The sequence below is a fragment of the Aethalodelphis obliquidens genome, unplaced genomic scaffold, assembly GCF_003676395.1.
Source record: "Aethalodelphis obliquidens isolate GAN/ISIS:26980383/991018 unplaced genomic scaffold, ASM367639v1 scaffold24, whole genome shotgun sequence".
NCBI classification, from domain to species: Eukaryota; Metazoa; Chordata; class Mammalia; order Artiodactyla; family Delphinidae; genus Aethalodelphis; species Aethalodelphis obliquidens.
Genome location: NW_020837968.1, coordinates 14,258,601 through 14,474,702, shown reverse-complemented (window position 1 = coordinate 14,474,702; position 216,102 = coordinate 14,258,601). Strand labels below are relative to the sequence as shown.

Sequence of the window (216,102 nt, the reverse complement as noted above, 5' to 3'; positions counted from 1 at the left end):
CTGCATCGGCAGGCGGACTCTCAACCACTGCACCACCAGGGAAGCCCGAAGCTGCTACTTTTAAAACCAAACCAGTTTTGTTGTATTTTTTTAAACCAAAGCCCATTCTCTTCTGTTCCAGCTAAGTTACTGGCTCTGCTGAAGGCTGGGTCGAGAGTTTTCCGTCATTCACCTGATCTGAAAGCCCACCCAGTCCTCCCTCTGCCTCCAGGGCACACCCCTTTCTGACCCACATTTGTGTCTTTAAAATCTCCTACTGCTCTGTCGTTGCTGCATCCACGGAAGTCTTGGTTCCCAATACAATTCTACACTCCTTGAGGGTAACGACTGGACCTTTCTTTCTTGGTATCCACTCTCCCTCCTCCTTCTCTTCAAGGCCTGGTGCTAGACTGAGGGCATCCAAGGGATTCAAGCGGAATCGCAACAGAAAAATGAAGACCACCACCACCGACTAACACTGTGCTGCTGCCCCTCCCCTTTTCTCTCTCCACCCCCAACTTCCGTCATCCTTCTCTGTGACGACAACAGCCATGTAGGTGACCTGAACATCATCACACATCTTGTCTCTACACCCTCGATTTTTCCAACTCCAATAACCACTTAAAATCCCTGATCACGGGGCTTCCCTGGTGGCGCAGTGGTTGGGAGTCCGCCTGCCAATGCAGGGGACACGGGTTCGTGCCCCGGTCCGGGAAGATCCCACATGCCTAGGAGCGGCTGGGCCCGTGAGCCATGGCCGCTGGGCCTGCGCATCCGGAGCCTGTGCTCCGCAACGGGAGAGGCCACAACAGTGAGAGGCCCGCGTACCGCAAAAAAAAAAAAAAAAAAAAAATCCCTGATCACAATCACAAACCTGCCTTTGACTTCCAACACTGCATGGCCAGCCCAGTCTGTCAGTCCAGCAGGCTGACTGTCCCTCTCTCCCAGATATTATTTCTTACCTTTTCCTTTCTCCACAAGCCTCTCTGCCCCCAATGCACACAGAGAAACATACACAGTGTCCATACCCTCATTAGATGATCCCACTTCATCTCTCACTGACTCGGAAGTCATTAGGGAACCCGTTCATCCTCTACCGCTGTCTACACCTGCCCCAGCTTCTCCTCCCACCTTGCCGGTGTCCCAGTAGAAAAAATGGCCTTCTTCCCCCAAGGCCACTCCCTTGACACTTGCTGTTGGTACCCTCTCTCACCTTGCCCCCAGCTTTCCCTTCTCCAATCTCACCATCCTCTTCCTCCCCATTGCATCATTCCTATCAGCTTACAGATATGCTCCGCTGTCCCCCTGACTCCATACCCCTCTCTAGGTCCTGCCTGGGTCTCTGCTCTCCTTCTCGGCAAGCCAGTGGAAAGCGCCATCTGCACACACAGCTTCCACTTCCTCCTTCTTATTCCCGCTTCCTCTCCCCTGACCATCCAGGACTGCTTGGTCCTGGCCATCTGCCGCCGCCATGCTGCCTGAGCCAGTGAGCATTTTTCTGTCTTCCCCCTGACTCTCAACAGCTTTGGACAAACTTCATGAAACACTCATTTGGCCTCTTTGACTCCATATTCTCTTGGTTTTCCCTTACTTCACATGAAGCCCCTCCTCAGCTTTCATTTTTTAAAATAATTTTTAATTGAAATATAGTTGATTTACAGTGGTTCAGGTGTCCAGCAAAACGATTCAGTTATTCATATACATATACATACATGTATATATTCTTTTTCAGATTCTTTTCCATTATAGGTTATTACAAGATATTGAATACAGTTCCCTGTGCTATACGGTAGGTCCTTGTTGTTTATTTATTTTTTTTTTTTTTTAAAGAAGATGTTGGGGGTAGGAGTTTATTAATTTATTAATTTATTTATTTTTGCTGTGTTGGGTCTTCGTTTCTGTGTGAGGGCTTTCTCTAGTTGTGGCGAGCGGGGGCCGCTCTTCATCACGGTACGTGGGCGTCTCACTGTCGCGGCCTCTCTTGTTGCGGAGCACAGGCTCCAGACGAGCAGACTCAGCAGTTGTGGCTCTCGGGCCTAGTTGCTCCGCGGCATGTGGGATCTTCCCAGACCAGGGCTCGAACCCATGTCCCCTGCATTAGCAGGCAGATTCTCAACCACTGCGCCACCAGGGAAGCCCCTTGTTGCTTATTTTATAAACAGTGGTGTATATCTGTTAATCTCAAATTCCTAATTTATCCCTCCCCCCTCCCTTTCCCCTTTGGTAAGTTTGTTTTCTATGCCTGTGAGTTTATTTCTGTTTTGTAATTAAGTTCATCTGTATCTTTTTTTAGATTCCACATTTAAGTGGCATTATGTGATATTTGTCTTTGTCTGACTTACTTCACTTAGTATGATAATCTCTAGGTCCATTCATGTTGCTGCAAATGGCATTATTTCACTCTTTTTTATGACCCTGCTCAGCTTTCTTTCCCTTCTACCAAACTTTAAAATGTTGGAGCTGTTCAGTACTGTTCTTTACTTTTTATTTAAAAAAATATTTGGGGCTAGAATCTCTCCACAGGTGGTCTCATCCATTTCCAATGACTTTAAGAATTCCCTGTATGCTGATAAATCCCATATTTATATCTTCGGCGCAGACTCAAATATTCAGTTCTCTACTTGAGGGCTCTACTTTCTGAGGCCTCAAGATCCCTCTGGCATACACTCTTCCTTGCTGCAACAAACAGACAGATCTAACTTGGACTGGCTACTAGTGCATTCCTAGAGGCCTTTGGCTATCAGGCTTCAACAAGAAGGATGCACGAAGGAGTTAAATTTATCCGTGATTATACAGCTGGTAAGAGGCAGGGCTGAAGTTCAATCCCAAAGAAATCTCACCTCAGGGCCCGTGTCCTTCCTCCCCACATACACTTCCCTTCTTTAAGGAAGGCAGTATGTAACCTTGCAATTGATTGCTTGCGGCCTGGGCTTAAATTCTAGCCCAATCGCTTATTTAATTCTCATTGGCCTCAGTTTCCTCACCTATAAAATGGGCATATTTAGTAACCACCTCATCGGGTGAAGAGGCTTAAAAAGGTTTACGCAAGGAAAGCCCTTAGAATGGTGCCTGGCACCAAATGCAGGCAGTAGGACTGGCCCCCCAAGGTCAGCTATCTTTATTGGAAAATAACCTTTACCTCTTTTTATTCTACAGTAATTTACGTTTGTGGTGGTAATTTTGAAATCTAAGATATTTTGTTATCTGTTCAGGAAAGTTTCTTAAGACTGCACTTTCCTATGATGTCTGGCTTACGTCAGCTTTCAGAGACCTCAGAATAACAGAAGGAGGTTGTGCTCAGTACTGTATGCCCAGCATCCAGAAAGGGCCTGGTGTTTCCTTTGGTTGTTCTCAGGCCAAAGGAGGAGTTCTGGGAGAGGAAGGTCACTCTGATGGCCTCTTTAGACACTGATTCCCAGGACACTGCCTCGTCAACTTCCCAATGAGACACTAGGGTGTGTGTTGGGAGCAGGGAGGCAGTGATGCTGCTAAGAGAAACATCTCTATAAATGTGTAATAAGATTCCGTGGGAGAATTTTACGTACCTGTTAGAAATAACAACAACGACAAAAACTGTCCTCCTGGAGTAAGTATTAACAGTCCAGAGCATCCTTTATAAGCCAAGCCCCTAGAATCATGGATGGCCTGCATTAAACTTGACATTCTGGGTATTTGTACATCCATTTCCCTCAGCCTGCTATTTTAAAAAACTGCTTGTCACTTCATCTTTGCAAATGAGAAAAAAAAAGTTACTAAAATAGCTCATTAGCTAGAACACAGTCAAAACACAGATTTGAGAAATGTGATGCAAAGAAATGTAAAACAGCATCGACCATTTCAGTGTCATTGGAGGGAGCAGATTTTGAAATCTTTTGATCTGAGTAGAGTTTCAACCCATATAATCTCTCAGAGGGGCGGAGGGGCCTGGGGGATCACGGGACAGTGTGGTAGGTTGAATAATGCCCTCCCCTCAAGATGCCCATGTCCTAATCCCCAGAATCTGTGAATATGTAACCTCATATGGCAAAAGGGACTTTGTGGATGTGAGTTAATGAAGGATCTTGAATTGGGGAGACTACCATGGATTATCCAGGGGTCCCAATCATTATAAGGATTCTTTTATTTTGCGGTACGCGGGCCTCTCACTGTTGTGGCCTCTCCCGTTGTGGGGCACAGGCTCCGGACGTGCAGGCTCAGCGGCCATGGCTCACGGGCCCAGTTGCTCCGCGGCATGTGGGATCTTCCCGGACCGGGGCACGAACCCGTGTCCCCTGCATCGGCAGGCGGACTCTCAACCACTGCGCCACCAGGGAAGCCCATATAAGGATTCTTATATCTCTATAAAGGTCCAAATAAAGACGACCACCCTTACAGAAGGGAAGCAGGAAGAGTTGGCGAGAAGGCAATGTGGTGCCAGAAGCAGAGAGACAGAGAGAAAGAGACTTGCAGATGCTGTGCCACTGGCCCTGAACGTGGAGGTGGGGACCTCTGGAAGCTGAAAAGAGCAAAGAAAGGGTTTTCCTCTGGAGCCTCCAGAAGGAACCAGCCTGTTGACTGTAGCTCAGGGAAGACGACTTTTAGCCTCCAGAACTGTAGAATAAATTTGCGTTGCCTTAAATCACGATATTTGTGGTAATCTGTTACAAGCAAACTAATACAGGGAGTGAGGCTTTTCTGGGGGTTCCCGGGTAACCCCAAAGATGTCGGGGATTCCCTGTCCCCACCCCCAGTTTCCAAAAGGGAATCAGCTCTCAACAAAGATCCCTTTCCCCCAAGTATAAAAATCAAGTCTTCCCTTGTGAAATTTGGTCAGGACCCAGGCACAAAGCTGAGATGGGCTGTCAGCTACAGAAGTTGATTTTTTTCTGAGTTAGAGCTCATTAAAAACTGATCAGAGAACAAACAGTCATATGAGACCTCTCCTCCATCCCCTTAGATAACAGCCAACAACGACAGGACCCTCGCCATATGCCAGGTGCGTTCCAAGACCTGTGCATGGACTACACTCATTTGCTCCTTACCACAGCCCTAGTATTAACCCATGTGACAGATGAGGAAACCAAGGCAGAGAGGAGAGCAGAGCTCAAGGTCACACAAACAGTAGGAGGCTGAGCACAGCTGGCGCCTGGCAGTCTGGCTCCAGGGACCCTGTCCTAACCCCTTACTTAGACATGGGACATTTTTCTTCCTCTTGAGGTCAAGGTTATTCCACACCCTGTGTTTCCCTTCTCCAACCCCCTCCTAGCTGCCCGATTAATAAAATTTAATAACTTTCCTTATCTGCGCTTCTCCTTGTGGCTCTCAGAGGTGCCTGGGAAAGGCGACCTCCTATTTGAAGCTAAGTTTGGGGTTTGGTTCCCTCACCCCCCTTCTCCCTCCACCCTAACTGCTTTTGAGCAGGCGGGGACCAGGGGCGACTCCTGACTCCCAGCTCTGCTCTCCAGCTGTGTGGCCTTCAACAAAGAGCTTAACTTCCTGAAACTCCAGCTTCCTTCACTGCATAACGGGAGTCCATTGCTTTCTAAGGTCGTTGAGAAGATTCAGGGTAATTGTGCATCTTATGTGCAACAGAGCACCCGGCAGCCTGTAAGAGCACAGCAAACCCACAGCCTTTCCCCTTCCCTGCACCCAGAAAACAGCACTCTCCCAGCAACTCCTGCCCATCTGAACACTCACATCATTACTTAAAAATCAACTGGGGGAAAAAAAAAAAAACTAGGGCTTCCCTGATGGCGCAGTGGTTGAGAGCCCGCCTGCCGATGCAGGGGACATGGATTCGTGCCCCGGTCCGGGAAGATCCCACATGCCGTGGAGCGGCTGGGCCCGTGAGCCATGGCCACTGAGCCTGCGCGTCCGGAGCCTGTGCTCCACAATGGGAGAGGCCACAACAGTGAGAGGCCCGCGTACCGCAAAAAAAAAAAAAAAATCAACTGGGGCCACTGACTGCCAAGAGTCCCAGGCACCCAGCCTTTCGAGCCCAGAGGTTCCTGCCAGAGACTGGACCCAGCACAGCATTGGGTCGACCCTGCTTGGGGCCAAGGGGCAGCAGGGGAAGGGGAACCTATCCTAGGACAGTTCACAAAAGCCGAACACCTTTCTTTAAATAGAAGCAGGAAGGGACTTGGGTGAAGGATTTGAGCGGTTAACAGATAAAAAGGACCTTTATTCACCCTTCTTTGAAGGATTGAGCTATTTGCAGGTCATTCCTTATTCCAATGGCCCAAGTGCAATAAAGTTTCACCTGGTGACCAAAGCAGGGAAAGTCATCTCCCCACATTTCTAGCGGAGACGTGGCTATTCTCATGGATTTTCAACAAAGAAGGATGGACCATCCGCTTCCTCCATATTGGAGCTTAGATGTCGACCTTCTTGGTCGCCATCAAGAAAATGGAAGTTGAAGGGCAGAAAGGGCACATCCAACTCCAACATGACAGCGTCCCCGCCTGGCCTCCTGGTCTATCGAACTAGCATGTAACACTCACTCCAGAGCTCTCACCTGCCTCATCTCTGCTAGCACTCTGCCCTCCGCCTTGGATGCCACCCCTTCTTTACCTGGTGAAATTCTTTTTTTTTCAGGTGAGGTGAAATTCACATAATGTAAAAATTAACCATTGTCGAGTGAGTAACTCAACGGCATTGAGCACATTCACAATGTTATGCAAGCACCACTTCTACCTACTTCCAAAATATTTTCATCATCCCCAAAGGCAAACCCACACGCATTAAACAGTCGCCCTGCATTTCTCTTTCCCTTCAGTCCCTGGCAACCACCCATCTGCCTTCTGTATCTCTGGATTTATCTATTCTGGATATTTTATATAAATGGAATCATAGATGCGATATGTGACCTTGTGTGTCTGCCGTGTACTTCCTTCCTTTTCACGGCTGAATAGTATTCCATTGTGTGTATGAACCACATGTTTATCCATTTATCAACTGATGGACATTTGGGTGGTTGCCACTCTTTGGCTATTGTGAATAATGCTGCTGTGAACATGTACATATATATTTGTTTGAGTATCTATTTTCAATTCTTTTGGGTATGTACCTAGGAGTGGAATTGCCGGATCATATGGTAGTTCTGTGTTTAATGTTTTGAGGAACGGCCAAATTGTTTTCCACGGCAGCTACCCCATTTTACACTTCCACCAGCAATGCACAAGAATTCCGATTTTCCACATCCTCACCAACACTTGCTATTTTCTGTTTTCTTTTTCCCTAATAATAGCTATGCTAGTGGATGTGAACTAGTACCTCATCATTAACCTGTGAAACCTTGACTCATCCTTCTGTGCCCAGTTTCCATGTCACCATTGATTTGAAAACTTCTCTGACTTCACAACCTCATCCCTGAAGATTAACTGCTGAGGCTCTTCCCATGCAGCTCCATGGTGGTGCCCCATATGGCAGCGTCTCCCCGGGAGGCTGCGGCCTCCTCTAGGGCAGGACTGCATCCTATCCATTTTGGTATCTCTAGTGCTCACCACAATGCCTGGCACACAGTGAGAACCTTCAAAGCATCTTCAGCTCAGCCAGCCTCTGAGCTGAGATTTCCACATTATCAGTTCACCAACTGAGAGGCAAATGATGGCTTTTTTTTTTGCGGTACACGGGCCTCTCACTGCTGCGGCCTCTCCCCCTGCGGAGCACAGGCTCTGGACGCACAGACTCAGCAGCCATGGCTCACGGGCCCAGCTGCTCCGCGGCATGTGGGATCTTCCCGGACCGGGGCACGAACCCGTGTCCCCTGCATCGGCAGGCGGGAAGCCCGATGGCTTTTTTTTTTGTGATCAGCTGGGACCAGGAAGAAGGATAATTCGTCCTAGCATGACTCTAAGCCTGAAAGTCCCAACTTTATAGTTTTTATTAATATACTACACCACTGCCTGCTTGTTTACTGTTCCCAAAGCTGCTGACATACCTTTAAAGAAGATGATAAAGCTAAGTTTCTAGGTGTGGCGACCTCGGTTTCAGGTATGATAAGAGGTCACCGGAGGACTGGATGATATATCAGATGGGGCCCCTGCCCTTTGGCCAGGATAGAATGAGTTTTGTGATTATCTTCTGGGTGGCCTTGTCCAATCCCAGGGACCAGAGGCAGCAGTAGCTTCAAGCGTTTCCAGGCCAAAGCACCTGGGAACTGCTTTGGGGCTTTGATCTCTAGGGAGGGAACTGCCATTTTGTCCCATATTCATATTACCTCTCTCTCTCCCACCCACCCCACAAATGAATACTTACGGAGTGTTGAGCTCCCAGGCCCTGGAAATCACCTTGAGAAGATTGGGAGACATAACCCAAACAATTCTCAGCTAGTAGGATATCCTACTAGTTTGTCTGCGGGAAAACAGACAAACTGGGCTGTACCTCCCTGCTTTCCAACTGGGTCACCTTCTACAAGTCACCTAACCACGCTAATCCCTCAGTATTCCCACTTTTAAAATAGGGGCACTGATTCCCGTCCTACCAACTACACAAGGGAGTGGGAAGACACACCTAGGACAAGAACCACCTCGGTAAGCGAACCCTTGGGAAAGTTACCCACCCGCCAGCATCGGGATAGCCGTGGAGCGGTGCGCAGGGAAACCTCTGATTTAATTTCTATCACTCCCCGCAGCTCACTTTCCCCTTACTGCCCAGTTCACAGAGTGAGCAGTCTCGGGGCTCCAGGAGTGAATGCCGGGAAGGGGGTGCTCGTGGGAGGCCAAGGGGGTGCAGGGCAGCGCAGAGAGGCTGAGACCGTCAGACGGTGGGGAGCCGACTCCAGCTCTAGGGCGGGCGCCCCGCGCTCCCCGACCTCCAAGGGACAGTGGCGGCGGTGGGATGCCTACCTTGCCGTACTTCTTCAGCTTCTGCCGGTACCTCTTCTTGGGCTTCTCGCCCGGCGCCGTCTCCTCCAGCGGCTCGTAGCGCTCGGGGAGGACCGCGAGGTGCACCCTCCGCGCGCCCCGGGTCCCCGGGCGCTGCTCGCTCGCCCCGCTCTCCGCCGTCTCGGCCCCGCTCTCCAGATGCTCCAGGATAGCAGCCGCCTCCTCGTCCCCCTCCGTCCGCCCTCGCCCCCGGGCGAGGGGCCTGCAGCGCGGGAGACTGCTCGCCGCCTTGCTTCGGAGCCTGGCTCCCACCGTCATGGTGCCGCGGGCCCTCCGGCTGAGGTCGGTGCACGAAGACACCAACCTTTGCGCCCAGCCTGCGCCTCCACCCCCGCCGCCCGCCCTTGCCCAGCCCGGCCCAGCCCGGCCCAGTCCGGACGGGGCGGGGGGGCTGGGGGAGAGGTGGATGGGAAACTTGGGATCGCAGCGCCCTCTGGCTCTAGGATGGCGGCGGCTCCACCCAGGCCTGGCTTTCTGGTGGTCGGGCCCAGCCGCCAGCATCCCATCCTCTGGCCAAAGGGGTGAGGGATGCTCCAAAGCTCAATGCGCAATGAACACGCAAAGCACGTTCAACCACACTTGCAACGAAATACGTGAACCCCAAATAGTGAGACTTCCTTTGCACACGTGCAAGCTGGCAGAGATGATGAGAGATGATGATGATGGTGATGAAAAAGATGACAGGAATAAAGATTTTACTCAGACTTCCCTGGTGGCGCAGTGGTTAAGAATCCGCCTGCCAGTGCAAGGGACACGGGTTTGAGCCCTGGTCCAGGAAGATCCCTACATGCTGCAGAACAACTAAGTCCCTGGGCCACAGCTTCTGAGCCTGCCCTCTAGAGCCCACGAGCCACAACTACTGAGCCCGGGAGCCACAACTACAAAGCCCGCGTGCCTAGAGCCCGTGCTCCACAGCAAGTGAAGCCACTGCAATGAGAAGCCCGCGCACAGCAAGAAAGAGCAGCCCCGACTCCTCTCAACTAGAGAAAGCCCACGCCCAGCAACAAAGACCCAACGCAGCCAAAAATAAATACATAAATAAACTAATCTTTTGAAAAAGATTATACTCAATGCTGGTGAGGGTATGGTGAGAGGATGGTTATAATACAATATTCATGGGTCGCAAACTGGAGACAGGCTTTTGCAAAGGCAATCAGCAAATATTTATCAAGGGTTCTGAAAAACGGCCATACCTTTCTAGGTGCCTATGTTAAGAAAACATTCAGAAACACAGAACAGTGTGTCCACGGTGTTAATCACAGTCTGACTTCAGCGAAAAGTTGAAGGAAACCAATGGGGATGGGCAGGTGAAATTCTGGTGCAAGCATATGATATACGAAGTAATCATTAAAATCACGATTTTCAAGAATATCACTCGGGGGGAAAAAAGAGAATAATGCATACCGTCTGGTATATATGCATTCTCAGGTCACTGTGAATCTCAGTCTGTTTGGGATGCCGTCCTTTCTTATGTGGGTAAGTATCTTTTAATTCTTGGAAACTTAGAGTTAAGTATAAAATAATGTGTTATTATTTCATTAATATTTTAATACTATTAAAATGTGTGATATGTTTAAGAATGATTTGGTTATACTGCTCTAAGTACATAAAATAGTCATAATTTAACATATTAGAATATCAAAAATTACTGGTGATTTCAACGTAAAATGTAAAATCAAGTAGTTTACTTAGACTTATAAGTTTAACTTGAAAGGAATAAGTTAATTTACTGTATTTATAAGAATAAGTTAATTTACTGTATTTATAAGAATAAGTTAATTTACTGTATTTATAAGAATTACATAGTCCTGTACATAGTTGAAGTACTTGAAAAGAAAATCACATATATTAAATTTATAAAAGTCACTTAAAATGTTTAAGATAATTAAATTAAGTGAATGATAAAACCCCTTACAGTGACTGTTAAATTCTATTCGGTTTGTAAATGAAATAAAACAATACTGAATTTAAAAGCTATGGGAAGCTTGACCTGTGGATTTGCAACTTTACTAAAATAACTATTAACTTATAAACAAAAACAGACCCTAACTGTCCTTTTGCTATGTGCAAAACTGACTTCTGAGAACAACCCAGACGACGTAATAAATGGAGACATAGGTGGATTGTCCATGGAATGGAAAGTGTGTTTTGTCCATACAAAATACATTTCAAATATCACAACAACATTTAGCTTGCCTGATAAAAAGCAAAACACTAGAGCACCTGAAAACTGATCCCTAGACTGTCTCTATAATCAGTGAGCAAGCAGGACTCAAGGAGATGTAATCAGAACCCACCTTTACGTTGCTCTCACCGTTGTCTCTTTAGAAGTTATTCAGTGTGAAGAGCGCTTCCCTTGCTCCTGCGTGACTACTTAAGCAGTCCTATAACTCTTCTGACCTCACTGTGGTAATCAAAAATCCCAAAGTTGCAAATATGTTCTCAGTTTATATAATTTTAAATCTTACAATGTCCAATTCCATGTAATACTCAGAGGCTTGAACTTGATTTTAAGTTAAGCCTCTCTCCTCCCTCAGAAAAATTCAGCACCTGCAGGGCTGTGATTACTTGCGGAAGGACGGAAAACAGCAGAAGCGTGGCTTTCACCCCGGTCTGCTTTTCAAAGCAGGGAGCGCACCTGATTATAAGCAGGCTTGTCACATTCCCTCCAGGACCCAAAGGACTCTGCAACATGCTCATCTCCTAGCCTCTGCTCACAGGAAAGAGAATGGAAAGGGCTGAGTGCCAATCCATAGGAATCTTTCCTTCCTGGTAAGAATTAGGAACCTGACCTTCAAAGGAGCAAAAACATTGGAGGGCTAAGATTCATGAAAATAGATCATCAGTTAGTGAGTAAAAAAAAATACTTAGACACCTCAGAGTCTTAAAAATAATTGCTTATTTGGAATAACTTGCATAAGACAGTTACAGATATTTAATTGAAAACAAAGTTTCCATCTGTAGACATAAAAGGTTTTATGTTTTCATCTTTTGTTTTGTAATAAATGTGTGAATTTGGAAAGAAAGAAAAAAAAGGAAAGGGAGGGATCTTTATGGACCTGAAGTTTTATGAATTAAAATTGTTTAAAGCTATTAGTTTATTTGTGTAGGCTTAGACTCCAGAAGAAACATATCTCTGGAGCTGAAAAGAGCTGATTATAAACAATGGAACAGATATAACAGGTTTAATTTTCCAAAGACTGCAATGTAAAGTGAGAGGGGGAGCAGTTTTGAATCCTAGCTAAGTCTCAGTCTTGGGGCAGCCCCCAAAAGGGAGGATGGTCTACTCCTGCCTTTTCTCATGTTAAAAAAATTTCTTTTAAAGATTATTTTAAGTTTCGAGCCTTCTACATTAACTATCATTTAGTTCAAAAGGTGGTAAAAACAGATGGCATAATAGGAAGAGGAAATTTAACATTTGCATTTAAGTTTTTAAGTATTTTCTTTCTTTTTTTTTTTTTGTGGCTGCATTGGATCTTTGTTGCTGCACGCGGGCTTTCTCTAGTCGCGGCGAGCAGGGGCTACTCTTCGTTGCGCTGCAGAGGCTTCTCGTTGTGGTGGCTTCTTTTGTGGAACACGGGCTCTAGACGTGCGGGCTTCAGTAGTTGTGGCGCATGGGCTCAGTGGTAGCAGCGCACAGGCTTACTTGCTCCATGGCACGTGGGATATTCCTGGACCAGGGATCAAACCCATGTCCCCTGCTTTGGCAGGTAGATTCTTAACCACTGCGCCACCAGGGAAGTCCAGTATTTTCTTTAAGAATATATCTGTACTTGATCTGTGGTAATCCCATTCATGCAGATCCCAGTGAATGCAAAGTTGGGAATGTCAGGCACAGCACATTTTTATTTCACTTAAGGGGTTGGATTTCTGCACCAAAGATAAAGATCAGAGATTTGAGGTAAATACAATGTAAGCCTGGGACTGCAGTTAAAGGATGTTACAATTAAAATTTACTACAATTGTAAAAACTAGGGTCTTCCATAAATTGCTTCTCTTTGAAATCTGAAGAATTTTTTTTAAATTTTGTTTTCTCTTTCCCAGAGAGAGCAAGCTTTTTCCTGTCTTGTGATTACTGTGAGGGGCTGACCCTTTGCAGCTCATCCAGAGTCATCTGAGCCCAGGCTGGGCTGGGCCACAGCTCAAATTAGACCCAGCTCACCTCTGATAAACCCAAGCCTCAAACTTCTGGGCCACCACCGTCAAGAGGCCAAAGCGGTTGATCTTATCAGCACTGGGGCTGGAAGGGGATTGGAGCATAGTGTCCGCATTTGTTCACCCTGGCTTCAACTCCAGCAGGGCCCTGGCATCAACCACAGTGGGAAAGTTCGAGAAAGCCCACGTGCTTCCCAGAGCTGCCCCTCTGCGGCTTTCTCAGCACAATTCCAGGGATAAGAGGGCCATTGCGTGGCCAAGTGATTTGTTTACTATTTATCTGGGGCTCGTACAGATTCTAGTCTAGCTTGCCAGCCCGCATGTAACTAAAAGCTTGGCTCTTCCCCCCTCACCTGTAGGTGTCACCTCTCAGTACCAGGCAAGCCCCCTTCCTCGGGTCCCCGCACCCAGCTCGGCGACTTGCCCGGGAGTGAAGGCTGCACGCCCGCTGCCCATCCGTGAGAGGCTTGTCCCTCTCTGGAATTCCAGTCACCAAGGCATCCCTGCATCTCCTACTGGTGCATCATTCCCCATCAGAAGCAGAATCGGAAGTCTTCTGTGGATGAAGCTTTAAAGTGTAATGTATAACATTCAAAATCATCCTTCAACACTGTAATGGAATTGTATCTTATTTGGTTGGATTTATTCAAAAGCCACTGAAGATTTGGAAAACCACTGAGCTATTTGCACTGAATATTGATAATAGAAAAATGTATTTGTAGAGAAAAAAGGTCAGAATTATGACCTTATGAGTTAAAAGAAAACAAACATTTCTGACAAAACCTGAAAAACCTGCTTTGATATGTATTCTCCTTTGCCAACAGAGCATCACTCAATTTTATATATATATATATATATATATATATATATTCGAATATAATAAATAATAAAAATATCATGTATTTCCTGGAGGTGGGTTAAGATATTTTAATAACTGGTTCTGTATTTAGAAAACAGCAACATGGAAACCTATCTTGGCTTATATATAGTAAAACCAAGTAAATATTTAGTTTGATACAACAATACTTAGCACAAATAATGTATTGATTAGAAGGGAATGCTATCATATACGGAAGAGAAAAGAAAAACTTGAAGCTGGCAGAGGGTGAGGTGGGGGAAGAAGGTCAATAAAAAGTTCTGATTTTAGGATAGAATTTAGTACAATGAAAATTTAACTGGAGACATGAAACTGTAGATTCCAAATGTATTAAGACAAATTGAATAGGATGAGTTTGTCAGAATGGGTTTGTCTGGGTTTCTCATGCACATATATAAATGTCACACATATAGCTCTGCACAGAGTCATTGTAAGTGAGGCAGACAGCGACTAAATGAAATTCCTGTTCAGTGCTCAGAAGATTGAACTGTTGAGGTATTTCTATTTATTTTCATGATGCGAAGTAATAAAACTGACTTACCCTTTTGCCTGTGGCTGAATACAGCCCAAAGTAAAAAGCAGAAACTAAAATATTAGGAACTCAGAACTGTCAAATGTTGACCCCTTCAACTGAAAATGAATGGAACCATTTGAACAGAACTTTGCTAACCCACAGAAGGAGGGATTATTTCAGAGTTCTCTAGACCAAAGTAATTTTATTCTATATCCTTTGGCGCACTCTAAGGACAAAAGTAAGTACAAAGACAAATTTGAATTTCAGTTAGCAGTTTAATAGTTACTGTTAATACTGGTATCACTATTTTGGATCATTTTTCTTTTATTGGCAAGTAAAATAAATCAGTAATTCTGTTTGCTTTGTTATAAATCAAGAGCTTCAGAGTGACAATTATATGTGTCATTTATGATAAAAGAAGGCATAATTATAGTTTGGATATAAAATTAAGAATTTAAATATTACAGCTGTGAAGTAATGTTAGGACTAAACTGAAAATGGCTATGAACTTATTACATATGAGTGTGTACCTATGGATAGATAGAGAGGTATTTTTTTTCCATCTCTGTCTACTGAAGTGGCCTACAGCTCACATCATCCTAATAGCACAAAGTCAGATAAGCACCTCTAGTGCCCAGAGTTTGGTTTCTAATATCAATTTCCATGGAAAGGAAATGCGGCTTAGGAAAAATTGGCCAAATGCATGTCTGGGATACAGAAGGTGTAAGATGGGCTTGGGATATCTTGCTACTAGAAAGCAAAGACAAGTAAATATTGTGCATTTTAGGCTACCTGGGCCAGTTAAAGGACTGCTTTAGCTAACATACCATTTTGGTCAAAGACACACACACACACACACACACACATACACACATACAAGTAATGACCATAAATAATTGAAACAAATTGAGTCAATGAAAAGCCATTGGCTCATCACAGTATTCTAAGAGAAAAAATGTGTACAGTATGAAAAGAATGTGGTTATAAAAGACTATGGGGTTTTTTAATATGTTATTTTAATATCTCTAGGTTTTTGACCCTATTAGACTCACACAATATGAAAAGAATGCAGAATTCCATCAAGGTCCAGAAAGTTTATAAAACCATTACATTTTGATATGAGGGATCCAAAGGAATGAAGTTGAGAGTGCCTTTGTAGCCCAATGGAAGGACATTTTAAACAACCTGAGTGAATCAAAAACGTGAAAAATTCAACTGAAGCAGCAAAGAATGTTAGCCTCAAATCCATGTGTAGGCAGAAGAAATAAACATTCTCTTAGTTAAATCTAAAGAATGTGGGCCACAAGACCAAGCACTTTTCTAGGGCAACGGGGTGTCTGTTGTATAGACAGGTCTGTAGTGTTCCAACCACTGTGGGTAGTAGGACACAAGCACTGCATCCCGGACAGTGGTTTTCTGTGACCTCTAGTGGTTTCCTCTGGTAATAACTGGAACTAACAACCATTTCAACGTGTCAAAGATTTTTTTAAAAATGGTATGGCATTTCTGTGCTTTGGGCTGGGATTATATCCATTCAATATGGTGGCAGGGGTTATCTCACCCTGACCCAAATCTTTGACTGACAAATGCATCATTACTCGAATGCAGCTCAAAAGACCAAACTTTTCTGAAGATGGTTCCACGAAGAGAAATATAAAAGGGGATGTTGGTGAGGATGCTGGAAAGCACTGGCAGCACAGAGACCAGAGTGTAAAACCTTCCTGGGCCAGACTTTGGACCAAATCATTATGACATCTTTGAATCCTGTTTCCTCATCAGAGAAATGAGGGTGCGAATGAAATGATTTCTCAGGTCACATCTGTCCATGATATTCTGGGAATACAACATGCACAAGAGTTTAAAAATCTGAACCAGTTTCTCAGTCTGGATTCATTTCTTTTTTTATAACTGTAAGAAAATAAACATTTGTTAAATGTCTGGATTGGAGAAGACTTTTTATGGTTAAGAGTGATGAAAGAAATTATAAAGGATAGACCAGTAATTCAGAAGACAGCATTAAGAGAAATAAAAGACAAACAACAAGCTGAGAAATACTGGCAACAAATAAGAAAAATAATAACAGCAAACTTCTATTGTGTCTAACATTTATTAGGGTCTTACAAAGTGCCAGGCATATTCTAAGAGCTCTACATGGTTTCATTTCATGAGTTCATTTCTTTCCATAGTTAATAAAATCCCTTTAACAAACAGGATCATAACTTTTAAAAGAAGCAGTTTAAAGAAAGCATTAATTTACTTCTCAAGTTTTAGATCCCATTTTGTACTTGACATCTGAAGCAAAAGTGCTTGGATTACTTCACCCTGTCCAGCCCCTTCACAAGTAGCTAAGAAAAAAAATATGTCTGTTGCATATCTATTTGGAGGTCATTTAATTTTCAAATAATAACAATAGTAAGAATCCATTTTTCATTTGCTGGAGAGAACAGCTGAAAAACAGCTGTAGGAAAAGTGAAAAGGGGGACTGTCGTTTTAGAGAGAGAACAGAGACCATTTTGATGCTAGTGAAATTGAAATGCCACTGGGGAAGAATCTCCAACCTCATGTTTTCTAGTACTTGCCAGGTATTCTTTCCCCCAAATCAGTCCACTCTAAAGGGAGGACAAAAGGCAATTTTAAGACACAAAGTTACCTGAAAGTATACAAATTTGGAATCACCTATCTTGAAAGGAAAACATTGAAGGAGGCCTGCTAAATGAAGCCAAGCTGATTTTAGAAAACAATAATAATTAAGAATATGTGCATACCTACTACAGTGAGGGCATGCCTCTTATGAGCTAGGGTTATTTCTGCCCTTTGTTGTTGTTGCTGTTCTTTTTTTAAATTGTGCTAAGGTATGCATATACAATCGACCATCTTAATCATTTATAAGTGTAGAGTTCAGTGTTGTTGAGTACATTCACATTGTTGTGCAACCATTCTCCAGAATTATTTCCATCTTACAAAACTGAAACTCTAAACCCATTAAACAACAACTCTCCATTTCCTCTTCCTCCAGCCCCTGAAAATAACAATTTTACTTTCTGTCCCTATGAAATTAACTATGAGCTACGTCACATAAGTGGAATCATACAATATTTGTCATTTTGTGACTGGCTTATTTCACTTTAGAGCATACTGCTTATGTTTTCTTCTGGAAGTTTTATGGTTTCAGGTCTTACATTTAAGTCTTTAATCAATTTCAAGTTTATTTTTGTATATGGTGTAAGAAAAGTAGTCCAGTTTGATTATTTTGCATGTAGCTGTACAGTTCTCTCAACACCATTTATGGAAGAGGCTGTCTTTCCCCCATTTTATGCTTCTTAGTCACAGATTGACCATATACATGTGGGTTTATTTCTGGGCTTTTTATTCTGTTCCATTGATCTATGTGTTTGTTTTTGTGCCAATACCTTACTGTTTTGATTACTGTAGATTTGTAATTTGATTACTGTAGTTTGAAATCAGGGAGGATGTAAACTAAACAGCGTGTATAGTTTGATACAGCCAGTTTTGTTCTTTCTCAAGATTGTTTTGGCTATTTGGGGTCTTTTGTGTTCCCATGCAAATTTTGGAATTATTTGTTCTAGTTCTGTGAAAGATGCCATTGGTATTTTGATAAGGATTGCACTGAATCTGGAGATTGCCTTGAGAGTATGATCATTTTAGCAACATTAATTCTCCCTATCCATAAGCGTGGTACCGTTTTCCATTTGTTTGTGTTGTCTTCAGTTTCTTTCTACAGGGTCTTATAGTTTTTGGTGTGCAGATTTCACCTTCTTGCTTAGATTTATTCCTAGGTATTTTATTCTTTTATTGTGAATAGGAATGTTTTCTTAATTCCTCTGACAATTTGTTGTTAGTGTATAGAAATGCAACAGATTTCTGTATGTTAATTTTGTATCCTGCAACTTTATTGAATTCATTTAATAGTTACAATAGTATTTTTGGTGGCATCTTTAGGATATTCTCTATATAGTATAATGCCATCAGCAAACAGTGATACTTTTACCTATTTCTTTCTAATTTGGATTCCTCTTATTTATTTTTCTTGTTTGATTGCTGTGGCTAGGAATTCCATTTCTATGTTGAACAAAAGTGGTGAGAAGGGGCTTCCTTTTCTTGTTCCCGACCTTAGAGGAAAAAAATTCAGGCTTTCACTGTTGAGCATGATGCTAACTGTGGGCTTATCATATATGGCCTTTATTGTGTTGAGGTATGTTCCCTCTATGCACACTTTCTGGAGAGTTTTTACCATAAATGGATGTTTAGTTTTGTCAAAAGCTCTTTCTACATCTATTGAGATGATCATATGAGTTTTATTCTTCAATTTGTTAATATGGTGTATCACATTGATTGATTTGTGGATATCAAGCCATCCTTGTATCCTTGGGATACAACTCACTTGACCATGGTGTATGATCCCTTTAATGTATTCATGAATGGTTTGCTAATATTTTATTGAGGATTTTTCCATCTATGTTCATCAGTGATATATACCTGTAATTTTCTTTTTCTGTGGTGTCTTTGTCTGATACCTTTTTTGGTATCAGGGTGATGCTGGTCTCATATAATGAGTTCTGAAAGCATTCCTTCTTCTTTGATATGTTGGAATAGTTTGAGAAGAAAAGGTGCAAATTCTTCTTGAAATGTTTGGTAGAATTCACCTGTGAAGCCCTCTGGTTCTGGGCTTTTCTTTGTTGGGAGTTCTTTTTTTTTTTTTTTTTAATTTTACTGATTCAATTTCAATACTGGTAATTGTTCTGTTCTTACTTTCTATTTCTTCCTGATTCAGTCTTGGGAGATGGTATGTTTCTAGGAATTTATCCATTTATTCTAGGTTGTCCATTTTATTGGTATTAATTTTCTGTAGTAATCTTAGGGTCTTTTGTATTTCTGTGGTGTTGGTTGTAACTTCTTTTTCATTTCTGATTTTATTTATTTGGGCCCTCACTATTTTTCTTGATGAGTCTGGCTAAAGGCTTATCACTTTTGTTTGTCTTTTCAGAGAACCAGCTCTTAGTTTCATTGATCTTTTCTGTTGTTTATTTAGTCTCTATTTATTTTTGGTTCTGATCTTTATGATTTCTTTCCTTCTACTATCTTTGGGATACTTTTGTTCATCTTTTTCTATTTCCTTTAGGTGTAATTTTAGGTTGTTTGAGATTTTTCTTGTTCCCTGAGGTAGGCTTGTATTGCCATTAACCTCCCACTTAGAATCGCTTTTCCTGTGCCCCATAGATTTGGGGTTGTTGTGTTTCCATTTTTATTTGTCCTAAGGTATTTTTTGATTTCCTCTTTGATTTCTTCAGTGACCCATTGATTGTTTAGTAGCATATTGTTTAGCTTCCACATATTTGTCTTTCTGCAGTTTTTTTCTTTTAATTTCTAGTCTGATAGTGTTGTGGTTGGAAAAGATGCTTGACATGATTTCAATTTTTTAAAATTTATTGAGACTAGTTTTGTGGCCTAACATGTGATGTATCCTAGAAAATGTTCCATGGGCTCTGAAAAGAATGCATATTCTGCTGCTTTTGGATGGAATGTTCTCTATGTATCTATTAAGGCCATGTGATCTAATGTGTCATTTAAGGCCAGTGTTTCTTTATTGATTTTCTGTCTGAATAATTTGTTCATTGATGTAAGTGTGGTGTTAAAATTCCCTATTATTATTGTGCTACTGTCAATTTCTTCCTTTATGTTTGTTTATATTTCCTTTATATACTTAAGTGCTCCTTTGTTGGGTGCATATATTTACAACTGTTTTATCTACTTGTTGGATTGATTCTGTTATCATTATGGAATGCCCTTCTTTGTTTCTTTTATAGCCTAGTTTTTTTTTTTTTTTTTTAAGTCTTTATTGAATTTGTTACACTATTACTTCTGTTTTATGTTTTGGGCCATGAGGCATGTGGGATCTTAGCTCCCTGGCCGGGGATCAAACCTGCACCCACTGCATTGGAAGTTAAAGTCTTAACCACTGGACTGCCACAGAAGTCCTTATATCCTAGGTTTTAAAGTCTATTTTGTCTGATATAAGTATTGCTACCCCAGCTTTCTTTTCATTTCCATTTTCATGAAATACCTTTTCCCATTCCCTCCTTTAGATAAATACCCAAAAGTGGAATTGCTGGATCATATGGTAGCCCTATTTTTAATTTTTTTGAGAAACTTCCATACTGTTTTCCATAGTGGCTGCATCAATTTACATTCCTACCAACAGTGCACGTTCCCTTTTCTCCACCTTTTCACCAACATTCGCTATCTTGTCTTTTCGAAAATAGCCACTCTAATTGGCGTTAGGTGATATCTGTGATTTGGATTTGGATTTCTCTGATTTTTAGTCATGTTGATCACTTTTTCATATACCTTTTGGCCACTTATATGTCTTCTTTGGAAAAATGTCTATTCAGAGAATGCTGATTTTTAAATTGTTTTTTATTAATTTTTAATTTTTTGCTATTGAGTAGTATGAGTTCTTTATATATTTTGCATATTAGCCCCTTATCAGATATATGATTCGTAAATATTTCCTCCAGTTCTGTAGGTTGCCTTTTCATTTTGTTGATGGTTTCCTTTGCTGTGCAGAAGCTTTTTAGTTTAATATAGTAAACCCCATTCGTTTATGTTTGCTTTTGTTGTCAAAACAAAAAAATCATTGCCAAGACAAAAGTCAAGGAGTTTACCACCTACGTCTTCTTCTAGTTTTATGGTTTCAGGTCTTAAAATTTGGGGTGCCAGATGTGAGATTCAATCTCTTTGCTACTCAGGAGTAGCTGAGCTCCCTCTTGATTATGAGTTGCTGAGCAATGGTGTGGGGTTTATTGTGGGACTGTATTGTGAATATTATTACCATGTCAGGTGATGCACACTTTGTATTCCTATTAATATTCTTGAGGTCTGTTCTGGAACATAAGTTACTTAGAAATCGTTCTCCTGGATATTGCTTGTTAAACTTTGTTAAGCAGGACCAATGCAGTATTTAATCCAGGGCTAACTGGTTCCAACTACTTAGGCAAAACTGAGTACCCACTGACCCATGAATTATGAGGTTTTTCACTGTGGCTGACTGGAGCAGGCACTACTTCTGTATGCAGTTTGATGATTGTTCCAATTTTTCAGGTGGTTCTTTCATTGGCTTCATGCAGTTTTCTCACACGCATGCACCAATCTCTGCATATCTCTGGGGTTTTGGTACAGCTCTCTCCCCTCCAGACTTTAGCTGTCTTGGTCTCCCTGGTCTCTCAGCTCTGACTCCTTAATGAGGAGCTTCCACTGCATTTCCCCTCCATATGCCACTGCCCAGAAATTCTCCTGAGGCAGACAGCTGGGTCAGTCCCCGGGTTCATGTGTTTCCTCTTAGGGATCACTGTCCTCCATTGACTGATACACAATGTCCTGAAAACATTTCATCAAAATGAAAACACTGTATGAATCTGTTGTTTCATATATTTTTGTCTTTTTCTTGTTTTAGGTGGAAGGATAACTCTAGTACTTGTTATCCATGTTAGATGAAAGTGGAAGTCTTCATATGCAAGCTGCAAACCTGAATCATATGCCAGGAAGCTCTCTGTGCCACCCACTCCTCCCTTTTATAGTCCATATCCTACTCATGCTATCTTGTTGATGCACCTTTTGAAAGGTCTCTCAAATATACGCTCCTTTTGATCCTGTGTTAACCACCTCTATCTAGACTATTTCATACATGCTTTATTGCTAATAGTCTCTGAAAAGATCTTCCTGGCTCTATCTAGCCTTCAATCATCCCACAAATTTCTATAACAGATTTTTTTTTTTTTACTGCTGTTTTCCCAGAACCTAGAATCTGATGTATGTTGGTACTTGACAAAATTGCTGAATTAATGACTTGCTCTTCTTTTACAACCAATTTATTAGGTATTTCCTGGGCTTCGAAAGCCCTAACTACTCCCCTCTGACCACAGGTCAAGTCCAAGCTGAGGCTGCCAATCAATGCTTTACATAATCGTCTATCCATCAACTTAGGTGAACCCTGTCAACTCCCTAGAACAAGTGGTTCATTTCTCACATGTGTCTTACAGCCATTATTAACTTCAAACCTTTTCTCACATGTTCCTTCCATTCTGCCCCCTGAATTTTATCCATCCTCAAATTCCTTCCTTTCTCATGTTCATACAGCACTCGCCCCCTCTGAATTCTTACAGCAGCTATTCTTTGTGATTGAGCACTTTCACTGTCTCCTATTTGAGTGTGTGTTTTTTTGCCTTGTGCATGTTTATATTTTGTCTTCCCAAATGGACCAAAATTTTGGAGAAGTAGGAACCCTCTTTTACAATTCCTTTATATACCTTAAGGCACAGTAGGTACCTCAATAGGTATTTTAAAAATGAAGGCAGAGATCTTGATTCATTGACACATGCTGTAAATCACTTATTTATAGTAAATTGATGTCTCACTCATCACATGCCATTTTGTTGTCCACATTGTAAAATGGTACCAATGGTGAAAATCACCTCACAATAAGGTTTTTTGGGTTTTAAATCAAGGCCTATCTTATTGGGTCAAGATTCTAGAGTGTATTTCAACTTATTATTTACCAAATTTTTATTTATCAAATTAAATACTGTGCCCAAGTCTCTACAAAATAATTTAATATTAGGGATGTTATAGCAAATCATACTTAAACAGAAATGAAGGAAATCCTGATATCACATAGCCAGTGAACATAAACTGGTATTTATTTATGCAAACATACTATAAAATTCCTCTAAATCTTCAAAAAAAAAGTTATGTCGCCATATAAAATGGGAAAATCTAAAGTGAATATTAAGATTTCATTTCTAGTTCATAAAAAATATTGAAGTAAAATTCCTTGCCCACAAACACAGAACCAGAGTGAGAAAATGCGAAACATCAGTTTTTTGCCTTGGAAAAGGCATGTCTATTTTTTAAAAAGTGTTTTAATTGATAGGAACTCCAATAAAAAAGACTAAATTTTTCTTGTCATAATGACATCTTGGAAACCTACACAGCTTTCCCCCCATCAACTAAATTTAGCACACACAAAATAAACTCCCCATACAGAATACTTTTGCCCTAGAAAACAGGTAATTCACATTCTGATAAAGAGCAAAAGACAAGTGCTTTATTATGAGAACTGTTCAAGTAAAATTTCAGTGTGCACCAGTGAAGGTGAATAAAGATTTGCGTCAATTGTTTTGAATGAACACTAGGTTAAAAAGGGGCTACACAGTTGTTGGGTTTTTTTTTTTTTTCCAAACACCATCCTTTGCTAAGGCAAAAATACACTTCATTTTAGAACAGAACTTTACAGAAGAAAGCTACGTCACAGTACAGTACAGATCACCCTAGTCTGGAAGCCATCATGGAATGGCACATCACCTACGCTTAGAGCTTTCTAATGTAGGCTAGAATTACAGTATTCAATCACAGCTTTATTTTCCTTTAAACTGATAAAATTGGAATACACTTTCTATTTCTCAGGAGTGTGAAGATGGGGCCCATATGCTGATATTACAGTAATTACAACATTAAATAACATTGCACAGTCAACCTCCAAGGCTAATTCAGTAGAAAATAACAAGTATTAAAATGTACCTTTACTAGTGGTTTTACATCGCATCTATCACTAATTATGAAAGAAAAGTAGGCAAATGCCAATTACAAAGCTGCACATTATAGGCACAATGATGTGGAATAAATACAAGAAATCTGGCAAAATATTAAAAACAAACAGGTCACATGGGAACCAACTGAACAACCACATAAGCGTAAATCAATAATATACTGCTATAAATAGCATGTTTTGCTCGGAAGTCTCTTAAGTAATGACAGATATGTGCCGGGGGTGGGTGAAGAGGCTGGGAGGCGCATGAGGCAAATGCTCCCAATGCCAGTTAATTCCTGAGGTGGCATTATTTCTTAACTGATGCATTGATCAACACTGTAAAGATGAGTTTGTGCTATGAAACAGTCCCAATATTATTGTACTTCCGCAATTAATGCTGTGGGATTTGGAAGGGAGCAAACCTAAGTGACATTTTACATTATAATAGCCAGATGAAGTACTGATTCTTTTAAATTTTGCTGCTACAATTAGCAGTGGGCCAGAAAATACTTTAAAGTTCAAAAGAAATTTGATGTAGGTTTAACTTCTTCCCCAGTACTTCTTAGTCAGCTCAAGGCAAAGCTATTATTATTTTCACGTACTTTATTTTAAAAATGCTAAGTGCCAACACTGTAAACATTTTGTATCTTCTCAACTAAACCTTGTCTGATAACAAGGATAAGAGCAAAGATAAGCAGGAGTAGTTCTGTGTATAATAAAGCTGATCTATTTATCAGCTTCTGGTTTAAATTTAAATATGATTTAAAAATAATTTTAAAAAGTCCATGCTATAATTGTAAAGACTATTTCTGTGCACTTTTAATTCTGGACACAACTCTCAATTTTTAAAATTGCATGATGGAGGTAAGAATTTAAAAAACCCACCAGAATGTAAATAACAGAAAGAACATTTTCAACTCAAAGCATCAAACGTACATTTACGTGCAGAAATCTAGACAACTATACAGGTTTTTCAGCAATCATCTGTTTTATTATACAACTCTATAAACAGAAAATGAACAGAAATACACAATATACTTACCTGTACATGTGAACCTACTTTTTTAGCTACAGATATTTATTATAGTTCATACTGACTTTAATTTTACAGTTCATAACTATGTATAACCTTATTGCAGTAAGGGCAAAATCTACATGGGGAGATTCACAGGCCGATCACATTAAGCATTGCCAGTACATTCAAAAACTGTACCTCATATATGGATGTATCTTCCCTGATCCTGTATAAATTTGAGTTTCTTTACAGCTTAAGCTCATTTGCTATTTTAGATGCAATGTTCTTAAAGGCAATAGAAGTCCCGGATATTCGCTTGAAGCGGACCCCATTGAGGGACAGCCGTGGCAACTTGCAGACCTCCATCTCCCACTGCACAAGGCTATCCTGCCTGGCATCTCCATGGACACAGAAAAGCAAAAACCTCTCTTTTTGTTCATAATCACAGTTATTTGCGTCTAACACTTTCCGGATTTCTCTCATCATGTCACTGGGGTCCATTGAACTAGTGGTCTTCATACTCCACGTGAACCGCAAAGAACGTGGCTTGGAATCTTTACCCTCCTCCTTGTCTCTTTCTTTTGGTTCCCCTGTTGTACTTCTGGAATAAGAGGACAGAGGGGGGAAAAAATGAAAACAAAAATTCCATTCAGCAAAGAAATCAAAACACACATAAAATCTAAGTGGTCATAACCCAGTGCTTAATAAAACTACCCAGTTTGCAGACTACCTTCAAGCAGATAAAAAGATTTGTATCATCTTGCTGTTACAAAAACCAGACTCCAGGACGCCATCTGTTTTGACTTTTATTAATATCTTCCATTTAAAATAGCACATTTTCTTAAAAATATTTGTTTGTGGGAAATAAGTTTGCATCCCAAAGTAAAAAATTTAGTACTTTTCCTCCATATTTCTCCGTTTAAGTTGGAAAATGCAGATCCTCCATTTTCTGTACATTTATACAAAATGGATACCACTAGCATGCTGCTTATAAATACACATTTTTGAAATACAATGAAAAATTTCCTTTCTTTTTTACCTTTTTTGGGTAGGAGAAGGACTGGGGACAAGGAGAGCAGTAATGGCTACAGAGGGATTACTTGTACCTGATGATGCTGTGAAAGAACGTGGTACTGCAATGGGGTGAAGACGTCAGGCCACACCACACGCAGCAGTGTAGACATCAGTTCTAATGATTTCAACGTTTTGCTAAAGATATCCTTAAAACAGTCTACAAGGCTCCACATGACCTATACTCCAACTCCCAACCCCAACCCTTCATCTATTATTTTCCTCCTTGCTCATGCCCATCAAGACCCACTGGCCTCCATACTATTCTCCGAACATACGGGCTATGCTCTTGCCTTATGGCTCTAACACAGGCTGTTCCCTCTGCCACGAATGCTTTTCCCTCACATAGATGCATGACTAACTCCCTCACTTCTTTCAAGTTTCTGCTCACTTTCCCCATGTGTCTACCCTACTGCAGCCCCAGCTCCTACACTGGCATGGCCAACCTCCTCACCCTGCTATTTTTTCCTCTATAGTACTTATCACATTCTTACATAGTATTTAATTCATTTATTATGTTTATTATTTATTGTCTGTCTCCACCGCTAGATTGCAAAGGCCAGGAGGGTAAGGAGTTTTGTCTGTTTTGTTCACTGATACATCACAGACATTTAGAACTGTGCTAGGCAAACAGTAGATGATTAACACGTATTTGTTAAATGAATGAACCTTATTGGATTTTCCTTATTGTAGGTCTCCCATAAATAATACAATATCAGAAAACCTACTTCAAATAATCCAAGAAAGGTAAAATTCATAGATTACTTATGATTCAGAAGATGCTGTAATTAAATTTGTTGAGCAATTATCCACAGATGTTACAATTTTAACTTGTTAATCTATCTCACTTACATGTGATTTAAAGAAAAATATGATGTACTTTGAAAGTTTATGTTCTACTATATAAATATTTTGTATCTGTTTATAGATTTTATATCACTACCATATAAAGTATATTCACGTATACATTTATATGTATCGATTTTTATGTATACATTTACATATGCTTTCCTCCTTATTCCTAGATATCTGGGCTGACAGAGCTCTGCCAACTATGCAAGCTTGAGAAAAGCAGGAAAGGAGTAAGTACAGAAAATAAATTTCCAAAGTATGGAGAGCATTTATCTCAGTGGCTTCTCTATTATTCTCTTTTTTGCTCACTGAATCTAAGCCATGGCATCACAGGCCTGGGTGTGCAGATCCGACCAGTTATCATTCACTGGGACCACGTGTACAATGCGGGCCATGGAATCAGCCTGCTAGGGTGGGGACGCACCCACGACATCACTTGATTGAACACTCATTTTCAAAACAGAACCGATGGCTAGGAAATGTAAATTACTTTCCTGAGGTCATAGAGCTAATGAGTTGGAAAGCAAAGACTAGAAATCAGATGTTTCATTCCAAGTACAGTTTTCCTTCCATTCCCTCAAGGAAACCTGCTGACCTTAAGACAACAGGCACATACAAGATATTTTTCTACCTGTATCTCAAAGGCATCAGCACTGGTAACATTAACTGTAGAAAGTGCCTGGAAATACTGACACCAATAGTAACCGCTAACATTTACTGAGTACTTACTAGGTACCAGGAACTGTTAAGTGCCTAACATGTATTATTTACTCATTTACCCCTCACAACAACCCTAGGAGGCAGTCAGAATGAGGACGTGTGGGCACAAAGAGTTAAAGTAACTTTCTTAAAAGTTATACAGCGAGGTAAGTGGTACCACACAGCCAACGCCCACGCGGTCTGCTATTCACCACCGTGCCCAATCATCCCTCTGAAAGGACAGAACCTCACTGTAACTGGCTTGGTCCCCGCGATGCTCCTTACTGCTTATTCATCTGTAAAATGGATACTTTTCACTTGGTTGTTATGAGGATTAAATGACCAGCCAGTACCTTATAGATAGTAGGTATCAAATAAGTTTGCTCAAAAGCAAAACAGACAAAAAACCAAAAAGCAAAATTCAACCATGACCAAACAAAAGAGACACGTAGTCACATTAAAAAGATAAATGCATGCAGATTAACTGCAACATCAGTAGCGACTTGTGACCCTACACACGATTAAATGTCTCAGAGGAAAATCGAGTAGAAAGACAGGATGAGATGCAAGAAGGGGGCTCAAGACTAAGGGAGGGAGGAGTTGAAAACGAGAGTCCTGCATGTTTACTCAATAGGCAGAAGGACATTAAAAATATTTGTCCTGCCTCTCCTTGGCTCCCTACTATGGTGATTCAGGTACCTACCTCAAAAAAGAAATATTTCAACGACTATGACTAAACATATATACAGCACAGTTCGTAAAATAAAAAGACTACATAGGAATGCCTTTTAAAGTCCTTCCATAGTTCATTGTGTTTTATGTTTCAAATAATTGTAAAAAGGAGAAATTAAACTGAGGCTTGTGTTTAGCTGGTCAAATATAATTCCTGAGTGAAGCTGGGCCTCTGTCCTACTGAGGAACTGCTTGTTAAGGTTCTGAGACTTATACTGGACCCCTTAATGCTGGTGTACACTCGAAATAATTGAATGCCTTCGTTTCTTAAATTTCCCATTTATAAATATGAACACAAGTACTAACATGTCACTAACGTGGGCCCCAGACCAGCGGCATCAGTGCCCCTCCCTGACAGTCACAAACCCCAGGGGTGGGGCTCAGCCACCTGCTTCCTCAAGCCCTCCGCCTGATTCTGAATGTGCTCAAGTTTGAGACCCACTGCCAGAACGAATACACAACCAGTATTAAATGTCAAGTAACCCATAAAGTACGGCAGGGTGAGAGTTTTGAAATGTGGTCCACGAATGAAGAGTCCCCTAAAATATATTACTAATATCACATCTTCCTATGTATTTGGTAACCTCCATGTTCTGCATTATTTGACTGAGACTAATTTTTTTTTTTTTTTTTTTTTTTGCTGCGCCACGAGGCATGCGGGGTCTTAGCTCCCCGACCAGGGATCGAACCCGTGTCCCCTACAGTGGAAGTGCAGAGTCTTAACCACTGGACTGCCAGGGAAGTCCCAAGACTGATTTTATTTACATCATTTTAGTGAGAAAAGGATCAGTACATTTTAATCTATTAATTCTTCTGCTAAGACATGTTTTTTAAAGGACAGAAAGGCTATAAAGCATACAATTCAAAATAATGTTTAGAAAACACAAACTTAAAGTTAATAAACTTAATAAATGCTAGGCAACATTAGGAAAACCCATACCAATATAAAATTTTAAAACACATACTATCTAGTTATTAGTTCTATCCATGTTTATTAAGCGCTGTAAGTATTTCAAAAGTACGTCTTCACACACAGGGACCTATAGCAGCGAAGTATTAATAGTGGCTCCTCACCTTGAAGTGTCGGCTCTGCCACTGGCTTCGCCTTCACTTGGATCCCTCAAAACAAAGTGAAGGTTGAGATTTAATGATAAAAGTGAAAAAAATACCAAGAAAACCTACATCTAAAATGATTTTAAAATAAACTTCTAGCATGACTAGTCAGTCTAATACCATTTCTTATGTTTTTCATCACAACCACACTTGACTACCATTTATTGAGCGTCTACTGGGTATATTGTCATAGAGGAGATGCTAGGTGATGGTTTAGGATTTTTACGTGATCTTCCAATTCCCAGCCACGATTTTAAAGTCATAATTTACCTCTTGGTTTAGCTTAGGTCAATCTAAAGTCAAAACTATTTAATAATTATCAACAGCAAGGTTTAACTTCATAATGGTTATTAAACATGGTTTGAGTAGTCGCTCAATTTAGAAAAATATAAATTAATCTTGCAGTTAGAAATAAAGCTCAACACATAAGTACTTCTAAAAATAAATACTAGTTTTTAAATATGCAAGTAACTTATTTCAGAAGTTATGCTAATCATTCATGCACATGATAAAATATTATAGCAAACCAAACAGCCTATCCAAGCAGGTGAGTCTAAAGACATGAATTCAAACTTAAACAGAAACATTGATCTTACCTGGACATCCACCTGTGAAGTAAAACCAGGAAAACTCCACTAATTGTTCTTTTGTTGAATGTAATTAGTATTTTTGAAGTCTGCCAAAATTTTAACTGTCATTTTCAAAGGTAATTAAGTATCTAACATAGGAGTATCAAGTTATAAACCAGTTTAAATAGATTAAGAGAAGGCTAGTGATAGCAAAATACTATTAAATAGCTGGAAAAGTCACCAACCGAAGCCCTCAAGTCCACATTTTCTTAATGTTTTAACCATTTCAGTAACATTTATATTATTTATGTAAAATAAATGCAACAGGAATAAAATCAGTGCCACCTTCCTCATTCCCCAAATTAAGAAAATCCAGCAGTACAATAAGCTCTAGAACTTCAACTCATGGTTAAAAATATGAATGCCTTATATGCTTCTCAGGGTCTTTAACTCTAGGGCTTTCTTGACAAAAATATTATGTAAAAACCACTTTCCTATCTGAATTAAAAAGGATCATAAGATGCATTCTCACATTCAAATGGGGTTTCTTAAATTTCTATTTTTAATAACTAGCATTTTCACTGGGAGGTATAATAAAAGTTCAAAGCCATCTATACAAACCTATTTTTATTATAGCACACTGAAATAAACCAAACATTTTTTGAGCAGGCTCAAAGTGAAATGTATATTTTGAGTTACATGTAGATGTACTGAAGGGCAGTCCACCAGCTGGGCAAGAAAGATAATAATGCTGTTGATTCCTGCTGCTAAGATAAAATTCCTTTAGCAGGAAGGGACATACGTCTCACTGGACTCTTCTGTCCTATTTATACTTTGCCTTATGAATCACTGCTAGCAGACTGCTGCCCAAGTGTAAGCATTAGGAATGAAACACCCCTTAGACCCTACTTCCCTTGCTGTTAATTGTGGAAAGAGCAACTGACTCGTCACATCGTTTCCCATACCCTGTTCCTGCCTTCCTGGATGCCACTAGGAACACTGACTGGAAGAATTTCTGCTATTTGGCAATGGTTTCAAATAGTCCAGTTAAGTCAGCTCCCAGCAGCCATGGTGGGAAGCATCTAGGGATACAGAACGTGCCGCTGGCTGTAACAGCAAATGCAGTGAAGCATGGTTCTCCGATATTTAAAACTTAAAGGAAAGCCAAATATCTTATATATAATCAGCTGAACCAATCAGGTTACTCCCTATGTAAGAACTATGGTTAAAAAATCCTAAGGTTTGATCCAATCTCCTGTTTGTACAGTAGGTATATAGCACTGATCCAAAGCATATCATTCTAAATGCTATTTAAAAGACTTTGGAAATAGTACGTCTACATCCTCCCTTGACAGATTAGTCTAGTATAAATCGCTTTCCTAATTAGAAAGTTCTTTCTTAAAACCAGAAAACAACTCTCTCATGTGGCCATTCTGGTGTCCAGCTTCTTACTGGCCAAGGAGAACTACTAGCTGGTTTCTTCTTTGTGATAATGGTTTTCAAATACATGAACGATTAACTCTGGACTATTCTTTATCCTTCTTTTCTTAAAGCTTAATAACCCAAATTCCTTTACTTTTTTCCCCTATAAAATCCTATTTTCTTCATCTTTTAACGCCTTCAGTGGCACGTTGGGGACTTAGCTGGTCCCCGAGTCTGGAGGCGTCTTGGCCCCTGCACTGTGCTCAGAGCCAGCCCTGCCCCCCAGCACCCCGGGTGCCGGTGAGGGTCCCACGGGGGCGTCAGCGTGCGGCCCCATTTCTTCAGGCTTTAGGCAGAGTGAAGTGAGGAAGGCAAAGGGAACAGAGAGAAAGGCCAGCCTTGAACCCAGGATGGAATTAAGAAGACGAGACCAGTGGGAAGGACGATAACCTGACGGCTGAGTTGAGAGTGTTAAATAATGAGGCCCTGAGAGGTTCTCTAGCTTATCTCTAAGCCTCCAGCCCCCGAAAGCTCAACACGCCGCAAACGCAGAAAGATCAGCTGCCCGTCCCCGTCTGCCAGCTGCTAAAGAGCTCAGCAGGTTCATCCCGGGACGGAAACCCATGCTTGCTTGTCTTCCCGCATTAAGTCGTCAGGGGGGTATTAGATGGTGTCATCCTGAACCACAAAATGCTACCCTCATGCACTGCTGCGAATGCAGACATACTTGTAAAGCCAAACCTGTTCGCAGGGTGACAAGCGGCCTCGGAGAAGAACTGAGCGTTTTTTCTCTTCTCTCACCAAATCCAGAATCAATTAAAATATGTTAAAAATCAAGACATTAAAAAACCCTCTCTAATTTCTGACGAAGAACAGCAAACAACCTCCGCCCTCCCTTCTTTCCCCCCCAAGCCCCCCCCCCCCCCGCCCCCTGCCAAAACCGTCTACTAGATGACACTGTTCAAAGTGCGATAAGGGTATGGTGGAACCTTAGAAACTTCCACACTAGCTCCCCTCACAGGCTGGGTCTGAAAACTCCTATTCCCTCAACCTTGTTCTCTCTTTCAGGACCTGCCCCCTTCAGAGCGCTTATCAGAATGTATTACAAGCTTATCTGTTTACTTTTTAAACTGTCTTCCACACTACTCATCCGCTCAGTAGATGAATGTCTACTGAGTGCCAGAGTACGCGGCAGAGGAAGCACCCACCGCTGGGCAGGAGATTCAGCACAAAACAAAGCCAGCCAACGAGCCAACTGCAGACCCCTGTTCTCACGGAGCACGTCTCCTCGGCAGAGGTGGACGAGGAACAACTACGTAAAGCAAACATACTATCTCAGGTTGTGTTAAGTGCTACAGAGAAAAATAAAGCCGGAAAAGGGAGTGTCGGGAGGGGGAGGGGATGATTTTCAACATGGGGTTGAGGAAGGCCTCGCTGAGGAAGTGACAGTCCCGCAAAGACCTGAAGGAGGTGTAGAAGCCAGCCACGCGGGTATCGGCGGAGTATGAAATCCTGAACAAGTGTGCCTGGTGTGCCCAAGGACAGTCAGGTGCCCTCTGGGGCTGGTGGGGAACCAGCAAGGAAAAGAGTGGGAGAAGATGAGGTCAGAGCAGGAACGGGTGGCCAGACTATGGAGACCACTGGCAGGCTCTGAACTGCACTCTGAGTGAGATGAAAAGCAAGCTAAGGATTTTTTTATTTTTTGCGGTATGCAAGCCTCTCACTGTTGTGGCCTCTCCGGTTGCGGAGCACAGGCTCCGGACGCGCAGGCTCAGCGGCCATGGCTCACGGGCCCAGCCGCTCCGCAGCATGTGGGATCCTCCCAGACCGGGGCACGAACCCGTGTCCCCTGCATCGGCAGGCGGACTCCCAACCACTGTGCCACCAGGGAAGCCCCAAGCTGAGGAGTTTAAATTGAGGACTTACATTGTTGTGAACAGAACAGGAGGACAAGGGCAGAAGCTAGGGGACCTGTGAGGACGTGGAATATCAACAGTGGTTTAGACCGTGAAGGCAGTGGTAGGAGTGCTGGAAGCAGCTAAATCCTGGAACTGTCGTGAAGGCAGAGCCAACACAACCGCTCGTGGAACTGACATGTGGTAGGAAGAAAGGAGGAGTGAAGGATAATCCAGGCTCAGGGTCTGAGCAACCAGAAGGATGGTGTCGCCGTTACCTAAAATGATGAAGGAGGAGAGGGGACAGCTTGAGGAAGAGAAGCGGGAGCTGAAATCTGGACAGGTTCTGTTTGAGAGTCTGTTACACAATGAGGTGGAGAGGCAGAGCAGAATACTGGATACGGGAGTCTGCCCTTCCGAGGAGCGGCCTGGGCTAAAGATCTAAACTGGGATTGTTAGCACATGATGGAGTTTCATGTCATGGGCCTGAGTGAGATCACCAAGAGAGTGAGGATAACCAGAGAAGAGAATGTGTCCAAAGACCATGCCCTGGGGTAGGCTGGCATTTAGAGGTCAGGGGGAAGGGCAAAGAGACCCGAAAGAACCAGCAAAGGAGCCTGAGAAGGGATAGGGAGCCCGAGAGGGCGGAAGCCAAGTAAGGAAAAGGTTTCAGCTTTGTGGAGTGTCGTGAGACCATCAGCGACTCGCAGGAATGGAGGGGCTGCTGGCTAGAGGGCCCGGCACGTAGTAGGTCTTCACATTTGTTGAATGCCTACATGGCAATCTTCTTGTCTGGTGTTCCTTACTACATTCCCTCTAGAATCTAAATTTTTATCGCAACGTAAAGAGCAATATTTTGCACAATGCTTAATGTACAGTTAGTAATCAAGCATTAAACTCAAAACCTGTTTTTCTTCACCTTAAAATTAATCGTGGATTAACCAGGAGAAAGTACCGGGTTTTAAAAATGGATTTAAATTGTCAGCTAAATTCCAACTACTGACAACCTAACTACTGCCCTGCTGACGGCCGGCCAGCACTCCTGTCCCACTGTCATGCTGACTCTGGGGGGGAGCTTTCAGGTCTTTCTCTGTCGATGTGTCATGGTAACTGCCCAAGCGGTACAAAATCTCAGACTGATATGGTTAGAAATGGATGTTGCATGGGGCTATGTTTAAAGTAGTAAATTCAGCTGTGTGATCTTGGGCAAACTGATCCATTAACAGAGTCTATAAACAGCTCCAAGGAAAGGTGAGAGGCTAAGGACACTGCTTCTCTTTTCCACACACGCTATCTGAAATCCTAGGAACACTAAAAACATGGAAAATTAAGTACTGAAGTACTGTTTTTGCTGCAAGTACAAAACCTTCTTACCCATAACTTTTTATTTCCTCAAACAACTGCCTGCTACGGAGCCTGAGCTTCCCTCCCGAGTCAGGAACCCCACAGTGCCTTGCCTGCTCTTTCCTTTCTGTTCACGTTCATTGTATATCATGGCTGGTGGTGTCCAGTCTGATCCTTTTGGGGCTGTCCGAACCTTGAGGGCACAGATGCTGTCTCTTTATCTTTGAATCCTGTTCAGCACCTGGCACAGGGCTTGGTTCATACGGGACTTTCATGGGCTTTTAGTAGGACCTGACAGCACACCAAACTTACGTCAACCTGCACTGTGTTCAGCAACTTGTATCATCAATGTGTATTACCCACTTACGTTTAATTTTTAGAAAAGGGTACAATTTCATTATTCTACTGGATTAGGTTACTACACTTGCATTCATTTTGTGTTTACCGTGTTCTGATGTTAGGATTTTATGATATTAAATTACATAAGTAATCTCTGTGATTCCGATACGTAGGCTTTTTATAAGGAAGAATAAAAGGCAAACAATATATATTATTAGTGAGCAATTGAAGAGTATTCTTAAGAAATACTACTTGAAGGATAAAGGTAAAGCCATATTTAATTCCTTTTTCTAAATCAAGGCTTTTAAGTAGAGGATACTCTTTGTTCGAACACACATTTTCGATGTCAAGTTTTGCTCTTTCTGCTCTATTCTATAGTATTCTTAAATTCTCATTTTGTTCTTTTGTTTTTCTGTCTTTTCCTTAAGGGAATAGACTTTATGTCTTCCTTGATCTTTTTCTTCCAACTTCTGTAAAAGAGCACGTCTAATGAAATGTCATAAAACCATTCTGGAAAATCACTGTAGAGACTGAAGAAAACAACGAATCTTCTTTGTTAATTCCTAGAGGACAGAAAACACCACAATATGTTGGTACTGACCTGCGGACGAATTTGGACGTTATTTTGCTTATTATACCAGTTGACGTGCCCCTCCTGGCGTGTGCAAATGCCCCCGTTTCATGCGAGGGGGAAGCGGGCGGCCCGTTGTAGGCAGCGCCGCGGCGCTCGCGGAGCTGCTCCCCATGGAAGGTGCTGCGGCTGGAGCTGCCCCGGGGGAAGCGGGTTCGGTCAGGGGTGGTGGTGCTGATACTGTGAGCAGACGGGGAAGCAGCGGGCGCGCGCTGGGCTGTACTGCTGGGACACATTGAGACGTATCTCTCAGAATACTGGCAGAGAAAGGTTTCACTCACGCTAAAAACCAGAAGAAAACTGCCATGGCTACTTTTATTCGGCCCTACTCTATTCTTTCCCGTCACAGATGTGATGCATGGGTTGACTGTAATTACTGTTATCGCCAGAGACGGATGACATTTCAGATTCAAACTAAATGCCTTTTATAAAAATTTAGTTACTAACGATTAAGAAATTACTGAAACAGGGATACAAAGATATACACTCTTCAGTAGCAGGAATGCCAGACAAGGGGCACTGCGTGCAAATTTTTTTTTTTTTAACTATTCTCTTAAACCATTCGGCAATGTAGAACACAGATTTTACTGTTTATCAAAAAGCCTTTGAATTGAAGGCTCATTTCCTATTTATAATTTCGGCCTCAGTGATAGCAAATGCTACAGGACACCACCACCGTGATTAACAAATCTCACTATCAAACATTTTCCTGAATTTGAGAAATCTCAACATACAGAAATACCAGAAAAATAGTCATTTAACTTGATAAGTGAAAGGGCTCTTCATGATCATCTGTTTCGTCACTGACAGGAAAACGAAAAGTTCTTCTTAAGAACAAGTGACTGGCCAGAGCCGAGAAGATTAACGAGGTCTCAACCCCTAGTCTCGTGGGGTTTTGTCGGTTTGTTTTTAAACCATAAAAACTCAATTTAACTGAATGATAAACTTGGCAACAACCCTTTACTTTATGGAGAGATTTAAAACAAAATCCTTGAAGAAAATTCCTCCAGAAAATGATTTAAATTGTAAGCAACATTTCTGATAACTGCTAGGGGATGTAGTAAGTTTATGGTACAATTCAACTTTACCTCTGCCACAAACAGTGAATCTTCGAAAAGCTCGTAATGGGATGGCTATCTTGTATTTTTGTATGGTGCAACATTTTTTAAAACTCTTTTTAACGACAAACAAAATGAGATGCAACCAGCATGTTACCCGGGTCTGTAAGCTTCAGAGCTGTCTTTAATGGTCGGCAGTGTAACTTTAATAGGATGACCAGAAGCGGACATGGACTTCTGGTGGCGGGGTCGTGCTGAGGGGACAGCGGAAGCCACGGCAGAGCCTGCAGAGGATATGCTGCTCGCGGACATCTCCGTGAGGCTTTCAACATAAGACAGTCGAGAAGACCGTGGAATGTAAAAAAGAAGAAAAACTACAGTTTACTAAAATTTAAGAAGTAGATTTTTAAAAGTCTAAATTGACTAATACCTTTCATGACTGAAACACTCAGAAATCAACATTAGAGTTATTATTACTAACAACAATATTCTTGTCAAAAGTGTACAGGGGGAATTTACCACCACCTTCCACGGAAAAGATCTCACACACTCTTGTTCTATACATGTGAATCTGAAAAGCATGACATTATTTTTATGGATAAAATGATTATGATTACAGACAGTTTTCACTTTCCAGCAATCACAGTTGCATGTGACGTGTTGCTGTGGTTCACTGTCCGCTATTCAATAAGAATTCATAATTGTAGCAAAAATCCTATCTCTGGAAACATCATCAAAACACTTTTAGTTCATCTCTTTAATCAATAGGTTAAACTGTTACAGACTAAAGGAGCTGCAGATTAGGATTTAGTACAGGAAAAAGAGTAAGTTAGAAATCAATTCCCAACAACCTTTCTAGCCTAAAGGATCTTAGGTCCAAGGAGGATTCATTTACCTTTCTATGCCTTATAATAACATTTACTTTAAATGCCTCTTAACTGAGAGGAAACAAGTGTAAGAGTGGTCTGTCAAGTTTGCTGAAATGACTAGGGATGGAACTAGATGGAATTTTATTAGAAAAGACTCCCCCTGTCCTTTTGTCATATACTGATGAGCAGTCCTTAACTCACACGATGAAAAGAACTTAGATTTTTTAAATAATAAAATATGATTTATCACTATTTAAAATAAAACCCTTCGAGAACCGTATGCTTCTCAATGATCAGTTGAGATGGCCACATTTCTTTAGAGGAAGGAAAACAAAGCCTTCATTCTTTGGATATAATGATGACTTGATAGGGGGTGGGTGGGAAGGAAGAAGATAAGAAGGAAGCAGCAAGGGTATAAAAGAGTAAGGCTCAAATAATGAAGATCAGATTAGGATGCTATGACAGGTTTTGCTATAGGGAATTATTTACTAGCGTATTTTATTCAGAAAAGTCACAGGTTAAGACATTTATCTCCTGTTTTCCCTAAACATTTTTCCATTGCTCCATTCTGGTACACGTGAGGAGGTGCCTTAGTAAGAATGGCTGGTTGCAATATAACTAGCTGTTTCGTGTTTCCTTTCGTCTTGACCCATTCAGCTACAGGAGTTTTACCCAGAGCACTAATGCAAAGCAATGACAAAGGTAGCCCTGCCTGTCACTGTGACAGTTACCTGCTGTCTTTTCCATTCTGCAGTGCTGTGTATCGATCTGTGGTTCTTTCACAGACGTATGTATTCCTTCTTGCCATGCTACCTCCAGGATACACATTGTTCTTTAAGAAGGAAAAAGAACACATTAAAATATTCTAACTGTATTTGTGGAAAATCAGAGAAGTGAATTTAAGCTGCCAATAACTGAAAAACATCTGTGGTGGAATTTTAATTTATCAGAATCTTATATTAACAAATTCTATCTCCCACCCCTCTCCCTTGTAGGAATAAAAGGCAAAGCACAGCAAGCATCGCAGTTTTCTTAGTTTACTGTCCTACAGCAGCGGTGAACAATTGTTTGGAAAAAGCTGGGTTTTATTCATGCCTTTGTAAGCTGGTGATAGGGAGAAGGCCAGGACAGTGGCACAGGCAGCTTGAGGGGACTATGCACGAGAGACACCCCACCCTATCATTACAAACAGGAAACCTGGGGCCCTGAAGATGGAAGGTCACCTGGAAGCCTGTGGGTGAACCTTCTGCACCTGCTGGGGAAAACCCCACAGCCACTGGTGATGTTAAGAGACCAAAGCTCCAGGGTCACAGGCAGGCCCAGCTGAGGACACCAATACTGTGTGCAGTGCCACCCTGGGAATACTTCCTCTTTTCAGCTACACAGATATACAGTGTGTTTTTTTAACTAATAAATCCCTAATTTTTGAACATTTAATTATTTCCTACTTTGCTCCTATAGACTACTGAGGAGGTTTAACTGGAGATTAAAAATTTGGAGGAGAGGACTTCCCTGGTGGTGCAGTGGTTAAGAATCCATCTTTCAATGCAGGGGACACGGGTTCGAGCCCTGGTTCGGGAAGATCCCATATGCCACAGAGCAACTAAGCCCATGCGCCACAACTACTGAGCCTGCGCTCTAGAGCCCGCGAACCACAACTACTGAGCCTGTGTGCCACAATTACTGAAGCCCATGTGCCTAGAGCCTGTGCTCCGCAACTAGAGAAGCCACCGCAATGAGGAGCCCACACACCACAACAAAGAGTAGCCCCCGCTCGCTGCAACTAGAGAAAGCCCGCGCGCAGCAACAAAGACCCAGTGCAGCCAAAAATGAATGCACGAATGAATTTATTTTAAAAAAAATTAGAGGAAAAATCCTGTAAATAAATAACAGAAAATAGGGAAAAATCCTGGAAAAGTATAAAACCACCAAGATATAACTAGAAGTCTGTAAAATTATCCCATGGGCACCAAATGTAGCAATATAAGAATATTCACTTCTGATAATTTCACTGTTTTGGGTGAACTGTCACATGAGTAACCTAATTTTGAACAAATTCCTTGTCAGGTCATGCTACCATACATCCTTTGGAGACCTCTAAAACGTTTCTGGCTGTCTTCAGTAACATTACTTTCCTTCTCAAAGTGTGACGGGTGAACAGTTTCTCCTTCAAAACTGTGCCTTCCAGGTTTCTGATCCTCACAAGCTGCCTCCCTGGCCTTGTCCCTTTGATGGCAGTGATGCTAATACTAAGTGGCTAAGAGAAGAATTTCTCTACCAGAATCTTTTAGCTTATGTTTAAAAAAAAAAAAAGATAAGTAAGTGTGGCATAGTTAGTTTAAATTTAAACCAATGCCTTAGTTTTTATGCCTTTTTAAAATTTACATATGCTTTGAATACCCACTATGCGCGTGATCACTAATGATTCTGACGAAGCTACTGTGTCAGCGTGTAACAGGAGAACATAAATATGGGGAAACAACAGTGAACAATGCAAGGCAGCACATAGCTACGAGCTAAATAACGTGGTCCAGCAATCAGAAAGGCCAACAAGATCACTTTGGAGTGTTCAGTCCTAGGAGGCTCCATCCAGGAGGCAGGACTGGAAATTATCTATAGAAATGGGATTTTCATAATGTGCAGGGGGAACTTTAAGCAAGAGCACTGCATAAAGACAGGGGTGGAAACAGCTGAGAATATTCATGGGAAAATATGACCAAGTTGAGTTGAATGACAGGTAATCTAGCAGAGTAGCAGGAAATAGGGGATGGAATTCTTTCTTTCTGTTATATGGGGTGATGACACTCTGGAAACTGTCCTCTAGTTGATGTTTAGATAAGAGGAAATGATGCCTTGTCTAAAAAACTACTTATAAAAAATGTATTAAATCTATTATAGTTAAATCATTTCCAAACAGACCAGCTGGAATGTAAGTGGCTGTATCCATTCATCCTTAAAGTGGTTATATACATCTGTTTCATAGACCAGAAGGTGATGATCAAATCACATATTTTTTAAAAAATATGGTTTCCATTAACTGTGTAAGACAATGGGCATTGGGGAGTTTAACCCATTTACAATTAAGGTTATGCTGGGCTTCCTGGTACCTTATTTCATGTTTCTATTTAAAGTGTCTTTATGTTTTTTCTCTCCTTTCCTACTTTCCATAAGCTAAATCAATTCCTTTTCTTCTGTTGGTTTAAAAGTTATCCATTTTAGTTTTGTCCTTATATTTCTTGCCCTTAAGTTCCTGAATTTATTTTTGCTTATCACTACAGTTGTCCCTCAGTATCCGCTGGGGATTGGCTCCAGGACCCCCTGCGGATTCCAAGATCTATGGAGGCTCAAATCCCTTATATAAAGTGGCTGAGTATAGTTGGCCCTCCGTATCCACAGGTCCCATGTCTTCAGGTTCAACCAAACACGGATGGACAGTGAGAGCCAACTGTACCGATTTCTTACCCTTACCCCACCTTCCCTTCCAAGGCATATGCTTTTTCCCTTAATTTCTATCCCTATCCTCACTTCCTGGATATTATTCAGAATTTTGGTTCTGAATTTTCATTATTTTTTTTCTTTTTTGTGTATGTTACCACATACATACTTTAATAAGTTAGTTGATTGCTTTCAATTCCCATATATTTTACGGCAAAACTCGACATATCTTTCTCTTACTGTAAGAGTACTTCCTCAAACAGTACAGTGTTTTCAAATGGGTCACTGTATCACAAGAGTTGAGGTACTTTATTCATAAGAATATGTTTATTGTACCTTTATGTTTAAATGACAGTTTGGTTGGGTATAAAATTCTGTGTTCAATGTGCTTTTCTTTTGATACTTTAAAAAAAAAATATTTTTTATCCATTTATCTTCCTGCATCCATCTTACTGTTGAGAAATCAGATGTCAGTCTGCATCTTGCTCCTTTTAAGGTCACCTGCTGTCTCATTCTGGGACCTTTGAAGTTTTTCCTCTTTGCTTTTGGTATCCATATATCCCACTTTAATGAGCCCAGGAGTAGGTTTTCCTTCTTGCTTCTGTTTTCCCTTTTGAGACCTTTTAATATGAAGTTTTCCATCTTTTTAAATTATTATTTCTTCTTCAAATATTTTCTCCCTTTCATTTTGCCCCTTTTCCTTTCTATACTCCTATTTCCTAAACGTCACTAATTCTACTTCTATCCTTTGTATATCTTAGTCTTCTTTTATATTTTCTCTTTATTCTCTGCTGCTGTCTTATGGGGGACGTCTCAATCTATCTTCCAGCTCCCATTATATAATTTCTATAGTTTGCTGTTTTAAGTGGATAATGGGAGCTAACTCTATAAAGTAATTATTGTTGTAGTCTGCCTTCATTCAACAGTTTATTTGTAAACATAAAATTAAATGCACCAATATACTATCAAGTAAATATTACAAACATGAAAACTGAGGCAGGAAAGTTTAATGTACTGTTTTGTGGTAAGGTTAAATGTTATTTTAAGCATTCACAGTTTTTGTTCTTAAATTGCATTTATTAGAAGCTTGGCCCCCTTTGCACGTTCTTTAAGTGTATAATTCACTTTAATATTTTTAAACTTGAAAAGAAAAGATAAAATTTTTAAAAATCTTTAAACAAAAAAATTCTGACAACAAATAACTACAGCATATTGCAATTTGCCAGAATATTTACTCACACTTGGAATAGTTGAAGACTTTTTCCTTTCTGGCCCTACAAGAGGGCTTGTAGTCATCTCACTTTTTGAACCAACTGTTGTGCTGCCAAGTTTACGAGCCACGTCTTTGTCCCACTCCTCTTTCTGTTCACTTTCCACGCTGTTAGCCTGAGGCCTTTTGGTATATGATACGGCAGGGGGAATGGATGGACCAGCTGTAATTTTTTAAAAAGCATAATTAGCTGAAAAGCAACTGACATATTTTCTTCTAACGAACAAAAACTCTATTAAAAATATCTTTATTTGCATACTTTACACTCTGAACGAAGATTAAACTGTTTGATTACAAAAATTAGGTCAGCCCCTGAAAACAGGATTATATTTATCATTCAATAATATAAAGCTGTGATAACTGGGAATGATACAAGAACATAAACATGTGAACTGTATAATGCTTAACAAAAAATGCAAGTCTGGGCAGACTCAGTCTGTCTTTCCACATATCTGACTTTCCCCCACCATGATCACTAAAGCGTCGTTGCTTCTGATTTGCTGAGATGCTCCGCTGGACCTTCAGGTGAGCAGGGGACTGCAGAGTGCTGTTGTTTAAGTCACTGTTGGGCCGTGACCTCTGACACAAGTTTCCACTGGATAACGATTCACCACCTTCAAACTATAAGAAGAAAGACCACCAGCATTTTAAAATTAAAAAAAGTTCATAGAAACAATATGCACGCTTGATTTTTTTAAGTTATTCCAAGTCATACATGGAGTAATCAGAACTAAGAAAATTTAAAAGTTTGGATACAGAACTGCAAGTTGGCAAACAGGAAGGGAGAGAACTGGATACAACATCGTTTCAGAAGTACATGTCATCTTCTGTTATCTTGTACAAATGGCTTTGGCTCCTTCTGGGTCCAAATAATAGCTACCAATTATTGAATGGTTATTATATACTAGCCGCCATGCTGAACTTTTTATATATGCTACTTTGTTTAATCATTACAACAAACCTATGATCTATTAACCTGTACTTTTTAGATGGAAAAACTGAGGTTAAGAGATTCAAGAGACATCTTTGGGATTTGAATTCAGGTATAGTTGAGATTCAAACTTAGGATGAAATCTAAAATTTCAACTTCATACACACACAAACACACACATATTTTTTGTTTTGTTTTGCTTTCTCCACCACATTTACAGAACAAAATTTGGTGTATTGACTCTGATCAAGAAATTGCATCTGCTTAGAGCTAAGCATGGTGTACTGGGGATTGATACACTTTCCCTCTCTCTGTAACAAAGAAGTATTTTGTTGCCAGCAAACTTCTGACTGAATCACTGGCATTCTAATGGGAAATCGAAATTCATATGTAAAGTTGCTAATGATAAAGAGCAGAGAAATACTGATGATGAAAATTTTAATAGATAACAGCTAACACAGAGCACATAGTAGTGTGCCAGGAGCTGTTCTGAGGACTTGAGAAGTATTAATTCCTTTAAACCCTCTCAGTGACCCTAAGAGATAGGTACTATTGTCATCCTCATTTTATAGATCAGGAAACTGAGGCACAGAGAAATTAATTGCCTAAGTCACACAGCTAGTTAGTGGCTGTGCTGGGGTGGGGGAGGGGTGGGAATTCAAACCCAGTGACCCTGGTTCCAAAGTTCAGGCTCTTACTACTTATAGTAGCTTCATTCATTTATATTCAATGCAATTCAAACTTCATTTTAATTCATGCATGGGCTGGGTTGTATGCTTATAAAATTAGTGTTTCCTTTATACTTAAATTAATAGGAAAATTAAAGATCTCAGGAGTGAAATCTAAAATCTAGGTAGAGACAGTTCAAAGACTTTAGAGATAACCATTTGGACTATTTCCCACTTCTTAAAATTCTCTTGCCTTGGCTTCTTTGATGCCACCTCCCTAGCTATTAGCATCTCTACTGAAGATCCCTCTCCTCCGCTATAGGAGTACCTACCTGGTAGGGTCACTGAGAGGATTAGATGAATTAATACATGTAAAGTCCTTAAAACAGTTCCTGGCACATTACTGTGTGGCCCTCTGATGATGAATCCCAAATCTGTTCATGCTCTTCAACTCATTCCCTTCAGATCCAGATCTTTATATCCAAATGTCTACTGAACAGCTCCAACCAACAGGAATCTCAAATTCAACCACCCGGAACTGAACAAACCTCCCATCTTCCCACTAAGGTTCACTCTTTTCCTATCTTGGCAAATACATCTTACAAAACCAGTCACCTATGCTAGAAATCTGAGAGTCTCTTATCCTTCATTTCCAACAGGTTATCAAATACTGTTAATTCAACCTCTTACATGTCTTGGCCTGTTGTGGGTGCCTGTCCCCTTATGTCCCTGAGTATCCTGTATATCCCCCTAATCAGAGCACGTCCCACACTGTACCACACTGTGGACCGATTCTCTCCCCTCTAGACTGACGGCTCCTTGAGAGCAGAGACCTTCCAACCTTTCTATTCCAGTACTTAGCATAGTTTCCGGTACAGAGTAGGTTCAATAAATGTCAGCTGAATGTACTGATTCACTAATAGTTACTATCTAATTATAAATAATTTCATCCTACTCTACAAAATGCCTCCCACAGATGTCTAATTTTCAACCAACTGTCAAAGCTCTGGGCTGTTTTTGACTCTCGATTTATACCTTTATATTTTGCTGTCCCAAAGGATCATCAAAGGTTCAATCACAATTGGCAGAGAGTGACTTCCTTGCTCTCTCTCCCTATTATAGACCTCGACTGGCCTTGAGAATTTCCAACTGAATGTATCAAAACACTTGACACTCTACAAGGCAAAATATATCACCAAAAAACCTTTTCCTGGGTTCCCACCTATACATTTTGTTTTCAATGCTGTCACCTCCTTTTGTTTCAGTTGCTGTCTTTTTCTGCCCACCCAAAATAACCGTGCTACCTCTGGCAGGGCTGTTGCACTTGGGCTGCCAGAGCCATTCTCAAAGACGTGACTGTGAGCAGGGCCTCTCAGAGCTAAGCCAGGCACTATGCCTGCTCTTTCAAAACAGAATCTCTCAGTATTCGGAAATAAGGTGAGTTCACAACTCAGCAACTTGGATTTTGACTTCTGATAAATAAGAATGTTAGGGTCTTTGTATTATTTTTGATACAAACTAAAATATATTTGCCAACATTATATCTATACTTAGCTGTGACTTAGCTCAAGAAATAATTCACATTAATCTGAAAAGGTGAAAAACTTACTTCAGGTGGTTTTCTACCTAGAAGAATATAAGTAGCCATGACTTCATCATATTTCTGATTTATTAAGGCATCATTTATCTCATCTCGGGCAAAACCCATGGTGACCATGATGTCTAGAAATAAAAAACAACAAAATTCAAATTTTCTGAAAATGGGTTTATTTTAGTAAAGAAACCAACAAAAATGGGCAAGTTTGCCCACATCGGATATGAAAACTAAATTCTGAACATTTAAAGTGTAACTTTAATTGTAAAACTTCTGGATTACTAATATACAGACACCGTGTAGTTACAGATACTGTACATCCCCAATTTTTCATGCAGAAATTATCTACACTGTGGGTTAATATATTCACAGGCTACTCCATTCCTCATTGCCCAGCACATCCTTGAGCTGAGTTCCTTTATCCAGCTCCACGTAGCATCTGTCTCTCTGTGACACACACAGAACACCTTCTCTCTCTCTCGACACACCCTCAGCCACTCATGGAGTGGTTTCTCTCATCTCTTAACAATTTCTGCTTTACTCTTTGGAAGGCTTGAATCCCACAGTTCTTTCTGATCAGATTCCTAACACCCCACAATGCCCCTCCTCAGCCATTCTGCCTTCAAGCCAGACAGGAGATGACTCAACTGTGAGTTGCTGATGGCTCTGGGAATGAAGAGAGGGAACCGGTTGGGAGTAGAGCACTGACTGGGTGTGGGAGGATGGACCCTGCTGAGACAGCGGGAAACAAAGGGGGAGCCAAAGTGTTCCTCCCTCTATCTCAGGGCCTCTAGGCTTTTGGTTCAAATACATGCTATGTTTTGCTGATATTTATCAGTCGGATCAGTGCTGATTCTTAAATCAGTCATTCCTCCCGTTAGGAATTGCTGAAAGAAAAGAATGAGGTTTATCTACATTATCTTAATTTTTATATCACTGTTGCCAACATCTGGTTTAGATTATAATATATGAGAACAAAATAAGGAACTTGAATTTTGCAATCTTTAGTGTATATGTGGAGAAAGAAAAGATGATAAAGCAAGTATTTTTCAAATAAAAATTGCTTCCCATTTACATTTTAAACACGATTTGGGTAGACTAAAGGACTCTCACTTTTAGCCTAGGGACCACCCCTCTCACAGTACTTAAATACTTACCTATTCTTTTTGCGTCATTGAAATCTGGTTCAGGCTCAGCATATGGCTTTAGTTCTTCTTCTTCATGACCAACATTCATCCATCGATCTTTCATTATTTGCTAGGAAATAAACTCTACATTATGTTTGGCCAATCAGAACATTCAACCACTTATATTAGCTCATTTTTAGTAAATGTGAAACTTACTGGTTCAGTCAACAAGAATCGTGATGTTTTCAAACTAAAGTTACTGTTTCTAGCTTGATTAGCAGGTCAACAGGAGGTGTAAGATTTTGGGACATACTTATATATCTTATGACAACTCTAAGCATCACCCCACACACCACCAAATGAACTGATTCAAAATATACTGCCTGCTGTCTATGCTCCTCTAAAAGGAATATTTTCACATTTGAAAATTTTAATATAAAAGCCCACTGATTTTAACCTCTGCTTCATTTTTACATTTGAGATTAATGAAGAGATTTTTTTTCCTGGTCTTCTACCAAATATATACCTGTAATTTAAAAATCATCACTTACTAAAACATTAGGAAAGAAGAGATCATGGGAAATGGAAATCAGAGTCAGTAATGACAATATAGCTCAGAGAATATGGGAAGAGAGAACAATCGTGATTTAAGCCTGGAATTAGGAATTAGTAAGAATCAGGGTGAAAAGAGACGTTGGTGTGCACTACCAGAGTCCAATTTAAGCTGAGACTGTGAAACAACAGTCAATCCGGGGCTGTTAAAAGGCAACCCAGAGGGCGCAGCCTATGGAATGAGGAAACTACTGGCAAACCATATATCAGATAAGGGGTTAATATCCAGAATCTATAAAGAACTCCTACAACTCAGTAACAACAAAAAACTGCCCAATTAAAAAAATGGGCAAAGAACTTGAATAGATATTTCTCCAAAGAATATATACAAATAGCCAACAAGCATATAAGATGCTCAACATCACTAATCATCAGGAAAATCAAAACCACAATGAGATATCACTTTGTATCTGTCAGGATGGCCAATGTTAAAAACAACGAAAGTAACAAGTGTTGGTGAGAATGCGAAGAAACTGGAACCCTTGTGCGCTGTTGATGTGACTGTAAAATGGCGTTGCTGCTGTGGTAAACAGTAAGAAGGTTCCTCAATAAGCTAAAAATGGAACTATTATATGATTCAGCAACCCCACTTCTGGGTACCTATCCAAAAGAACGGGAAACAGGATCCTGAGGAGATATTTCATACCCATGTTCAATGCAGTGTTATTCAAAATAGCCAAGATGCAGAAACAATCTAAATGTCTGATGGATAGCCCCATACTTACTTCTTATAACCACTTTGAGCAATGGTAATTTAGGTACATTATCCAACTAATTTAAATAAAAGTAGACTCACTACAAATTTAAAAAATAACAATGCTATCACCAAGTCTTTAGTGATCATTCATCAATAAAGTAAAAGTGAGGCTTCCCTGGTGGCGCAGTGGTTGAGAGTCCGCCTGCCGATGCAGGGGACGCGGGTTCGTGCCCCGGTCTGGGAGGATCCCACATGCCGCGGAGCAGCTGGGCCCGTGAGCCATGGCCGCTGAGCCTGCGCGTCCGGAGCCTGTGCTCCGCAACGGGAGAGGCCACAACAGTGAGAGGCCCGTGTACCGCAAAAAAAATAATAATAATAAAAATAAATAAATAAAGTAAAAGTGTCAGGGAGGGTGCACATCAGGAGAAAATAAATTTTGCAAAGCAGAGCTGTAAATTCCTGCCACATGATTTTCCAAAATATCAAAGTCCTTCCTGTTCCTCATCTGCCTCCTCCCAAATAGTATGTCTGGCAGAAGCCTAGACAGTAATCAGGCAGCAGCATCTGCAGAAGGAAAATTCTGTTGCTGGCAGAATTTCCTAGGTTGCATGGTGAATGCATAAAAATCCTCAAAGAATATGATGAACCACTTAGGACAGCTACACAGTACAGTCAGTCCTCCGTATCTGTGGGTTTAGCATCCTCAGATTCAACCAACGATAGATAGAAACTATTCAGAAAAAAAAAATTCCTGAAAGGCCCCAAAAGCAAAACTTGAATTTGTGACATACCAGCAACAATTTACATAGCACTTACACTGTATTAGGTGTCATAATAATCTACAGATGATTTAAAGTATGTGGGAGAATGTGCACAGGTTATATGCAAATACTACACACCATTTTACAGACGGGACTTGAACATCCACGGAGGTTCCTGGAACCAGTCCCTGTAATCCAGCCCATCTAGTCCTTGACAACTTTACTCACTTCTGCAGCTGGACTGCACAAATATATGGAGGTGGCAGCTCAGAGAGTGGTTAAAAATGGAAGTCTTGAAAAATGTTTAAAACAAATCTATAACATAACACATTATAACTTAACTATACTTCAATAAAATAAATTAAAAAAAAAAACCCAAATCTATAACAAACCCCACCTCTCCACACAAACACATCAGTACAAACAACGGGATCTAACTGTCCTTTTATCAACACATTACATTTTTGGGGCAGCTCTCTGAATGTTTGTTATTATTACGATGAATGAGAATGGGCAAACAAGAAAACTAACAAACATAAGCTAGACATAAATACTTCTGCTGTTTCAAATGAGCTGAAGTTAAGTCCTTAGTGATGTTCTCAAATTTAAGAGCACAATATATATTTTTTAACATCTTTATTGGAGTATAATTGCTTTACAATGGTGTGTTAGTTTCTGCTGTATAACAAAGTGAATCAGCTATACATAGTACACAAATATCCCCATATACCCTCCCTCTTGCATCTCCATCCCACCCCCTCCCTATCCCACCCCTCTAGGTGGTCACAAAGCACTCAACGGATCTCCCTGTAAGAGCACAATATTAAGAGTCTGAAAATAATAACCAATGGAATGAGATTTATAAATAGTAGAATCCCAAGTAAGTGGAGGTTAGATGCTGGAAGAGTTAAGTAAGAGGTTATCCTGCCAGGAGGAACTGGAAGAGAGGCAAAAGCCTGTGAGTGATCCAGGCAAACGAGCAGGGCATGTGGGGGACGGCACGTCAGTATGACTACACGAGGCGGGTGTCGGAGCAAGAGCAGGGTGGAAAATTAATAGGGACCAAATCACGAAGCTTCCTTTCAATTGGATAAAGGATATCTTTGAAGAGTGTGATTTTGCAAAGTCTCTCCGGCCAGTGTGTGGAGAGTCATTCAACACTGGAGACTCAGAAATCCACTAAGAGGCTTTCGCTGGAATCTAGGAGGGAGAAGATACCAGCCCGCTCTAAGGGCAGGCAGCGGCAATGGGAAGAAAGACATTTTCAGTATCTGGCTGGTAAAAATCAACAAAACTCTGTGATTGGAAGTGAGGGGAGAGATGAAAGAGCTCAGGGAAAATGAAGGCAATGATGAGGCTTCTGGTTTAGACAACTGAGTAGAGGCTGATACCATTCAATGAGACACCAAACTCGGGAAGAGAGGTCGAATGGACCGGGAAAGATGGAGCTCAGGTTTAGACAAACTGAGTGTGAGGTGCTTCGGCATATCCAAACAGACATGTCCTGCCAACACTTAGTTTATTCTGAAGCCCAGGAGAAATCTGGGCTAGGGATGGAGATTTAGAAAGCAGCCAACAGATGAGGACAGAGTGGTGGGATTCTCCAGAAGAGTGAATCGAGGGAGAATGAATACTAGAGGCTTAAAGAATGCCAGCATTACCAGCATGTAACGGCTGCAAAGAAAAGTAATCCCAACAGTAAATGGGGGGAGGAAGAATCTGCACAGTGACATGCAAGGCAAGGCGAGAGTTTTTCAAAGAGGAGGCAGCTGTGTCCTGTCAAATAAGGTGATAACTAAAAACGTAATCTGTTGTGTTTACGACAAAGACTGGTGAGTTTACTGAGGGTGGCTTCCGAGTGGTGGAGATGGGAATCAGAGGGTAACGCACAGAGGCAAATGGACAGATGAGAAACTGGTGACTGCCGGTGGAGATACTTTTTAAAAAGTCTGGCCAGAAAGGGAGGAGGAAGAAAGAATACTGGATGGGGACTGTGAGGTTGAAGGATGCCTTTTAAAAAAAACTAGAAGCTCTTTAGGTATGGATAAAGGCTGAGGGAAAGGAGTTAGCAGAGGAGGTTAGGATGGTACAGAAGAAAAAGCTTTACTGAAGGAGTAAGGTACTGAGAAGGCACATCACACGTGCTAAATCCAGCACCGGAATGAATGGGTAAGTCTTGCACAAGAGAAGACACCTCTCCACTGCAACAGGGAACTAAGGAGGTGGGTGGGGTTCAGACGGTACCGTTAAGAGTACGGTGGCAGGAAATGAAGAGTTCATGACTACTGGTTTCTGTTTTCTCAGTGGAGTAGAAGATAAGGACCTTTGCCTGGAATGTTTCCCCCTATTTTTTCCACCTAAGTTCCTTTTTATCTGCCTTATAATGTCCACACAAAATCTGGGCTCATTCTATCACTGTCTTTCATGGTACTCTGATCTTTGTGTACAATTATGCAACCTGTCATTATGTAAATATTTTGTGTTTACCTGTTAATTAGACCATAAACCCAAACAAAGAATGACCTGCATCTGATTTGCTCAGTATTGTATATCAAGCACCTAAACATACCCAGCACTTAAATGCTCAATACATATTTGTAGACTGAAGGAATAAAACCTCTTGTCTGTGTTACTCATCTGTCTTTCCTCTGTGTTCCCATGGAACTCTGTATATTTCCTATTGTGACTGTTATCACATTCTACCTTTTATCACAGCTCCTTCACTGTATTTAAAGTCCTTGAGGATAAAGACTGTGCCTTGTACTATCTTTCTCAGCACAAATGCTTGTTTGTTGCTTTTGAACAGGGCAGCGTTTTAAAATAAGCCTGGACAGAAGCCTTGAGTAAAATTAAATGTAGAGAAGAGATTAACAACAAGAAGACAGCTTAGGAAGTCACTAAAATGCCCAGGAGATAGAGAACAGAGAACTGAACTGGACAGCATGAAACAGAAGAGAGAAAACCTGAAGAGGCACAATCTATAGCACCTGATGACAAAATTCGTTGTTTTTTTTTTTTTTAACAGCTTTATTGGAGTATAATTGCTTTACAATGGTGTGTTAGTTTCTGCTTTACAACAAAATGAATCAGTTATATATACACATATGTTCCCATATCTCTTCCCTCTTGCATCTCCCTCCCTCCCACCCTCCCTAGCAAAATTCGTTTTGAGAATGAGGGAAAGGATGAAATCCAAGAGGTGTCTGAGGATTTTAACTCAGGTGCCGGGAGGAACAGAGTATCCCTAAGTAAAAAATACAAGAGCAATAACAGATTTGATAGTGGAAGACAAATATTAAAAGCAAAATTAAGATAATCCAAATTTTCTGATGCTTCTCAATTAAATGGTGTGTATTTGGTGCTCATTTCACAACCATTATTATCTGTTCACATCAAGGAAAAATATATATATATATGTGGACTAAACCCTGAGGTAATTTGTCTTTTATCTGGGGAAATAAGATTTATTCACCAAACCTGAAAATATTTGAATACACAATGGAATTAACTGTTCAGGATTGTGCTATTAGCAGTGAGTATTAATAAAGACGAAAAAGAGTAACTTGCAGTGTGGGCTGGAGTTTTCAGGGAAGGAATCCCAAGAAGTTAGGAGGTGAACTCACTCTCCAAATATAGGTAATATCTGGACTGGTGAACAAGTGAAGGCAGATGTGAGGGGGGAACGGTGAGGCATCCTCTCCTTTGACTTGGAACAGAGGTAACATGCAATGAAAGAACAGGAGATAAAGTGAGTATCCTCAGATGATGAATTTAAACTTGATCTGATAGGCAATGGAGAAATGCTACCTTTTATTAATGAAGATAAGCAACATTTTAGAAACAGCACCGGGAAAGGAACGATCTGAGGAACACAGAAGGAGCACTGACTCTGCTAGTCTTCACACAAAATCAGATTTGAGGCCAGGCTGATCCCAGGGAAGGTGGAAAATCACAGTGAAAAGAAAAGGCCGCTGGGCGGTGATGAGAGAAAGAACAGTTTCGCTTTCCTGTCTTAACTGTTCTGATCTCTGGGGGTTGCCGAGTCCACAGAGCAAAGTTTGTCTCCTTAAAAACTGTTGTGTTTCAAAGCAAAATAAAAATAATCTGAGGAAAAATTTCCTTCAGTAAAAGGAATGGGAGGTAACAGTAGGAAGAAAGAAGATCTGCTTAGGGGAAAAAAGTAGCAGAATTAACTCCACTAGTTCTAAATCTGAAGCTCTTTTAGAGGAGTAAGGCAAAGAGAGCAACAAAATAGGGATAGAGGAAAGGAAAAAGCATGCGGAAGTCCCTGTCTTCAGTGTGTGAACCTCACGCCCACTCAAAATTCCTCCATGGAAATCGCAGGGTTAACATTCAAAGCCAAGGGAGAAGTAAGTGTCCCCAGAAAATGGTGGTGCTGGTGACCGCGGAGTTCACGCAACCCTATTCCTGATGGTTTCAGGCACAGTGTAAACCACTGGCCAACATACTGCACTAGACCAGTTGAACAAACTAGTCCATTTCAAGTTTCATTTGAGATATCTCAACATGAGGAACAAGAGGTCCAACAAGATTCCAAACTTGAAGCAAGTTTACCGTAGCCATCACTGTCACTGAACAGAAATGACTATTTGCTGAAAAGTTCTAACAAAATAATTGATTCAGATGAATTATAAAGAGTTAAACAAATGACCAATGGAAATATACACCCTACACATAGGTCCAACACTAAAAAATTATGGACTTTAGGCTGGCCAGATGAAAATAATTTTTCTTAAATGGTTTCAACCTTTGTAAAGTATACCATATGCTTCTGAATTTGTACTTAGAAATTTTCATTAGAAAAATGGTTATTATTATTATTAATTGTTTTCTGCTTTGCTGTCACTTGAACTGGGCAGACACAAGCAAGATTTTAAAGATTATCTTAGCAGGCTGAAAAAGGTGTTAAAAGTAAAAATAAATACTTTTTGAGGAGGACCAAAGATGAGGGAGAAAGGGCAATAATGAGGAACTTTGCTTTAGGCTCAAATTTTGTATTATTTTGAAAGGTAACACAGTCCATCTTACTTAAGGACTGGAAAAATGAAAGAATATACAAAGAGGGGGTAGCAGGAAAAAATTTCAGTATCTTTCTAAAAAAAATCCAGACACACCAATATTCAAATAAATAGGAAAAAACCCAGCATACAACATAAAACACAAATCCTTTGAAAACCATGTGTGATACTGTCCCCCCCCATTATGAGTACAATTAGGAAGAGGTGACCGCACTCAGATATACAACCTGAAAAAAATATATTAACTGTTTAGATCTAGAAGCAACTATGGGTCAAGCAAGTAGAATGTGAAATTATTTAAAATAAAGATTCTTTAAATCAAACTTCAATATTAGCAAATTACATAGTGAAGACTAGAGTTTCATCAATAACTCATGATACTCAAGTAACACCGAAAAAAAACATCAAGTTCCATTTCTTAAAATATGAGAATTAACAGGGAAATATTTCATCTCAAAAGGTACAAAGCTGATACAAGTCTATGAAGCTGATTAACCAGACTCCTTTAGACAAGTAGTTTAGGGACACAGAAAGCTTACATATGAAGAAGGACACTTAACCTATTCATTAAAAATATTGAGCATTATCTCTAATGAAAGAAATACAAATTAAAGCGATTATGACAAACTGTATTACTACCATAAAGGCATCAAATACTAGAAACTATTTTTATCCAATACTGAAACAAGCTGTGCAGAATATGTACCTTCAAATGCCTTAGTTAACACACAATCTTTTGGCAATGATACACAGGACCTAGCAGACTGTTTATACCCTTTGACCGAGTAATTACTGTCTGGAGAATTTATCCAAGCATACATCCCAAAGGGAAAAAGTACATCACATTATTTTTAGCAAAAACGATGAGAACAACTCACATGTGGAACAAGCAGAGAATAGTTAAATAAACTTTGATACATAATCCAAGGAGAACAACATAGCTACTGACAGAGAAGGCGGTCACTCTCATGACAAAGCAAAGAGGACATACTAAAAACATTTAAGTTTAAAAAAAAGAATGCAACATGACATGAAAACATTATTACTGAATAAAAATTTATGTTTACACACTGAAGACTGGTGTTTTGAAAATAGCTGCTTTTTATACTTTATGGATTTTTTGGTTGTAAAGTTGATAATAAAGTAGGTATGAAAATAAAAGTGAAGACTAATATAATTTTCGACATCATTGTTATTTCAAGGGGAGTTTCTTAAGATTTGGTATAAAGAAATCTTTATTTTTTTTTTCCAATGGTGTCAGGTTTCTCTGGAAAACCATTTCTGGGAATTGTGAAGCAGACCAGCCTTTGTATGGTGATATCTGCAATATTACGATAATATTTCCAACGTAGACTCATGGTTCCATGGCTGGAAGACTTAATTTTGACAAGGTGGAACAGGAAGTTCCAGACTATATTCAAATACATCAAGTTGAGCTTCTGATGAGCAAATGTTTTCGTAATAATAACTTGCTTTTACATTCAAGTCAGAGAATTCATACTTTAATCCTTCATATTTTAATGCAAAGGATGAAAGACTTAAATATTTGGCCACTGTAAATTAATCATAGTTAAGACTCGAAGCACATCTTATCAATCGTCCATAGAGATTTGTAAAATCTACTCCCCCCAAATAATTTTTGTTCTTTATGGTCTTTTTGTTCCTCTCATTAGCTGAGCTGATGCCTCAACTCTGGACATTTTGTTAAGTGACATTCAAGTAAACTTGGCTCCAATGATAAAAATGGGTCATAAAGCAGGATCAAGGGAGGCTTATGTTCCTATAAAATTTTAGAACTTGTATGAGTGTCAACAATTATAACTATTTCACACAATTTTCCATTATAATGGTTGAAAGTAAGTTTAGAAGAGCGGTAATATGAAAGTGGGCTTTTTTACTGCACAGATTTCTCTTTTAAAACATTACAACATATCCTTTGACCCCCAAAGAAAAAAACCCACAAAAATCATAGGAAGTAACTAATCACATTTAAACAAACAATTCAGGAAAAAATATCTGATAATTGATCTACTGATATAAAACATTTAAAATAATTTCCCAATGGAAGTCACCATCCCTTAACTTCCATCGAAACATCATATTGTATCTTTTAGTGAAAAGTACTGTGGTAATACAATTACAAAGTCCAAACTAACCTGAGAGCTCTGTACACAGGGATGGCTCACTATAAGGCTGCCTCCTAACCAGCATGGAGTCCGTGCCAGAAGGCCCCCATTGCTACACTAAAAAAGTACAGTTTAAATGAGGTTAATTCTCTGAATTTTCTACCCTATCTATTAAGGCAAATAAATGAAGACAAAAAATACTAGTGAACAATACATGCTGAATCTCCGAAATTATCTTAGTACAGGCTAAAATATTTTTAAAAACAGATGGGAAAAATGCTTAATAAGTTGTTCTGACTGCAGTGTCACAAGGAAAAAAGATTAGACATTTTGGTTATGTGAACCTCTGATGTTACTGGCTGTAACATACTTAGTACTTTTTTAACAGCGTCTGTTATTATAAATAACCTCACATATGTGGAATGTATGTAGGCAACACAACAGTGTGGTAAGAAATGAAATACCTGTTTCCAATATGTTCTACTTAAATATTTGCAAACTTTCTGTACTGATGTTGAGAGGGTTCTATTAAATTTTTTACTATCAGATACAGCCATGAAGTATTCACTGGATTCAAATTTCACTATCTTCTTTTATCCTTGAAATATCTGTACTTACTAAATACAAGGTTTCTATACTGGACCAAGCAATGTGTGACAGAGACTAGGTTTTCCTTCTTCTTCAACTAAGTCAATTTTATCCCTATTTTGATGCTGTTTTAATTTAAGACTTCACTGCAGGACAAAGAAGAAATAAGAGTCTTTAGCCAAACCTACTGCACAACCTTTGAGTAGTGAAAGCATCACGTGACTTTCTCTAGATCTAAATAAAAGGCAAATGAGATGGTTTGGCAATTTTCCTTAAAAAACGTGGGGAAAAATTATTGAAATAATGCTCTGTAGTTCCTTGAATATTTTAATTGTTAGACTTTAAATATGGAGTGGAAAAAATTACTTACTTCCAAGCTGCCTCTCTTGATTGGATTCAGCACTAATAATTTCTTCAGGAGGTTTTCACAGTCAGTGGACATATAGAAGGGAATACGGTACTTCCCTCGTAAGACTCGCTCCCGCAGTTCCTTACAAAGCAAAAGAAAGCACGTGTCACTGGCTTATGAAATCACTGTGCTTGGGGATAGAACATTAGTATCAAATTTAGCCGATACCTTTAAATTCTGGCCGTCAAAAGGCAAGGAGCCACTGACTAACGTGTAGAGAATGACGCCGAGACTCCACACGTCCACTTCAGGCCCGTCGTACTTCTTCCCTTGGAAAAGCTCAGGGGCAGCGTAAGGCGGGCTTCCACAAAATGTGTCCAACTTGCTCCCGACTGTAAATTCATTACTAAAACCAAAGTCAGCAATTTTAATATTCATATCAGCATCAAGGAGAAGGTTTTCAGCCTAAGAGGAAAATAATAAAAAGGACAATGTAAAGAGCCTACATAAAATAAAACGTTCATTGTAATTGTTTCAGATCTCAAACTTCTATTTCTTGTCTCTCATTTTTAAGTGTAACATCAAATTGAGGAGCCCAGTAGAGTACTTCAATGTGTAACTTCTCAGAATTACATTTATATAAAACTGAATTTTAACACTATATAGGAAGGCTCCATTTATATGCATATATGTAACTGTTTAAGAAAGGTTACTTAAAAACCATTTTCTTCCATAGGTCATTTTAAACCTAATCTTTTTCCTCATGGTAAGAAACATCCTGGAATTGCACCTTAATATGACCTATTCTAAAGAATGTAAGTCAACATAACACTAATCCATCTTGGGCTTCCCACAAGTTTACCCAAATATGCTGTTTAATAGAGTATCACTGGTTAATGCAAGCCTCAAGCATATATTTAAACTAACTCCCAGTCAGGGGTTCTATGACTACTGAATTGATTCCTTGTCCTTTCTTGCAAAATGCATCCTCAACAAAGTTCTTTTCTCAGTAAAAGAAAACAACACAACACAGCCTCCATTGGATCTTATCTGTTTTAAGCCTCCTTTTGCTTTTCTAAAACTAGATTCTCTTCTAGGGGTTTATTATGGTAGAAAGAAGTGATTTCTCCCATGTTTTAAAATGCCGGTTTTCTAAAATCTTCCTAAATCAGAATCATTCAATGAAAAAATTTAAATGTACCTTTTATAAATGCAAGCAATTCAATAAAGGATTTGCTTTTGCACATGTTTTGTTTCAAACTCTGTTACAACTGACAGACTAATGAAGTTATAGCTTAGTTTGTAGATGTGTTTTATCAGGTTACAAAAAGGAGTAAAATTTGACTAAAATGAAAATCAGAGTTCTCTACAGTTTATACCACTGGAGGGTCCAACAGTCAGCAGACCCAAGCACTTTGCCCATCATATGGCTCTTCCCTCGCCTACTTCCTCCCTTTCCTTTTTTAAGGAATACTACCTTGGGATATTTGTTTTCATCTTGTTTCAGAAAATACACATCTAACACCCAAAAATATGCAAAAAATGTGGTATCACTTATTACATAAATATTATGACAGCACACAGATTTGGGAGATTTATATTAGATCTTAACATTATGGACTGTGCGACAAAACCAGGTCACTCTGATGTTCTGATGTAAGGGCCTGGTCACTGTAAATTTCTGAGGCTGTCTTGGAGCAAACTAGACTTTTCCCAGTCTCTCTAAAGATGTCTGGATGGATAGCAAAGTACCCAAGGCTGCCTCAGAAGAGGAGAGAAGGAGAGGGTTTTGAGGTTTCCTCCCAAGAGCATACAGGAAACTCCTGGGTAATGAACATGAATTTTTGCAGATATTTTCCGTATAAGAAATGAGATGACAAACTAGGAGTCAAACACACAGGCAGGGAAATAAATAGCCCTCTTCTTTCTCTTTCTTTGAAGCAGTGATTTCCCTTAAAATAGCTGAGGGAGGAAACAGAAATAGAAATATTTGGAGCAGGAGAAAATCTGTAAGCTCAGAACAATGGAGTCAAAATACAGGATGAGACTTTCAACAACTGTTTAGGACAATGTATTCAAATATAACACAAACTAGTGCTAGTAATTGACAGAGGCAATGGGAAAAGAAGTTGGAAAAAAGAAAGACCTCCTAGGTATGGAACATGCAAGTTAACTTTGGAAAAACAGAGAAAAAGGAAAAAAAAAAGAAAACTTTCTTAGACAAGGAATCTTCTACCTTCGTTCAAAAAGAAAAAGATCCATTTGGCCCCAACCATTCCTTCTTTTTTTAAATTATTTTATTTTTTTAAATAAAAATTATGTATATTTAAGGTATAACACATGATAATTTGATATACACACAAACAGTGAAATGATTACTTAAGTCAAGCTACATACTTCCTCACAGTTACCTTTTTTTTGATAAGTGTGATGGGAACACCTGAAATCCCTCTTAGCAAACTTCCAGTATTCAATACAGTATTATTAACTTTTTGGATTAGACATCAAAAGCTCAGGCAACCAAAGCAAAATTAAACAAGTAAGACTACATCAAACTAAAAAGCTTCTGTACAGCAAAGGAAACCATCAACAAAATGAAAAGACAACCTATAGAATGGGAGAAAATACTAGCAAACCACATATCTGATAAGGGGTTAATATTCAAAATATGTAAGGAACTCATGTAACTCAATAACAAAACAACGAACAACCAGATTAAAAAATAGGCAAAACACCTAAACAGACATTCGATTTCATTTCCCCACGAAATGAAACATGGCTCCCATGTTCACTGCCACAAACATTTCCTGACTATCACACATTTCTTATTCCAAAGTATGCTAGTTTATACTAATCATATGCATTCAAGATTCATAAAAACATTTAAAACTTTCCTGATTTCTTTGAACTTTAATGTGAGGATGAGCACTGGCTCTTACATCAGACAAATCTGGATTTGTGCCCTGACCCTGCTTCTGATGGAATGCGGCCTCGGGCATTTTTAATTAGGGACAAAGTTCCTCATTTATGTTATTAAAAGAAGCTAATTAATGCAATCAAATCCTCTAGTCTTTAATGCTAGATAACTTCTCATCCACATTTTCTTCATTTCCTCAGTAAAAATACTGCCTTTTAAGAAAACATTCCTGGGCTTCCCTGGCGGCGCAGTGGTTAAGAATCCACTTGCCAATGCACGGGACATGGGTTTGAGCCCTGGTCTCGGATGATCCCACATGCCGTGGAGCAACTAAGCCCGCATGCCACAATTACTGGAGGCCACGCACCTAGAGCCTGCGCTCCACAACAAGAGAAGCCACCGCAATGAGAAGCCCACGCACCAAAACGAAGAGTAGCCCCACTCGACGCAACTAAAGAAAGCCTGCGTGCAGCAAGGAAGACCCAATGTAGCCAAAAATAAATAAGTAAATAGATTTATTAAAAAAAAAAAAAAAGAAGACATTCCTATGATTTATGTCAGAGCATGTTTTGCCTATGTTCTCTTCTAGGAGTTTTATGCCTTATATTTAGGTCTTTAAACCATTTTGAGTTTATTTTTGTGAGGGTGTGAGGGAGTGGTCTAATTTCATTGATTTACATGCAGCTGTCAAGCTTTCCCAACACCACTTGCTAAAGAGACTGTCTTTTCTCCACTGTATATTCTTGCCTCCTTTGTCTTTGTCATAGATTAACTGATCGAAGACATGTGGGTTTATTTCTGGGCTCTCTATTCTTTTTTTTTTGGCCACGCACGCAGCTTGTGGGATCTTAGTTCCCCAGCCAGGGATCGAACCCGGGCCCTTGGCAGTGAAGGCGCCGAGTCCTAACCACTGGACCACCAGGGAATTCCCTGGGCTCTCTATTCTGTTCCACTGATCTGTCTGTTTTTACACCAATACTGTTTGATTACTGTAGCTTTGTAGTACTGTCTGAAGTCTGGGAGGGTTATGCCTCCAGCTTTGTTCTTTATCCTCATGATTGCTTTGGCAATTCTAGGACTTTTGTGGTTCCATATAAATTTTAGGATTATTTGTTCTAGTTCTGTGAAAAATGTCATGGGTATTTTGATAGGGATTACATGAAATTTGTAGATTGCTTTGGGTAGTGTGGCCATTTTAACAATATTAATTCTTCCAATCCAAAAGCATGTGATATCTTTCCATTTCTTTGAATCATCTTCAATTTCCTTTATCAATGTTTTATAGTTTTCAGCGTATAGGTCTTTCACCTCCTGGTTAAGTTCATTCCTCAAGGCAAAAGAAATAAAAGAAAAAAATAAACAAATGGCACCTAATCAAACTTTATAAAGTTTTTGCGCAGCAAAGGAAACCATCAACAAAATGAAAAGACAACCAAAGGAATAGGAGAAAATACTTGCAAATGATATGACCAACAAGAGCTTAATATTCAAAATACACAAACAGCTCATACAATTCAATATCAAAAAAAATCAAACAAAAAAATGGGCAGAAGACCTAAATAGTCATCTCTCCAAAGAAGACATACAGATGGCCAACAGGCACATGAAAAGATGCTCAACATCACTAATTATTAGAGAAATGCAAGTCAAAACCACAATGAGGTATCACCTCACACGGGTCAGAATGGCTATCATCAAAAAGTATACAAATATTAAATGCTGGAAAGGGTGTGGAGAAAAGGGAACCCTTGCGCACCGTTGGTGGGAATGTAAGTTGGTGCAGCCACTGTGGAGAAGAATATGGAAATTCCTTAAAAAACTAAAAATAGAGCTACCATATGATCCAACAATCCCACTCCTGGTCATATATCTGGAAAAGACAAAAACTCAATTCAAAAAGATACATGCACCCCAATGTTCATAACAGCACTATTTACAATAGCTATGACATGGAAACAAACCATGTGCCTATCAACAGACGACTGGCTTAAGAAGATGTGGTGTGTGTGTATGTATATACACACAATGGAATATTACTCAGCCATAAAAAAGAATGAAATAATGCCATTTACAGCAACATGGATGGACTAGAGAATATCATACTAAGTGAAGTCAGAAAGAAAAAGAGAAATATTACGTAATATCATTTATACGTGGAATCTAAAAAATAATACAAATGAATCTATATACAAAACAGAAACAGACTCACAGACATAGAAAACAAACTTATGGTTACCAAAGGGGAAAGGAAGCAGGGAAGGAATAAATTAGGAGTATGGGATTAATAGATACATACTACTTTACATAAAATAGATAAGCAACAAGGATTTACTGTATGGCACAGGGAACTATATTCAATACCTTGTAATAACCTATAATGGAAAATAACCTGAAATATATATATATAACTGAAACACTTCACTGTATACCTGCAACTAACATACTGTAAACCAACTATACTTCAATTTAAAAAAAAAGAAAGAAAATACTACCTTTTATAAAAAGTTCCTGTGAGAATTAAATAAAAACTAATTTCCTTATACAGTGCCTGGCACAATTAGGCAATCAAAAAGACATCTCTAGTAGTATCACATATCTGTTAATAATTAAGAAATTTCTGTAATAAAACCAATCACTTACCTTAAGATCACGGTGAACAATGCACTTTTGATGACAATACTGTACAGCAGATACAATCTGAAATAAATATTTGGATAAAAGATTCAAAATTATTATGGTAAAAACATCTCAATTTTTCCCCAATTATCATTCCAATTTAGAGAAATTACTAACTTGGATTTTAAAGTTACGTTTAGCAATTTCACTGTTCCTTTATTTCAGAAAACCATACGTATTAAAGTTATGAAATTTTCACTTTTAAATGTGGACAACGTGCAAAAGTAGTATTCTCTTGCTAAAATACACTAAAATATTTGTCAGAGTCCATGAAGACTTTTTTATGGGTTGTTATATTTCTGTTCACATGATACAATGTATACACTTTGTAGTTTTGGTCAAATGGTTTATCCCACTGTTGAAATAAGAATTCTGGCACACATGAATCAGCATTCCAAGATAGCTGGCTCAAGTTCAAAATGCAAAACTGTATTTTAGGAATTATATTAAATGTGTTCAAGGCATGTTTCTTCAGGGAGGTCAACTGACTAAGAATTTATCAACAGGGTTTGGCAATACCTTATTTTTGTCTCTTCATATAGTATAAAGCAAAGGAAAAATTTTTGAGCCTTTAAAGGAAACCTAATTATCAAAAGAAAAGAGGTAAAAATGAAATCTAATCTTAAACTTGCCACTAATTCAGCTGGGCAAAGCGTTCTACCCTTGTAACTAGATTTTGTACACCATCTTAATTTTTAACCATTACATAGGGCTCTTTGGGGATAAGTGCTAAACAGGAAAGCACCCAATGGTTTAAGGGCCGAGGATACCAATGAGAAATAGGTTATAAGCAATTCTATGATAGTTATACGCTTTATTACATAAAATACAGAAAAGGAAACAATCTGATAGCAATGAACTAAGAGTTACTTTGTACATATAAGTATATCTGATGTATAGGAGGGCCATTTTAATGCACAGCAGAACATTCAATTCTGTGGATTCAGTTAAACGTAAACACAGTTTGAATGTTGAATATTGGTTAGGCATTAACAAATGGGAAGAGAAATGAAATTTTTTTTTTTTTTTTTTTTTTTTTTTTTGCGGTACACGGGCCTCTCACCGCTGTGGCCTCTCCGGCTGCGGAGCACAGGCTCCGGACGTGCAGGCTCAGCGGCCATGGCTCACGGGCCTAGCCGCTCCGCGGCATGTGGGATCTTCCCGGACCGGGGCACGAATCTGCGTCCCCTGCATCGGCAGGTGGACTCTCAACCGCTGCACCACCAGGGAAGCCCCAGAAATGAAATTTTTGAAAGTGTAAAGGTGATGTGAAGTATGACCATGCTAATAGGATACTGGTTAGAAAAAAAAAACTTCAAAGTAGTACAAGTGAAACTGATATTTCAATATTATAAAATTATTTTAATGTATATTATAATGGTTCAAAGACAGAGAAGACATGAATTCAAAACAAAATCAACACACAGTGAGTAAGATGTAATTCAATTAAATTCATTTTGATTCAACAGTCAGTTTATTGAGTGCCTGCTATGTGCAAGAAAATGTGCTGGTTGCTAGGGGAATACAAAAATGTGTTCATGCACCCTACATGCACGCTGCCTTTCAGGAGCTTACAGTCTGATTAGGAGGAAGAAACATGTTTATGAGTAACTATACATACTACAAAGTAGAATCATAGAAGCAGAGGTACAAAGAAGTGAGGGAATCATAAAAGATAAAGAATAATCTCAGTTACTAGGTGATAATTGATCTAAGCCCTCCATGAAGGATAGTAAAATTTTAAAATGTGGATGTTTGGGGATGGGGACGTAGGAGGTAAGGTGGTAAAATGCACTGATTGTTTTTTTTTAATTTTTGGCTGCATTGGGTCTTCATTGCTGCGTGTGGGCTTTCTCTGGTTGTGGCGAGCATGGGGGCTACTCTTCGTTGCGGTGCGCAGGCTTCTCATTGCGGTGGCTTCTCTTGTTGCGGAGCACGGGCTCTAGGCATGCAGGCTTCAGTAGTTGTGGCATATGGGCTCAGTAGTTGTGGAACACAGGTTTAATTGCTCCACGGCATGTGGGATCTTCCCGGACCAGGGCTCGAACCTGTGTTCCCTGCATTGGCAGGCGGATTCTCAACCACTGAGCCACCAGGGAAGCCCTGCACTGATGTTGAGGCAACACAATGTATTTGAAAAGTAGGTGGGAAAATGGTAATACTGGGAGTTAAATCCTGATAGACAAGTTGGTAAAAGTCTCTGAATTCCAAACTAAGCAGGTACTACAGAACCATGACTGTGTTTGAGCAAAACAATTGTGAATGATTATAATCAATTTGAGGTGTGAGTCCTCCAAATACAGCAGAATCCTACAATGAATACATGTAGTATTAGTTTTCTTAAGCAATATGCTTCAAAATTCTAATATCCAATTTTTACCAATTGAGACATACATTTATATGTAAATATTAATACATCTTATTGAACATACTATATAGGCTATAGGATGTTCATACTATAACGCTATTTTTGCATCATAGATGACAGAACTTTGCTGATAATGATATTATCTTTTTCAAGTCCCCTTCTCTTGATACTGTGAAGAAGGCATGCTACAGATAATGATTTTGTTACCAAACATGCATTTCACATTAGACAAGATAGTTTCTGTGAAAGCAGTTCTATAGGCACTTCTGGAATAAAAATCTCCTGAGCCTTAAAGACTTAAGAAGGGAAAGATAATTTATAATATCATCACACTTATCTAGCAGGGTACAATTTCTGCCATAAAAGCAGCTCTGGCTTCTGACTCGCTCACTGCAAGAGCCCCCATGCACAAGCCCAAGTTTTATTGCATTATTCTATGGCCAGACCCTCCCATCTCAAAACATTCTGTACCTCCACAAATAGGATGCAGAAACTTCCCTACAATCCTTTTGTTATGGATCTTGAAAACATGATTGACCATCAGTCCTGCACTGACCCTAAGACCAGACATGTCAATGTTTCGCCATGAGGTGCAACTGTGGGGGAAGGATGCTTTGCAATTATTTATACGTGGGTCAGGAATTCCCAAGCTTTAAGTAGTAGCCTTGATACTGGACGGGTTGAGTCAATATTATGATTTCTCTTGCAGGCCCTCAAATCTTAAGGAAGGCAGCGGCATTGTATGGGCAATGACTGCTAAATTGGTCTTGAACTGTCCTAGTGTCTCTGCTATATTTAATGGTAGGGTCAAGGACATATCCTTACTAATACAGTATATTCCCTTTCAGTGGTAATGTTTTTAAAGTAATTTTATGAAATACAGAGCAAATAAAAATAAAAGTAAATACACATTTATTCGAGTTTTAATTACACCTATAAAGAAAAATGAACTTAGCAAAAATAAATTGAAAAACAAATATAACTTTTTGCCAAATAACTATAAAATTGTGTGTGTGTCCCTGGTTTTTGAAACTGTGAGTTGGTTACCTATTTAATTTGGGGGGAACACATACAGATAGTTAATATGTTTAATATTTATAATAAATAGATAATTATTTTTAAAATTGCCACTGTTTTACATTTTAAATAGCATTCATTTAACACTCAATCTCTGATTTGATTTCAAAGTAATCCAGACTTTATTTTAAAAAAGAGCCAATTAGTAATTATTTGGATCTTTATGAAAAATATCTGTGTCCCAGCCTGCTATCCTGCTCCCACCCATCAGTAGAGATGAGTAAGCTCTTTAAAACAGCACCTTCTCTAATTCCATATAGTACCCAGTACAATTTCTGACCACAGTATGTTTTTAATAAATAAATAAAACCAACTGACTAAAAACAATAAGAGTGAGTAGTGACAGTCCTTGAAATATATATTAAAATCCCAATGGAAATATTTCATGTCAATTGGAATTTTCTTCCTAATAGGCTACTAAAACTAGCGTGACTGAGATGGAAAGAACGATGATATTTAAAGTGATGATTGTAGCTCTTCACTTAAGTAAGCATGGACTTCCATTCCACAGTAGAAAAGAATTTAACAATATGTAGCTGAATACCATTCAATTTCTCAATGCTGCTTCCTCATTACCAGTTGTCTTTAGATTCAGCTATTTTAAGTCAAATGCTCCTAGGAATCTATCCTAAATATAAGGGCTATGTTTATCTTTGGTCTAAAGTATTTCATGTATCTTGTTCCAAATAGTGATTCTGTGAGATATTAATAATAGAGGTTTCACAAAATAAACTCACTCCACGATCGATATGCAGAATGCTACATCAAAAAAAAAAAAGTTGAACAGGTTTTTTTCCTCCCATCTTCTTCAGGACTTCTCCAATTGTTTATATGTTAATATATATGTCAAATCTCACAGAGGAAGATTTCACATCAGTAGTCTGTGTTTCCCAACCTTATTGATTACAGGATCCCTTTAACTGTAGAATAATGTTTACAGAAGAGATACTGAACTTTTTTTTTTTTTGCGGTACGCAGGCCTCTCACTGTTGTGGCCTCTCCCGTTGCGGAGCACAGGCTCCGGACGCTCACGCTCAGTGGCCATGGCTCACTGGCCCAGCCACTCCGCGGCATGTGGGATCTTCCCGGACAGGGGCACGAACCTGCGTCCCCTGCATCAGCAGGCGGACTCTCAACCACTGCACCACCAGAGAAGCCCTGAACTATTGTTGAACGAATATTTTAAATTCACTTAGGTAAAGTTTGGGATATAGTTAAGTTGTCTGTTGAAACTTTACTTCAGTAAATTTTGTGGACAATTTACAATTTATTAATTATCATTTCTACAGTAATTTATAAAGTATGATAATCTTAAATACTTCATTCCTAAACATTAAAAACAAAATCTTAGATGAACTTAAATTGCTTTTTCTTATTTTATCATTTCTGTAACAAATCATATTCAAGTTGACCTGGAAATATCAATATCTTACCATATTCTTCACACTGGCAAGGTTCCTTCCCTACTTGACTAAATAAAATTGATCATAGTCTTTAAGTCTACAAAAATATGAGTTCCAAAACTAAGACATCTTTAATTATTTAAAAAATACAAAAACCTCTTTAAACAGTACACATTTATACTGTACACATAAAACTAATAATACTTGATAATAATTACTGGATAAAGGTTTAAGTATTTACTTTCTATCTCACTCTAGTCTGTATTTCCAAGACTCTCAAAGAGTTATTAATAAGAATCTCACCTATAAACATTTTACTATTTATGATGAACTAGAAATAACCAATGGCAACTATTTTAAATTTAAATTCAGGAAGAACAAATTTCTTTTTCAGTTTTCCATTCTTAAAAAGTGTAAGAAAGCAGGAATTTTTCTTTTGAAAGTACCATGTACTCTGAATTCCAGTCTGTGATACTGTCCATTGTACATCACTAGAAATACCAGCAAAACAAAGTTGAAAACTACTTTCCATACCTGCCTAAATTTTGCACGGGCCTCTTTTTCTTTCATTCTTCCATGGGCAACTAAGTAATCAAATACTTCACCTGAATCAGAAAGGTAAAGCAGGCAGTAAAATATACATAGATTTTTCAGTTAACAATATATGCAATGTCAAGTTTTTGCCTTGTTGTTAAAGAAGCTTTTGGCCCACACTTTTCTGATCATTCTACATAAATCACAACTATTACATGAATAGGAAAAAAGGAAAAAAATACATGTAAAATTGAATATGGGTAGCGGCTTATGATTCAACAAAACTCTTTTAATAAAAAGTCATAAAAAACATAAGAAAACTTACTTTCTGCTTTCAAGTATTATGTAAAAATACAGTCAACTCTTTATTATCCATTCTAATAAAGGGAAGCCACAGCATGGGCAATCAAAAATTACATTTGGCTTTGTATTTGGGGCCTACATTTCAAATAAAATAACAGAAGTCATATTATGTTGGCTCACTCTCTTGAAGTCCACTAGTCATAGAGACTTGGTCAAATTCCATCTCTCTACCTCCATCCACACTGATTTCTTTCTTTTCCTTCCTACACTGATTACACTCATTCTCACCGTTCTCATTTCATCTGCATTGGTATTTAACTACTTATTATACAGAATGAAATCATCCTTGTGTGCATCTCCTATTACCCCAGATGAGCTGCAAACTCCTTGAATGCTGTCATCATACCCATACTTTACCTGTATCCCCATCCGCATGACAGAACACAAAGTGGATAGACAATACATATTTGTTGAAATAATTTAAAGATACTAGAAATCGTAAAAATGTTCTAATAGATCTTTTACTTTACATGTCTGTATGTTTTTTTCATTTTTCTCCAATCAATAATAATAATAAACCAACTAACGTTTAGTTACATTATCAAAAATAAAATATCTCAGCGTAAGGGATAAAATTTTTATATCCTTATAATTTGTACCACATAGATATATACATGTATATTAAAAACTCATAAAGTGGCTTAAAGAGCTCTTGTAAGGTACAGCAAAGTGCTTAAAAACTCAGGTTTTAGAATCAGACCAATTTTAGTATGAATCCTTATTTAGCCCTAAGTAGCTATTGGGAGACATTAGGAAGATTTCTTAACTTCGTTTAGACCCTGTTTCTCCCTATTACCTATTTCACATGCGTGTTGTGAGGATTAAATGAAATAATGCACGTGCTTATTAGCACAGTGAGACTGGCATATAGTAAGCACTCAATAAATTATATATTTGTATCTAGGTATACAGATATATTACATATACATATATGCAATATCAATCCTAGGACATAAGTAAAATGTTAAAAATCAAATATGTAATGATGTGTGTCAGATGAAACTAATAAATCTACAATGTTAGCATATTATATCAAGCATACTTAAATGATTAAATGGGATGATGAAAACAGAGAAATGAACAGATGCTCTAGTTGACCCATCATTGCAGTTAATTCTAGATATGTGAGTTTAGGCGGGGAAAGATATACAGCAGGAGTTCAAAAATTTGGACTACTCTTAAGTTCTGCCTGGAACACTCACACCCCCCGGATGTTTACGTGATTCAGTCCTTTACTGATTATATATTATTTGTTTATGATTTGCTTCCCCAACTAGAACGTAATCTTTTTGAGGGCAGGGACCTTGTCTTTGCTCACCCATGTGTTCCTAGCACCTAGAATACCACTTAGTACATAGTAAACATTTAATAAATGTCTGCATGAGCAAAAGAAGGTATAAACACACTATTCCAAAGTAGTACTGACGCCTACTTTTAATAGGCTCCTTTGAACGAAACATGGTTCAAAATCATAAAGGAGTTCCCTGCCCTTCTAAATAACTGAAGATCTTTTGTCCCATTAGTGAACCAGGATCAATAGATGTACTTCCGGCAAAGAGGCAGTTGTCTGACTCAACCCTTGTTCATGCTAGGATTCTCGTGTGCATGTCAGATTCAATCCTAAAATACCTAGAAATTTCAGAGGAAAAATATTAAGCGTTTTATTCTCTAGAGTCACCTTGCCATTTATAGATTAAAAAGGCAAGAGGATGATTCTAGATTTACTGCTACAGAACCAAGATGGTTTGTTACAGGATCACTGACTGGCAAGACTCAAAGAACACCTATCCCTAGGAATCAGAACTGAATAAGGGGCCACTGGCTGAGCTCCAGTACACACCTCTCTACACTACACTACACCCTTCTGCCCCTCCCAATGCTACTGAAGGAGAGCAGTGAGGACCCTACGCGCTGTCTATTACTCCAGCCATTGCTCCCCTTCATCAGCACCAATAAAGAGTTGACTGCACTTACCATTAATCGTTAAAGCAGTATGCACATTAACACAGCCTTGTGGCAGACCTTCATAAAAATAGAACAATGCCCACAGATCTTTAGCTGTCTGTAATTTCTCATATCAAAACATGTTTAGCCCCACTCTCTAGACTTTAGATCGCTAAAAAAAAAAAAAGTCTAACTGGATAAACACTCAGGGTTTCAACAATGATGAATTGATACATAGATCTAACTACAGGATAGAAAAGTAGAGAAAGTTTCATTATGTGGTATTTGTAGGTTCATTAATTTTATTATAGATTAACATTTTATGCAAATTTGCATGGCTGTATTAATATTTCTTAAAATCCTATAATAATAAAAAACATGAATGATGTAGGTTTCCAGGTTAAGTAAAAAACCTACAATGAAATATCTTCATGAAGAAAAAAAGCTATGCAAAAACTAAACCTTTTAAAACTTTCAATCTACATAAAAAACTGAAAAAGCAATTAAAATCCATTTAATATTGGTAGTAAAATTTTTTAGAAATCTAAGAGAGGGTATAAAAATACATAGCCTAGATGCTATAGACTAAAATAAATCATCTTTATTTCTCGTTACAGAAAATCTGAATCATCACAAAAATCTATATACTTTATTAGCTAAAAGAACTCAAAACTAAATTCAACACTAAGTTTTTCAATTGATTAGCGAAAAAAGGTGATTAGCCAAAGTGGTTTAAATAATTTCTGCTGTCCTCTCTCTTCTTCAATTGCTTAAATTCTCTGAGCCCTTAAAACCTTCAAGTATCCTCATTTTACTTATTAAATGATTTAATTCCACAAATTTTAAACCTGTTTCTGAGAAAGTTAAGTTTTATGCCTAAAAGAACAGTGAATCTGAGCCAATATATCTCTCATTTGAGGGAAAGTACATGAAAATGATTTTCTATTATATATCAGTGTTTAAAAATCATTCCTATTTTGAACACTATATAGTCAGAATATATATTGGGTTGGCCAAAAAGTTCATTTGGGATTTTCATAACATCTTCCCGAAGAACCTGAACGAAATTTTGGCCAGCCCAATATTATATTCTACTAGAAATGTATCTTACTATGTCCCCATCAACTCAGTCTCCTAACTTATAAAATATATAAATACTTGTTTAAATTGAAACATTTTATGGATTTCTTGAAAATGTATGTATATGGAGAATCTGTCATATATGAACAATCAGTGAAATAAACATGTGACCTACAACATGCTTTTACTCTAAACTTTACTAAATACATTCTGAATCTGAGATTTCCTGTTAATAGCCAAGAGCTTCTACTACTACTAATATTATTATATATTATATTATTTAGATAAGAATTGAAACATTCATAGATAACAATGCAAATTTAGAGTTTTGAAAAATGTCCCTAAGTAATTTTTAAATAAGCCAAAATCCTACTTTTAAATGTAGGATCAATAGGTCTTGAAACTAAACACTGAATTTTCCTTAAGATACCATTTAAAGGCATTTTATGAAACTACAGATTCATTAACATCAAAAAAGACATGAATGTTAATGACTGGTATTAATAATTCTATATGTCTCATCAAAGATAACTTTTCATTCCCTTCCATCCTTACCTCCACTCGCGTATTCCATGACTAAATAGAGGGTCTTCTCTGTTTCAATAACTTCAAACAATTTTACTGAAAAAGAAATTAGAGATATAACTCTGTGGTTGTGAGCACATATTGAATATGCTTTAAGAAACTTTAAGGTAACACTAAAGGAAAATTTGAGTATTTACTAAAAATTATTAATTACAGTTTAAAATTTTCTCAAGGGTTATTACGACTATGGAAGAAAACTATTTACTGTGAAGTGATTTGGAACCAACTGCTGGGTCAAAAGAGAGTTAAATTTCTGGGATTAAAAAAATCATTCCTTTTCTAATTAGAATAAGGTAATAAAAAAAGAAAATCTTAAAATCAAAGTAATAAAATTTTAATTAAAGCTTAAAAAGACACTATTATTATAATGAGCCTATCAAAAAATGTTAAATAATCTTTGGTACAGAAACAAAAAATTTTATAATTATGTGATATTTTAAGTTTCTGGTTAAAAAAATACTAAATTATGAGACTTATGTATTGACAAATAGTTGAAATTATACACCACAAGTAACTGCATGAGTGTCTCTAATAAACATAAGATTTTTTAATGTGCAAGAAACACGATTCAAAAATAAACAGATTAAAAGAAGAATTACTTTTTACTTCTTACAATCCAATGATTTTGTATAATACATGTAATCAATAAACTTATTTGTAAATATGGGGGAAAAACAGAACTTATGGAAGTAAATTCACTAAAACTGAAATCAACTCTATTTTCTCTAAAATTCAAACTAGTTATTTTGCTTATAAACTATGATCAAGCCCAAGTGCCTATTATCAAAATATCTGGAATTATTTTTTATAAATACCTAAATGGCATGCAATCTCTATTTAGAGAGATTTAGTAAGGAGATACAAAAATCATTTATATGCTTTAACTCCAAGTCATATATATTATTTTAGTGACAAGCAGAAGACAGCAAGGTAGTAGAAAACTACAATTTGTAGCCTTCAGTTAACTTCTTTATAATCTATTTTTACCCAAAGTATCACTTTCTGAGGTTATCACTTTTCCTCATTTTATATAAAACATCCTTAAAATTGCATCCTTTCAAATAGCCTCAAATTAAGGAAAATACTTTATCGTTAATTGTATACATAAATTTCATACCTATGTTAGGGTGATTCAATATCTTCATTATTCGTACTTCCCGAAACAACTGTTAAAACAACCAAACAATTTTGTTAAAAAAGAACACTCAAGCAGAGAACCAATCAAAACATCTATTTGAAAACATTTATCTGCTTATAAGACGCTACAGGATTCTGGTCAAATAAGAGATTTACTTCACAGTCCCAACTCTAATTTTGCTGAGACTTGGTTCCCAGGACAATTTTAACTAATGAACTCAAATGGTTGTGTGTGTGTGTGTGTTTGTGTGTGTATGTGAATATACCATATACAGTAAAACAAACATTTATTTGAATACTCATTACTAGGAATAAAAGAAAAACACTGTGGGAATGAAACTAAATGATCATTCACATGATTTTTATCCAAAAAAAACCTTCCTTGGGGTTTGGGGGGCCTGACTCTTTAATCACCTCTATTGGTTGATCAGACTATAAGCAATTATGAATAAAGCTGTACAGACCATGTGTAAGTTTCTGTGTGGACATAAGTTTTCAATTCACTTGGGTAAATACCAAGGAGCATGATTGCTGGATGGTATAGTAGAGTATGTTTAGTTTTATAAGAAACCACCAAACTACCTTCCAAAGTGGCTGTACCATTTTGTATTCCCACCAGCAATGAGAGTTCCTGTTGTTCCACATCCTTGTCAGCACTTGGTGTTGTCAGTGTTTTGGATTTTCACCATTCTAACAGGTGTGTAGTGGTATCTGTTTTTGTTGTTTTTTTTTTAATTTATTTATTTTTCGCTGTGTTGGGTCTTCGTTTCTGTGCGAGGGCTTTCTCTAGTTGTGGCAAGCGGGGGCCGCTCTTCATCACGGTGCGCGGGCCTCTCACTATCGCAGCCTCTCTTGTTGCGGAGCACAGGCTCCAGACGCGCAGGCTCAGTAGTTGTGGCTCACGGGCCCAGTTGCTCCACAGCATGTGGGATCTTCCCAGACCAGGGCTCGAACCCGTGTCCCCTGCATTAGCAGGCAGACTCTCAACCACTGCGCCACCAGGGAAGCCCCTATCTGTTGTTGTAATTTGCAACTCCTAATAATGTATGGTGTTGATCACCTTTTTATATGCTTATCTGCCGTCTATATACTTTCTCTGATGAGACCTCTGTTCAGATCATTTGACTATTTCTAAATCAGTTATTCGTTTTCCAAACTCTTTCCAAACCTCAACAATACCAGATGCCAGTGGACAGCAGTAAGCATGGAATACTCATCAAATACCATGTAGATTCTAGTTAGCGACGTCAGAGAATATGTCCTTCCCATGAGCAGCCCTGGAGGCCCTGGGCAGAGGGAGCTGGAAGTCACATACCCTCACTTCCTCCTCAGGGGTCTCAGAGGGGTAAGGGCCTTGGTGTGAGCTGGGTGGCCTCAGGTCAGCAGAGGGGAGTGTGGAATCTTACTCCTGTGAATATTCAGAGGGAGGATTGAGGGGACCTCCTATACCAAGACAGAGGGGATGCCACCAATACCCGACGTTTCTCACGATTGGCAGCAGGGGCAGAGCTCTGTGGGGTCTTCCTGTATTCCTGGTGGGTAGTCCCCTCAGAATGCACTCAGGGTTTTTATCTTGGTTTCTGACACCACCTGGGTCTCCTCACTCTGCTTACCTGACATCCCCCCTAAAAATAAGGCCCTCACTTCCCTGAGAAAACCAAAGAGGAAGTAAGGGGGCACCTCATCAGCTGACCTCTGCCCACGGATTCCTTGGGCTGACAGCAGAGGTAGACTCTGTAGTTTAGACTTTCAGAGAATCTGTACTTCTGGTTTCAACTTTTTTTTTTCTTATTATGGCACATTAGCAGATAAAATTCACACATAATATGAGCACATAAAACTTATATATAACTATAAAATCATAACTCACAAATCTGATGATCCTAGGTTCTACTATAAGCAGAATTTTTTTCTCCAGAAAAACAAGTCAAATATTATGCCTGCCTCCTATTTTTCCATGGCTTTCATAAACCCATTTTATAAGCACTGAGTAATAAAAGTCCATTTAAACATTTAAAATATGATTTTATAAGAAATATACCTATTTGTAACTGAAGTAATTTTTTTAAATGTTAAACTTTATTGTTTAAAAATATTGACTTTTTTTCCTGAATCTCCAGCCTGCACCCCAAGAATGTATTATAAAAAAACAAATACAGATAGTCCCTATTTTGGTTTTGCTGTCCTATATAGATTTTAAAGTTATTGGACCTATTATTAATACGAGTAGCATTATTGTAAGTTTCGTTTGCATTCATTAGTATTATCACTATTATGTATTTCTTTTTAAAAAATTTATTAAAGTATAGCTGATTTACAATGCTGTGTTAATTTCTGCTGTACAGCAAAGTGATAGTTATACATATACACACATTATTTTTCATATTCTTTTCCATTATGGTCTATCACAGGATGTTGAATATAGTTCCCTGTGCTATACAGTAGGACCTTTTTGTTTATCCATTCTATAAATAATAATTTGCATCTGCTGATCCTAAACTCCCACTCCATCCCTCCCCACACCTGCCATCCCCCTTGGCATGCATATTCTGTTCTCTATGTCTGTGAGTCGGTTTCTGTTTCATAGATAAGTTCCCTTGTGCCATCTTTTTAGATTCCACGTATAGGTGATATCATATGGCATTTGTCTTTCTCTTTCTGACTTACTTCACTTAAGTATGATAATCTCCAGGTCCATCCACGTTGCTGCAAATGGCGTTATTTCATTCCTTTTTATGGCTAAGTAGTAGTATTATGTATTTCTAATAGAAAAGTCCCCAATAACAATCTTGTTCTCCTATACTTACATGTAAATGAACTACCTCTGTTTTCTTCATTGAGTGTTACCTTCTTATTAAAATTTTATTTATCTATTAAGTTGTTAGATGTGACTATACAGTCACAATTCACAAGCACTACAGGACAGAAGCCTTTGTAACTGGCCTCCATGAAACCAACTGTCACTCGGCACTGCCTCTGCAAAACCTGCTGAGCACACTTGTGCACCCTCGATGCTCACTGTTCGAGGTGCTTCCTGTGCCCCTACACTTCCGCGGTTAAGCAGCATGCTTACCAAAGGTTATTTAGATTTCAGACATGTCTGTCAGTTGCAGTTGTTACTGCAAATAGATCATTCAACTAATGTATTAGTTTTCTATTGCTAAGTAACAAATTACCACACCCCAGCAACTTCTAACAACACACATTTATTATCTCACTGTTTCTGTGTGTCAGTATTCACTGTGCACTGTGGTCATGGCTTAACTGGGTCCTCTGCTGGGGGGTCTCACAAGGCTGCCATCAAGGTGCTGTCCAGGCCGCACTCTCACCTAGAGGCTCGACCGGGGAAGAACCTACTTCCAAGCTGACCCAGGCTGTGGGCAGAATTCATTTCCTTACAGCCCTAGGGCTGAGGACCCTGGTTTCTTGCTGGCTCTCCTGGAGGCTGCCCTGACCTCTTAGAGACTGCTCACAGGTCTTGCCAAGTAAGCTTCTCCAACACAGCAGTTTACTTTATCGAGCCAGCAAGGATAATCTCTAGAGAAAGTCGGCTAGCAGGACAGTCTTATATAACATAATGTGATCGTGAGAGTGAACTCTCATCACCTTTTCCTAATTCTACTGGTTAGAAACCAGGCACAGATCCTGCTCACACTCAAAGGGAAGTGATCATACAAAGGTGTGAACACCAGAAGGCAGGGATCACTGGGGTTGCCTTAAGGTCTGTCCAACAAGATTCAATTTACAGAAACCAATGAAGGACAAGTATGCTGTTTAACAAAACAAACCAAATTGAATACTTTCTAAATACTAGATAAGAGCTGTTCAAGAGACTGCTGTCCTGTTAGGTGTGGGCAAGAAGACTGTAAAAGATTAAAAGAAAATCTAGGATTCTGCTCTCAGATCACTTCCCGGGAGTCTTTAAATTCTCCATTAATTAAAATAAGAAACCAATTAGAAATAGCAGCAAACACGGGTTTACGAGTGTGACTTGTGCAACATAAACAAAGCCAATCAGTAGACCCAAGCTTAAAAGAGAAAATAAATAAATGAATAAAGCTTTGCACCTAAATGAAAGGATTGGTTGATGAACGTATATTTATGTACTCATTTTAAATGTTAAATGCTTATATAATTTTTAATAATTCCTCACTTTAACCTACTTTTTCGATTACCAGTCCTTACTGCCCCGTGGAAGAGGGCTTCTGCCTTACTTTGTAACTGGCATAGGTACCTCCAGGAAGTGTGGCCCATTAAGTTGTAGCATGAGTATGCCACACTGGCTCCTTCATTCTACCTTCTTTCTCTTCTGTCTCAAGAAAGAACATCAAAATGCAACAGAGTGAGAACAAAATTGTCACATGGGTAATCTTGAATTTACTCTTGTTAATTTTTATGACGTTATCGGCCAGTTCAGTAGTTTATTCTTAGAAGCAAACTGGTTGAGACATATCTGATCACTAATTAAAACATACTGGCAGCTCCATGTTTGAGAATAAGTAATCTAAAGGAACGGACAGCTACACATCCTTCAGGCATTCCCCTATAAACATTGTCTTTTGTTTGTTTACTTGATTGAGTGGTACTGAATTCGTGAATTTAGTCTTTGACTGGAGGAGTCTAGAACATAGCTCTTCTGTTCTACGGAGAACCGAGATGAGCTGGGGAACAGTGTTAAAATTGTCCTGTGAAAAGTGGGGCACTTAACAAAAACCGTACCTGAACAGAAGGCCGCTCCACTTCTACCTGGAGATGAAGCCAGAGAAATACCACCCCTTCCTCATCAGAAAGGACTTTCTTATTCCAGTTAAAACAATAATATACAGTCATCGAGTTCCTACATCTCAATGTCTTGAATACATTGTTCTATCCATAGCTTCCTCTCCTTCAGCATTTAAAAAAACTTTTTTTATTGAGATATAGTTGATTTACAATGTTGTGTTAGTTTCAGGTGTACAGCAAAGTGATTCAGTTATACGCACACACATACATATATATACACATAGATTCTTTTTTAGATTCTTTTCCATTATAGGTTATGACAAGATATTGAGTATAGTTCCCTGTGCTCTACAGTAGGTCTGGTTGGTTATCTATTTTATCCCTCAGTAGATTTTGACAAGGAGTGAGAAAAAATTAGAAAAACAAGCAACGGCATGAATGTGTGTATAAGCTGAGTGTGTGCTGGCTAAAAGTGACAAGCAGTTGTGGAAAGAGGAAGAGTGGCTGCCGATGGAAGAAGTGGTGAGGGGGTTTTAAGTGGTATATTGACTCGGGACAATGAAATGCCAGAATTCTGCCCCGTCAATCACCCTTACTCCCAAGGAAACACTTGAACTGTCAGCCAGGTTTGTCATTAACGTTCTAAATCTAGAAAATCGGGGCCAACTGAATAGTACTAGCACGTGGATTCAGTAAAGGGCTATGATGTTTCTTCCTCTTCATGACTCCCCATAACTTCTTCCTAAACTCTAATGTTCTAGTTGGTTGTACAGAGGAAAGAGACTGGACTAATGTCAAAGTCTTCTGCACTAGCCCACTGAGTCAAAGGGAGCAGAAGAGGGAGAGACAGTGAGCTCCTTATACATATTTGGTCTTTTCACCCAGAAGAGACCTTTACCAGCAAGGATGCCAACCTTATCCGTGCTTGCTCTTCCTTAGGAGAGGGGGAAAGAGGTGAGGGGGAAAGGAGAGCTGAACATTTAGATCAATGTAAGAAGTTTACCCTGAGATGGAGAGTTGTTGTTTAAAAAAAAAAAAAAAAAAAAAAAAAAAAGTCAATTATTTTATGTATTATATGTCTAGACACAAGTAAGGAAAACAGAAGTTTGTGAACATATTAAATAGGCCCACACTACTATCTTAGTTCCTGATTCTAATTTTTAGTCCTATTTTTCCTTTCTCCTTTTTAAATTTATTTATTTATTCATTCATTCATTCATTTATTTATTTATTTTTGGGCTGTGTTGGGTCTCGTTTCTGTGCGAGGGCTTTCTCCAGTTGTGGCAAGCAGGAGTGTGCGGGCCTCTCACTATCGGGGCCTCTCTTGTTGTGGAGCACAGGCTCCAGACGCGCAGGCTCAGTAGTTGTGGCTCACGGGCCCAGTTGCTCCACAGCATGTGGGATCTTCCCAGACCAGGGCTCAAACCCGTGTCCCCTGCATTAGCAGGCAGATTCTCAACCACTGCGCCACCAGGGAAGCCCTCCTTTCTCATTTTTAAACTGTGACATCATGATGTTCCTAGCATATACAAATTTAGCAGGAGGGCTCTGAATTCACTAATGCCTTTCAAACTACTGTTTCAATTTTGCTGTCAGCTGAAAATTAAGGCCAGAGTTTGTTAAGATTGTGTGTTGAATTAAAGAAGTTAAGTGCGGAGAGAAGGCTTGAGATGGGTCTTCTATGACTAAATGGCAGGGACTTCACTGTTTGGACTTTGTGACAGCTGTTCTAGTTGTTCAGAGGCCTCTATTGTTTCCTCCTTGGTTCTTGGCTTTGTTCTAGATAACTGAAGTTAGTGAACAATCCTCAGTTCTTTGGAAAGGTATTTACTTTCCAGTTCAGTCCTTCCTGGTTAGAGCTTAGGGTCAGGATTAGGCAAACTCCATTAGGGTTAATCAATACATATTTGCCTTAATTATTTCTTCTCTCAACTACTCTGTTCCTTCCTACCTCTTCCATTCCTTCTGCCTACTATTACTTTTTTTTGATGGTGGAAAAATCTGTTCTATTTAGAAGCAGTCAAGTGGACATGGCTTAGACAATCCCCATTCTATTTACTCTCAAAGCAGCACAGCCAGGGGCCGAACACCTATCATCCTCTCTCTACCAGCCCTGCTCACCATGCTGCCCTTGGACTCATCAGTGTCACAGGACTTCTTCACTACTTCCTTGATCTTGAGGCAGATGGGGAACAACTCTGTGGCCATGGGGAGCTTGACAAAGGCTGTGGTCAAGTTTGTTCCCCCCAGGAGAGCTCTTCCAGGCTGTCATCAAAGTCATAGTAGACTGAGCTCATAAAAAGAGGGTGACGTTTGTTTGTGCCTTTTAACACAAACTTTTTTGGCCTTTCAAGTACTTTGCTCTGATTTGGGTTTGAGGAGGGGCAGAAGGCCTTCTTTACCTTCACCGTAACTCTGTAAAAATTCGACCTATATCTCCAACAGCAGTTTACTGGCCTATTAATGTGGAGTGTGGGTGCTGTGCTGTACCCTGCAGGTGACGTTCAGCTCCAAGAGATAGTGAGGACCTTGTCTAGACTTTGTCTCGCAGACGCCAGTCATGGAGCTATACTAACAGAATCTTATAGATTAAACTCTCAGCTTTTTAATTTCTAGGATCACCATTTCACTCCTCCTTTACTTGAGACATCATATTGGGACACCAAAATATTTTATGAAGTTATTGCTAGTACCAGTATAACAGCTTAGGCTAATTTCTTAAGTTCTTCCCATGAAACAGTAGTTCAGATAAAGAAATCTGAACATAATTAAATTCATATATATTGATGATTTCTACCTAAAAAAATGATTGTTTAGTATCACTTCCAAACTTGACAACTTATAGTCAGTTATTCATTGCAAAATAATAGGCTGTGGTGTGCCACTTTGCCAAAATTTGTCTTCGTACATGAATTATAAGATTCTTATTTCTTATGAACTGGTACCAAGTTTATAGTACTAGAGTCTTTCCCAAGGCCTTGTACAACTCTGGGCTCAAGTTGGTGCTAAGTAAATAAAATTGTTTGAGATACCAAATCAAATAATTTCAGAGAGAAGATACTAAACATAAAATAGATTAAATTTGAAAAGATGTCCAATCTCACTATAAAGAAATCATGGAAATTAAAACAAGATGCCATTTTGCTTCTATAAGGTTGGCAAAAATTAAGAAATCTGATAATATAAAGTGCTGACAAGAATGTGAAGCAAAAGTAAATCGCATACAGTGTTAGCAGAAGTAGAATGGATGCAGCCACTTTGAAGAGCAATTTGACATTATTTAATACAGTTGAGGATATGCATGCCCTTCAACCTTATTCTACTTGGAGAGATATACTCTTCTATACATCTTCACAAAAAGATATACATAATAAGAATCATTGCAGCACTGTCTGTAACAGCAAAACCAAAAAGCTAACTGGAAAAAAAAACCCACTAAAACAACAGGAACAATCTAAATATAAACTAACAGAAATGAACTAAGTGTAGTAGATGTCTATTAATAAGAAAATGGGTAAACTGTGGCTTATTTGTACAACAGCATACAATAATAGTGAAAATAAATGAACTAGACTATATAGACTAACATGACTAAAACTGTAAGACAATGCTAAATGAAAAAAGCAAGTTGCAGAAGAATAGAAAGTTTAAAAATAAATAATACATAGTATTTCATGTACAGATACACATGTGAAATTAAAAAAAAAAAATGGGAATAAGACCAAATTCAGAATAGTAGTTATTTCTAGGTAGAAAAATACAGGAATAGAACCAAGAAATGGCACACAGGACTTCAACTGCATCTCTTGTAAAAAAAATGATTAGAAATGAAACCTTTTAGTCCAATAAATAAATATCATGAGAAAGCAAGTTTTTAAAATGGGAAAGATGTTTTGAAGTCTCCATCCAAAAATTAAAAATAGACTAGTGTACTGTATCAACAAACTGAACTTAGAAAAAACAGGAGTATGACTCAAAATAACTAAATGCAAATATGATTTTTAAAACAGCCAGATATTCAGTCTAAAATTCATAGGTGATTTAAAGATTTCTAGCTTCCTCCATTTCCAAGAGAAAATTCTTCCATATTTATTTCAGAAAATATTATATACTTTCTTGAGAATACAGAAATAGATGTACGCTTTACAGCCAAAAAAGACCAAGCAATTAAAACAGGTCTTCAGAATCAGAGCCAGAATACAAGAATCCAAAGCAAAACGCAGGGACTTCCCTGGCAATCCGAGGTTAAGAATCCGTGCTTCCACTTCAGGGGACACAGGTTCGATCCCTGGTAGGGGAACTAAGATCCTGCATGCCACGTGATAGGGTCAAAAAAAAAAAGCAAAATCTAAACAGTACTACTCAAACCAAAACAAATAAAAACTAAAGTGATTATTTATGAAGATTGTTTATAAATAATTCTTGGTTATGAGTGCTTAATTTTATGAAGCGCAGGGGGATTTAACACTGTTGTTGAGACAGGAAGCTTTCCCTGAAGGCATGACTCTAAGGCTGAAATGTGAGAAATGAGTAAGAATTAAGTGAAGAGGGAGTGATAAAAGATTATGCATCGGGTGGGGTGAAAAGCTGCAAAGGCCTGGTAGCTAGAATAAAGGGTAGAAATAGGAGCAGATAAAAGAAAATCAGTGAAGTTGGAGGAGTAGGGGATGAGGAGAGCAAGGAGAAGCTGGGGAGAGCTGGTGGACCATGGGGTGGACGAAGAAAGTAGGGCCTGTACACCATGTTAATGAATTTGATTTCTAGGCTACAAAAAACAGGGAAAGCCAACTAAAAGCTTAAATAGAAGGATGACATAATCAGACATATTTTGCATCCTTGATGACTTTTTAAACTCTGTGTGTGTGCATCCGTGTGTGTGTGTGCGCACATGCGCGCACGCACGCAGGGATGCAAAGTGCAGAAAGACGGGTTAGAAGGCTACTGGGGTAGTCCAAGGGAGAGATAATAGTAGTGCTGTCTAGAGGATCATGACGGAAAAAGACAAAAGCAAACATTCTCAAAAGATATGTAAGAAATAAAATCAGCACAATTCAAGGTCAGACTAGATGGTGAGAAGGAAGGAGAGGGAGGGGTCAAGGATAACTGAGGTTTCTGACTTGCACAACTTGGGGACAGTGTCATTCACTGAGAGAGGACACTGGAAGGGCACTAGGTGGGCAATGTACCAAGCAGGTGGGGTGGAGATCATGAGTTCAGTTTTGGACATAATAAGTTTGGGTTATCTTTGAGGGATTACAAGCAAACGTAGGGGAGGTCTGAGTTGAAGATATAAATTTGTGAGTTTGCCTACCGGTGGTAATTTAAACCAGAGTTACCCTTGAGACAGCCTAGGAAGAGAGAATACAGAAAGAGAAGTCCTAGGACCATGTCTTGTGAAACTCTAACACTGAGTGGCCCACAAAAAGGAAAATGAGTCCACTTAAAGGAAACAGAAAAGGAGGGGCCAAAAATGCAGAGGAAAACATAAGGAGAAATATAATCTTCTTTCAATAAATACTTGTTAGATTAAGAATTAATTAATGAACACATGTACTGGGCTCCACGACGTGTAGCTTGAACCACAAGACAGTTTCCATTTCTAGTTTTACTTTTTTTTTTTTTTTTTAACTTTTTATTTCTATTAAATTAAAAAAAATCCTAAGTCACAATCATTGATTGGGGGAAGGAACAAAGCATTGGGTGATGTGTCAGAGACTTTCAGATTAATTACTGGATCCAACCTTACAAAAGCATTTCTCCAAGAAGACTATGCCCGGCTCTCAGACAAATTCTAGGCTGCTGATCTAATCACACTAAAAGGTTAGAAGACTGGAAGTTTCAAGTTGAGAGCTAATAACAATGGGTTCTTAATATACTCTTTGGATATGCTTGCGTTGGAAGGTATTCTCCATATTTGGATGTAACATTTGTATGTTAAACTTGCCCAATAATATGTCATTGAACCCTTTGTCCAATAACTAATGATGGCTAAAACAGGGTTTAGAAAAGTCAGATTTTTGGTCAGTGAACTGCTTGAAATACAGTTTGGTCTTTCCAGAAAATCTGGTTATCTTTTCTTCAACATTTAAACTGTTGCTATTTTAGCTAGACATTAACATTATTGATACCACCTTTTAAAAGAAACTTGTTTGAACAACTTCTCCCTCAAATCCATTGTATTTCAGTGTGAAAGATATACTTCCCACCAATTCTTCACACTGTATGCTAAAGAAACATCTTTCAACAGCCAAGATTTTATGATAGTCCCTGTTTTCAGTATTCCTTTAAAACCAAATCAAGATCAGAGGTTATGTTACTGACCACAGATGTCATGGAGAATGAAGCAATGAGTGACTGGGCATTAGGTATGACCTTATTTATTCACATAGCAGAATCACTCCTTGCAGTATATATATTAAAATTTTCAGTAATGATTCAAAGACAACTTCTGCAGTCTACAACCCAGCTCACTAAATGCTAACCCCTTCTCTTTTCACTTAGGTTTTCACTGATCCACAAAAGAATTGGTCAAGACTTTCCTTCAAATGATCCACACACATAAAAAGAACTGTATGGAAGAAGTACTCAGCACGTAAGTGGTTTTGTGCAGCTACAAAGTGAAATATGCTATCAATATCAAGCACACATATGTGAGAGTAACTGGTATTTCAACCTATGTCCAACAGAGAGATCTGTTAAGGAATATTGCCGAGAAGCTTCTGCTTTCTCCTTGATCAAAAATATTTGTCAATAATTATACGATTTCTTTTACAAGTTTGGTTTCTTGATAATTCGCTAAAAGAAATGTAATTTTGAATTGCTTCAATGGTTGTCCTCTGCTCTACCTTTAGTGACCAAATTCATCAACATAATAAAGATTACTTTGCAGATGTTTTGGAAAACTTAACTAGCTTACCAGAGAGGTCTCTGGGCTTTATCTGAAAACTCACTAAAGTATAAATGGCTTAGGTCACCATTTGACAGCGTTTTACACAACAGATAACACACTAGACACTAGCAGTAAATGGATCGTTCACTTAAGCCTAATTTCCAGATGTCGGTTACTGAAAATTTTTTACACTTGCCCTGCTTGTGCAAAATCACTGTCACAAGGATTTTCATTCTTTTTAACTGGGATGCAGCACTCCTCTTGATTATTTAATGAGTTGTAGTAGTCTTGTTTCTGTTTTCATTACAGGTTTTACTATTCAGCAAATCACTTCTGAACCACCGCACTATTTTTGTGAATTTGAAATACAATGCAACACAGTAAAATAGAAAATGCAAATTAACAAGCAATACACAGAAGACAGATAAACTGCACCCTGGTGACTGCGATCTGAGACAAGCTAACACAAACTCTGTCATCTGTGTATAAACTAATGTGTCCCAGTTTCAAACTTGGTGGAATTTCAGAGGAAACGATAACTATTCTTACATTTCAAGTATGTGAACTAGGAATAAAACTGCTTCATCATTCTGCTTTTCCTCCAACAGTAACAGGTTGCTTAAAAGATCCCCAGGAATCACGAGTATAGTTCATAGACCCTAGCCTAAAAAACCACTAATGTATGAGGTGGGAGTCATGCTCCAAAGAGGAAGAAGGAAATACAGCACGTACGTCAAATAGTTCTTAAACTATGAAAACTTATTAAACTGTATTCCATTAATTTAAAATATGTAATACAAATAATAGGAGCATATTACGTGAAGAATGTTGAAGCCAAAGATGCTTAACAATTCCAAAGACCGAACTGTCTTTAAGAACTTTATATTTTAGAAGTTTGGAACAGTTGGGGTATCAAATTTAGATTACTTTTATCTACCATTGATGTTGACAAAGGAAATTAATATTTCCTATAAATACGTTATACACAAAAGAGAGTAAAGGAGGGGAACCAGCTTAAATTCAGACCAAGTCCAGAACAAGATTTAACCAAACACTTTTGGGTTGAGATTAAAATGAATCCTTACTGTAAATGTATGTGCTGCCATTATCTGCCTTTTAACAAGCACACCTAAGACATGGAGAGCCATTTTGCTATTTTTTACCTATAGGACTTGACTGTCAATGCTAAGGAAAAAGAAATGATTACTTTTAATTCCGTTGTTTACATTTTCATTTTTTAGACATGACTGACTGGGAGATGCTCCCAGCATTCAATGCGTAAGGCCAAATGTTGAACGTTCTACAATGCACGAAAACTAAGCAAGCCTCGATCCGTTTTTTCCCAAACCTTTCAACAAAAAGCCAATCTATGAACACAAATAAAAATTATTTTGAAAACAACAAAATGCACACAGTGTATTGGCTACATTTAGCAAATTTCAATCTTTCCTTTGCTTTTATTTTTACAGATTAAAGAAAACAAAATTGCCACCATTTTTTATATGCCTGTTTGGAAAAGCAACAATTTATCAGCAAGATTAGCAGAATTTATAACGGAAATTACATCAACAAGTATATTTTTTATCTGAATAACAGTCCACCTTCGTGTCTGCATGTCCACATGTTTCAATAAGCGTGACTTTGGTTCTACAACCTTCTGGGAAGGTTTCCCCCTGGGAAAGACAGAGCGGGGGTCACATTACTGTGCCTCCAACGAGCACAACAGGCCTGGACTAGTTCTAAATGTCACTTAAAATCACTTAATTTACCAGAGTAACCCACAGATTAACCTAGGAAAAGTGACAAGGCTAGGTGGGCCATGGACTGGGCCACTGGGCTGGTATGCAGTCTGCATTGTAAAAGGATTCCCAGGAGAAGGGCAGGCAAAACTCTGCCCCACTGTGGCTCTAGTCCAGGAAAACACAGCATCTTTGGATAACTCGTCTGCCCAGGGAGGATGCCTTTTTATAACGCATACCACTAAATCGTGATTAGCTGAAAGATGGGTGCTGGAAGTTTCTCCCAAAAATCATCCAATAAAGTATATTATCTCATACTCAGAGAGAAAAAAAATCCAGCAAACCTTTCATGTTCTCACAGATGAGAAATACTAATGCTATGAAAAATTATATTGGTTGTCAAATTTAAAAGGAATCTCAGTAAGTACAAAGACAGATGTCTAAGTAGAAATATATAAAATAAACTGAGTTATCTGGCACTGAGACAAGTGGAAAGTCTTGATATCACAGACCCAAATTTTGGTAGAATCACAGCAGGTGTAGTTAAACATACTATACTAAAATTTTCTTATAAAATTCTGTTTTAGAAATCCAGAGTTATTTACATCACACTTACATATGTGACCACGATCCCATTATATTCTAATTAAAATCATAATGTACTTTATATATATATTATACATAAATATTATATAGTGAGCTATATACAAACATATATGACATAAATGTTAAAATATCTGCTTCAGTTTTAAAGTACTAGTATGTGTATCTGAGAAAATTTTCCCACATAAATAACTAATGAAGCAACATGAAACAGCTTTACCAGGTCAATTCCCATCCTAACTGCTTTTTTTGGTCCCTCTCCTGCTTTATATTTTCACCCTTTGAAGAAATGGTCGTATCTTTTATTGTAAGTTAGTTGAAAGACTAGTTCTTGTGGAAGAAGGAAGAAAAGCAAGTGAAGCAATAAAAGGAAACCCACCTATGGTAGCAGATATTTTTCAAAAGCACTTGATAAACATTTTTTAAATATTATTAAATGTAAATATTATGTTTTATATCAAATCTTTTCTTCATATATGGATGAAATGTAGTATTGTACCTAACAGGAAGTTTAGAATAACTGACTTTACAGAGTATCATATATTAATTAATAAACTCATATTCTAATTACTTACTATTAAAATAATTAAATACCTTTTGTAGACTGGTAGGATTTAGCTGAGTTTTGTCTATTATTTTCACAGCAACCTAAAAAAAAAAAGAGAATCATTAAAATATATTTGAGAATACATAATGAATAAAATTTATCAGGAAAACACCTTTTGTTTCATCCCTAACTAGATATAATTTAGCTGTATTTGGTGTTCACATAATTGGATGGTAAAGTTTTGATAATTAGGCAGCCTTAGAATATATTCTATTGACCCAAGTCTTTAACCTATTTGATTCTGAGTCAGTGAAATTACACCTTTGTTAAAGTCATTCCAGGTTTCCCCTTTTAAAGTAAAAGTCATCTGTATCTTCATCTTTTACTCATGATCTTGATAAGTTACAATTATCAGAGGGGAGAGGCTTATAAACTTTTAGTGAGTTAAGTATTATGTGGGTAGAGAGACTGGACACCCTAACTTCCTTACAGCAAACTAACAGAATGGATTTAAATGTCCTCTAAATCTCTGTCTAATACAGCCTGTGTCCCAACAGCTCCTGGGGTCAAAATGGTCAGAGAGGACTAAATTTAACCGTATGTGACAATAATATTACGTATAGAACAAAATGGAAACTTAACAAAAACATTTTATGACAGATTTTTCATAATGTCCTAACTGGATCCAGTAAACATTATATAATATAGAGTGTTAGATGTTTAAATATTTTTAGTCTTTATTATATGTTATTAAATATATTATTTATTATTTTAAAAACAAATTTTGCTATATAAATACATCTGATTTGAAACACATGGGATTTTAGAAACCCGATTCTCTTATTATCTGAGAAAAACATCTGTATAACACTTGCTCAATGTGGTTTCTAAATAGATAAAAATTAGTGGGTGACTTTCTACACATTTATACCTAATTTACCTCAAGCAGTAATTTAAAAAAAAATTTTATTGAGGTAACAGTGGTTTATAACACTATATAAGTTTCACATGTACAACCTCATTTTCTGCTCCTGTATTCACTGCAGCTTAAGCAGTAATTAAGAAGAAGTTATCCTAGCCCTGTTCATGGGGTCAGGTAAAAATCAGAAATTTTTACAGAAGCCATATAATGAAAGACAGAAGTCTGAGCAAACCTCATCTGCAGCACATCTGATTTATGAGATGCTAATACATAAGGACAATTCTTCTGTGCCATGTATAGATAACTCTATCTACATACATTCCATTCACACATATCCCAGTGTTTACCATACTGCAACTGGTACTTATTCCCAGAATCAGCTGTAGGAAAGCTTTTGTAACTAGATTCTGGAGAGGTCTAAGTAAATATTAAAAGGAATCATGAAAACTTACCTCTCTACTAGTTAGAACATGTCTTGCCAATTTCACTTTGGCAAAATTTCCCTTCCCTATTGTTTTTTGTAAACGGTAATTTCCAATGTGAGGCTGTTCGTCTGTTGCTGACGTAATGGAGTTTCTACACCGAGGGATGTTCTGTCTGCTACTTGATTTGGTCGGCTGGATATGGGGTTCAGTATATCCATCCACAGATGTATGCTGAGAAAAAGGTTACAAGGTTTCACGGTTAATTAAACTACATGATAAAAGGATCGTTTAAAAAACTACAAACAATTTTCATCAGTAATTCATCTCCAATGAAAATAGATTGTACTACACGATTTTAAAACATTTTGAGCATTCTGTTCATAATTTCTACTTGACTTTAGCTCCCTTTGCCAGTGGGAATATAACCATTTAAAATGAAATGTTCTGCATAGCTTTAGGTATATGCTTTTGATTTAAAACAAATACAACTGGTTAGATAGCCAGGAGCCCCAAAGACCATTACTCCTGAAAGGGTGTTACCACTGTGGGTTGAGAGGACAACACAATTCAAGATTGCTTCATTAAAACGGCAGAACGTCTTCAATGTCAAGGCAAACAACCTCCTGAGTATGGCTCTGTTTCTCTAAACCAGCCCAAGTACTTGTCAGGTTCACTCTTTCATTTGCTGGGCATATAACTTGGCCAGCTGACCTAGCAGCTTCCCACTGTAGGTACACCTCTAATCAATTCCTGCCCAGTCCCCTCACCACCTCACCATGCCCAGGCAGGAGCTATCTACAGCCCGGCCTGAATCCAGTACCTAACATCCACTGCATTCCTCTTCAGTGCCCTTCTCAAGGCAGAGATGTCACTTTGTCTCCTAGTCTCACGCTAGCCCACAATCGCATTGAGTAGCTGACTCTGTTCCCCTGCAGGCTCAGCACCTCAAGTCCCAGGTAAAGCTGCCTAAGGAACCCTGTTTCCCAGCTCTGATTGTTCCTGTTCTTGTCTAGTTTTGTCTGCATTCTGACATAAATAAAATTTCTCTCTCTTTTTGTGAAACATAGAATGTAACATCTTTATCTAATTGGCATCTTAACAATAGCTGAAGATGAGTAGAACAAATTAGCAAAAGAAGGGGATAATTTTTATTTGCAAAGTAACTAATTCAGACATACATTGTCCCATCTACACCACCAAAAGCTTGTCTAAACAATTCTGATCAGAAATTTCTTAAAGGCAACTTCGAAGATGACTCCATTTACGAACCTCACGCAAAGCATGACTCACGGTCGTTTCTCTACTTGTTATTACTTTCTGATTTTTTTAAAAACTCAGCTCAGGGTTAAAGGATTTTTTGTGTTTTACACACACTTGCAGCCTGCAGCCTCAGTCTGAGTTAGTGTCCTTCTGGTGTATTTCCACAGCAAACTGTACTTCCATGGATCTCAGCGTCCATTCCACTGCACTGTCATTACACATTCACTTCTTTGTCCCAGCCACCCTACCACGAGCAATCTGAGGGCAGGGACGTTTTCTTTTTACCTTTATGTACTCACCACATTGCAGAGTGCCAGATACATAGGAAAGATTCAATAAATCAATAGTTCTCAAAGTGTTGTCCCTGGACCACTACCATCAGCATCATCTGGGAACATGTTAGAAATGCAAATTCCCTGACCCTATTCCACACCTACTGAATAAGAAACTCTGGCAGTGGAATCCAGAAATCAGTGTTTTAACAAGTCCTCCAGGTGATTCTGATGCAGGCCAAAGTTTGAAAACTACTGCAGTAAATAATGCAAGAAGGTGGTAAATACAAAGTTATTCATTGGCTCTCAGAGACTTTTCTATTATCCGAGCATAAACAAGAGATTTTAACTATAATCAATTTCTAACAGTTAACAGATTGCTATAATATTTCCTACAAAAAATACTTCTCTACCTGAACTTGTTCTGTAAGGACTGTGGATTTGTCTAACACTCAAAATCTAATCTCCTTCTCAACAAAGCTTTCTATGCCTTTTCATAAAGCAGAGTTGATTATCCCTCTCTTCTGTTGTTATCTTTATATCTAGTAAAAACTTCTGTTACTGAACTATCACACCACCTTTTAAGTCCTGTCCATGGTCTGTTTTCACTGTTAGACCTAAAGCTCCTTAAGCCCCAGAAGTTAATATGGTGTTAGGCACAAAAAAGACACTAAATACATACTAAGTTGAAGAAATTTAGGGTCCTTGTGCTCCTGACACCTATACTCAGAATGACTCCTGAGGAATGATGATTTCCTTGCTGTCCAGGTCTTTGATGCGTATAACAGCAGGACGAGTTAAAATATCTGAGTTGTAACCCAGCTCCCAATGCTGGCTGCAGAGCATATCCTCAAATAAACCAAACTATGACAGACTGAATTATTAGCTCCAAATTTTCGCAACCTTTGCCAGGTAACTTTCCAATGTTCTCCCACTGAGGACAGGGTATGGTTCTCACTCTTTGGGCATCCAGTCATGTGATTTGCTTTGGCCAACAGAATGAGTTCAGAGTGGAGCTTCCCTGGTGGCACAGTGGTTGAGGGTCTGCCTTCCGATGCAGGGGACACAGGTTCGTGCCCCGGTCTGGGAAGATCCCACGTGCCGCGGAGCGGCTGGGCCCGTGAGCCATGGCCGCTGAGCCTGCGTGTCCGGAGCCTGTGCTCCGCAATGGGAGAGGCCACAACAGTGATAGGCCCGCGTACCGCAAAAAAAAAAAAAAAAAATATATATATATATATGATTTCCTAACTTTCAACATTAAGCATGACCATTTTAAGAGCCAATCAACTTACACAGAATGCATTTATATGAGTCTTAAATTAGAAATTAAAATAGAATATATAGCACATGTTTTATTTTATATAATTCTAGTTATAAAACACCCACCCAAACAAATATTCCTCCCCTCAAACCCTCATCTTTCCTTTGGACTGCCACAGCACCACTCAGGAGCAGAATCTTTCCTTGAAGAAACTTTGTGAAGGGTAACTTGGGATAACTGATCTCACCCCTTCCTGATCAATAGATTCTTTCTCAAATAGGAAACCTGGAAAAAATGTTTAATTTTTAAATGTTTAATGTTCATGGGCTGAATTTATAGTGTTAATAAGAACTATCTCAGCCCTAAGGCTGACAGATATAAGAAATTATGTGAGCTCAATTATATAATATCTGTAAGTTTTCGTCTGCATCTTTAGCTGAAAATACAAATTCAGATCTTGTATTTTCTTTCTTCAAGTTGTCCACTCAATCCAGTAGACACTGAACTCCTTCATTTTTCTGCAGCAGTGGCAACATGACCCTAAAGCTGGCCCTGAGTACACAGCATATTCAAAGTAATTATAGGTAATGGTTCCATTAGTTCTTCAACGCTGCATCCCATGGATTACCAGACTTCAGTTCCTGAATAATACTAGAATTTTCCCTGTCTTCAATACCAACTGAAATGAAATAGCTACTCACTAGCCATGCATCCTTGGGCAAGTTGTTTAACCTTTATGTGCCTGTTTCCTTATCTGTAAGAGGCAGCTAATAATAAAGCTTACCTCATAGTCATTCTGAGGATCAGATAAAACAATTTCTGTAAAGGTGTGAACAGTATGTAATAAGAACCATGTAAGTGTTTGTTAATTAAAACTACACTAAACAAATAAACAAAAATACCCCGTTTCCTAGACCAGAACACTAATCCCAAATTTCTGCTATTTCTCTGAGTGTTTGTTGCCTGCAACCACTCCTGGTACGAATATCAGTCAGGTTTCTTGTCTGCAAGCAACAGAAAACAACTCAGGCTAAGTCAAATAGAAAAGAAAGTTTTGGAAGTCTACTCGTAGATGGAAAAAATCCTGAAGCATGAAACTTATATTCTAGTGAAAGAAAACAAGACTATGCAAATAGCCAAAATAAAATAACTATACTTGGTAATAGGGGGCAAAAAGGAAATAAAATGAGATGATGTGACAGGAATGACTATGGAGGGAGTTGGGGTGAGTGATACCTAAGATAGAGTACATGGAATAAATGATGTTTGAGCTGGACCTGAAAGATGAAAGGAGCTAGATAAACAGGGGAAGAGCAATCCAGACAGTGAAATGAATAAATAGAAAAATCCCAAGGTGAGATCATACTTTGTAAATTCAAAGAAGAAACGTACCTAATAAAATGGTACATTATATGGGACATCTTTTCAAAGGGCTACATCTTGAAAATTCAGATGTCCAACTGAATACTATTGGAATTCAAACTGTTTAAGTTACAGATATAAAGCCCTGTACATTTGACCACACAGAGTCAGATTTAAAAGGCAAGAGCAGGTGCAGCCTGCTTACTAATAGGTAATGAATGAATAAGTGAATGCATGAATGAATCAAATAACAAATAAACGATAAAAAGAGAAACCATTAAAGATAAGCCACATCTCTATCTCACAACCCAATTTCTTTCTAGGTAGTTCTTCTCTTTTACCTGAATCAAACAACTGTTTAGATCAAAAGAAAATCTAGCTGGGACTAGGATTTCCATTTTCATAATTTTTTGCTAAATGAGAATGGCAATACCCTAGTTATCCAGAGGGAAAATGGTAAAAAAAAAAAAAAAAAAAGCTATCAATTACTGAAGGGTTACTGTGTGCTAAGAGCTTACTGTGTGCTAAGAGCTGTATTAGATGTTTTGCATGCATTACCTCTTCTAATCTTCACAACGGCTCTGTCAAGAAGCATACCATGATGACCTGTTTTATTTATTTAATTAATTTATTTATTTTTGGCTGCATTGGGTCTTTGTTGCTGCACGCAGGCTTTTCTCTTGTTGTGGCGAGCGGGGGCTACTCTTTATTGTGGTGTGTGGGCTTCTCATTGAGGTGGCTTCTCTTGTTGCAGAGCACGGGCCCTAGGCGTGCGGGCTTCAGTAGTTGTGGCACGCGGGCTCAGTTGCTCCATGGCATGTGGGATCTTCCTGGACCAGGGATCGAACCCTTGTCCCCTGCACTGGCAGGCAGATTTCTAACCACTGTGCCACCAGGGAAGTCCCTGATGACCTGTTTTAGAGATAGGGAAAATAGTGGCTCAGAGAGGTTATGTACCATTAGACCCTGACCCTTCTAGTTAATGCCAGGTTCTACATAAGTATCAATTAAAGTGCATATATGTGTATGTTGGGGTGGGTTGTGATCCTTATGGAGCTTCTACCTCCATGTCCTTTTCTCTGGATAAAAAATCTCAAAAGCAAAAGCAAACAAAAAACTACTGGACATATTGTATGCTATTCCTAACATTGCTAGCGTAATGGTCATCTAGAAAGTTACCAACTCCCAGGAATAATATTGACCACACTAGTAACACATCAAAAAGAAAACTGGCATTCATTTCATTTAAACTACATAGTGAGTAGAGTTAGCCAAATAGCTGGAATTCTGAGGAAATAGAGAAGGTTGTCCTATTTTTGAAAAATGAGATGGTTATGCTCTAAGTGCAAGTAAAAGGAAAACTTTTTTTTTTTTTTTGCAGTACGCGGGCCTCTTACTGTTGTGGTGTCTCCCGTTGCGGAGCACAGGCTCCGGATGTGCAGGCTCAGCGGCCACGGCTCATGGGCCCAGCCGCTCCGCGGCATGTGGGATCTTCCCAGACCGGGGCACGAACCCGTGTCCCCTGCATCGGCAGGCAGACTCTCAACCACTGCGCCACCAGGGAAGCCCAAAGGAAAACTTTTTATTTTGGGTGCAGCTTTTTAATTGACTAAACTTTTCTGACTTTGTTGTTAAAACCGGAAAGTAGCCGGGAGATTACAAAGTTCAGGGCAAACTGAACGTGGCTTACAAAATCAAAGCAAAACAGGCACCTTAGAAGTCAATCAGCATCTAAACTTCCACAATTTTGCTCACTGTATTCATGCCATAGGTAAATATACCTTGAAATTAGGTCCCAATTTTAATTGCTAAACTCAGATCCTCCCACAAGGATGTACTACACTTAGGTATTTTCCTAGGCAAGGAAGATATTTTTCCACATGTTGCCTCACCTGCTTGGATAAGGTTTATTTCTTTTTATTATTTTCACTATCCATCAATGATTGTCAAATCAGATATTAAAAAGGACAAGTACTACCTCTCCCCAGACACAGAATTAGTGACAAATGAGTAGGAAGCACTCTCCCACACGGCACTCACAATGGAGTTTGGGAATGCAGGGTCGACAGAAAGTCATCAAAGTAACTCCAAAGCCTCTGGCTTCCTCTTATTTTTTGAACTATATCTCCCATCTCACTACTCAGTGATTCGTTTACTCACTCAATTCAATCAACAAAAATTTACTTTGACCTACTATACGCATATCCTACAGTGCCAGAGAATTGAGAGAAATCTAAATATAAAAAGTCCCGGTCCTCATAAAGTTTACATTTTAGCAGAGGGAAAGGTAAAAGGAAGAGAGAAGGGTAATACGTATGCAAACCAATAAAGAGATAAAATGCCAACCAGTGGTTCATGGTATAAAAAGAGAAACCAGGGAGGGTAAGGAACTGGAAAGTAAGGGTGGTCATGGGTGGTCTCTGATGAGATGACATTTAAGAAGAGGCCTGAATGAAATGAACGAGTCTAGAAATCAACAGAGGTCTGGGCTGGAGATATTAATTTGTAAGTAATTCCTTGCAAAAATAAGTACTTCACATTCATCTTTCTCTTTGAAACATCTAAGTTGAAAAATAAAATTACATTTATATGTTGTCTCTTCCCATGTGTGTGTGTACACATAAACACACTCCCCCAAAATCTACTCATCTTGATCCCTTGAACATTTTTTTCAAGTTGAGGATAGGTATTTTCCAACCATGAAGAAGGAGCAAACATGTACCAGAGGATAAGAAAACCTATTAATTTTCAAAATGGATTTAGATTTTCTCTTTTGTGAATGTCCTCTGGCCACACTTGAAAACGCGATACTGACTGAGGGGGATACTAAAAAGAGAAAGAAAACAAACTCTCTCCAAATTATTGAACAGTGAATAAATGTGGTTCATTATTCTCAGCTATGGTTAGCATCATGGTTTTATTTTTATAAAACCATATCAATTTATTAAAGCTTACTCTAATATCAAAGTAAATCATGATCTTTTATAACAGCCACTGAATCTACTGGGTGACTGAATATTCAAATGTTCCTGAGAAGTCTTATCATGTATTAGACCTGAAGTTAGGGATGCCACAGCTCACTTCCCAGGACTCTAGAACATGCTGCTTTTGCACACCACAACTACTCTTTGGTCAGCTGATAGCACCATTACAGGCCATGACAATTTAGAACCAATAACCAAATTTCTATTTCTCAAAGTTATTTTTTAAAAAGTAGGGAAATTATGCTTCCAATAATGGATGAATAGTTTGTATCTGACTAACCGATCAGCAGAAAAAATACAATCTCTAGACAAAATATTAAAAACAATTGTTTCGTGGCCTGGAAGAGCCAGAAAAAGCAGGCAAAAACTGACGGGAGACTGATCTTTGTAAAAAGGGAACCAAATAGGGTGAAATTTTTAGTTTTACAGTTTCTACCTGGGGGCAAACTCCGGTCCACCTATTCCTAGTGACTGAAATTTAAGCACAAAGCAACAGTCTTACTGGCTAAAGGAGTCAGAGGATGGAGCTGGGGGCTAAAAAATATTGACTGGAGAGTGATAAAGGAAACTGGCAAAAATAAAGTCACAAAGAATAAAACTCTGAAATCTTTATATAAACTACAGGTTCTTTATTGAGCCCTAAACCAAATGTGAGCAAGAGAAACTCCAAGGAACATGTCAGAAGGAGACAGCTAGAAAGTTAAGGAAATAACAAAGATTTGGCTGTTGCCCGCCGTAGGGAAGGGAAGGCTAAATTTGAAGTCTGAGTTAAGCCAAATTAACTTCCTGCCAAATCAACACTTTTTAGAGGAAGATAACTAAATCCGGAGTCTCTGTATAGTATTTTCAACAATGTCCAGCATATAACCAAAACTTACTAGATACGCAATGGAACAGAAGAATGAGACTGTCAAGAGAAACAGCTGTCAATAGAAATACACACCAAGATGTTCTAGAAGTTGGACAACAGGCAAGAACTTTAAAGCAGTTATGATACATACATTTCTAAAAGTAAGGAAAATACGATTGGAAAATTCAAACAGATGGAAAATATCAGCAGAGTAATGGAAACTATAGTAAAGAAGCAAATAGAAATTCTAGAACTGAAAGTACAATACCTAAAAAGAACAATTCACTGGAAAGGCTTACAGTAGACTGCAAAGGAGAAAGGGTCAGTGAACTTGAAGACAAATGAATAAAAATTAGCCAGTCTGAAGAACTGAGAAGAATAATTAGCCAATCTAAAGAACTGAGAAGATTAAACAAAAATGAAGCGAGTGCCCCTATGATCTCTGGGTCAATGTCACACAGACTAACACATTTGTAAATGGGGTACTAGAGAAAGAATACGAAGGAAATGAGGGAGAAAAACTTACTTGATGTAATAATGGTCATATAATTCACCCAAACTGTGAACTCCAAGCCGGATAAATTCAAAGAAAACCAAAAGTAGGTACATTACAGTCAAACTGCTAAAAACCATGTATAGAGGGGGAAAAAATCCCTAAAAGGAGTCAGGGAAAAACAACACAATACATACAAAGGAATGACAATACAAATGATAGTTCACTTCTTATTAGAAAAACTGGTGCTCAGGTGACAGTGAAAGTTTTTAGATGTGCTGCAGAAAAAACAAATGCAACTCCATATCCTTTACCCAGTGAAAATATTCTTTTAAAAAAGAAGGCAACTATTGTAAATCAACTATACTTCAATAAAAAATGTAATAAAGACAAAATAAAGACATTTTTAGATGAACAAGAACTGAAAGAATTTGCTGCCAGAAGACATACGCTATACAAAATGCTAAGGATAATTTTTCCAGCCAAAGGGAAGTGACCATAGATGGTAAGTTGAATCTACAGAAAGGAAAAAAGAGCTCTGGAAATGATAAATATGTGGGTAAATATAAAACAGCATGTATTTTTTCATCTCTTAATTTCTTTAAAAGACATATGACTATTTAAAGCAAAAAAGTATAACACCATACTGTGAATTTTATAACATAAGCAGATATAATATATGTGAAAACAAAAGCACAAAGGTCAGGGGAATTAAAAGATTCTTATAAGATTCTAACATTTTATCTGAACTGGTACAATACTACCCTACGTAGACTGCAAAAATATATGGGTGCGTTCTGTAATCTCTAGAGCAACCACTGGGGGAAAATGCACTGGAAAAGATACAGAGGCATTGGTAAGTCAACAGAGGAATTAAAATAGAATACTAGAAAATATCTGATTAACTCAAAAGTAGACAAGAAAGAAAAAAAGAGAGGAACACCACCAATGAAAACAAGAACAGATGTAACAAAAAAACAAAAGAGCAAAATTAAAGACAGCAAACATCAAAAATTATATTTAATGTAAGTAAAAATTTCAATTCAAATAAAGGATTAAATGAATTTTTCAATTAAAAGACATACTTTAAGTATGAATATACAGATAGATTGAAAGTAAAATTATGGAAAAAGACATACTAATGCAAACAGTAAGCAAACGAGAGCTAGAAAAGCTATAATAATATCAGACAAAATAAACTTCAATACAAGGAGTACTAACAAAATAAAGACACATTTCATAACGATACAAGGGTCAATTCATTAGGAAGCTATAACAATCCTAAATATGTATGTGCCTAATAACCGAGTTTCAGTAAACAAAAACAGAAAAGGGAAAAAATACACAAATCCACAACTACGATTGGAGATTTTAACAACACTCTCAATAGTTTAAAGAATTTCACTCAAAACACAGTAAGGGTAAGGAAGATCTGAACACACTATTAATTTAAGGTAGGTTACAGGTTTCTTGAAGCACACAGTTCACAGACTCCATGTCAAGAACCCTTTTCCAGATCTTTAAAGCTCTACATATCAAATTTAATTACCTTACTGGAAAACTGTACACAGATATTGACAACTTTGGCTTGTCAAAGAACAACTTAAAGAACATCTACATGTTGTACAAACGCATGACTGAAATGAAAATATCATTAATAATGATTAATGCCTACTTCATAAGGAACCCGGCAATAAATGAGTTTAATTGTCAGAAAAATTCTCTCAAATGGTATGCTTCCTTTATTATGTTATTATACGATAATGCCTCCTTCATTCCCCAATTTCAGTGTTCAAGGTGAAATTTCTTTTTAAATAGTGCAGTGGTGAGTTGCACTTCAGTGAAAATAGTAGTTTTATGAGTGTCAAAAACTTACACAGCAGAAAAAAGAATACTTACTGAAAACAGAAGCCCTGTGGATTCTCTTCCCTGTGTGCCTACAGCACTTGATGGGCATACCTCATTAGCCAGATTCATCAGAAAAAAAGGCAGAAGACTCAAATCAACAGAATTAGAAAAGAAAAAGGAGAAGTAACAAATGACACTGCAGAAATACAAAGGATCATGAGAGATTACTACAAGCAACTATATGCCAATAAAATGGACAACCTGGAAGAAATGGAAAAATTCTTAGAAAAGTACAACCTTCCAAGAATGAACCAGGAAGAAATAGAAAATATAAACAGACCAATCACAAGCACTGAAATTGAGACTGTGATTAAAAATCTTCCAACAAACAAAAGCCCAGGACCAGATGGCTTCACAGGTGAATACTATCAAACATTTAGAGAAGAGCTAACACCTATCCTTCTCAAACTCTTCCAAAATATAGCAGAGGGAAGAACACTCCCAAATTCATTCTACAAGGCCACATTCACCCTGATCCCAAACCAGACAAGGATGTCTCAAAGAAAGAAAACTACAGGCCAATATCACTGATGAACATAGATGCAAAAATCCTCAACAAAATACTAGCAAACAGAATCCAACAGCACATTAAAAGGATCATACACCATGATCAAGTGAGGTTTATCCCAGGAATGCAAGGATTCTTCAATATACACAAATCAATCAATGTGATAAACCATATTAACAAATTGAAGGAGAAAAACCATATGATCCTCTCAATAGATGCAGAAAAAGCTTCTGACAAAATTCAACAGCCATTTATGAAAAAAAACCCTGCAGAAAGTAGGCATAGAGGGAACTTACCTCAACATAATAAAGGCCATATATGACAAACCCACAGCCAACATTGTTCTCAATGGTGAAAAACTGAAACCATTTCCACTAAGATCAGGAACAAGACAAGGCTGTCCACTCTCAACACTATTATTCATAATAGTTTTGGAAGTTTTAGCCACAGCAGTCAGAGAAGAAAAACAAATAAAAGGAATCCAAATCAGAAAAGAAGAAGTAAAACTGTCACTGTCTGTAGATGACCTGATAGTATACATAGAGAATCCTAAAGATGCTACCAGAAAACTACTAGAGCTAATCAATGAATTTGTTTCAGTAGCAGGATAAAAAATTAACACACAGAAATCTCTTGCATTCCTGTACACTAATGATGAAAAATCTGAAAGAGAAATTACGGAAACACTCTCATTTACCATTGCAACAAAAAGAATAAAATACCTAGGAATAAACCTACTTAAGGGGACAAAAGACCTGTATGCAGAAAACTATAAGACACTGATGAAAGATATTAAAGAGGATACATACAGATGGAGAGATATACTATGTTCTTGGATTGGAAGAATCAACGTCATGTAAATGACTGTACTACCCAAAGCAATCTACAGATTCAATGCAATCCCTATCAAACTACCAACAGCATTTTTCACAGAACTAGAACAAAAATTTGCACAATTTGTATGCAAATACAAAAGACCCCAAATAGCCAAAACAATCTTGAGAAAGAAAAATGGAGCTGGAGTCATCAGGCTCATGGATTTCAGACTATACTACAAAGCTACAGTAATCAAGACAGTATGGTACTGGCACAAAAACAGAAATACAGCTCAATGGAACAGGACAGAAAGCCCAGAAATAAACCCACACACATAAGGTCACCTTATCTTTGATAAAGGAGACAAGAGTATACAGTAAAGAAAAGACAGCCTCTTCAATAAGTGGTGCTAGGAAAACTGGACAGCTACGTGTAAAAGAATGAAATTAGAACACTCAGCAACACCATACACAAAAATAAACTCAAAATGGATTAAAAACCTAAATGTAAGGCCAGATACTATAAAACTCTTAGAGGAAAACATAGGCAGAACACTCTATGACATAAATCACAGCAAGATCCTTTTTGACCCACCTCCTAAAGAAATGGAAATAAAAACAAAAATAAACAAATGGGACCTAATGAAACTTAAAACGTTTTGCACAGCAAAGGAAACCATAAACAAGATGAAAAGACAACCCTCAGAATTCGAGAAAATATTTGCAAATGAAGCAATTGGCAAAGGATTAATCTCCAAAATATACAAGCAGCTCGTGCCGCTCAATATCAAAAAAACAAACAACCCAATCCAAAAATGGGCAGAAGACCTAAATAGACATTTCTCCAAAGAAGACATACAGATGGCCAAGGAGCACATGAAATGCTGCTCAACATCACTAATTATTAGGGAAATGCAAATCAAAACTATAATGAGGTATCACCTCACACCGGTCAGAATGGCCATCATCAGAAAGTCTACAAACAATAAATGCTGGAGAGGGTGTGGAGACAAGGGAACCCTCTTGCACTGTTGGTGAGAATGTAAATTGATACAGCCACTATGGAGAACAGTATGGATGTTCTTTACCATATGACCCAGCAATCCCACTACTGGGCATATACCCTGAGAAAACCATAATTCAAAAAGAGTCATGTACCACAGTGTTCATTGCAGCTCTATTTACAATAGCCAGGACATGGAAGCAACCTAAGTGTCCATCGACAGATGAACGGATAAAGAAGATGTGACACATATATACAATGGAATATTTCTCAGCCATAAAAAAAATGAGATTGAGTTATTTGTAGTGAGGTGGATGGACCTAGAGACTGTCATACAGAGTGAAGTCAGAAAGAGAAAAACAAATACCATATGCTAACACATATACATTGAATCTAAAAAAAAAAAAAAAGAAGAGGTTCTGAAGAACCTAGGGGCAGGACAGGAGTAAAGACACAGACGTAGAGAATGGACTTGAGGACACGGGGAGGGGGAAGGGTAAGCTGGGACGAAGTGAGAGAGTGGCATGGACATATATACACTACCAAATGGAAAACAGCTAGTGAGAAGCAGCCGCATAGTACAGGGAGATCAGTTGAGTGCTTTGTGTCTATCTAGAGGGGTGGGATAGGGAGGGTGGGAGGGAGATGCAAGAGTGAGGAGATATGGGGATATATATATGTATAGCTGATTCACTTTGTTGTACAGCAGAAACTAACAGCCCATTGTAAAGCAATTATACTCCAACAACGATGTTAAAAAAAAAAACTCAAAATAAATAAATAAGCTATGTTCGTTGTTTTTTTTTTTTTAAAGACATAATGCCATTGCACACTTAATAGACTCCAGTGTAGTGTAAACATAACTTTATATATAGTGGGAAACCAAAATCTTCATGTGCTCATTTTACTGCAGTGGTCTGGAACCGAACATCTCTGAGGTCTGCCTCTACTATACAGAGATCCAAGAAACCTAAAGAAAATCTTCACCACTATCACTCAGTAACATTAAAGAATTATCATTACGGTCATTTAGGTATATGACCTAAGAAGGCAAAGTTAACTATACAAGAAAAATATTACAACTTAGCACTTCAATTTGAAAAACATAAGAGTAGCTGTGAGTGATAAGCCATATAAACACAAACAAGAACATCCCTTGAAACACTCAATATTATAGTAGTGCTAGATGGACCAGCAATGCTTTTTAAGAAGAAAAATGCAGTGGAAAGATTTATTTGTATCATCTTTCCACTGCTAACCTGAATATAAACCTAGAAAATGCATGTAAATTAATAAAGTATCTTTTGGAAGTACTACTTGCGCTCAACAAAGCTACAAGAGAGGAAACATCCTTAACAATCAATTACATTCTGAAAGAATCATTTGGTGAACTCTTAACTCATCCTTTCATATTCAGCTTAGACATTACCTCCCAGGAAAAGCCATGCGTTGTATAGCTTCTATTGCACCCTCAACTAAGCTGGGTTCCATACCCATTTTTGGTCTTTTTATAGTTATTTCTAGCAATGTATTGTCCCAAATTTTAAAATTAATTTTTACTAAAATGATATATGCATATGGTAAAAAATGTCACCTCTGGTAGGTTACTAACCAAAAATATCAGTCCCCTGTACCAGCCTTTAAAACGTCAAGCCTGCTCCCCAGTGCCTTTTTCTTTGGTTTTTTTTCTTCTAAAATTGACTTAAATGTTTCTAAACAAAATGCTTTCATTGCTAATTCTTAGTTCATCAATGAGACATTCTCTCAATTTCCTACTACTGTCAATTAGGATTAAGATCTTTTAGCCTCTCATCTTCCTAATGTAATATGATTAAATTTTCAGTTAAAAAAGTATTGTTTACATGATTATGATTTGTAAATACTTACTCACTGGAAACCAAGTAGTATATTATGATGCTTCTATTAAACTTTCTTTTTTGGCAGCTTCCTTGTGGAGTAAATAACACATAATGAAATTCACCAAATTTAAGTATATGAGCTGTGACAGACATATAAAGTCATGAAACAGAACATCGATTAATATGTAAAACATTTCATCGTCAAAAATTTCCCTGTGCCCCTTTGCTGTCAATGCCCTCCTCTCATTGATCTGCTTTCTGATACTATACTCTTGCATAGATAACACTATGCAGAGTTTAACCTGTTATGTTCATTGCAATTACTGACATATTTGGACTTATTTCTGTATTTTGTTCTGTTTTTACTTTAAGTGTCTTGTCTTTATTTTTCTCTATATTCATTGGATTTTCTTTGTTTCTTTTTTTCTTCTCCAGTGATTTGGAAGCTCTACCTCCTGTGTCTATTCTACTGTTGATTATTTTTTAAAATTTAGGGGTAAAAGTCAAGGTGCAGTGGGCCGGGGAAAAGTGGAAAGTGAGGAAATGGAGGCTGCTAGGGCAGATTATGACCCTGAGAAGTCTCCCTGTGAATTAGAGGCGGAGTATGACAGCTGGGGAAGAAAGAGGGGTGTGGAATTGAAGAAGGTTACTGTTCATTTGCATGTTGTTTTAAGATGGAGGAGACCTGAGCATGTTTAAATCCCAAGGGAAGGATCCTGTGGAGAGGGAGCTGCTGACGAGACGAGAGAGGGAAAAGATAAGTGAAGTTCCTGGGAAGGTGGACAGTGAGAAGATTCAGAGCACGCAGATGGAGAGATTGCCCTTATGCAGGAAGAAAGACATCTCTTCTCCTGTAACAAGTAGAAAGGAAGAGAATTTAGATCTAGATGTAGAAAGGTGCATACATTTAATGGTAGAAAGCTGAGGGAGTTCCGATCTGACGGCTCTTACTTTCTCTGGGTGGTTGAAGGTAAGGTCACCTGTTAAGAGTGAAGAGAGGCCACAGAGGTTTGCAGAGAGTTAAAAAAAGATTTGAAATCTCTTTAGAAAAAGAAAAAACAAGTTAACCAAAGAAACCTGCTGTTGGGTAGGGCTGCTGGGCAGTACTGACAGCCTAGTTGAGATCAGTGACCATGAATTTATTATGGCTCTAATCTGTCCTGTTGTGTCATTTTTTTTTCCAGCAACACTCAAATGCACACAGATTACCAAGGAAGCAGATAAATGAGTTCATCCTGGCCTGGAGTTTGTCAAATAAGTACCACCAAAGAGAAAGCGGCAAGGCAAGACAAGTTAGGCTATTGGCAAGTTACTGAGATGACGGGTCATAAATCTAAGCTAGATAATGGAACACACAAAAAATTGATGGATGGGGAGTAGAGGCCAATATACTGGAAGGCTCAGTGAGATCAGAGAATAATTACGGCAAGACTAGCTAAGAAAGCCACCAGATGGCCAAGTACCTGTAGTCACAAATCCAGGTGATTAGACTGGTGATAACTGGAAGGACAATTACCAGATGCTACTAGTATAGAATGTTTTGTTAAAATCACCAAGAATTATTCTGCATATTTTTCAGATTTTTTTACCATGTGCCTATTCTATTTTTAAATGTTTTAAAGAATTGCATTAAACTTCATAGCCATATTATTAGAAATTATTTTTAATTATCTATAATTTTCATTGATTACATTATTCATGGTAGTTTCTTACATCCCTCCATTTCTTTTCCTTAGGTTCGCTTTTTCTAGTTTGTGAATTTTTTTCAGATAGGTGATACACTTTCTAAATCGTTGCAGCTAATTTTTCTTTATTTTAACTTCTACAAACAATAATTCAATTGGAAACAGAATAGGGTACAAAGAAACTTTTTCCCATTTACTCCTGTATTTGTTCAGAAGGTTGAATTTTTTAGAATCATGACTTACTGATAAACAGAAAGTCATTACAATTAAATGGTGACCCATGAGTGACAAAATAAAAGTGAAAATATTTTGACAAAGTTTGTCTAAGGAATAGATTCAAATACAAAGGAGAATTAGTGAGATGTCAATGTTAGCATTTTATATCAGAGGGAAAATAATAGACTATTCAACAAATGGTACCATATCAACAAGGAAAAAAATAAGTTGGAAGTCTAGGAGTGATGCATTACTTCTTACACCAAAATAAACTCCCAATGTATTAAGGATATAAATGTAAAAAAAGAAAAAAAAAAAACAACCCAAAACAAAACAAACAAAAAGACAAAGAAGCTGTAAAAATGAGCACTAGAAAAAATAAATGACAAGCTAGCAACTGTTTTTATAGTCTCAGCATGGCAAATGCCTTCCTAACTATGACACACAATAGAAGCCGTTAAAAATTTGTTAAATTTGACATCATAAAACTTTTAAAAGCACAGGAAAGTTTTTAAAAAGTCTTCTTAAAAGATATTCTGCGCTCATGGATTGGGAAAATTAACACTGTTAACATGCCTGTACTACCTAAAGCAATCTACAGATTCAATGCAACCCCTATCAAAATCTCAAGAACATTTTTCACAGAACTAGTACAAAATATTCTAAAATGTATATGGGACCACAGAAGACCCCAAGTAGCCAAAGCAAACCCAAGAAAAAAGAACAAAGCTGGAGGTATCACACTCTCTGATTTCAAACTATATTACAAAGCCATAGTAATCAAAACAGCTTGGTACTGGCTGAAAAACAGATACATAGTTCAATGTAACAGAAGAAAGCCCAGAAATAAACTCACACATATATGAATAATTAATTTACGACAAAGGAGCAAAGAACATATAACAGGTAAAGGACAGTCTCTTCAATAAACGGTGCTGGGAAAACTGGAGAGCCACACGCAAAAAATCCCAAAAAAACCAAACAAACCCCAAAACTAGGCCCCTATTGTACACCATACACAAAAATCAACTCAAAATGGATTAAAGACTTGAATGTAAGACCTGAAACCATAATACTCCTAGAAGAAAACATAGGCAGTATGTTCTTTGACATAGGTCTTAGCAATATCTTTCTAGATATGTCTCCTCAGGCAAGAAAAACAGAAGCAAAAATAAATAAGAACTACATCAAAGTAAAACCTTCTGCACAGCAAAGGAAACCACCAACAAAACAAAAAGACAACCTATTCAACAGGAGAAGAAATTTGCAAACAATATATCTGATAAGGGGTTAATATCCAAAGTATACAAAGAACTCATATAACTCAACAACAACAAAAAACAAACAACCCAATTATAAAATGTGCAGAGGAGCTGAACAATTTTCCAGTGAAGACATACAGATTGCCAACAAGCACCTGCAAAGATGTTCAACATCACTAATTATTAGGAAAATGCAAATCAACACAATGGGCTATCACCTCTTGCCTGTTAGAATGGCTATTATCAAAAAGGCAAGAAATAACAAGTGTTGGTGAAGATGTGTAGGAAAGGGAATCCTGGTGCACTGTTGGTGGGAATGTAAATTGGTGCAGCCACTATGGAAAACATATGGAGGTTCCTCAAAAAATTAAAAACAGAACTACTATATGATCCAGCAATTCCACTTCTGGGAATATATCCAAAGGAAACAAAAACATTAACTCAAAAAGATATCTGCACTCCCATGTTTATAGCAGGATTATTTATAATAGCCAAGGCATGGAAACACCCTAAGTGTCCATCAGTAGATGAATGGATAAAGCAACTGTGGTATACATATATATATACCCTGGGATAGTATGCAGCGATAAAAAAGAATGAAATCTTGCCATTTGCGACAACATAGATGGACCTTAAGAGTACCATGCTAAGTGAAATAAATCAGAGAGAAAGACAAATACAGTATGACTTCACTCATATGTGAAATATAAAAAATAAAATAAATGAACAAACAGAGCCAAACAAAAACAAACACATAGCCACAGAGAACAGAGTAGTAGTTACCAGAAGGGAAGCATGAGGAGGAGGGGGGCAAAAGGGGATCAACTGTATGGTGACAGACAGAAACTAAATTTTTGGTGGCGAGCACATGTACAGTATACAGAAGTAGAAATTTAACACTCTACACATGAAACTTATATAATGTTATAAACCAAAACCACCTTCAATAAAAAATTAACAAAACCTCAATAAAAAATTAAGGTAAATTTTTTTTTAAAAAACCCTCGGGCTTCCCTGGTGGCACAGTGGTTGATGCCGATGCAGGGGACACGGGTTCGTGCCCCAGTCCAGGAAGATCCCACAGCCACTGAGCGGCTGGGCCCATAAGCCATGGCCACTGAGCCTGCGCGTCCGGAGCCTGTGCTCCGCAACGGGAGAGGCCACAACAGTGAGAGGCCCGCGTACCACCAAAAAAAAAACAACCCTCTCCTGAAATCAAACTAAAAGAGAAATAATAAACCGAGAAAAAATATTCGTAACATGTGGCCAGCAAATCGTTCATTTTTTAAACACTAAAACCTTTGGCAAATCATTAAAAAAAAAAAACTCAAAGAGAAAATGAGAATAAGCAAAGGATAGGTATAAATAGTTCACGGAAAAGGACAAATACATCACTTTCTAACATATTTTTCATATGACAGTCAATCATAACAAGTCAAATACAAATCTGTTAAGCTACAATGACATACTATTTTTCATTTATCAGATTAGCAAAGATTAGAGTCTGACAGCATTAGCTGCTAAAGCTATAGTAGAAATATGCACACTCAAATAGCACAGAGTGAAAACTAATACAAATTCTACATAAAGGAGTTTGGCAATATCTATCCAAGAAATTCGTATAATCATTAGACTAGAATTACTTCTAGTAATTTATGTTACAGATATAATCACAAATGATTCAAAACAATGAACTCATACAAAGAAATCTACTGCAGCACTTTCTGTAATAGCAAAACATAAAACAAGTGTCAATATTCAACAATAGGGAACTGACCATGTATGTGTGGTAGGTATGCTCTTTGTGTGTGTGTGTGTGCCCATGTACAAGCATCCCCATGCTTCGATAAGAAGAGAATATCTTCAGGAGATTACACAAGAGACGTAAGTGTAAGTAGTTCTCATTTGGGAGAGGAATTAGGGTACTGGGAATCAGGAATAGAGGGAACACTTTCTTTTTCTAATGTACCTTTTAAAGTATTTGGAATGTTGTTCTATATGCACGTACATTAACTCTTCAATATAATGAAACAAATGATTTTTTTCAAGTTTATCTAAGAGAATGGGCAAGGGAAGAGGGAACCAGCACTTATCGAACGTTCACTCTGTACCATATGTTAACTGGTTGAATAACGTACTCAAATTCAATCCAATAAGTTGCATTATTGGGATTCAAACTCAGGTGTAATAAACTATAAATATAGTTGGAGACATGTTTTTAAAAATTAAAAACTGAAGTAGAACTTTGGGGGCAAATGGTAGGTGACAGCACATTTGTATAATTCCTTCTTTATAACCAACCAAAATTAATGAAGTATGAAAGAAACAAGTAATAATCATAATAATGTAGCCACAAACCCATTTCTCAAACTTCAAATTAATAAGAAATGCTAACTGAACAGTTTCAGAGGGGCCTTACTAATAACCCCTAACTAGAAGGGCTGATGACCAGATGTATAGGCAGACCACCCGAAAAATGGCAGATGGGCTAGTTGCTACCTGAAAAGAACCATGTGGTGAGATCATCTTAACTTTCTCCAACTCAATTTCCTAACTAGTAAAAAGGATTGTAGATCTTCTCATTCTGGAAAGAAAGACCAAAATCCAAGAAGTATTCCCCAGTGGGCTAGATGTGACTCTGAAACCCTTAAAATTCAGTGAAACTATTCTAAGAAATTACACCTTACATGAGGTTACCTGATCCCGTCTGCGCCAACCTCCACCATAATCTCAATCCCCTTACCACTCACCACTTCCTTCAAGCTACTAAGAACTGAAAAGAGGCTATGAACCCATATATAATGAAACCCAGCTGTCAGCTCAAGTTCTATTTCCACTAAATGGGGAAACAAGTCAAGGGGAATTCACACACATTATTCTTGAGCAAAAAGCACGTCTAGATAAAATTCCCCATCCAAAGGATGAACTATAAATAAAAGATTCCCGCACTGTACCTATGCTTAGACACTGGATGGCGGGGAGGCAGGGGGACTATAAAGAAATCAGGAAGAATTACTCCAGGAAACGGGAAAGAAAAAAAAAAACCCAACACTTTAGCTAAACCTTCTCTACAACATATACACACAGTTGCTTGTATTAGCAAAAGAACACTAGGATAAACTGAAAACTGAGGAAAATGGTTACCTATGGGGGAGGGAGGGAACGAAAATGAGAGACAGGGAGGGAGTAAGACTTCACTGAATACACCTTGTTACACAGCTTCAATTTAGAAACCATGTAAATGTTTTAAATAGTCAACCAACGAAATCAAAACTAAAAGTAAAAAGTAATCCTGAAATGTTTAAAACAAAATGAAACACATGAACTTAACTATATGTCAAATTGGTAAAACAACCAAAAAGAAAAAAGTTCCTTTAAGTGACTTTAGAACTGTGTTTGGACTGCATATCCTTAGAGCAACAACACTTTTAGACAAAGAACTGTTAAATATCATTCAGTAGTCTGATTAATAGTGATATTATTTGGAGACTCTATTTTATATATGTATATATACATATAATATGATAAAGCAAATAATCACAATATGTATTCATGTTATTTTAAAACTTCAGTATAAAATCAAAGTAAAATCATGCAGTATTAAATTTGAAGTACTACTATCAGTATGAACTCATGCTTTTCTTACTTTAACAAAATGCCTACTTCCTGATCCTGGCCACAAAAAAGGCCTAGAGACGCAGACAACCGAGTTACAATGGCACCCTCGTTAGAAAAATGGCTGATTCCAGGTCTGGGGGGCAGGAGATTTACAAGATAAACCTGGGACACATCTTGTGCCAGAAGCAAGAAAGGTGGCAATTATTAATGAAGTTGTGTCAGAAGCCAGCCTGACAGGGCTCCCAGCGTCGCTCAGCTGTCTACTAAATAGCAGAGCTGGGATTGAAACCCAGGGAGTGTGGCTTCAAGAGTCATGTTCTCAACCATTACTCTAGACCACCTCTCAAACAAGAAATATTAAGAGGGGAGGGGGCGGAAAGAGATGAAAACCAGAGACCAGAACAGAGGAAAAATATCGTACTTGACTCACAAGCATCTCTTAAACGAGTTGATCCTTCTTTCCTCCCTTAAATTCTTTCTTTACTTTGCTTTCACATATTCCTCCTGCCTAAGGGCACCTTCTCAGACCTTGTTGTTTCCTTCCCTTCTCCCCAGCTTCCTAATATTGAAGGGCTCCAGGAATTCAGACCTTGGTACTCTTTGTTGTCTCTGTCCACACTATACTAACTCCCTTAGTGATTCCACTCAGCCTCATAGCTTTAAGTAACATGTATGTGCAGACAACTCCAAAATTTCTATCTCCATTCAACTCTCCCAAACTCCAGACTGCCACCTTGACATGACCATTTAGATTTCTGTTGATATCCCAACCTCAGCTTGTCCCAAATTGGTCTCCAACCCCAATTCCTACACAACCTGCCCCAACACAGCCCCCTCCATCTCACTGCAGACAAATCCATCCTTCCAGGTGCTCAGACCCAAAACTCTAGGGTCATCCTTAACTCGAATCCTTCCAACCCTCCCTCCCTCCCTCTCTCTCTTTCTCTCACCCTAAATTCAATCTGTCAGGAAATCCTGCTGGTTCTACCTTAAAATATATCCAGAATCCAGCTACTCTCACCATCCCTATTGCTACCACTCAAGTCTGAGCTACCTGGATTATTGCATTAGCCTCCTAAGAGCCTCCTAACATGTCACTCTGTTTCTAACCTTCCCCATTCTACTCAGGGTAAAAATCCAAGTCCTTATAATGGCCCAACAAATTCTGACCCCCTATTACCTCTCTGACTTCATTTGCTATCACTCCCCTTTTTTCACTCACCTTGCTCCAGCCAATGTGGGCTCATAGATGTTCTTCAAGCACGGCTGGCACACTTGTACAAAAGGACCTTTGGTCTAGCTATTCCCTTTGCCTGGAACATTCTTCTCTCAGATACCCAGTTGGCCAACTCCCTCAGCAAGCCGAATCTTTCCCCAAATTTCACCCTCTCAGTGAGGTTTACTCTGACCTATTTGATACCACATTACCCCCTTGCTCTACTTATTTATTAATATATTAGCTTTCTCTTCCCTCCCCCACTCTGATAAGAACAGAGGTATTTGTCTATTTTGTTTACTGTTGTACCTAAAACGCCTGAGAATGTACAAACATCAAGAAGCACTAAAAAGGTTCAAATAAAATAATTTAACAAAACTAAATAAATGTATCATATTATTGGAGCATAAGTGCGTCATTTAAAAGTAACTATTCGAAAGAAAGACTTTTACACTGGGGGAGAAGTACACCTAAATTCACCTATATGCTGCCTATGAGACACTCTAAAACAAATGGAGTGGGAGAGACCTTCAAGATGGCGGAGGCGTAAGACAGGGAGGTCACCTTCCTTCCCACAAACACATCAAAAATATATCTACATGTGGAACAACTCCTACAGAAACTTACTGAATGCTGGCAGAAGACCTCAGACTTCCCAAAAGGCAAGAAACTCCCCATGTACCTGGGTAGGGCAAAAGAAAAAAGAAAAAACAGAGACAAAAGAATAGGGAGGGGACCTGCACCTCTGTGAGGGAGCTGTGAAGGAGAAAAGGTTTCCACACGCTAGGAAGACGCTTCACTGGTGGAGATTGGGGGTGGCAGGGCGGAAGCTTCAGAGCCACGGAGGAGAGCACAGCCAACAGGGGTGCGGAGGGCAAAGCGGAGAGATTCCCGCACAGAAGTTCAGTGCCGGCCAGCACTCACCAGACTGAGAGGCTTGTCTGCTCACCCGCCGGGGCGGGCGGGGCTGGGAGCTGAGGATCGGGCTTTGGAGGTCGGATCCCAGGGAGAGGACTGTGGTTGGCTGCATGAACACAGCCTGAAGGGGGCTAGTGTGCCACAGCTAACCAGGAGGGACTCTGGGACAAAGTGTGGACCTGTCTAAGAGGCAAGAGACCATTGTTTCCGGGTGCGCGAGGAGAGGGGATTCAGAGCACCGCCTAAACGAGCTCTAGAGACAGAGATGGGCGCAAGCCGTGGCTATCAGCACAGACACCAGAGACGGGCATGAAATGCTGAGGCTGCTGCTGCTGCCACCAAGAAGCCTGTGTGCAAGCACAGGTCACTATCCACACCTCCCTTCTTGGGAGGCTGTGCAGCCCGCCTCTGCCAGGGTCCCATGATCCAGGGACAACTTCCCCGGGAGAACACATGGCATGTCTCAGGCTGTTGCAACGTTATGCCGGCCTCTGCCGTGGCAAGCTCACCAAGCATTCCGTACCCCTCCTTCCCCCCAGCCTGAGTGAGCCAGAGCCCCCTAATCAGCCGCTTCTTTAAAGCCCTTCTCTGTCTGGGTGAAGAACAGATGCCAGAGGGTGACCTACATGCAGAGGCGGGGTCAGATCAAAAGCTGAACCCCAGGAGCTGTGCGAACAAACAAGAGAAAAGGAAATTTCTCCGTGCAGTCCCAGGAGCAACAGATTAAATCTCCACAATCAACTTGATTCACCCTGCATCCCTGGAATACCTGAATAGACAATGAATCACCCCAAAATTGAGGCAGTGGACTTTGGGAGCAACTATAGACGTGGGGTTTGCTTTCCGCATCTGATTTGTTTCTGGTTGTTACGTCTACCTTAGTTTAGTATTTAGAGTTTATTATCACTGGTAGATTTGTTTACTGATTCAGTTGTTCTCTTTTTATCTTGATATATAAGTATATACATAATTTTTCCTTCTTCTCTTTTTGTGAGTGTGTATGTGTATGCTTCTTTGTGTGATTTTGGTTGTACAGCTTTGCTTTTACCATTTATCTTAGGGTTCTGTCTGTCCATTTTTTGGGGGTTTTTTTTAGTATAGTTTTTAGTGCTTGTTATCATTGCTGGATTTGTTTTTTGGTTTAGTTGCTCCCTTCTTCTTTCTTTCTTTTCTTTTTTTAAATTACTTTAAACTTTTTTTATTTAAAAAAATTTTTTAACTTATTTTAATAACTTGATTTTACTTTATTTTCTTCTTTCTTTCTTTTTTTCTCCCTTTTCTTCTGAGCCATGTGGCTGACAGACTCTTGGTGCTCCGGCCAGGTGTCAAGCCCGTGCCTCTGAGGTAGGAGAGCCGAGTGCAGGACACTGGTCCACCAGAGACCCCCCAGCTCCACGTAATATCAAATGGCGAAAGCTCTCCCAGAGATCTCCACCTCAACGCTAAGACCCAGCTCCACTCAACGATCAGCAAGTTATAGTGCTAGACACCCTATGCCAAACAACTAACAAGACAGGAACACAACCCCACCCATAGAAGAAAGGCTGCCTAAAAATCATAATAAGGTCAGAGACACCCCAAAACACACCACCGGACGCGTTCCTGCCCACCAGAAAGAAAAGACCCAGCCTCATCCACCAGAACATAGGCACCAGTCCCCTCCACCAGGAAGCCTACACAACCCACTGAACCAACCTTAGCCACTGAGGGCAGACACCAAAAACAACGGAAACTACAAACTTGCAGCCTGTGAAAAGTAAACCCCAAACACAGTAAGATAAGCAAAATGAGAAAACAGACAAACACAGCAGATGAAGCAGCAAAGTAAAAACCCACCAGACTAAACAAATGAAGAGGAAATGGGCAGTCTACCTGAAAAAGAATTCAGAGTAATAATAGTAAACATGATCCAAAATCTTGGAACTAGAATGGAGAACATACAAGAAATGTTTAACAAGGACCGAGAAGAACTAAAAAGCAAGCAAAAAATGATGAACAACACAATAAATGAAATTAAAAATTCTCTAGAAGGAATCAATACCAGAATAACTGAGGCAGAAGAAGGGATAAGTGACCAGGAAGATAAAATAGTGCAAATAACTATCGCAAAGCAGAATAAAGAAAAAAGAATGAAAAGAAATCAGGACAGTCTCAGAGACATCTGGGACAACATTAAACGCAAAAACATTTGAATTACAGGAGTCTCAGAAGAAGAAGAGAAAAAGAAATGGACTGAGAAAATATTTGAACAGATTATAAATGAAAACTTCCCTAATATGGGAAAGGAAATAGTCAATCAAGTCCGAGAAGCGCAGAGAGTCACTTACAGGATAAATCCAATGAGAAACACACCATGACACATATCAATCAAACAATCAAAAATTAAATACAAAGAAAAAATATTAAAAGCAGCAAGGGAAAAACAAAAACTGACATACAACGGAATCCCCATAAGGTTAACAGCTGATCTTCCAGCAGAAACTCTGCAAACCAGAAAGAAATGGCAGGACATATTTAAAGTGATGAAAGGGAAAAACCTACAACCAAGATTACTCCACCCAGCAAGGATCTCATTCAGATTCAACAGAGAAATTAAAACCTTTACAGACAAGCAAAAGCTAAGAGAATCCAGCACCACCAAACCAGCTTTACAATAAATGCTAAAGAAACTTCTCTAGGCAGGAAACACGAGAAGGAAAAGACCTACAATAACAAAACAATTAAGACAATGGGAAGAGGAACATACATATCGATAACTACCTTAAATGTAAGTGGATTAAATGCTCCAACCAAAAGACACAGACTAGCTGAATGGATACAGAAACAAGACCCGTATATATGCTGTCTACAAGAAACCCACTTCAGACCTAGGGACACATACAGACTGAAAGTGAGGGGATGGAAAAAGATATTCCATGCAAATGGAAATCAAAAGAAAGCTGGAGTAGCAATTCTCACATCAGACAAAATAAACTTTAAAATAAACACTATTATAAGAAACAAAGAAGGACACTATATAATGATCAAGGAATCAATCCAATAAGATATAACAATTGTTAATATTTATGCATGCAACATAGGAGCACTTCAATACATAAGGCAAATGCTAACAGCCATAAACGGGGAAGTCAACAGCAGCACAATAATAGCATGGGACCTTAACACCCCACTTTCACCAATGGAAAGATCATCCAAAATGAAAATAAATAAGGAAACACAAGCTTTAAATGAAACATTAAACAAGATGGGCTTAACTGATATTTATAGGACATTCCACCCAAAAACAACAGAATACACTTTCTTCTCAAGTGCTCATGGAACATTCTCCAGGATAGACCATATCTTGGGTCACAAATCAAGCCTCAGTAAATTTAAGAAAATTGAAATCATATCAAGTATCTTTTCTGACCACAATGCTTTGAGACTAGATATCAATTACAGGAAAAAATCTGTAAAAAACACAAACACACGGAGGCTAAACAATACACTACTAAATAAACAAGAGATCACTGAAGAACTCGAAGAGGAAATCAAGAAATACCTAGAAACAAATGACCATGAAAACACGACGACCCAAACCTATGGGATGCAGCAAAATCAGTACTAAGAGGGAAGTTTATAGCAATACAATCCTACCTCAGAAAACAAGAAACAGGGCTTCCCTGGTGGCGCAGTGGTTAAGAATCCACCTGCCAATGCAGGGGACACGGGTTCGAGCCCTGGACCGGGAAGATCCCACATGCCACGGAACAATTAAGTCCATGCGCCACAACTACTGAGCCTGCACTCTAGAGCCGGCTCTCCGCAACAAGGGAGGCCACCGCAATGAGAAGCCAGTGCACTGCAGCAAAGAGTAGCCCTTGCTCACCTCAACTAGAGAAAAGCCCGGGTGCAGCAACAGAGACCCAATGTAGCCAAAAATAAAAACTAAATAAATTTCAAAAAATAATAACAAAAAAAAGAAACAACAAACATCTCAAATAAACAACCTAACCATACACCTAAAGCAATTAGAGAAAAAAGAACAAAAAACCCCACAAAGTTAGCAGAAGGAAAGAAATCATAAAGATCAGATCAGAAATAAATGAAACAGAAATGAAGAAAATAGCAGAGATCAAAAAAATTAAAAGCTGGTTCTTTGAGAAGATAAACAAAATTGATAAACCATTAGCTAGACTCATCAGAAAAAAAGGCAGAAATTTCAAATCAACAGAATTAGAAAAGAAAAAGGAGAAGTAACAAATGACACTGCAGAAATACAAAGGATCATGAGAGATTACTACAAGCAACTATATGCCAATAAAATGGACAACCTGGAAGAAATGGAAAAATTCTTAGAAAAGTACAACCTTCCAAGAATGAACCAGGAAGAAATAGAAAATATAAACAGACCAATCACAAGCACTGAAATTGAGACTGTGATTAAAAATCTTCCAACAAACAAAAGCCCAGGACCAGATGGCTTCACAGGTGAATACTATCAAACATTTAGAGAAGAGCTAACACCTATCCTTCTCAAACTCTTCCAAAATACAGCAGAGGGAAGAACACTCCCAAATTCATTCTACGAGGGCACCATCACCCTGATACCAAAACCAGACAAAGATGTCACCAAGAAAGAAAACTACAGGCCAATATCACTGATGAACATAGATGCAAAAATCCTCAACAAAATACTAGCAAACAGAATCCAACAGCACATTAAAAGGATCATACACCATGATCAAGTGAGGTTTATCCCAGGAATGCATGGATTCTTCAATATATGTAAATCAATCAATGTGATAAACCATATTAACAAATTGAACAAGGAAAACAATATGATCATCTCAACAGATGCAGAAACAGCTTTCGACAAAATTCAACACCCATTTATGAAAAAAAACCCCAGAAAGTAGGCATAGAGGGAACTTACCTCAACATAATACAGGCCATATATGACAAACCCACAGCCAACATCGTTCTCAATGGTAAAAAACTGAAATCATTCCTCTAAGATCAGGAACAAGACAACATTGTCCATTCTCACCACTCTTATTCAACATAGTTTTGGAAGTTTTAGCCACAGCAATAGGAGATGAAAAAGAAATAAAAGAATCCAAATCAGAAAAGAAGAAGTAAAACCGTTACTGTTTGCAGATGACATGTTATTATACATAGAGAATCCTAAAGATGCTACCAGAGAGCTACTAGAACTAATCAATGAATTTGGTAAAGTAGCAGGATACAAAATTAATGCACAGAAATCTCTTGCATTCCTATACACAAATGATGAAAAATCTGAAAAAGAAATTAAGGAAACACTCCCATTTACCATTGCAACAAAAAAAATAAAATACCTAGGAATAAACCTACCTAAGGAGACAAAAGACCTGTATGCTATGACACTCATGAAAGAAATTCAGGATACAAACAGATGAAGAGATATACCATGTCCTTGGATTGGAAGAATCAACATTGTGAAAATGGCTATACTACCCAAAGCAATCTACAGATTCAATGCAATCGCTATCAAACTACCAACAGCATTTTTCACAGAACTAGAACAAAATTTTTCACAATTTGTATGGAAACACAAAAGACCCCGAATAGCCAAAGCAACCTTGAGAAAGAAAAACAGAGCTGGAGGAATCAGGCCCCCCACTTCAGACTATACTACAAAGCTACAGTAATCAAGACAGTGTGGTACTGGCACAAAAACAGAAATACAGATCAACAGGTTAGAAAGCCCAGAGATAAACCCACACACATATGGTCCCCTTATTTTTGATAAAGGAGACAAGAATATACAGTGGAGAAAAGACAGCCTCTTCAGTAAGTGGTGCTGAGAAAACTGGACAGATACATGTAAAAGAATAAACTAGAACACTCCCTAACACCATACACAAAAATAAACTCAAAATGGATTAAAAACCTAAATGTAAGGCCAGATACTATAAAAGTCTTAGAGGAAAACATAGGCAGAACACTCTATGACATAAATCACAGCAAGATCCTTTTTGACCCACCTCCTAGAGGAATGGAAATAAAAACAAAAATAAACAAATGGGACCTAATGAAACTTCAAAGCTTTTGCACAGCAAAGGAAACCATAAACAAGACCAAAAGAAAACTCTCAGAATGGGAGAAAATATTTGCAAATGAAGCAGCTGACAAAGAATTAATCTCCAAAATATACAAGCAGCTCATGCAGCTCAATATCAGAAAAACAAATAACTCATTCCAAAAATGGGCAGAAGACCTAAATAGACATTTCTCCGAAGAAGACATACAGATGGCCAACAAACACATGAAAGGATGCTCAACATCGCTAATGATTAGAGAAATGCAAATCAAAACTATAATGAGGTATCACCTCACACCAGTCAGAATGGCCATCATCAAAAAATCTACAAACAATAAATGCTGGAGAGGGGGTGGAGAAAAGGGAACCCTCTTGCACTGTTGGTGGGAATGTAAATTGATACAGTCATTATGGAGAACAGTATGGAGGTTCCTTAAAAAACTAAAAATAGAACTACCATACAATCCAGCAATCCCACTACTGGGCACTTACCTTGAGAAAACCATAATTCAAAAACAGTCATGTACCACAATGTTCACTGCAGCCCTATTTACAACAGTCAGGACATGGAAGCAACCTAAGTGTCCAATGACAGATGAATGGATAAAGAAGATGTGGCATATATATACAATGGAATATTAGTCAGCCATAAAAAAAAAACGAGATTGAGTTATTTGTAGTGAGGTGGATGGACTCATGGTCTGTCATACAGATTGAAGTAAGTCAGAAAGAAAAACAAATACGATATGCTAACACATACACATTGAATCTAAAAAAAAAAAAAAAAAAAGAGCTCTGAAGAACCTAGGGCCAGGACAGGAATAAAGACGCAGACGTAGAGAATGGACTTGAGGACATGGGGAGTGGGAAGGGTAAGCTGGGACGAAGTGAGAGAGTGGCATGGACATATATACACTACCAAATGGAAAACAGATAGCTAGTGGGAAGCAGCCACATAGCACAGGGAGATCAGCTCGGTACTTTGTGACCACCTAGAGGGGTGAGATAAGGAGGGTGGGAGGGAGACGCAAAAGGGAGGAGATATGGGGATATATGTGTATGTATAGCTGATTCACTTTGTTATAAAGCAGAAACTAACACACCATCATAAAGCAATTACACTCCAATAATGATGTTAAAAAAAAATAAAAACAAAGAATAAAACAAATGGAGTAAAAAAAAGTTAAAAGTAACAGAATGTACCAAACACCAGGATGGATAGAAAGCAGGGGTCATGTGGTATATAAGAAGATAAGCTTTGAAACTAGAGATCTAGGATCAAACTGTCTACACCACTTTATAGCTCTGTGACTTTTATTTAGGAAGTTTCTCTGAGCCTCAGTTTACTCATCTATAAAATAGCGATATTACCTATACCTCGAAGGGTTTTTAATGAGAATTACATGAAACAAAGCATTTAACACAGTGTCTGGCATATAATCAATACTGGAACATACTGTAATCACTGTCCTTGTCATATACCAAAATGGAACAAATATCTTTCAATATTTCTGATATCAAAAATATAGTCCTTATAAGAGTTGTTTTACAGTAGGAGGAAACACCAGATTAGCAATTCTAGCTTTCAGATATCTATTCAGTTTCCTGAAGAGGCATAAAGAAGCCGTTAATGTTAAAAGGCCTAGCATACAACCAGAGCCTATCCTAACTATCCTCTCTTCCTTCTCAGGTATAACACAAATATTTATTATGCCCTGTCAGAGGCTTCTTAAGTACTTACTCTCTGAGCCAGTATCCCTACTCTGCTCTAAGAACTTAGCCTACAAATAAACTCCCATAAGTGAGAAATGCGAAGTGACATTTATAAGACAGATGTACTCGCTGCAACATAACATTTATAATAACAAAAGGTCAGAAACAACTTAAACAGCCATCAGTGGGAAACTTGGTTAAATATATCCATATAGTAGAGTACTAAGCAATTTTTTTAAAGAAGATCTTTATTTAGTGATATGGAATAATCTCCAAGATATATTCTTAAAAAAAATCAAGGGAAAGAGTGAGTATCACAGGGCTGCCACTTGTGTAAACCTTGGCGGGAGGAGATCTATATTTGCTTATAAATGCATAAAATATCTCTGGAAAAAACTTATGATAACTAGAGACTAGATTAGCAAAAGGTATACTCTTTCAAACTTTAAAAATTTTCACCTATTTGAATACATCACCTGTCATCAAAAATATTTAAATAAAGTAAAAAGACTATTGAGTAGTTAGTTTCTATCAGTGACAAGCAAGGTAAAGTCTGCCTGAATTTATTCACCAGATGTTAACTGCATACCTCCTACATGATGATGTTTTCATTTTTTTACCTTCAATTTTATGATCTGACATCAAAAGCAAAGGCAACAAAGGCAAGAATAAACAATTGAGTCTACATCAAACTAAAAGCCACATTTACTGAGCATGGCAAGCATAGTGTATTTACACCACTCACATTACCTTAGTTTTCAAAATAAAATAAATCCCTAGCAATGGTTTGCTCTCAGCAGTGTGCCTTATCAATAATAGTTTCAAGTGCGACTAGTCTGGTCTACAGACGGAGATCCAAACTAGAAAATTCTAGTGATTAGAGCTATGGTGAAATGGTGTGCTCAGTATGACCCACTAACAGATCAATCAAGAATAAACAGGTTATATTTACCTCTCAAATGGTGCTTCTCTCATCTGGCTGCTCCTCCCTCATTTCATCCTAACTCTACTAGGACCAGAATACACTGGCACCTACTTGTAATCCCTGAAAACAGGAATAACGTTACTACCAGTCTACCAACGATAACAGCAGCCATCATTTATTCAATACGTACTGACGATGTCCTCTGTGGTGACTGCTTTATTTAGACATGATTTTATTTAATCCTCAGGGTATACGTGAGAAGCTGAAAACACTACCCGCTTTATAGATGAGAAACCAGAAACTTGGCAAGTAAAACAAATTGGCAGTGGCCACGTACCTAGGAAATGGCAATTCTAGGAGTCGAGGCCAGGTCTGGCTCACTCTGAAGCCTATGCTCTTCCCCAAACCCTCCTCCTATCCCCAAATTAACAGGGTCTGAAAATAGCAAAAGCAGTCCTTCTGGAACCCTTTTCCGAGGTGAGCGCTTACAGAGAACATGCGTCCTTATCAACTCTCATTCATTTGCAGGGCAGGCTCAGCTGCTGGCAGAGGCCTATGGTTGCCCAGACTTGCCAACAGCTAAAATCAAGACGGACAGAGGAAGAGATCAAAGATCTGATGAGAGTTCTGAAGGACATGGACAAGGAGAAATCCCATTTGTATCGCTCACTGGCCACCATGACTTGGGCAGTTTCCTCCAGCAGAGTCCAGGGCGAGAGCTTTTGATCTGGGGAGGTCTTTGCCTCCACCCACCCCCAGTAAACTTTGTTGCTCCAAATGCCCCACTCTGCAGTAGACCCAAGACCAAGGGCTCACCATGTAGCCAACCCTCACAGAATAATGCAAGTAAAAGCACACTTTGATCTTTCAGCATTTCCTTCTATACCTCCGAAACCCCGAGGACAATGTCAACAAACTGAGAGTGTGGACCAGTTTACCAAAGCCAAGTGTCAAAGCAGTGCTCTCCCGACAGTGCCATCAGAACAACCTCACTACTGTGGCACCATCTGAAACTGGCTGTTAGCTAACCACAGGCTCTCAGTGATGGTCACTGCTAAGAAAACCAATCATCTGTTTCACAGCTTAAATGCTCAGTTAGAAAGGAATGGAAAAATATCTCACGAATGTGATTAAAATATAGTAATCTAATTTCCCCCTTAAAATCTAGTCATTTTTCACATCTACTAGTCCATTCTTAATGCAAAAACTGTTGCAAACAATGCCTTATCGAGATATAAAAGCAGAATGTTCCACACTTGGAATTTTATATCCTTTTGCATAAAATGGGTAGCTTTGTACTGGCCTAAACTATAATACAAGCAGAATGTCTCTCCCTCAAAAAAAAAAAAAAAAAAAAAAAAAAAAAAAGAGAAAAAAGGAGGAAAGGTAATCTAGTAAAAAACAGAATGAGAATAAAGAGGAAATTATTTTGGAGGATTCCCCCTTTGGTATCTGAATAAACTGTCTTAAATATGAAAAAATAGTATTACTTCAATTACTTCAGGAATAAGATGAAACCCGTATACCTCAACATCACATTGTTTAGTTTAACAAACATTAATTGAGAACTTACAATTGCTGAACGAACATAACAAGAAATGGCCCTAAGTATTAAAAGTTAGTGGGAAAAACTAATATAGTTTTGATATGATATGGTAATTATTAATAGGTATACATAGCATGTTATTTTTCTGTCCGCTAGAGCTGTTTTCCAACAATAAACAGTTATTTTCCAGCCACCTGAGTTGTAACTCAGTAAACCTTTTGCCCATCTTGTACCACCTGGAACCTATCTGGATAATATATATAGGAAATAATTTGCATATACATCTGGTCTTTCACCTTTCTAGCAACTGTCACTATAATTAAATAACTGTACATCTCCAGGGGGCAGAAAAGGTGCTGATTTGTTTGTCTCTCACTGAGCAAAACACCTTGTACAAGATACCTGGCCTACAACAGGCTCTCATGTGAAATGAATGAGCGAACATCCAAAAATATAAGACCCATACAATGATGGACTTCCTCGATGCAGTCTCTAATCCTCATTAGGTTATACACAGCCTTCAGTTAAATATAGTTTCAACTCTAAGCCACAAAAAGAAATTACAAACCAAAAAATCCTAAAAACAAAAAACTCCCAAGTATTTGTATTAAGTGAAAATCACAGAGAACAGAGAGAAATTAAATCCACAGACTATTTAAAAGCCATTTAATGCAATAGTTTCTACTTTGTCCCTCAACAAACTAATGTTTTTAATGAATAAGCATGTAATCCATTTTAACTTGGCAACCCTTCTCTTTTCTACTGCTATCCTCAAACAGACCAAAAGGAAAACAGCACATGAAGGAGGAGAGCATTCAGTCTGGATAAACAGGATTATCAGTTTTTAAAGCAAAAAATGGCTGGGTTCAAATAAAAACACTTCCACTGAAAACATGATTTGATTATTCACTCCCACACACCCTAGCGCAGCGATTAAAAGAAATGGGTCTGGAGTCGGGCTGCCTGACTTGAATCCTGGCACTGAGACTTAACAGCTGTGTGACCTTGGGCAAGTTACCTAACCTGGGAAACACAGTGATAATAGGACCTACTTCAAAGAGCTATGTTCAACTGTCTCCCACCTACACTGCGGGCCTTCTCTAACCACCTCCCGCCAGTTTCTCTCCATTCTTTAACTCTTCTTTATTATCTTCATATCACTTACTACTAACTAAAACTGTTACTTTACAAGTTACTTGCTTTCATATGACCTCTCTCTTAAGAGTAAAAATCTTGTCTGTCTTATTTACTTCTATATCCCTGGTACCTAGAAGCAGTGCTCATTACGCACAAGTAGGAACTTGATAAATATTTGTTGAGTAAATGGATGAAGAACACACAATACAGGGAGAGGTACTTCGTAAGCATTCAATAAATGTTAGCCGTTACTATCCAGGTAAATAATTCAGGTAAATAATTCAGGCTATTGTGTTATATCTTTAAAAATTTTTTCTCATTGTCCTTACAGGTTTTATTTACTACTCACCAAAATCAAGAATTACATTAATTTACGGCTTGAAAGGATTTTTTCCTTCCACTATTAGGAGCTGCCATTGGGATAGACTACTTCACTGAAGTTCACTGCAGACATTTATTGAGCAACATACTATGATCCACATTCTGTAGATACAGAATACAATGAAAGACAGTCCCAGTCAGCCAAGACATTTGTGTCTTAGTTTTGTGCCTGGCTCTGGCCAAGTTACCTACTTAAATGCAGTATGAGCAGGAATAAGGATCTGTGCAGAATGTAATTGGATTGGGGGAGGTGGGAGTTTGTAAAGGTCCTGACCATTTCATGGAAATCCTCACAAGGTTCAATGTGGAACTTCAAATTCCTTAACTCATTATGGCTAAAATTCTACCTTAGCTACCGTTTTTTGGATAACAATAATGAGACAAACTAGGCTACTGCCTAGGTAGGTTCTCAAATGAGCAAGGTAGGTGTTTCTGAAATATTCCCCAGTAGATGGACGTTTACACAGGTCCTCGGCACACTAAGGACAATATATTGGTGTGTGTATGTTAATGTATATACATTGGTAGTATAAGATTGCCAAATGCTCTCTCTTAAAAGGACCATTCTTTATTCTGAGGCAATGTCCTTCTACTCATTTGATATTAAGCTATCCTTTTTTGTAAAGTAATTATGTTGATAACTCATGGTGAGTTTTTCCCCCCACTTACTTGACAAACAAAAACGTTCTTATTTTTGTTTGTTTTAAAAAAATTTTTATCAGTGAAATTCTGAAATCTAGAACATCTAGAAGTAAACAGAACACAACAGCAGCCTGGCCAAACTCCAAATGCAGAATACTGGATCTTTTTTTTTTTTTTTGCGGTACGCGGGCCTCTCACTGCTGTGGCCTCGCCCGTTGCGGAGCACAGGCTCTGGATGCGCAGGCTCAGCGGCCATGGCTCACGGGCCCAGCCGCTCCACGGCACGTGGGATCTTCCCAGACCGGGGCACGAACCCGTGTCCCCTGCACCGGCAGGCGGACTCTCAACCACTGTGCCACCAGGGAAGCCCTGGATCTTTTATTCATTAACACACTGTCTCTTCATTCACCCAAGCCCAATTTTCTTTAACCATCTGTCTATGACCGTTGTCTATGCTATTTGAGCAGATCTAAATTATAACTCAGACAATATGTACACAATTTTCCTCATCGTGTATGTGTTTGAGAATGAAATGGTATGGACCTTCCCAGAAAATGCTTAAATCTTATCATGCACTGATATAAACACTATAATCAAACTATACTCTTGACTTTGTAACTTTTTTACTTTTCATGTATCCTAAGTAAGTCTTGTCATAGAGATGTTGAGAGCACTTGAAGCACTGATTTGATGTAATTAGCTCTTGTCCACAGAATATTCAAATAATCTTGCACTGGAATATTCAAAGCTTTCTTCAACCTCAAAACCTCTAATCCACTGACCCTTCCCCATTCACACCATTCATCCCTGTCAGGTCTTCATGTATCTCCTTATCCAGGCGATATGCCATGACCCTTTTCTATAACTGCTCCTTTACAAAATTGCTTAACTCCTCTGCTTTCCAGTTCCTCTTTCACATTTGCTTGGCAAACCCTCATTACTGTGAAACTCAATTATGCTTCAACTCCTTAGCAACTCAACATCGTTAGAGACACATTTACAAGTGGGCTACCTGATTCACTTACATTTTTGGCTACAAATCCCAAATAGGGCTCAACACCATCCGACAATCCTTTATATTATACTTTGCAAACGCTCACTTTACCCTTTAAAACTTCCATTTCATGCTTTCTCCTCCCTCCTCTTATATCCCCACTTGCCAAATGATGTTTTGCTTTATAGTTCATTAATAATACGGAAACAATTACAGAGCCACTCTAATGTTTTACCCACGTCAAAACTTCAGCCTATCAACAACCTTTATGAAATGTCCTTGATGTTATCAAAAACCCAAATCACCTCCCGTGCTGTGGATCCCATTCAGTCTCACCTTTTCAAAGGTTTTGTTCCTGTACTTACTCTTCCTCACCTGAGTCATCAATTACTCCCTCTCAAATGAACTTCATCCGATACCATATAAACATACCCTTGTATCTAGTTTTGTTTTTTTTTTTTTTTTTTTTGCCGTACGCGGGTCTCTCACTGCTGTGGCCTCTCCCATTGCGGAGCACAGGCTCCGGACGCGCAGGCCCAGCAGCCATGGCCCACGGGCCCAGCCACCCCGCGGCATGTGGGATCCTCCCAGACCGGGGCACGAACCCGTGTCCCCTGCATCGGCAGGCGGACTCCCAACCACTGCGCCACCAGGGAAGCCCCCTTGTATCTAATTTTAAAAGAGAAAATTGTCCCGTGACCATATTTCCCCTTCCAACTCTGCTCCCCTACACCTAAAAAGTATCAAAAGAAACTTTTGTGGTTGTAAATTACTGTTGTCACTTCTCAATCTTTGCTTCAACACACTCCAACCAGATTTGTCTCCACCATTCCACTGGGACTAGTCTTCTCAAGGTCACCAGTCGAAAAACCTCTATGTCGAAAAACCCAACTACATTTGACATGGTTGCCCACTCTTTCTTTATTCCCTTGGCTTCTGCAACACAACACTCTCCAGATTTTCCGCCTAACCTACTAACAGCTACTTCAGTGCCCTTTGCTCCTCTTCTCATGTACCACAGCCCTATCCTAAATATATTTTATTCATCTTTTCAAAGATTTTTTGGTGTTACTGATGTCTCTCGTTTCTGTTTTTCTATTTCCTTACTGTCTGCTCTAATTTTCATTATTTCCTTCCTTCTACTTTCCTTATGTTCAACCTGCTAAGTTTAAGTTGCAAAACTGACCTGAACTTACTTCGTTTTTTTCTAATTAACTCTTAGTCCCTTGTTTTCCAATATGTGTATTCAGAGTAACAAATTTTCATCTTAATTATACTTTAGCTGAACTATTCTATATCTGTTCAAAAAGAGTATATTCTGTTTTGAGTATACATTCTACACACATCCACTGAATAAAACATTTTGCTTGTTCAAATTTTGCTTATTCTTACTCATTTTATTTGTTTGTTTCATCTTTAGATTTAAAAACAAAAAACTATTTGTCAATTTCTTTAAAAATGACAGATTTTTGTTTTATGTATTTGGGGGCTATGTTGTGTATACTTAGACTCAGTAATACAGTAAAATTATAGGATATAATTATTAATATAATATTAATATATATAATATTAAGGTGTATTAGAGTAATGTTGTAATATATCCATGTGAATAGCACCTTTGATTACTTAGGGTAAAGATCTACTTTACCTCTAATAATGCCCTTTATCTTGTTCGTCTGATATTAATGTTAATATGCCAAGTTTTTAATTAGCTCTTGCAACATTTCATTCACATTAAGCTTTAGTCACTTTTAAATTGTTGGAGTTAGGGTTTTATACAAGCTAAGAAACCCTTTCTTTAAACTGGGGAGTTTAATCCCCTTATATTTATTCTGTGATTATTATACCAAATTTTTTTTTCCTTTTTTTCCTTCTACTGGATTTAGTTTAATTTTCCTTCTCACTACAAGCTGGTATACATTCTATTTCTTTTAGTTAAAATTTAAAATGTACAATATGCCTTAAACTTTCAAATAATCCATTTTACATCCTCTCCCCAGTAAACCAAGGCCTCAGAAGTTTTCACTGCAATTTTTCCCCTGCATTGTTCGTGTTATTCTTATCTAGCATTTTTGTTCATTTTTCCCCAACATCCTAAAAATAAGCAATTACTCTTTTTGTTAGTGTTACAATCCATGTTTATATTTATCAACCTGAAACTCTTTGCTTATTATAATTTCTTGCATCCAATTCCTTTTTTCTAGATTCTATTTTCTTCTTCCTGAACAACATTTTTGGTAGTTCAAGAAGTCAGGATGTGTAGGTGTAAAAATCTCAGTCTTTGTCTGAAGATACCTTTTTGTCCTTACTCTTAAAGGATTGTTTAATTAAGAAGAGAATTTGAGGTTTATAGTTATTCTCTCTCACATTATATAAAAGTATTATCCCAATTTTAGTATATTAATTATCGCTAATGAGACCTTTACTGTTCATCCAATTATTGTTACCTGGGAAATGTTTTCTCTTGGACTGCTATTCAGATTTTTTTTTTTCTATTTTGACTTAGCAATTCCACTAGGTACAGATTTCTCTATTCTGCTAGGTATTCAGCAATTCCACTAGGTACGGATTTCTCTATTCTGCTACGTATTCAGTGTGTACCAATCTAAAGACATGTATCTCCTCAATTCTGGATGACTCTCAACCATCATCTTTTCAAATATAGCCTCTCAAAGATTTCTGTTATTATCTCCTTCTGGAATGTCTACTAAAGGTACAGTGTACTTTTTCATTCTATGCTCCATATTTCCTAATCACTCTTTAATATTCTCAATGTCTATTTCTTTATGATTCATTCTAAATCATTTCCTCAGGTCTATATTCTAGTCCATCAAGTCTATCTTCAGCTTGGTATAATCTGCTGCTTTTTTAAATAGAGGTACAGCTGATTTACAATATTTTAATAGTTTCAGGCGTACAGCATACTGATTCAGTATTTTTTACAGATTATACTCCATTAAAAGTTATTACTAGCTAATAGCTATAAAATCCCTGCACTGTACAATATATCCTTGTTGCTTATCTATTTTATACATGGTAGTTTGTGTCTCATAATCCCATACCCCTAATTGGCCCCTTCTTCCTTCCCTCTCCCCTCCAGTAACCACTAGTTTGTTTTCTTTATCTGTGAGTCTGTTTCTGTTTTCCTATATACGTGTGTTTGTATCATTTTTTAGATTTCATATATGTGACAACACACAGTATTTGTCTTTCTCTGTCTGACTTACTTCACTAACCATAATATTCTCTAGTCCATCCATGTTGCTGCAGATAGCAGAATTTCCTTTTTTAAGACTGAGTAATATTCCATTATTATATATGCCACATCTTCTTTATCCATTTATCTCTTGATGAACACTCAGGTTACTTCCATATCTTGGCTACTGTAAATAGTGCTGCTATGAACACTGGGGTGCATGTACGTTTTTGAATTAGTGTTTTCACTTTTTCCAGATATATATACAGGAATGGAATTACTGGGTCATATTGTAGCTCTCCATACTAAAATACTGTTCTCCATAGTGGCTGCACCAATTTACATTCCCATCAACAGTGTACAAGTGTTCCCTTTCCTCCACATCCTCTCCAACATTTATTATTTGTTGGCTTTTTGATGATAGCCACTCTGACAGGTGTGAGGTGAGGTGATAACTCATTGTTTTTATTTGCGTTTGTCTAATAATTAGCAATGTTGAGCATCTTTTCATGTGCCTGTTAGCCATCTGTATTCTTCTTTGGAAAAATGTCTGTTCAGGTCTTCTGCCCATTTTTTAATTGCGTTGTTTGTTTTTTTGATATTCAGTTGTATGAACTGTTTATACATTTTGGATATTAAGCCCCTGTCAGTCATATCAAGTGCAAATATTTTCTCCCATTCAATAGGATGTCCTTTTTGTCTATGGTTTCCTTTGCTGTGCAAAAGCTTTTAAGTTTAATTAGGCCCCATTTATTTTTGTTTCCTTCTTTTGCCTTAGGAGACAGATCCAAAAAAAATATTGCTACAATTTATGTCAAAGAGTGTTGTGCCTATGTTGTCTTCTAGGAGTTTTATGGTTTCCGGTCTTACACTTAGGTCTTTAATCCATTTTGAGTTTATTTTTATACAGAGTGGGAGGCAACATTCTGATCTCATTCTTTCACATGTAGCTGTCTGGTTTTCCCAGCACCACTTATTGAACAGACTCCATTTTCTCCATTATATATTCTTGCCTCCTTTGTCACAGATTAACTGTCATAATTAATAAACCCATACATGTGTGGGTTTATTTCTGGGGGCTCTATTCTGTTCCATTGATCTCTGTGTCTGGTTTTGTGCAAGTACCATGCTGTTTTGATTACTGTAGCTTTATAGTGTAGTTTGAAGTCTAGGAGGGTGGTATCTCCAACTGTTCTTTTTTCTCCAGATTGCTTTAGCAATTCAAGGTCTTTTGTGGTTCCACATGAAATTTAGGATTATCTGTTATAGTTCTGTGAAAAATATCATGGTTATTTTGACAGGGACTGCATTAAATCTGTAGACTGCTTTGGGTAGTATGTCCATTTTAACAATATTAATTCTTCTAAACCAAAAGCATGGGATATCTTTTCATTTCTTTGTATCATCTTCAATTACCTTCATTAATGTTTTATACTTTCCAGAGTATAGGTCTTTCACCTCCTTGGTTAAGTTTATTGCTAGGTATTTTATTCTTTTTGATGTGATTTTAGACAGGTTTTTTACTTTCTCTTTCTGATAGTTCATTATTAGTGTATAGAAAAGCAGCTATTGTATCCTGCAACCTTACTGAATTCATTTATTAGTTCTAATAGTTTTGGGGTGGATACTTTAAGGTTTTCTATTTATAGTATCATGTCATCTGCAAATATTGAGTTTTACTTCTTCCCTTACAACTTGAATGGCTTTTATTTGTTTTTCTTGTCTGACTGCTATAGCTAGGACTTTCCAATACTATTTAAATAGAATGGCAAGAGTGAGCACCCTTGTCTTGTTCAAAATTTAGAGGAAAGGCTTTCAGCTTTTCACTGTTCAGTATGATGTTGGCTGTGGGTTTGTCCTAAATGGCCTCTATTATGTTGAGATATGTTCCCTCTAGACCCACTGTTTTCTTTTAATTTTTATTTAAGTTTTTTTGATGTGGACCATTTTTAAAGCCTTTATTGAATTTGTTACAATATTGCTTCTGTTTTATGTTTTGGTTTTTTGGCTGTGAGGCATGTGAGATCTTAGCTCCCTAACCAGGGATCGAACCCACACCCCCTGCATTGGAAGGCAGGGTCTTAACCACTGGACTGCCATGGAAGTCCCCCTCTAGACCCACTTTGATGAGAGTTTTTTATCATGAATAGATGTTAAATTTTGTCAAATGCTTTTTCTGCATCTACTGAGAGGATCACATGGTTTTTATCTTTCCTTTTGTTAATGGTATATCACACTGATGATTTGCAAATGCTGAACCACCCTTACAACCCTGGAATAAATTGAGCTTGACCACGGTGTATGATCCTTTTTTATATATTGTTGAATTTGGTTTATTAATACTATGTTGAAGATTTTTATATCCATATTCATCAAAGATATTGGCCTGTTATTTTCTTTTTTTGTAGTGTCTTTGGTTTCGGTGACATGTAATGGTGGCCCCATAAAATGAATTTGTTACTCTTCCCTCCTCTTAATTTTTTTGGGAATAGTTTGAGAAGGATTGGTATTAATTCTTCCTTACATGTTTGGTAGAATTTCCCAGTGAAGCCAACCAGTCATGGACTTTTTTGTGTGCTGGGAGGTTTTGTTTTTGTTTTTTTGGGGGGGTTTTTTGGCTGCATTAGGTCTTCGTTGCTATGCACAGGCTTTCCCTAGTTGCAGCGAGCGGGGGCTACTCTTCGTTGCAGTGCATGGGCTTCTCATTGTGGTGGCTTCTCTTGCTGTGGAGCACGGGCTCTAGGAGTGAGGGCTTCAGTAGTTGTGGCACACAACCTCAGTAGTTGTGGCTCGTGGGCTCTAGAGCGCAGGCTCAGTAGTTGTGGGGCAGGGGCTTGTTGCTCAGAGGCATGTGGGATCTTCCCGGACCAGGGATCAAACCCATGTCCCCTGCATTGGCAGGTGGATTCTTAACCACTGCGCCACCAGGGAAATCCCTGTGCTGGGAATTTTTTAGATTACAACTTCAATTTCACTACTTGTGATCAGTCTCTTCAAATTGTCTGTTTCTTCTTGATTCAATCTTGGCAGGCTGTATGTTCCTAGAAATGTGTCCATTTCTTCTAGGTTGTCCAATCTGTTGGCATATAACTGCTCATAGTATTTTCTTTTTGTATCTCTGTGATATCAGTTGCTATTTCTCCTCTTTCATTTCTTATTATGTTTACCTGGGTCCTCTCTCTTTTATGCTTGATAAGCCCAGCTAAAGGTTTTATCAATTTTGTTTATCTTTTCAAAAAACCAACTCTTAGTTTCATTGATCTTTCCTACTGTTTTTTGATTTCCACCTTATTTATTTCCTCTCTGATCTTTATTATTGCCTCCCTTCTGCTGATTTTGGGCTTTGTTTATTCTTCTTTTTCTAATTCCTTTAGGTAGTAGGTTAGGTTCTTTGAGTTTCTTTCTTGTTTCTTGGGGAAGATCTGTATCACTATAAACTTCCCTCTTAGAACTGCTTTTGCTGCATTCCACAGATTTTGGAGGACTGTGTTGCCATTTTCATTTGTCTCAAGGTATTTTCTGATTTCCTCCTTGATTTCTTCACTGACCAACTGATTTTTTAGTAGCATGTTGTTCAGTCTCCACATGTTTGTGCTTTTCCCATTTTTCTTTCTGTAACTGATTCCTAGTTTCATACCATTGCAGTCAGAAAAAAATGCCTGATCTAATTTCTATCCTCTTACATTTATTGAGATTTGTTTTGTGGTCTAGCATGTGATCTACGCCAGAGAACATCCATGTGCACCTGAAAAGAATCTGTATTCTGCTGTTTTGGGATGTTATATGCTGTAGATATTTATTAAGTCCAACTGGCTCACTGTGTCATTTAAGATCACTGTTTCCTTACTGATTTTCTGCCTGGATGAGCTGTCCCTTGATCTAAGTGGAGTGTTAAAATCCCTATTATTGTATTATTGTCAGTTTCTCCCTTTATGTCTGTTAGTATTTGCTTTATATATTTAGGTGCTTCTGTACTGGATGCATATATGTTAGTAGGTGTAATATCCTCTTCCCGTATTGATTCCTTTATCATTGTATAATGTCCTTCTTTGTCTTTTGTTATAGCCTTTGTTTTAAAGTCTATTTTGTCTGATATGAGCACTGCTACCCCTGCTCTCTTGTCATTTCTGTTTTCATGAAGTAACTTTTTCCATCCCCTCACTGTCAGCCTGTGTGTGTCTTTGGCCTGAAGTGGGTCTCTTGTAGGCAGCATACTGAAGGTTATTGTTTTTTCATCCAATCAACCACCCTATGTCTTGTGTTTGTAGCACTTAGTCCAATAACATTTAAAGTAATTAATAATAAGTATGTGCTTACTGCAACTTTTTAACTTGTTTTCCAGTTGTTTTATAGTCTTTTATCTATTCATTTATTATTTTTGTTTCTTCCCTTGTGGTTTGATGATTTTCTTTAGTAGTATGCTTCTGTTCCTTGCTCCTATCCATATGAGGGTGCTGGAATCACATTTTTTTTTTAAAAGATTTTTTTGATGTGGACCATTTTTAACATCTTTATTGAATTTGTTAAAATACTGCTTCTGTTTTCTGTTTTGGTTTCTTTGGCCATGAGCCATGTGGGATCTTAGCTCCCCGACCAGGGATCGAACCTGCACCCCCTGCATTGGAAAGCGAAGTCTTAACCACTGGATCACCAGGGAAGTCCCAGGAATCACATTTCACAATGCTTACACTGTATCCAAAAGACCTGAGCACTGTCATGCTGTCAGCTTGTGCCTACCTTTCTGGCTTTGATTTCTCTTCATTCCTGCCTGCTTTAGAGCTCAGTTGTGTAGCAAATATACCTTAAAACTTATAGTTAAGCCAATCTATGTTTTTGTAGCAAGAAGGAAGGAACCATCTCAATTCCTTCCACCATGGTATTGGTACTCCCCTCTATTTTTCTAACTACACATTTTCCCTAGGTGAATTTACTATCATGTGACTTTCAATATTAGCTACACCACATGACTCCCAAGCCTTTTATCTCCAACAGTGACCCTTCCTTTAATTTTAGACATATTTTCTGACAAAGAACTTCTATCCAGAAAATGTATTTTTAAAAACTCCTACAAATCAAGAACAAAAAGACAACTGACCCGATTTTTAGAATAGGCAAAAGACTTGTACATACATATCACAAAAGAATATACACAAATGGCCAACAAGGACACTAAAAAAGCACATATCATCATTAGTCAGTAATGAAATATAAATTGAAAATTACAAGGAGATTCCACTAAATACCCACCAGAATGCCTAAAATAAAAAAGACTGACAACACTAAATGTTGGTGAAAAACAGTGAGAACTCTCACACATTGCTGGGAGGAGTGTAATATGGTGCAACCACTTTGGAAAATATCTTGTCAGTTTCCTAAAAAGTTAAAAATATGCCTTTGCTACAACCCAGCAATTCCACTCCTATGTATCTCCCCAAAAGAAATAAAAATATAAGTTAAAAAAAGACATGTACAAGAATGATTGTAACAGCTTTGTTCTTAAGAGCCCTAAACTGGAAACAACCCAAATGTTCATCAACGGGTGAAAGGATGAACAAATTTTGGTATATTAATACACAAGAACACTATTCTGCAATAAAAATGAATTACTTGTTGATATATACACAGCATGGATGAACCTCACAGACAAGTGAAAAGAAACAGGGAAAATGCACTGCTTGATCCACTTATATGAAGTTCTGGAACAGGCAAACCTAATCTATACTAATAGAAATAAAGAGGGGAGTGTGCTCATTAGAAAAAGGCTGAAGTGAAATTTCTGGGATAATGGAAATGTTCTTTATCTTGATTGGGTTGGTATACACTTTTATCAAAACTCACTAAACTGTAGCCAAAATATCTGTGCATTTCTCTATATGTAAATGTTACCTTAATTTAAACAACTAACCATCATCCTCTTACTTAACTGTAACTTAAATGCTCGGTTTTCACATGATCATTAGATGCTTACTTACTAAAGAGAGCTAAAACACACCACAAAGTGGAATACTTTTGGAATATATATTGGGAATATACATACCCAATTGTTCTAAGTATACATGTACTAAAATATCTAGATTTTCAGCCATTTTTTAGGAGTGGGGGAAACTTTTTCAGAAGCATTTCATTTGCCAAAGCTATCATTCTGAATACTGTCCAAAATTTATAGAGAAAAACATCTCATGTGTCTGCTAAACAAATTGTACACTCTCACTTCCTTGCAAAGGTAGTTATCAAAAGCCACAACCTATCAAAAGCCATCACCAGCTAACATTCTGATCAAAAAGAGCTTAAACCATCAGAAGCCAGGAATATCCTTATTATATGTTGGTCACACACAGAGTCACACAGCAGCCAGGCTGCTGTGTTGCACAACTCCAGGGCACAACTTTCACATTTTAGTCCATTTCAAAGGTACCCCTGGACTTACACACAGCCACACACAGTGACCCTGATCTCAGCTATTCCAAATGGGTAATTAAACTGAGGCAGCAATTGATATGACTATATATAAGCAACACAGATCAGCCTGAAAAGTTAAATTACCCATGGTCAATACAAGTAATAACAACTTCCCTGTACCCAACATAACAGTGCCACCAACTGTACCATCAATTTAACTAAGCTGTCATGTCTCCCCCAAATTCCCTTCACTCTATAGTTCTGAGTTACTATGGGCCATAAGGAACATGTGCAAGATTTGGAAGGCAGAAATGTTATGTTCTGGGTCTAGGTCAGGTGCTTTTGCAGCTCACACTTTGACTTGAATCAAAATATAGTTACAGCTTTCAAACAATTCCCAGACTTGAGTACTTTCAAGACCCAGAGCCCCCTGAATGAAGGGAAGGATACGTCCAGAAGAAAAACAACACTACGTACCCCAAAATGTATACTGTAAATCTTCCTCCTAGCTTTCCCCCAAGTGGAGCTGTAATGTTAATTTACTAGGATGACTATGCACTGGTGATGTGAGGCAAAAAAATCCAAACTGTCTCCAAACTAACAATAACTCCTCAAAACCCAAAACTCCACTGTGTTCCACCAGTCACAGCAGGAGCTTAAGGAAATCAGATGATCAATGAACTTTAGAACTGGACTCATTTCACTGTGGAACCAGATAACCCCAAATCTGTCCTGTGGTTCCCTCCCCAGTTCTGGGATATACACTTGGAATATACAAACTCAGCACCTACCAGAACCTACACGCTGGCTCCCAGGCCTGTGAATTAATATAAGGGCATTAGACTGGGGAAGGGCAGGAAACCATTAGAATTATGTGGTCTTACCAAAATAGTAAACCAAAAGCAACACTGCCTCCTGGAGGGACTGCAGAGATTAATGACAGCACAGAGATACAGGGATGGTAATCCCCCCCACCCCATACATCCATTCCCACTCCATCTCCATTTCAACTCAGTTATTTGGTCCATGCAAAAAACAGATAAATCTTGGAAAATGACAGTAAGTTATCAAAACTTAACCAGTTGGTAATTCCAATTACAACTGCTATTCTACATGTGGTTTCCATGCTGGATCAAATCAACATACCCTCTGGTACCAGGTGTGCAGCTACTCAGCTGGTGAATGCTTTTTTCTCTATACTTCTTAGAAAGAACATCTGAAGCAATTTACTGCTCCACTCACTATGCTACTTCGGGGATATTTCAAACCTCCAGCCTTATCTCATAATCTAGTCCACAGTTACACAATCTGGGCACTACAGACGTTTGGGAGCAGATCATTCTTTGTTGTAGGGGACTGTTTAAAAGCATCCCTGGGCCTCTACTCACTAGATGACAATAGCGCGCACACACACACACACACACACACACACACACTTGTGATAATCAAAAATGTCTCCAGACATTGCCAAATGTCCTCTGCCAACTGCCCACAATTGAGAACCACTGATCTACTCCACAGGGACCTTATCATCTTTCTTTCCATAGGACATGACACTAGTCTGTTATATTGATGATATTAGGCTGATTGGATCTGGTAAGCAGGAATTAACTACTCTGATACTTTGGTAAGGTATATGTGTGTCAGAGAAAATAAATCCCACAAAAATCCAGGGGCCTGGCTCCTCAGTGAAACTTCTAAGAGTTTAATGGTCTGGGACGTGTTGAGATATCTTCCTGGGTAAAGAACAAATTGCTGCATCTGGTTCCCCCAACGTTTAAGAAAGGGACACCATGGATACGGAATTTGAAGGCAACATATATACTTCATTTTCATTACAGGTAATCCAAAAGCTTGCCAGTTTTGTACTGGGACCAGAAAAACAGGACTCTGCAAGAGCTCTAAGGCTGTCATCAAGCTGCTCTGCCACTGGGATTCAGAAGACTCACTGGTGCTTGAAGCATCTGTGGCAGAGAGAAATCAAGTATCAAGCTTTGGACAGGCCCCTATATGTGAATCGCAGTGCAGACTTTCAAGATTTTGAAGCAAAAACTATGCCACCCTCTGCAGATAACTATTCTCTTTTGAGGAAACAGCTTTTGGCTTGACATTGGGCCCCAGGAGAGACTGAACTTAGTTGATCATTCAACATGAGCTTCCCATTATGACCTGGGTGTCGTCTGACTCATCAAGCCAAAAACTGGGGCATGCACAGCAACATTCCACTACCAGATGGAAGTGCTGTATATTAGAAAAGGCTTGAGCAGGTCTTGAAGGCACAAGTTGCACATCCAAGGGACTGAGGTGCCCCTGGCCCATAATACTCCAGGTACACTGCTTATTCTATATATTCATTCTAAATCCACACCTTTGGCCTCATGGGGCACTTAGAGGAAGAAAAAAATTCAAACCTAGTTTACACTCGTTTCTGCACAATATGCTGGTACCACCCATAAGTGGACAGTTGTAGCACTACAGCCCCACTCTGCGGTGGCACTGAAGGAAGAATAGCAAAAAGAAAATTTCCCATGGGTGGAACTTTAAGCAGTGCACCTGGCTGTTTATTTTGCCTAGAAAGAGAGAGTATGAATTATGGATCAACAGAGATTCACAGACTTGTGCTACTGGCTTGGCTGAATGATCAAGGACTTGGAAGGAACATGATTTGAAAATTAATGACAAGGAAGAAGTATGCTAATAGATCTCCCTGAATGAGCACAGCATGTGGAGATAGTTGTCCCATGTGAAAGTTCACCAAGGATGACTCATGCAATAGATATCAGTCAGCCTCTTTCTCTAGCCACCCATCTTCCTAGCAACAGGGACTACCATTCACCAAGGCTAATCGGCCTATTGAATAGAATAATACTGAGGTCCCAAAGTGACACTGCAATTCCCAGGAGGGGGTGAGGTTAGCCTGGTAGCAGGTTGATTATATGAGACTAGTTTCATCATAGAAGAGGCAGTGCTTTGCTCTCACTGGAATAAATATTTGCTGTAGATAGGAATTTGCCTTCCCTGTCCATAATGCTTTTGCCAAAACCTCCATGGGTAGGCTTACAGAATACATTTTTCGCCATCATGTTATTCCATACAGCATTGCTTCCAAGCAAGGAACTGATTTTATAGCAAATGAAGCATGGCAATGGGCTCATGCTTGAAAAATTCACTGGTCTTATTATGTTCCCCAATACCCTGAAGGAGCTGGCTTGATAAACCAGTGGAATGGCCTTTTTAAAGATTCTGTTATGATGCCAGATGGGTGACAACACTTTGCAGAGCTAGTGCATCTTCCAGGATGCAATATGTACTCTGGATCAGTGACTAATATATGGTGTTATTTCCTCCATAGCCAGGAATCAGAGGTCCAGGAATCAAGAGATAGAAATGGGAGGAGCTCCTTTCACTGTTATCCTTAGTGATCCACCTGTGAATTTTTTTCTTTCCAGTCTCTGCAACTTTGGGTTCTGCTACCATGGAAGTCCTCCTAAGGGAGGAATGCTTCCACCAGAAGTCGTAGCAATGATCCATTAAGTTGCAAGTTGATACTGCTTCATGGCAGTGAATCAATAGGCGGAGAAGGGGGTTATTATACTAGCTAGGGTGACTGACCCTGACTATCAAGGGGAAACTGCGTTGCTATTACCTGACGGCTTAAAGAGGAGTATATCTAAATGCAGAAGATCCTCTGGGGCACTTCTTATTACTCCCATGTCCTGAGATAACTCCATGGAAAACTACAATAACCCAATACAGTCAAGACTTCTGATGACCCAGACTCTTCAGGAATGAAAGCCTGGGTTACCTCACCATGCAAGGAATTATAATCAACTGAAGTGTTTATTGAGGGCAAAGGGAATATGGAATGAGTAGTAGAAGAAGGTAATTATAAATACCGTCTATCACCACACGACTAGTTGCAGAAACAAGGACTGTAATACTTATATTTCTTCCTTATATTGCTATAAATATATCTGCATATGTATCCACCAATTATTTCTTCCTTTTTATTCCCCTTCCCCATTTCCCTATCTCCCAATATTAAAGTGTTAACATTAGCTAGTTTCTTATGTTAATACTGAAGTTACAGGGTATAAAAGGAGAGTGTGACTCAGAAGTGAACATCACCCAGAGAGGGATAAAGGGACTTCATATCTATCTTCTTTTAAGGAGGGGATTAGCATGTTTTTGGTCTGCCTAGGACAGGTGCATCATATTAGGCAAAAGCATAATTTGCTGTTATCTTTCATTGGAAGTATGGTTAAGATTAGTGTGGCCACATCCCATACTTAAAAGAGACGGCCAAGGTGACATGGGACAGGCTGTGGCGGCTTCTGGTATGTTAACTTGTCTAAGCTGGAACTATATTTCCCAGAATTCCCTTCCCTCTATGGTCTGGGGTTAGTATTGGCACATTTATTTGCTTTGAAGGGCAGGGCAGGGCCAGACACAGCTGCAGCTCACGCCTGACACAGATGATCTGTTGGCATGTCTTGTGGGCACGGAGCAGCAGCCAGGCTTTCACAGCTCCTTCAGCTCCCACGGGATCACCTACTTCAGCTGCTCTGAATCCTGGTCCAGGTGACTGCGTACCTCTACGATGAAGGGCATCAGCTTACCCTGCACGTCACCCACCTTAGAGGCTGGAAAGCAGTGAGAGACAGACGTTGAGTTCCAGTTTGTCCTCAGAGATTCCAATGTGTCTTGCTCTCTCCCACTTCACATTCATCTTTCCTTCCTAACTGGATGGCCCTGCAGATTTCAGCCTCTTAATACCAGACTCCAGCGCAGCGACCATATAGAGAATGCTTGACCAGTTCCCACAACTGTGTAACTTTAATCCCATAGCAAAAGCCTTAATCTATATCACTGATAGGATTCTGCTTCCCTGGCTGAACTCAGATGTAATAATATATGTAAACTTGCAATGTTCTTACTTTTAAAAGGCAGTTGAACATGGAACTGTATTTCTAATTTAAGTCACTATTACGTAAACTTCACTAAGGTGAAATTAATTCCTCTGAAGAGAAAAATACCTATCAAGCATTATTTTTAGAAAGATGAAGAGAAATGTATTTCCTTAAAAGAGAAGGAAGACAAATACAGATAGAAGAACTTTTCGGAACTCCCCAAAACCTTGCTCATCAAACCATTATCTATCATTTCTAAGGGGCAAAAATATAAGCCTCATGATTCCAGAAAGTCAAGAGAAGGACATTCTATTCCAGCGTACATGATGGCACTATCAAAATTACCCTCAACTTGTAAACGCCTGACTTAAAACCTGCCTTTGAATTTGGTTTCAGTAAAATCAATGCAGTCTCAAGAGAGAGATTCCATTAGCATGTTTAAAGCAGTAATCAATGCAAGTATATTTGTACTCAGTCTGAAGAATGAATGTATTGACGTGAAGAAAATGGTAAGCATAGGAAAAAAAGAAGCCCAAGGAACATGAGTTTAGTTGTGTATCTTCAACACTGTGGAGTAGAAGAAAAAATATATCCTGATGAGCAACTGTGAATCTTCTTTTCACCTTGGTTTTGTTTCTTTGGTACCATTACTGAACAACTAACTATTGCCAAGCATGTAATGTGTATCTAATAACTTAAAACTGACAATCCATCCAACCAGGTATGTACTTTACTCATTTTACAGATAAGGAATTATATACTTTATAAATGACTAAACTGGGAATAAACCAACCTCAGGGATGTCTTGTCTACAAAATTTATGCTCTTAAGCATTACACATACCATAGGTATGTCCACTGCCAATTGAGAACACTGATGTCACCACACACCTATCCTCCTCTGTGCCCTGCTCTGATTCCTTGTTTACCTAGCCACCTGCGGACAATTCGGATTCCCACTTGGCTTTCTTACACTTAAAAGAAGCATTTCAGTACGCCAGAAAGTTATACTTCACACTGTAAATTTAATATAACTTTTGTATTAAAATTTAACACAATCATTTTTGGGTATAAAAAGGAATAAATCCATGACTTAAAATACAGAAATTCTTAACAATTAAAATCATGTGTAATCCAGTAGCCCTAAGGTAAGCACTTAAAACTTTGGCATATTCACTTCCTTTATCTAAGTGTAATAATAATAATAATAATGATAATGGCAGCTAACAGTTACATAGCTTCCACTAGGTGCCAGGCACTGTTCTAAGGGCATTATATGTGTTCAGTCATTTAAACCTCACAACAACCCTATAAGATAGGCACTATTGTTATTCCATTTTATAGATAAAGAACCTGAAACATAAAGAAATTAAGTGGCTTCCCAAGGTCACAGAGCTAGTAAATGGCAGAGCTTGGATTTGAACTCACACGGTCTGACTTTAGAGCATGTACCCTTAACCAAGGAGTGATGTCGCTTCTATATCTGAACTGGGGTATACAAAGGGTGACTACCCCTCTTCAGGAGGTGAACAGGGAGTGGCTGAACCTGTGTTTTATTTCTAGATGCACTCCTCCCTAAGATACTCCCCTCTACCCCAAAACATTCCTCTGGGAGGTCTTTCACTACAGCTTGCCATAAGACATTACAGGCTAACACAACTGAGTCCCCAGGGGATACAAGAAAACATCTGCCTAAATTATATCTAAAAATACGGTATTATATTGTTTTAGAAACTTCCTAGTTCTTTCACTCCCACAAGTGCAAAAACCTTACAGCAAACTCATGCCAGAAATTACAATGGATATTTGTTCTTTAAATCATTAACTTAACACTCTAGTAGTCAAAGCTTTAGTCTTTTTTTTTTTTTTTTTTTTTTTTGGCTGTGTTGGGTCCCTATCACTGTGTGCGAGCTTTCTCTAGCTGAGGCGAGCGGGGGCTGCTCTTTGTTGCGGTGCGCGGGCTTCCCGTTGTGGTGGCTTCTCTTATTGTGGAGCCCGGGCTCTAGGTGCCCAGGTTTCAGTAGTTGTGGCACGTGGGCTCAGTAGTTGTGGCTCACAGTCTCTAGAGCGCAGGCTCAGTAGTTGTGGCGCACGGGCTTAGTTGCTCTGCGGCATGTGGGATCTTCCCGGACCAGGGCTTGAACCCGTGACCCCTGCATTGGCAGGCGGATTCTAAACCACTGCGCCACTAAGGAAGTCCCAAAGCTTTAATCTTTGACTAAAGACTACATCCAGTTTAGATATATTTAGTAAATCTAACAAAATCCAGTAATTATTCCTGAATATAAGCTAATAATCGTATCAACTTAAATGTTAACACACTTCCTGAATAAATTTTGTAAAGTAAAATTTTAACTGATGACTCTAACTCATGAACATGAATACGAGGGGTGGGGGGAAACCTCTCTGCAAAACATCTCAGAAGTTCATTTTAAAAATGACCAGAATTTAAAAGGCAAATACCATATCTACATAGCACCACTTCAGATTCTTAAAGTACTTCAACATTTTCCAGAGAATGAGTGACTCAATTGCACATATTTACTGAACACCCATCAAGTAGCTACTGTGTGTACAGGACTGTACCAAAGGACTTTTAGAGAGGGATGTATTTTACTGACATATTCTTGCTGTTTAATAGGACACAGCAAGCAATTCTGAAAGCCAACTATACCAGCACCACTACTGGACTGATAGGGGAATCAGTAACAGGGTTCTCAGTCTCAAGGAGTTTGCAGCATTGTGTGTGAGACAGGCTTAAAAAAATGACAGTACAGTGTGAAAGGACTGTCACAAAGAGCACACAGAGCAGAATCAACTGCGTGATACTCAATACTTGCCGAACAGAGAGCAGAGTCCCCTATTTGACATACTCTTCCCTCCCCTGGTTTTCCCCTTTCCTGGAGAGGAAGGGAAGGTAGAAGAAAAAGGTGGAATAGAAGTATTCAACCAAGCTGGTACCAACCTTTTCTATTCAAGGCGTTCCTCCTTAGCATGGTTTTTGGCCACTAGTAAAGAACTTACTAGAAAATCAATCCTCAGGTTTAAACAAGCGGCCACTGATACCGAATTTATTCCCCTCTAGTTTTTAGTATCCAAGCAGTAAGCGGAAAGAATCTAGAGTGGCCAGAAGGACCAGTGGCATAATTTAGTAGCGCTATTCAGTCAACAAATAATTTCTACAGTGAAAAGGAAAGTACCAAAATGAGGTGTACCAATAAGTGCCAGAAGAAGAGGTAAATGACTTACCCAAGATAACTAGCTAGTGACTCATTAGCAGCTAAATAATCTTCCCCCTTAGGTCAACTGTATTCACCACTGATAAAATTCACAATGACAGGATGCAATGAAAGGATAATGAGTTACCAGTCTCAGCATCTGCTAAATCCTTGTCCTAAGTCCCATGTATCACCCTACTCTTCTGCCCTAAGTCTGGAGAGGCTCTACTTTCTGGCCTCCTCATTTTTTTAAGGTTACTATGGGCTTCTCTAACCTTATTCTCAATACGTACTACCACAGTGAAATGTGTATGGGATTTCGTCATGAAACGTGAATCTTTTCTTAACTGGTGTCAAAGAAATCATTATTCTAATACTTGTTAAAACAGTAGAAAGAGTTTATTCAAGATTCTTGCGCAGGGATATTACAATACGGGACAGAGATCAACCCTGAATACAGCGAAGACATCTGGGGATTTTACAGCCAAGGAGCACAGGGAGGGAGTCAGTGGAAGGAAAATTACTGAGGAAACATCAAGGTAGGGGGATTCTCACTAAACTGGCCAAACAGGATTCTTGCTGGAAGCAGGTCAAGAGCTTACACATCAAAGGTTGGGGCTGAGGAGCTTGATTAGATATGCAGGGTGGTCAGACAGCAAGGATTCTCGCTAAACCGACCAGCAGAATTCTTTGCTGAGATGGGACTGCACAGGCTGCAAGGACAGGACAGACAGGAAGGCCGAGGTCAAAGCCTAGTTGAAAAGAAGGCTCAGAGTAGCCCGAGTGAAGTGTGATCAAGGACAGAGCCTCTGTCACCAGCACTAGCATCTCCCCTTTACCAAACCCTTCTCCCAATATGCCAAATAAAGTTTTTATAGGCACCATATTAAAAGTTCTTTTGGGGGCCATGAGAAAGCAGGCCATGGGATTTAAAACCCGGAATGTCTCTAGAACATGCCAGCACACCCAGAACACAAGCTAATCATGCTGACCCTTTGCCTAAATCACCCAAGGGCCACCACTGCCCCCAGGGCCACTTCTTGCTGAGGCGCCCATGCAGGGCCCTGCCTCCTCTCCTGCCTGGTCCTCTCATGCAACGCTGCCCCTCCAGGCTGCCGTCTGCCTCTGAGCCGCCTTACACACAGGGCCTCTGCATAACGCTAGCATCTTCCTCCCACCAACTCCATTTTTCACAGAGCCGCTTGGCAAAGGACCACTTATCCTTCAAGCCTTAGTTCAAAGGCTATAAACTTTGCTTGAGCACTCCCTCCTGCTTCCCCCTTCCTTCTTTATTCCGTGTTCTGATCACTCAGATGACAAGGAGCTGTAACTTTCTACTGCACTTGTTTGTCTCTATGTCTATCTCCCTCTGCAGGCTCTGAGTCCTTCCAGAACAGGGAACAGGTTTCATTGGTCTTTGTATCCCTATCCTCTCCAGTTGAGATGAAACAAATAGAAAAGGAAATAAAAGCAAACCGTCTTTTGAAATTGTGAAAGCAGCACTGTTGATCCCCAAAGGAAAGGTAGTCATGCTTTAAAGATTCAAAGCAAACCTGTTACTATATCCCTCACAGGTAGTTCATTAAGACTTTGGACTGTTTCTCAGCTTCTGACTTGTTTACAACCTGAACTAAACTGATACAGTGGTCAAAAAAATATTAAATAATACTTTCTCAGAAGAGAGATTCAGCCTACAATCAAAGGCACCCTTTATTTTGTTGGCACCTCCCCCTCAAATAGAGTTCACCACGTAAAGCTGGGAGGTGGAAGGAAGGAACACGAAATTCCTCATTATCCCCTTCTTCCATCTCACACAAACGCTACACACGTACCTTATAATCTCCAAGCAAGACAAATTCCATTATTTTCTACTGCTGTCATCACCCACCGAAAGGACTGATTCGCCATTTCTCCTATCCCACTTTCTTTAATAACCATCAAACATGGTTCCTTTCTCATTTTAATCAAAAGATGAGACTTATTACAATGTAATCATCATCATCATCATAGCAGTGTTTTACACAGGCTAGTCAATGGATAGCAGCATCAGAACTACCTGGGCCCTACCCTAGAGAAACGGAGTAAGTACATGGAGTGAGAGGGAGAAGGGCTTAGGGAATGTGAATTTGAAATGATCTCCCCAGCTGGTCTGCAGACTCACTATATTTGAGAAAAAATAACCTTGATTTACTAAAATGCTGAGTGTCAAAAAATGTGCCAAATACTATGGTAGGTAACATAAGATATACATAAGTAATTTGGAAGTAATTGCTGACCTCAGAGCTCTTCCAATTGAGTTAGGAAGATAAAATTTACACACAGAGGAATTTTAGAACAATGTTAATCTCTATCATATAGAATCTTCAGACATTAGATCAAGTGCCCAATCTTTAAAACCTTTAAGTATGGACCACTTTAGAAATACTGATTTATAAATTATATATGTATTACTTTACAAACAGATTATGTACATTAAAAAACATAACATAAAAAAGGTGAAAGTTCTTGGACATGTACTAAATCTATAGTAGAGCAAACTTTATAGTAATTAATAAAACATTACTAATATTATGCAATACAAATATGTTTCTTGACTTTTTTAATCCTGGGTTAACAACTGGTAATACAGAGATTTGAAGGACTGGTTACAAGTTAAATTTATGTCAGTACTTGATCTCAATGACTGTCATGGATAAAAAAAAGTACCTCATACAAATAAAAGCAGTGCATCTCTGGTTACATTTGTCCATATTTCAATCTACCCACCAATTATGAGAAAAATTTTTATAAAAGTCATGTTAGGAGACAGCTTCCTGAAGACAATTAGCTGTTCTTGAAAAGTAACTATTTTAATAATTGTAACAGGGCTTCCCTGGTGGCGCAGTGGTTGAGAGTCCGCCTGCTGATGCAGGGGACACGGGTTCGTGCCCCGGTGTGGGAAGATCCCACATGCTGCGGAGCGGCTGGGCCCGTGAGCCATGGCCGCTGAGCCTGCGCGTCCAGAGCCTGTGCTCCGCAACGGGAGAGGCCACAACAGTGAGAGACCCGCGTACCGCAAAAAAAATAATAAAATAAGATAAAAATAATTGTAACAAATGGCTTCCAAAATCTAAGATTCTGATCTGCAAGATTTATAAACAGGTTTGAAAACTGTCCATATTTTAGAGTGTACAGATATGAGAATTTCAGAAATGACACAATTTAGGGTAATAAAACTATATAAGTATGAAAATTTCTGAATACCCATTTTCAAAAAGCTTACTCCAGCCTTTCTGTAGTATAGCAGGCAAGATATTGTAAAGAGTCCTCCAAGATAAAACACACTTTTTTTAATGCACTGCTGAGCTTGAAAGGCATAAGAGAAACATCCAAAGAAAAAAAAACAAAACAAATAAACAAAAATAAAAGAGAAACTCCAGCTGAAAGCTACCACAAAAGCCACCATTGCCCTAGGATCAAATACTAAGCCTTGGACCCACTATAAGGTGGCAGAGCTGAATCTACAACATCCTCATCGAGCCAGGATCGTAGAGTAGACAAAAGTGTCCCAGGTCAGTAGGGGTTCCCGTTAGGGGCAATCACAAACCCTCTGTACAGGAAATCATCCTCAGTTTGGTCTTCCAAGTTTCACACAGACAAAACCAGGCAAATATGAGTTCATCAGCAAAGATCAGCAAATAAAGGGAAAAAAAACAAGTCACAGTGAACAAGTAGACAAACAACAGAGCTAAATCCCCAGGGACTTCAGGTAATGGAATTTCTAGGTATAGAATGTAAATAACTATATATTAAATGTTTAAAAAAGTGAAGATTAAATCACAACAGTAAACAAAGACCAACAGAATATTTTTAAAAAGCCAGTTTGGTCTAAGATAAAACCTTAGAACTTTTAGAGATGAAAAACAGTATTAACAAAACTAAAAATCCAACAGATGGGGACACAGAAGAATGGAGCATGCATCGCACACTCTGGCTTTTCAGGGAATTGCCCAAGGGACTGGTTTCTGCCCAGCTCTACTCAGGGTGCTGATGGGAACTGGCATATGCTAGATGCCTAGTGGCTTCTGAAAACAAAAAGAGCTGTTTAGTGTGCTGCAGCTTCAGAGCAACCACAGTACAGCAGACAGACACCAGAGGGAGCAAGAGATTACAAGCTGCCCTCCAACAAAAAGGAAACCTAAAATTCCTCTAATCAGGAATCTACCCAGACAAGTGAAAAAGACGCAACTACAGAAAAGGTTTGAGAGTCCTGAGCATCCCCAGCTGAACTGAACAGTGAAAATCTTTCCATGTATGAAGCCAGTACAGAAAGATTAGGAGAGGTAGCCATTTTTTTTTTTACAGGTGTGGTTACCAACACAAAGCTACAAGGAACATAAAAACAAAAAAAACACATGACCATGATCCACTCAAGGAAAGAAAATAAGTCTCCAGAAATCAAGCCTAAAGAGACCAGAGTTATACATATTACCTGACAAGGAGTTCAAAATAACTGACCTAAAGATGCTCAATGAGCTTATGAAAATGATGCATAAACAAAATCAGAATCTATCAATAAAGAGATAAAGAAAAGACCCAAACAGAAATTTTGCAGGTGAAGAATGCAATAACTAAACTGAAAAATTCATTAAAGGGGTTCAACCAATTCTTGATCAAGCAGAATAAAGAATCAACAGACTTGAAGACAGGTGGTTTGTAATTATCTAGTCAGAAAAACAAAAAGAAAAAATAATGAAAAAAGAGTGAAGAAAGCCTAAAGTGCTTATGGAATACCTATGGTATTTATAGGGACTAATACCCACATTTTGGGGTCTTAGAAGATGAGAGAGAAAGGACAGAACGTTTATTTAAGGAAAAAAATGGCTGAAAAATTCCCAAATATGGAGAAGGAAATGGATATCCAGATTTAAGAAACCCAAGAGAATTTAAATAGGATGAACCCCAAACAGGATAAACCCAAATATGTCCACACCAAGACACATTATAATCAAATTCTTAAAAGTCAAAGACGGAGAGTTTTGAATGCAGCAAGAAAAATAGTACTTGTCAACATACAAAGGAACTCCCACAAACCTAGCAGCAGATTTCTCAGCAGAAAATTTGCAGACCAGGAAAAATGCAATTAATACATTCAAACTGGTGAAAGGAAAAAAAAAAACCCTGCCAACCAAGAATGCTGTATCCAGGAAAACTGTCCTTCAAAATGAAAGAAAGAAAAATTTTCAAAGATAAACAAAAGCTGAGGGAATTTATCACTACTAGACCTGCCTTACAAGAAACAAAAAGACACTAAACAGCAACAGGAAAGCATATGAAAATATAAAGTCTGCTGGTAAAAACAAATACACAGACAAATACAAAATACTATAATACTGTAATGATGGTACATAAATCATTTTTATTCTGGTACATTAGTTAAAAAACAAAAATATTTTTTAAATTATAACTATAAATGTATGTTAAAGAACACAATATAAAAAGATATAATTTGTGCAATCAATACTATAAAGTATTGAGGAGGGAAAAATAAAAGTGCAAAATTTTTGTATGAAATTGAAGTTAAATTGTTATCAGCTTAAAATAGATTGCTGTAACTATAAAACATTTTAGATGAGCCCCATGGTAACCACAAAGAAAATACCTACAGAAAACACATACACATACATACACACACACACACGAGAAATAAATCAAAGCATGTTACTACAAAACAAAAATCAAAACACATAAAAAGACAGTAAAAGATGTTGAGACAAAAAAAATTATAAGATAAAACAATTAACAAAATAACAAAAGTAAATCCTTCCCTATCAATAACTACTTTAGATATAAATAATTTAAACTCCATGCTCAAAAGACACAGTGACTGAAAAGATTAAAAAAAAAAAAAAGAAAATCCCAACTAGATGCCGTTTAAAAGAGACTTGCTTTAGATTTAAGGACGCACATATGCTGAAAGTGAAAGCATGGAAGAAGATATCCATGCAAATGGTAACCTAAAGAGAGCAGGTGTGGCCATATTTATATCAGACAAATTAGACTTTAAGTCAAAATATGTCACAAGAGACAAAGAAGGACATTATATAATGATAAAATGGTCAATTCACCAGGAAGATATAACAATTATAAATATTTCTAGACCCAACACCAAAGCACTTAAATACACAAAGCAAACACTGACTGAAATTAGGAGAGAAATAGACAGCAACACAGTAACATTAGATTTTACCACTCACTGTTAATAATGGCTAGAAGCCCAACAGAAGATCAATGAGAAAACAGAGGACTTGAACAACACTACAGCCTAGATGAACCTATCAGAAATATTACGAACATTTCACTCAACAGCAGCAGAAAGCACGTGCAACAGTCTCCAGCTGACAAAACAAGTCTTAACAAATTTAAGAACACTAAAATCATACCAAATATCTTATCCAAACTGGTATAAAATTTGAAATCAATAACAGGAAGAAAAAATGGAAAATTCACATGTATGTGGAAATTAACACATTCTTGAACAACCAATGGATCAAAGAGGAAATAAGAAACATATCTTGAGACAAATGAAAGGACAATACACAAAAATGTATGGAGATGAAGCAAAAGTAGTACTGAGGGGCATTTAGAGCAATAAATGTCTACATCAAAAAAAAAATACATATATATTATATATAATATATATACATATATAGATGTATCTCTCTCTCTCAAATAGCCTAACTCTACACCTCAAGGAACTAGATAAAGAAGAAAAACCTAAGCCCAAAACTAATAGAAGGAAAGATATTACAATTAAAAGTATAGCAGAAATAAATGAAATAGAGAATAGAAAAACAATAGAAAAAGTCAACAAAGAGTTGGTTTTATGCAAATTAACAAACGACATTTTTTTTAGCTAGACTAACTAAAAAAGAGAGAGAGAAGACTCAAATAAATAAAATCATAAATGAAAAGGAGACCATTCAACTGATGCCACAGAAATATAAAGGACCCTAAGGGACTGCTATGAACAATTAATTACATGCCAAGAATAACCTAGAGGAAATGGAGAAATCCCTACAAACACAACCTACCGAGACTGAACCATAAAGAAACAGAAAAGCTGGGGATATATATAACTAGTAAGGAGATAGAATTAGTAATCGAACACCTTCCAACAAAGAAAAACCCAGTACCAGATGGCTTTACTGGTGAATTCCATCAAACATTTAAAGAAGAATTAATACCAGTCCTTCTTAAACTTTTCCAAAAATTGAAGAGAGGGGAACACTTCCTAACTCATCATATGAGGCCAGCATTATGCTAATACCAAGGCCAGAAAAAGACACTACAATAAAAGAAAACTAAAGGCCAATAACCCTGATGAATATAAATGCAAAAATCCTAAACACATTAGCAAACCAAATTTAAAACATATTAAAGGATCATACACTATGACCAAGTTGAATTTATTGCAAAGACACAAAGATGGTCAACATATGATAATCAATGTAACACACCACACTAATAGAACAAAGGATAAAAAAATCATATGATCATCTCTACTGATGCATAAAAGACATTTGACAAAATTCAATGCCCTTTCATCATAAAAATTCTCAACTCTCTAGGAATAGAAAAATTACCTCAGCATAATAAAAGCTTCATATGAAAAGCCCACAGCTAACATCATAATGAAAGTCTTTCCTCTAAGATCAGGAATAAGGAAAGTATACTCACTATTGCCTCTTGTATTCAACACAGTACATTCATCCCTCAGTATCCTCAGGGGATAGGTTCCAGGCCCCTCTCCCCCCATGGATACCAAAATCTACAGATGCTCAAGTCCCTTACATAAAATGAAAGAGTACTTGTATATAACCTACACACATCCTTCCACATACTTAAATCATCTCTAGATTACTATTAATTAATATAATAATATAATATGAATAAAAGCTATGTAAATAGTTCTTAGTCCACAACAAATTCAACTTTTGCTTCATGGAACTTTCTGTAATTTTACTTTTCGAACTTGTTTTAGTTGCAATTGGTTGGACCCATAGATGCTGACTCTGCAGATATATAGGGGCCAACTGTACTGGAAGTCCTAGCCAAAGCAATTAGGCAAGAAAAATAAATAAAGGGCATCCAATTGGAAAGGAAAAAGTAAAAGTATCTTTGTTTGAGGACGAAACAAATTACACACACACAAACTGAACTATAAACAAATTCATAAAAGTTTCAGTACAAAATCAACAAATATCAGATATGCTTCTATACAGAACCAACAAACGACGCAAAAAGAAAATTAAGAAAACAATTCCATTTACAATAGCATCAAAAACAATAAAATACTCAGGAATAAACTTAACCAAGGAGGCAAAATACTTTTACACTGAAAACTACAAAACATTGCTACAAGAAATTAAAGACACAAGTAAATGGAAGGATCTCCTATGTCATGGATTGTAAGATTTAATGTTGATAAAATGTCCATACTACCCAAAGAAACTACAGATTCAACACACTCCCTATCAAAACCCCAATGGCATTTTTTACAGAAACAGAAAAAAGTCCTAAAATCCACTGGGAACCATAAGGACCCTAAATAGCCAAAACAAGCTTGAGAAAGAACAAAGCTGAAGGTCTCACACTTTCTGACTTCAAAACATTTTACAAAGCTACAAGTAATAAAACAGTATGGTACTGGCATATAGACAAACATATAAACCAATGGAACAAAAGCTAGAGACCAAAAATAAATCTATCTATATATGGTCAAATGATCTTTGACAAGAGTGCCAAGAATACACAAGGGGAAAAACACAGTCTGTTTCAACAAATGGTGCTGGGAAAACTGGATATCCAGATGTAAAAGAAAGAAAATAGAACTTTCTCTTGTATAATACACAAAATTCAACTCAAAATGGATTAAAGACTTAAACTTAAGGCCTGAAACTATAAAACTCCTAAAAGAAAACATAGAGGGCAAGGTTCACCACGTTGGTCTTGGCAATGATTTCATGGATATGACACCAAAAACACAGGCAACCAAAGCAAAAATAAGTAGGTGGGATTACATCACACTAAAAAGCTTCTGCACAGCAAAGGAAACTATCAACAGAGTGAAAAATCAACCTATGGAATTAAAGGAAAGATTTGCAAACCATATATCTGAAAAGGGGTTAACATCCAAAATACGTAAGGAACTCCTACAATTCAACATCAAAAAAGCAATCAGACTTTTTTAAATGGGCAAAGGATTTGAATAGATATTTCTCCAAAGATGTATAAATGGCCAACAGGTATATGAAAAGATGCTCAACATCACTAATCATCAGGGAAATGCAAATCAAAACTACAATGAGTGATCACTTCACACCTGTTAGAATATATTATCAAAACACAAAACCAGGAAATAACAAATGTTGACGAGGATATGGAGAAATCAGAACCCTTGTGCAGTTAGTGGTAATGTAAAATGGTGCAGCCATTATGGAAAACGGTACAGAGGTTCCCCAAAAAGTTAAAAATAGAACTACCCTATGACCCAGCAATCCCACTTCTAGGTATTTATTCAAAAGAACTGGAATCAGAAATATCAAAATATCAAAGAGATATTTGCACTCCCACAGTCACTACATCATTATTCACAATAGCCAAGATATGAAAGCAATCCAAATGTCCATCAATAGCTAAGTGGATAAAGAAAATGTGTGATATACATTCAACGGAGTATTTTTCCACCATAAAAGGAAGGAAATTTGTCATATGATACAACATGGATGGAACTTGAGAATACTATTCTAAATTAAATTAACCAGTCATAGAATGATTAATACTGCATGAGACTAGTAGGGCCAAGATGGCAGAGTAGAAAGACCCTGAGCTCACCTCCTCTTAAGAACACATCAACATCACAATGATCTGCAGAACCACCATCAATGAGAAGGACCAGAACCCACCAGAAAAGATCTTCTATAACTAAAGACATAAAGAAGGAAACACAGCAAGACAGGTAGGAGGGGCAGACTTGCAATATAGTCAAGTCCCATACTCCCAGATGGGTAACCCACAAACTGGAGAATAATTACATTCCAGAGGTTCTCCCGTAGGAGTTAGAGCTCTGTGCCCACGTCGGGCTCCTCAGCCCCAGAGTCTAATACCAGGAAGGCAAGCCCCCAGAGGATTTGGCTTTGAAGGCCAGCAGGGCATAATTTCGGGAGCCCCACAGGACTGGGGGAAATAGAGACTTCACCATTAAAGGGTGCACACAAAATCTCACATGTTCTAGGACCCAGGGTGAAAGCAGTAATCTGATAGAAGCCTGGACCAGACCTATCTGCTGATCTTGCAGAGTCTCCCAAAGAGGTGGGGGTCAGCTGCAGCTCACACCACGGACCCCTTCTACCTCATGAATGCTTGTGCTGGTGGGTGCCATTGTGGGATTCCCCTCCCCCACTCATCAGCACTGAGACTTGTGCCCCCCAAAACAGCCTGTAGGACCAGTGGTGGGACGTCTCTGGCCAAACTGGCGAAGCAACTGGGTGGGGACACAGTCTCACCCATCAGCAAACAGACTCCCTAAAGACCTCCTGAGCCCACAGTGCCTCTAGACACGGCTCAAGATATGGCCCTGACCACCAGAGGGCCCAGGACTCAAATCCACCCACCAGACAGGCACCAGCTCCAGAATCTACTGCCCCACCCAGCTGCCTTCCAGGAAGCTTGCTCTAGCCTCTGGAGCAGCCTCACCAATCAGGGGACAGGCTAGATGCAAGGAAACGACAATCCAACAGCCTGCAGGCCCGGCCTGCCCACAGCAGGCCAGACCCTGCCCTGAGACCAGCTGGACCCCACCCTGCCCACTATCGGGCCAACACAAGCTTCAGGACACCTCACACCCCATATCCAACTCTGTCAGGAACCAGCCCCCCCAACCAATGACCTGACACCAGCTCTGGGATCCCTAGGCAACCAAACTTCAGGACCTGGTGCTGTCTGCAAGCAGTCCAGCACTAACCCCAGGACCTGGCTTCAACCACCAGTGAGTGGGCAACAGCCCCAGAGTTTTCTGGATCCTGACTCTGCCCATCAGTGAGCCAGCATAAGCCCCAGGGAGCCTAGGGGTTCTGTAAACAGCCACTTCGTGACCCAGTACCACTAACCAGCGGCCAGCAGCCTCTGCACAAAGCAGGGCCTGGTAAACTAGCAGACTGGGAGCCAATCAAGCCTATCAGACTGCCCACAGAGCCCACAACAACAGAAGGACCCATGCAGCCCTCATAGGGGGAACTCCTAGAGCATATCGCTTGGGTGATGAGAGGAACTGCATTCTTGGGAAACGTAATCAACCTACCAGACACAAAAAAATAAAAACAGTAACTTAGGTAAAATGTGGTGACAGAGAAATAAGATAAAACCTCAAAGAAACAAGATAAAATCCCAGAAAGAGAACTAAGTGAATTGGAGAGAAATAATCTACACAAGAAGGTGTTCAGGGTAGTGATCATAAAGATGATCAAAGAATTCAGGAGAAGAATGAATACACAGAGTGACAACTTAGAAGTTTTTAACAAAGAGTTAGAAAATATAAAGAACAACCAAACAGAGGTGAAGATTACACTAACTAAAATGAAAAATACACTAGAAAGAATCAACAGTAAACTAAATGATAAATAGGAACAGATCAGCAAACTATAAGACAAAGTAGGGGAAATCACTGATGCCAAAGAGAAAAGAAGAAAAAAAGAATGAAAAAGAATGAGGACAGTTTAAGAGACCTCTGGGACAACATCAAGCACACTAATATTCACATTACAGGGATCCCAGGAGAAGAGAGAAAGGGGAAGAGAACATATCTGAAAACATCGTAGCTGAAAACTTTTCTAACCTTGGGAAAGAAACAGATATCCAAGTCCAGTAGGCACAGAGAGTCCCATACAGGATTAACCTAAAGAGGAATACACAAAGACACACTGTAGTTAAAATGGCAAACAGTTAAGACAACATTAAAAGCAACAAGGGAAAAGCAACAAACAATATACAAGGGAACTCCCATAAGGCTATCAGCTGACTTTACAGCAGAAACCCTGCAGGCCAGAAGGGAGTGGCACGATATATTTAAAGTAATGAACAGGAAAGACCTACAACCGAAAATACTCTATCCAGCAACGCTCTTGTTCAAAGTTGATGGAGAGATTAAAAGCTTTACAGATAAGCAAAACCTAAAAGAGTTCAGCACTACCGAACCACTTTTAAACAAATATTAAAGGAACTCCTCTAAGTGAAAAAAGAAAAGGCCACCACTAGAAACATGAAAATTACAAAATGAAAAAGCTCATCAGTAGAGGCAAATATAACAAAAAGGGAGGAAATCATCCAGGCACAAAGCTAATAGGAAGTTAAAAAGACAAAAGTAGTAAAGTCATCTATATTCACAATAAGCAGTTAAGGGATACACATAACAATTAAATGTAAAATATGATATCAAAAACAGTAGTTGTGAGGGGAGGAGAGTACCAATGCAGGGTTTTCAAAATCCATTTGAAATTAAGAGACCAGCAAATTAAAACAATCACATATTACAGGTTGCTAGATAAAAACCTCATGGTAACCATAAACCAAAAATCTATAATAGATATACACACAAAAAAAGAAAAAGGATACCAAACATAAAACTAAAGATAGTCATCAAATCACAAGAGAAGAAAACAAAAGAAGGAAAAAAGAAAGACCTATAAAAACAACCCAAAACAAGGAACAAAAGGGCAGTAAGAACATACACAGCAATAATTACCTTAAATTTAAATGGACTAAATGTTCCAATCAAAAGACACAGCCCAGCTGAATGGAAACAAACAAAAAAAAGACCCATATATATGCTGTCTACAAAAGACTCACCTCACATATAAAGACACAGACTGAAAATGAGGGGATGGAAAAAGGTATTCCATGCAAATGGAAATCTAAAGAAAGCCGGGGTAGCAACGCTTATATCAGACAAAATAGGCTTTAAAATAAAGACTGTTACAAAAGAAAAAGAAGGACACTACATAATGATTAAGGGATCAGTCTAAGAAGAAGACATAATAATTGTAAATATATATACATCCAACATAGAAAATCCTAAATACATAAAGCAAGTATTAACAGACATAAAGGGAAGAATCGACAGTAACACAGTAATGGTAGGGGACTTTAAAACCTCACTTATATCAATGGACAGATCATCCAGATAGAAAATCAGTAAGGAAACACTGGCCTTAAATAACACAATAGAGCAGATGGACTTAATTGATATATAGAAAGCATTCCATCCAAAAGCATCAGAATACATGTTCTAGAAAGAGTGGATATATGCACGTACAAACCTGATTCACTTTGCTGTACAGAAGAAACTAACACGACATTTTAAATCAGCTACAACAAAAAACATTTTAATTAAAAAACGAAAACAAAGGGCTTCCCTTGTGGTGCAGTGGTTGAGAGTCCACCTGCTGATGCGGGGGACACGGGTTCATGCCCCGGTCCAGGAAGATCCCACATGCCACGGAGTGGCTGGGCCCGTGAGCCATGGCCACTGAGCCTGCACATCCAGAGCCTGTGCTCCGCAACGGGAGAGGCCACAACAGTGAGAGGCCCGCGTACCGCAAAAAAAAAAAAGAAAGAAAGAAAACAAAAATGAATTTAGCACCATGATGAATAGAATTGCATCATTACCCAAAAACTGAAATGCAGAACTTTTTTCAATATTTGTGATTATTTTTACCAAAAGTACACTTTAAGAATAAATAATATGTAGATTTTACACGTTCTTTCCAAGTGCACATGGAACACTCTCCAGGAGAGATCACATGCTAGGCTACAAAACAAGCCTTGGGAAATTTAAGAAAACTGAAATCCTATCTAGAGTCTTTTCCAACCACGACACTATAAAACTAGAAATCAACTATGAGAAAAAAACTGCAAAACACACAAACATGTGGAGGCTAAACAATATGCTACTAAACAACCAATGGATCACTGAAGAAATCAAGAGGAAATGAAAAAATACCTAGAGACAAAAGAAAATGAAAACACAACGGTCTAAATCCTATGAGACGCAGCAAAAGCAGTTCAAAGGGCGAAGTTAATAGCGTTCCAAGCATATGGGGAAACAATAAAAATCTCAAATAAGCAACCTAACCTTACAGCCAAAGCAACAAGAGAAAGAACAAACAAGGTCCAAAGTTAGTAGAAAGAAAGAAATCATAAACATCAGAGCAGAATAAATGAAATAGAGGCAAAGAAAACAATAGAAAAGATGAATGAAACTAAAAGATGCTTCTCTGAAAAGATAAAATTGATAAACCACTAGCCAGACTCATCAAGAAAAAAAGGGAGAGGGCACAAATCAATAAAATTAGAAATGAGGAAGAAGTTACAACTGACACCACAGAAATACAAAGGATCATAAAAGACTGCTACAGGCAACTATATGCCAACAAAATGGACAACCTAGAAGAAATGGACAAATTCTTAGAAAGGTACAACCTTCCAAGACTGAGCCAGGAAAAAACAGAAAATGTGAACAGACCCATCACAAGTCCTGACATTGAAACTGTGATGAAAATTTTCCAACAAACAAAAGTCCAGAACCAGATGGCTTCACGGGTGAATTTTATCAAACATTTAGAGAAGAATTAATGCCTATCCTTTCGAAACTCTTTCCAAAAATTGCAGAAGGAACACTCCCAAACTCATTCTATGAGGCCACCATCACCCTGATACCAAAACCAGACAAAGACACACCCCCAAAAAATGTTACACCCAATATCAGTGATGAACATAGACACAAAAATCCTCAACAAAGTGCTAGCAAAGGAGGCAAGAATACACAATGGAGAAAGGATAGTCTCTTTAATAAGTGGTGCTGGGAAAACTGGACAGCTACATGTAAAAGAATGAAATTAGAACATTCTCTAACACCATACAGAAAAATAAACTCGAAATGGATTAAAGACCTAAATGTAATGCTGGATACTATAAAACGCTTAGAAGCAAACATAGCCCCACAAACTGTGAGGCTGGGAAGTAGATATAGTCATGTTCAAGAAGTCCAAGAATGGCTTAACTTCCTTAGGTTTGTTTTAAACAATTAGCGTTGCTCTTTTTAAGACAAAGAATACCAAGTTGATATGCTGTATGACTAGGTCTTTGTTAGGTTCTCTGATATAAATCACAGCAGTATCTTTGTGGATCCACCTCCTAGAGTAATGAAAATAAAAACAAAAATAAATAAATAGGGTCTAATTAAACTGAAAAGCTTTTGCACAGCCAAGGAAACCATAAACAAAACGAAAAGACAGCCCACAGAATGGGAGAAAATATTTGCAAACGAAGCAACCAACAAGTGATGAATCTCCAAAATATACAAACAGCTCATGCAGCTCTATATCAAAAAAAACAACTTAATCAAAAAATGCACAGAAGATCTAAATAGACATTTCTCCAAAGGAAACATACAGGTGGCCAAAACACACGTGAAAAGATGCTCAACATCGCTAAATATTAGAGAAATGCAGATCAAAACTACAATGAGGTATCACTTCACACTGAACAGAATGGCCATCGTCAAAAATTCTACAAACAATAAATGCTGGAGAGGGGGTGGAGAAAAGGGAAACGTACTACACTGTTGGTGGGAATGTAAATTGGTACAACCAGTGTGGAGAACAGTATGGCGGTTCCTTAAAAACGCAAAACTAGAACTACCATACGAGCCAGAAATCCCACTCCTGGGCATATTATCTGGAGAAAACCATAATTTGAAAAGATACATGCACCCCAATGTTAACTGCAGCACTATTTACAATAGCCAAGACATGGAAGTAACCTAAAATGTCCATCAACAGATGAACAGATAAAGAAGATGTGGCATACATATACAATGGACTATTACTCAGCAATAAAAAAAGAATGAAATAATGCCATTTGCAGCAACATGGATGGACCTAGAGATTATCATACTAAGTGAAGTAAGTCAGACAGAGAAAGACAAATATGTGATATCACTTATACGTGGAATCTAAAAAAAATGATACAAGGGAACTTACTTCAGAAACAGAAACAGACTCACGGACTTCAAAAACGAACCTACGGTTACCAAAGGGGAAACGTGGGGGTGGGGGGGGAGGGATAAATTAGGAGTTTGGAATGAATATATACACACTACTATATATAAAATAGATAATCAACAAGGACCTACTGTATACCAGAGGGAACTCTACTCAATATTCTATAATATTCTATAATAACCTATATGGAAAAAGAATCTGAAAAAGAATGGATATATGTATATGTATAACTGAATCACTTAGTTATACACTGGAAACTAACACAACATTGTAAACCAGCTATACTCCCAATGTAAAATAAAAAATTAAATTAAAAGATAAACAGCTCATACACCTAAATATCAAAAAATAATCCGATTTAAAAATGAGCAGAAGAAATGAATAGACATTTCTCCAAAGAGGACATGCAGATGGCCAAGAGGCACATGAAAAGATGTTAAACACTGCTAATCATCAGGGAAATGCAAATGAAAACCACAATGAGATATCACCTCACAACTTTTGGGATGGCTACCATCAAAAAGAGCACAGATAACAAATGTTGGTGAGGATGTGGATAAAAGGGAACCCTCCTACACTTTTGGTGGGAATGTAGAGTGTTTCAGCCACTGTGGAAAACAATATGGAAGTTTCTTAAAAAACTAAAAATACAACTACCATGTGATCCAGCAATTCCGCTCCTGGGTACATACCCGAAAAAAAACCAGAAACACTATTTGGAAAAGATATATGCATGCCAATGTTCATAGCACCATAATTTATAATATGGAAGCAATCTAAGTGTCCATCAACAGACAAATGTACAAAGAAAATGTGGTGTGTATGTATGCAATGGAATACTACTTAGCCATAAAAAAGAATGAAATTTTGCCATTTGCAGCAGCATGGATGGACTTGGAGGGTATTATGCAAAGTGAAATAAGTCAGACAGAGAAAGGCAAATACTGTATGCTATCACTTACATATGGAATCTAAAATATAAAACAAACTAGTGAATACAGCAAAAAAGAAGTAGACTCACAGATACAGAGAACAAGCTAGGGTTACCAGTGGAGAAAGGGAAGAGGGGAGAAGCAATATAGAGTAGGGGATTCAGAGATACAAACTATTACATATAAAATAAGCTTCAAGGATATATTTACAACAAAAGGAATATAGCCAATATTTTATAATAACTATAAATAGAGTATAACCTTTAAAAATTGTAAATTGTACACCTGTAACTTACATGATATTGTACATCGACTATACTTCAAAAAAGAAAAAAAACTGCATGAGTCCACTTAAATGAGTTATCTAAAGCAATCAAACTTACAGAAGCAGAAAGTAGAATTGTGGTGGCCAGGGGCTAGAGAGAGAGAAAAATCGGAGCTGTTCAATGAATATAAAGTTTCAGGCATGCAAGATGAGAAGGCTCTGCCTCAGTTAACAATATTTTATTGTACATTTAGAAATTTGTTAAAAAGGCAGATTTCATGTTATGTGTTTTTTCCCACTATAAAAAATAATTTCAACAAAAAGGTTAACAGTGATTTAAATACAGCTAAAGAGTTTTAGTTAACTGAAAGATAGACCTTAAACATGTTACATGCAGAAATTGTACAGCAGATTGTACTATAGATTACAGTACAGGGAAACAATGAAATAGGGGGAAAAAATGAATAAGCATCTAAGACATATGCAGGATAGAAAGAGAATTTTAGCATATCTAATCAGAGGACCAGAAACACTAGAGAGAACAGTAGTAAGGCTATATTCAGAGAGATAATGGCTGCTCCATTTCCAAAATTTATGAAAGATATAATCCACAGAGTTTAGATCTAAACAAATTATACAGCTTGTAGTACAAAGACACAACAACTCACAGAAAAAATGAATCAAGAAGTTAAAGCATAACTATGGAGAACAGTATGGAGGGTCCTTAAAAAACTAAAAATAGAGTTACCATATGATCCAGCAATCCCACTCCTGGGCATACAGCCAGAGAAAATACATGCACCCCAATGTTCATAGCAGCATTATTTACAATAGCCAAGACGTGGAAGCAACCTAAATGTCCATCAACAAATGAATACACAAAGAAGATGTGGCACATATACACAATGGAATATTACTCAGCCTTAAAAAAGAATGAAATAATTCCATTTGCAGCAACATGGATGGACCCAGAGATTATCATACCAAGTAAAGTAAGTCAGAGAGAGAAAAACAAATATCATATGATATCACTTACATGTGGAATCTTAAAAAATGATACAAGTGAACTTATTTACAAAACAGAAATAGATTCACAGAATAGAAAACAAACTTACTGTTATCAAAGGGGAAAAAGGGCAGCGGGAGGGAGGATAAATTGGGAATTTGGGATTAACAGATACATACTACTATACATAAAATAGATAAACAACAAGGACTTACTGTACAGCACAGGGAACTATATTCAATATCTTGCAATAACCTATAATGTAAAAGAATCTGAAAAAAGAATGAAAAAAAGAATCTGTATAACTGAATCACTCTGGTGTACACCTGAAACTAACACAACATTGTAAATCAACTATACTTCAATTTAAAAAAAAGAAAAGAAAAGAAGTTAAGGCATATGGAAGAGTTAAGGTACAACATAATCTAATCAGAGTACCAAAATAAAATTCTAAGGAGACCAGAAGCAAGGCAATGTTCAAAAAGATAATATATGGTAAGTATCCAGAACTAATAAAAAGAATATGAATTCAAAAACATGAGAAGCAAACAAGAAGAAAAGAAATCCATACTTAAATACACTGTAGTGAAAGTATAACACCTAAGAAAAAGAATCTTAAAAAGAGACAGACAGAAAAGACACCTATACCTACTGGCAGATGACTTCTGAACAGGAACAATGGAAATAAGCAGACAATGGAAGATCAACTTAGAATTGGAGACTGAGCAAGGCTCTCTTTCAAGAAAATGGACAAAAAATATTTTCATATTTAAAAAAGAAAGTTTATGACTAACAACCCTTTACCAAAAGAACTGTGAAGATGCTATCAGGAAAAGGGAAAATGACCTCCAAAGGAAAGTCTGAGATGGAAAAGGGAATGGTAAAAAAATAATAATAATTTAAAATATGTGGCTGATTCTAAACAACCTGAGCTTTAAAAGAATAAGAAGGAGAAGGAGAAGAAGGAGAGTTAGTAATAGCACTGAGTTCAGAAGGAAAATGATAGAAGGCAAAGACATTTTTTTCTCACGATGGACCGTCCTGCATACCCACTTTGGAGACCAGTGGTATGGACTATACACACACAGATGTTCAGCTACATCAGACAGCACTGCTGGCTGCAATCATTTCAGAGGTCTTCTTAAAAACATAAGCCATGCCATAAGGGACTTGTAAGTTTGGGATAAGGGGAAAAGAACAGGGTACTCGAGACAGAGAAAATAGCAAAGGTTCAGGAATGAGATGAGCATGGCACACCCTGTTCTTCAACCAATAAAGTATCTCATATCATCGCACATGCTCTTTTGAAATCTCTAAGACAAAAGCAAAACAACCCAAAAACCTCAAGAAGCAATAACGTGAGTAGAGCAACAGTGAAAGACATCAGATATTCGTTATGACCTTGGGCAGGTCACTTCACTCTCTGAAGGCTTTGTAGTATGTAATATCTACCGTTCCTGGTGTCACTAGTACATTTTGATGACAAATGAAAAAATTCAAAAGGGGAATATTATAGGACTGATCTCATATATTACTACTAGTCATTGTACTGGCACTGGCGATACAGAACAAAGGAGACAAAGTAAATCAGCAATTAGAAGGCAGTGTGATAGATCCTGTGACATGAGGTATGCACAGGGTACTGAGAAAGCCCAGCAGTAGTGGCAAAAGCATGCTTCACTCTTGCCTTTTCAAACTACTAATGTCCACCTTGGTAGTTGTTCCAGTCATCACAGTGAAATTCAGATCTATGAAAAGAATCATCATCAAGAGTTTTGTTATTAAAAGTTTCAAAACAAATTTAACCAAAGTCAATTTTAAAACATCCCGAGAAGGAATCAAATCAATTTCCTTCATACTGATCAAAATTTCACCACAGAAAGCTAGTAGGGACACTTTGGATCCATAAAAATTAGCAAAATTAGAGTTTTTCTAAAACATGAAAACAATTCTTGCTCCATTTAAAAGTACATAAGAGTAATGGTAATATATTCTCTCTATCCACGCTGGAATTATCCAACTATAATCTAACAGAAGCAAAAAAAAAAAACCGAAATATTCCAAACACCCATTCTCTTTCTGGACTTACTCTTTACAACCTAACATCAAACACATTTTGCATAAATTAATTCTATGATCTACAACATATGTTTTCTACTTCACTGCGAAGTATTCATTGCCTTTAATCATCGGTTGTTCTGTTGTATTTAGCCATTTGAGGCCTATTAATAATGCACACACAAATCCTTCATCTAAGAAAATACTCCTGAAAAAATACACACAGAATGTTCTCAGAGAAAAGCAATTCTTTCTCGCTCTACTAGATACAGTGGTAGTAAAGAGGAGAATATTTACTACTAATGTTACAGTGCTGCAACATTCTTCCTCTGAACTGTTTAATATGTATATAATATTAACATTTACTTACATATCCTCAATATATATTGGTGACATGGGGAAGGGTAGATATCACATATTCCCAAGGATACCAAATCCATTCACATATGACTAAGATGCTTATAATAACTGCAAATGACAATACAATTCAAAGATTCTTTAATTACCTTATTTGTTTAAATTAAAATATTTTGGGCAGTAATAAAATGTTTTTAGTTATGTCCTTAATATTCCAAAAGGCTTACAAGCATTTAATAGTCACACGAATGTAGATTTTCACAACCATTTTTTAAAATGTGTCAATTTAACTGAAAACAACTTCAAACAAATGTTCATTTTGATTACCACACTGGCCTTAATATATTAGCTAACAAGCAGATATGTTCCTTTATTTCACTGATGAGAGGTAAGCAAGAATGGGTAATGACATTTACTACCAACCAGAGAACAGAGAGAGACACGAATGGTGATTTAATAGCCATCACTGGTGATCCCTTTGATAAACACCTATAGCACCTATAAACCAATTTAGCCCTATTTGCACACAGCTTTCTACTGTACACTATTTCTTTGGGACTATATTTACCTTTCTTCTTAAGTTCTTTGAGGGGAGAGGCCTTGTCTTAAATACTGCTTCTCTATCCTTCCAGCTCAAAAACCAAAACTGAGTGCATATGTATTGATAAATTAACAGCCACAGTATAACAGGTACTTCGCATGGCAATTAGGAGAAAATCAGGATGTGGGTAAAGGAAGCTAAACGGAGCTATAGCTATGCACAATGCAACCAACACCAAGGGACGAGATCATAAAAGTGACTTTGAAATAACATGCTCAGAAACAGAGCAAATCAGTTTACTTAGCATAATCATTTTCAGAAGGTACAGCAAAATTTAGCACACTGTTATTGCTTAACTGAGCCCCCCCACCTTTTTTTTTTGGTCTTACAAGTGATGCTGCATTTTGTACTATTCCCTGATTCAGATTTCTATAATGCTATCTCATGTCTGTATAAAGCACCTTATTCATACAACTGTGGAAAGAGCTATACTATTCAAAATCCAAAAGAAAATAAAAACAATGTATTTTTCCACCTTTCCTAGGTTAAAAACACACAGAGTGTTTTGCTAATAAAAACAAAGGTCATCATCTGTCTTACTTTTCATTCATACTGAATGACACGTTTTTTTAAAGATTTTCTGTTAGAAAAATTCTGTACTACCTTGGCTTTAAAATCAACTTTAACCCAATTTTGCACCTTGTTCCGTCACCTTCTTCAATCTCTTAATCAAAATTATGTATCAATTATATTTTTAAAAACAATTAGGAGGCTTTTAAAAAGTTACAATGTAAACTAAGTTATAAGTTACGGTAACAGCAACCTTACTCTCTATCTTTACCATTTGAAATGCAAGACACTAGACGAGACGAAAGCATACTCTGAAATCTCTTCCTGGGTCTTCTACAATAGTCTCTTACCAAAATTTCTTCTCCCTTTGTATATCAAGTTTCTGTGCTCCCCTACTCTCCAAGATTAAAAAATCTGTTTATACCTCCCTCCAACACTTCAGGGGTGAGTCTGTATGTCTTCTGTCTCATATCTTTTGTTTCAGAACGCCAAAACCCTTCATTATTTTATTTTACCAACCCTATGAAGGCAGTGATACACCAAGGGCTGGAGGGTCAAGGAGTTAACTAGGCAATCAGAAACTGGAGAGCCGACCAAAACTTAACACCCCTCTAAGGGGTACGCAAACCCAGTCAGAAAAATCAGCAAAGGCCCTCTTTACAGGTCATGAGGGCTTAAAAAATAAAATTATTTTTAAACCCTTTCCCACAAAGGAACTCGTGCACACACACACAACTGCACTTTTCAGAATGTGGAAATACAACTGATCTGGTTCTTTCGGTTTTCAAGAGTTTAAACACCAGGGACATCTGCATCTAGATAAAAACTCCTGAGGGCAATTTGATCAAAGACACAGAAAATCCTTCCTTCAAAGAAATGCACCTTGTGACACTCCAAGGAGAAGGAGAGGTATTTAAAGTAAAACCTGCCCTGAATTATTACCACCGACTTGGGAAAGAGAAGCAAAAGCCGTTGGCTTCATACAGCTTTTAAACATTTTGCTGTAACCCTGGGGCCACAGAAGCTGATGGTGAAATTCTTCTGCTCATTTCTACAGAAGAGTATCACACAGCAGTAGAAACTCGGGACACACCAACACACACATCCATCCCTACTCCCATTCTCGTCCCTTCCATTCCCGACCTTCCCCCTTTGGTGCCCAAGACCCAAATGTGGACACAGTTACAAAAAGCAAAGTCATGGGGCAATGCAGGCGGGTGGGAGGGCAAAGGACCGAAAGAGCCAGAAAAGCAAGGGAAAAGAGGCAGTCGGCTGGCTTGTCTGTGATCATAAAGCAAACATTCGGGTGGGGATACAGAATGCCGCGTGGAAATAAAGCTATCCGGGATGCCCACTCTGCCATCTCCTTGTGCCTGTCGCCCTCCATCACCCCACCGTCTCCCGGAGGACCACCTCCGCGGGGAGGGCGCCACTTACGGTGCCCCCACCCTCACCCTTCAGGGGAAAGCAGTGAAATGCGCCTGGAAGGGAGGATGGGGGCTCAGCCGGGGGCGAGGGTCACGCCGGGCGCCAGGTGAACACCCTGCAGCGGGTGGCCGCTCTGGGGCCCCGGGGCGGCCCATGCGGAAGGTGAAGCCGGGGTCCGGGGAGCGTCTGGCCCCGCCGCTCCCGGGGAGGCTCCGGCTACTCACGTTCTCCGTGTCCCGCTCATTCACCGTCGGCAATGGCGTCCGCGCCGACATTTTGTGCGGGCGGCGGGGTCGGGCCGGGGTCTCGCGGGCCGGGCTGCGGGCCCCGGGAGCGAGCGGCAGGGGCTGCGGCCGCGGGCGCGAGGCCGGGGCCGGGCGAGCGGCTCCCACAGGCCGCGAGCGGTGCAACAAGCGGCCCCGGCGGCGGAGCGGGGGGAGAGGACGCGGAGGAAGAGGAGGGGGAGCCGCTTCCCGCGGCGGCGCCGCCGGGGGACGCGAGCCGGGGCGAGGGAGGGCTGCGGGCGAGGGCGGTTGCCCGGCGCGGGCCGGGCGGCGAGGCCGGCGGGATGCAGCGCCGAGGCTGGGAGGCGGGGCGGGAGCCGGGGGGCGGCGTCCGGGCCCCGCTAGGCTCTCCCGGCCATGGCCGAAGGTGAAGCGGCGCTGCAAATCACTGCTTGGCTCGTACCGCCGAGCGCGGCCAGGAGCCGGGAGCCGCGGCCCTGACAGCGCCGCCCGCGCCGCGCCCAGCGCCCCGCCTCAGGTGAGCGGCTCCGCCCGGCCGAGCTGCAGCCACGCGCCCGGGGCCCAGCGCGGCGGCGCCCCCGCTCCCGGCGCCCGGCGCCTCCGGCGCGCCCGTCCCGGCTCGGTCCGCGCGGTCCCCGCCGCCGCCGCAGCCGCCGCGCCTGAGCCGGGAGGAGCGGCCCGAGCCGGCTGCGCGAGGAGCGGCGGGCGCGGCACGCTGCGCCCAGAGGCACTTGGCGGCTGCCGCCGGGTGGGCGGGCGCCAGCCGAGGGGGCCTCTCCATTCATTCCCTCATTAGGGATGCGGGGCCGCCTCCTGCTCCTCCCGCGCTCCCTCGCCCGCCCGTCCCCATGTTTATTTTTGTTTCTCGCCCCACCCGCGGAGTACGGTCGTCTCAGAGCTTCTGGTGGTTTTTAGTTTGATTCATGTTTGGGTTTTGCCGGGGGGAGGTGACATGGCGCTGATGCAATTGAGTGGTCCTCTTTTTGTCCGTTTCATGCGGGAAGAATGGGTACGATCCTACCCGGGATCCGACACCGCCTATCTCCTGTCTCAGGACTTTTCCCATTCTTAAATTCATCCCCTCCTCCCGCGTTTCCCAGCTTTCTCAATTTCTGTCCTCCCCTGAGCCCTCTCCTGGGAGCTGTTGGGTTCAGGGTCACTCTGATAGTTGGGCAGAGGGCACAAAAGCCCCTAAAAGCGCCAGCAGCCTCGGAGGCGCTGCTCCAGAACCCTGTGCGAGGCACTCCGGCCAGGCGGCTCGCCTAGGTGCCCGGCACCGGGCGGCCTCCTTGGGAACCGGGTCGGCGGAAGAGGTCGCCAGGCGCCCGCCGCAGCACCCCCAGAGTGGCTGAGCCCCGGGAGTCACGACGTCTCCCCTGGCTGGTCGTCACTTCCTGGGACGCAAGGAAGTGTCACTTAGGCGAGCTTGTTTAGGGAGGGAGGGGAGCTGTCTCTGATTTTGGCCCTGGCCTACCTCCTCCAGGTGGCTTCCTCACCCTTCCACCCACCTGCCACTTCTTACATCATGCAGACATCCCTCTGTAATGCGTTCCGCAGGGCCCATTGGCCCCCTAAAAAGCAATGCTGCTTCTTCCTATCTAATATGAGAGCTTACATTTTGCACACTCAGCCTCCAGAACAAAAACCTTACCATCTCCCTATTCCTCGTCTTTCCAATATGTCTTTTTCATTTTCTTTCATGAGTAGTCAGGACGATAAAAGGAGCAATAGATGAAGGGGATAAATTCAATTTTTGAGCTACTTCCTTAAGCCTCCAATGGGGATCTTAAGATGATAGGAAATTCCTCCTCTCTCCTGAAGTTCATCCATTTGAAGGAGGAATCCCTGCACCAGATGGGTTTTTTTATCCTAACTCATAAAAATGTTGTTTCTGAAAACTTAACACTTGACCCTTAAAACATGTTCCAAAAGACCTAAAAATAGCAGATACAAAGATTCTCAGAAAAAATTCTCACCCAGCATATATATTCACTTCTACAACATCATCTATGTATTTATTTCTTTAGCATTTTATTTGTAGACACTTCCCAATTTCACAAAGCAAGTAAAAATATCATAAGATCCCTTAGGTGTTCATCACCATTCCTCAAACAGAATTCAGGCTTTGGAACTGCAATACTGCACACTAAAATGTGGTGTACAACCTAGGATGCCAAGGTTTTATAGTCCCTCTGCAGAGATCCTGAATCACCAAGCTGTACTGAAGTTGCCAGGGTAGAAGCTTGTACTTTTCTGGTCAACTACAGCCATTGTTGCCAATCAACACTGCAGCCACTCAAAAGTACCTTGTGTTACAATACTACCCCTGTTAACATGAGAGGAAGCAAGCATCGGTGAAAGGGTGTTCAATCCCTTTGGAATATGAATCATTCCTTCAACTGGTCGCTTGGGTGTTGCTTTTCAATGCCCACTCACCTATTATCCTATGTCTTTATCCTTGTGGTGACCCAGACAAGCATATTTCTTCCCATTTTACAAAATTCCACTCAACTGACTTATTCAAGATCACAGATGCACCAGGTTAATAGTGTACAGAAAAAAGATAACTGGAATATATGGTACTGTTCAATCTTGCAGTGGTCACAAGATCAACAGGTTCCCCTGCCCCTTCCCCCGCTCCACTGTGTAAGGTCATTAAACCTCAAAGATATGATGGCTAGTTAGAGACAGAGCTCAAAGGAGTGCCCAGGATTCTGGCAGAGTGGCTTCCGAGATTTTGAAGTATACATTAAAAGTCTTGGGTAAATCCCTTAGCTATATTTGCTACACTGTGCTCACATACTGAAACTTATTGAATATTACATAATAATAGTGAGGGATACTTATTTTTTAAATCAGCCCATAAAGATAGTTTTATAACAGTGGAGCTACATTCAAAGAGAGTTTTTATTGGATGGGTAACTCAAATCCATAATTTTGGTTAATGAAATAGACCAGAAACAACTCTGTCCAAACAATGGCATTCAAACCTATTCATACCCACAGTTTTAGGCTTGGTATATAAATTTCACTTTGCTTGGGTTAGAAAAGAGTCATTATGTCTTTTAAAAGGAATTATTGAGTGTGTACCCCTGTGTGAGCTCTCCTCCCCTTAAAATGGCACAAGGCAGTACTGTGATTGAATGAAAACTGTTTAGCCATAGTCCTTAATAGTGAGAATGCACGTAAGCAAAACTTTTTGTGTCACTATTATGTAGCTTCTTGTGCCAGTAACTATGAAGAAATGACAAGGAATATTTTGTCTTTGAGTAATGATTTTTAGGATTATTAACTAAATGGGGCATGTTTAATTTAGAGGTTTCTAACCTCCAAGGTGTTAGGGTAATAAAGGTTTCAGAAAAAAATTGAAGTAATGCGAAAACAAAAGAAAAATAAAGATCTGCAAGGTGTTAAGCCCACACTGAAATGTGCTAAATGAGCATGCCTCCCAGCAGCTCTATGGAGCAGAATTCTCTAGAACTACACTGTCATATATAGTAGGTATTAGCTACAGGTGGCTATTGAGCTCTTGACAGCTCTCCAGTGTGACTGAGGAACTGAATTTTTCATTTGATATCATTCTAAATAATTTTCAAACTGACATTTGATTCAGTTATTGGAAAATTTTAAATTATGTTGGGAAAAACTTGAATACATGAATCTATCTTTTCAACTATATAGATGCTGAAATCTAAATACAGATTTAGATAAATTTAGAAAATTTATTATCTGAATTGAGATGTGTTGTAAATATAAGATGCACACTGATTTTTAAAGACAGTAGAGAAAAAAAGGGTGTAACATATCACTTTAATAAATTTTATATTGATTACATTTTGAAATGCTAATATTTTGACGAGTTACATAAAATATATTATTAAAATTAATTTCAACTGTTTCTTTTTATTTTTTCAAATGTGAATACTGAAAAACATAAAATTACATATGTGACTTAAATCATATTGGACAGCACTTCTCCATAAAGTAAAAATTGAGAATAAAGAGATTTAATTGCTAAAGAATCAAAGGCCTTGACTAGAAGCTATTAATAATTTGCTCTTTGACTCAACAAACATTTATTAAGTACCACTCCACTCACTCTGCTCAAAGAAAACATTCTTCGCCTAATAGTTAACAAGCAGTTAGCATTATAATATTCTTTTTACAGAGCTAAATGAAAAACATGGTGAATTCATACAAATGTTAAGAGATAGCAGTCATGTATAAACAAATAATTTATCAAATGTGACAGATTTAGCAGAATTCATAATAAACTCAGAAAACTGTACATTTCTTATCATGTGCTTTAAATGTATCCAATGTCTGATAGACTTGGCCAGTCAGTCAGTAACTGTTTGTTGAGGGCATACTTTGTTTCAGTACTGTACAAAGCTATCTCCAATCTCTCATTTAACCCACACAAGGAAACTACAAGATGGGCAGTTCTGTAAGGTGACAAAGAGTTGTCCCAGCTAAAGAGAAACATGGTTAATGGCCATCAGGAAAGGAACAATCAGTTCTTTTCATAAAATAAACTGGATCCTGATTGCTCTCTCAGCATTAACAAGGTAAATTTTTATTGCATGTCAACAATCACCACTTAAAATGGAAAAGGGCCTAAAGAGAAAAGACATATTTTATCCTAAAAACTGTATAAGCCTCGTTACTTAGGTTAGGCCACCCTGCACGTTGCAAATACAATCTATGTCCAAGTGCCATTTAATCTCCTTCGGTTCCCCATAAAGACTCTCGGCTCAGCGATATCTCACTGTTTGGAGTTCCCCACATGCACCATATTGCTTTACTCCTCTGAGCCTTTGTGTCATCTGTTCTCTCTTTCTGGAATGTCCTCCGCTCTTTTCTGCCCGATGGACTCCAAGTTGATCTTTAAAAACCTTCTCTTGGAAGGCTTCCCTGACATCCCTACTCCTTCCCACACCCACAGAGTTAATTAATCACTCTGTGAGCTGGGTCAAGGGAGGGAATATGTCCTATTTAACTCTTTTTGCCCAAGGCCTAGCAGCAGTGCCTAGCAATTAGTAGATACTCAATTTCCTAAATGAGTTTCATTGACTTGTCCCATGTTGTAAATTTTCCTGCACTTCCACATTCTTTTGAATTTCTAAGAAGCATTACATGGGAATTGAAAAGATGTTATAGGAGAATCATTAAAGTTTACAACCAGGGACTACAGGAGTAGGTAAGAGTTCACACAGTATACAAAATATCTTTCTAAATCAGTGTTGTTGACTGTGTAGCAGAGACTGTTCCGTCTCCTACAGAGTAGAAGCTTAACGCAGTGCTGCTAATTCTACTAATTTGTGATTTGACTGTAATCATTCATTTTTATCCATGCAGAGGAGTTGCTGATCACTGATATTTCAATACAACCGTCTTTTAAATAAGCATCTGCATAAACCAAGGTGTACCGACAGTAAGTTCTTAGGAGGAAGCACTAAAAGGTAGATTGAAAAAATTAAAAGTGGAATAACATGATGACGGAGCGTTGAAGGCAATAAAGCGGGCAGATCAACTCCAGGGAGGAGTCATCAGCAACCAGGTGGCTCTTCCTAAGCAAAACCAGCAGACTGAGCATCACAGCATCTCTTGGCAGTGCAAATAGAGCAGCAAAATGAAGGAACAGACACAGCAAAACGACTGTTTGAGGTGAGTGATGCACTGGTCTTTAGCAACATCGAAAAATACAGATGAAAACCAGCATTAATAGCATCATCTTCAAATAAAGGGACATTGGTTATGCATAGACTCATACAGGTGTGGATACACCCACATTATCGTACCTTTCAAACTGTAGGTTTGTAATGTCGCATAGGAAGCAAAACAATCCTTTGAAAGTCTTATGGTAGCCATCCAAAAGTAAGAGTTTGGTCATCTTTCACTCGGCATTTGCAATAACAAATTGAACATAATGTAATTCAACATCTATTTAAACAACCTTGTAATTTGATTATCTGACTTCATGGACAATATACTGGATGAATGGCTCCTTTAAATTTTTATGCTTATTTTCTTAGTATAAAAGTATCAGTTTTGTAGATTCTTTCCATAAGCTCAACTTAATTTATTCAATCTGTTCATATTGTTTGTGCTATGTTAAATGTTACGTTACTTACATTATGATGATTTTCTTTCCTTCCTACATAAATGTGGACACTATTTGCTACTTTGCTTTTCATTCATTCATTTAAAAATATCGAGCCCTGCTAATGCTAATATATAGTGCTAAGCCCTGTATTAAGTGCTTCAGAAAGAGCAGTAGATAAAATAGACAAAAATCCCCACCCACATTAAGTTAACATTCGGATAGGCACTTTCAGTGTCTAGACAGTTCAAAAGCAGAGGCTCCCATAAAACAAATAACATTTTATAAAACTATGCATTGGTTATTTTGCTCTTTTAACAAACATAAGCACCCAGGTCTAATTTATGTTTTTAAGTAATGAATTGCAGTAGTTAGATCTTTTCTTCAATCCAAAGGTAATGGCTTTCTCTCTTGATATTTTGGCCTTTCTCCAGTAAGCTTTTGTATTAATGGCTTCAACTGGTTCCACAAGTAGCTTGGGTACTTTAAAATCATAATAAAGATGCCTTCCTGACCAGGTGGCTTGCATTTGATCTACATTTTGTAATATTATCTAAGCCTTATTACCTTGACACCAGTATACTTAAAACCACATTTCATCATTATGAACTGCTTTATCTTTAATCATGATGGTTTTTTCTTATTTCTATTAGTCCCAGATAATATGTCAATATTTTAATAGTTCAGCGAGAATCGTATAATAAGTAGGAATCTGCATTTATAACCATTTTGGCAGTACTTTTTTTTCAGGTAAAGAAACAGTTTTGGAAAGTTCCTGTCAGTCCTATAAAAATTAAGCCCCCATTACTTACTTTAATGTGTACTCCATTTTTCCTATGTAGCTCTTACAATAATGACAAGTAGGGAGGCACTGTGAGTGTTCTTTCCAGTACTGTATCTCCAGTGCCCAGAACAGTGCCTAGAATATGGGGGTTCCTCAATTAACATTGACTGAAGGAATGAATCATAGGTTTGAAAATCTCTCTGAATTTGAACATATGTTTTCAGATCCTAGACTCCGTTCAGACAGCCTTAGTATACTGCCATCCATAACTGAAAGACCCAGTTTAGGTCTCCCTTAATCTTTCCAAACTGTCTCTTCGTAGTCACCCCTTGGGGCCTTGCCATCCATTGCTTAATAGCGTAATTGCCAAGGCTCCCAGAGCAACTTTTCTACTATTTGCCAGTATCTTCTTTTTCTAGTTCTAAGACAAGTATCCAAGTTCCTAAAGTTAGAAATGCCTCTTTTTAAAAGCACTAGAATCATGGAGTATGCATCTTAGAAGACTACCATGGCTAGAATCCAAATTTACTTATACGTGGAAAAAAATGTATTTCCTTTGTAATATTTTTAGCCATTCTTTTTGCTGCCCACTTATCTCATATTAAACCTTAATTCCACCTTACCACTAAGCCACAAGTCAATTCCATACTATTGAGCAACTACTATGCACTATATGCATATGTATGCTACGCTATGCTATGTATGTTAAGAAGAGCTATGCCCAAGGTCTGACGCTGACATGCTGCAATTAATTTTTACATAAGTACAGCAAGACTTACATAGCACAAGTTGAGCTGAACCTTCCAAATGGTCACTCTGAGGAAGTATGTAATGATGTGATGTCACACCTTAGGGACTCCTCTTTTGTAATTGCCTCTGGAGCCTGTGACATGGACTATTGTGTATTCTCAGTGGTGGTAAGTCATCGTCTTTTGAGGATTTATTTTAATGAAGAGTCATTCAGAACAAACTCTGCTGCACAGTATGGATGATTAAATTGGATAATCTCACATTTGATCAAACATTAGAAATGTAGTAGTTGCAAAATATTTTCTTGTATTCTTCAAGCTGAATCATGTTTTAAAGAAGCATTTAAAACATTGAAAGATGACAGCCTCTTTGGAAGAAGCATAGAACCTTAAAAAGTGACTATTTTAAAGATGTTCTCACTGTTTTATAATTGTTTTAGAATCACTTCTACGTGTGGTTACATGGCTCATGAAACATGAAATCTTGATAGAATGATGTGAGAAGTTAAATAACAAAATACAGTGTTAATTGCTAAGTGTCCAAAGGGTAGAAGAGGCAATGTATACAGATGGCCAACAGGTATACGAAAAGGTACCCAACACCACTAATCATCAGGGAACTGCAAATCAAAACCATAATGAGATATCACCTCAAACCTCTTAGGATGACTATTGTCAAAAGATAAGAAATAACAAGTGTTGGTAAGGATATGGAGAAAAGGAAACCCTTGTGCACTGTTGGTGAGAATGTAAATTCGTACAGCCACTATGGAGAACAGTATGGAGAGTCCCCCCAAAATTAAAAATAGAACTACCACACGATACAACAATTCCACTTCTGGATATATATCAGAAGAAAATGAAAACACTAATTCAAAAAGATATATGCACTCCCATGTTCACTGCAGGGGTATTTACAATAGCCAAGACATGAAAACAACCTTTATATACAAAGTGGAATATTATTCAGCCACTCAAAAGAATGGAAACTTGCCATTTGCAATAACATGGATGGACCTTGAGGGCATTATGCTAAGTGAAATAAATCAGACAGAGAAAGACAAATACCGTATGATCTTACTTATATGTGGAATCTTAAAAAAATAAAAAGCGTTCATAGATACGGAGAACAGATTGATTGTTGCCAGAGGCGGGAGGTGACAGAGGGGAAAGTAGATAAAGGGGGTCAAAAGTTACAAACTTCCAGTTAAAAAATGAGTCATGGGGAAGTAATGTACAGCATGGTGACTTTAGTTAATAATACTATATTAATAATATGATAATCACATATTTAAAAGTTGCTGAAAGAGTATATCTTAAAAAACATTTGTAACTCTGTTTGGTGACAGATGTTAACTAGATTTATTGTGATGATCATTTCTCAATGTATACAAATAACATATCATTATGGTATATACCTGAAACTAATATTATATGTCAATTATACCTCAATAAAAATAAAATAAGCCAATGTCTTTGTGTATTTTCTGAACTCATTTGTTTGCATTATATCTTGTAATCCACACTAAAAGTCTGATAAGCAGACAAAAATTCTTAGTTCATTCCCCAAAGAAGAAACCAAGTCTACAAAGGTGAAATGACTGCCCAGAAACATACATTTCACAGCAAACTGATCTGGAAATGTGGGTCCTCCAGCCCCAAACCCAGGCTCCCTTTCATTCATTTCTAGGTCTCTTGCATGTACACCTGGGCATCTATCTAAGGATCGCTGATTTCCACATCTATCTCCCTCATTTCTCTTCCATTCTACTCACCCTAAAAACCATTGTCAGCTTTCTGAATAGGAGAACATCAGTGCAGCTGAGACTTGGAGGTGAGTGTTAGGGACAGAAATATATATGAATAGCTGAACTTACCTTCTTAAATGTAAAGAAAAATCAAGACTAGCCCTAGAGGCAGGATCCAGGCCAAACTGTATTTTGTAGCTTGTTCTTATATGGATGGAATCAGATTAGAATGAAAACCAAGAGCATACTAGAATTAGGAAAGAAATAATGAAAAGATGTAACTTACAGCCTGGAGAGTATGTGTTTGTGTGTGAGGGGGTGGGAAATGTGCAGAGGACACCTATGTGTAGAAATAGAGAGAGGAGTTGCCTGGGTGGTGGCTGGGAGAGAGCTTGTGGATGAATTATATTGTTAAAGGGTATTAAATCTGTTTTCTTTGAATTTGTGTTTTGTATTGGAGTATAGCTGATTTACAAGGTTGTGTGAGTTTCACGTATACAGCGAAGTGACTCAGTTATACATATACATATATCCATTCTTTTTCAGACTGTTTTCCCATATAGGTTATTACAGGATATTAAGTAGAATTCCCTGTGCTATACAGTAGGTCCTTGTTGATTATCTTGTTGAGTTATCTATTTTATATACAGTAGTGTGTAGATGTTAATCCCAAACTTGTAATTTATCCCTCCCCCACCTTTCCCCTGTGGTAACCATAAGTTTGTTTTTTGTTTGTTTGTTTGTTTCATAAGTTTGTTTCTGAAGTCTGTGAGATCTTTACTTTTAGTGGAAGGAGGTCAAATTGCTTAAGCAACTATCATACTAGAAATGACTCTAAGTGTATTCAGTTGGTGCACGCCTAAGAATAGACAGGCTCCCACACGGTAAAGGTATTGGATATGAAATCCCACCGAGATGCGCTCAGCAGTTAAAGGGGGTGGATGTTTGAGAAAATGCCTGAAGCTGGTGCCCTGAGGAAAAGATGGGCAGGATGAGACAACCCTCAGAAGATTTAGGAACCATCCAGTCCTATCTGTCAATCGGACAAAAAGAAATAAACTGCCCGAAATGGGAATAACAATAGCTTTCCTACGGGCAGGGCAGGGCTGGCTTCGTGGGCATACAACCCGTGCAATCACACGGGACCCTACTCATAAGGACCTGGGCTTGAGTTAATGCTTTGCTTCCACTGTCTTGAAATTCTGAATAAATTGTAAATGAGGGGACCTGCCCTGGGGCCGCAATTTATGCAGCCAGTCCTTCTTGCAAAGTTGTTCTGAGGATTAAGTGAATTAACGTACATAAGGTGCATAAAATAGTTGTAAACTCCATAATTACCTCTCAGTAATGTTATTTACTGTTTCTTCTTCTTCTATTTTAATTGAATGAAAGATTCTTTAAATTTTACAGTGCTTTACATTACTATTATTACTATTATTGGCTATGGTCCCGGAATACTGGGAAAGGAGACAATGACCTCAGTCCAGCAAGCTTCACTAAACTTATAACCACCTGCCCAAGAGGCTAAGCAGTTAGTGAAAGACTAGGTGTGTCCTAAATGCCAGTGTCAGACTTAATGACCATCTAGCTCAGGAGAGTAAATGTGGACCACTTCTATTAAGCAACTACAACAGCTGCAAAAATAACCAGCCACCGGGAAGTGAGAGCTCCCATAGTGTGCCTTGCACTAGAATCGCAAAAAAATAGATGGCTTCTATTATTTAACAGCCTACTGAGCATCCTGCAGCTCCCATTTATCATTTTGTTTAATCTCCACAGCAGCCCTATGGGACTTGCCCAGAGCCGCACACACAGTTATGGAATATGTCAGATCCACTGTATCTTGATGCCACCAGGGGGAATTGTCCCTACTCTCAAGGAACTCACAGTCGAGTCAGTTAGACCAGGGCCCCTACTCACCACATCTCCACTCACCCTGATCTGCCACCAGGATCTAAGCACACACACACACACATACACACACACACACACGCACACACTCCACCACAAAATCAAAAGCATCTATAAAGGAAAATAACTGCCTAGAAAGATAGTATAAAAGGCATCTATTAGGACCATGAGGGAAAAACTAAGTGGGTCAGAGTTACATGGGGTTAATTAGAAAAGTCTTTCTGGGGAGCAGAGTTTTAAGCTGCATTTAAAGAACAAAAAGTTCCAATATACGTGAAGAGGAGTGAATCAGGCATTCTCTGAAGAGAAAGTAATGGGCAAAAGCATGGAGGCAAGAATGAGCACGCTGTGGACAGGAGATGACACACCGATTTGTTTGACTGCCACAGACTTTCCAGCAGTCCAGAAAAATCATTCATGTGTGAAAACATTTAAGGACTCTACTCTGGGTGCTTATATGTGAAAGTCGATCTTTCCCTGAATAGAGCCGTGAGCTTCTACCAAGATGGCTTTAAAATAATGCTGGGAAACATCACTTGCTCTTTTTAATTCCTTAACAGTTTTCTCCCAGTGGGACCGTTCAATTCTCTTTGTCTTTGGGCTGCTCTGAATTCTAACAGCACTCACTCCCTTAGGTCTATTAGACCCAAAAAAAGAAAAATCACAAAACTCTTTCCTTCCCTGAGTGTGGAATACAATTTCCATTTAAAGTTGAAATGTATTGTTGTGGGTTTTCTGACATTCTTTCCCCAAATAAGACCACAACTATTTGTACTAAAAGAATATTTTGCAGTTCGACATGTGGAAACTCATTTTGGTAAGATGGTTTAATGCATTACTGAAGAAATGTTTGCTTTGCTCTGCTGCCTGTTATTTTTATAGACCATTTCTTTGCGATAGCAAGAGCTTTAAACAATAAACAATACATGAACACAATCCTGACCCCCCAGAATCTCCTCTGGGGAGAAAATGGGGTCTGGATGTTAAACTGTACCAGATGGATGGAACAATTGGAACTTCAGGTCCGATTCCTGATTTCAGCATGCCTCACTTATGTTTTTTCTCTGGGCCTCAGTTTCTCTACCTATTAAATGGAGATAGCCATTTTCACTTCACAACGCATGCTTATAAAATATGTTCAAAGCCCTAGTGAGGTACAAATATAAATAATTACATATATATATATATAAACATAGGCTTGAAAGTACTCACTCCCTCCTATTTATGGTAAAAATACAAAATCTCCATGATGTCATGTTCCCAGAATAGAGCACTGATTATCCACTTCAGCCCTCTCAGATGGCGACCAAAGTGCCACTGAAAATCATATTCACGTAGATGTGGCCCAGTTCTGAGGGAGGCATTCATAGCTCTGGTCTTTGCGTCACTCGCCTAGGTTTCTGAACACGTGTCTATTGCTCTAGAACAGTGCTTATCAAACTAACTATGCTGAAGGGCCAGGTTCCCCCATCCCCAATTTCAAATCTGTCCCCAAATGACACTTTTGTAAAACTACAACATTTCATTCACAGAAATACTAAAATTTTAAAATTAGACACACAAAATCAAAGCTTAAATTTATTATTAGATTCCACAGACACAAAGTTACTCTGTCAAATTCGACATGTTTCTAAACACACTCAACGTGTATTTAACCTGTTGCTGAGAGTCGATGAAAAATTCTGGGTGTGGCATTGGTGTGGGGAACAGCCCCGCTTTGAGTAGTATTGCTGTAAAGCACCCATCTGAGAACTAAAATACTGCCTGCCATGTCAGGAAACAAAGCCATCAAGCCATCACATTACAGCTACCCAGACAGTGAGCCCTGAGGGAACTCAGGATGAGAAAACACAGGATCCTGGCCCCAGAGAGCTGAGGTGCATATCAAAGGAATGAATTTAGTGAGCCCAGACTCTTGCATCTTCCCATGCATAGAAAAGCACTAAATTCCTTCATCTGAAACATCTGATTTTCTTTTATTAACAATAATCCTTTGATGCTCCCACTACCTGTCTTTTGCTGCCAAAACTTCTGTATATCCTGGCATCCCCCCCTCCCCCTTGTCTCTTCAGAACAGTTTTCTCAGCGTTATCTGAGATGCTGTGTCCTGGGTTTGAAGTCCTCAGAGAGTCTACCAAATGAAACATAACTCTCAACTTTTAGGCTGTTCATTTTTTTCAAATGACACTCCCCAAAGTCTCCTTCCATCAATTCTTCCTGTGCCGTCCCAGAAACTTCTTAACACTGAAGCATGACTCTGCATGGAGGAGTTTGCGGTTAGTGCTGGAGGTATAGCATCTTCTCAGCATTTTTCTCCATTTCAAGTCCAGAGATGCATCTGAGTCGTTTCTTAACCACTGGGAAAAGGCATCACCTTCTGGAAAGAAAGCGAAGTAGTCCAAGCTTGCCCAAACAACTCCAAAGTTGTACACCACTCCTGAGCTCTCTCGGGGATTCCTGAGACGTGCTGTGACGGAACTGCATCCTCCATCCCAGTTCCCGACCCAGAGCCAGTGTGGCCCAAGTGAGTCAGGCACTATAGAAGTCCTTCTCCTTCCCACCCTTTGTTTTAGCGACTTCTGCCACCTTTGTTAATAACCTCTGTCTCCTTAGAAAAAAAAAAAAATGTTTCCAGTCAGCCATCCTTATTCTTTGGCAACATTTTTCTCTAATGACTGCATTCCTGTGATATCAGATAACTAGAAAAGAAAGAACAGCCAATGGGTATCAGTCGTTATGACTGTAAGACAAAAAGGAAGTAAATTCCTGGACTTTCAAGTCCTCCCTGCCATGACATCACGGTGGGAGGTTGCCCACTCTTTACTCTTGCTTCTGAGAGAGCTGCAATTAAATTAAGGATTGTTTATCTGGAGTCTGAGAAAGAGGGAGATCCAAAAACTCCCTGAAAAGATATGAGAAAGTATGTACGTGAATTTTTCTGTAAAATGAGGTCTTGGTGGTAATCCGATTTTCAAGAGTTGCATTTAAAACGTTAAAAGCTGTAACTTAAGCAATCCTAAAAGGTTTTCTACAGTATTAGACTCAAGCCTTATGTACTATTTCTTCTTCATCTAGGCACTGTATTTTTCGAATTACAAGCTGTGATCTGTACCATGAATCACTGTGGGCATTAAAAAAAAGAATTAGAATAGAATGAAATAATCACCCACAGTAATCATCACTAGCCTCACACATAGTCCGGGTCTGTACTATTTCATGACACTTTTATCATGTGCGTGTACAGGGTCTTGTAAAATATATTTCTTACACGCTGGGGCCAAAAAGGGTTGAAAGCCACTGATGTAGAGATTTAGTTCTCAGACTTGAGTGTATACAAGGATCACCTGGGCAGTGTATTAAAATGCGTATTCCCAGGGCCTTTCCACACAGAACCTTCTTATTAAAAATCTGTCGGTGGGCAAGCACCTCAGGTGACTTTGACGGAGGTAGGTTATGAGCTTAAGGTAACTATTACAGTGCTGATATGAGTTGATTGGGACTTCTTAATTAGGATGCTTCCTTAATTAGGATGCTTTGTTCTTCTGTTTGAAAGAAGAACCATTCTGCATATAGAACCGCTGGATCATTTCAGGCCTATCCTAGATGTCCACCTCCATCAGTGCCCTCCAGCAGGGGTCACAGTTAGACAAGCCTCCACCTCCTTTCTGTTGCTGCACCTGGGGGTGTGAGGGGAAAGCAACCCCTTCCCGCCTCCCCTGTATCAAAGCTTCCCAGGAACTTCTCAGCAGCAAGATGAAAGCCCACTCCCTTGATCAGTCAGTACAAGTCAAGTAAAGCACTTTCAAGATCTAAGAATAATCCTCAGAACTTCACATGAAGTGGAAATCAAGTATGGTTAACACGAGTTTAGAGATGAAAAAGTAACATGTGGGAAAACTCACTCACAACCTCAGCGTGACTTATCTATCCATACATACTTCAGTCATTACCTCTATGCTCCCGACTCCCCAAATGACATTCCCACCAAGGCCACTCATTTCTGATCTATCTCCAAGGAAAGTTAAGTACATTTCTACTTAAATGTCTTAATTTCAAATGGGCTCAAAACCAAATTTTGCATCTTTGTTCCTCAGAATGGCTTCTCTTTCTGACTTTCCATTTTGTTTCAGTATCCCACACCAAGACCTCGGATTGTAGCTTATCCCTACATACACGTCATACATAATACACACCGTTTGTAAACACCGTTTGTATTATAATTATGCGTGTGCGCCTCTACTGCCCCTACCGAATTCAGGGGGCAGGAACTGTGATTCATTTTTTTACAAATGCCCCATCAGCATAAAATAAGTCCATTTCCTTAGAGATAGAGGGTGGAGGGCACTTGCAGTAAACCCCGACTCCACTTGAGCATTCCCACCTCCTTGCGCACGCCGCTTGTCGGGGTTGCCAGGTAAAGCCCCGGTTCCCTGGTGACTGCCATGTTAAATGCTCCGTAGTACGTGAGACTTATTTCAAATGTCACAATTTGCAATTCTTTTGTTCATGTTAAGAAATATTTGCCTGGGGGCGATAAATTAGGAGTTTGGGATTAACATATACACACTACTATGCATCAAATAGATAAACAATAAGGACCTACCGTATAGCACGGGGGAACGATATTCAATATCTTGTGATAACCTATACTGGAAAAGAATCTGAAAAAGAATAGATATATATGTATAACTGAATCACTTTGCTGTACACTTGAAACTAGCACAACGTCATAAATTAACTATACTTCAATTAAAAAAAAAAAAAAGAATGGGCTGAACGACATAGAAAAAGAAAAAAGAAATATTTGCCTGGGATGGAGTTGAGGTATGTAGGACTTCTACATATGTCATTGGGTAACAAGGTAACACAATTTGAAAGTACTTAAGTTTAAGTACCTTAAATCTTTCTGACATGACTTTTTTGGATGTCTTAATACCTGAGATTACTTCTCTGGTATATCAATCAGTCAACAGGCTGGAGAATAGTATGTCCATCAATCACATGCTAGGTCGGTTCTAGTACACTATTTCAAGGCATAATTTTTTTTTTTTTTTTCGGTACGCGGGCCTCTCACTGTTGTGGCCTCTCCCGTTGTGGAGCACAGGCTCCGGACGCGCAGGCTCAGCGGCCATGGCTCACGGGCCCAGCCGCTCCGCGGCATGTGGGATCTTCCGGGACCGGGGCACGAACCCGCGTCCCCTGCATCGGCAGGCAGACTCTCAACCACTGCTCCACCAGAGAAGCCCTCAAGGCATAATTCTTGACTTCAAGTATCTTAAAATCAAGTTGAAAGAATTGTCTATGAAATTAGAAAGAAATTAGAGGGTACTAATATTGTATAACTGGCTATAAATTTGTAAGATTAATATGTACATCAATGGCTGAAAGACAGTTGCATGAAAGTGGGCCTGGGCTTGAGCTTTGAAGAATGAAAAGGGTTTAGAAAGATAGAAAGGAGACAAGAGGGGACAGTTGCGGGAAACCACAAGGAGTAAACAAGGTAAGCCTGATTTCAGCATGTATGGAAGATGAATAAGAAAATCACACTGTCTGGAGATAGGAGTTTATAGCTGGGAACAGAAGGTACCCTAGTTTGTATATATTATGTCAACCTGGAATATTGAAGTCTTGGAATGATGAAAGGACTTTGAACTTAATCAAATAGGCAATAGAGAACACACTCTTTTCAAGGAAGTGATCAGAAGAATATGGGCATAAGTATCTGTCACTGTGCATATGATGATTGGGAAGGATGAGAATTATGGGATGGTGAGGGGATGGAAGATTTGCCATAATCTATAGGTGAGATGGTGAGAGGCTGGACCACAGCAGAGACAGATGAGTGGAGGAAAAAATAAGGCAGGAATCTGAGTTGCTGAAAAGACTTAATTCAATCCACAGGTATCCACTGAATGCCTGCCGAATGCAAGAGCTTCTGCTAGCCCTGAGAAATTAACGGCAAACGAGACACGCACGGCCCTGCCCTCCCAGATTTTGCCTCTTACGGAGGGCGGGAAACAATTCAAGAAGCAGGCAATCACAGTACAGCATCGTAGGGATTCTCATGGGAAAAGCGGGGAATAATCTCCACGGGCACAAACAGAATGACTCCCAACTCTAATGGGCCAAGGGCAGGGGCAGAAAGTCAGGGAAGACATCTAAATAAAATAACATCTGATATAGGAGAATAGAGTTAAAGAAACAAAAGTACTCCGGGCGAAGGAAATCATATGTAATAAAGTGGAAAATAATGTCACACACAGGAAACAAACACAGATTAGAGGCCCCTCTCAATCATCAAATCATTTCTCCTTGATAAATGACAGAATCCTGGATTTAAGTCTTCTTTTTGGACTTGAAGATAACGGAGACCGACAAGGTTTGTACCCCTATCTTTTTCTCCAGAAATATATCTTCTCGAAATATAGCAGAAAAGAGTCAAGATACTTGTTCTAGGCAGGTGTTGACTGAAACAAGAGTAGGATATGCTTCAAAATATGTTTAGAGGCAAACAAGGCTTTGGAGAGCAATCATGCCTAGTTTTTATACCTACAGCGATACCCCATTATATGCTAAAGGCTAGATACCAAAATCATTTGTTACAAAGACCCACTTGCAAAAGCAAAGAGGAACATGGAGACACCAGCCTATGCATCCATGATGTAAATGGTGGGGCAGGTAAAGCATATGAAATAAGCTTAGGGACCACTCGAATTGATGATTGCCTCATTCTTTAATAAAGGGAATATACAGGAAGAGAAGCAGATTGTAGAGGGAAGGTAACAAGTTCGGCTGTTAACACAATAAGTCGGAGGTGTTATGGGACATCCAGTTGGAGATAGCCAATTTTCAGGTGAACCCAGAGCTCAGAGGATAGGTCAAGACACCCTGTATAATGAATACTTTCTTTAAAAAGAAAAAACTGAAGTGAATATTGGAAAATGTTGACCTCTGTTAAGTTTTATTAGCAGAGATATAGGAATTTGAATCACCCACAGATCTATTTTCTTGTGCTAATATTTTTACAGAATTATCTTTTTATTTATTAAGTAAAATATTCCAAATATAAAGAAACGTTAGGGAATCATTTAGCAAACACACCTGGCAATCCTCTGCCGCCCTGAGCCTTTAAATCTATCTACCCAGAAACCACAAAGGCCAGCAGACAAAAAAGCCACTCATCCTCTTCTCTCCCATCTCTTGTCCCATCTTCTCTTCCTCATGCCCTTTCTTCATCTTCCCATTCCTGTTTTGTCATGCCCTTCTCTCTATCTTACCTTTCCTTTTCTCTTGGTCACTATTCATCATCTCTGTCTGACAGACCTTGCAAGATGCTCCCTTCCCCTTCAACAGGATTAAGTTCACCACAGCTTCCTCAGTATCACCCCTGCTTTCTACAGCCCAGGATGAGACCTGGGAAAAGGATGGTGACTGATCTCTGCAGAACTCCAGATGCATCTTCCTTTCCACCCTAAAGAGGCTCCAGCCTCTAAAAACAACTTGTGAATACCAGCCATCCTCCCAAAAGAAAACATTGCACTCAGAGCAACCAAGTATCATCCTGTAGCTCTCCTACGTGTTCTTCACACTGAGCTTGCTCTTACACCTCTGCTCACCTCCTAATTTCCTTAGCTTCAAACCCATGTCAAAGTCATTCACTGTGGTCATAAGAGATCAAACATTATTGTCAATGTCAAATCCCTCAACATGCAAAACTCTGGGATATATGTTTTAGCCCCCTTTGGCCAGGAACAGTGTGACCTAGCAACTCAATTTAGATGTCTACATTTTTTAAAAAATCATTTTTTTTAGCTGAAGTATAGTTAATTTACAGTGTTGTGCTAGTTTTAGGTGTATAGCAAGGTGATTCAGTTATGCATATAAATGTATATATATTCTTTTTCAAATTCTTTTTTCCATTATAGGTTATTACCTATATATATTATAGGTAATAAACTATATCTTATATATAGGTTATTACCTATATATAAGATATTGCATATAGTTCCCTGTGCTATACAGTAGGTCCTTGTTGATTATCTTGTTGATTATCTATTTTATATATAGCAGTGTGTATATGTTAATCCCAAGCTTCTAATTTATCTCCCCCCCCCCCACCCCACTGCATCCCCTTTGGTAACCGTAAGTTTGTTTTCTATGTCTGTGAGTCTTTTTCTGTTTTGTAAATAAGTTCATTTATTTCATTTTTTCAGATTCCACATATAAGTGATATCATATGATATTTGTCTTTCTCTGACTTACTTCACTTAATATGATAATCTCTAGGTCCATCCATGTGGCTGCAAATGGCATTATTGTATTCTTTTTTTACAGCTGAGTAATATTCCATTGTGTGTGTGTGTGTGTGTGCGCATATATGTATATCACAGGCCCTCATCCACGTCCATTTGATGCATGCTTTTGTCATAGGATCGATTACACTGTCCTGTAATTGTGGATTTTCTTGTTAGTCTCTCCTTCTGAACTGCATGTGTCTTAGGGGTTGTGACTGTGTCATCTTTGTATAGAAGTTTCTAGCCTAGTGCATGGCACAAAAAAGACACTTAGTGCATATGAATAATAAATTAATAAATAAGCTGTAACAAGATAGAGCCCAGAAGTCTGAGAAAACGACCCTGATTTTGCTGTAGAGAGGTACTGGCTGAAGCAAGCTCACATGTGTCCAAGGTGTGAACAGCAGTGGCCCATGCAAGAGCCCAGTGCAATCAGAGAAATCCCCAGTTTGCAAACCCTTATAGTTTTCCGGGTGGAAGACCTCAGAGAGCAATTGTTCTCACTTGTCACTTCAAACACAGACACAAAGTGTCACCAGATTCCCAGGGCCCACTGCTGTTGACAAGCACCATAAGGAACACTTGCGCTCTGAGTCATCTCACCTACCTAAGAGGTCCAAAGACAGAAAGGCTCAAGAAAGGAACCTGGCCTTGCTTTTCTCTGTGCTCTTACATAAGGTTTTCTAGCCACTTGTATTTTCTATCACGAGATTTCAGCCAAAGGTCATAGGAGGGACATTGCTGGAGGCAGAGCTCAGGTTTCCTACCCCCGGACAGCTCTCTTCCCATCAGCTGATTCTAACATCCTTCAAAATGAGCTCCAGCTTTACTTCCTGCAAGAAGCAGCTGTTGACCTGCTACACAATCACATTAAAATGCCCTCTTCTGTGCTCTCAGTGCAAAGTGCAGGCTTCTATAGTAGCACTTATTACCCTGATCAGAAGAGGGACTGATTGACTGGTCTGTTTTCCTCTCCCAGGCTGGGAGCTGTGAAAGGTCAGAACCCTGTCTCATATCTGATGCGAAGCACCGTGCAGCACAAACAGATCTTGCGTCACTTCTCTCCCTTTTCCTCCCCGGGGGGGCATGGAGGGAGTAAATATCCTTTGAGGTTCCTCCTTGTTCCAATGGTGTGTGCTTTTGGTGAGGTCCATGTTTGCCTGTTCCACTGCTGCAGGCAGGAGGAAGACTTTCGTGTTATGTTCCCATGTTAAGATAAAGACTAATGAGGAGGGGCTTCCCTGGTGGCACAGTGGTTGAGAATCTGCCTGCCAATGCAGGGGACACGGGTTCGAGCCCTGGTCTGGGAAGATCCCACATGCCGCGGAACAACTGGGCCCGTGAGCCATGGCCGCTGAGCCTGTGCTTCTGGAGCCTGTGCTCCGCAACAAGAGAGGCCGCGATAGTGAGAGGCCCGCACACCGCGATGAAGAGTGGCCCCTGCTCGCCGCAACTAGAGAAAGACCTTGCACAGAAACAGAGACCCAACACAGCCAAAAATAAATAAATAAATAAATTTTTTAAAAAAAGAATTCTTCCTTTAAAAAAAAAAAAGACTAATGAGGAAGATAGCCTAAATAAACTCCAACAGCCCTTCCAGTTCCAAAAATCTAAAATGTCATTTGATGCCACCTTCCTTTCTCTCTCCTGCGCCAAGACCTTGCTCCTCGCCCAGCCCACACAGGAGAACGCAGTACTGCCCTCAGCTGCGTGTACATTGGAAGGCTGATGTTATAAACGCTCTCTGGGACTTCCTAACAGCTGGGAGGGCTGCACTGCTGTCGATTCAAAGACGGGGCCAGATGCTAACCTGGGATGAAGGATCACAGGCCGAAGATGCTGAAACAACTGTTATAGATTTTACCGGCAGTGGCTTTCGACAGACTGGAATCGAGATGATAATTGGTGAAAGCGTCTTAGAGGTCGCCAGTGAATAGGAGAAAGCTCTCTGGCTTTCTATAATAGCAGTCTCTGCCCGAGCCGGATAATAACCTTGAGGACGGTGGCTTGAAAGATGAATTCATGTGGGGAGAAAGTCTGGGAACACCTCTAAATAGCAGCTTATAGCTTTTCAGAAACAGTGCTGTAATGAGAGTGAAGTATCTCTTTAAAGCGCTCTTTGCTACCCATTAAGGTAGCCAAGTAACAGCATCCCTGTTTTATCAAAAATAAACCTCCTAAATTAATAAATAAGCCCAAGTCATTAGCGGGTATTTTCAGCAATGAACATATGTTTCTTAGCGGAGTAGAGAGGCTAGAGAAGGTAGTTTCTCCTTCCTGGCTGCAAGTGACCTTAAAGGCACTGTTAAATAATAAAGGTCCATTAACTAGTCTTAAAATAATTGCATTTAAACCAATTTTATGATCCTCTACAACCACATTTTACATCACAGTGCAGCAAGATAAAAGTGCTCTATATTGCAGATATTAGCCAATAACAGAGGCAGTATCGTGAGAAGGATTAACTTTCAGGGCATCGCAAGACCCCCAAGTGTCCCCCAGATATGGTGTCACCAGCCTGTGGCATCAATCTTCTATTTTCCCATCAAGAGGACTAGAAAGTAGATCATAAACATGAGAAAGTTGTTCAAAATGTCACCCTTAAAAGGCAGTTATGTGACACGACAGAGACTTTATCTAGCCTCCACCACAAATGTTTTTTCCAATTAGCTATTTATCCCCTTAGAAGGTAGAGGAAATCTGCTAATATTTATTGACACCCTAGAGTATTGAGGAAGTGAGCTGTAGAAATACGGGATATCATTTTATCATTGGTAGGTCTGTTAGCAACTTCTCTTTACACATTACTTACGTTTATCATCATTATGACCTGAGTTTTTATGTACATACCCAAGTGTTCTAATGCAGTTGATGGTGCTTGGGAGAAAAAACTAGATGGAGAAGCAGCCCACTTTTCTCCTTCATGTCTAGACTCCAAGTCAAGACTGACAGAGAAAGAGAGAGCGGGAGAGAGAGAGAGAGCTTTTTCTCAAAATAAAAATTTCTAATTTACATCCTTGGTATTCACTAAGAGAGTTTTTATGCTTCTTAGGAAAAACAGGGAAAAAAATCTTTAGGGAGAAGCCTAGTATGCCATGACACTACAGATAGTCCTGCAAAGAGTTCAAAGTGAAGAACCTATTGCAAGTATAACCAAACAAGAACACAACTATAATTACATCAGTTGCCTTGGTGATAGCCTAGATGGGTATGGAGTATGTGATGCTAGGTGATGTTCTACCTTAATGGATTAGCAGTAGGGCAAATGTGTCCTGTGTGCTCCTGTTATGCCATGTGAGATAAAGGTACACTATATGCAAAGAGTACCTGTGCTTTGAAAGAAACTCTGCTCCTTGCTTTCATGAAGACGGCCTTCCCACTTTGGTCAGTAACTCTGAATATTCTGATACAGTTAGGGAAGGTGGGATGACCAGCCAGGGGTCAAACCAAGAAAAGCTGTCAGTAGCTTTTCCTTTCATATTTTCAACCTTCCTCCACCCCAGCCCTACACACTTACAAGAGTCCAGAACACATTGTGGACTTGTATTTCTTAATATTGACTCTACTTTCAAGACAGGGGCTCCCAAGAATGACAGTGAAACACTGATAAATGAATAGTTTGCCCAGCGTTACTTGAAGGCAGCATGAATCAGTGGGATTTAGACTGTGTCAGAGCCTGAGTTGATGAAGGAAAAGAACGTGAATGTCCCCCTCATCCAATCCCCAGGGATGTGCCTCTACCATCTCCCCACTGTGTTGAATGTAAAGGGCAAGGAGGGAGCAGGGTGCACCTGTCCAGAAGCACTGCTCCTCCCCAAATGGGTGGAAGTTCCCCGTGATGATGTTAGTCTATGTTGGAAGTAGCTTAAACGACTGTGGCCACTCAACAGATCAGCAGGCTCTTTTTATACAGTAGCATTATTTGAGAAGTCTGCGAGGTACCCTCACTTTTCTTCCTACGAATTACAGCTGATGGTTTGGTTGAAATCCACATGGCCGTGGTCGCCAGGCATGGAGACAGCCTCAGACTACTAACTCCTAGTCTATTTCCCACATCAATGGGACAGCAAGCTCTAAGGAAGATTATTCAATTTAACTGGGGAGATTTTTCACAATACCTTTTTCACTGCATAGTTTCTGATTCAGTGTAGTTTGAAAATCTAGGAGACTGTGATTTCCACCCCAAGTTAGATATCATCTATCACCCAGGAAAACATCCTCAGTCTCGCGTAGGAAGTGACCCAGGACAGAGCCAACCAGGACAGGAATGAAGACTAGCAGTTACTTAACTTCATATATCCAGTCTTCGTATCTGTAGAATAGAGATGGTTATGGTATCTGTCTCAGGGTGTGGCTATGAATATTGAATGAATAAATCAAGGTAAGCAGTGCCTGGCACCAGTATATTCTTGATAAATATTAGTTAGTGTTGCCTTTGTTTGGCTTTGAAGCTGCCTAATTAGAAATTGGAGAATGCAGCAAGGCTGTTTGAATGGGACCTGCCTGAAAAGGGGCTGGGGAAAGTACAAAAAAAAAAATTCCAGCCCCTTTAAAAGTCCAGAGAAGAGCTGAATATTCTCCTAGGGTCAATCTTTGAGGATTAGTATTTTATTAATTCACTTAAAAGGGTCAACTTAAAGCAGGATCATTTAATATCCATAATTTACCAGTTTATGTCATCCAAAAAAATTCAGCATTTGCCCAAAGAGAAAAAGCAAAAAGGAAAGTATCTTCCCTGTTAATTCAGATTTTACTTGGAAGCCCCTGGCTTCACAAACATTCTTAATAAAAAGTGAAAAATTCTCAGCCCTGATATTTAAATTCTAACTTAGATCTCAGGTCAGGGCAGTGTATTTGTTATATATTACTGTATAACAAGTAATCACAACCCTAGAGGCTTAAGACAACACACATCTTTTATCTCATGGTTGAATTGTCATGGGCTGTCAATTCAGGCACAGCTTGTCTGGGTCCTCTGCTTCTGAATCTCTCACTCTGAGATTGATTGATATGCCTGCCAGAGTGGAGGCTTATTTGAAGGCTCTACTGGGAAAAGATCTGCTTCCAAGATCATGGGGTTGTTGACAGGATTCAGTTCCTTGTGAGCTCAGGCCAAGGCCACTCTCCCCATAACTTGCTTATTTGGGTCTCTTTAATATGGCAGCTTTCTTCATTAAAGCCAGGAAGGGAGAGATTCTGCCAGAAAGACAGAAGTCATTGTTATAGGTAACCTAGTCACAGAAGTAATATCCTTTCACCTTTGCTGTTCTCTGCTGGTTAAAAGTAAGTCACAAGTCTCACCCACACTCAAGGGGAGGGGATTACACAAGAATATGAATACCAGGAAGCAGGGGTCCTTGAGGTCTCTCTTATAGAGTTGACCTGCCATGGAAGCATTCCCCAAACTAAATTCCCCAAAACATAATTGTGTCTGAAGACATTAACTAATGTTCTAGAAAACAAAGTAAATTGAACCAATGCTAATGATTGTTTTTCACCTAGATGTTCTTAGGAAGAGAAATGCAAAATATACTTTTATATAATGACCCCACATATTATCTGCCATACTCAAGAAGACTTTCCGTGAAATACTAATACGTGATGTAAGAATGTAAATTGTTCACCCTCTATGTTGATGCAGAGCTGAAACCCCACTGACTTCAGGTTGATCCATGTAATTTATTCAATGCTCTTATATGTTATGTATCTTGTTTTACACTTTCAACATTAATTAATATTTAATGTTTCTTATATATTAAATATTTATATTACACAAACTCATTCTCCACAGATCCATGCTGAATGGAAGGATGCTTTCAAACAAAAAGCAGAGTCTTGAGATTCTCAAACTGTGCCACAAATAATCAGAAGTTAGAACACATCAAAATGAGGGTTACGCCTTTGCTTTCTAAAAATACCTGGAAGCAAGCTGTCTAAAGTAAAACAATGAATTATTCTGGAATAATCTAAGGCAAGAATACCAAGATTTTGTAAAACATGCAAATACTTTCTTTCTCTGTAACACATGTGAACAATATGGAATTTTTGCAATAAAAGGAAAACATCGATGTAATGCTGCACTTCATAGTTGGATTTTGATTCAACAATATCATTCTTACAATTAAGGCGGTCTATGAAAAAAACATTAAAGACACAAAAACACTATTTTCATTGGAAAATTTTGTAGTTTTAATGTCACATTTTACATTGGCATGTAAAATAAGATTTTATGTTTCCTCTTAATGTATTCCATTTTTCTAATTTTGTTGTGACAATGTTATGAAAGTGACAAAAATATTTAAACCTTAAATATTCTCTCCCTTGTCATACCTTCTAAAGAGTATTCTATGTTTTATGTTTAGTTCCTTGTACCTTTGTTGTACTGATGGGATAAAAAGGTGGGAGAAACTATGAGAAGGTCAATGAATTCACAGAGAAAGATCACCAAAAAAATATGACACAGAAATTTAGAGACAGAGAGAGGTCATCAGAACTTTTGAAAGACAGGGAAGAGAGCTGGAGGCAGCATCTGTAAATAATGTAGCTTTTGTATCGAAAAGGATGAGCAGAAACTTCCTAGTTTTTCTCTGTGCTCTGCAGTATAATGCCCTATTTTGCTATCCCCTCAAGAAAACCTTCAATAGTAATAATTATTAGTCTTTAAGACTTTTGAAGCCAGGTGTGTGATCCTTTTAGCTGTGTCACTGTACTGTGCTGGCCTTCCAGTGGGCACACAGAAAGTGGGCCGTCTTCACAGCATCCTCTGTGTTTGTCCTGTGCCATTATGGACAATTCTTCTCCCAATTTCCATGATTGAAAATCCACTCAACTGTGCATTACTGTGCAAGGTAGACTTTACCAAAGATTTCGTGGTGGAGACCAAGGAGATGCCTCCTTCCCATCACAGATGACTTCATTACAAGTTGTCCCCTGGGACATCTCTCCCTAAGACTGTCATCTTGTCTCTGTTTCTCCATCTGCTTTTTCCTCCTTCCCCAGGTGATATACCCCTTTAGTTCTTTAGCTCCTACAGACCTGCCTAACTATACCCTACGTGGCAAACAAAATACCCTCCTTAGAAGTCCATGTAGGATGTTTTTCATAGCCACATAAAGCTAAAAAAATAAACACTGATCAAATTTTAATCATTTATTATAGCAACTGTTTTAACAGTCATTTTTATGATATGAATATAAACCAAGTCCCCATTACATCTCTTGACCTATCAATACATTCTAATTTGAAAGAGGTTTTGATGTCTCAATGGCATCCTGAAATCCAAGTTAGACAGGTGAGTCTGAGCAAAACCTGGGCAAGATTGTGTGTTCAAAAGGATAAGTCGCCTGTAGAGGGAGAGGCTGAAAGTTCATTCATTCACCAAGCATTAGGTGTGCACTGACCATGAGTCAGATATGGAACTGGGGCTACCATAGGAACCAAGGTGGACGTGGTCCCTGCCTTCGAGAAGTCTGTGGTCTAGTGAGAGAGATGAGTAATTAAACAAGTGACTCGAATATACTGTGCTAAGTGGCAGGGAAAGTATAGCATGAAATGGGACAGTCTGTCAAAATCCCCTAGCCATTTATCCACGACAAATAGGAAAGGGGTGGGACAGAGCGAGGGGAGGTCTGTTGAACGGAGACAACAGCAAGTGCAGAGGTGAGGAAGTAGAGGAAGGTTGGGCAGCTTGAGGAGTGTCAAGGTAAGGCCTCATTTTGGCTATGACATGGGCTATGAATGTGGCAGGATAGGTAGAGTCCAAAAGAGGCCTGAGATGAAAGTTCCCTGTTTGGCTCCTGTATCCTGAGGTTTCTAACCCTCTGCAGTGAATTCCATTTCCTTCCTTTTCCCTGTGCTCAGCTGAAACCTAAGCTGTGAGCTATGCTTGTACTTTGACTGCATCCCTTTCTCCCTGGAGGAACCCAGTGTTTCAGCGTCAGAGGTATGCATCTTAAAGGCACCCCTCACATCTGACACCAGTTCTCTAAAGCCGGGTCAGGCAATCAAGCTATGGTTTAACCTTATGTTCCTCACCTTAATCACCTGCCTGTCAGAAAGAAAAGGAGAGTTTAACAAAATACATGTATTTTCTTGATACAAAAGAATTAAATTCACTTTAAGAATTTTTTCTGAGAATGTCTTGACCAAACTTCAGAATGATGACAAAATTTTGATATATTACAAATTGGGCTTGAAATTCTTTTCCTTAATCTGAATAGTATGCATTTTAGAGATGAAAATGATTAAACACAGAATTGGTTGAATAACCAGTAATAGCCATATCCTGGGTTACATAGGAAAATCTCTCTCCAGAGTGCCCACTATCTAGGAAATGTACAAAAAACCCCACTATAGATTCCTGTGATAAGGGAAGATGTAAAAGGCATTATTATAACCTAGACCCGAGGCATCGGGTTAAATGGTAAGCGGCTGGGCAAGGCTCACTGAGGAGGTTATGGTTCACATCAGGGAGTTGCTTCTCTTTGCCCTTGCTCCCTTTTCCCCTATTGCCTGATTATTACCATTCGCCCAGGATGTCTGGGACCATGTGCTCAATTACCACACCAATGTAGTAATTAGGTAAAAAGACTCTGAAATAAAAGCATTCTGGACATAAGAGCCTGAAGTTCAAAGGAAAGGAGCTTGTTCTTTTTGTCTTTTTAAGTTTTTAAAAAAATTATTTTATTGAAATTTAGTTGATTTACAACATTGTATTAGTTTCAGAGGTACAGTAAAGTGATTCAGTTATATATATATATATATATATATATATATATATATATATATATATATATACACACACATATTTTTTAATATTCTTTTCCATTATGGTTTATCACAGGATATTGAATAGAGTTCCCTGTGCTATACAGTAGGACCTTGTTGGTTATCCGTTCTATACATAATAGTTTGTATCTGCTAATCCCAAACTTCCAATTCATCCCTCCTCACCCCCACCTCCCCCTTGGCAAGCATAAGTCTGTTCTCTATGTCTGTGAGTCTGTTTCTGTTTCGTACATAAGTTCATTTGTGTCATATTTTAGATTGCACATATAAGTGATATCATATGGTATTTGTCTTTCTCTTTCTGACTTACCTCACTTAGTGTGATCATCTCTAGTTGCATCCATGTTGCTGCAAATGGCATTATTTCATTCCTTTTCTATGGCTGAGTAATATTCCATTGTGTGTGTGTGTGTGTGGTGTGTGTGTGTGTGTGTGTGTATGACATCTTTATATATATATATATATATATATATATATATATATATATATATATATGAGACATCTTTATCCATTCATCTGTCAATGGACATGTAGGTTGCTTCCATGTCTTAGCTATTGAAACAGTGCTGCTGTGAACACAGGGGTGCATGTATCTTTTCAAATCATAGTTTTAAAGGAGCTTGTTCTTGGTCACTCTAGTCTTCTCTGTCTCAAGCCCCTTCTCATTATCATGTCTTCCCCCCTCACTTATTGGCCCATTTGGCCAGGGAGGTCTCCCCCAATGAACAGGAAGCTAGATGGTAACCTAGATGGTTCCTAAATACTCCAGCATTCCCCACCCCAACCCAGGAATTAATGTCCAGAGCAGGCAAAGAGAAGCTAATCAGAAAGACAGGGAGGGGCTTTCCTGGTGGCGCAGTGGTTGAGAGTCCGCCTGCCGATGCAGGGGACACGGGTTCGTGCCCCGGTCTGGGAAGATCCCACATGCCGCGGAGCGGCTGGGCCCGTGAGCCATGGCCGCTGAGCCTGCACGTCCAGAGCCTGTGCTCCGCAATGGGAGAGGCCACAACAGTGAGAGGCCCACGTAATGCAAAAAAAGAAAGACAGGGAGGCAGAGACCAAAAGATACAAACTTAGCGGACATGAACAGGATGCCCACATGAATATATGAGGGTAAATGTACTGTCTTGGACAGAATTTGTCCTAAATTTCTCTACAGATTTTTTAACACTTAGTTTCCAAGTGGAGAATGACAATAAACATTTGGGGTACTGAAGTCAAATCAAATGATACTTTTTTTCTTCTCATGCATCTTGCAGTCACACCGAGAACAGATGACCCTTTGAGTGTTGAATAGGAAAATTTGGATATTGTAGGCAGGCTTAGTCATCTGCAGTAGTTATCTTTTTCATCCATTTGTACAACAAAAATATATAGAACCCCTACTACATGCTCTACACTTTGGAACCAAAATATAAATAAGATGAGGTCAGCCTAATGAGAGAGTCAACAAGTACAGTACAATGATTTGAGTACAATCTAAGCCTCACAAAGGGTGGGACCATATTTGTCATTCAGAATTCCATCCCTAATACTTAGTGCAACACCTGACATATAATAGGTGTGTGCTGAATGATGTGTGTATGTGTCAAATGCATAGCATGGAAGCAGGACAAATAATCAGACAGGGTTGGGGGGTGAGGAATGTCTAGCGGAGCTTGGAGACCATATCTAGAGTGGCACTATTCTGCTTGATGGTGGGAGTTTCTGCAGCAGTGCTCAGCTGCTTGATTATGAATGGAATCCTTCGATAATTTAGATGATAAAAAATAAGTTCCAGCAGGCAAAATATACCGGAGCAGAAAGGCAAAGGGCCCTCCTGGAGGGCAGTTGAAGCAACGAAGCATAAAGTCTAGAACGGATAGGGAAGGAATGAAGGTCAAAGAGAATGAAGATAGAGTGCTCAAAGACCCAGAAACCTCATGAGGTTTAAAGATCGGAGAATGGGGTTTAAAGTGAGGAAAAGGACAAAGAGGGGGCTATGTATGTATTGTATAAAGGTGGGAAATGGAGCTGTGAAGGATAATGTCAGTTTCCAGTGGGGATGCTGAAGTAGACTGCTGGCCATTTAAGTAGAGAAGATCAAAGCAATATGTAACCCTTGGGCGGTAGTTGGGTCCTCTTTGTTGTGAAGGACAACGGCAGTGGTGACAGTGGAGGGGAAGAGCCTGAGGCCAAAGACGTCATGGGAGCATTGACAGGGAAGTCAGTAAGTGACGGGCATCAGAGAGGAAGAGCCCGGATGGAATGAGCCTTGGGGTGAATCTTAGTCATGGTTTTCCCAGAAAGCAGAGCCTGAGTTGAGCTTGCAGGTAGTTAGTTGATTTTGGAAGCAAGTCTAGGAAACAAGAGTGGAAGAATGAGGAGGGTGAAAAACAGAGGAAGGGAACCCAACACCAGGGTACAGATTTGAGTGAGCACCTCTGTGGGTGAAGGGGGCTCAATCCTGCCTTCTGAGAAGCCATATAGCATGAACCTCAGAATTTATCCATTGGTGTCTTCTCCCCTTTGTCAAGGGTTACCATGTGGGGCTTAAATTTCCCTTGGGAGAGGCGGCACTAGTGTGAGTGTCAAGCAGGTTTTTGCAGGTGTCTCACACGCTAAAGCCTCTGAGAAACCCCAGGTAGAAATCAAAAGATAACTAAGTGCAGCTGAGACAATATGTGGACAGGTTTACACCTGCCTGAAGCCAACTGGCACCGCTGTGCTGGAGTAAAAGGTGGGCAGAGAGAATGTGAGGTGGAGAACAAGAGGTGCCTATTACAATGGGTAAAAGAGGCACTGTCTGTGAGCAGTAGGTGGGAACAAGTAGAAAGCCAGTGCAGGCCTAGGCACCAGGGGTGCCACAGATGGATGGCATTAGTGGCCATAGTTTGGTAGCTCTGGCCCTGGATGCCAAAGGAATGGGAATGAAAAGTCATCTTTTGTCTGAGCAACACTCAGCCCTGAGGAAGGGACCCAGATGGGAAGAACCATGCTCATCTGGGCTTCCAGATGTACCCTAGGACCAAGCTGGTTTAACCAGGTCTAGAAATCTAACCAAGGCATGGCTGACTGTGAAAGCAAGCTGTAACCTAATCAGTGGTATCATGACTGGTATCAGAAGTCTGCTCTGAAGGTAGAAATGTGTGAGATTGTCTATCTATCTAATTCTATCTACCTAGCTAGCTAGCTAGCTATGCATATATATGTATATATGTGTGTGTGTTTGCAGTTTTTCTGGGGAGAGACTAGAATGGGAAAAGAAGGAGGCATTAAACTGAACCTTGAAAAGTTCCAATTTATAATGATACAATTTATCTGATCCACTTGGCAGTTTTCTTCCTCCAAGGTAAATTAACAAATTAGCATTCTGATTTAGATAGAACTCTCTTGGGAGTTTGTTTGGCCAGTTAAGCTCTCCTGAGCCTGAACATCTCTGGACTTACTAATAAAGCAAGTCTATGGACATCCAAAGCAGAGGGTCACACCTGAGAACTTAGTGACCTGAGCTGATGCCCTGTGAGTGTCTAGCTCACCTCCTTCTCTGGTATTTTATTTATTTATTATTATTATTTTTTTTTTTTTTTTGCGGTACGCGGGCCTCTCACTGTTGTGGCCTCTCCCGTTGCGGAGCACAGGCTCCAGACACGCAGGCTCAGCGGCCATGGCTCACTGGTCCAGCCACTCCGCGGCATGTGGGATCTTCCCGGACCGGGGCACGAACCCGTGTCCCCTGCATCGGCAGGCGGACTCTCAACCACTGCGCCACCAGGGAAGCCCCTTCTCTGGTATTTTAAAATTAATATTCTGGTGTCAACACATGATCTCTGTGACATATTGTACAGAAGTAAAATTATGTCTGTGTTAGCATTAGTTTACTATTACTGCGTAACAAATTGACACAAAACTTAATACACACTATCTCAGAGTCCCTGTGGGCATGGCTCACCTAGTTCCGATACTGCAGACTCTTTCACAGACTATAATCAAGGTGTCATCTGGGAGCTAGTTGTCTTAGGCTGTTAAGGATCTGTTTTCCAGCTCCCAGGGTTGTTGGCAGAATCAAGGCCATTGTGGGCTGTTGGACTGAGGGTCTCAGTTTCTTGCTGGCTGTTCTTTCAGTTCCATGCCACACGGGCCTCTTCAACATGGCAGCTTGCGTCATCACAACCAGCAAAGAATCTGCTAGGGAAGTTACCCTCTTTTGAAACTTAATCATGGAAGTGACATCCTTCATCTTTGCCATATTCTGTTGGTTAGAAGAGAGTCACAAGGCAAGCCCACATTCAGCGAAGGGGACTTGCACAAACGTGTATACCAGGAGGCAGGGATCATTGGGGACCATCTTAGCAGCTACCTAGCATGCCATGTATTATCATAATGGGGACTGTGGCTCATTAGGGTACAAGGTAGGCTGCGTGTAACAAAGAGGTTCATATACAATGGCTTAAAGGATAGAAATTTAGCTCTTTCTCTCTGATAAAAGACCAGAGGTCAGCAACCAGTCCAAGGTTGAGAGGTGGCTGTGCCTCTCCAGGGACCAAGGACCCAGGTTCCTTTTATCCTGTTGCTCAGCCCTCCCTCAGGATGCTGTTATAGGCCAACGGTCAAAACTGGGTTACACTTCATCTTCATTCTAATTCCTGGGAATGCAAAAGAGGGGATAAGGACTGAATCAAATTTATTTTAAGGATGGGATGCAGCAGAGAAGTTGCATAGATCACTCCCACTCACGTCTCATTGGTGGGAACTGGGGTACTTGGTCCTATATAGCTACGAGGAGGCTGAGAGATGTAGTTTTCCATTGGTCAGCCATGCGTCTGTCAAAACTGGAGAAGGAAGCTCTTGTTAAAGAAAGAGAAGGGAAGGAATAAGCAGTCTCCACCAAAGTGGCCAAGAATGAACAGAGGGCTGAACCTTTATTTTGTTACTTTCAGGTCATGCACCAGATGTTCATTTGTCCCAACTCTGACATTCTCTTTCAAGCTGTGATGTTTACCTAGAAAATTCTGTTTGTGGGCAGGCATAGCTACCAAGCTCAGATGAGCAATTTTCTGCTTCACTAAAATACTAATTCCAGTCCAAATGAGGGTCAGTTCAAACGTGGTGTTTTGCCAAAGTAGAAAGAAAAATTAAGTGCATTACAGATTACCTCAATGTTCTACGGCTGTATTTTGTTATTAAAATATCTAAATGCTAAAATACAAACATATAACATATTCAAATTATTGTGCAATTATTGACAAAGACAAGGATTCTTAACTGTTTTTTATACATTTCATCATCATAGTTCTTTAGATCAAGAGAGCTCCTAGTACATTTCATTTATTGTAAAAGATTAATTGATTTGAAAAGAGAAACTCTGTATTCCCCTGTTGACATAAACAAACTGGTGCCTGATAAGTTCTGTTAGAAATACAAGCACTGATTAGTTTTGATTGCCATGTTGTCTGTGTCATTTCCAGACACTGGTAGTGGAAGATTTCCAGCTGACAGGAGGAGACCCGGAATAATGCCTAGTGTTTCTGAATTTTAATTAATTTTAAAACTTACATAAAACTTTACATAAAATATATCATTTCATCCTCACAACAACCCTATGAAGGATGGCATAATATCCCCATTTAACAGAAAGAGAGAGAAAGACTGGAAAGTTTTGGTAGCATCACATGAATAAGGAGTTGGACTGCACAGTTGGATGGGAGAGGAATAAGATTAATGCTGTGCTTAAGTTAGTAGAAAACAGAAGCTCATGTAGCTTGACCGTCACATGGCTCATAAATGGAAGAAGCCAGATTTGAACTCAAGGTGGTCTCACTCCAAAGCCTTTGCCTCCCATTTCCATGTCTTATCCTCCTGTTGTGATAACAGGTCCCAGCAGAATCTGCCTTATGCTGATGTACAATATCTACACCAAGAGGACAGTTTAAAGACAGGGCAAAGGTCTGGCTTTATTTGTTTAGGTTTAGGGTTGGGGGTCTATTTGTCATTTGTTTATCCATCCATTGACTCATCTATATCTTGAATATTTACTGAGAACCTCATGGGTGCTAATCACAGTACTAAATGCTAGGACCTCGAGATCAAAAGTCATGTCCCTCTTCTCAAGGGGGCTTACAAGTTAGTGGGGCTGTGGGCTTGCTAACCTTCCATAACAGTAGAATGTGAAGGAACTCAAATGAATTCACGAACAAGCTACAATAAGAACATAGGAGAAGAGATACTTAAATCTCCCTGGAGAAGCCAGAGATGAGTTAAAAGGTGAGAAACCCTTGAAATGAAAATTGAAAGGAGAGTAGTTTTTAGGAAGATAAGCAGAGGAAAGCGCCAATGAGAGAGAAGGAGGGGGAAAAAGAGAAAATATGACATGTTTGGGGAGCTTTGCATGGTTTGACATTACAAAAGCATGACGGGTAAGGAGGAGGCAGAGGTGGGTTGAGGCACAATTATAAGGCTGACAATAAGGTCTGACTATGAAGACCCTTGGATGCCAGGCTACATAGAGGATGAGGTACCACGGACATCATTTGGGCAGCAGAGTGACATGGCTCCATCTTTGCGTTAGAAGGTTCACTCCAACAGCACAGGGGAGGAAGGAGGCAGGGTTGAGACCAGAGCCTGTATACCTTCCAGGAAGCTATGGAACCATACAGGTAACCAGATGATGTCATCCGGAACCAGAACAGCGGCAGTGGGGATGGGACTCAAGAGACAACTGGAGTGTCGATTCAGTAGGTCTTGGTGGTTGATGGGATACGGAGGGCGAGGGTGAGGGAAAAGACTAAGATGACTCCCAGGGGTGTGACTTATACAACTGGTAGGTGATGGTGGTGACAGTCACAGATTGGGAACACAGCAAGAGGCATGGATTTGGTAAGAGTTCACTTTGGGACTTATCGAGTGTGAGGGACGTCCAAAAGGCAGTTCCCTCCTGTGCCACAGAAAGCCTGAACCTCAGGCTGCCTCAGCTTCACAGTGGCGTGTGGTGGACTCAGGGAGAAAGGGTGCCCGCTGTATTCTGTGTCCTCCTTTGCCAGCTAGGCCACCAGAGCAAGGCTGTTTTTGCTCTGAGTCCCAGGCTCTCCTGAGAATTACCTCCTTCAGGATCTGATTACATCTAACCCTCTTTGTTCACAGTGGCTCAAAACCACTCTTTAGAACCCAGGAGAACCTCATCTCTTGCCCCTAATTTACATGTATAATCCCTTCCCTCTTCCTTCACCCAGAATGCTAAGATCCCTATGCATATGGGCAAGAAACACACACACATGTATATCAGGTTTAAGGTGAGGAGATATCCACATCCCCAGTCTCCATTCAGGGACTCCCATCCCTGCTACCCACACGTATGGAATAAAGTCTAGGATGAGAGTGAAAATGTTGACAATGATTAGCTCTATGTGGTGGGATGATAGATGGTTTTTATGTCTTTTTATTCACCTTGATTTTAAAAGTTTGCTATTGATGCCATAACAAAACTTTTAAAAGATGTAGAATTTGTAATCTTTCATCCGTTCATTTTACTGCCCGTGCCCAAGCCTGTCCCAGCTTTCATTTCTGCTCAGCTCCTGCCCTGCGATCAGCTGGAAATCACACGTCCCGTGAAAGGCAGAACCCATGTAAAAGAGAACTGATTGCTGTGAGCATTAACCGTATTGTAGGGAGTGTGAAAAGGGAACTGTAGCAGGCTGTAATCAGAGGAGAAAGGGAGCTCTATTCCTCATCTGCTGTGACATCATCGCCCATCAAATGGAAACCATGGCAATGAGTTAATAATGGGAAACAATCGCCTGAATTCTGAAACTAAGAGGAAGGTAGAACAATGGAAAGGTAGCTGGAAGGAACATGTTATCCAGGACAAGCGTGAAACACTGGATCCCGGTGTAATTTAAACTGGGCCCTGTGGGGATGTGACGGAGGGTACAGTGGAGCCACTCCCTAGGGCATTACTCACCTTGTGCCTGTCAGGTGACACCCTGGCCTGAATAGGAATATTGCCTGACACTACAGAAACGCGGTCCTCTGATTCAGTACTCATCCACGGGGAAGGTAAAAATTAACAGTGACATTTACGTCGCTCCCACGCACACCTTCAGACTCCAGAAACGTCTCCTTGCAGAGGCCTCTTTGGCCTGCTGGCGTCACCCCCTTCACGTAATTCTTTTTTGTTGTTTTACAGCAAATAGCAACACTATTTCTGAACTGTGAGTGCTTCTGCAGAAAGGCCTCCTAGGAGGGCCAGGGCTCTCTTTAGCCCAGTGTCACAGGACTCTGGAGGGTTGTGACCGCCCTGGGAAGTAAGCAGCTCTTTAGTGACCTGACTCCTGGAATTCGCCTGGGCTGTCTCCAGCTTCCCAGAGCCTCTCTGACTGGGGTTTGCGTCCTCAGGGCCATTATTTAAAATTGTTATCGAAGTATCGATTTACAATGTTGTGTTAATTTCTGCTGTACAGCAAATTGATTCAGTTATACATATGTATACATTCTTTCTCATATTCTTTCCATTATGGTTTACCACAGGATATTGAATATAGTTCCCTGTGCTGTACAGTAGGACCTTGTTGTTTATCCATCCTGTATATACTAGTTTGCATCTGCTAATCCCAAACTCGCAATCCACGCCTCCCCCGACTTGGCAACCACAAGTCTGTTCTCTATGTCTGTGAGTCTGTTTCCTAGATAAGTTCATTTGTGTCATATTTTAGATTCCAGATATAAGTGATATCGTATGGTATTTGTCTTTGTCTGACTTACTTCACTTAATATGATAGTCTCTAGGTCCATCCATGTTGCTGCCAATGGAACTATTTCATTCTTTTTTATGGCTGAGTAGTATTCCTCAGGGACATTTTGACTTCTAGGTGAGTGCCTGGATTTGGGAAGCACCAGGAAAGTCTCTCCAGTTCTTCCAACACCTTGGCCATGTATTAACTCAGGCCTAAAATTTCATAATTAGAGTCATTCTTGTCCTTTGATCATAGTTAAAATTCAAATCACTCTACAAATGGAGGACAGATGGGTGAGTGAAGTCATTAATGCCCTTCTAGTCTTAATCCAGGTCCTGCAGGTTCTGCCTCTTTATATGAAGTTCTCCAGATTCCTTAGTCATCATCGTCTTCCCACTTCTCAGTTCCTACAGGGTCTACCTTTGTGCACGAAACACCCTAGTGCCTACCGCTATACCATTTGGGGCTGTTTCCTGGTCCAGTGATTCTTAAGTCAGGGCAAGTTTGTCCTCCAGGGGGTATTTGGCAATGTCAGGAGACATTTCTGATTGTTATAACCCAGGAGAGTGATAATAACATCTAGTGGGTAAATGACGCTAGGGACGCTGCTAAACATCGTGCAATACCCAGGATGGCCCCTACAGCTGTGAGTTACCCAGCCCAGTGTGTCAACAGTACCGAGATCCAGAGGCCCTGCTGCAGTCAACGGATGTAAGTATTAAGCCTTATCAGGTATCTACAGTGCGGTGTGAACGACTTTAAGAGATTCTCCTCAACGGCAGTTTGAGTGGGTGGAACCTGAACTATCTGCATGCCGGTGGAGGTGGAGGGTGGTGAGAGTGGGTGGAGAGAATTCAAAATTGAAAGTCCAGAGGAAATTTCACCTTCTCTGGGGTTGTTGCTGAAGAATTCGATAATTTAGTTTTTTCTTCTAGTGTAGTTAGTTAGCTAATCAGAGTATATATCAAAATCCCCTGGGGAGTTTTTTCAAAATAAAGATGCTTAGGCCTCATCCTTGAATTATGTTTAGAGTTGGATCTGGATAGGTGTTTTTAAGGACTCCTAGGGATATGCAGTCCTTGTTTCAAGCCAGTGTGCTTAAGACCATTAGCCAGTATGGCCACTGTTCTAGACTTTCTTTCCCAAACATGGAGGTTCCACTTTGAAAGAACTAACAATTTTAAAGAAGAATTTGAGGGTTTTTTTTTGTTTTTTGTTTTTGCCGCCCATCAACACTGGAATTGACTCCTTCTTTTAAATTGAGGTATAATTGACATAAAATCGCTTTAGTTTCTGGTGTACAACAGAATGATTTGATATTTGTACACATTGTGAAATGATTACCACAATAAGTCTAGTTACCATCCATCACCATAAATAGTTACAAAAAGTTTTTTTCTTGTGATGAGGACTTTTATTATTTATTCTCTTAGCAACTTTCAAATGTAATACTGTATTATTAACTGTAATCACCATGTTGTACATTATATCCCTGTGACTTATTTATTTTATAAATGGAGGTTTGTAGCTTTTGTCCCCTTTAGCCCTTCTCACCCACCCCCAAGCCCCCTCTCCTGTGGCAACCGCCAATCTATTCTCTGCATCTATGAGCTTGGTGTTTGTTTTGTTTTTTAGATTCCAAATGACCTAATAATTCCTAATGTATTTTAATGTACTATTAATGAAATGCAAAAGGCTAACTTATAAAATAAGTTTGTTACCATAAAATAACAAAATTTGATAGGGATGAAGTTGTCATTTACAAAATATCAATTTTCATTTATGCATAATGAATGTATGGCTAAAAAGAATATTGAGGGCATGCACAAATTTTTTGAGTTGTACACATAATTTTCAAAGTTGAATTACTAAAATCACAAAATTTTACATCAACAAAAAAATAACTGTGACTTTTTCTGGTTTATGGCTCCTGAAAATTCAGATAGAAAAGGCCTTTTATGCCTGGGTTTAATCTACTGTCTTGAGAGGTAATAAACCCCCAGGACCACCTCCACTGTTTCTATTACCAGACCCTGGAGCAGAGGTGGTGTTACCTTCTGAATCCTGAAGACTGCACATGTATGGGAGGAAAAGCAGCTACATTGAATTCTTAGTAGATTTTTCATTATGCAGAGAATCAGAATTTCAAACAACTCACTTACCTTTTAAAAAATGTATTTTTAAAAAAATTTCCTCACTCATTCTGTCAGTCAACAGCTGTATTTGAGACTACTTGTCCATAATATTTTACACCATGTGTACTTGAGATGGTGATATTATAAAAACAGCTTCCTTGGGAGCTTACAATCTATTAGGGGCACAGAACAAAACACAAACCGTATAAGTGTGAAAAACAGAATAAAAGAGAAAATACTTTGGACTCTGTTCAACAAGTCATTAATTTCCTTTTAGTCCCAATTTCCTTGTCTGTATAATAAGGAGGTTGGATTAAACAGCCTCTAAAACCCCTACCAGCCTTCCAATTGTCTAAATCTGTCCTGCTGTAAGTGTGTAATCTGAGTACCTGTGTCCTCAATGATGGAGCCATAGTCACAAAAGGATGTCATATAAGGGAATATAACCTGCTTCAGGAAGATCACCTCCAAGGTTCACCTGTAGACGTCAACCTCTGTCAGCCCTCTAACCAAATGCCTTGCCCCTGGTGGTTCCTGAGTCAGTCACATTGTGGACAGGATATAGTCTTACAACCTTAGCCCACCCACTAGTGGGGTTTGGACTTAATTGGTTCTGCTGCTTTGGACCTATGGGCTATTGTTTATCCTAAGTACCTGCATACCTACCTAATCCTGGCCTGCCTGCCCAGCCCAGTATTAGCTCAGTCTGCATGTCTTGGCTTAGTTTTTGCTCTGTTTTCTTCCATTTGTTCACTCAGCAAGTATTTATTAGGTATGTGTTCATATCAGGCACTGTCCTTGGCAACTGGATGCAGATGAAAAACAAAAGAAACACAGACCCAGCCTCCAAGAGCCCACAGTCCAGCTCTACCTGGCCCTGGGCTTTGAGTCCTGTCCAAAGCCATCGTGCTGACTGGGGTCCTGATACCATTTTAGTCTCTGTCACTCCCTGCTGCTCAGACCCCCAGCTGTCAGCCGGAGTCCTACAATGAAAATGAAAGTCTAGAAACTGAAGGCCTGGGCGCTGGCTACCTCGCCTCGCCTGTGAGTTGGCCCTCTGCTGATATGAATACCTGTCCACATCTCATACTTGTCTGCCCTTCTCTTTCCTAGACCCTCTGCACAGCCTCTCCATCTCCACCTGGCTGTCTGACCTGTCTCCTGTCTGGGCTCCGTCTGGTCTTAACTTCCCCCACCAGCTCCCCATGCTGTTCTTGAGGTGCCAGCTTTGGTCAGTTCCACCTGAGGAATGACGAGATGGAAGAATCAAGTCACCCTCATTGTCCTGGTCATAATCGGGAACATTTCTATTCTACATGTTCTTAAAGCATCTTGCTTGAGATGTGTCACAAAAAAAAAACCAGGAGCCTCTTAAACACATGGCTGTACGGTTAATATAGCAGTGGAGCGTTCATGGCATGGAAGTGATTAGCTAAGAGAGTTTCCCACCAAACCCTCGCATCTAGAGCCATATTTTGCAAAAACTGAGTCATGAAAAATGTTCTGCCAAGACTCCTCAGTTTTCTCCTTCTCTGCAGTCGTGCCACCAGTGCAAAGGGGGATGCTGGTGACGGCCAAAGCCAGCTTTCCTTGGAAACGTCACTCCCAAGCTTCCTGTTCTGTCTCTCTGCATTCCTCTCCCCCGCGCTACCCCATCCTGGTAAGAGTTTCACATGCAGCACATCGGTGCTTCTCTTTGGCTGGGGATGGGACTTCGCTCTGGAACCTGTAAGACTATCTTGCAAGCATCTGAGCCAATCCTCCCTCTCCAGCCTCCTCTGTGTCCATCATGCCCTGCAGCAAGGAGCAGGAAGACAATGTAAGCCGGGCCACGGGGTGGACAGGTTTACTCGGAGTCAGCTGCCCAGCCACCACCCTAACCCACCAAACACACTGTCAGCAAAAGGTCAGGCTCAGTTTTCTCTGCGAAAGGAGACTTCGAAACTGCTGCTTCCCCAGCCCGAGGAATTCCCAAGGAAAGTTGCAATGGAAGTTGTTGAGATCGATGCAGTGGGCTATCAGTAACATTTTAAAGACATTGAGCGTGTTGTCACCTACTCTCCTCTCGTGTCTGGCAATCCCCAATGGTCCCACCCTCTCTCAGATGGGTAGAAGCCCAAGTCATGGGCTGATAGCCCATGTTTCCTTCTTCACGGCTGAACGTTACTCCAAAGACACAAGGAGCTTTTAGAGTCTTTACATAACCACCTCCCTCAAACTCCCAAGGTACATTCTAAATTCCACATCGCCCCTAGGCATCCCAGAGAGTGAGGAAAGCCAGCTGTAACTGTGTAGCCAAATAGCCCTTAGCTAATCATGCCTCTTTCTCCCTCATAGACAAATGAGATAAACTCCACTTGCCTATTACACATCAATAAGAAGTGCTTTGAGATCACAGATCGGTGGGAACTAACACTTCCTGAGCCCTCCCAGGGGCTGGGGCTTCAGCTGGCACTCGACACAGGCCAGGCACTTTGCCTACATGACCCGCTCATCCTCACACCTGCCTTGTGAATTAGATATCACCCTCAATTTTCAAATGAGGAAACTGCATTTCAGAAAGCCAGAGAATTTACTCTGGCTTCCTCAACGGGTAACCTGAGCTGCAATTCTAACCCAGAATCTTGTGACTTCAAAGGCTAATAGCTAAAATAGTTTAATTCCCTCTAAAATCTGGGTATGTACACGTGTAGATTCATTTATTCAAGACGTAATTCTTGAGCACCTACTATGTGTCAGATGTTTGTGATAAATTAATGACCAAATTAAACACAATTTCTGAGCCTCATAGAGTTTACACTCCAGTGAGGGGGCTACAGAGAGACGATATTTCATAGTTCTTTTTGCCTGAAATTCCCAAATGGGTATTGCTATAGAAAACACAAATAGACACTATGAAAAATGCTGCATGAAGAATTCCACATCCCTAAATGGAGCTGAATCGATTACAATGATCAAAGCCAGGAAATAGTACTGTTAAGAAACCGTATAAGTAATGAATTTTCATTTCTGAAGGCATTTGTTGAAATTCACATCACAGCTTTGGAAAGCTGTGCATACCTAAAAACTGATTAAAAGGATTAGGTGTCTGTCTGATGATTTTTTTTTTTACAATAACATTCAAAGTTGTACATTTCTATACCCATTTCACAGATACGGAAACTAACTCTCCAGGGGATGAATTGCTCAGAGCCATTCGAAGGTAATTCCTATAACGGCAAAATGCTGTCCTGAGTGGAAAATAAAACAACCAATTTAATAGCAAAAGTGTGAGAAATGTAATAAATGGGACAGGACATACTTTTAACCTTCTAGGCTTCAAGCAATAGGGGTCGGCATCAGTGGTGTCTATGTGAAGATCCTGTAAAAGTCAGACTTGCCCTCTGAAAGCTGTGACTTCCCCAGTAGAAAGGACACTTCTTTTTTTTGTTAAATTGAAGTAGAGTTGATTCACAATATCATATTAACTTCAGGTGTACAGCATAGTGATTCAATGTTTTTATAGATTATACTCTATTTAGGACACTTCTGATGATAGGATTCCTAGAAGAGGGGTCACCTAGTGTTTCTCCACCGCTCAGCATAGAAAAGACAGATGACTCAGCACGCTGATTACGAAGTTGTGGTTACACGTGTGGGTGAGAGGAAGCACTGATCCCGTTACCTGGACCACGTAGCTTTACTTTAGCAGGGTTCCAAAAGTGTTAGGTGAATGTTTTGATGATCACTTTACTTTGAGATGTTGAGATGAGTGTTTATAGACAAGTGGTACCAAGAGAGATTCAAATCCTGACTCTGCCACTTACCAGCTGTGTGATTTTGGATAAATGACCTAATATCTGTGTGTCTCAGCTTCCCCATCTGTAAAGGAGGAATAACAATGGTACCTATTTCATAGGGTCATTTCAGGGTTGACTGAGTTAATACATGAAAAGCATTGAGTTGACTCATGTCTGGCTCTTGGGTCAACACTCCATCATGAGACATGTTATTATTATTTAGGATGGTGTGTCTACATAGACTGATGGTCTAACATTCTGAAACAGCCCATTTGCTTTAGCAGCATTTGAGATTTCTTTTCTTCAACGATGGTTAAAGCCAGGTTGAAACAACTTCCTGCCACGTGTGAAAGATCATGACGTGGCTGACAAAGCTTCTTGGTGTCTCAACAAGAAAATCTGAAGCAAACGACCACACAGTCCATCAGGCTGCCAAGCACACCGTCATCCACTTAAATGATTGAATATTGAATTTACCTTGGCCAGTTTGGTTGCCCTGTCTAGACTTGATCTAAGAGTGGCTGGAGACCAACATGGTGCAGACGCACAAGTGATGATGCTTCAAATGGAGCAAAAGAACTAAATATTAATGAGAGGAACTCAATACCAGCATGAAAACAACTGGCAAAAAACCCTTTTCTATTAATATGTGCGGCTAAGCTTAACGTCAGAATTTGAGTTAAGAAAGAACATTACACCAGATGGTAATGATCCAGAGTTTCCGTTTGGGAGGAAAGCAATGATACAAAATATTTAATTCCTCAAGGGAGATGGTTATCTCTGGCAGCCTTCTGAGTGACTTGTCAAAATGGAACACAAACCAGAAGATGAATCCAGTGAGACTTCATAGTTGTTACAAATTGTGAGGTTGGCTGGTGCTTCTTACATATACTTGGGCAGGAGTGTGGGTTTCTTCAGGGTAAAGAAGGAAATTGATTGCTGTTGTTGAAGGAGTATCTATTTCTTTCATGTCATGGTCTGGGTTCCAATTACTGACCTTGATGCTCCCCTGCCACGAAGAGGAAATAACAATCTCTCGAGCACCTTCACTCTGGGCATTTAGCTGTTGAACAAAATCTTTACTTGGCCCTGAGAAAGAGCTGCTCTTTCCAGCTAGAAATCCATGTGGACAGTCAGTTGACCAAGATGTTTTCTTGTAGCCTTAAAATAAAATATGTACATGTGGCTGTCCCGCTGCCTCCACGGGGGAAAGGAAAACAAATTCTCCCTCTTTAGACCACCAATGAAGGAGTCTCTCCAAGAGGTTTTGCTACTCAGTATCTTATTGGAAGACTGCTGAAGTGGACTAAATGTCCAGGGGTAGAATGGAAGAGACAATAAACGGTTATGTACCTTCTACTGTGTAAATTAAAAAATTCAAAAATCAACCTCTTAATTTCAGCAGAACAAATACTTTTCTTATGCATCAGAATATTTCAAATCAAAATATTTTGGGGCCTGCATTGTCTGTAAAATATCCTCAGCTAGCATCTCTAATTTACTAAGAGAAAGCCTAGTTTTAAAATGTGTGTAGGGCTTCCCTGGTGGCGCAGTGGTTGAGAGTCCGCCTGCCGATGCAGGGGACACGGGTTCGTGCCCTGGTCCAGGAAGATCCCACATGCTGCGGAGCGGCTGGGCCCGTGAGCCATGGCCGCTGAGCCTGAAAAAGAAAAATGTGTGTAAAACTTCCTAGATTTCTTTTTTTCCCTTTTTTTTTTGCTCTATGTTTACCCACAGTTTACTTGAAGTCTAAAGAAATTTAAATATCCCTTGTGGGCTTTGGATCCATTTAATCAACAGACATCTACAGATTTTATTACTTTCCTGATGATACTATTTGACTATAGTTTTTTTTTAAATAATGGGAGCCTGGGTATAAAAATTACTATGTTTACTACTATTACTAATACTACTAGTAGGAAAAGCTTCTTTTTTCCAGCCAAATATATTTTCCAGGAGTAAAATTTTCACCCTAAAAATCAACTGCATATTGTCTTGAGTGGTATGATCCTATCATAAGACATGAATGGAGTTTATTGCTATCAGCAGTAAATGGAACTGGGAGAAGAATGGCAGAACTAGGGCTGGGAAAACCACCTAAGATAGCAGGAGTATAAAAACGGATCGTGGAGCAAAAGGACACAAAGAGTAGGAGTAAAAGAAGTTGCAAGATGCACAGGTGTTGGAGAGCTCCTAATACAAGGTCTGCCCCTGCTCCAAGTACTTCCTACGATGCAGAGATGGGGATATGTACCAGCACAGATACATATTCTGAACCTGACTCTGAAGACCCAGGGGCTGAGCATGGCTGAAGTAAGGCATAGAGTGATCAGCACGATCTCAAGCTGATTCACTGTTATAAAGCAGAAACGAACACACCATTGTAAACCAATTATACTCCAATAAAGATGTTAAAAAAAAGAGATATCGAAAAAAAATTAATTAAAGAAAAATCCAATTAGTCGTTATTTTTGGCATTGAGTTTAAAAAGCATAACTACATGTTTCTCTTTTTAAACTTTTGTTCTTTTAAATAAATTATTTTAAAGTATGCTAAAAAAAAAAAAAAAGAAGTATCTGCTTGTCACCAGGACAGCGGGTCAAGTCCGTTGGTTTGGCCAAATAACCAGTTCATTTGGTATAAAAATGTCAAATTTGTTGTTTGAAATTCATAAATCAATCCGTTCATAACACACCATTGTAAAGCAATTATACTCCAATAAAGATGTTAAAAATAAATTAATTATTTTAAAAAAATCAATCCATTCAAAGTGAAGGAAATGATAGTCTGTATAAACTGTTATAAACAGGTTTTAAGTCCAGTAATCTCGATAAAAGAACTGTAAAATTTATTTGAAAAGCAATAAAGCATATACAAATGTCAGATATTACGATGCCATAATTTTCCTGTACTTCCATTATTGGACTAATTTATGTTAGTATCACATTTCCAGTTTGGGCATGAAAGCCTAAATTACTATATTCTAGAAAATGCACATTTTGGTACCCACACTGATATATTTTTTTGGCATACAAATAAAAGTGTATTAATTGCCCTTGTTGATAGCCATGGATTTCTTAGGACCTTTTATCTTTAACTAAATTCATTGGCCTTGAATTCATTCTGACATTTTAATTATTCACTAGTTTTGAACACAAAGACACAAAGACAATCTAGTTACATAGACTTTGTAAGTCTATGCCCTTAACCACTAGGTTAAAAACAACTGAACTGAGAGCTAGAGGAATTGCCAAGGGATATTTGTAGCAAGAGGATGGTAACCCTATCAAAGAAGCCACAGGATAGACTTAGCGAGCGGTGTTATGGAGAATCAGAAGGTACAGGCTCAGTGAGAGTTGAGGTGGGCTGAGACAGCGATTGAGAGCCACTGGGTCTTAACCCAACCAAGAGAGCAAACCAGAAGTTTGCCAGCCACAGCTCAGTAGACGCTAGTATAAAGAGACCCACAGACCTTACCAGATCAGAAACCCTTCACTTGGGAAATCTGAGAGGTGAGTTACAAAGACAATCAAAAGAGGCCAGCTTCCCCTCTTCCGATGCCACAAGATCACATAAGGACTCACAATAAACTCAAATTTCACTTTGGTCATTTTACCATACATTTTAGGTGTAATCATTTAGCTTACGTTGGATTTGCAGGGCTTTTTAAATCTGTGGATTAACGTCTTCCATCAGTTTTGCAAAATTCTCAGCCATTGTCTCTTCAAATAATGATTTATTTATTATTATTATTTTTAACTCCCATCCTCTCTCTCTTCCTTTGGAACTCCAGTTAAGTGTTCTAAGCTTTCCTTCACATAAATATTACTGTTTCTTGGTAAGTTCATTACTAATTATTTTTGTTATTATGATATTGGAAGGGTTTTTCTTCCATGATAACTTCTAGAGGGTTTTGCTGGTGTATCTGAAAGTTGATACCAGCCAGCTTACTGAATTCTCTCATTGTTTGCCATAGTTTTTCATCTGATTCTCCTAGGTCTACATATAATCTGGAAATGGTAATAATTATACCTCTTCCTTTCCAATTTCATACTTCTGATTCCCCCCCCTTTTTCTAATTGAATTGGCCAGTACCTATGTACAGTATTAAATAATAATAATGATAATGGACACCCTTGTCTTGTTTCTGATTTTAATGGAAATAATCTCAGCTTTTGGACTGAGATATCTTTTTAAATTATTTTAAGGAAGTATCTGTCTTGTCCTAGTGAGTTGTTTTTTTTCTTTAATCAAGAATGGTTGTTGAATTTGTCAGAGGCTTTTTTTAGCGCCTATGGAGAGGATCAATAATTTCTCTTCCTAACAACTATTAATTTGGTGAATTATGTTAATAGATTTCCTAATCCTGAACCATTCTTGCCTTCCTGAACTAAACCTTACTTGGCCATGATATTAGTAATTTTTTTTTTTTTTTTTTTTTGCGGTACACGGGCCTCTCACTGTTGTGGCCTCTCCGGTTGCGGTGCACAGGCTCCGGACACACAGGCTCAACGGCCATGGCTCACGGGCCCAGCCGCTCCGCGGCATATGGGATCTTCCCAGACCGGGGCACAAACCCGTGTCCCCTGCATCGGCAGGTGGACTCTCAACCACTGTGCCATCAGGGAAGCCCTATATTAGTAATTTAATATCCTTCCAGATTCTATTCTCAAACATTTTATTTAAGATTACTGCATTGAAATTTATAGATGGGATTTATCTTTAGTTATACTTGTTTCATAGAGAGAATGTGGAGGTTTCATTTTTTTCCAAGGCTATAGATCTGTTAAAAGCCGTTGGAATTATCTGCTCTTTAATGGTTTTTTCAAATTCACCTGTAACACTATCTGGTCCTGTTGCTTTTGTGAGGGTGTAGCTCTTTGACAGTTTTCTCCATTTCTTCTACAAAAATCAGATTATTTAGATTTTCTAACTCTTCTGGAATCATTTATGGTAAATTTGGAAAATTTCTAGAAAGTGATTCATTTTTATCTAGGTTTCCAAGTTCATTTGCATATATCTCAGACATCTTTAATGGTTCTTTTAATGTGGTTATTTCTCCTTTATCATTTTAAATTTTGTGTAACTGTGCTATCTCCACATGTTTCTTAAAAGTTCCTTGGAAGTTTTTTTTTGGTGGGGGCAGAATTAACTTTTCAATGTTGGATGTTATGTGCTAAATTTTCTTGGAACATGGAATTCTTAACCAATGCCCAAGTACAAAGTCAGGTATAAATAACAACTTAGCTTATAATAAAAGTGACATTTAAATCACTGGGAAAATTTTGTCAAATTATGTTGGGTAAAATAACCACTTATATATTTGAAAAAAGTCTTCATGTCTAACACCACACACTGGAATAAACTCCAGATGAATTTAAAGTTATTCTTAAAATGTATGTCAGAAGAAAACATTGTAGAATATTTCTCCAACTTTGGGATGAGGAAATAATTTCTAAACAAGGCCAAAAAAGCCACAAAGGAGAACAGTGGTAGATTGGTCCAATTAAAAATTTTAATACAGCAAAAGATACCACATGTAAAATTGTTACATGACAGGGAGAAAACGTTGCTATACGTTTAAAGGACTAATAATATCTAGTGTATACTGAATCCTACAAATTAATAAGGAAGTGCCAAATAGTCTATTTAAAAAGAGGCAAAAGATATTTTTAAAAGTTACAGAAGAGAAATTATAAATAATAAAATATATTGAAGTTTGCTGTCATCTGAAACATACAAATTAAAATTATAGTGTGCCAATTTTTGCCTATCAGATTATTAAAAATTATTGTAAAATAATTGAAAGTATCAAATGTTTGACCAGGAACTGATGCATAAGCAGTTAAAATAAACTATAAAATAGTTATAGGTTATAATAAATAAACTATAAACTATAGTTTATAATAATAAACTATAAAATAAAGGGTGGAGTGAATCTGAAAGAACAATTTTAAAAAATGCATATACCCTTTGATTCAGCAATTTCCCCATCCTAAAAATATACTTAGATATATTCACAAAGATGTTCACTGTTGGTTAGGGATGTTGTGATACAATATATATTGTATCCATAATGTGAAATACCAGCAGTCATTAGAAGGAGGTAGAGAGAACTACGTGTAGTGAAGTACAAAGCTCTACAAGACCTATTGTTAGGTGAAAAAGCAAGTTGAAGAATGGTCTGTCTATATATTATGATCACATGTGTGTAAAACAAACAACAAGCAAGACCATGTTTCTGTAGTGTGTAAT

At 39.1% G+C, this 216,102-nt stretch overlaps 2 protein-coding genes across 2 annotated transcripts in view; both read right to left on the bottom strand.

Moving 5' to 3' along the window:
* CUNH1orf115 (chromosome unknown C1orf115 homolog) overlaps nucleotides 1-9,140 on the bottom strand; it is a 12,126-nt gene extending 2,986 nt beyond the window's left edge. The window contains exon 1 of the mRNA XM_027122228.1: nucleotides 8,808-9,140. Within this exon, the coding sequence (XP_026978029.1) occupies nucleotides 8,808-9,104 (297 nt within the window). The 5' untranslated portion in view covers nucleotides 9,105-9,140. The remainder of the gene's footprint in view (nucleotides 1-8,807) is intronic.
* A 13,866-nt stretch (nucleotides 9,141-23,006) lies between these two features.
* On the bottom strand, nucleotides 23,007-167,552 carry MARK1 (microtubule affinity regulating kinase 1). Its single transcript, XM_027122227.1, has 18 exons — nucleotides 166,829-167,552; nucleotides 88,761-88,964; nucleotides 87,434-87,487; nucleotides 72,867-72,915; nucleotides 71,720-71,785; nucleotides 67,778-67,848; nucleotides 62,360-62,416; nucleotides 57,031-57,267; nucleotides 56,824-56,943; nucleotides 46,661-46,760; nucleotides 45,519-45,631; nucleotides 42,778-42,931; nucleotides 42,280-42,473; nucleotides 38,337-38,437; nucleotides 36,894-37,058; nucleotides 35,649-35,900; nucleotides 29,440-29,484; nucleotides 23,007-25,612 (listed from the first exon to the last, which is right to left on the bottom strand). Exons 1-18 carry the CDS (start codon nucleotides 166,877-166,879, stop codon nucleotides 25,258-25,260), a joined length of 2,388 nt encoding a protein of 795 aa, XP_026978028.1. The 5' UTR covers nucleotides 166,880-167,552; the 3' UTR covers nucleotides 23,007-25,257.
* Nucleotides 167,553-216,102: the final 48,550 nt, after the last annotated feature.

Bases quoted from the DNA above. Each gene is read 5' to 3' on its own strand.
- MARK1 (XM_027122227.1), bottom strand. From the start codon at position 166,879: ATGTCGGCGCGGACGCCATTGCCGACGGTGAATGAGCGGGACACGGAG. The intron at 45,632-46,660 runs GTAAGTATTTAA...TTTTATTTCTAG, and splicing joins CAATGACGCAAAAAGAATAG to ACATCATGGTCACCATGGGT. The intron at 37,059-38,336 runs GTAACTGTCACA...TTATGTTGAAAG, and splicing joins CAGAATGGAAAAGACAGCAG to CCTCACGGAGATGTCCGCGA.